Genomic DNA, 213400 nt, shown 5'->3' with positions numbered 1-213400 from the left:
CTGTGCCAAACTACCCATTTTCTCAGTAAATCAGAGCGAATAAGGAAAAGGGGAAAGGCAAATGACCATCATTCCAGGGACCAGGGCGTTTAGTTCCCCTTCAAGTCTCACCATGGAATTCTCTCCTGAGCAGCACTGTAGGTTTACTGGCACCCAAGAAGGTGGTTCACCCATCACTACCTACTCAAGGGCAAGTAGGGATAGGGAATGTGTGCTGGCTTGCCACATCCCAAGAACAAATAAAACAAAATCCAGTGGCTAAATCATCATGTCACAATGCATATCTCTACACATCAAAATGAGTCACTAACTTTTTGTAGATAACTGATGCCAGATTTGGATTACAGTTTTAGGCTTCCTACTATTAAAAAAAGACTGATGAATCAGGCAAGGTTCAGTAAAGTGACAATAATTAATCTGGGATATTAGGATTTTAAATTAAGAAAAGTTCACAAAATTTGACATGCTTCCCTTGAAGAGAAAGCAGTCATGGTCCAAGTGTTTGAAATGCTGAGAAGGATAAAAATGTAAGCAGAATATTTAACTTAGAGCAGGAGCAACAAGCCAAAATTCGAGTATAAAATACTCGACCAAAACTTGACCTTATTTTTGTTGCCACAGGCTGTCTGTCCTGGGCCCAACCAACGTCAACTGCTTCATCAATGACCTACCTTTCATCATGAGGTCAAAAGTGGGGATGTTCGCTGATGATTGCACAATATTCAGCACCATACGTGATTCATGCTGAAGCAGTCCATGTTCAAAATCAGCAAAACCTGGACAATATCCAGGCTTGGGCTGACAAGTGGCAAGTAACATTCACATCCACAAGTGCCAGGCAATGACCATCTCCAACGAGAGGGAATCTAACCAACGCCCCTTGAAATTCAATGGCATTACCATTGCTGAATCCCCCACGATCAACATCGAGGGTTGCCATTGACCAGAAACTGAACTGGACTAGCCATTTAAACACCGGCTACAAGAGCAGGTCAGGGGTTGGAATCCTGCGATAAGTAACTCATCTCCTGACTCCCCAATACCTGTTCACCATCTACAAGGCATAAGTCAGGAGTGTGATGAAATACTCTCCACTTGCCAGGATGAGTGCAGTTCCAACAACACACAAGAACTTGATGCCATTCAGGACAATGAAGCCTGCTTGATTGGCATTCCATGCACAAACGTTCACTCCCTCCACTACCGACGAACAGTGGCAGCAGTCTGCACCATGTACAAAGCTCCTTGGGTCACACCTTCCAAATCCACCAAAGCTACCATCTAGAAGGACAAGGGTAGCAGAGATATGGGACCACCACCACCTGGAAGTTCCCCCTTCAAGCTACTCACCGTCCTGACTCGGAAAAATGTTGCTGTTCTTTCACTGTTGCTGGGTCAAAGTCCTGGAACTCTGTCCCTAACAGCACTATGGGTGTACCTACACCATAGGGACTGCAGCGGTTCAAGAAGGCAGCTGAGCACCACATTCTCAAGGGCAATTAGGGATGGGCAATAAATGCTGGCTTAGCCAGCAACATCCACATCTCGAAAATGAATTAGAAAAGACTAGAGAAATATCCAGTTAGGAATCCATGTCAACTAATTTCTTTTCCTCAAGCAAAACCAAAAATGCTAGAAATTTCCAGCAAAAGCCTGATGGGAAGAAAGAGTTATTCTTGGATTGATTAGTCTTGTTTTTGAGCTATCTGGGAATTTCTAAAATATAATCAGGATGCAAAAATCTTTTTAAATAAAGACATGTCTCTTCTGCAGGGGCATTGATTATTACTGTTTTCAATAAACTTGCATTGGTAACAACAGAAGCTATGATCTGGGAACAGGTAGCTTACCTGTTTCATGTTATTTCTCTTCTGGGAAGCATCCTGGAATGCTTTCAATTTTAAAAAGACAGTGAGAAATAAACAACAAACTCCTTGATACACAGCAGATGTCCAGCATTTACAATTTTACCATGTGTTGCTATATAAAAGTGCATTTGTTGTTACACCAAAACTATTTGAATAAAGGGATTAAACTAGAGTTTTAAACATATGGGAATCGGGCACATTCGATAAAAGCAACAATAGGAATGATTCACAGCGTTCATTTATATCTTAAAATTGCAAGCTGTCAGGAAGATATAATAATTTTCATAATATTATTGGAATTTACTGTAGAGTAATAGTGCAGTCTGTGTATGTGAACTGAAGGTCTGAAAGCTTTGGTATATCAGAAGGTAAGATAAGTTTGAAATGTTAAATAGGTAAACATGAATGAAGTTTTAGAATGTGAGGTGTAAAGGGAATATTTGCATTTTTAAATAAACCAGACTAGCTTGAATTCAAAAGAGGGGGTGAAATATTTCACTTAGCCAGGAGAGGTTAAGAAGTGGTATGTTTATTTTTTCCCAAGATCACTGGTAAAATTGGTACTATGGTAGCTTTTTATTATTAGAGAGGTAGTGTCCAAAGATATAGTGAAACAATGGGAATTCTCAGTCAAAAAAGGAAATATGTATAAGGGAGAGAAAGCTGTGTGCAAGGGAAGGAATTCTAAGATCTAACAAGTGTGAAAAACCTCCAGCCTCTGTGCCCAAACCGCTGCCTGCAAGAACTGAAGTTAAGAAAACTCACTTTGAATTCAACTGTTCAGGGTATCGTGTTACTTTGCCTGGGTCTTTTAAAATCTGTGTTTTTACCAATGCCTTAATGGACATGTAACTGGGAGTTAGATTAGCAGAGCTACAAGTTATTATAGTAGTAATTTGTAAATCTGTGTATGTGCTTAAAATTTTCTTTATTATTAAAAGCTTAATTTAGTTTTGTAAGAAACCTATAAGACTCAATGGTATTATTACTACTGAATTCAAGGCACGCATCTCGTAATATATACAAATTGCAAAACAGTTGTGGAAGTTGTTTCAAGTTTCCCTTTGGGATTTGAGCAGCTCAGCATTTACCATCAGCTGTGACATAACAAAGCACAGAAACAGCCCATTCAGCTGAACTGATCTATTCTGGTGTTTTTACCCCAAAAAGATCATCTCCCACCCTTCCCCCATTGCTCCACTATTCTTTTCCCACTCATATGCATCAAGCCTCCCATAAAATGTGCCCAACTCCTCCCCTGCCTCAGCTCACCGACTACTGAAACCGGTACCCATGCGCTTCTTTTCTCTAGACTTGACTCTTCCAGCGTACTCCTGGCCACCCTTGCACATTCTACCCTCTATAAACTTAAACTCATTTAAAATCTATGTCCATGTCCTAACTTGTGCCAAAGCCTGTTCATCCATTACTGTGGTGTTCACTTACCTACAGTGGCTTCTGGTAAAGCAATGCCCTAATTTTAAAGCTCTCATCTTTTCAAATCTCGCCATGGCCTTGCCTCTCCATATCTCTAATCTCCTTCTGACCTTAGAGTAGCCAAACATCCAGTTTTGTACCGGATGGTCTGGTTTATAGCTGGTTTGGCCATTGTCCGGTACCAGGTAACTTCACATCCGATATTTTGACCCCTTAGTCCACTTAGTAAAGCACCAGCAGGGGTCTGTGCTTATTCCTTTCCCCATGTGCAGGGGCCACAATACGATGGGGATGCAAAAGTCAGGTTTGCTTTGATGTTTTTTCTGAACCACTCCTGCCTTTGTCGTCATGTCTCCAATGGCGCATATCCCCTTGTGTGGTGAGGCCACCCGATGCACATCGTGAAGGTGTTCGGCTTTGCAGGCCATCCTACCTGCCCTAGAGCGCTCCGAAATATCTGCGCTCCCTTAATTCTGTCATTCCCGATTTTAATTGCCCCAGCATTGACAGCGTTGTCTTCAGCTGCCATAGCCCTAACTTCTGGAATTCACTATCTAAACCGTTCTGCCTCTCTTCCCATCTTTAAGACGTTCCTTAAAACCTAAGGCTTTGACCATGCTTTTGGCCATGCCCTTTTTCCTTCTTTCACTTGGCTTTATGTAACATGGGATTCAAGGGCTGCATGAAGGTTAGAAACAGAAGGTTCCTTTATTTTACCGGGCGCCAAACAATAAACTCTCAAAGGAAAATTTAACTTCAAGAAACAAACTATTTACAGGGAGTATTCACGGCCGATGCTTCAGATCCCCACCTTCTTCGTACCCTCAGTTCCTCAACACAGTGGCTCACCAGGCTTGAATTGCTGCTCCAGCCTTTCCTCCTCTAGCGCTCCCCCACCCCAGCTCAGGTCCCGACTCCAGCTCTCAGCCCATTATCTGGCTTAGCTCTGACTCAGTTTGCCGGGGACTTCAGCTCCTGTTCCGAGGGGAGACCCAGGGCTGACTGAATCCCCTGCCCGGCGTCCTCACAGGGCGACGACCTCTGCTGACAGGGATCCAGTCCCCCGTGGGGGAATGTCCTGCAGTTGGCCGGGCCCAGCTTCTGTCCCTGTTCTGGTCAGATGCTGGAAGTCGGGAAGCCAAAGGCCCACTCTGCACACTTCCCTGCTTGAGAGTCGCCCTGGCAACAACGCACATCACATGGTGACTGTTTGCTAAGCAATCATGTGATCAGCAGGTTCGATTGATCTATGATAGCTAGCACATTCAGATCCACATTGGTAGCAGTATTTTTTGTGTGCTGCAACACTAATTGTGGAAAATGCTAAGGGTTGGAATGATATCTAGCATTCAGTCAAGATGGACCTTCTCAGCCCTTCATCCGTATTGGCCCTTTCAATGGGATCCAGGTCTTGTTACAGATCAGCCACGTAGGGTTCCAGATCGGTCTTGTCTGCTGCGATTGCACTTGTTGCTTCAGCCTCACTGCAGGTCATTTCTGTGTCCTCTTCCAGTACTGGAATACCAACTACCCTCCCTAGATTCACAACACACAGGTAACTCCAGGATTCCTCATCACTATCCGAGTCCCCTTTGCTCAAGCTGCTGCCGACCAACATTTCAGGTTCAGCGATGCTATTGAGTGAGCTCCTTGCTCCCATTTCACCCGCCAGACTTCTGGCCTCGAGCAACTCCCCCCTGTGAACCATTTTCTGAGGCTACCCTCCGGCTACAGGTTCAACAACATAGGTGTGGCCACCAGTGTCAAGCCGCTTATGGTGACTTTGTGGAGTTCAGGACCCCAGACATCTTATACCTTAATATTCCTGTTATGATATTCCTGTTCTGGAGGAATACTTTTGCGTTGATCGGCAGTCCACTTGGTGAAGACATCCGTGATTATGAGAACACGCTCGGTCCCATTACTACAGGGATTGAGGATTGTAAAATCCATTGCGAGGACTTCCAGGGTCCTAGGGACAATCAGGGATCCCATGCTGGAGTGAAGCCACTTCCCTGCTTTGGCCAAAGTACAACTCCCAGTTCCGATAGTAGTCATCAATAGCAGCAGTCCTATTGGGCCAGTAACAATGCTCCTTGGTCAGTGCAGTTATCTTTTCCAATGCCTGGTGCCCAACCTGATCATGAACCGCTGTCAGCATTTGATGCTTGAGACTGCTGGGAAGGATGAGTTGCTTCATCCCTCTCTCCCATTCTCATGAACCAACCGATTGAGAACTCCATCTTCCTTCCTGATCCTCTTCCAGTACCTCATCAGTTTCCATGCTGTTTGGCCTCCCTCACCATATGGTGCCAGGTTGGTGGATATTAGGCTTTCCAGGAGTGGTGAAATCTCCCAATGTCTGCATCAACCAGCTAAAGCTGCCTGAGCTCCTCTTTTGAGATGGATGGCAAAGGTGAATCCGCATGCGGGTCCACCTCTTGTAGGCCTGGTTTGGATCTCACTCATATGTGCATCAGTGACATTCTGCTGAACCCTAGCCTGGATGTCATGAGGAATTGGGGTTTGAATGCTGCCTTTGGCCTGAGGCACGGGCAAAACAACAGCCATAGCCCCCTCCAACTGGGGAGGGGGTCACTCCCATCGTCAGTTTTCTGACTAAGAGCATCAACATTCACATAATTTTTTGACTGACCTGCACCTGTTCTGGAATCACAACTGAACGAGTTCTGTGGCCCATCAGGTTTTTGACACTCCAAGCTTGGCGGATATTTGAAAGTAACTCTGCGACTTGTTGGCTGTAAACACTTCAAACTCTGCACTGATCAGAGTGTCTCTGAACTTCTGGGAAATAGTCCGCCTCAAAGCTAGCAAATTGAGCTTCATACTGGAATAATTAGAGCTTCATACTGGGATAATTCTGCATTTTCCTCTTGTTAGCTTGAGGCTCCAACTGGCATAAACAATAGCCATAAATATATAAAAACAAAAAAACTGTGGATGCTGGAAATCCAAAACAAAAACAGAATTACCTGGAAAAACTCAGCAGGTCTGGCAGCATCGGCGGAGAAAAGAGTTGACGTTTCGAGTCCTCATGACCCTTTGACCTTTCCAGGTAAACAATAGCCACTCTTTTCTGCCCTTTAACCTGCTGCTAAGCCAAGGAAACTTGTCTCCAGTATGAAAGGGAGATGGAAATCCGGGTAGCCAAGGACAGGTGATTAAATGAGCTTAGGCCTGGGAGTACAAGAGGAGTCTTCACATGCTGAGGTCTAGCTCCCTATGATGGTTCGTGAAGTGTCATGCCTCATGCCATCCACCCACCCCCCACCACTCCCTTGTCATTCCCTAGTTTCTTCAGCAAGTCATGCAGTGGGGTGACTAACTGTGCATAGTCTTGCACAAACTCCTATAGTAGCCATTCAGACCAAGAAACCCATGCAATTCCCTCTCCATCTTAGGCCAAGGCTACTCCTGTACTGCTTGGATTTTCTCATCATCAAGAGTAATGCCTTCCCTGGTGACAAAGTGCCCAAGGTACCATACTTTTGTCTGGAAAAGTTGACACTTCCCTGCTTTGACTTTCAAGTTAAACTTCGACAAGTGGGCTAAGATGGTGTCTAGTCTTTTAATGGTCTCTTCGAGCATCGAGCCAAAGATGAGGATATCATCCAGATACACAAAGAGGGACTGGAAATTAAGGTTGCCAAAAGCAAGGGGGTGTTAGGTTATCGGCGGTAGGTGGGATGCAGATTTCAGGTTACTATCAGATCAGCCATGATCTTATTAATTGGCGGAGCAGGCTCGAGGGACTGAATGGCCTACTCCTACTCCTTGTTCGTATGTTCATATCATGCGCCTGAAGGTGGCCAGGGCATTACAAAGCCTGACTGGCATTTTTGTGTATTTATAAAGTCCTCTGGTGCCTGTTCGGAATGCCGTCTTTTCAATATCTTCCTCAGTGATGGGAAGCTAGTTATAACCACAGGCCAAATTGAGACTTCAGAGGTACTTTGCACCTTTGAGGACTTGCAATGCTTCCTCAATCCTAGGTAGAGGGTAAATATCCTTATGAGTATTCACGTTGAGTACCTAGTAATCGACACAGATCCTCAGTTTTCCATCTTTCTTCCCCAAAAGGGCAATGAGGGAAGGGGAGGCCATTGCACTGGATGTGGTCTCCATGCCTGACATCCGTGATGGCTGCGGTTGTTGAGCGCAGTATTGTTTGAAGTGTCCAGACCCATTACAATTCCAGCATCTCTTTGGAGTATCCCTTGGGCGGGATTGGCCACAAGGCTTGCTGTGGACATAGGACAGCAAGGACTGGATCTGCACTTCTTGTGCAGCAATCTGTTCTGTTTGCCTCCTCAGCCTAAGGTCTACAACCCCGTTCACACCAACAGTCACCTCACTGATGGTGACTTCTTTCCTGGTCTTATGAGTCCCATCTTTCCCTATGATCTGGATGATGTGATCCCATGTGTCAAAAGAGGACAATTGGGGTCGTCACTATTAAGTCTCCTCAGCTCCACCTGGACGGTTCCATCTCTCACTGCTTCAGCTAGGCGGTCCTTCAGCTGTGTATCCCTGGTCAATTTGAAGGATGGATCCAGGAGGACGATGTGGTCAAGCGACTTCACCAGCTCTAGGGATATGGAGACCAGCTTTGCTCATCCCTTGGCTTGCTTGTACTCATAAAACTTCCTCAGTACTGCTGTCCCCAAAAAACTGTGCCAGGACCTCAAAGATGTGCTGTGGCCTTCTTTGAACATATGTATCCCTTCCCAGTATTTCCCGTCGGGCTTTCTCGCACAGGCGTTCTGTTATGAACGCCACCTGCTCACTCTCATCAAGGCGTCTGGATGCCATGACCAACTGCGTATTCTCGATCCAGTCTTCAGCTGCTTGCTTGTTGGGTGTCTCTGGTCTTCTCCTGAATCTGTCCAGCTTCCTGTTCAATGGCAGGTAGAATGTGTTCTTCCTTTACAGAATCAAGGGAATGCACCTCGGGAGCTTTTGCCTGGTTTTGGTCTGAATGTTCAGTTTCCTCAGCTGACGCCTGAGCCCCAACAATACTGGAGCAGCTTTGGCCTCCCTCGTGGACATCATTTGTTTCAACTCTTCCATCAGCTGTTCCATCTCGGCCAGGCAACTTTCCATCTCGTCTGCCATGACTGGATGCCTGTGCTATGGAGTCCCACCTCTGACACCAAATGTAACATGGGATTCAAGCACACGGACTGCTGAAAGGTAAACAAAACAAAGTTCCTTTATTTCACTGGCATCAATTTTAAATGGAAAGCTTAACTTCAAAAAACAAGCCATCTACAAAGAGTATTCATGGCCGAAGCTCCAGAGATCTGCCCTATTTGTGACCTCAGCTCCTCAATGCAATGACTCAACAGGTGTGAAATGCTGCCTCAGATTCTGACTTCAGTCCTGTTCTCTTCTCTCTCCACAATGATTCTGGTACCTACTTCAGCCTACACTCTGGGCTTAGGCTCCTGCTCTCTTCAGGCCTTAGGCTCCTGATCTGAGGGGAGCCCCCAGGGCTGACCAACTCCCCTATCAGCCATCCTCTCAGGCCGACGACTGCTGCTGGCGGGGACATAGTGCCCTGCAGTGGGCGAGGACCTTGTGCCCTGAAGGGGGTGGGGAACCTAGTGCCCTGCAGTGGGTGGAGAACCTAGTGCCCTGAAGTGGGTGAGGACCTAGTGCCCTGCAATGAGTGGGGACCTAGTGCCCTGCAGTGGGTGGAGAACCTAGTGCCCTGCAGTGGGTGGAGAACCTAGTGTCCTGAAGGTGAGGAACGTAGTGCCCTGCAGTAGGTGGGGAACCCAGTGCCCTGCAGTGAGTGGGGACCTGGTGCCCTGCAGTGGGTGGGGACATTGTGCCCTGCAGTGAGTGGGGACCTAGTGCCCTGCAGTGGGTGGGGACCTGGTGCCCTGCAGTGGGTGGGGACATTGTGCCCTGCAGTGAGTGGGGACCTAGTGCCCTGCAGTGAGTGGGGACCTAGTGCCCTGCAGTGGGTGGGGATGTTGTGCCCTGCAGCGGATGGGGAACTTAGTGCCCTGCAGTGAGTGGAGAACCTAGTGCCCTGCAGTAGGTGGAGAACCTAGTGCCCTGCAGTGGGTGGGGGACCCAGTGTCCTGCAGCGGGTGGGGGACCCAGTGTCCTGCAGCAGGTGGGGGACCCAGTGTCCTGCAGCAGGTGGGGGACCCAGTATCCTGGTGGATGGGGGACCCAGTGTCCTGCGGTGGGTGGGGGACCCAGTGCCCTGCGGTGGGGGGTGGGGGGGACCCAGTGTCCTGCGGTGAGAGGGGACCCAGTGCCCTGCGGTGGGGGTGGGGGGACCCAGTGCCCTTCGGTGGGGGTGGGGGGGACCCAGTGCCCTGCGGTGGGGGTGGGGGGACCTAGTGCCCTGCGGAGGGGGTGGGGGGACCCAGTGCCCTGCAGTGGGGGTGGGGGGGACCCATTGCCCTGTGGTGGGGGTGGGGGGGACCCAGTGTCCTGCAGTGGGGGTGGGGGGGACCCAGTGCCCTGCGATGGGGGTGGGGGGACCCAGTGCCCTGCGGTGGGGGTGGGGGGGACCCAGTGCCCTGCGGTGGGGGTGGGGGGGACCCAGTGCCCTGCGATGGGGGTGGGGGGACCCAGTGCCCTGCGGTGGGGGTGGGGGGGACCCAGTGCCCTGCGGTGGGGGTGGGGGGGACCCAGTGCCCTGCGGTGGGGGTGGAGGGACCCAGTGTCCCGCGGTGAGAGGGGACCCAGTGCCCTGCGGTGGGGGGACCTAGTGCCCTGCGGAGGGGGTGGGGGGACCCAGTGCCCTGTGGTGGGGGTGGGGGGACCCAGTGTCCTGTGGTGAGAGGGGACCCAGTGCCCTGCGATGGGGGTGGGGGGGACCCAGTGCCCTGTGGTGGGGGTGGGGGGGACCCAGTGCCCTGCGGTGGGGGTGGGGGGGGACCCAGTGCCCTGCGGTGGGGGTGGGGGGGGACCCAGTGCCCTGCGGTGGGGGTGGGGGGGGACCCATTGCCCTGTGGTGGGGGTGGGGGGACCCAGTGCCCTGCGGTGGGGGGACCCAGTGCCCTGCGGTGGGGGTGGGGGGGGACCCAGTGCCCTGCGGTGGGGGTGGGGGGGGACCCATTGCCCTGTGGTGGGGGTGGGGGGGGACCCATTGCCCTGCGGTGGGCGGGGCCTGGTCTCCTGGCCCACTCTGGAGTCGGGGCGCTGAGGGCCCGCTCGCCTCCCCCCATCCCCCATCCCCCATCCCCCCATCCCCCATCCCCCATCCCCCGGGCATGAGGGGATGTGAAGCTGTCACCCGCCGTCCCGAACATCTCCTGGTGCGGCCGAGGGTCCGATTCTGCTTCTGAAACGCTGCGGCGAGAGGATTCTCCCTGTTAGAGGCGCTTTATAAATTCAGGTTGTTGTCCGGGGGGGGGGGGGGGGGGGGGGGGGGGGGGTGCCGAGCGCTCAATCCCATTCACCGTCAGGCGCTTCGTGGAAGCCACTTGATAGAGGATAAAAAAAAAAATAACCCCTCCCCCTCCCCCTTCAGCCGCCATCCCATCCAAACCCCGTCTCCAGGGCAACAACAATGGCAGGCCTGACGAGCCGATCCGGCCGCATCGATCGGCGATGTGATCGGGCGGGTGACCTCCCGGCGCTCAATTGGTCGCGTCTCGGAGTCCGGAGCCGGCGGCGGAAGACAACATGGCGGCTCGGGAGTGAGGGGCCGAGCGGCGGCGGCGGCGGCGGCGGCTCCGGGAACAGGGCCATGCCGGCTCGGCGGGATTGAGGGGAGGGGATCCGGGGAAAGAGAGAGAGAGAGAGAGAGAGACACACACGGAGAGACAATATCCGTTGGCGGTTTTTTTTTTTGGGGGGGGTCTGTGTGTGGCGGCGAGCCGGGATGTGCGACAGTTACGGGCGGGCCTTGCTGCGGGTGGCGGTGGCGCAGATCTGCCAGGCTTTGGGCTGGGACTCGGTGCAGGTCACGGCCTGCGACATCCTCACCGATGTGCTCAACAGGTACATCGAGCAGCTGACCCGGGGCTGCCATCGCTACAGCGAGCTGTGTGAGTACCCGAGCCCTATTTGTACAGACACACATACAAACACAACACACACACACACACACAGACAGCAATATACACACACACACTTAAACAGAATTACACATACACTTAAACAGAATTACACACACACTTAGACGGAATTACACACACACACAGACAGCAATATACACACATACACTTAAACAGAATTACACACACACACTTAGACAGCAATATACACACACACACTTAAACAGAATTACACACACACTTAGACAGAATTACACACACAAGCACACTAAGACAGCAATATACACACACACACTTAGACAGCAATACACACACACACTTAGACAGAATTACACACACACACTTAGACAGCAATATACACACACACACTTAGACAGAATTACACACACAAGCACACTTAGACAGCAATATACACACACACACTTAGACAGCAATATACACACACACACTTAGACAGCACTATACACACATACACTAAGACAGCAATATACACACACACACTTAGACAGAATTACACACACAAGCACACTTAGACAGCAATATACACACACACACAGACAGCAATATACACACATACACATAAACAGAATTACACACACACACTAAGACAGCAATATACACACACACACTTAGACAGAATTACACACACAAGCACACTTAGACAGCAATATACACACACACACAGACAGCAATATACACACATACACATAAACAGAATTACACACACACACTTAGACAGCAATATACACACAAGCACACTTAGACAGCAATTACACACACAGCACACTTAGACAGCAATATACACACACACACTTAGACAGCAATATACACACACACACACTTAGACAGCAATATACACACATACACTTAGACAGCAATATACACACACACACTTAGACAGCAATACACACACACACACAGACAGCAATATACACACATACACTTAAACAGAATTACACACACACACTTAGACAGCAATATACACACACACACACAGACAGCAATATACACACATACACTTAAACAGAATTACACACACACACTTAGACAGCAATATACACACACACACTTAGACAGAATTACACACACAAGCACACTTAGACAGCAATATATACACACACACACAGACAGCAATATACACACATACACATAAACAGAATTACACACACACACTTAGACAGCAATATACACACACACACACAGACAGCAATATACACACATACACTTAAACAGAATTACACACACATACTTAGACAGCAATATACACACACACACACAGACAGCAATATACACACATACACTTAAACAGAATTACACACACACACTTAGACAGCAATATACACACACACACACTTAGACAGCAATATACACACACACACTTAGACAGAATTAGACACACAAGTACACTTAGACAGCAATATACACACACACACAGACAGCAATATACACACATACACATAAACAGAATTACACACACACACTTAGACAGCAATATACACACACATACTTAGACAGAATTACACACACAAGCACACTTAGACAGCAATATATACACACACACTTAGACAGCAATATACACACACACACACTTAGACAGCAATATACACACATACACTTAAACAGAATTACACACACACACTTAGACAGCAATATACACACACACACTTAGACAGAATTACACACACAAGCACACTTAGACAGCAATATACACACACACACTTAGACAGCAATATACACACACACACACTTAGACAGCAATATACACACATACACTTAAACAGAATTACACACACACACTTAGACAGCAATATACACACACACACTTAGACAGAATTACACACACACTTAGACAGCAATATACACACACACTTAGACAGAATTACACACACACTTAGACAGCAATATACACACACACTTAGACAGAATTACACACACACTTAGACAGAATTACACACACACACACTTAGACAGCAATATACACACACACACTTAGACAGCAACATACACACACACACTTAGACAGCAATATACACACACACACTTAGACAGCAATATACACACACACACTTAGACAGCAATATACACACACACACTTAGACAGCACTATACACACACACACTTAGACAGAATTACACACACACTTAGACAGAATTACACACACACACACTTAGACAGCAATATACACACACACACTTAGACAGCAATATACACACACACACTTAGACAGCAATATACACACACACACTTAGACAGAATTACACACACAAGCACACTTAGACAGCAATATACACACACACACTTAGAATTACACACACACACTTAGACAGCAATATACACACACACACTTAGACAGAATTACACACACACACACATAGACAGAATTACACACACACACACACACACAGAATTACACACACACACACTTAGACAGAATTACACACACACACACAGTTAGACAGAATTACACACACACACAGTTAGACAGCAATATACACATACACACATAGACAGCATTATACACACACACACTTAGACAGAATTACACACACACACACTTAGACAGCAATATACACACACACTTAGACAGAATTACACACACATACACTTAGACAGCAATATACACACACACACTGAGACAGAATTACACACACACACACTTAGACAGCAGTATACACACACACTTAGACAGAATTACACACACACACTTAGACAGCAATATACACACACACTTAGACAGAATTACACACACACACACTTAGACAGCAATATACACACACACACACATAGACAGCAATATACACACACACACTTAGACAGCAATATACACACATACACTTAGAATTACATACACACACTTAGACAGCAATATACACACACACACTTAGACAGCAATATACACACACACTTAGACAGAATTACACACACACACTTAGACAGCAATATACACACACACACTTAGACAGCAATATACACACACACTTAGACAGCAATATACACACACACACTTAGACAGCAATATACACACATACACTTAGACAGAATTATACACACACACACTTAGCCAGCAATATATACACATTGACACACAGACAGAATTACACATACACATACACTTAGACAGCAATATACACACACACATAGACAGCAATATACACACACACTTAGACAGCGATATACACACACATAGACAGCAATATATACACACATAGACAGCGATACACACGCACACTTAGACAGCGATTCACACGCACACTCAGACAGCGATACACACGCACACTCAGACAGCGATACACACGCACACTCAGACAGCGATACACACGCACACTCAGACAGCGATACACACGCACACTCAGACAGCGATACACACGCACACTCAGACAGCGATACACACGCACACTCAGACAGCGATACACACGCACACTCAGACAGCGATACACACGCACACTCAGACAGCGATACACACGCACACTCAGACAGCGATCCACACGCACACTCCGACAGCGATCCACACGCACACTCCGACAGCGATCCACACGCACACTCCGACAGCGATCCACACGCACACTCCGACAGCGATCCACACGCACACTCCGACAGCGATCCACACGCACACTCCGACAGCGATCCACACGCACACTCCGACAGCGATCCACACGCACACTCCGACAGCGATCCACACGCACACTCCGACAGCGATCCACACGCACACTCCGACAGCGATCCACACGCACACTCCGACAGCGATCCACACGCACACTCCGACAGCGATCCACACGCACACTCCGACAGCGATACACACGCACACTCCGACAGCGATACACACGCACACTCCGACAGCGATACACACGCACACTCCGACAGCGATACACACGCACACTCCGACAGCGATACACACGCACACTCCGACAGCGATACACACGCACACTCCGACAGCGATACACACGCACACTCCGACAGCGATACACACGCACACTCCGACAGCGATACACACGCACACTCCGACAGCGATACACACGCACACTCCGACAGCGATACACACGCACACTCCGACAGCGATACACACGCACACTCCGACAGCGATACACACGCACACTCCGACAGCGATACACACGCACACTCCGACAGCGATACACACGCACACTCCGACAGCGATACACACGCACACTCCGACAGCGATACACACGCACACTCCGACAGCGATACACACGCACACTCCGACAGCGATACACACGCACACTCCGACAGCGATACACACGCACACTCCGACAGCGATACACACGCACACTCCGACAGCGATACACACGCACACTCCGACAGCGATACACACGCACACTCCGACAGCGATACACACGCACACTCCGACAGCGATACACACGCACACTCCGACAGCGATACACACGCACACTCCGACAGCGATACACACGCACACTCCGACAGCGATACACACGCACACTCCGACAGCGATACACACGCACACTCCGACAGCGATACACACGCACACTCCGACAGCGATACACACGCACACTCCGACAGCGATACACACGCACACTCCGACAGCGATACACACGCACACTCCGACAGCGATACACACGCACACTCCGACAGCGATACACACGCACACTCCGACAGCGATACACACGCACACTCCGACAGCGATACACACGCACACTCCGACAGCGATACACACGCACACTCCGACAGCGATACACACGCACACTCCGACAGCGATACACACGCACACTCCGACAGCGATACACACGCACACTCCGACAGCGATACACACGCACACTCCGACAGCGACACACACGCACACTCAGACAGCAACACGCACACTTAGACAGCAACACACACACTTAGACAGCAACACACACACACACACTTAGACAGCAACACATACACATAGACAGCAATACACACATACACATAGACAGCAATACACACATACACAGACACACTTAGAAAGCAATACACACATACACAGTGAACACACATACACAGTTAGACACATACATACACAGGCAGGCACACACACACTTAGACAGCAATACACACGTACACAGACACACAAATACACACACATCCTTAGACAGCCGCACACGCACGCACGCACGCACACCCCCACACACACACACACACACACACACACACACACACACAGCAAGAACTTCACTCACTCCAGGTTTTCCTCCCTCCCCGTATAAACACTTCACCAAACAGCCTCTGAGCAACAAACCTGCCTGACAGCCTGCATTTTATATTGTTGGCCTGTTTCCTCGGAGTTTAGAAGAATGAGAGGTAATCTAATTGAAACGTAGCAAATTCTTAATGGACTTGACAGGTTGTATGATGTTCCTCCTGCTCAGGGAATCTGGAACACGGAGCCTCAGTCTCAGAATGAGGGATCAGCCATTTAGGATTGACATGAGGAGAAATTTCTTCACTCAAAGGGTTTTGAATGTTTAGAATTCTCTAACCCAGGGTGCTCAGTCATTAAGTATGTTCAAGACTGAGGTTGATGGACTTTTGGGTATTAAGGGATATGGGGATAGTGCAGGAAGATGTAGCCGAGGAAGATCAACTGTGATCCTATTGAATGGTGGAGCAGGCTCAAAGGACTAAAAGGCCTATACCAGCTCCAATTTCTAATGATCTCATAAGCCTACTGGAGGTTTAGAATATGGACTGAGGATGAATACCAAAAAGACAAAAACAATGGTAGTTAGAAGTAATACATTAGAAGAAACTAGAATGGAGATTGAAGTGGATGGTGGAACAAGTAATTAACTTTGTCTATTTAGGACAAATGATAACAGAAGATGATAGATATGAGGCTGAAATTAGAAGAAAGATAGAGATAGCCAAAAGTAATTTTATGAAGATGAAGGATGTATTAACAACAAGAAAAAAACTCATAAGATGCTACATTCTATACACTTTGCTGTGTGCCTCAGAAAGCTGGACAATAAAGGTCTGCGGAAAAGATCGAGGCCTTTGAAATGTGAATGCTAAGATGTATGCTAAAATTTCCATTTACAAACAATAAGACTAATGACGAAGTGCTGGAAATTACAAGAACAAAAATAACTCTTCACAAGTGACATCCAGAAAAGAAAATGTCAGTATTTTGGCCATTTGACCAGAGCTGAGAAGCTACAGATATCTCTTCTACAGGAAGGCGGGTCGAGCTAGGTGTAGTTGGATGGCAGACCTCACAGAATGGTTGCAGACAACCTACAGTGGATGTGTGAGGATGGTAAAACAGATGAGTTTGAGATACCATGACTCCAGATCTCCTGGTAGGAGTAGCTACAAGCAGCTGCAGCAGGCATCACTGTAATTAATACTAACTTAACTTCCCTCTCTTCCCCATTATCATTTGAATCAGTTAAGCGGAATTGTTATGGGGAAAGAAATGAGAAATGACACAACCACGTCACCTCTGTACACAATTCCGTTCTCATCGTATTTGGTTTAAAAGTTCTGGAACTAACTACATTGACATCTCAGTGATATTTTGTCAGTGACATCAGCTTTAGAAAGGCTGCAAATGTCATGCCTCCATTAGTAAATTTTAAGCAGGTTATATTATATAACATTTATCTGGATAACAATATTTCATAACTACATGTTTAGTAGCCATGTAATTTTGAAAAGCATCTTGGTATTTTGAGCAAAGCATCTTGGGCTCATCAACTGTGATGTTTGGAATATCATGCTAGTTTAAAAACTCCCCAATTAAATAATTTTCCACTAAATTAATTGCATTTCAAAACACCACACAATATTGCAATGTTGCCTTTGGAAAGCTATAAAAGAACCTGTTCAAGAGGGATGTTTTATGTGTTTTCTTGATGACATGATCATAAATGTGTGATATCTGAGATGTTATAAGAGAGTGGGTGTCCTGTCTAAACACTTTCTGGTACAACATTCATGTACAAAACACTACATTGTAAATGCGCATAATTTTGTTGATGAATTTTGTAATTGTACATAAATTACTTAAGTATACATAAGTCTTGTATTTTACAGATGTTTTTTGAAATTTGTAATTGAGGTTTTGAGGACATTGGGTGGAGATGTTTTCAGCATTCAAAATGTCATAGGACTGTATCAGTATGTGGTAACCCTTGTAACCTCACTTCTAAGAACACGTTGCAATTTTGTTGCATTACGCAATAGTATTGAAAATCTGCGTCCAAATGTACAGATTTTGTGACTTTTATTTGCATTTTGTGTTTGCTGTAGACATGTTTCATTTTATACTAGGATTTGCTCATTAATATAATAGTGACCATGGTATAGATCTGAACAGCGGGGAGGCGATGGCATAGTGGTATTGTCGCTGACCTGTAATCCAGGGTAACGCGGGTGGAATTTGAATTCAATAAAAATCTGGAATTAAAAATTGCAATAATGACCATGAAACCATTGTCGACTAATGCCCCTTAGGAAAGTAAATCTATCATCCTTACCTGGCCTAAATGTGACTCCAGGCCTACTGCAGTGCCATCTGAACAAGGGCAGTTAGGGATGGGCAATAGATGCTGGCCTAGCCACTAATGTCCACATCCCATGAATGAATAAAAAAAAAACGTAGTCTTACTGATGTTCTGCTCAAGAAAGTTACCAACAACTATTGATTTTTAAACGCTCAGTACAGTGAATGATTTCAGCCTTTACATTTGCTTTACAAATTAATTTTAATAATTCTGCTAAAATCAGATTTAATTAATTAAAGCTTCCTTCAGCTTGCATTAACATGTGACACTCAGAAGTAACTTTTCCCACTCACCGAATTGAGGATTTTCTGCAATTTTCTCCCAGTTAATCAGTCCCATTCAAAAAAAATGTAAAAGGTTACAACAATGATTAATACTTTTTTTATGCCACCAATCAACTTAGTGTATTGTGGCTCAACAATTCCGAGGTTTTTGGCACAGCCACTGGAGGGTGCAAAATAGTGGCTTAGGGATGATTCTGGCTCCAAGTGTGTAAGTACTTGGCCTCAGCCTGGCATTTTTCTACAGTAGCAGAAGTGAGACTTGAAACTCAGGATAGGGTATCTCCATTGCAGTGATGTTGTTTATTTCAGGTCCTGTATGCTACAGCATTGTGCCATTAAAACGGTTAACCTATTTTGAAATATTTTTGTTGGATATTTTGAAGTGCTGATGACTTTGCTAGGAAATTAGCTGGGAGGCATTTCTGAAACTGATTGTAAACAGGGGTATTAGCTTCAGTAAATACAGCTACTAACCCAGCATACTTTTGCCATTTAATTTAAATAAACTATTTAAGTTCTCTGTGCTTTTCATTGCAAGACTCCCTGATCACATCATGAAAAGTCACTGGTTAAAACGCAATGAAAAAACAGAATGCGAAACCGTACAGTTTTTTTTAAGTCTGTATGTAGAAGCAGAACATCAGTAAGACTACATTTTATCCAGGAACTTTACCAATCGTATCAATCAAGAAAGTTCAAGATTCAATTTACAGTTCATGTGGGCCTCACCAAACCCAGCTTGCGATTTGGTCTAAGTGTCCCTGTATTGGGAAAATGAAAATCAGTCAAAGTTCATTCTCTTGATTTTTACCCAGTGACCTTTGGTAAAAGTGCACCCATGTGGACAGGATTGTGCTCTGCCATGATGTCCCTGTAATTAAAAGCACATCAGCATTCATTTTCTATACACAGTACGGATTAAGCATGATCTAATTAAATGGTGTACAGGCCCAAGAGTTTGAATGGCCACTCCTATTCCTGTGTTCTTATAACAAACGACCAAAGGACATTCATTGTCCATGAAATTGCATTTCAACAAAAGTCAGTACTTTCAAGAGAAAAGGGGAGGAAGTTGATGAGAGGAACAGCTAAGTTTTATGATTTATAAAAGAAATATGGATTGTGAGTATACCTGAAAGGGTATGGACAGAGCATTGATATAGATGTTGACAAGTGCATAGTAGTTCAGAAGATTGATTTTGCCATTTAAATAGCTGTGTAACCACTGATCATCAATCACTTCCACAAGCACTATAAATGCCTCTACTGTTTAAGTAATGTGCATGTTGAGAAAGTTTATTTAAAACGATACTTCATTCATCTTTTAAGTACCAAGTCTGTAGGAAAATGACTGGCAGCTTGTGAGGTTGGTGTGTTGGCCTGATTGAAAAAGGTTAATGGAGCTTTACCAGAATTTCATTGAGTTAACCTTTCTCTGGATTATTGTTTTGGTCCATTGCATGGCACAATTAGCTAAATTAGATTTGGTGTTAAATGCATGGGTATTATTTTACTTGTAAGAAAATCTGCAATTCTTTATAGTACTGCAGGAAGCATTTTCTCCACAGTAGGTTTCCTGTGTCAACAGTCTCTATTAAAATGTGTCAGAAGGTTTATAATTATTTGGCCATTATATTTAACAAATGTTCTCAGTATTTCATGGCACTTGTTCTGAAGACCTCATACGTATTTTTCTGTTATTTGTACAGATTGGATTTAAATATGTTTTTTACTAGTATGTCATAGTCTTTGAACTTTAGTGCTAATAGATGTGACTGCAATTCAAGATCAATTTTTTTTAATATTGCTATGATGAGTCATCTTGAAATTAATATTAAGGAATTTCCCTTAATGCCTTGTGATGAACCTTCCCATCTTAATTCCCAAGTAAAATGAATGCTGAATTTATATTTGCTATCTATATTTTAGGTTGCTGAAGCCCCATTCAGTATGGATGGGAACACTGTGAAAGTAGGAATCGCTGCTCTGTAATAGCATTATTAACTGTAATTAAATCTGCATGGTGTGTAAGGTGGCTGTTACAGTGATTTTTTTCCAAGCTCAAGTCCAGGTTTATATTTATTAGAGGACACAACAATAGTGGGGCTTCAAGCTCAACTTTCCAATAGCCTGGAGAGTTTTAGTGATTTGGATATATCAGACTGAGGAATTTCCAAATGCTATTTAAGTGGTTCTTGCCTAATATTGTTCCTGTTAATGCATTAATAATTAATAGTGGGTTGAAAAGATGTCTACCGCAGGTAGATTAGAATCAAAAATTGTCAGGTGAAACAGTGGATGAGGGTTAAGAACATAAGAAATAGGAGCAGGAATAGGCTAGGATTTTGACCCAGTGATAGTGAAGGAACAGCAATATTTTTCCAAATAAGGACAATGGGACTTGAAGAGGAATTTTCCAGAGGTGATGTTCTCATGCGGCTGCTGCCCTTGACCATCTAGGCAGTGGAGGTTGCGAGTTTGGAAGGTGCTGTCAAAGCAGCCTTAGTGAGCACTGCAATCTTGTATATGATATACACTGCTGCCACTGTGCATTGGTTGTGGAGGGTTGAATGCCCTGCATAACCCATATTCGCTTGTAGATCAATAATGTGTCTTAACTCAACCTTGAATATATCCAGTGACCCACTGCTCTCTGAGGTAGAGAATTCCAAAAATTAACAACCCTCTAAGAGAAGAAATTCCTCCTCATTTCCATTTTTAAAATGGGAGATACCTTATTCTGAAACTGTGCCCCCAGTTCTAAATTCTCCCACGAGAGAGAACATCTTCTTAGCATCTATCCTGTCAGGCCTTCTCAGGTTCTTCTATGTTTTAATAAGATCACCTCTCTTCTGAATTCCAAGGAGTATAAAAGCAAAAAAACTGTGGATGCTGGAAATCCAAAACAAAAACAAAAATACCTGGAAAAACTCAGCAGGTCAGGCAGCATCTGCAGAGAGGAACACAGTTAACTTTTCGAGTCCAAATGACTCTTCAACAGATCTGAGTAAAAATAGAAGAGAGTTGAAATATAAGCTGGTTTAAGGGGTGGTGGAACAAGTAGAGTTGGATAGAGGGCCAGTGATAGGTGGAGATAACCAAAAGATATCACAGACAAAAAGACAAAGAGGTGTTGAAGGTAGTGACATTATCTAAGGAATGTGCTAATTAAGGGTAGAAAGCAGGACGAGCAAGGTTCAGGTAGTCCTGGTGGGGTGGGGTGAAGGAATCGAAAAAGGCTAAAAGGTAGAGATAAAACAATGGTTGGAAATACATTTAAAAATAGTGGAAATAGGTGGGAAAAGAAAAATCCATATAAATTATTGGGGGGAAAATGGGGGATCGGAAAGGGGGTGGGGATGGAGGAGAGAGTTCATGATCTAAAATTGTTGAACTCAGTATTCAGTCCGGAAGGCTGTAAAGTGCCTAGTCGGAAGATGAGGTGCTGTTCCTCCAGTTTGCATTGAGCTTCACTGGAACAATGCAGCAGGCCAAGGACGGACATGTGGGCAGGAGAGCAGGACGGAGTGTTGAAATGGCAAGCGCCAGGGAGGTCTGGGTAATGCTTGCGGACAGACCGAAGGTGTTCTTCAAAGCGGTCACCCAGTCTGCGTTTGGTCTCTCCAATGTAGAGGAAACTGCATCGGGAGCAACGAATGCAGTAGACTAAATTGAGGGAAGTGCAAGTGAAATGCTGCTTCACTTGAAAGGAGTGTTTGGGCCCTTGAACGGTAAGGAGAGGGGAAATAAAGGGGCAGGTGTTGCACCTTCTGTGGTTGCATGGGAAGGTGCCATGGGAGGGGTTTGAGGTGTAGGGGGTGATGGAGGAGTGGACCAGGGTGTCTCGGAGGGAACGATCCCTGTGGAATGCCGCCGGGGTGGGGGGGGGCGGTGGTGGAGGATGAAATGAAGGGAAGATGTGTTTGGTAGTGGCATCATGCTGGAGTTGGCGGAAATGGCGGAGGATGATCCTTTGAATGTGGAGGCTGGCGGGGTGATAAGTGAGGACAATGGGGACCCTATCATGCTTCTGGGAGGGAGAGGAAGATGGGCCGGACATGCCCTTAACCGAGGTTTTCCACCTACGGTGGTTGACAGGGCCCTCAACCGTTTCCGGCCCATCTCCCGCGCATCTGCCCTCACACCTTCCTCTCCCTCCCAGAAACATGATAGGGTCCCCCTTGTCCTCACTTATCACGCCGCCAGCCTCCGCATTCAAAGGATCATCCTCTGCCATTTCCGCGAACTCCAGCATGATGCCACCACCAAATACATCTTCCCTTCATCCCCCTGCAGCATTCCGCAGGGATCGTTCCCTCCGAGACACCCTGGTCCACTCCTCCATCACCCCCTACACCTCAACCCCCTCCCATGGCACCTTCCCATGCCACCGCAGAAGGTGCAACACCTGCCCCTTTACTTCCCCTCTCCTCACCGTCCAAGGGCCTAAACACTCCTTTCAAGTGAAGCAGCATTTCACTTGCACTTCCCTCAATTTAGTCTACTGCATTCGTTGCTCCCAATGCGGTTTCCTCTACATTGGAGAGACCAAACGTAGACTGGGTGACCACTTTGCAGAACACCTTCGGTCTGTCCACAAGCATTACCCAGACCTCCCTGTTGATTGCCATTTCAACACTCCACCCTGCTCTCCTGCCCGTATGTCCGTCCTTGGCCTGCTGCATTGTTCCAGTGAAGCTCAATGCAAACTGGAGGAACAGCATCTCATCTTCCGACTAGGCACTTTACAGCCTTCCGGACTGAATATTGAGTTCAACAATTTTAGATCATGAACTCTTTCCTCCATCCCCACCCCCTTTCCGATCCCCCTTTTTTCCAATAATTTATATAAATTTTTCTTTTCCCACCTATTTCCATTATTTTAAATGTATTTCCATCCATTATTTTATCTCTACCTTTTAGCCTTTTTCGATTCCTTCACCCCACCCCACCCCCACCAGGACTATCTGTATAGTGCTTGTCTTGCTTTCTACCCTTAATTAGCACATTCCTTAGATAATATCACCACCTTCAACACCTCATTGTCCTTTTGTCTGTGATATCTTCTGGTTATCTCCACCTATCACTGGCCCCCTATCCAGCTCTATTTGACCCACCCCCCCCTTAAACCAGCTTATATTACACCTCTCTTCTATTTTTACTTAGTTCTGTTGAAGGGTCATTCAGACTCGAAATGTTAACTGTGTTCCTCTCCGCAGATGGTGCCAGACCTGCTGAGTCTTTCCAGGTATTTTTGTTTTTGTCCAAGGAGTATAAGCCTGATTTGTTCCTCGTAAGACAACACCTTCATCCCAGAAATGGGAGACCTTTAAAGAGGAGACAGTTCGGCTACAGCTTAGACACATTACCAAGAGGGAGAAAGGAAGAGTATTCAAAGCTAGAATTCCCTGGATGATGAAAGATATAGAGATTAAAGTGAAGCAGTAAAAAGAGGGTTATGATAAATGGCAGTTTTGCAATGTAGTCGAGTATCAAACATAAAATGTACAGAGGCAAGCTGAAGAAGGAAATAAGGACAAAGTGTGTGTGAGAATAGAAAGAGTTAACATAAAAGGTAACAAGTCTTTTATAGTATAAATATAGTAAATGGTAGTTAAAGGAAGAGTTGGACTGACAAGGGACCAAAAAGAAAATAATTTTGTAGAGGTTGGGTGGCATAGTTCTAAGTGAGTACAATGCATACATCTTCACTGAAGAAGACAGTGTTGCCAATATCATAGTAAAGGAGGTGGTAGTAGAGAAATTTAATGGGAAAATAGTAGGAGTAAGTGTTTAAAAGTATGAGTTAATAAATAAAAGCCAGCACTCTATCAAAACCCTTTATAATATCAGAAGTTTGAAATAATGAAGCTTAAAATTCCAAACTTTCAAAGAAGCTATTTTGAGTGCTTGTGTTATTGTAAGGCTGCATATGTTCAGGGTCACTGGCTATTTATTACTTTAAAAGGAATTTGTTTCAGTCAAATAATGTTTTTTGTTTGAATCAAAAATTAGAAAATTTTATAGCACAGCTAGCCATGGTAAGATCACCCTTCACAGAATGTATATGAACATATGAAAAATGCTGTACAGGAAAAGACCTACTGGTCCATACAGACTATCCCATATGGTTGTGACACCTAGTGGATCACAAAATATACATTTGCCATCCTACCCAGAGCCATGTGATCGCCAGGGAGAGGTGAAAAACCAGCTAGAAATCTAGACCAACTGAGGGGAGTGGGGGGAATCTGGAAAATTCCTCTCCAACCTCATTAGACGATCAAAGTTAGTCTAGGACATCACCCTGACCTGAATATTACAAGGGGCCTGCCTCTTGCCTGAAAAACAGAACCAGCCCTCGCTTGAAGAAATTAAATGAATTTAGCATTCACCAAATGAGATTGCAAGCTGTTCCACAGGTCCACTATTCTCTGCAAAATGTTCCTCCTCAAGTTATTCAGTTGGAACAATTGATCCACCCAAACAAACTATTTATCTTAAAAACCCTGATCAAATCACCTCTAAGCCTGTAGTTCTATAATTGTAGAGACACGGCGCTTTGAGCCTGCCAGGGTAATTAAGATGTTTTAAACTGACACTTAATTGACTAGCCCTCCTTTGCATCCTTTCCAAAGCCTCAATATCACCCACCACGTGAGGAGGCAAAAACTAAACACTGTATTCTAGCTGAGACCTAACCAAGGCCTTTTACAAGGACAAAATGGTGTGTTTTTTTAATATAGTGAATTGTCCTGTAGGCACATGATATTCACCTTAGTTATAGCTTCGCAGCATTAATCATAAACCTTTAGAGGATAATGCATAGACCTCAGAAGTCCAGATCCCTTTCTTTCACTATTGGCTTTAATTCTTTTTCCAGGTATGTTCAGCACTTGCTCTGCCCACAACCCTTTTCTAATTTAAACATCATTTGCCAGTCACGGGACCAAAGAGCCAGTTCGTGTATATCTGCTTGCAGTGATCGCATGTTTTCCATGGTAGCTTGGCAAGTTTAGTCAGTAAACTTGCATTTCATTCCTCAACGCCTACAGTTAGATCATTAAAGAAAATAGTTTAAAAAAATAGGTAATAACACTGATCCCTTGGGGTCTCCACTGGTGACTGGTCTCCAAGTAGATCCAAATCCATTGATGACTGTTTTTGGTCTCTGAGCTATCAATCAATTCTCCAACCAGCACAGTAGATTACCACTAGTTCCAGAATATTTTATTGTGTAGGAAAAAATACATCCATGTTGCTCAGAAGCAACCTTTTTCGGAAGCTGTGTAATATGGCCATCTATGTCTGAGTAATTACATAACTCATCCCTAAAAGTTCCCTCAAACATCTTGCCTACTACTAATATCCAGCTAATAAACGTATTGTTAACCAGTTCTGCTTTATCTCCCTTTTTAAAGATTGGGATTATGTTGGCTTCTTTCCAGTCTAAAGGAACAATTCTAGATTCCTGCGAGCCATTAAAGATAATTTTTTTCTTCATTCATAGGATGTGGGCATCGCTGGCTTGGCCAGCATTTATTGTCCATCTCTAGTTGCCCTTGAGACTATGATGGGGAGCAGCCTTCTTGAACTGCTGCTGTCCAAGTGGTGTAGGTACACCCACAGTGCCGCTAGGGAGGGAGTTCCAGGATTTTGACCCAGCGACAGTGAAGGAACGGCAAAGTATTTCCAAATCAGGATGGTATGTGGCTTGGAGGGGAACTTGCAGGTGGTGGTGTTCCCATGCATCTTCTGCACTTGTCCTTCTAGATGGTATTGGTTGTGGGTTTAGAAGGTGCTGCCTAAGGAGGCTTGACGGGTTTCCGCAGTGCATCTTGTAGATGGTACTCACTGCAGTCACTTTACGTCGGTGGTGGAGGGCGTGAATGTTTGTGGATGGGGTGCCAATCAAGTGAGCTGGTTTATCCTGGATGGTGTCAAACTTGTTGAGTGTTGTTGGAGCTGTACTCATCCAGTCAAGTGGAGAGCATTCTACCACACTCCTGACTTGTGCCTTGTAGATGGTGGACAGGATTTGGGGAGTCAGAAGTTGAGTTTCTTACTGCAGGATTCCTAGCCTCTGACCTGCTCTTGTAGCCACAGTATTTATATGGCTAGTCCAGTTTAGTTTCTGGTCGATGGTAACTCCTAGGATGTTGATAGTGGGGGATTCAGTGATGGTAATGCCATTGAACGTCAAGGGGCAATGGTTAGATTATCTCTTGTTAGAGGTGTTCGTTGCCTGGCACTTGTGTGGCATGAATGTTACTTACCACTTGTCAGCCCAAGCCTGGATATTGTCCAAGTCTTGCTGCATTTGGACATGGGCTGCTTCAGGGCAAAGATTTATCCCATCTACTTGAGGCCTTAGGGTGGTACTACCTGGGTTCATAACTCTATCTTTGTAAGGGACCTTATTCTTTCCGGAACAGTCTATTTCATCTACATGAATATTAAACAATTTTGTTGCTAAATGCACCTTTTAATTCGACCATTAAATATCATCTTTAATCAAAGAGCGAAGACTGATGCAAAGTACTTATTTAGTGTACCCATCATACCATGACAGTCTTTTATAACCTTTCCTTGAGCATCTTTCAATAGCCAACACTGTGTTTGATGGTCCTCTGATTCTTCACATTGCTATCACAGTCGTCCATGATCCTCTTTTCCATTGTCCTTTTCATTGATTCAGTAGCAGCTGTCATTGTTTACAACTGTGTTCTCAGGACAGGTCAAATGAAATTTTATTTCGTAAATACATTTTTGTTTCCATCTTACAAGTGTTTGTACATAACTATGGCATCTTCTTTCACGTTCTTCTTTTGAATTTGGACACGTACTTAGCTGCTATACATTGTTACGATCCCACCTGATGTTACTACTGGACAAGTCAGATCCCAGAGTGAAGCCTGGCTTGATAGATCCTAACTTTTATTATTTTTTTAGAAACTGTGGAGTTAAGTTACTGAACAAATTCACTCAAGTCTGCTGGTGAACTTTTAACAGAAAGACTAAAATGTTTATTAGAACAAGAAAAATAGACTATTTTACACCAGACAAAAAAGATTGGAAAGATCACAATACCAACTCAAGAATATGATTCAAATATTCACTACTCTTTCACCCCAGCTATATCTTTACAGACACATACGAATTTGGAGAAATAAAACAATTTACCATATCTATCTTAAACTCCAATATTCAGGGTACGTATGCAGTAGATGTGAATTAACAGGCAAACTGTGGTCAGACACACCACATTCCAAAGTAAGTGACAGGTGCGACCCAAGCAGATTCTGTGGATTTCTCAACAACTCACCCAGATGCTTGTCACACAGTGAGCCAACCGTTCTCACTGAAACCCTGTCTTTCCCACGAGGGTTTCCAATTTCCACATTTCAAGAGCATGCCTTGGAATTCTCTCCAAATTTCGCTCCCACTTGGATGACTTCAACAAGGATCCATCTCCAGGATTTCAATCTCGCATTCTGAGATTTATTTCTTCTGGATCTCCGAGTACGCTCACGTTTCACCTTCCAAGCACACTTTCAGATCTTCGGCTGTGCCAAGCAGAACACGACTGCTCCAAAGGAGTACCCTTTCCCTTATGGCCCGCAGCATGGAGGCACCAACCTTTGGATGTCTTCTCGGATCTTCTGGGCTTCTCTCGAGCCCCTTTGCTTCAAGTCTGCTCCCTGCAGCTCTTTCTTTAACTTGGAGCCTTTTTCTCTGCTCCTGCCATTTATCTTGACTCAGTGGGATCTATCTCTGATCCCTGTCTTTGTCTCTGCCCGTTTTTGCATTTTGTTCTTGGTTTGGGACCTTCTCCCTGTCCCCCTCCTTGTGTCCTGTGCCATGGGACACCTCTCAAATAGTGCTTCTGTTCCATTCACCTGGCCTCCAGTTTCATGCTGTTTCACTTCCTCACCTCCTTTTCTTATGCACAGGTGTGTAGGGTACGATTCCTGGCCTGAAGGCAATTAAATCAACGAACTACATGTGTGCGGCCGTTCTTCAGCGCACGTGCCGAAGTCCACAGGCCCGACGGGAATTGTAGTTTCCGAACTGCAACTTCGATTTAAACTCAAGTTAAGTGTTGGAGTTCGTTACAGCATTGTACTTTGCTCTAAAGACACTTGTTTTTATTCTGGTTCAGTTTTGTCCCTACTTAGTAGGGTTGACCAAACTGATCTGTTCCAAACTCATGACATTTTAGTAAAGTGAATCCTTCATTGCATTGCATAAAATCAAGCAGCAATTTCTTTCAATTGTGTAACAAAATCACCAGCAGAATTGTTCTTAATGTATTAGCAGCTGGTTTAGAAATCATGGTGGGGAAGGTTTCTTAGATTAATCTGTCACCTCAACTGGTTGAGGTAAGAAGTGATTAAGACACATAGCGCAGATATGTCCCAGATTCGATGCCTAGCCCATGCTGAGTTAGCTGATTTTAAACCAGATGGATGCTGCAGTTTACCTCTGCATCTATAAAGCACGGAGGGGTAAAACCAGCTGGGCTTTTGCTTATGATCATTATGTAGCAAGTAAGGAGCATGTTGTTTATGGATACCTTGTATGAATGTGATCAGATTTGGCTGTGATTGCTGCCTTTTCACCTGTCACCATGGTTGACCAGCCTGCCAGTATTCTCAATCAAAGCTCATATATAAAGAATATTGTCTAGGTAACCAGATTTCAGTGGGTTGGGGAAAGGGGACTAGAACATAAAAAATTGGCAAGCAAGAGGCACGGAAGCTTTGTGCAACAGTCTTAAGTGCAAAAGTGAATATTAAAAAGCCAATACCAAAAGCCCACCCATGTTCATTGGATGAATGATAGCCATATACTCAAAGATATTCTGTATGGTGAACTGGCCACTGAGCCTCGACCTCATGAGCGTCCATTCCTGTGCTGCAAGGACATCTGCGAGCGAGATATGGAGATGGCAGACGTTGACACAACTGGGAGACAGTTGCTTATGGCCACGACCTCCGGAAGTTGACTGTTTGGAAGGACGTTGGACAGCATGAGACTTGGCTCAGCTGGCCAAGGAGAGGGCCCAGAGACAACAGAGGTCTGTGAATCATGCACCTTCTCAGCCCACTGTCATCCTTTGCAAGAAATATGACAGAGACTGCCATGCCAGAGTGAGGTTCCTGAGCCATACCAGGCGATGCTTAACACAGAGTCACCCACCATGGTACAAACCATCAACTGAGACGGAAGGCTGCCATTTTGAAAGTAATTTAAACAGTACATAATGCAAAAATACTTATGTTTCCATTTTGTAATTAGTTATAGTTGATGTTCTATGGTATCTTTAAGATGAATTCACCCAAAATTATTCTAATTATTAATTTAACTTACATTTTCAATTAAAAAAAATAATAAATTGTGTTTTTTTTATTTTGACAATCCGTTGCTGTAAAGTTCAAAAAATGATTTTCGTTTAATAATTAAAAGGCACCTGAATGCATTTGCATTTAATTAGCATCTTTGTTACTAATTAAAATTTTGGATTTATTAATACACCACAGTTCAGGTGCTGTTGACTGCATTGTGACTATAACAATGTGTACTCTAATGCACTGGGTTTCTAGCTGACACTGAATTAGTGGCCTTTTGCATGATAAGACTTGAGAGTTCCTTCATTAAGACAATATTGAAAACCCTGTATTTTGGCAGTGGCTTAGGCAGAATAAATCATTGCGCTGAACTGCTAAATTACATCAAAGTATGGTATGAGACAATTTGGTATTATTAATTGTTGAGAAGCATTATCATGAATAAAGAGCTAATCATCAATTAAGATTCACTTAAGTTCACTTCATTGAGCACTTGAGTGAGACTGGGTTGCAGGAATAGGCTGTCATAGAAAGAATGGGATAGATATTGGATTAGAGTTTAGAAAGTTAAAAAGTATGGGAGAAATCAAATAGTCAAATCTGATTATTTTGACATTTACAATCATCAATATATTCACCTACAATTTATATAAAGCCAAATTTATATAGATACAGGTCTTTTTTCTGCAATTTAATGTAATATTTTGTCAGTGAAATATAGCATTTCAAATACTTTTTCATTATGCTGCCACATTAAATCCTGCTGCTGATTAGTTCATTCAACTTATGTTCTAATCAAAATACTACAAGCTATAAGGTTTAAACCTAAATAATGACTGAACGATCATTAGTCGAGACAGACTGGAATGTTGCTTTGGAAAAATGGCAAAACTGGACACATGAGTAGCACAGCTTGTTGGTGTAACACTTTTTCTGCCACTGTGACAAAGGATGCCACATTTTCCGACAAAACAACAAAGAAGTCCCAAGCAGAAGTTAGGTTCTTTCCTGCAAGGGGGAAGGGGAAATTAGGGGCTGGGTTGCCTTAGGTTGCACTCACCCACAGCAAAAACAAACTAGCATGTAGGCTGAATGAAACTGTAGTAATAGTATTAATATTGTACTTGGAAACTGCTAATTTCTTTTTGCTCTATGAGAATATTTTACAGTGCCACTAAACTTTCCTTTTCTTATGCTTTGCCAGATGGCCGCACAGATCCTGTTTTGGATGATTTAGGCCAGGCCTTTAAATTGATGGGAATCAGCCTTTCAGAACTTGAAGACTATATTCACAACCTCGAGCCCATTGGATTTGCACACCAAATCCCAGCATTTCCTGTCAGCAAAAATAATGTACTTCAATTCCCACAGCCTGGAACCAAGAGTCTCGGTGAGGAGAAGGAGTATATTCCAGAATACATGCCTCCACTCATCTCATCGCAAGAAGGTGAGGTCTTTAAATATCAAATTTCACTGGTTGGCAAGGTTATTTGAACATCTCATCGAAGGCACGTGGAACAGCACATTTGTAAGGCATCGAATTAAGGGGCCTTTATTTTATAGCCAACGTGACAACTTTTGGCAACTGAATATCATGAGTGTAATGAAAGAGGAGTGTGTAAGAAGTAGGAGCAAGAGTAGGCCATTTGACTCCTTGAGCCTGCTCCGTCATTCAATTAAATCATGGCTGATCTCGTCTCACTTTAATTCTGCTTAAAACTGCATCCCTCTTGCAGACTCTTAAATTTTAAACCAGATTAAAAATCTTACTGATACATATAAGATCCTGAGGGGATTTGATAGAGTAGATACCAGGAGGGTGTTTCCACTTGTTGGAAGGACTTGAACCAGGGGACACAGTTTACGAATAAGAGGTCTACTGTTTAAGACGGAGATGAGGAGAAATGTTTTCTCAAAGGGTCGTTAGTTTGTGGAATTCTCTTCCCCAGAAAACAGTGGAGGCTGGGTCATTGAATTTATTCAAGGCAGAGTTAAATAAATTTTTGATAGATAAGGGAGTCCAGGGTTATGGGGGTAGACGGCAAAGTGGAGTTGAGACCACAGCCATATCGGCCATGATCTGATTGAATGCCGGAGCAGGTTCGAAGGGCTGAATGGCCTAGTCCTGCTCCTAAGCCCTATGTCCTCCTAGTAAGAATAAAAGAACTTGGATTTATATAGTTCTTTATCATGTTTTAAGATGCCCAAACTGCTTCACTATGAATGAATTACTTTTGAAGTGCATCACTGTTGCTTTTTAGGCAGCCATGGGAACTAATTTGTGCATAACAAACAACTCAAACAGCAAGTGAACAAAATGACCAAATCATTTGTTTTTTGGTAGCATTTTAGGGAAAAATATTAACTGTTCACCTTTCTGTTCTATTATGTCTACCTGAACTGTTGGAATCGGCAAATGGGGCATCAGTTTAATCAGGAATATGCCGCCTCCAACAATGCTGCATTCCTTCAGTACTGCACTAAAGTGTCAGTCTAGGCTATGCACTCAAGATTCTCTGAAAAGCATTACTGTAAATCAAGTAAACACTTCAGTAAAGTGCAGGGTAGTATTTGAGGAATTAAAAGTTGCTCATGGAATCCATCATGATTGAATGCGTTCCCAATTTGTATCTGCAACCTTCTTAATGATCTTTTGTCTTACGCAGTCCATTGTTGTGCTGCATAACTGGGCGGAAGCCTTTTTCCCTGGTGGAAAAGATCCAGTTCATAACAAATGTGTGATTCCAGTTGGAAAGACATTTGCTGTTAAAATTTGAAAAAGAAATAAAAACTAATTAGATACTTTTAACTTCAAACATCTTACTAAATATTACCAGTATTTGTAACTGTTGGGAGCATAACAATCCAAATTCTCAAAAGGTTTACCTAGATAAGACTGCTTTTTCTTGTTAAATACTTCCTATTATGTGCAAATATGTAGTATGCTTATGTTTTAAGGATTCCTGCTATTCGCTATATAATCTGCTATTGTTTTATATAAACCCAGAGTTTTATTTATACATTTTTAATAGGAAAGTATGCCTTTAAGCTTATAAATTATCCAAATTTATAACCATTTTCTATGCAATTTGACATAATCTCCACAGGTGTTTTTGTGTCAGTTTACCTCAGTTGGCAGTAATCCTACCACTAAATCATGCGATTGGGTTTAGACACACTTAATCTTTGAGCGCCTAATCTGGATTGGCTACCTAGCACAGTATTGAGGGAGTTCTGCATTGTCAGAGGTGCCATCCTTCAGATGAGACTTTAAACAGAGGACCAGTCTTCCTAGGTGAATGTTAGAGATCCCATAAATCTTGCTGTGTGCAAAATTGACTGATCTGTTGACCATAACAACAGTCATGAACTTCAAAGTAATTCATTATATATTTGATTTTATTTATTCTTGGAATGTGGCGACACTGGCAAGGCATGATTTATTGTGAATCCCTGAGGCATTAAGAGTCAAACATGTGGTGTGGGACTAGATTCACAGTTGGGTAAGAGTGAGTGGCAGTTTCCCCTCCCTGAAGGAATTAGTGAACCAGCTGTGTTTTTACAACACTCTGGCGGCTTTCATTGTCATTTTTCTTTCTGGTGTCAGTGTACAAATTACTAGATTTATTGCATTCACTGCCACAATTTGTCAAAATGGGAATTGAACTCATGACCTTAGATTATTTGTCAGTATAACCAATAAACTACTGTACCACTATGTGAATTGATTAAGATTTTCTGCTAAACGTAAGGACATGCTATAAAAGTACAAGTCTTGGAGAAACTATCTGTAAACTATTCTTATGTTTGGAAGTGATCAGATAATTTACAATTTGTGTTAAAATGTATCTTTTATTGGCATTCAGCCAAATGTTTCAGTTGACTACTTTGACCTACTAGGAATTCCTTGTTTAATTTATAAACCTTACGTTGCTGTGGTACTTGATCAAATAACCAAAGGTCTTATTATGTGGAGCTGTGCAGGCCTTGTGTCTATCGCAGCAACTCTGCACAATATTACTCGGAGAGCAGTTTTAGTGATTTGAACTTGTCCAGTGAACCTTAATCCTGCACGTGCACAGAGCTATCCTGCATATTGCAAGGTTCAAGCTATGGTACAAGGAGCATTTTTACAGTTTTGGGTTCAATAACTTTAGTTTAATAAGGTTGATATCTGATTATTCAACATTTTTCTTAGTTTGTAACACAATGAAATGAGTGCAGCGCGCATATGTAAAGGCGAATAAAATAAGCAACTTTAAAATTCATAAATGATAAGTTATTCCATGTAATTTGCATCAACAAATGTTTTTTAGAATAATCTTACTTGCACTGAAAGCTTGATGTAAAATCACCATATTAGTCATTTCATTGCAATTTTATTGAAATTTTCTCTTCCTGTGTGTTATTCATTTTCCTGCTAAGAAACCCAACAGTGTCTTTTTTCTGTTTGTGCAAAATTCACTCCTTCAGTTGGGAGTTTCTGAGAGAAGTCTGAGGTAAGTCTTTAATTCCTCTCATTGCTCAGTGCCTCCCCACAACAGGATAGTTAAGAGTAGCCATTCAGCATTTTTATTGAATTCTGCCAACTCTTTTTCAGTACAACCTTAAGGCTGTTAAAAAGATTGATACTCTATTACACATTATATGAACTAGGAGGTCCAAGCTTTCTGTCTTTGTGGGTCACTTAAATGTGTACCTGGAGCCTCTGGGGCCAAATAGAAAGTTTAAATCAACATTTCCATTAACTTGCAAGAAAGTCAAGCTATAGATTCTAACTAATCTTGGTGTACTGATTTAGGATTCATTCACAAATGAAAAAAGACTTGCATTTGTGTTGGACCTTTCATGACTTCAGGATGCCCCACAGCACCTTACAGCCACTGAGGTGCTTCTGAAGTGTAGCCACTGTTGTAATGTAGGAAATATGGCAGCCAGTTTGCACACAGCGTAATTGCTCTGCGCCAAGTAGTGCTAGGGGATATTTTGTCTACCTGAGAGGGCAGTCATTTTAGCAACACATGCAGAAGGTGGCTCCTTCAACAGTGCAGCATTCCCTCAATAGTACACTGCAGTGTTATTCTAGATTTTGTAGGCTCAGTTCCCTGGAAAGGGACTAGAACTTCTGGCTCAGTGGTGAGTGCTAAAAACGAACCATGGCTGACACTGTTAATGAGACAGTACTGCTAAGAACTGCCCTTCATAAACCTTTAGGCCCATGAATTAGATCAGAACAAACTAGAGAGTATGAAATATAAGCACAAATGGAACTGAATTGCTTGAGCTTTGTAAGCCAGATTGCAAGATGACATTGCCGGTCTTTGAACAGTAGTTTGGGCGTCCCTGATTTGAGAGACTGTATAACAAATATGTTCACTACTAACAATTTTGTGTCTTTCTTCTTGTATTCATTTTTGAATCCAGTAACATTATTTCTCTTCCACAGTTATTTTATGTCTGCTCTAAAAGTAGTTGTGGTTTTTTGCATTGACATGATTAAAACCAGAGGAAATATTAAAATCTGAAATTAAGTAATGATTTTGCATTTGGCTGCAGAACAATAGGAGTTAATTGTGAATTTTGCATTCTTACCAGCACCTCCGGGGAAACAAATGCCTCAGAACCTGCACCTGCAGGCTTTGTTGAATGTTGTTAAGTTGAACTGGTTTGGTGTTTTGATATGATCTAATCATCTTTCAGTAATCAACTAATCTCTTTCGATAAAAGACTGCTGAACCTTTATTACATTTATATGAGGTCTGATTTAGAGTAAAAGTCCTGTGTTTTTCTTTCTAAAATATGATGAGCAGATTGATTCTCCTGACATTCAGGTTAATTGTTATACTTACCTCCTACAAAAAAGGTTTGGATTTCTTTTCAGTTTGTCTCTTCCATTGGTCATTGTTCTCCTTTGTGGCACCTAATAAATCGAAAACACTGGTGGTATTCCGTCTTGCTGCTGGGTTAGAAACTGAAAACAAATGATATGAAAACAGCATAAACAGCTTTCCAAGTAATCAACTGCTGGTTTTAAAAAATAATTCTGCTATAGTAAAATTTTAATTGTATTGCATGATGTTATTTTGTGACACAAGCGTGGAGACCACTAATGATATCTACTGTCCCAAAACAGTAAATTAACCTTTAAATGGTAAGAGTGATGGTGTGTTGCAGTTCACTCAAGGAGTCCAAGTTACTGTGACAGCATGCACTTTTTACATTCTCTCCATCACATGGCTGACCAGAAATCTCTCCCGCTCTTACCACCTTGGTGTGTATTGGGAGGATTTGCAGTTTGACCACATTATGAATGCAACTTCCTTTGCAATCAAGTCCTGAAGTGGGACTCGCACCCAGAGCTTCTGGCTCAGAGGCAAGGATGCTACCCACTGTGCCACTAGACCTCCCTCTTTGGATGGTACCAGGAAAAAGATCTAAGGCTGTATTAGCAATCTTGGACCATTGAAAACTCTCAAGTTTTACTTGTAGTTTACATCATCTGAAACCTTCAGTTAGACTACTACCTTAAAATCACTGCCAAGTATCCATCATTCTTTACTAGGGTGCTGTCTATATGGTCTGTTGTTTCTCTGTGTAAGGCATTGCAAGCAAATATTCATATTGTGGTAATTAGAATTGTATAGAATGCCACTAACAAGGGTGTCAGGGAAAGTGATTTGTATTTTTGTTGGTAAATATCAGTGAATAGACTACACGATCTGTTTAAGAAAACTTTGTAACCATTTTGCTTTTAATCTGTTCACTGCAATATTTACCATAAATTGCCTCCTGCTTGGGTTTAAACAAAGTTGAGCTGTGTTGCTGCTGTGATGTGCAGCGCCCCCTAGCAGAGATTATCAACAAGTTTATTTACAAACTATTTGAAGATGCATAGTCAAGCAGTTTTAATTAAAAACAAAAACAAAAATACCTGGAAAAACCCAGCAGGTCTGGCAGTATCTGCGGAGGGGAACACAGTCAACGCTTCGAGTCCATATGACTCTTCAACAGAAGCCTGACTAGGATTTCAGGCTTAATATGCTCTGCAAACTTTTCAAGAGCCCTTCAACAGTTAAGTTTTTTTTTTGGAAAAGATTGACTCTTTGGAAGATTGAACAGGAGTCTAGATTTCAATCTGACAGAAGGTTGGGAAGGAGTAAAATATTTGTACTTGAAAATTCTTAATTTATCAGAAAGAACCTAAAGAACCTCGTATGCATGGAAGATGTGTCTTGAATGGAATGGGCTATTCTAACTTAAATTATTGCAGAAGACACAAGGATTTACTTAATTGGATTTCTTCACGACCTCCGTTATGAGAAATAACCAATGGCCCTACACAGGTAGTAAACCTCTTGGAAAAATGCTTTAATGATTTTAAATGGATGCCAGATTGAAAGCATTTTATCACCTGAAGTGAATAAACACTTTGGATTACTTGTTGAGCTGGCAACTAAGTATTGGGTTTGCTTGTGATCAAATAGTATGTATAATCTTTAAGAAAATAGGAATAATTCCTTCCATCAAACCTGTTTTGACATTTTTACTAGCTTTGGTAGTGCTGATCTTTTTTTAAACTCCCAATTCCCTGCCTTTTCTGCATTTACATTTATAGCTTTGCCTCTTAAGTAAAAATTTTCCATATGTTTAGCTGTGAGTTTAAAATGTCCTTTCCCAATTTATTCTAAGGCACTGACTATTTTTGGGATAGGTGTGTTCAAGGTCATTAGTCCCCCAGGACCCAGCTCAAGTGCTATTCTTAAAATATAGTTCTGGGTAATGAGTAATGAAAGCTACTAGATCTTTCCAAGGCACCAAAACCATGACCAATTACATCAGTTTTAGTTAAGACTCAGATAAGCTGCAATATCTATATAGTTGGACTGATTTAGAAATGTCACAGATTATTCACAGAAATTACAACAGACATGGAGGAGAGTGCTGAAATGTTATCAATTTTATTAATCTCTGGGAGTGAAGATGGAAACAATTGCTCATACACTGCAGGTTATGGCACATTGATCTACTGACTACAATATAGCTTTGAAGTAATAGTAAAAATTCAGAGCCTAAGGTTCTTAGCATACATGCTCCAGATTGTTGCACATATCTTAAAAATTTTATATCCAATCCAACCTTGGGAATAAATGAAGAATTTGATGTAGAATAAAATTGTAGAATATATTCTTTAATTGAACGAAGATGATATATAGAGTCATTTTATTGAATTGCAGAATCTGACTATTCCCAGATTGCTAAATTAGTTCACAATTGTGCATTTGATAGTGACACTCTGGAGACCATTTAAATGGATGTGAGATGGTAAAGGTGAAAAAAGGCCAGAAATATTATCATCACTGCTGCAATTAAACTCAACAGATGGTACTGTGGGAGTTAATAGTATTTGACATAGGATAGAGTTGTCTTAAGTTCCAATATCATTATCATTCTTCACTTAAACTAAAATTTAATCTTTCATATGAGCGTTGTGCATATATCCAACAGAGTACAGTACGTTTTCACTTCATTGGCCATTTTAATTAAAAACTGTCTTAAACACTGGAAACATTGAGGGGATGGTGTTTTTACTTCATTTTTTAAAAAAATAATGTTTTATGCAACTACATATTGACTGTCCCTTTTTGTGCGGGTTGTTTTAGAAATTATGTCAAATGTTAACGTACAGGTTAGTGAATGGCTCTCAGTGAGTTGATGACTGATCCTTTAGTTATTCTGATAGAAGCCACAGGTGTGAAGTTTAAATTCACTGTCAGTTATGTTTTCTAACCTCTAATTATTTTAAAAGTGGCCCTCGCTTGGCAGAAAAAGGTGGCGTAAGCGAAAGGATAATAATAGTGGTATATTGTAATACACAACAAATTTGTGCTCGTAATGATGTCAAATTTGTCAGCGCTCGCTGTCATTACTGTGTAAAACTGACAGCAAATTCTGGCATCCACATATGTTCAGGTAAGCACGGAAATGCAGAAATTGCTGTCAGCAATACCCTACTGCTCCACAAGATGTGCTCTGACAGTCTTCACCAAAGCAGTCAACACAGAATACATGATTTGACATGAACCTAAACCTTCTATGTACTATTCTTGGTTGAAATTCACCATAATGGCCTGCTTCTGTGCGGCATAGCCTATATAACTCTATGTAAATGGTTAAACGTGGTTAAATAAAATGCAACTCAGTTTTTACCGGCACACTTAATCATGAGTCCCCCTGAACAACTGCCCTGAAAAACTAATTTTAGATATGGGGAGTGAAAAACGTTTAAAAATTGCATGACTTTAAAATTTTTTTTTGTTTGTTTATGATATTTCAACATCTATCTTAATCTCATGTGTATGTCCCAATCTTTAGTTGCTTTCTATACAATGAGATGTGAATTATAATCCATGCTTTTTACTTTCTGCTCCTCTGTCTGTAAGAGTTCTTTTGATTGGCTTCAAACTGCTTGATGACTTCATTGATAGTGAATGCTACATATGCCCTATTTTCAAAATCAATGTCAGAATAGAGGACATCAAAGCTCAAATCCTGGTAAATCTTAGTGGGCAGCTTTCTTTGTGATCAGCGATAAGCACTGTCTCTCGCCACTGATTGTAAAATCCAGGCCAATGCTTTTTTTGAGGAATCAAGCCAAGGTCCATATGCTGATGTTGCTATGCTTTGAAAGCGAAGAGTTAAATCAGGAAATGGTAATTATGAGACACTAAACTTCTGTTTGAAAGGCCAAAGGAAAGGAAGCCAGTGAGATAAAGAATCCAACAGTTTTGATGTCTTAAAAAGAAAGAGTTAGTAGGAGACTATGCATTTCAGTACAGTGAGATGTAGGGAGTAAGAGTGACATGCAGTCCAACATATTTAGAACTTAGCAGGAACAAGAGGAAAGTGCAGAGAGGCACTGATATCACTTGTAGTTTAAATAATTTTTAGTAATCCCGATTAGGGTAAATGTTTTAAAACTTTGGTTTCAGGACACTTGCTCTTGCCAGTCTTTCCTGGTAATCGGCTGATAATTTATCTATATGGTGCAGAAATAGTGCAAGATGAAAGGCCCCACACACCCCAAAATCTTCACAAGATATCTTAGTGTGAAAGAAAAAGACAAGTGATTGTCAAGCCTGTAAAAACAAAATGGAAAGTGGTTACATGTCGAGTTCTTGGTAAATATTGTTTTTTTAAAACAAACAAGTGCACTGTACAAGTTGCTTAACATTCAGCCATATTAGGATATGTTTGCTAACACAGACCTAGATGTTCAAATAAATGTTATTATTCAGTTACATACACAACATTCCATTTTAGTGTTTTCAATTGTTTCAATTATGCAGTATTGTAGATTGTTTCGACACCTGCAGGTGGCAGTCTTAGCTCAGATTTGGTCACACTTGTGAACTAATATTCATTGTTATTGAAGCAAAAAGTGGCCCAGTTGAGATTCTGAGTCAACAGACCCAATAAAGTACAAGTGAAATGTAGATGAGCCTGGAACAGGTGATGTGTGAACAAATTCTGTGAAAAATTAATTTAAAAGTTCAGACATATTATTCTACAAAAGATAATCATTAAGGTGTCCAAATACGGAATTACCAGAATGTTTAATTCAGTATATTAAGAATACAGAACTCTTTCACTCCTTTCCCTATTATCACTATCATCATTTTAAGATTTATTTTAAAAAAACCTCTTTTTTGTTCCCATCATCTGAAGGCTGGGGCCTGTGGGAGTGAGATCTCTGCAAATGCTACTGTCTACCTGGTAGAAGACGCTGCTTTCCATTTACTTCTCCTTCAGTGGAAAGAAATGACTCATCTTTGCTTAGTTCCTCCCCAGAGCAATTCCCATTGGGGAATTGGCAATGAAGCCCTCATTGTCATATTCTCTTGTTTCTATAGGTAATACATTTCAAATAAAAACACAAAAGCTGGAAGTACAGACAGGGTCAGTAGGTATCTGTTGAGAGATGAAAAAATTAGTTATGACATTTTGGATATATATCCTTCATCAGAGCTGAAAAGTCATAAATGCCTTTTTTCACATGCTGACTGACCAGCTGTACAGCTCCATCATTTTCTGTTTTTATTTTATATTCCCAGCATTTGCAGTTTTTCCGTGATATTTAAATTCAATTTGTGAAAGTTTACCAACTTACTTTTAAACTGGTTATAAATCACCATTTGAGTTTTAGAAGATTATTTTTAATATGGTTATAAATGAATCTTCAAACTTTCTCTAGCCTTGAGTTTAGTGATGAATCCTTTTGGAAGTATAACTCTTTGTACTGCCACTGTAATTGCCATACTAAATTAACCGATGTCTGAATCTACATTGGAATACGTGGTAGATGTCTAAACTAATTGTAATCCATGGACTATCTTAAACTGAGTCTGCTAGCTATGAAATTGATCACTGCACCAAGACACCATTAGTTCTCTAAACTCTTGGTAAATTCAGAAGTGTGGCATTATCAGGTTTTTATGGCAGACATTGCTTCTAGAAAGGGGGTTATTGAAAGATGGGCTATCGTAGTGCTTGGAAGCAGAATTTTCATCTTGCTGGAGAACTTTAATAAATGAACTGGGAAATGTTGAGACCTTGTTATGCAAATTCTCAAGTTTGACACTTGCCAAAGAAAATATGACCTGCTCTTACTGAATATTAAATTAGGTGATAAAGCCACCATAAAATTATATAATAGTGTTATATAGTAGGTTATCAGCTTGTATATCATAGTACCCATTCCTAATACTTCAAGAAGGCTAAATTTCATCGGGCATCCAGCCCTAATAGTGACCTCACTGTAATAATGCTACCAAGAGAATGCCAAAAATATTAAACAGTATGCCGGGCTGATGTATTTAGCTACATTTAATTACTATTAACCACAATAACTTAATCCATTTTTAAAGCTGAAAAATGTGTTTTGTTTACATGGGAGATCTTGAATTTAAAAGGGAAACTCATCATGGCACATTTACATTTAAGTTGGTGGTGGTGGGGGGGCGGTGGGGGGAGCAGCGCTGAAACTGAGACCTGTGACTTCTGAGTACTGCTGTCTCCTATTTACCTTTCTTGCTGCCACTACTCCAAATCAAGATTCATTAAAGGCTGGAGACCTGCTATTGGTGCTGCGAGTCTATGGAATCTGCCTCTGCATGTTTACAGATAATAGGAGACCTGACATTAGTTTGCGGGACCCACAACAATATGGGTCTCCATATGCTCCAATGCTGGGACTATGCAAGTACCATACTTTATATTAGAATGTCATCAATGGTAGAATATGGACTGCCTGCCATTGAAACCATTGCTTCAAAATAAAAGTGTCTATGCTTAATCATTGAGGATCATAGGCACAGACCTTTTTTTGAGTCAGTTAAGAATTCTACAGGTCTCTCTCCATTCTTTTTGTACAACACTAATTATCCCTGTCACACGCTATTAAGAAAGAGTTGACAGGAAATAATAGTTCACGACCAACCGGCAATTGAGCGAGACATGCAGGAACCTCTAGTGCCACATGAGCTCAGGAAGGATCGCTTTTCATTTCCTCCTGACTCCAGTGTATTTAAGGAGAAGAATGCCTGGCTTGAATTTAAAAGAACAGGATAAGGTTCTTTCGGCTTTCTCTGCCCTGCGACAGAGCAGTAAATAGTGTTGGTTTCCTGATAGGTGGCTCATCTCAGCTGGACTCTTTCAGTTCAAAATGAACTTCTTCTGGCCACCAGAAAGGGCTTACCATTGGCTCGAAACCCTTGCAGCATTTTAGGAGAATCTGTTCTGGTGCCAGCTTCCTTTGCTTCTTTTACTAAGTTATTAGGTGTCACTTACACACAGTATATACCATTTAAGAAAATACATTATTCTCTTTGAGATGACCCCCTCCCTGCCTTGCTGTTGATATATGGTGAACTATAATCTAGTTAGAATTTTGACAAGAAAGCATCGAGAGAACTTGCTTCAGAAAAATATTGACAACAACTTGAATTTTTGTATGGCAGCTGGTGAAAAATGTATATAACTTCTCATATTCACTCTCTAGTATGCTGCAGCCTCTAGGACATGTTAAACATCCTGCTTGTAACAATATTCTTGTTTCATATAGCAGTTATATTATTCTTCAAAGAAGTTTTTTTTTAAATAGCTCTTGCATGCAGGAAAATTATTTTCACTCAGCTAATTGTATCATTTAATAGAATAGGCATATTCTTATTATTCCAGGTTAAGCAAATTTTTGGCAAATAAATGAAAATGTCCCCTACATGATATTGCATCCATATTTTCTTGATATCCTGGAAAAAATTTGCAGTGTTTCATGTTAAGAAGAAAAGTTCTACCAAAGAATGAAAAGTATGCAGAAAACTGAGAGACTGAAGTCCATTCATCCCAAGGTGTTAGGACTAATATATAAAAATGAAGACTGTCGTGTAAAAGATAAAGCGCTTTCATTTGCCTGATATAGGGAACTATTGTTGTGCAAAGAGACGCACTTTATAATAATACCTAAATTTTGCTGCAAAAAAAAGGTTAGTTTATCTCTTGGATTGTAAATCATGTTTTGCAATCAGACTTCTTTACCCAGTAACCATGTGGAGGGCTATCCTCTAGTATTCAGTATGTAATGGTAGGGTTTTTGTAGTACTATTGCTGATTGCATATCCATTTTATTGATCTTGACTTGGAAACATGAGCTTATAAATATTGCAAAAAAGTGTAGGGCTTGAATTTAGATGCTAACCTTTTTGGCAATAATATTGTTCATGTGTTACCTCAAGATGATCATTTGTTTTCAGTATATCATTTATTCACTTGTATTCAAGCCACACATAGAAGTTTGGAAAAGGACCATTTGACCCACAGCCCAAAAGACCCAAGCTCTTTTCACATGCCTTCCCCAGTCACAACTCTCTTCTAACCTCAGCTCCCACTGCTGCATGATCCCTACAAAAGATCTCTTCTTTTTTACTCCTAACTCTCAAGTGAGTCGGATTTATTAATATATCAGGTAACTCTGAATTTGTTTTAATGTAGATAACATTGGTAGAATGACCCTGTGAAACACCATATGTTTTAAGTGGTACATCAAGGGACACAAAAGCTTTCACAGAAGTTAATATAAAATGTTCCATAGTACCACATAGTAAGCAAAAAAAGATTTTTAGATTTAATTTTGCGTCCTTGAATGAAACCCACAAATGAAATTGAACTAACGATGAGCAAACAGTGAAAGCTGTTGTTCTCCAGCTGTGCATAAAGTCTTTTTTTGATGCTTAATAAAACAAATTTGCAGAAAATCGGGAGTAAGTATGCAAGCCAACTGCTCTTAGCTCTCTCTGTAACTGACCTCTGAAGTGTATGAGAGCAGCCCAGACAGATTGCTCTGCCAGTTTTCTTTCCCTGCCCTCGAATCAGCACATCCCACACTAATGAGCTAGAAGTTTTTTGCAGTTTTTCTTCAGGTTTGATAGATTGTAGTACTTTGGCACGCTTCTATTAAAGTTTTCGTGTCACCTAGACCTAGGCCTTCCTTTCTTGGTCACTAAAGGCATATGTACAACGCTGCCAGTAACAGTTAATGAGAAAGGGCTGAACAAAATACACTCTATGGATAGATGTCGGGGACTGATGACAATTTTTCCTCTGCAAGAATATTATCCATACTTCCAAAAAGTAAAGGTGACTGATCTAGATTTTTATGAGAGTACTTAGAACATTAACCCTTTCTTCTATCTTCCGTGTGAATGCACATTTAAAGTCAAAATAATAACTTGATTCAACTCTCTGGGAATCATTTTGTATCTGAAATGTTTCATGTCATCTGCAGTGTTGTACTTCATTATCTTTACATTAGGTGGTGCTGTTAAACCAGCATTCTCATGGTCAATTGTTTGGTCACTTAGATAAAATCTAAAGCAGATGTCTTTATTCTTCAGGACCTTTTGTATGAGTGCAGATAGGAATAATGTATAGAATCAACGCTATATTAAACCTGTTTCTTATTATAGATATGGAGGCAGGCCTAGCTTGGGCAATAACTTAAAAGAATTGTGAGTAGAGGCATGACATTCTTGTACATGAATTATGGTCAACCTAGTCTCCAAGCCCATTAAATATATTTAGTATAGGCATTTTTGAGGAAATATTTCTACAAGAAACAATTATATTCAGGTTAAATATAGAGATGGTTTGTGACATTTAATTATCAAGATCATTAATTTAGTTAAATGGAATTTTACAAATATGGCTAGATGCTTTTTGCTTTCAACATGACAGTTTACAATGCCACATGTATTTTTAAACAATTTTTTTTTCTATTCAGGCATTAGATTCTACCTTTTGTGTTAATTCTATTTTATATCAAGTCTGCATTCGGGTCAAATCATGAGACTTGCAGGAACTAACTCTGGTGACAAACACCCATGTAAGTCTTTAGAAAATGCCCTCTGAAGTTTCCTGAGAATATTGCTTGTGGTACTTCAGATTTCTGAGTAGCAATGCATGCATTGACATTGGTGAACTACTGTTTTCTAAAGACAGTGGTAGTTGCAAATGACAAGTGACCATTTTCTCACCAATGGGAAGGATAGAACACTAGTTTTGTTGATGTGGTGTGGGTGATGTCCATGTGTCTAAAACCTTATTGCCTCATTTTGTCCATCTACAGCCACTTTTTAAAGACCAGACAGACTGTGAAGTAAAGTTACTCCATATCTGGGTTTATCTTAGATTAATCACAGTAAATGGATAAATGGACATTAATTTGAGGTGGTATTCTATTTCCTTTCCAAATATATGGAATCTAGAGGAATAATGAGGCTCCTAATGACAGTAATATTTTGCCATTAGACTAACCCTTTTATGCTGGAGGTGCACGGCTCTCTTCAAAGACAGACAGTGACGCCCCATTTCTATTTTGACCTTCATTTTAGTGGGAATTGTACTGACTAGATTTAATTTGGAGTTTATAAACTGTAAATGTTACAAGTTTACAATAGCCCACCAATACTGAGTATGTTATGTGCTTTCTTTAAACTGTATAGTAACTTAGTTTTAAAGATGGATAAATATATGCAGATAACTAAAAAAAAACTGCGGGATAATACTTAAAAGGATGTGTGACTTTGTTGTATAAATAGACAACAAAGTGTGATTTTAACTTGTTCTCTAAATCTTGACTATGTTGAATTTTTGATTAGTTCTTGATGATGCTGTTTGGCTAATTAAAATTCCTATAATAAATTTAATGGGAAAGAAAAAGAAATTTAGTATTGTAATTAATAATGAGAAACCTCATTGTTTTAATGCAGGACTTCTAAGTGAATGCCTGGACACTGCTCTGAACCAATTTCATTTTTTTTTACTACAGCATTGCTGTTGAGAGGCATATTCACAATGGCAGCTATCATCCTATATGTTTGCTTTAGTGTACTTGATATAAACTTTGTCATTCCTTTAATAAGAATTTCCATACAATGCAAATCTTTTTTTTAATTCAATGATATTTTGATCCAAGATTAAATTTCTTTTCTGTTCCCTGGTCACCCAAACAATTGAATAACACCGCATTTGTGCGTGTTAGTAACTTGCAGATAAGAATGAGTTGCAACATTGTGGATCTGCAAACGGCCTGACAATCTTAATTTTACATGATCCCCTGAAAAGAAGATCATCCACAAGTAAAGACTAACACTGTAAATCATGTTAATGGTTGTTGGCCTTCTCTGCTGGTACTTCGCTGTAGGGGTAATTTAGGGAATAGAATGGGTTAAAAATTAAGCACAGGAAAGTGCCAGAAAAAGAACTTTGCCTAGCAGTAGTTCAATAAAAATGAGCCGACTAAAAGCTCTACCCAGAGATTGAAATCGGAATCTAGTATACCAACAAAAATGTATCGGGCCAGATCCATCCGGTCCAGCACTATTTGATTTAGGATTGCAACATCAAAGAATGTAAATCAAGGTTCTTCTCGTAGAGGTCAACTTCAGTGGAATGCTATCATTTCAGTTACATTTGAGGTAGGTAGAATGAGGGGGTGGACTGGGACCAAGCAGTTGTTTCAGCACTTCTAAGATATATGATTTTCCTTCATCATTCTGTCTCCACCCCTGGCACCATCGGGTTAGCCAGATTTATACGGTTTTTTTAAAGCAATCTTTTGAAGAAATGGAGCTGTCTGTATTTTACTAAAAATGAAAAGGATATAGTCCTATTGAATCTTCTGAGAACACTAGTGAATTATATTCAGATTTCAGGAGACTAATATGCAGAGTCTTCTTATTCTTGTCCCTGCAATTGTTTTTCAAAAAGAGCTAGATCAATTTCAAAATAGTTTTCCATTTACCAACTGATATTGCTGTTGATATACCCTTCCAATATTATCTCTACAGCTCTTATCTCTCTACATTTCACTCACTGGAGGCTATCAGTTTTTGTAGTCTTCAATATTTCTTCAGTGCAAATTCCACATAATTTAAAGAGACCATTTCATTTACAAAGATAAGAGCTTTGGGATCAATGCGGTCTGAATTTATTTGCTTTGTATCAAGTTCATTCCCTGAATTTGGAAAGGATTAGTACTTAGATTTTAATACACGTCCTGACTTATGTTTGGCATAAGAAGTCTGAATTTCTTTTAAAAATACATACTTTTTATAATAACCATACATAGAATGTTCTTTCTTTCTTTTATCTTGGATCTGGCAGATATTTGAAGAAATATTAAAATAAATTTTACATGTATATTAATGAGAATGTACTAGTCACAGCATATACTCTGATCGCATTGTTTGATCAATAGCAGTTGTTAGTGGCGAAAAGGGTGTCATATACAGCATGGATGCTATGGATTGCAGGACAGTTACACCCACACAATGGTACTAAATATGTTTGACAATGAAGTTCATTTGTTTAGTGCTACTAGTTGCTTTGTACTCCATTTCATTTTACTGAGTAAATGTTGCAATTATTAATCTTTGGGTTAAAAATGATAAATCTAATTCTCAAACAGTTTGCTTATAATTGGGGTGAGAGTGGACATTGTTAGATACCAAACAGAGATCATTAATTTGCTCATATATAGGCAGGAAAACTTGGGAACTAAGCCTTCAAGGGTTATTTGAGCTTCTCTTAGTTCTTTTTTTCTATTATTCGTTCATGGCATGTAGACATCACTGGTGAGGCCAGTATTTCATGTTGATCTCTAACTGCCCTCCTTTGAGAAGGTGGTAGTGAGCTACATTCTTGAACTGTTGCAATCCATGTGGTGTAGGTACATCCACCGTGCTGTTAGAGAAGGAGTTCCAGGATTTTGACCCAGTGACGATGAAGGGATGACATTATATATTTCCAAGTGAGAATGGGTTATGACTTGGAAGAGAACCTGAGGGTGGTGGTGATTCCATGTGCCTGTTGCCGTTGTTCCTTAAGATAGTAGTGGTCACAGGTTTGGAAGATTCTGTTGAAGAAGCAAGTTTCTGCTGCATCTTGTAGATGGTACACACTGCCGCCATGGTATGTCAGGGAGGGAGTGAATGTTTAAGGTAGAAGATTGGGTTCCAATCAAGCAGGCTGCTTTGTCCTGGATTGTCCTGAATATGAGAATTTAAGTTTCAATTTATTCAACCATCATTGTGCATTTTAGGAATAGCAGAAGTTTTTCAACTTTTAACATGACTTACATTTATGCCATAAAAAATCCATTCAAAGAATTATAAAATACAGTGCAGCACCCATTGAGGGTAATTTTTCACTTTAAAAAAATGTTCAAGAATTGTAGTAACACATAAAAATAAAAAAAAATTACAAAAGCAAAATGCTGCAGATGCTGGAAATCCGAAATAAAGTGAATTCTTGAAATACTCAGCAGCTCAGGCAGCATTTGTGGAGAGAGAAACAGCTTCTTGAGTGCTGCTGGAGCTGCAGTCATGGCAAGTGAAATTCCATGATGCTCCTGACGTGCCTTATAGTTGGTTTTGGGGTTTGGGTAGTTAAGAGATGAGTCACTCACCACCGAATACCCAGCCTCTGACCCTCTGACCTGCCCTTGTAGAGACAGTATTTATGTGGCTGGCTGGTTTTCAAGTATATTTGAGCCATTTGACCATGGGCTATTAAAAGTTAAGCGGAACTTTTTCCATAACCATATCCACGTGCACACTCAGCAGTGGCTGGTGGAGTGGGAAGGTGAGCACGGGATGACCTGCCCCTCTGTAACTGAGAATATACCAGGGTTACATCTGCAGCTTTCTTCGTGTGGTTCAATGTCACATCATGCAATATATCAACCCAGCAAACCATTGAGACATGTAAGAATTGATTTCTTTACAAGACAGTATAGAATTATACCTCCATTATCAGTATTCCTGTTATTCCCCATTATAACTATCTGCCAAAATTTTTACAGGATAAAATGCAAGATCTCACCTGAGCGCACTGTTTATTCTGTAATTTATACTTCATCTCCTTTTCTTGCTAAATAAAGTTACCTGATGTTTCTTTTATGATCTATATTTTTCTTGCCTTTGCCTGCGTGCTTTAACATTCATGCAAGGCTAAATTTTGAAGATTTGCATTATCCATTAATTTCAATTATCCATCTGAGGATGTGGAGAGGAGCTGACATATTGCATATTAACACCCATAATATTTTCCCTGCTTCCAGGTTACAGAGCCTTATATGTGAGTTTCCAGCAATTACATTTGATCAGAGGCTCTCTTTAAAATATAATCTGGTGGAAATACTCAACATTAACCTGATATGTTAACTTTGTTTCTCTCTCCACAACTGCTGCCTGAACTGCTGAGTATTTCCAGAATTCACTTTATTTCCAGCATCTGCAGCATTTTGCTTTTGTAATTTTTTTTTCGTGTGTAACTACAATTCTTGAACATTTTTTTTTTAAGTAAAAAATTACCCTCAATGGGTGCTGCACTGTATTTTATAATTCTTTGAATGGATTTTTTATGGCATAAATGTAAGTCATGTTAAAAGTTGAAAAACTTCTACTACTCCTAAAATGCACAATGATGGTTGAATAAATTGAAGCTTGAGTTTTCATATTCAGGAAGGAATATATGTTGCTAGTTTGTTGCTTTCCTTGGGCTTTGATTGTTTACGCTAATTTATACCAATTTTACGTTTGGAATACTTTGAAGTGATTTGCACGAAATGTGAGCCTAACTTGACATTGGTGGAATGGGCACATTTTCAGGTTAAACTTCCTGGTTGTATTCAAGTAGGAAATTCCAAGTCTCAAGAAAATTGCCTTCTTGGGATCCCAGGCAAATAGAGGTTTGCACATATATCTCTCTGATGAAGAATAATGACAGCCATACTTTGAACTCTATTATTTCTGTTGAAAGAATAAATTGTTTTAACTCTTTTCTCACCAGATTTATCTTCTGGTGGATAGTTCTTTATAGGTATAATCTGTAAAAAAAAATTGTCTATAAGATTACAGTAGGTAGAAGTTCAACACTCCACCAACGCTTTACATTTATATAAAATTATATATATTGAATTATTCCCCTGTTTAACTATTGTACTGTTCAGACTTTGTACATTTTAAGCCACTTATAGAAAATTAATGTAGGCCCTATTGAAAGCAAATATATACAGTCTACAATCAACCTCTTCTCAGTTACTTTTAAAAGTTTTAGTTATTAGTAACAAGTTAACTTATGTGATTTGGGAATATCAAAATGCAAGGCTTGCCATTTAAAATCCTCTTGTTTTCTTCATTTTTGGGATGGGAATGGAGAAACTGTATTAATTTGGTTAAATATTAATCCTGTCTTGAATCAACTTTCTCCCTTCCGCACCCCTTCTTAGACAATATTTTATGTTCTAAGATTTGATCTTCAATTATTGACACAATACTTGTCATGCCTCCACAAGAGCAGTGATAGAGAGGACCATAGGTCTTCTCAAGATGCGCTTCCGATGCCTGGACCATTCCGGGGTTGCACTACAATACCTCCGAGAGCAGGTGTCACTGATGGTGGTTGCATGCTGCGTTCTCCACAGTCTGGCAATGGCAAGAGGGGACCCACTGGAGGAAGAGGATCTTGACACAGTTGCACAGGCCACAGATGATGAGTCCAGTAGTGAGTCAGAAGAGGAGCATGGTGAGGAGAACGCTGAGGGCATGGAGGCAGACCTCAGTAACCTCCAGGGAGGCAGGGACGCCTTAATCTAACACTTCTTCAGCTAGGCTACCAAAGATCAGCTTCAACCTCACGCCAGGGCTGCTGTCTCCATCCCGGATGATTGAAATTACCTTTTCATTTGCACCCAAAATCCAATCAATGCCTGTTCAGTAAAGTACCCAGCTACTTCCGTCCAGCATTACATACTGGCGTACCCTGCACCAGAGAGAAAAAAATTGAAGCATACTCAGGCCATCAGAACCAAAACAAATTTAATGTTATCGTCACATTGAAATCAATATGACATCACAATTACTGGTGTTGATGTCCACACCAGCAGACATATCAGCCAAACATAAATGAACAGAAAATCACCCGTGAACTGTCCCGCCTGTGCTCATGGTGCCTTAAACTTACGTTTGTAAAAGCTACGTCTTGCTGCCGCTAGCATTGGAGGCAGCCTGCTGACTTTGGTGTCTTGGTGGACTTGATAACCTTGGTGGTTGTCCTCTAGCAAGTGGAGCCTGTGCTGGCCCCAACTGGGAGGGAGCGGCCAGTGGCACAACTGGCATCTCCCCAGTCACTGCAGCCTCATCAGATGCGACGGTCACTGACAGAGGGGCAGAGGAGCTGCTGCCATCATCCAGAGTGCCTGGAGAGGAGCCCCCAGAGGCAACAAGTAGCTCGTGTGCTAACATAAGGTTGTTCTGGATCTCCCTGCTCACCATTGATGGGTGGGCACCTAGCTGGGATACTGGGTGCCTCATCCATCTCCCACACATAGACACTGACCGCCTAAGGTGGTTGCCTGTGTGAGGACTTGCAGGTCCAAGCGCAACCCCAGGAACCTCTGATTCTGTTCCAGGAGCTGCCTCTCCATGTGAGTCACCACTCTCTCAGCCATGAGGGTCAATGCAGTGTCCACGCTCCGCATAGACTCCTCCACAAGAGACCGTGGCAAGCAGACCCTCGTGGATCTCCGCCAGATCCTCTTACACATCCTGCTGGACATCCAGCATCTGCTGCCTAATGGACAACTCCAGAGGCTCATCATCTGCCCTCGACTGAGCATCGTCCTGGTCCCCAGCAGTCCTTCGACTGCCGGCGCCCTGGGCACACTCTGTCTTCTCCTGCACCTCAAGCAAGTGTGAAGTGCCCTTGCCAATGTGCACCGACATTCTAGCTGCCTATCTAATGCCCACCAAGGTTCTGGTATTTGCACTGGTGCCTGCTTCAAAAAGCGGGTGTGAAGCAGGTGTGAGTGAAGCCAGTGGTCCTCCGGCGATAGGGATGGCCCTTCAGGGTCCAGAGAGCAAGTCCGTGCTGGCGAACCTAAAAGGAAGAACAAGGACGTGTCATTAGTTAAAGCCACCACACTATCACTGTGCATGCCAGGTACCCTGGTGAGACAATGGAGATCTGCATCATGGTGCCATCGTCTTTCAATGATCAATGGGGACTGCAGGTTCGAGGCTCCCATCAATGAAGAGACTACACTAGAATGGTTGCAAAATCCAGAACTCTCACCTCTATGCACTACGCTCTTACCTTCATCTGGAACCCCTGCCTCTCCACGCCTGCTTGCACAGGGAACGTGCAGGCTCTCCAGCTCTAGGGTATCCTGCTTGAACCTGCTGAGCAGCAGGAGGTAGGGCTGCCCTCTGCCTGTACGTGCCTTCTCTGCTTGGTTATTTCTCATCTTCTGAAAGGACAGAGGAGCATGGATTAGTCCACTGTCTACCTGCAGCACCATTGCAGCCTGGCCAACCCAGCTGAGGAACACCTGGCAGGGCAGGTCTGAATTGTGGCTTTCGAGCTGCAAGGCACTCAGTTCAAGCAGCCAGGCCTCACCCCCTTGGCCAGCTCCGGTGTCATTGACATTGGCACTCAGACTCTAGCACCCCTGTGGTCCATGGTGGGGGGGGGTGAGGGAACGACCACACCTTAACACTTCTGCACACTGACCCATGCCAACATGGTACTCACCCTTCCTGAGCGCAGCAGATCATTGAACCTCTTCCGGCGCTGCACCCATGTGTGCCGCACAACATCATGGCTGCTGACCAGCACTGCCCCCTCCTCCCATGCCGTCTTTGTGAGGTGCAGTGGCCTCCTCCTCCCATCTCTGGAGACAAGGGTGTTGCCCCTGGCAGCTATGTCCTCCAGCAGGACCACGAGGAACTCATCCGAAAAGCAGAGGGCCGAGTTCCCACCTGACCTGCCCTCCCGCCTGGCTCTCCAGCCGCACTCGACTCCATCAAGGCATTGCAGAACAAATGTCCTTCCTTGGCAGCCTTCCTGGGACTGCCTGGGCTGTTTTAAAGTGGCTGCCGGGTTGCTGTTGGACCCAGTGGCCGACAGGCCTCCACCCTCTCTCGGCCCTTCCTGACCAGTGAAGAGCTGCGTTTCACGCTGGGCAGGCCTTAATTGGCCCGCTAACATGAAATCGCGGTCAGGGGCCGATCGTGGGCCATTTCCTGGCTGCTCCCGGTCCTGTCACCCGTGCCTGTCCACCGACCTCAAAATTCTGCCATTGGATTTCTTGATTTAGATTATCAGTACGTGGAGCATTAGTGAAATTCAGTAGGTGCCAAAGTCTCTGTAACCAAGTGTGGTATGTGTTGGAGTGATTGTTTGTTTACAGGGAGCATTTGCTCAGCAGCCACTTCATTCCCTATAGCTTCTAGTGTTTGCTTATTAGAACAGATTGGATAAAGCAGGTATTTGCTCATTATAAGTGTGCCATTAAGAGTCTACTACAGTATTTTGCCATTCTGACCTTCTGCCTGAATCTATTGAAATTGCTTTAGAAATTCATCATGTCGTGAACATCCCCACACAATGAACTTTTTCTAGATAAAAACTCCGTGAGCTTAACGTGATTTGAACACGCAGTCTTCTGATCTGGAGTCAGATGCCATTGTGCCACAAGCTAGCTGAACCTGTTCACCCAGCAGTAATTTTATTGATGTTTTTGGGTAATATTCTGGCTTACCCCTGATTTTGGTACATTTCTAAAAGCAAGTTTATTGAGGCATTTTTACCTGGTTAAGTTCATTGGAGTGTGAATGGATTTTTAAAAATTTGAAAGGTTTTGGCAATGGAAAAGAATATTTGTACTTGTCAAAATGAAAATTAGCTGAGACTTGCTTTCCAATGAAAAAATTCTCATCTTTTTCTTACCCTGTCCCAAAATACATTCATTCTAGTATCTGCAAAGTCCAAACACAGCATTTCGAACAAGCGATGTGGATCTTTAGAATGGCATACTGTGGCAATATGTATATCTGGCAAATGCCTTTATACTGCCTCAACACTTATAATACTTGCCCTTACTACAGAACAAGAGGCTGTCTGTACGCAGTAACTGTTAACAAAAGAGGCAGCTTTATCAGTACTGCAGTAGCAACTTGCATTTATACAGTGCTAAGATGCTTCACAGTAGCATGAGGAAAACTGATGTCTAGTCAAGCAAAGCAAGATTAGGAGCAGTGACAACTGATAACTATTTAGTGTAAAGCAAATGCTGGAGACTGTGCAGAATCAGTTACAAAAAAAACTGAGGCAAAATATTCACTGTTTATAGGATATGGATTCCTCTTGCAGCACAGTGGTTAGAAAGATCAGAAAGAAAATATTTTGTGCACTATTTTAATGCTGTCCAATGAATGGATTAAGGAATGTTACATGAGCACACAAATCAAATTCACGTGAATGCATTAACCAATTCCTGATCAGAGGGAACTCATTTTTTATTACTAAATTGTGACTTTTATTTGAACATCTGACTAAAATATGAACATTTTGAAAACACAGGAATGAAGATTGAATTAGAACTATTGGAAAATACTATTCTGATAAAGGTGTTAGGGTGATTTCACATGTCATTCTACAAGTTTGTTGCCCTCTACTTGTATTGTGTTGCATTCTTCCTCAGTATTAACTAACCCCCCCACCCGCCTCCCCACAGTGTGCCCTGACCGGTTGACTGTAACCGAGAAAGAGCATAATATTGCTGTTTTCTTAGAAATCTTTATATTTTGTCTTATAGAGTCTTAAAAAACTCAACAGCTTATAGAACAAAGTTACGACAAATCAATTGCAAGCATCAAATGCTCACAGACATGCTGTTAACCTTTTTGTTGATTTGTGCATGCAAACAGCCAAATGAATAATGACTTTGCCAAGTAATTTTATTCACTAACCTGTTCATTGGTTTTACTTGTTCTAATTGTTGTGTCAAGTTTGGATTGAAGCTAATAGTGAAATGCAAACTGGATTGCAGTTACAGGTAAAAATTGCCACAGTTTAGAAAACTGAAAGCACGTTTATGTAATTTACTTAATTACAATATACACATGACAATGTAGCGCTACAAATCTTTCTAAAAAAGGACAGAGCTTGTGTCAGCTTGTCGCCAAAGGGTTAGTGTGCCACTAAAACATGGGTAGGTTTTTAAGCCTCACAAAGCTTGAACATTAGTACCCAATGAGATGTTTTTTGCACCTAAAGAAAAGCACTCATCACAATAATTATCAAACATGCCTGAGCCGTAGCATCTGTTGAGGTACAGAAAAGACTCTTAAACATCACTGAATTGGTTAGCAGAAGATTTTCCCGCCTAGACAAAACACCTATATAAAGAACTCATCAGAATGATTGGCAAAAGGGCTTGGTGCATCAACTCTAGTGAGGCAGACCAACACTAAAATGAATAATCCAAACTTTTGCAATTAAGTTAACAGCAACACCTATCATTGGAAAGGTAGAAAAAGGACTTGTGCATGGAGAACTTAAAAGTTTTATTATTTCATCAGTTTTTCATTTAAATGAACTTGACTGTAACAGATTTTCTCATTTGCAGCAGTCCATTTGCCAGTAAACATCCTGAGGGTTTGGTTCTGTAAAATAATATTAGACAAGCTTTGAAATAATTTGAGAAATGGAAGCAAACAGTATCTAAAACTAATGTGGAAAAATTTCCTGGGTCCTACAACCCTAATAACAAGCAGGAGTTTATTTTGAAAATACTCTTTGTGTTTTAATAGTCGAGTTCCAGAGTAAGAAAACCGGAAGCATTGAACATGGGACACATTACTCTTTGTCTTGTGCTACCTGGATCCCAAATTTAAAAAAAAACTATTATGCATACAGCTGCTTGACCAATAATGTGAGCAGAGAATAGAAAGTTGCTTCCAGCTGCTAAGCAATAGTTCGTCATTGTCAAATTACAAATCTTCATTGGGGTCATAGCTTATCTCATTGAAATGTAAATGATTTTGTCAAGTGAGAAAGTTTAGATCTACTTTTAAGTGTGCAGTTGGTTTTCTCTGGCAGCCTTTTGTTTGTTTCCAGTTGTTTAGTTAAGACAGTTACCTTGGTTACTGGGAATGGTGCTGGCTTTTATAACCTACTGTAAACATTATCCACACTGGCCTTGATTAAGGTTCATCTTGTATCTTGTAGGGCACATTTGGCCTATGATTTCAAAGCCTGTGCTGCATGTCCAATGTGTACAAAGATTTTGTTTCAGTTTATATAACACAATGATGTTTTTTGAATATTATGTTGGGCTATATAATGCATTTATTTTTATTGACAGTTACAATTCAAATTCACTAGTAAAAGAGTATACTGCTACTGTTGACCGAGTGACCTTTAATTAAAATATTTATCTTAATACTCTAAATTCTTTTCATGAAAGCTGACAAGGATTGTTTTAAGGCCTCCCAGTCAATTTCATGCTCAATTGTATTAGCCTTGTAATTGGATGATCTCGATCACAACCAGATCACACAAATTGTGCAGCAGATGCTTGTGAAGTGCGCATGTGTAGTACATTTCTTGTGAATGTTTGAATACACATGAAATAAAACTTCAGTGTATGAATGCACCGTGGTATCCCATGGGGTGAAACTAGGTTTCTTCACAATACTGCGGTGACTTTGATTTGATCATGTTTGTTCTGTTTTGGTAGTCCTATCTTTCATAAGCATCTATTAAAATCCAGAGTATGATATAAAAAAAAAACCCTGCTGCTTTAGGGTTGTAAAGCAGCTGGGTCTTGTCCCCATTAGTTTTGCTGTGGCTTCTTTACTCATTCTGGTTTCCATTTGCCAGTACTTCAGCAATTTTAAGATATCAGTTGCTTGTGTCATATAGAAGCCATACCTGACACCACTGCTTTTTTGAAATCTTTATATAGGACCCTGTGATTTGGTATTTTATTGGATCCTTTTGTATCCAACATAGATGCAGAATTGTCTGATTTTGAGCATATTAAATGAACTTCTCTTTGGAAATATCTTTGCCCCTTTCATTAATAACTGCAATGTTAATTTGGGAATTAAGCCCATTTGTCTTCAATGGGTTGAACCGCCTTTATTCAGTTGTGTTGCTGGAGGATTGCCACTTGACACTAGAAAGGCAGTTGGTGAAGGTTAGTACTGGAGCCAATCTTTACTTAGTCTTGCATTTATTTACAGAGTGAAACATTACAGCAGAGGCAGTGATGTAGTGGTGTTGTCAGTGGGCTAGCAATCCATAGACCCAGGGTAAAACTCTGGGGCAGATGGTGGAATTTGAATTCAATAAAAATTTGGAATTAAAAGTCTAATAATGACCATGAAACCATTGTCGATTGTCTGATTCAATAATGCCCTTTAGGAAAGGAAATCTGCCATCCATACCTGGTCTGGTCTACATGTGACTCCAGATCCACAGCAATATGGCTGACTCTTAAATGCCCTCTGAAATGGTCTCAGTTGTATCAAACTACTAAAAAGTCAACCAGACACACCGCCCAATATCGACTTAGGCACCAGAAATGACAACGGCAAACCCAGCCTTGTTGACCCTGCAAAGTCCCCCTTACTAATATCTGGGAGCTTGTGTCAAAATCGGGAGAGTTGTCTCACAGACTAGTCAAGCAACAGCCTGGCATCGTCATCCTCACTGAATCATACCTTACAAATAATGCCCCAGACCATCACCATTTCTGGGTATGTCCTGACCCACAGGCAGGACAGACCCAGCCGAAGTAGAGGCATAGTGGTAAACAGTCGGGAGGGAGTTACCCCGGGCGTCCTCAACATCGACTTCAGACTACATGAAGGTCAAACATTGGCAAGGAACCATGTTGATTACCATGTAGTGCCCACCACCACCACCGCCCCCCCCCACCTCACCCCTCAGCTGATGAATCAGTGCTCCTCCAAGTTGAACACCATTTGGAGGAAGCACTGAGGGTGGTAAGGGCGCGGAATGTATTCTGGGTGGGGGAATCCAATGTCCATCACCAAGAGTGGTTCGGTAGCTCTCCTGATCTAGCTGGTCGAGTCCTAAAGGACATAACTGCTGGACTGGGTCTGCGGCAGGTGATGAGGGAACCAAAAAGAGGGAAAAACATACTTGACCTCATCCTCACCAATCTGCCTGCCACAGATCCATCTGTCCATGACGTGGCATGACCACCACACAGTCCTTTATAGAAACAAAGTCCCGTCTTCACATTGAGGCTACTCTTCATTGCGTTGTATGGCACTACCACCGTGTTAAATGGGATAGATTTTAAACAAATCTCGCAACACAAGATTAGGCAACAATGAGACACTGTGGGCCATCAACAGCAGTAGACTTGTCCTCAACCACAATCTGTAACCTCATGGCCCAGCATATCCCCCATTCTAACATTATCAATGAAGAGTGCAGGAGAGCATGCCAGGAGCAGCACCGGGCATACTTAAAAATGAGGTGTCAACCTGGTGAAGCGACAGTGCAGGATTACTTGTGTGCCAAACAGTATAAGCAGGAAGCGATACAGAGCTAAGTGATTCCACAACCAGTGGGTCAGATCTAAGCTCTGCAGTCCTGCCACATCCAGTCGTAAATGGTGGTGGACAATTAAAAAAAACTACTGGAGGAAGAGGTTCCACAAATATCCCCATCCTCAATGATGGGGGAGCCCAGCACATCAGTGTAAAAGATAAGGCTGAAGCATTTGCAACAATCTTCAGCCAGAAATGCCGAGTGGATGATCCATCTTGGTCTCAATCCGAGGTCCCCAGTATCACTGATGCCAGTCTTCAGCCAATTCAATTTACTCCACGTGATATCAAGAAACAGCTGAAGGCAATGGATACTGCGAAGGTTTTGGGTCTGACAATATTCCAGCTCCAAAACTTGCCACACCCCTAGCCAAGCTGTTGCAGTACAGCTACAACACTGCATCTGGCCAACAATGTGGGAAATTGCTCAGGGACGTTCTGTACACAAAAAGCAGGACAAATCCAACTTGGACAATTACTGCCCCATCAGTCTACCCTCAATCATCAGTAAAGTGTTGGAAGGGGCCATCACCAGTGCGATCAGATGGCACTTGCTTAGCAATAATCTGTTCACTGACACTCAGTTTGGGTTCCGCCAGGGTCACTCAGCTCCTGACCTCAGTAAAGCCTTGGTTCAAACATGGACAAAAGAGCTGAACTGCAGAGATGAGATGAGAGTGACTGTGACCGTGTGTGGCATCAAGGAGCCCTAGTAAAGCTGGAGTCAATGGAAATCAAGGCGGGGGGGGGGGGGGAAACTGTCCGCTGATTGGAATCATATCTAGCACAAAGAAAGATGGTTGTGGTTATTGGGGGTCAATCATCTCAGTTTCAGGGCATCACTGCAGGAGTTCCTCAGGGTCTTGTCCGAGGAACAACTATCTTCAGCTGCTTCATCTATGACCTTCCTACCATCATAAGGTCCGAAGTGGGGATGTCTGTTGATGATTGCACAATGTTCAGCACCATTCATGACTCAGATACTGAGGCAGTCCATATCCAGGCTTGGGCTGACAAGTGGCAAATGACATTCGTGCCACACAAATGCCAGGCAATGACCATCTCCAACAAAAGAGAATCTAACCGTCACTCCTTGACATTCAATGGCATTACCATCACTGAATCCCCCACTGTCAATATCCTGGGGCTTACCATTGACCAGGAACTGAACTGGGCTAGCCATATAAATGCTGTGGCTACAACAGCAAGTCAGAGGCAAGGAATCCTGCAACTCCTGACTCCTCAAAGCCTGTCCAACATCTCCAAGGCATGAGTCAGGAGTGTGATGGACTACCATCCACTTGCCTGGATGAGTGCAGATCCAACAACACTCAACAATCTTGACACCATCCAGGACAAAACTGCTCATTTGATTGACACCCTATGCACAAACATTCACCCCCTCCACCACTGACGCACTGTGGCAGCAATGTGTACCATCTGCAAGATGCACTGCAAGAACTCACCAAGACATCTTGGACAGGACCTCCTAAACTCATGACCTCTACTATCTAGAAGGACAAGAGCAGCAGACACATGGGAACACCACCACCTGGAATCTCCCTTGCAAGCCACGCACAGTCCTGACTTGGAAATATATTGGCATTCCTTCACTGTTGCTGGGTCAAAATCCTGGAACTTCCTCCCTAACCTACACCACTTGGTTGAAGTAGGCAGCTCACCCCACCACCTTCTCAAAGGCACTTAGAAATGGGCAATAAATGCTGGCCTGGCCAACAACATTGACATCCCATGATTGGATAAAAAGAATTACAAGCATGTACCTATTAACTCAACCACACCACAGTTTAAATTAGTGTCTTTTTGTATATGCTCAAGTGAAACCCAAATCAGTTCCCTCCACCTGAATATAGTTAAACACAATTGATATAGCGTTTACGCCGCCTTACAGTTGTCCAGGGCCACTATTATGCCCTCATTAAACCTGCCTGCATAATACACTATTAGTTTTCTCCACATTGTTCTGTTTGAGTTTATTATTCATCCTTTCCTATTTTTTAAACACTATTAACTCTGAAATGGACAAAAAAAAATAGTTCACTTAAGGAGCAAATGACAAGTGTAGCACAGCAGAACCTCCATTCTTTACTCTGCTGTTACCCACATGTTTGATTATCCCCTGAAAATCTTTTCAGAGACTAAGAGTCTCCACTGATAGTCCATTGACATCAGTCTCCTCCTGTCTGACTTAAATCAATGCCACAAATTCAGTAAGGTATTTATATTGTCCTTTTCTTGATATCAATCTCACCCCCTCCTCTATACTTAGGGTGTATGTGTAGCCTCAAAACTCAGGGGCTGATGATCACCTGATAATTTTATCATTTACTGATAGGTCTTCAATTATGGCATATATAGGAGGTTTTCATGTAAGGTTTGAGTTCATAAAGCCCTTATGAGTTCTGGCTATTATATTTAGCAAGTGTGTTTAAAATATTAAACTAGTGGAGAAATATTGCTAGAAAGAGGTCAGGACCACTAGTAAACACATAGTTACATTTGCCAAATGGTTAAGTAATGACTTCAGCTTCAACTACATTAAAAAAAAATTAGTGTTTGCTCTCTGTATTCTCTAACTGAGGCACACAAATGGGAAGTTGCTGCCTCTGTGAAACACATTACTACAATGGAAAATGCTGTCAGTAGACTCGAGTCAAGGTTTTCTTTCTTGCTGAGTATTGAGGTTTGGGTTTGTGGGTAACTTTCAGTCTTAATGGTAAAATTTCCACAAACTCCAAACACTGGTTTGGATTATAACCGATCTGCTCAGCATCAATATCTGTATTTCTGCTGAGGAAGAGTTGTAACTTCTAATTGGTACCAGTGATTGTTAATATTACAAACCCAGTCATCATGTAGTAGAGATAATGCTTTTGGATTTGTGCTTGTAAAAAACCAAAAGGAAATTAAATGTGTCCAACTTTGTACAGAAGTAGTGAACACCAAGTTTGTAATACTCATCAAAAAGGATTAGGAGCTGAAGAATAAAATTTGTTACTTGATCAGTTTCTTTGCCTGATAAATCCGGGAAAGTTTCACTTGACATGCATCAAGTATTTGTGACCTGATTATTTTGATAAGAAAGAAAGATGAAGCTTGGGTGGCATCACTGGTGTATGTATGTCCAAATTAATTTACCTCTGCATTCTTTCCTATTAATTTCCTATGAATATTTTTTGGCTGTTTTCTTTGCTGATAGATAATGGAAGTTCTTCTTTCATTGAAATCAAGTGAAAGGCCCAATAGCTATATCATTTTTGAAAGAAATGAGAACATATGTGGAATTTTTTTTCTGGGAAGGGTGCATGAGAAATAATGGGGGAATATTATTTTAAATGGTCAGACTTGATAATTCATAAGGAATTGTCTTGATTAAATTTGACGTAATTCCCCATTTGTGAAATCATTCCTTGTCTTAGTTATATTTTAGGTTTTCCACATCTATTAAGTAGTCAGGAAATTCATTAATTCTAGAAGGTTGTGCTGATAGGGTTAGATGAAGAAGGTGGAAATATGCTCATGTGGAGCATAACACTGACATCGACTAGCTAGCCTTGTTTCTGTTTTATACTTGCATGTAGTAATGTCCTAATGAATTGTGCATCTGACATCACAACTTGAAAATATTCTCACTGTTACAGAATTCTTGTATTGGTGTTTGTGACTATTTATGTGGAAGTAATATGGAAAATGGTCTTGAGTTTACCACATTATTGAGACATATTGTTACTAAGTAGTACACCTGGGATCTTCTTAAGGTACCCAATTTCTCGTGTTCCATTTTTGTTTTCTTTCTATCTCTGACTGACCTTGGTTTCTGTGGAAAAAAATTAACACCAATTTTGCCCTCGGAAAAATGTGCTTCAGCGTGCTTAACTTAAATTTAAGTATTGCTGAAAAAAGAGACATGTCATTGCACTCATCAGGACACACAAGAATATCAATATAAGGGGGAAAACAGTTTATACTGTGTGTGAAGAGAGTGCTGATTGGTCGGCAAATTGTGTTGCATTGGAGAATGCTCCCCTGATGGTGACAGACAGTTAACTGCCAAGCAGTGTTTGAAATTTAAACTAGGTGGCTTGACTCAGATTGGTCAAGGCATTGTCCTGAGGAATGAATCAGCGAATGGCTATCACTTACATTGTTCTTTCTGTCTGCGAAGAACAGGGCCCTGTGTATTAATACATATAGCTTCCAGTACACACAAACGTGCCGTATTGTGAGCCTGACTGACAATCTTAAATTGGTTGTCAGCGTAATTAGCACATTGAGGATTAATTAGCAAATGTTGTCCAATCATAGAATCACATCTAATGTTGGATATTATTTTGAGTTTTACAAGCACGGGCTGGTTGGGTTCGGTCTGTACCTTGCCCATTGCGAACAGTGGCTGGGACATGCTGTTTGATACGATCCATCAGTCTTTGGGATGTACGAGCTACATACCTAGCATCACACTGGTAATATCCATGCACTTGTTTTGAGCTGACGGTAGCATTCCAATCGGTAATATGTCTATGTGCGTGTTGTTTCCAGTTCTTTCATTTGCCAGAATTATATCACCAACACAAGACATATTATTTCACAGCAATTAGTTATGCAATATTGTGAAATAAAAGAAGAAATGCCCTGTTTCAAACTATTTGTTTTGCATGAATGCTCAATTAGATCGCCACAGCATTATCTGTAAAGATTTTTCAGATGTAATATCAAAATGAAATTGGAGTTGGAATACTGCTTCCAGTGATTATAAATCTCCACCTTAAGTAGTTTTATTAGCACTGAAACAACTACCTGTCAATTTGAGAGTTTGGAGGCAAATCCCTTTAGCTGCTGCAACTAATAAAGGGTTCAAAATGTACATACGCATGAATGGTTCATGTTGATTAATCTTTGTGCTTTCAAGTTTTTCTCCGCACAGGTACTCAGTGCATGTCATTGTTCAACTGAACAACTTTAATGGTCAACAGCTCAAATGAGAAATTTACAACCCTCTCAATGCAAGTTAATTTTCGAGATGGTAGGCTTTTGAAGATAATGGTCAGTGCAACTTTATGTTGTTTATTTTTTCCATGTGAGCCAGGCTTTGACAATATGTTTGGCAAAATCTGCTTTATGTCCAAGACTTCTTTTATGCTATAGAATTACATAGAATTTTAAGCAAAGGAACAGAGTATTCAGTGCAATTGATCCCTTACACAGTTAGGGTACCACAGTGACTCATGTGCAATCTCCTCTTTCCTGGATGCCATGCCATGACATGCAGTAAAGCTTCTCAGATCTCTTACCATCTCCATCCAACTTGTCAGCTGCCTTCTGGTGAACTATGAAAGCTCACAGAAAGGATCCCATGAGCAGCATGGGGTATCGATTGTTTCATTGCCTTTCATTTCCCAAATGTGAAGCAACTAGTTACCAGTGGTGACTTTTAGTTTGGGCAGGTTAGTGGTATCTTCTAAGAGGAAGGGAAGTTGTTTACTTTGGCATGGCGCTCAATTGGCCTATACAAATTAGAACTCTTTCTAAAGTCTTTCCTAGCAGGAAGAAATGAAGAGAAACTGATGCTGCTTGATTTGTACTTATGAAGGAGAGAGAATAACAGCAGAGCAAGTAACTTTTCTTATCCCACCAAATACACTCAGGGGTAAGAAAGACAAGGAAAAGAGAAATGACTTATTTGTTTTGGAGTGAACAGTCAGTGCTCTACCTAAGGTGGTATTTCCTTGCTTTTACATTCTGCACTTTTTATTTTGCATCCTGTTAGCCATTTGATCATATTTTGCACCAGCCCAAATAATCTGAAACTAGAATTTATCTTCAATTATTTTGGTCAGTAATGTTTAATAGTTCATCAATAGTTGGCTGGCATTGTCTGCATTTATGTGATCGTGATTTTTGGGTTGGCTACATGTAAGGATCAAATATTTTAGATCACCATGTGTAAGTTGACCTTTGAAGCTTATAAAAATCCTTCCAAAAATGCTGGTTGACTTATATGCCGCATATAAAATGTGAACAGCCCGTGTTGATGTAGGTGGTTGACATTTTGAAATGTGAAAAAAAAATTGGTAATTCAAATTTAAACATTGTGTCATGTTTTATTTAATGAAATAATTCTACAAAGATAGTATGAACTACAATCATAATGTTTAAAAACCATCAAATTCATTTTTCTGGATCTTGCGAGCAGCAGCAATGATCATTGGATTGCTGCTGCGATCAAAAATTCTCCTGACTCAATGCTGCTGTACGTTTCTACTGGCACCTCCCAAGCCCAACTTCCGCAGAAATGCAGCATCCCATGGTGAACTCCATCGAAGCAGAGTAGAGTCGGGGGAAGACAGAACATGCACCCTTTTTACGTCACTAGCTGCCATATGGTAAGGTTAAAGGTCCAGTTTGAATGCTGGTGAATGAATATTAGTGGATGGGTGAATAAGTAAATGGATAGGTGGGTAAGGTGTTTTCTTTTATTGTTTCACGGGATGTGGGTGTTTCTGCGTAGGCCAGCATTTCTATTGCCCATCTCTAATAGCCCTCGAGAGCTGGGGTGGTAGGTGGATGGTCAGGTCAGGGGGTGGGGGACGTCAGTGGTTGTGGGGGGGCGTAGTTGGGTTGGGTTGGGAGAGTAGTCAGGGGTAGTCAGGTAGGTTTGTGGGAGTAGTCGGGCCGGGGTGATCGAGTGGTCGGGTGGGTAGTCGAATTGAGTCTGGGGGTGTTCAGGGGGATAGTCAGGTCAGTTCAGGGGGTAGTCAGGCAGTCTGGGGGGTGATTAGGGGGGTTCAGTTGTGGAGCTGCACAGATATTAGACTAGGTTTTAAGCTGTGTAACATTTCCTGGGTGACTGCCCAGGTAAGTACCACAGCACTGTCTGATGTCTCTGACTAACTCAGAGCCAGAGACATTCGCGGAGAATCCTGGGGAGCAGAGAAATTGTCCATCGGAAGTTGAAACTTCCCGGGTAATTCCCACGTAGGTCCACGCATCTGGAATTCCAAAGCGTCCTGACGATCCAGAGACTGGAAGATTTGGTCTTTGGCATCTGATGCAAAGAGTTCATCAAATTCTTCCTGAGCCATTTTGGCTATGGCATCAGCGTAAGGATTCCTCTCTGGATCAGATGTCTTTTGGTTTCATCCAATGAATTGGATATTTTGCATTTTTTGAATGATTGGATGACAAAATTTGTGCATTATTAGCATTCCATGAGCACAGCCTATGGTCCTCTGGGACTAAAGCGACTTTCATTTTCATTCATTGTTTGATGACAAAACTACACAAAACATCAAGCATATTTCCACTCCTTGTGAAGGTTTTTTCTCCGTCAACCACCCGCCTATTCCATTCGGTGCGAACATGATCCTTGAATGGCTTATTGAGATACACGTCCAAAGGTTGAACTACAGATTTTAGACCCCTTGGTATAACTGCAATTTGGGTGGTGTTATTTTTTTCACAGGTGCCTCTTGATCTCATCGGTTGTATGGGATCTGAACATGTCTCACAATAATAAGCCACATTCACATACGGTTTAACACTTGAAATTACCAGTTGCTTTAATTTCATTCCGTCGGCCATGCAGGCTAGTACCACCGTGAATCTTGAATTCTCGTGCCTTGAGGTTTTCGCTAGAACTGTTTTCGAACCTTTCCATTCCACAGTTCGATTCCTAGGCGTATTGAAATTCATGGATATTTCATCCCTGTTGCCGATGTGACATAATGGACACTCATGTTTTTGCCTTTGTCTAATAATGAATTGCTGGAAACTTGTAATTTTGGCATTGAGATATTTTGGTAGTCTCTGAGCGATCTTGGTCTTCTGCCGCAAGACTAGACATTTTCATTCCATAAAGTTGCTGTACCAACTAACTATTGCTCTAAAATCTTTTCTGGACTTGGGGTTTGATTTGACACACTTAAGTGTGTATATGTGCATTGTATTTCTGGTGATAATGTGGCATTCTGACAATTTTCACGGACCCATTTTGATACATGCTTCTCAAGGCCAGGCCAGGCCAGCGCTGGTCCCTGATCTCATAGCGCATTTGGTCCTGGGCATGTTCTCCAGGGTGGACTCCTCCTCCTTTCATTCTTACACCTGTTTTTCATTAACACCAAATCCCCTCGCTGCATCGCAGTTATTTGATGAGTTAGCAAATGTTACAACTTTTAGCTTGAAACCAGCTTCATACATCAACCATTTTGCTGGAGGACCCATTTCTGTTCATTGTTAGCCATATGCAGTCTGTTCTATGTCAGTATGTCTTAAACCTACGCATCATCTTGGTAACATGGTCCCTAGCAGCTGCTTGATCCCATCCGCCAACTCATAAAGTGAGTATAACCCTGAACGTGTATTTCGGCACTGAAAAATGGAGGCCAATTCCTAATGTGAGTATAATGCTAATCATGCATTTGTTAGCTAAAATATGGGGGGTTGGCTTATATGCCAAGTACAGGCCTAAACATGCATTTTGATGGTGAAAAAATGGGGTTGTCTTATACACCAGGTTGACTTAGATGCCATCATCTACCGTACATTTCTCAAAATTAAATGACATTAAACTATTATGTAATGATTTTAAAAATATCTTCCAACTCGTTTTTTTATATTAGATAAAATTATCACTGCCTTTATGCATCTGGGAAACAAGCCTATTCCGCCATTCAATTAGTTCATGGATGAAGTGTGTAAATTAGGCAATTTAGTTTTAACATAAAACGCTTAGTTTTTCAATCAAATATTATCAAAGAATAAAAAGCTAAATTCAAACTAAGGAATAAGATGGTACTTCAGTGTAAAATTACACAGATTTATTAAACAACCAATTTGTCAGGGAACATTTTTAAACTTTGTAGTCACCTGGCTACTTAAAGGATTATTATGGAATTTGTTGGCAAATTGGTTTCCAAAATGTGACATGCATTAAAATAATTTCCACTTAACTTATTGAATGAAACCAAAGATGAATAAGTGAGTGCTGTAACTGCTTTAGGCTCAGTAAACTTTGCAGCTGGCAGTCTGTTGCTTGGCAGCTTGCCAGTGGTGTCATGTACAGTCATTGATTTGGCTAAGGGCCAAAGGCTTTGGTCTGAGGTTGTTTCCACTACCAGGGTTGGATTTAAGTTTGGAAATAATATAACACAGTATATTATTTTGTGGTGGTGCTAAGATTCAGAGTTTAGTCTAATAATCATCAGGGCTAATATTGAACAATGCCAAAAGTTAGAAATGTTGCTTAGTTTTCGTCTGCTTACCAAACTCATGAGTACAGTACAGGGCTTCTTTTAAACACAGAATTGGATGAAGAATGTAATTGTGGTAGTGTGATGAGCAATTTTTTGACTTGATATTGAAAGAGAATGATTTTATTGTCTGGAAACCCAGCTAAATATTCAGTACGGGCTGTATGCAACTAGTCACAAAAGAATTCGGGAAGTGGTAAACAAAATTTTGTTGGAGAAAATAAACTATCAAAGCCAACACAGACAATCCTATGATAGGTTTCATCAATCTTGATTCCATAGGAATTGAAAGCTAATACCAAATAAAGTTATCAACCATTTTGGAAGGAGCACCAATGCCTTCAACAATAACATCCTACATTAAGATATGGAGAAATGATGGGAAATTCTTAAAGGGGGGAAGTTATGAAAGATGTCTAGGCAGAAGTTCAGATTGTACTGCATCAGAACCTGGGTTAGGATTGTGAAGACCATCTTTAGATAGATATCAGGAAGTATTTCACACAAGAGGACGATCAGCAATTGGAATCATTTGCTAGCAAGGATTTTTGAGGCTAAAACATTTGACTTATTGAAGGGGCAGCTAGATGCTTTAATGAGAAGTATTAGGATCAGTATTTTGGAAGGTTTAGAAAAAGCATGCTGAAGAGTCCCTTTGTCTGAACCAATAATATCAATTTGAACACAGTTGCCCAAATTCCTGAATGCACAAATTCCTGAGATTCATGTTCAAAGGAGGAAGAAATGACGAATACTCAGGACTTTTCAGGGAACTTCCCAGTGTGAGACTGCCTCTGGGTCAAGGCTAACGCCTGATCAGCAACTAGACAAATAGGTTTCTGAAATTTAAAAAAGGCAGGTTGAATGCAGCTTGCAGACAGAGGACAGGGCAATCATGTCAGAAAGGTTAGAGGAGTTCAGTGTGAAGGAAGCCTCAATGGACTGAGTCCTTGACAAATCTTCCAGTTTTGTAATTGGAGTATAGATTCCATGGAAAACTTTTTGAATGGTGAACGAAAGAAGTACATTTGAGAAGGCTCCATATCTTATTAATAACTGTGGAATGCAGCGATGAAATATAGGTGTGATGTTGTGTTGGGTAAGTAATTGGATTCAATAAAGGAGTCACAATCAATGCTTTTCAGGATGAAAAATTACCAACGACGCTCCACAAAGGGTTCGTCTTGGGGTTTTTGCTATTTTTAATATGTTATTATATCTTTATTGACGTCTTAGTATGCCATGGGCACAGTGTTCTGCCTGTGTTTTACAACCCAACTACTATGGATGCTTTATAGCAGTAGAATTTATTGATGATCAGGGATGGAGAAGTTGACTGCATTTGTCATTTTTTAGAGACAAACTACCCATTGCATACTGTTGTCTTCTGAACAGCAGTTCAGTGGGCTGTTTACTGGAAATACAAGACTTGATTTTTTTGAAGTTAGTGAACATCTTTTGGAAGGCAAGAACAGTATGGAAAGCAACAGGATCCAAATTATAGGACCTTAAAACTATCTTGTTGACTGGTTGACTTGGTGGGGAGAGTGGGGGAGAGCTGTAAACAATCTTCTCATTTAATTTAAAAGCAAAATACTGTGGATGCTGGAAATCTGAAACAAAAACAAAAATAGCTGGAAAAACTCAGCAGGTCTGACAGCATCTGCGGGGAGGAACACAGTTAACATTTCGAGTCCATATGACTCTTCATCAGAACTAAGGAACACTACAAGTTCCAGCTTATATTTCACCTCATTTCTATATTTCCTTAGTTCTGGTGACGAGTCATACGGACTCAAAACGTTAACTGTATTCCTCGACGCAGATGCTTTCAGACCTGCTGAGTTTTTCCAGCTATTTTTGTTTTTGTTTCTCATTTAATTTAATCCCTTGGAAAATCAAATCATCGCGATCATCTTGATAAAATGTGACCGATCCAATCTTAGTTCTTAGACTTATCCCCCATCAGAGATTCGACTCTTGAAGCAATTCCGTTCTGTTGAGTTTTTTAAGTCACTTTTCATCTCATGTAGCTCTTATAATTTCCACTAAGTCTAGTATCAGAGCAATGTGATTTTCACTTTATACCATTGTAAATGTGGAGTCAAGGCACAAGCTGACTCCCAAGCAAAGGCAGTAATTTTGCATATTTCGGTTTGACACTGCACAGAGCATCAATCCATTGCAATGTCAAATCAAGGTAATCCAGAGCTCAATGGACCTCACTGACATTTGTTATACCTCTCTGAATTTAAAAGATTTAGAGAGCAGGATTTCTCTGTTCTGCATTTTCTAAATCTTTATATTTTCAACTGTATGAAGCAAACATTACTCGTGTATATTGGCATATGCAGTGCACTTTTCTGTGCAAGAGTTGCAACCAGTGGGAGCCAAGAATTATAAACACAGTTCTGCATGACTGGAAGCTGAGCTCCAGCTACTAGTCTCAGAATGGAACAAAAACTCCTAAATGATCCAATGTGATTATCTAGTGGCTCTCCCTCGCATCTTTGAATTTGCAAACAATTTATCTAACATTTCATAGACGCCAGACAGGTGAATAGATTTCTTGAAATTTCAACAAAAAAACTACTGCATTAATGTACTGGGAAGTAGATTTTGGAACACTACAAGATCCAGCCGCAGCTAGCCTGCTTATCAATTGCGAAATGCTTTGGCCTGAAAGGACCAACATGTATGGAAAAGATTGGCACAATCTGAAAAAAGTTTGTTTTTGGATCTTTGGGCCATTAGGAGCCTCTTCATAACGTGTGATTATCTCCATTATATTTTCAAATTTAAGAGCTAGTACCCTCAATCATATGAAGTCCAGGGTGATTCTGTCCATTTTATCATTGATTAAATATAGTACGTCTAGAGAATGATTAGTGGTGTATTAGCAGGTCTCCAGCTGAACCTGATAAACCTCCCCCCCCACACTTCAAATGAATGATAAAGATGAAAGCAACAGTGATGACGACTGGTAGATTAAATTTGAAACTGGAACACCTTTGAATTGCCCGTTGTGCAAGCACTGACATGGACCACACCATTTTGGAATGCTTGACCATCTAAATTGAATGCCTCAAGATTCAAATGCTACCAGCATAGAAAGTTGCATGAGTAACTTATAGGATGCATATACTGCAGCAGTTTTCTTTAATACAGAAGGTTATCAGAACAGTGACATTCATGTCATCAATTACTTTGCATTGTTTTTTGAATTTGGTCAGATATGTTCAAATGTAAAATGTTAAGCTTATAACTTCTTTGTATTCCACCTACGTGAGAAGTTGTTCACAAAATACAACTGCTTGGGAGCTGAGTTCAGTCTTGTGTGTCAACCTTTTCTGAATCCATTCATCCTGGAATTGAAAACTTGCTTAGAAGATCTTTTTAGTCTGAAAAGGATCTATTAAATAATCATTTACTGCTCCAATTAGATCAACTGTAGAATCAGAGCAGAATGTTACTTCTATCACATTATTTTCTATTATTTCACGTAAATCTGAGCAGAAACACTGTGGTCCTTTGTTTCTGCGCAGGCTGAATGAAGGCTCAGAAAATCCATTCTGTTGTGGCTTTTGAGGTACTAAAGAAATGAGCAAATTGATCACAAATCCAAAATTGAAAAGGGAGGAAGTCATTAAGGAAAATTATGGCCATTCAAGAGCTTTAGTTCCATTATAGAATCATGGGATTGGTGTTTCGAAGAGGATTCAGAAAAGGGTGATTCTGGGAATAAGGCTAATTTGTTCCATACTGAATCCAATGATTTGTGCTGCCCAGAACGGCTTTCAGCAATATTTTCCCAGATTTCCTTTGGCAATTCATTAGCCTTAGTTGCAAGGAGAGATGTGGAGAATTAAATCATTTTTCACTAAGAAAATGTGATTCCAGTCACTTGCTCCTGCTGGAGGCGTCTAGAATGTGTAGATATGCAAATTATTTATTTTGGACGTGGCCATAGACCTGGAGCACCTGAGTACAGAGTTAAAGCACAAATAAAATTAGATAGGAAAGATTCTCCTCCCTTCAACAGTATACAAGTGGACCAGCTTCCCAGCAAAAACGCAACACAATTTTATTTCATACTTTTTAAAAAATGAGCTGAACAACTGAACTAAGCAGTATTTAAGGGTATTAAGAATAAACACACTCACAGGAAAATGGTGATTTCTGAGCTGCAGGGAGCACCAAAGTGTTATAGCAAGAAAAATAACTGGTTAAGAAAGAAAGGATGTTCTGCTTGTTTTAGCTGTGAAGAATCTCACTATATGAAAGAAACAGACTTACGTCTGCACTGCTTTGAAATTGTACTTATATCGTACTGTGATAATTCTTCATCTCAGAATGTTCCTATCACTCACCAATAACAGATCTCTAATCATCAGTATTCCATCAGTGTTGAACAGCACAAAGAATTTTTTAAAAATTATTGTATGGGATATGAATGTCACTGGCAAGGCCAGTATTTGTTGCCAATCCCTAATTGCTCTTGAAAAAGTGGTGGTGAACCGCCTTGAACCACGCAGTCCATGAAGGGAGTTCCAGGTTTCTGACTCAGAGACCACGAGGGAACAGTGATATTGTTCCAAGTCAAGATTGTGTGTGGCTTGGGGGGATAACTTGCATGGTGATGTTCCCAAGCGTTCTGCTGCTCTTGTCCTTCTAGTTGTTAGAGGTTACTGGTTTGGTAGGAGCTGTTGGAGGATGCTTGGCAAGCTGCTGCAGTTCACCTTGTAGATTGTTCGCAATGCTGTCACTGTGCGCCTGTGATGGAGGGAGTGAATGTTAAGGTGGTGGATGGGATACCGACTAAGCGGGCTGCTTTGCTGTGAATGGTGTCAAGCTTCTTGACTCTTGTTGGGACTGCACTCACCCAGGTAAATGGAGAGTATTCAATCACATTCCCAACTCATGCCTTGCAGATGGTGGTCAGGCTTTGAGGAGTCAGGAGTTGAGCTACTTGCTATGGAGTTCCCAGCCTCGCACCTACTCTTGTAACTACAGTATTTATATGGCTGGCCCAGTTAGGTTTCTGTCAATGTAACCCCCAATATGTTGAAACTGGGGAATTCAGCACTGAATATCAAGGAGCGATGTTTAGAGTCTCCCTTTTTGGAGATGATCATTGCCTGGCACTTGTGTGACAAGAATGTTACTTGCCACTTATCAGCCCGAGCCTGAACGTTGTCCAGGTCTTGTTATATGCGACCACAGTCTGCTTCAGTATCTGAGGAATCGCGAGTGGTGTTGAACATTGTTAAATCATCAGCAAACTTCCCCATTCCTGACCTTATGACGGAGGGAAGATCATTGATGAAACAACTGAAGATGGTTGGGTGTTGGACGCTACCCTGAGAACTCCTATAGTCATGTCCTGGGGCTGAGATGATTGGCTTCCAATGACCACAACCTTCAGATATGATCCAGGTTTGATTTAAATAGAATCTACAATAGTTCTGCTGGCTGATTTTCATACTTTCAGTGAACACTGCATGAAAACTTCACATGCGCAACATTTACTTTAAAATGTACTGAAATCCCACTGAAATATTCTAGTTCCAAAGATACGCTTTAGATTGTGAGGAGGGAAAGTTATGTGATAGATAAACATGATATTTTTTGAAATGGACTATTACACATAGGTATATAAGAATGCCATCTGAAGGTTGGGAATACATTCATGGATTACAAAAGCTAAATATGTCTGTAAAATCATTGAGGCAGGAACCCCACCCATTTCCTCTCAACAACCAGGTTAATAAAAATGTAAATGGTGGTGCCAGAACCACTTGCTCCAAGTGAACATAGGTTAATTCAATAAAGATTGGGGATCTAATTCATTGTCTACCACACATTAATCAGAAGAGTGGGAATAATGTCCTGCAGTCAGTATCACGGTGAAGCAGTCTGGGAAGAGTGTCCTGCAGTCAGCACCGCAGTGAAGCAGTCTGGGAAGAGTGTCCTGCAGTCAGCAGCGCGGTGAAGCAGTCTGGGAAGAGTGTCCTGCAGTCAGCATCGTGGTGAAGCAATCTAGGAAGAGTGTTCTACAGTCAGCATCGCGGTGAAGCAGTCTGGGTGTCCTGCAGTCAGTCCTTGTTGAAAATAACAAGAATGACATCACAAAACAGCGTGAGAGAGTGGCGGAGAGATCAGAAACAGTGTGAGTGCAGGGAAGCTTCAAAAAGTGACATCAGCAGAAAGGTGAGAGCAGATTGGTGAGTAGTGGGTAATTTCTTTCTCCAGTTTTCCTCCAGTTTAAAATAGATTAAGCTAAGGAAAGGTAAGAGTTCTAGTTTTTATTTAAAGTACATGAATAGTTTAATTATTTTTTACTGTATTTAACTGAAAGTAAGGGTTTTTTTTTCAACTAGAGGCACGTCAGGGCAGCTCAGTCCCGTGTTATGTATCGCCTGCAACATGTGGGAAGTCCTAGACACTCCTTGCGCTCTGACCGACCACATGCGCAGGAAGTGCCACCAGCTGCAGCTACTTGAGCTCTGAGTTTCGGAGTTTGAGTGGCAGCTGGAGGCACTGGGGTGCATCTGCGAGGCTGAGAGTTTCATGGATAGCACGTTTTTAGACATGGTCACCCCACAGCTTACGGAACTGCAGACAGAGAGGGAATGGGTGACCATCAGTCAGAAGAAAAGTGTCAGGCAGGTAGTCAGGAAATCCCTAGAGTGCATCTCGCTTGAGAACTGTTTTTCTGTGTTGGAAAACGGTGAGAGTGACCGTTCCTCTGGGGAGTGCAGCCATGCTCATGGCACTATGAGTGTCTCAGCTGAACAAGGGGGGAGGAAAAAGAGGGGAAGAGCAAAAGTGGTAGGAGACTTGATAGTAAGGAGAACAGACTGGTGTTTCTGCGGTCGTAGACGTGACTCCAGGATGGTGTGTTGCCTCCCTGGTGCCAGGATCAAGGATGTCACTGAACGGCTGCAGGGCATTCTAAAGTGGGAGGGCAAACAGACAGAGATCGTAGTACGTATTGGTACCAGTGACAGAGGTAGAAAGAGGGATGAGGTCCTGCAAGCAGAATTTAGGGAGCTAGGAAGCAGGTTAAAAAACAGGACCTCAAAAGGTAGTAATCTCTGGATTACTTCTGGTGCCACACGCCAGTGAGTATAGAAATAAGAGGTTAGTCCAGATGAATGCATGGCTGGAGAGATGGTGGAGGAGGGAGGGCTTTAGATTTCTGGGACATTGGGACCGTTTCTGAGGGCAGTGGGACCTGTACAGGGCGGACGGGTTGCACCTGAACCGGAATGGGACCAACATTCTTGCGGGAAGGTTTGCTAATACTGTTGGGGAGGGTTTAAACTAATTTAGCAGGGGGATGGGGTCCAGAGAGGAGGTTCAGCAGGGGGAGATGCACAGCCAAAATTAGAAGTGAGAGCAAGTGAGCCTGGAAGGCATAGAAATTATAGGCCAATTAAGGCACAAGGGAGTTTGGCAAGGTTGAATGGTATTTATTTTAATCAAAGAATCTGACGAATAAGGCAGATGAGCTGAGGGCACAAATTAACACATGCAAGTATGATGTCATTGCTGCTACAGAGATGTGGTTGAGAGAGGGGCAGGATTGGCAGCTCAATATTCCAGGACATAGGGTCTTCAGGCGAGACAGGAAGGAGATAAAAGAGGAGGGGGTATTGCAATATTGATCAAGGAATCAATTACAGCAGTAAGGAGGGATGACATCTTAGAAGGCTCTTCAAATGAAGCCATATGGGTAGAACCTAAAAACAAAAAGGGAGCAATCACATTGCTGGGAGCGTACTGTAGGCCCCCAAACAGTCAGAGAGAAATAGAAGAGCAGATATGTAGGCAACTTTCAGAGAAGTGTAAAAATAATAGGATAGTAATAGTGGAGGATTTCAACTTCCCCTAACATTAACTGGGTTAGTCATAGTGTGATAGGTTTAGAGGGAGCAGAATTCTTAAATGCATCTAGGAGAGCTTTTTAAGCCAGCCCGTAGAAGGTCCTACAAGAGAGGGGCGGTCCTGGACTTAATTTTAGGGAATGAAGCCAGGCAAGTGGTAGAGGTATCAGTGGGGGTACATTTTGCAGATAGTGATCATAACTCCGTTAGATTCAAGGTTGTTATGGAAAAGGACAAGGATGGGCCAGAAATCAGAGTTCTAAATTGGTGGAAGACCGATTTTAATAAGATCAGATATGATTTGGCCAGAGTGGACTGGGAACAGCTACTTTTAGGTAAATCTGCGTCAGAGCACTGGGACTTATTCAAGAAGGAAACGGAGAGTACAGGGCCAACATATTCCAGTAAAGATAAAGGGTGAGACCAACAAATCCAGGGAAACCTGGATGTCGAGGGATATACAGGATTGGATAAAGAGAAAAGAGGAGGCTTATGGCAGATCCAAAGGCTCAAAACTGCGGAAGCCCTAGAGGAGTATAGAATGTGTAAGGGGGAATTTAAAAAGGAAATCAGGAGAGCAAAAAGGGGGCATGAAAAAACATTGGCAGGTAAAGTAAAGGAAAATCCAAAGTTATTTTACAAGTACATTAAGAGTAAGAGGATAACTAGTGAAAGTGCAGGGCCCATTAAGGACCATAGTGGTAATTTGGATATGGAGCTGGAAGATGTAGGTAGGGTTCTAAATGAATACTTTGTCTCAGTGTTCACAAGTGAAAGGGACGACGTGGGTATGGAAATCAGGCAGAAGGACTGTGATATAATTAAAGAAATTAGCATAGAAAGGTCTGGCAAGTTTAAAAGTAGATAAAGCTCCAGGCCCAGGTGAAATGTATCCCAGGTTGTTGAGTGAGGCAAGGGAGGAGATAGCACTGGCGTTGGCAATAATTTTCTCTCCTGGAGAGGTGCCAGAGGACAGGAGGATAGCCGGTGTGGAACCGTTATTCAAGAAGGGAGGAAGGGATAAACCAAGGAACTACAGGCCAGTCAGTCTAACCTCAGTGGTGGGGAAACTATTGGAAGCAATTCTGAGGGACAGAATTAATCTATACTTGGAGAGGCAGGAATTAATCAAGGACAGTCAACATGGTTTCGTTAACGGGAGGTCATGTCTGCCCAATTTGATTGAGGTTTTCGAAGAAGTGACCAGATGTATAGATGAGGGCAATGCATTTGACGTAGTCTACTTGGACTTCAGCAAGGCTTATGATAAGGTCCCTCATGGGAGACTGATAACGAAGGTAAGAGCCCATGGGATCCAAGGCAATTTGGCAAATTGGATCCAGAATTAGCTGAGTGGCAGGAAGCAGAGGATGATGGTCGAGGGGTGTTTTTGTGACTGGATGCCTGTGTCCAGTGGGGTTCCACAGGGATCAGTGTTGGGTCCCCTGCTGTTTATGGTATATATAAACGATTTAGACTTGAATGTAGGAGGGTTGATCAGTAAGTTCACGGACGACACGAAAATTAGCGTGGTAGTAAATAGTGAAGAGGATAGCCTTAGATTACAGGAGGATATTGACAGGCTGGTCAGATGGGCTGATCAGTGGCAAATGGAATTTAATCTGGATAAGTGTGAGGTGATGCACTTGGGCAGGACAAACAAGGCACGGGAATACACGATGAATGGTAGGACCCTGGAAGTACTGAGGATCAGAGGGACCTTGATGTGTGTGTCCACCAGTCCCTTAAGGTAGTGGGACAGGTAGATAAGGTGGTTAAGGCGACATATGGGATACTTGCCTTTATTAGCCGAGGCATAGAATATAAGAACAGGTTAAGAATATAAGCAGAGGTTATGCTGGAACTGTATAAAACACTCGTTAGGCCACAGCTAGAGTATTGCATGCAGTTCTGAAATTCGCATTACAGGAAGGAAGTGATTGCACTAGAGAGAGTGCAGAGGACATTTACCAGGATGATGCCTGGGCTGGAGCGTTTTAGTTATGAGGAGAGATTGGATAGACTGGGGTTATTTTCCCTGGAGCAGAGGAGATTGAGGGGGGACATGATTGATGTGTATAAAATGATGAGGGGCATAGATAGGGTAGACAGGAAGGAACTTTTCCCCTTAGTGGAGGGATCAATAACCAGGGGGCATAATTTTAAGGTACGGGACAGGAGGTTTAGAGGGGATGTGAGGAAGAATTTTTTCACCCAGAGGGTGGTGGGAATCTGGAACTCACTGCCTGAAAAGGGTGGTAAAGGCAGAAACCCTCATAACATTTAAGAAGTATTTGGATGTGCACTTGTGATGCCATGGCATACAGGGCTATGGGCCTAGTGCTGGAAAATGGGATTAGAATAATTGTGTATTTGACCGGCGCAGACTCAATGGGCCAAAGAGCCTTTTTCTGTGCTGTAGGCCTCTATGACTGTCAGAGATGAGTGCAGGCTATGATGAAGCCCACACCAAATGTTGGCATCCTTAAATGGAAATGTAACTGGGGCTTTGGAAGGATATGGAAATAAGCAACTGGACATATGCCTAGCCTTGACAAAACTCAGAAGGTTATGGCTTCCTTAAGGACCCTAGCCACCAACTGGAGAGTTTTTCAAAAATAAAATATGAACATTTATGGGAAACAAAAGGAGAACAAAATTCCCCTCACAGAAGTTTCTAGAAGTAGAGTGCACAGTTTCAAAATATGGGATCTCCCGTTTATGGTGGAGATGAGGAAGAATTTATTCTCTGAGGGTCATTAACCTTTGAACTTCTCTATCCCAAAGAGCAGTGGAAGCTGGGTCATTGAATATATTAAAGGCTGAGTTAGATTTTTGATCTACAAAGGAGTCAAGGATTATGGGTGGCAGGCAGGAAAGTGGAGTTAAGACCACAATCAGGGCAACCATGATCTTACTGAATGGTAGAGCAGGATTGAGGGCCTGCACCTACTCATCCTATTCCTTATGGGGTATGTTCTACAGGCAAATATTACAGAGTAAGGCTTTATCCTTGTACATTTATTTATAATTGCTTCTGACTGGTCACATAATTGTCATTTATTTTTGATTGAGGGATACTTGTAGCAAATTGTCATCCATTGGACATCAGTGTGTGAGGTGTTGCCAGGATCAGAGAGAGCAGTGTTGACAGTCTGAATGCCACCATTGTAGCAATCCTGCAATTATGTAACAGATTCCATGTAAGAAAATCTCAGAGCAGCTACTGGCATTGTATGCACTATTTTGTAGTATTGACTCTCACCCTCTGAGCTGCCTCAAGTATCAGTGAAGCACACAAATATGATTTTATTTTATCTCTCCCTCTTTTCCTCTGAGATATAATTATAATTGTTACAATTGAATTTATGACAGTATAGTAAGTTGCAGCAGAAGACAGCCTATTTCTCATCCTTTGCAGACTACTGTACTTTTGCTTGTTCATTACTGATGATGTGAGAATCAGCTTGCTGTTGAAGTCAGCTTTTGATTATCTACTTCAGCAATGCTAGCACTGCGGAAAATTATGCCGAGAATATGCTGTAGCTTGAATGATTCCCTCCTGGTTTTTAAACAGACATGGATTTTCTTTTGAAAAGATCTTTTGTACTTTCTTTAGCTCTTCAAACTGGAAACAAAAGCAAGTGTAGGCATCTTTCCTGACGATGTGCAGGTTGCAGCTGAGCTCAGAATTAAGACTGCTGGATCAGTGGTCAAAGTAGACTGGTGGAAGTAACTGACTCACTTGATAAGAATTCACTGATCCTATATAATGGAAACCGTATTCTATCCAGTATGCACATTTGTTTATTGAAGATGAATTATAAAATAAATCCCATTTAAGTTTTCTTCTCTTTGTATAACTATTATGAGTATTCATATAATACACTTTTAAAACAAGGAAGCTCCTGAGATCACAAGAGCACAAGAATTAGGAACAGTAGTAGACCATATGGCCCTTTGAACCTATTCCGCCATTCAATACGATCATGGCTGATTTTGGGCTTCAACTTCAACTCCACCTCCACCTCCTTGCCTGTTCCCCATATCCCTTGATTCCCTGAGACACCAAAAATCTGTCTATCCCAGCCTTAAATTTACTCAATGGTGGAGCTTACAAAATCCTCTGGGGCAGAGAATTCCAAAGATTCACAATCCTTTAAACTAATTTTTCCTCATCTCAGGCCAACATGATCAGCCCCTTTTCCTGAAACTTTGCTCCTGTGTTTTAGATTCCCCGACCAACAGAAACAATCTACCCTATCAAGCCCTTCAAAACTTGTATGTTTCAATGAGATCGCCTCTCACTCTTATAAACTCTGGAGAAAATAGACCCAATTTGCTTAACCTCTCATCATAGGGCAACACCCTCATCCCAGGAATCAATTTACTGAACCTTCACTGTACCACCTCTAATGCAAGTATATATTTTCTTAAATGGAGACTAAAACTGCACTCCAGATGGTCTCACTAAAACCCAGTACAACTCTAGCAAGGATTAGTATAAGAACATTATTCTGTAAAATTGTACCACATTTTGCAATGTGGTCCTTAAATGTTTTAAATCCTAATTGTTCTGTGAGGGACTGGGTGACAATGATAAACTCACTGATCTTTTTATTCCAAGATCTGCTCAATTCCATGGAATAAAAAGGTGAAATTAGTTTGGGGCTTCACAACCTGATTGTAGGTTCATAGCGCAAAACTCCCCATTACATGGCATTAATCAGAGAGATCACACATTTGGCTGGTGGAAAAAAAATCATGCTTCTCCAAAAAGAGGAAGCAACCGATACCAAATCTGACCTTCATTACGTTATTTAAAACCATTTGGCTTACTGAACAAACTAATTGGTTGCCTCTCAACAATTTGTTTGCGATTGTTGATGAATTAGTTGTTAACTGTGTGTTCTTAGCTTTTTTTTTTGAGTTTTCACATTTTATTTTGCAACTACTGTACATGAAGGCACAGTACCACAACAGACCAAGGTACAAGATCTTCTCATGGCCGCATCTGAAGTGCCTCTAAATTATTGGTCTTAGATAAAGATGTATAAACAGAAGCATCAGAGTCTATTTGCCATGTAAGATTCAACAAAGCCTGATCAATACTACATCTTCAGCAGTTGTTCACCTGGACCTCTGTCTCATCTTTTGTCTTTTACGCTTCAGCCTGTGCATATGCTTCTTCCGCCACTTATCTCTCATGTCAACAAAGATCTCAAAACCCCAGAACCAAAAGATAACGCTTGTTCCCAGTTTCGAGCTGGGGATCTTTCATGTTTTAGATGAACATGATAACCACTGGGCTATAGAAGCAATGTCCTACTATAGAAGCAGTGTCCTCCTACTGCAACTGGTATCCAAGTGCTAACCAGCCTTGTCTGCTTAGCTTCTGAGATCAGACGTCTTTTTTTCAGACTAGTATGTCCGTAGGCTTTTAAGCGTACTGTACCTGGAGTTCCCAGGCAGTCTCCCATCCAAGTACTAACCAGGCCTGAGTCTGCTTAGCTTCCTAGGTCAGATGTTTTCAGACTAGTATGGCTGTAGTCTAAGACACACCTCTGACAGTGCAGTTCTTCCTCAGTACTACACTGGAGTGTCAGGCTTGGTTTTTGTGCTCAAGACCTGGAGTGGGACTCAAACCTGGAACCTTGTGAATTGGAGACAAGTGTGCTACCAACTAAGCCACCGCTTTTATTGCAAGAAGAACATCTTGTAACCATTCACAAATAGTTCCCTAACCTGTGTAATTTCTTAGGTTTCTCATTGCTAACTCACCTTATTTGGAGTATCATGTTGTTCAAAATGCAATTCTCTCGAACCTATGATTTCACTTCTAGCCAGTTGGCTGACGTTTAAGCCATCCTTAATGAATGGTGCACCACTTTGTTTTCTCTTCAAAACTGCCACATTGATAGCTTTAAGGCAATTTGATTTAATTTCATTATCTACACTTAGCCTAATGTGGTTAATAGCTTTGGTGTTCTTATAACTCAACCCTGAACAGACAGACAAGGTTCCATACTCTTCTATCTCATACCACCATTTCCATTTCCATTGCCAGTTTCAGGAATCAAATTGTGATCCACCTGGATTTAAAAATAAGTTTGTTACCATAATTTTTGAATCATTAAATAAAAATGCTTCAATTGATATCTTAATTACAACTATGCATTTCATTTGATAATGGCAAATAGTTCCATAATTCCAGATATAGTTGTACATTATTAAATATTATATCATAACTTTAGTATACTTGATGCACCTATGCAAAGACAAAATGTCTTGTACTAATTTGCTGTACTTGGTATCTTCATTATTGCAGTTATCAGGGATCGGATCATTGAAGTGGCGTTTACAGCTCAGACAATGGTGACACTGGTGTCTGGATCTTTCCTTCCTTATACCCTCCCAATCCCTGAGGGAAGCCCATTAAATTGGATTCAATCTATTACTACCACTACTATTCTTCCTTCCTCCGAAATGAAAAATTTTCAGTCTTCTTCTGCCATCTTCCATTCATTTCGTCTGAGATGATTTATGTACCCGGTGCTCCTCAAGTACTTTAATACTTCACCATTGTTAACTTGTCTTCATAAACTTTTTTGCCATGCTTCAACTCTCCCCACCTTCAAACCTAACCTTTATGGCCTCTCCTTCAGTAACCTCCATTAACTCTCCTCCCAGTGACTATAGTACATGGTACACAATTACTTTTTTTCACTCTTTCATAAGAAGTGCCTTAGGGTGTTTCGCTACATTAATGCCATTATGTGGATGCAAATTCTTGTTTTCTATAAACAAGGATTATAATATTGCTTGTAGTATAGCAGTGCAAATTATTTTTGCCTTTGTTAGATGTCATACAACTGGGTGAAATTATGTAGTACAATAACAGCAATCCGCTCATTTCAAATTACAGAATCTAACTCATTTTTGCAATGCACTAACTACCTTAAGTCTTTATGAAAGTTAATAATGAGCTCTAGTTAGCACCAGCTCCTCAGGGCCATTTCTGCCAACTTTACACATGGAGCAATAATCATAGGGGCTGGACTCAGCTATACACTAACAAGGAATCAGGATGGATCACTGGTTGTGCTCAGTTGGCTGATCCTAGCCATGTCTGTGCTGAATCCCTACAGTTGGCCACACCATCCTTGAGCAAATGAGGAGAAAAGTCAGCTTTGGTTCCTGCTCCTGAATATTATCCAGGAACAGCTGCTGGAAAATGTGTGTTTTGAATCTCTGGGTGAAAATGATTGAGTTGATGTCTGATATTAATCCCACCCCCCACCCCCAATTTTGTTTTCTGTTGTGGGGGATTGGTTATAGTTCAGTAGGTTTAATTAAGTCTTTGTACTCTGAAGTAGGTTAACTTTAAGTCTTAATTGGCTCTTAGAACTATTTACAAATATACAGTAAAGGCTACATGCGAGGAGCTGTCTCCATGCTTGGGTCTGCACGTGGCTCTGTCCAACACTACACTGACTCTGGGTGTGGGTCATGTGCTCTCTTACATCACTGTGTGGGCGGTACTGTACTCAGTACATTAACCCTATATGTGCCAGACCCTTGTACTACACCTCCCCCAAGTCATTATCCAGTGTATTTTAAGTGATTCTCGTTTACCTTATGTCTTACATTGTTGTCACCATCATACATTTACATTGTTAAAACTACATTATCATTACCCCACCTCCCCACTTCAAGTCCTTGAATTCAAAGGTTCAGGCAGCCTGGAGCCTGAGAACCCTTCCATATCCTGTTCACAGTACTGTTGGAGGACTGTTAGGCTCTGTTGTTGCTGGTTCGTTCTGTTGGCTTTGAGGTCGTTCTGGCATCTGGGTATGTTTTCATCCTTTTCTTCCATTCTTTCGTGTTGAACTGCACTTGGTCAGTTCAGCTGTTGTGCTGGTCGGGGTCAGTGGTTGCTACTCTAACTTCTTTCTTGCAGGGTGAATGAACATTGTGCTCATCTCCTTGTCATTTCTTTCTCTTCCATCACTGAGTGGGTCGTTGTGATGTCTTCTGTAGCGGAGAATAAGCAGTTCTGTGACTAGAATGAGATTTAGTGGTACCTCACCTCAGTGTTTTGCTGTCGTCAATGGATGGCTGCTACCAGGTTCCAGCATCTTTTGTGGCTTTGGCATGCTGTCCGGGAGTTGCAGCGTATGAATGCGGTATTGACCTGTTGTACTGTTGCTGGAGTTTGAGGCTCATAGGACTGCTGGTCACTCTCTTTTACATCCTCCACTGCACTGCAATTACCTCCTGAGTGATTGGTTGGTCTGACCATTGTAGGTTTTCTGGCACTTGCAAGAGAATGGACAAACCTGCTCTGGAAAGAGCTGAAGTCCCAGTCAGTACACGCTTTTTTTGTTTCAGTACTCGGGAACTTGCAGTTCGGTATGATTAATGACAGTGGTTGTCTTGACATCTTCTGCCGTTTTGAGGAGGTCCAGGGCTACAAAGGCATCTCTGTTCATCAGCTCGAAGATTTGTTTGCCACCATACCTTGGTGGTTTGAAAATCGTGCATATTATTGGAAGTTGGATTCCTCCAGGCCCATAGAGTGCTGTGCCCATTGTTCAAAGCCAGAGGCCTTTTAGCCATGTTCTTTGTCTGACAGGACTGTTAACACTGGCTCCTGTGTCTAACTTAAAATTTGTTAAATGGCCATTGACTGAAATGTCTCCATTCCAAAATGAAAAATCAAGATCTTTGACCTCATCCAGAAACATGGCTGTCTCTCTTCTGGGCTTGTAGTCTTGACCTTGTGGATAATCTTTGGGCCCTCTGTACATTTCAGAGTTTTTGCCCTGCACAGTTTCCCCTGCACAATTTACTGTAGTGTCCAATCCTGTTGCACTGAAAGCATTGGGCTGAAATTGCAGGACATTGATCTCACCTGTAAACGTTCTTTGCTCCACACCGTCAGCTTGGTTGCTATGCTGGCCTTTTTGGGTACAGTAATGTGTCACCTTTCATGACTTAGTTGTTCGTGTTTTCGCTTACCCACGCTTTGTATTTTGTACATACCATCGCGTGAGCAATGTGCATTTGCATTTCCTTCTCCCTGCAATGCTTGCATTCCAATACCGAGATCATGTGAAATGGACAGATGTTCACGTGACTTTCTTTTACAAATTACTTTTGGCAGGTGCTGACAGATAGTGTACTGATCCTGGCGGAAGAAGCTTCCGGACACGGAGGCAACACAGCTGCTTGTCTTCTCGCCTAAGCTCTTTTTTTAAAGAAAGTGGCAATCGAGGCTGTCCTCGCATGGCTGGAACCATGTTCACTGTTCGAAATTTTGCCGTTTGCAAGGTTTCATGAGAACGTAACCCCTGCGGATAGCAAGACTTGACTGTATTGCCTTCCCTGACTTAGAGTGTCTCTTTGTCTGTGTGGCTTAACTAGCTGGACTGAGGGTTGGCTTCCACACCATGTTTTATTTTCGCCCCTTAAAATAGTCTTGTGCTGCTCACTGAGTTCAGACTGTGTAACTATCTGGATTACCTTTTCCAGGGTTAAATTTTCCTTTGTTTGCAGGAGGTTAGATAGTGCATTGTCTGCTACTCCTATCACTATTCTGTCTTTTAGTTCAGATTTTAAATGTCTGTGTTCACAACCTTTGGCCATCCTGTGCAATGCTGAATGAATCGATTGGTCCCCCTGGCTTTTGGATTCTCTTATTGAATTTAGTTTTTTGGAGTATTTTATTGCATCTTAAATTAAAATAAGTGTTGAATGATTTGAGTATCTCTTTGAATTTTGTGGATGATTCATCATATTCCCTGCCATACAATAATGTTGTCCACAATCAGGCCTACCAAGTAAAGCAGCATGTTCACCTGCTGTTCTTCTGACTTTTTGTTTAAACCTGAAGCGATGCTGTATCTTAAGAATTGTTTCCTCCAAAGACCTCAATTTTGAGATTGATCTGGGCCTTGGTTTAGTCTGAATTGACTTGAAAGTTTGGAATTTTGATCCATGTTCAAAATTTTAAGTGTAGGTTCTGCTTTAAGAGCTGTCTGAATTTCAGGATAGCATCACTGTTCACTTGGGGACAAAGGGATTTCCCGCACTTCCTGGTTTTGGTGCGCTCCACTACAATGGTGATTGTGCTTGAAAAAAAAATTCAACTATGGCTGCCTGGAACAGCTGCCTGCAGAGCTCTCCTGCTCAGCCTTTTACTTTGAAGTCACGAATTTGTCGAATCCTGCCTTTAAAAGTCGCATTTCTCCAGGAGTATTCAATTAATTATTTGTAATTTTTTGGGGAACAAGTTCGGACACCATGTGTTAAGGTGCCAGTTTTTTTCAAACTGCACTTCTGGCTCTGAATTATTTAAAGATTTCTCAGGACTTGCTGTATCCTGGAGTTTTGAAAGTTTTAGCTCACCCTTGTTGGGTTGTTGACTCTGCTGTCTGAGATCTGAAGCTAGACTTCCAAGAAATTAGAAGAGTAAGAGATGATTACTTGAAGCCTTTATGTTCCTGAGGGGTCTTGACAGGGTGAATGTGGAAAGGATGTTTCCTCTTGTGGGAGAATCAAGAACTAGGGGCCATTGTTTAAAAATAAGAGGTTGCCCATTTAAGACCGAGATGAGGAGAAATTTTTCTCTCAAAGAGTAGTGAATCTTTGGAACTCTTTTCTTCAAAAGACAGTGGAAGCATAGTCTTTGAATATTTTTTAAGGCAGAGGTAGATAGATTCTTGATAAATAGGGGGGTGAACAATTATCAAAGGTAGGCGGGAGGTTACAATCAGATCAGACATGATCTTATTGAATGGCCGAGCAGGCTCGAAGGGTCAAACAACCTACTTCTGCTCCTAATTTGTATGTTCATACACATGTTCCTTTGGAGCCTTCTGCTGCAGTGAAGAATTTTAATACCTCTGCCTTACAGCTTCTAAGCCTTTCTTTGGAGCTATGTCCTGGTGATTTTTCCTCTGCACCTTTGCTTCTGGAGCTTCTTTTCAGATCAGAATGCTTTGTTAGATTTTTTTCTCGGTCCTCCAGTATTTTGGTTTGTCTCTGCATTTTAGTGAGGTTTTTGGTTTTTTCCACGAGCCGCCGCCATGAAGTGGGGTGTTGGTTACATCTCGGTAAGTTTTGATGAAGTAGGTTAACTGTAAGTCTTTATTGACTCTTAGAACTATTCACAAATATACAGTGGAGGGTACAAGCTAGGAGCTGTCTCCGTCCTTGGGTTCTGCACACGGCTCTGTCCAACACCACACTGACCCTGGGTGCGGGTCATGGGCTCTCTTACATCACTGTGTGGCAGTACTGTACTCATATTAACTCTGTATATGCCAGACCCTTATACTACGTATTCTACTGGTAAAGCTGTGCACAGTCACTCGGCAATGTTCCTAAAGGGCTATCAGTGCCTGTTGACTGTACAGGACTGTGAGTCAGGAACTCTAACAAAAAATTGTGGTCATCTCTATGATTTTGTATACAATGTTGAAAAGACTGATGGCGTTGCATATTGGATGAACACACATAAAAGATAAAAACAGAATTCCCTAGAAAAACTCAGCAGGTCTGGCAGCATCGGCGGAGGAGAAAAGAGTTGACGTTTCGAGTCCTCATGACCCTTCAACAGAACTGAGTGAATATTAGGAGAGGGGTGAAATATAAGCTGGTTTAAGGTTGGTGGTGGGGGGGGGGTGGTGTGGTTGTAGGGAACAAGGCAAAAGAGAGATACGGAAATCTTGTTGGAGAGAGGAGCAGTACTTCTTCAAGGTAGGCATTTCTTGAAGGCAAAAGCCTATCTCTGTGTTTAACTGACTGCCACTCCTCTTCAAGAAATGCCTACCTTGAAGAAGTACTGCTCCTCTCTCCGACAAGATTTCTGTATCTCTCTTTTGCCTAGTTCCCTACAACCACACCACCCCCCCCAACCAACCTTAAACCAGCTTATATTTCACCCCTGTCCTAATATTCACTCAGTTCAGTTGAAGGGTCATGAGGACTCGAAACGTCAACTCTTCTCCGCCGATGCTGCCAGACCTGTTGAGTTTTTCCAGGTAATTCTGTTTTTGTTTTGGATTTCCAGCATCCGCAGTTTTTTGTTTTTAACGCATACAAGATGCTGTTGATGACACATGTGAAATCACAGGCATCATATTATATACAGGGTAACATTGTCAAAGGATTTAGAAAAGTTCAAAAGAAAATTCAGAATGATTGGCATTTAATTCTTGTTCAGTTATTTTTTTAATCATATATTCACTGAGTAACTAAATCATTGTTTATAATTGAGGTGATTTTTTAAAATTTTTGGTACAGCAATGTAACTGTTTAGCCATTGCTGATCAACCTGACTGAATGTGAAATTGCAATTGAATTGGCTCCCATGAGAACATTTGAGTTAGGAGGGTCAAACAAATCAGTTTAGCTGTTCTCCCATAGGAAAAGTGATAATAGAATCTCTCCAAATAGTTTACATGCCTTTGCAAAATAACTGCTGTGACTAAGCTATGCATCGTTAGTACTGTAAACCCTTCAGCCTTTTCTTATTGCAGCCAAAAATGTTACATATTTTCAATAACTATGCACAGTTGTTCACTGCTTTGTCATTGCATCCTGCCCCATTTTTATTCTCCCAACAGCGTTTATCACCTCCAGTGAAACAGATTATAGAACCTGGTACTTAGACTGTAACCATGTCAATGGTGCTAGGACTAACTCAACAGTGTATCTGTTTCTAGAATCTCAAACCACAGCCTTTTGGACTTTTTACACTCCATGCTGCCAAGGGAAGTGTGTCACTAGGGCAGAAGCATTTGGGTAGTGCTGGAACCTAAGTCACCATTTTATCCTTAGGTGGGCATGATGAACTCTCAGTCCACGCATAATCCACCAAAGTGAGATTCAGATGGCTGACCTGTCTGGACCCTCAAAGATTAGGGGAGTCCCGCAGTCTGAAATGCAAATTTATGAATGACTTTTATACAGTTGCATTTATATGGCTGCATGTGCCCAGTCATTCCAGTGCTGTTGTCAGAGCTTTGAATCTTCCTTGCAGTGCCAAAAGGGTGAATTTGAAATACCAGCAGCTCGATTGTATTGCAAAAAATGTATCTTTGGGAAGTAGTTTAATAGCAGAAATGGAGTATTAGCAGTGACTTCAAGTAGTATCTTCAAATGTCGATACAGTATGCACACACAGTTAGCAACGCTGCCAGTCACTATTACCAGTGTGGTAATATTTTTGTATAAATGTGTTTAAGTAAATACTTACAATTTCTTCAGCACAAAAAAGTATTTTGGGAAAAAATGGAAGTATCTCAGAAAACAAGTAAGTGGGTTCTTTAGGGCAATACACAATGTACGGATAACTTATTTAGAGCATTTCTTTGGGGAGTGAAAGGATAAAAGTGCTCTTAGTCCTGTGATTCTTTTATACTTGCAAATTGCATTTTTTTCCCCTTAAAGCAGGGGTGGGGAACCTGCTAGCACCTTGCTCAATTTAATCCAGCCCCCAGCAAGATTTATAAAAATATATACCTATGACAGTAGCACCTTCAAAATAGCATTTATCATCATTGTTGCAAATTTGGTTTGGATAAAAGCGCAGCTAAATCACTATAACAACATTTAACAAAATAATATTCAAATTCAGCCGTCGCATTAAAACAGCGAGTGAGTTGAACGTTTGTGTTCCCTCTCAGAAAAAATAAATTAAGTTGATTTTTATGTGCGTGACCTGTGACCAATTGTGTCTATGTGTAAATGGCCCATGATAAGAAAAAGGTTCTCCACCCCTGCCTGAAAGGAAGTGTAAGGGAAAGTACAGTGGTTAAAATACTATCTCCCCCTTCTAGTTTGCAAAAATGGATAGGAAGAATCTTGTTACTACCTCCTACCTTGCAGGATTCCAGCCATTTCAGTTCAAAGCTGCTCAACTCTTGTCAGCTTTGTCAGTCTTCATGGAGTTCAGCACTAATCAATATCCTGTTTAGTACTGGATGCTGATCTGGAGGCAATAAAGGCTGGAAAATTGGGTGCTAATTATGTTCTTCTGTTTACTCAGCCATTCTCTGATGCCTTCTGATGGTAAGAATCACTGAAAAAAATGTCAATCACTGATCTAACTAGGGGGGAGTTCCTAAGGGTCACTAAGTAGTGCTCCAATAAGTTTGAGACCTGAAATGGTAGGTCCTTGAAGAAGGCTGTAATTAATAGTTTTAAAAAATTCTTTCTGGATATTAGATCCTAATTAAAGAGGACAGATACATCTGTTTTTTAATAGTTAATGTTGAAAAATATTTTTGATCTGTATCAAGTCGGTAAATTTTCTTAGTGAAGTTCAATCATCACATGAAAAGAGGGTAATATCTGACATATGGAGGAAAGTCAAGTTGTAAGAAGTCCATGTTGGGTAACTCTCCCATGTAACCTTGCTGTGGGTATATTGTAATTGAGGAAGACAGAAAAATGACATCCAGCATTTTTCAGTTGTACAAAACTAGCTCCGTTTTTATGTCCTTACATTCTGTCAGTATCAAATCAGGCTAAAAAAAAATGCATGGACTGACAATGGGCTTTATACGTAGAAGAATTACTAAACATTGCAGAGTACTAACTTTGCTGTACTGAGATATTAATTTGCTTGGGGAATTTTGAACCACTGTCTGCATTCTGGGAAGTATCCTTTTTCCAGCTCAAGTTTCAGAAAAGATGTGATAAACATCTGGTAGCTTAGAATTAAAACCAGGGGTACCAGTCAAAGCCCACAGCCTCAGATATCAGACAAATAGATAGACTCTGGAACTACAATGGTGATGATAATGTACAAGTTGCAAATGTCACCAACCTTTGACAATATCAAACATCTCCTTGGTGAGAGTAATAGTGGCTCCTATCATAAGCTCTGTGGTAGATATTCCTAGATTTGAAGGAAACCAATTGAGACAGTATAAATAAGATTGCAGGTGGGTATCAATGTTAATTGACATCTGGTCAATAATTAAAATCAATTCAGAGTCTTTACTTGCAGAGTAATAATCCTGCTGCAGCATTGAGAATCCAGATACTTTGCTATTTTTATCTTAAATGATGAGTCAGTGAAGCCTCATAACCATTGTTTATGGTGATGAACAGGGAAAATTAAATTACATTTGATTTTTTAAAATTAGTTCATGGGATGTGGGCATCACTGGCTGGGCTAGAATTTATTGCCCATTCCTAGTTGCCCTTGAGAAGGTGGTGGCGAGCTGTTTTCTAGAACTGCTGTAGTCCATGTGGTGTAGGTGAACCCATAGTACTGTTAGAGGGGGAGTTCCAGGGTTTTGACTGCGTGACAGTGAAGGAACGGCGATATATTTCCAAGTCAGGATGGTGTGTGGCTTGGAGGGGAACTTGCAGCTGGTGGTGTTCCCATGCATCTGCTGCCCTTGCCCTCCTAGGCAGTAGAGGTCATGGGTTTGGAAAGTGCTGTCGAAGGAGGCTTGGTGAGTTGTTGCAGTGCAGCTGTATATGGTATATGCTGTTGACGCAGTGTGTCGGTGGTGGAGGGAGTGAATGTTTAAGGTGGTGGATGGGGTGCCAATCAAGCAGCTGCTTTGTCCTGAATGATTATAGTAACCATGGGGCTCCAAAGTGGGCCAATAATAAACAAGTTACCCAGAATACTTTCCAGATGTAGTTCTTTGGAATGCATTAGAATGACCAGAGTTTTGAAGACCGGAGCTTCGTTCTGTTCCTTCTGTATGAATGAAATATTGAAGCCTTCTGCAGTTTTTAAAAAAAATTAATTGTGGATATTTTGACCATGCGTTGAATTTAGGCGATCGCATGCAAGAATTCCAGAGGCAACGTGGTTTTATCGGAAGCTTGGTTATCACAGGACAAATGACCACTTTTGAAGTGGTATAATACTCCTGCCCTGAAAAAAAACACCTTTTCAGCAACTTAGTCCATGTCGTACTGTGCTTAGGAAGGGCATGTATATTACCAAAATTGAAGAAGTTATGTCAGGAGTGTGATTCCTTCACTGTCACACAGTCAAAATCCAAAATCCTGGAACTCCCTTCCTAATAGCACTGTGGGTTTACCTACACCACATGGAATGCTCTCTACTTGCCTGGATGAGTGCAGCTCCAACAATACTCAAGAAGCTTAACACCATTCAGAACAGAATAGCCTACTTGATCAGCAGCCCATCTGCTACCTTAACCATTCAGTCCCTCTGCCACCAGTGCACAGTGGCAGTAGTGTGTGCCATCTGCAAGATGGATTGTAATAATTCACCAAGGCTCTTTCAAGAGCACCTTCTAAACCTGCACCTTCTACCACATTGAAGGGCGAGGGCAGCAGATGCACGCGAGTACTACCATCTACGAGCCCCCTTCCAAATCATACATCATCCTGACTTTGAACTATGGGTGGAATTTTCTCAGCCCACTGATGGTGGGCATGATAGGTGGCATGCACGGAAAATATGGGACCCACTTCACGACGGTGTGAAGGCAGGTCGCGATCTCCCACTCAGCCATTTTTCCCGTCATCAATCGGCAGAGAGCTAATTGTAATACATCAACATATAATTAAAAGACCATCCCCGCAGGCTCTTGGAACCCAGCCGTATCATCCATCCACTTCGGCAGGAAAGCACGCCGACGTGTTTCACAACACACAGGTGACGTGAACTTGGCGGCCTTCACTTTGGGTGAATTGAAGTGAGTGAGCAGCAACATCCTCCACAGCTTGCTCATTGTTTACAGGCCTCAGGGGCACCGGGGGTCAGGGGCAAGTGATGCCTGGCCCCGGAGGCGACTACTGAGGAGGTGGGGGGATGGTGTCCGGGCGGCAGTCTTTTTGCCTTTGCTGACCATGTCTCCCGGACAGCTGTGGTGAGCAGGTAGCGATGAGCGCTTTGCTGCTGGCTGCCTTTTAAAGATGGTAGCCGGCGTGATGCTACAACGGGGTGATGTCGAGCGGGGTGAATGAGGCCCCGCCCGCCATGGAAACGGCATGTTTCCCAAGACTGCATAAATAACGAGGTGGGCTCAAGAAGATACAGCGTGAAAACCCGGCATTTTCATCGGCGGGTAGGAATTCATTTTAACCACCCACTGCCGCGCTTAGTGCAATTCTGGGAAAATTCCACCCTATATCACTGCTACGTCACTGCCACTTGGTTAAAACCCTGAAGCTCCCTTCCTAACAGCACTGTGGGTGTACCTACACCACATGGCCTGCATTGATCCAAGAAGGCAGGTCACCATCTTCTCTAAGGGAATTAGGGGTGGACAATAAATGCCAGCCTTGCATGCTATGCTCGCATCCCAAGCATGAATTAAAAACAACACTATAGTATATATCATTGCAGTTTTGCTTGGAACATTTAGAGTTACAGGATGTTCTACATGTAAATTTTAAGGAGTTTTCAAAGTATTCCTGATAATGGTGTCTGAATTAAAATAGAATGATCAAGCTCAGTTCTACTGAAATACATCTTATTTTTTGTGTGTGGCTCCAACATTTAGGTTTCAGTCAGTCTGGACCTACCAACAGCAATTATGTGGCAAATGGCCCAGTTCTTTGCCTTTTTTTAAAAAGAGCATATTTATTGCACAAATAAACTTGGATGCTGTGAAGTTAGATGTCCAGGCAAAGTGTCAGCTGAAACTCTCGGGTGTTCTTAATGTGAAAACGAACTACTGCATTCTCTAATGCATCAGACCGATGTCATTCCTAAATCATAAATGAAAAGAAAAATAGGTTTTGTATTTTAAAGAAAAGGGTAAGTAATTAATCTATTTTATGTCTTGTCTTTTGTACTTAACCTGTGTGTGTACAGTGCTTTTGGGATGCAAACTTTGAAGTAGGATGAAACTAGACTCAGTTTTGTTCCATACTCTGGATTATTATGACTGATTTAGCACATGCTGATTGAAACACTGTTTGCCAAATTCTGTTTTTGATGCTAATGCTGTAAAATTGTAAATAACATTCCTTGAGGATGAGCAACATTTCTAATATTTGTTTACTAAAGCATACTCATTTGTTGATGAGTTAATTGTTAATGATAAGCAGTCTGAGGTTTCATTTTGTTTCCGTTTTTGGTTTGAACACTGCAGGTCAAAATCACAAGACTTAAACAGTATGAAATAATGTCATTGCAACAGTCTTTTGCTATTTGTTTATCTGAAACAAGTCTCACTCTATCAGGAATACAAAAATAATAAAGAATTATATTTGCGTGACAAGGATCCTGAAAGTGATTTGTTGAGGTGTTCGGGTGGTGTAAAATGTAAAAGCAAATGTTGAGTGGTATAGATACATCACAACCTTGAAAATGAGGTTTGAAACAACTCACTGGTATCGGTTGTTATTTCAATTCTAATTTTTTTTATGTAGGTATTTTAACGTGTTTTTAGTCAATTTGACTCCAGGGAGAGGATGCTGATTTGTACTTTATATCCGTGATATGTGATAATGTTCACACAAGAGGTTTAATCAGCAATCTGCGATTGATCATTGAGAAATTCAATTTCCACAATATAGAGTATTATATCTATAACTAGGCTATATCATGATGGACCACCTGTCTCTCTGACTGTGTCATCAGTATTGTCGATTGAGCAGCTAGGACATGTAGTTAATAATGTAGCTAAAGATGTAGTTTTTAAACCTTACCTTAGTGTCCAAAGACCATGCAAGTATAATAATGTTCAATGATGTTTGCCACTACACTGCTGTAATAAATAAATATGTTGGAGACTAGAATTGCTATACTAATGAAAAGGTACAGTGCAGCTTTTCGTCTATCACCAGAGGGGCTAGAAGATAGGATTTAATCGCAGCATAAAATGTGGGTGGAAGATTACATTGCAGTGCAGCCAGGAGTTCATTTAGTAACATATAAAAGTAACAGTAATAGCACTGAATGCAAAGGCTAGTCTGCTGAATACAAACAAAGTATTGAGAGTGCTGTTATGCCTCATAGAGCTGGCGCTGGTAGTAATGCACTGATAAATGTGCTGATAAACCAACGAGAAAGAAATGCTACCACAAAGCCTGTCACGGACTAAGGAAGTGTCCAGTTAGAGTAAATTTCATTGCGTGGTCAAATACAATGAAATTAAGCATAATTTGCTGAAGTGAAATGGCAGTGAGAAGACTTGAAAATGCTCCTGGGAGCAGCAAGCGATCAATTTGCAGTGCATTCACTGGAGGAACTGAAGTAAGCACAGTCAATAGATGTAGGCATGTCTGCTTCAGGAACCTTGCATTTCAACAGACTGGTGTTATAGCACCAGTAATGGTAGATCAAGAATTATGTTGTGCTTTACAGTATAAAAGAGACAACCGGTTTCCATTTGCAGGGGTTGTGTAACAAAGCCAAGGGAAGCTACCCTGATTGTGTATATACTTTGAAAAAACTACTTGATCTAAGTGTGTGTTTGTTTTTAACGGTGTTCAGTTTGAAAAAACAAACATCACACGGGTAGCAAGATTATTCATACATACCTCTCCTATGATTTAAACTAAGTTAAATATTTTGCACATTATTGCTCCAATATTTATCATAGAGTGAACATCCAGCTAACAGCTTATATTGGTCTCTGAATATTATGCATATTAACAGTTTATTTTACGACTGTGTGTTGCAGGAAAAAATAGTTTCTGATATTACAATACATTACTTTATTTCTCAAAAGCTTACCACCATATTAAGTTACTCACAAGATCCATTATACCATTATGTTGTATACCATAAAACTGTTAATGCCCCCTTTCAATCATAAGGTAGTCTTTTCAGATTCAAATGACTTTGGGAGAAGCTTCAAGTCAAATGAACCACAACGCAGTAAAAAATAAAAAATTATAAAAATGAAATGCCTATATCTTTAGCGGTTTGATATTACCTGAATAACTCAGTGGGGTTACTGGCTTGTAATCTGCTATCCATTATCCTTCACTTAAGAACAAAATGCAGCTGATATACTATAAAAATGTAATGATAAATCGAGAATAGATAATTCTGGAATTCTGAAGTAAAAGCAAAAATACTGGAAATGAAGAGTGAGTTGATCAGCATCTGAAAGAACAGTCAGTTGTGACCCTTCAAAACTAAGGAGGTGTCACACCCGGAATGTTAACCCTCCCTTTCTTTTTCAGATGCTAATCAACCTGTTAAGCATTTAATGTTTTCAAGTACTTATTGTGCTTTTTCCTTTTTGTATTGAAACTACTGTATTTTTCATTACAAATATAAAGACATAAAAGTTTAGTTCCATATTAAACTTTATCTAAGTCTTAAATTCCCATTATGCTTATCTTAGATATGTACATGACAGCTCTCTTTGCATTTGTGCTGAGATCAAACTCAATTTTAGGAAAATGCAGTGCTTCTTTTCCTCAGCATTCTGCTCTGGTGCAACATAATAGATCAACCGTTGAAGTGTGAGCAATGCGCGTACTTCTGGAGCTCTGTGATTAATATCTGCAACCGATTATGAATTCATATCATTTAGCTAAGGATTGAAGGATCACCCATGATCTTGGTTACAGATTGAAGAAAGATATAAGTAAAGAGCTGATACTAAGAAGGCTATATGTGATGAGAGACTGGTAACTGGATGAGGACTTCAAGGAGGATTACTGCCACATCGTAATTAGTTTGATATACTGTAGATGTTGATATGTAAGTTAACGTTTGAAACCTCAAACAACCCCTTCAAAAATAGGCGTTGACTTATACACCCTGTATAAAAGTGTACCACTAGTGTGGGTGGGCGCCATTTTGAAATGTCATCAGCATCTGACACAAAAAGTGGGCATGTCTTAAACTCTGTGCATCCTGGATCATCTGCTTGATCCCTTGCAACCAGTTATAAGGCACCAGTAAGTAAAATATGCATTTGTGGGGTGAAAATTTGAGACCAACTATTAATGCAAGTATACCATGTCGTGACTGAAAAGAAGGGTCAACTTATAGCTGAGTGTATGCAAAAACATTAATGGGCCAGAACTTCCATGGAGTGGCAAGCACTGTCAGACTGCCACTCCGCTCCTTTTTACTTATCCGGGTTGGGAGCTGCACATTTTTTTGCCCTATCTTCAGTCCTGGGCCTGGTGAGAGATGTGCAGCGCAGCAGCTTCGGACTCCTTCCTAGATTCGGCCACACATTTTTTATAGCACCAGCTGCTGTAAAGCAAATACGTTTAAAGGTCTCAGCCACTTTGAGAAGCCAGGGAGAAGTTAAGTGTGTAAGGTATGTGAGTGAGGGGTTAGGATGTTCAGTAGGGGGGGGGACAGGGCGGGGTGGGGTGTTGGGGGGGTTGATGATCGGGGGCTTAGGTGTATGGTTGGGAGGGTGGGGTTGATGGAGTGGTCGGGCTTGGGGGGGGGTGGCCGGGTCAGGAGGGTGGCCGGGTCAGGAGGGTGGCCGGGTCAGGAGGGTGGCTGGGGGTTTTAGTGGGCTATCGGGGTGGTGGGGGGGGTGGTGTCACTAGTATAGTTACCCAGGAGTTAGAAGTGGTTTTAATCCTTCTAACCTTTCCTTGGTAACTAATCCTTCTAACCTTTCCTTGGTAACTATTCTGCTAAGAGAATCGGACCATCTAAAATCTCTGATTTAAGTCAGAGTATTGGATGATGGTTCCTAGTGCAGCATAATTACCCATCGGAAATTTAAACTTCCCGCTCAATTCCCTTGCAGTCTTTTTTGGAAAGAAGGCTAAGGCAATGCAACTTAGTTGAATTATCTACCTGTATCTTGGCTTACACATTTTGATAAGATACTGGAGAGTACCCAGCTCCAATCAAACCATTTTCTAGCATGGTATGAATAATTTTAGGAACATGGAGAGGAAATTACTAAAATAATTTTTTAAGGCTCAAGTGTAAGTTTCTAACAAGCTCCAGTTCTAATCCTCAACCATAATTCTACAGTAAATTAATTAAAAGAAATAATATCTTCTAGTACATTCCCATCCTAAACTAGGACATAAAATTTATCCATAGCTAAATGCTTTATTAAGTAAAGTTTCCTCTTCCATTTGACTGCCGCACACGATCTGTTTTGGTAAAAGAACCAAAGGAGAAAGTGCTTCATCTTTCTTCCTCATAATGATAATTTATCAAAGCACAAGATTTTCAGGTTACTGAGTTGTAAATCTGTTTCTCTGTGCTGCAAAAAAGGGCCAATACTAAAAACTTCAAACAAAATACTTGGCCGTAACATTCATGCAACAAGTTACTTTTAAATTTTCTGGTTGCTCAGGAATGCAATGTTTAACTGAGAGTTTATACAGTACATGAAAGCCCTTTCTTTCAAGGAACCAGAATTATTACTCAATTTTTTTATGTTTAGTTCAAGTGAACTCAGTTAGCATTTTTGCAGGCACAGCAATTCTTATTCAATCTCAATATATATATATATATATATATATGATAACTGATTTTATTAAGAGTAGCCTGGGTGTGCACAATCCCATTACTCTTTTCTCAGGGCATATAGGGATGGACAATAAATGCGCAATTACCAGCATTGCCTACTTCCCAAGAATAAATGCCTGCTTTTTCTTTATACTTTCTTGAGAAAGCCATCATAAATTGGTAAGCATCATTACTTTAGTAATCATTTATTATTTTAAGGAATGTACAAGGATTTGGCAGAAAGAATCCTTACTCCCTCCCCAAATTCAAAAGAAGGGATTTATGGAGTTTTCAAAGAAGTATACAGCCATTAATACTTTCTATTTTGTGTTTCACTGTCAAATGGAGGTCACTTTTTCCATACGTTTACCCATTTGCTTTATAATCCATTTTGCAGTGTGCTGGGTGTAACTGATCTTATCTTTTAGATTCAAAGGCAGCATTTCATTTGCAATTCTAAACAGGAGTTGCCATTTTACATTGCAGGTCACTGAAGGTGATAGTTATTTCTGTTTTTTTCTGAAGGGTTGTACTAGTTCTTTAGTGGTTGTGGTTCACTTCATTGCCTGCGGTATTCAATAAAGGAAGGATTTTTCATTCAGCAGGGTGGTCAGCACAGTAGTAGCTCACAGCCAAACGTTAATCACTAAAGAATTGTCTATTGCTTGCTCAAAAACTGCTGAGTTTCACCTGTGTATTTTGTGTGTGATTAGACTTCACTGCGATCAGGATAATGCATGCTGAGATGTGGCATTTCAGCTGTGTATTCCAGTCAAAATAGGTTGAGTCAGGCAACATCTTAAACAATTGTTTTCTGAGACCAATTTTAAGTATATTGAGCAAGGTTGAACTATGTATATTAAATGTTTTACCTTGGCATTGCTTGTGTTGACATGCAGTAAAGCACTGAAACAATTGGGTAATAAAACCCTTCATACACACATGCAATTGAAGTTCATAATTGCTGGTAGATCCTGTGTGTTTTTTTTACTTTCTAAATCAAAATTAATGTTGGGCTCATGGATGTCACTGTCCAAGCTAACAGTGATAGTCGTATCTGCAGCAGAAAGAACATTTAAGCAGAGGCACCTGAAGGACATAATGAAAATTGGCAAACAAGTAATCTGAGTGAGTATACAAAGGTTTTACAATCACGGCATTATTGTTTCAACTGTAAGTGAACATATCAATGTGTACTAGTTTGTTTTCTGCTGCTCTTGTAAGCACTATTATTTCTTTAACCATTTAGAAGTGTGGGCACTTCATAACGTTCCTGGATTAGCTGATGTTGATGAATGACTTCACACTTTGTTTTCTTTCATACTATGCAGTGAGGAAGGTATAAGATTATGATTATGATTTAAATTTTTAAAAAGCTGGCCCTGTGGTTAGACTTTCATAACCTGTCCCGATCTGGATACACTAATTTGGGACTTAGTATGCAAGTATTAGCTTCTACCTGTGTTGCATACTTAAATACCTTGTTGTTACCATATACTTTAAGATATGAAAGCATTAAAGGAAAATACTTCACTAAGCTATGGTGGCTTACCATCAGGTGTATAACCTGTGAAGCTGAAATGATTTGCAGGCCTGACTCTTGGCTTCATAAAGTTGATTCCCATTATGTATCGTGCTTATGCCACATCTTCAGTGATTTTCACAATTCTTTTCAAAACTGAGGCAATATGAAAGCTGTGGAACTACTATTGCTGATATTAACAAACATTTGTTCACGTTACATTCTACTGTTACTGTTATAATTCCACTAGGTTAACACCTCAGCAAAAATAGTGGATAACAGAATGCCATACAAACACATTAAACTCATGGGCCAGAATTTTGACATTGACGTGCAGGGGTGGGCCCGACACACTGACGTGTAAAATGACGCATGGTGACATTGCGCGTGCGTCCTGATGTCATCACACTTCATTTAGATATTACATTCGGCCTATGAAGGCCATTAAAAAGCCAATGAAAGTAGTTATCAACGCTGCCCATCCGACCTTAAGGTTGGCGGGCAGGTGAAAAGCCCAAGCGGCCTTTGCGTTTTTCAGGAAACCCCATGTACGGGCAATGACTGGCTCCGTGCCCACTCCCGACCAGCCTGCCCTACACGCAGAAAATTCTCCCCATGGATCAATAATGATTTCTAGGGTAATCTATTTTCTGGGTACTTTGCATAATAGCAAGCTACTGCATGTTCATGATGCAGGGCTCCAGCACAGATGGCATCACATGACATTTCATGAGTTCAGCATTGAAACAACCTGTCTGGTTTACAATGCACATTGGCAGCGAATGGTTAAAATGTTCCCTTTTTTCTTATCGGTTATATTCAGGAACAGATTAAATAATTATCTCTGGTGTAAATTGTTGGTGTGAGAAAAGATAGTTTAAAGCTGCTGTCAATTTTTACGTACAAGTTTTCACAATATGGTGCATTGAGCAATTTTGGGAGTCAAAAATGTGAACATTTTATCGAAGACAGATTGTAGAAAGCAACCCACTCCAATTCACTCTGCCATTGAACTGCAGTGGGTATTGTTTTAAATATACAGTATAAAAGTCATAACACATTGTGTTGTGGAATTTCACAAGCTGATGCAGTTGATTCCTTCTTGTCCCCTAGGAAATGTTTGAAAAAGTTATTTTAGTTCTCCTGATGGCCCAGTTAGTGCATTGCAGAGAGGCACTAGATAATTTGAAAAAAATAATTTATTACTGTAATAGCAATCTTTAGGAAATAGATTAACTGTGGCTGGTGTAAAATAGAGCTCATAGTTTAATAGACCATTGTTACTAAGTGTGCATGTGATAAATGATCTAAGTTTTTTATTGGTCAATCACTTAACAATGATGCAAATAGAAAATGATTTAAATTTTTCATTATTTTCTTATGTGTTCATTTAAGTGGAATTGAATGTAGATACAGTGGCTCAGCAAAGTAATTGTTTGTCTTCGCTTTCATTTTTTTCTTTAATCACGTCAGTCTGTATGTTTTACTTGTTTGGCAATCTCTCCATCCTATTTCTTTCAGTATTCTCCCTTCTTTTCATGCTTGCATCCCCTAACCTTTCTTTTCTCTTCCCATGTTCTATTCCTTATATTGTTTACAATGAGATCTAGAGTAACTTGATAGGTTTACAACTGCAATGTGAAGTTCACATCATTTACAGTGCTAGATCTCAAACCTTCTTAAAATTTGTGAGATCGCTGCATTATGCTTATTGCTGGAAGACTGAATTTACATACTGGGTTTCACGTTTTTATTAAACCTTTTGATTTTTTCAATAGGAAAAAGCCTTTCCAGGCCAATATTTCAACCCAAATTTTGAGTTGTGTCCCACTGTTTGTTCTATCATGCTCCACAGTTGTATTGCGCTGAATGTGATTGAAGTTCCACTGTGTGTCATATCATGAAATATTTCTACATTGTATTTTATTCGCATAGAATTGTATACAGTTCTGTGCACTCAAGGCTAATATGGAGCCCCTAAAGGATTTTCTTTTGACTTGATGTGTAGCAATATTCAGTTACCATTTGGAATTAATTATTAGTTTAAGACGGCCCACCTGTTTATGTCACTGCCTGTGGACAGAAGTCCAGAAGGTCGTGATTGTTTGGTCAAATAAATCAAGCTTGTTAAATGATAATGTATCCCTGACACTGCAGGAAGAATCTTAACTTAGCATCAGTGATTGCTGTAGTCACAGGTAGTAGGTAGTTAGGCAAGACAGAATTTCCAGAGGTTTTGCTTCAGGTCTGACTTGCTATTGTTCCACACAGCAATGGTGCTGCTATCCACAGTCCTGTCCAGTTAAGTGACAGGAATAGCGGCTATAATTACCTGTATGTTTTTAAAGAGGTTTTTAAAGAGCCTTTGCTATTTTTGTTAATCACCTAGTTGTGGATATTGGTGGCGGGGTTAGGGGATGATCCGTAAGTTTGCATATGATACCAAGCTTTTTTCAAGTGTTAAAACTGTGGATGATGCTGAACTACTGTGAGCAGATTTCAGTGTGTTGGAGAAACGGGCTTATATTTGGCAAATTTTGTTTAACTTGGCTTTAGTGCTATGCGAGTGGGTATGTCACATCATGGAACTGAGTTAAAGGTAGTGGTGAAAGAGAGGGATCTGGGTATTATAATGCATCTCTCCCTAAAGATTCATGACCAATGCTGTGAAGCTATAGTTCAAGCAAGCTAGATTGTGTTAATGAGACAATTGACCATAAAATAAAGCATACCACAGTTCTGATGAAATATCACAAACCTGAAACGTTAACTCTGTTTCACTCTCAACAGGTGCTTCCTGACCTCCTGGGTATTTGTAGTATTTTCTATTTCCATTTTAGATTTCCAGCATCCAGAGTATTTTGCTTTTGCATACCATTTTGTCTCAGTTCATGACCTTAGTTGTGCTTCATTCCCAATGCTTTGTTGTAGTTTTGGTCTCTTCATGTAGTGAGGGATGTTGAGGCATTTCTAGGGTGAAGTGGAGGGCCACAAGATTTATTTTCAGTTTAAAACACCTTAGTTACCCAGATATACCCAAAAGAACTAGGTCTGTATGTTCTAGAAAAGTGTAAACTGCGTGCCAATTTCTGATAAAAATAATGAAGGCACTCAAATGTGTTTATGTGGACCAATTATTTTAACTGGAGACCAGGCATCAAGTTTAAAAATAACGTAATGACAGAGCTGGTATGGATGTTAAGCAGTTCTGCTTTTGCCAGAAAATAATCGACCTATGAAAACAAGTTACTGGCTCATACTGTGAACATTGCTTTGCTATATTCCTTCAGGAGAGAACTGAGCATATTTTTGGCTGGGGTGAAGATCACCTTTACTCTGTAACCAGCCAAGTGGCTAGTTTTTATGTTGTAAATTCTTTGTGACCTGATTTCCTGAACCAGTTTTGATTACTTAAAGGGGCTGAGAGAATTTTCATGTTTCCCTCTATCTTTCTTCTCCATTGACCTGAGTCTCCCAGGAAATTATCAAGCCCTGTGTGGGTACTGAGCATTTGTTTTGTGATGCATAAGGCATTATGACAATATGGAAAAGACCAGTGGGTCTTTTTTTCTATGTATTTTTTGTATGTTTGTATTTCAAAGCAAATTAAGGCTTTATAGATTTATTCGGGTAGCAGCTCTATTTAAGTTCGACTTGACTTAGTTCAGTCTTATTGATATGTCACAAGCATGAGTCAAATATCCATGGATCAATGGGTTGCACATACAAAAAATATTATCGGAAGCTATCAGTTTGGACATTGTGGAAAAAAGAATTCTAAAAGCCAGAAAATATGTTGTTACTTTTTTGTTAGAAAACAAAGGGTATGATAATACAAAGTTATTTTCCTGTTTTTGCTGTTTTCTGATAAATGCAATTTGAAGTTTTAGCTTCAACTATGTGGTCTGACAGCATATTGTTTATTCACCTATCAAAGATAAGAAACTTTTTCAACTTTGTGAAATAGACTTGCCTTTATTTGTGACAATGCATATTTCTATTTCTTTTTTGAGGAAATAGTAAAGGGTGACATGGTACTAGAGGTAATAATTATACAGTTTTTTTTACTTAGCTACATATTGCCATGGGAAAGTGCTTAAGCAGTTATCAAGCATTGCTCACAAGGAGGGCGGAAGGAAGTAAAATTACCAATAGTCAAACACTTGTGCACCTCTGTAAGACGATAAGACCATAAAACCATTCGGCCCTTCAAGTCTGTTCTGCCATTCAATGAGATCATGGCTGATCTGAAAATCCTCAACTCCACTTTCCTACATTTTCCCCGTAACCGTTGATTCCCTTACTGATGAAAAATCTGTCTATCTTAACCTTGAATATACTTAACAACGCAGCCTCTACAGCCCTCTGCGGTAAAGAATTCCACAGATTGACTGTGGAGTAGAAATTGCTCCTCATCTCTGCCTTAAATGGGCAACCCCTTACTCTGAGATTATGCCCTCTGGTCCTAGACTCTCCCACAAGGGGAAACAACCTCTCAGCATCTACCCTGTCAAGCCCTCTAAGAATCTTATATGTTTCAGTAAGGTCAACTGTCAAATGAGTACAGGTCCAACTTACTCAATCTCTCATAAGAAAATCCCTCCATACCCGGTATCAACCTAGTGAACCTTTTCTGGGCTGCCTCCAATTCCAGTATATCTTTCCATAGATGAGGGGACCAAAACTATTCACAGCATTCTAGGTGTGGTCTAACTAGTGCCTTGTGTAGTTTCAGCAAGACTTCCCTATTTTTATACTCCATTCCCTTTGAAATAAAGGCCAACATTCCATTTGCCTTCCCTATTACCTTCTGAACTTGTATGCTAGCTTTTTGTGATTCATGCACAATGACCCCCAAATCCCTCTGTGCTGCAACTTTCTCCAGTCTTTCTCTATTTAAATAACATTCAACTCCTCTATTCTTCCTGCCAAAGTGCATAACCTCACATTTTCCCACATTATATTCCACTTGCCAAATTTTTGCCCACTTGCTTAACCTGTCTGAATCCCTCTGTAGACGCTTTGTGTCACCTTCACCACTTGCCTTCCCACCTATTTTTGTGTCATTCACAAACTCATTTCCCTCATCCAAGACAATATATATTGTAAATAATTGTGGCCCTAGCACTGATCCCTGTGGCACTCCACTAGTTACAGGTTGCTATCCTGAAAATGCCCCCCTTATCCCAACACTGTCTTCAATTAGTTGGCCAACCTCTATCCATGCTAACATACTACCCCCAACACCATGGGCTCTTATCTTAATAAGTAGTCATATGTCATATGTGTGGTACCTTATCGAACGCCTTTTGGAAATCCAAATATATTACATCTACTGGTTCCCCTTTATCTAACTTGCTTGTTACCGCCTCAAAGAATTCTAATAAATTTGTCAGGTATGATTTCCCCTACATGAAGCCATGCTGACTCTGCTTGATTATATTATGCATTTCTAAATGCTCTGCTATTACCAACTGTTACATTGGCAGAAATTTGACAGTAGGTTTTCCTTTTTTTTTGGTCAGAAAAATGCAGGGTCTGTTGAGATGAAGTTTTAAAGGCATCCTTGCAAAAAGGGCAGAAAGTTCATCCCTACTGTTGAAATCATCATGATCTACAGTACTAGTTAGCTTTTAATGGTTCTCAGGATGTAAAGATACCTTCACTCCCCATTGGGCTCCGTGTTAATAGGAGACTGATGATGTGCAATAGCATTGACTGTGATTTGGGGTTAAAAGTTGAGCCTGCAAGGGTAAGACGCAAGAAATGGGAATTGACATCTGATTGCTAATTGCTCATTCAGAGTAGCTGATGATTTTTGCTGTCTGTAAATCCTAAAATTGGCTTATGATCAATTTTGCTTAATAATTGTATGGAGCTTTCTCATTTTAATCCTATAAACTCTGACCTTTCTTGGCGATAGTCTGAAGATGCTAATTTTGGTTTCTTTTCATTCCTTAAATAGTCAGTACTGCAAAAGCATTACCAAGTGTTGATTAGTATAAAAGATTGCTATAACTTGAGAGATTCTTTGATAGACTACTTTCACTTTTTTATGTTTTAATGGGATTATACAAAAAGGGCTCGTTGCACTCCTCTGTAATATTTTATAATATTTGCCTCTGGCATTTGTAACATGTAGACATGCAGTTAAAAAATTTATATTTTTGTTTCAATGTATATTCAGTTAATGCCTCTAATGCCTTTTCTTCAATGTAAACTTTTATACTAATGACCTCTGTTCCCTGTTGTAAAGTAAAATATTTGTGCTCAGCTGTTCTTGTGTAAATACTGGGAGAATTGTTTTACTGAGTGAATTTGTTCACAGTGAAAATCTGGATTTTAACCCCTTCAGTACTCTGTTACATTTGGTCTGTATTTCAAAAGTGAGTATAATTATCAGCATCACTTTTTGATTAAAAAAAGTTACAATTATCTCATGATTTTTCTGATAGTTGGTATACACGGTAAATGTTGATGATCTAATCTGGAAAATGGACTTGGCAGAATTACTGAGCTTGACAGCATGAGGGGACTGAATTAACATTGCTCGATACCTTGTGTTTCAGTGATCTTGTCATTTCAGCAGCATATGTTAATTTAGTTCCCTTACAGTCCTGGACAAAGCCCTTAAAAGCAGCTCCTTCTGCATCAACAGTCACTGACATGCCGATGCAGAAACTTGTTCAGCAAGAATAAATTTCCTGAGTTTTCATTTCTAGATGATGGATATAGAATAAAAACAGAAATAGCTGTAAGAGTTCACTGGTAGCAGGAGAAGGGGATCCCATGCGTTCCTCTGACAACTTCCCTTTCCTGTTTTTTTCCACTAAAATCACTGCCACAATTATGTTGTACAATTACAAAAATCTTAGCTGCTATCATGCATGATGGAGCCAAATAGTTTACTTTTCAGTAATTCAAGTTATTTTCTGTACCACAATAATGCTTACATGAGAAAATATTAGTGAATTAAAGGTCAGAGTATTTATTTTGACGGCAATCTCTTTCCCCATTTCTTCCTTCCTTCTGTCTCTGCCAGTCTTTCCTGGAGATCATTGTCATGTCATTTTGTGCATTACTCTTCATCACTGTCTTCTCCTCTTCCATTGTTCTCACTTTCACTTTGATAAAAGTTGAATCTCTGTAGCTACACATTGGTCAATGCTTTAAAATAACTGCATCCCAAATCACCTTGGATATCTTAATGTTCACCCACTCCATTTCTATAATATGCTGACTTTAATGAATAAAAACTAAACCATGTTAGTTTTTATAGCAGTTATGATGTTTAAAGGTTTGATAAAGCAAATAAAATGTTTAAACGAGAACCATAAAAGTATATTTAAGACTTGTACCGTTTATTTGCAATTTATTTCACTGCCATCAATGAATTGGCCAAGGCCCTTGCTGCAGGAAAGCACCAGAAACGAAAAGAGTGAATAAGGCAATAAGATAAATCCGATGAGTGATTAGGTGACACCAAGATTGAATTTAATATCCTGAAAATTGTCGGAATACTGAATTAACAGCTAGCATGAGCTGATGGTAATGGCCCAATTCTTCAAAATGGGCTTTCTGTATGCTTAATAAATGTTTCAGTTAATAGGTATTTTTCAGGAAATTAACACTGAAATGTCAATCTGTTGATTTAATGGTTACAACTTTGCATGTAAATAAAATACATTCCAGTGGGTACTGTCTGTTGAATGCTGAATGTATTCAATGAGAAGAATGTCAGGCAAAACAATTTGATTTACAGTCTGTGTTGTGCTGACAGATTCAAGAAGGGCACAGAAATATTTACTCTGTTTGTTATTTACAAGTTCAGACCCAGCCATGGATAACATAGATTCTTCCAGTCCATTCTGTGGTTGATTGTGACATCTGTCGAAACTCTGAAATCAGCATGTGGTATAAAAAGGAGGCTGAATGAACTTTATGCTAATATATATATTTTACAAAAAAACACAAAACATTGTGATTCTTCTGCAATACTGTAATCTGTCTTTGTGCACAGTTGTTATTGAATGCCAATATATGTGAAAAAGTTAAAGATGCTTGTTTTCTTGCAGGTAGACTGCAAGGTTTACTGGCAGCCAAAGGTAGTCACAGCTCCACTGCAGCTGTTGTCCAGTCAGAAAAGCATAGGATCTAATTAGATATCTTTTAGCATTTGCATAATTTTTAAAAAAAATCTCTTTTCATTTCTCTCTAAGATGTTTTCTAGAAAAACAGAATGATGTAAAAGCATTATTAGAAACATATCAATTTTATGCCAAATATTCAGCTGTTTTAATTTGAAATTTGTAGTACCAATATGGGAAGAAGCATCCAGCTCAGCAGTGAAAGTCAGGAATGTAGTAAATAAACTCTATTTCCCAAGTAAATAAACTCTCTTTCTAACAGCTTCATATGCTTTACCTGAATGCCAACTCGGTTCCCACCATTTTGAAGGTAAGGATTGCCTGATCCGTTGATCACTGTTACTGCACCTGTTTTCAGAATAGTAAGTTAGAAGTAGGTAACAATTACATCAGATTACCTACAGTACATGTAATCCACACATTCCAGAAACAAACTATTACGATTTGCGTAGATGTCAAGTGGAAAATAATATTGCGAGCAGAGGTAAGAGATCATCCATAAATTAAGTAATAAAACCTGCCTACACTGGAAAGACAGGTCCTAAAATGTTCAGATGGGAAGGTTTGCTCTTTGTTATAAAAACAGAAAATGCTGGAAAAACTCAGCAGGTCTGACAGCATGTGTGGAGAAAGAAACAGAGTTAGCTTTTCGAGTCTGTATGACTCTTCTTCAACATTTTCTGTTTTTATTTGAGATTTCCAGCATCTGCAGTATTTCCCTTTTATTTTGCTGTTTGTTATTTTGGTTCTGATGCAATGGCTTGGATCAGTTGGCAGTGCTCTTGCCTCTACTTTGGAAGGTTGAGCGTGAGTCCCAACCCTTGACTGGAGCACATATTCTGGACTTGCATTTAATGCTGCTTTGACAAAAGCGACACTATTTAAGGAAGAGCTAACATGTCCTGGCCAACATTCCTTCCTCAAACAACACTCCTTCCTCAAACATCACCACCCAAAAATGTCAATCTTCTGTTTGTGGAATGTTGCTACCATACTTGCCTACATTATTGCAATTTAACTGAAATGTCATGTCTTTTTAGTTTTACTTAAAGAAAGAGTTTGGATTTGAAGTTAAAATTTTGAATACTTGACTTGAAATTATTTCAAATTCAGTTTTAATATTTGTTTAATCAGTGGGAATGAAGACATCATTATCTTGGGCAGGTTTTTCTGGTCGGCGAGTGGGTGCAGGGCCCGTTTCCCAACGCATCAAATGATGCAGGGATACATCGGACATGCGTCCTGACATCACCCCGCATCGTTTAAACTTTCAGTTCGGCGGGCACCCGCCGGAGTGTCAACGGCCTATTAAGGCCATTAAAAAATTAATTAACTGGATTGATGGACCTGCCCATCCAGCCTTAGGGTTGGCGGGCAGGCCGGGACCCCAGGCGGGCCTCGGATAAAGCAAGAAACCTCATCCACAGGCGGGATGAGGTTTCATGAGGGCTTTTAAATGTTTATCAAATGTTTAAATAAAAGCAAAGGACGTGTCCCAACTCATGTGACAGTGTCACATGAGGGGACATGTCAGGGAATGTTTTTATTACCTTTCTGTCAACATTTGAATGGGAGCCGATCTCCCTGAAGCAGCACTTTGCCTCAGGGAGATCTGTGCGCTCTTCCACGCATGTACGAAAGAGCGCACTCCCGACTGAGGGAAATTTCACCCCCAGCCCACAAAGGTAGCGCATAGCGCTTCCTGGCGGACGTCACGTTAGGCCTGCCCACATAAAATGGCGGCGCCCAACGGCAGGGAAAATGTCCCCCCCTTGAGTTGTAATGATTGTAACTAACCCTGTTCCCTCAAATCGTCAGACTCAGTAACTCCTGTAAAGCAGTTATTCCTTGCTGTCATCAGCATTTGCTTAAACAAGGAGGCCCATTTTTTTTTTCAAAAAAAAGAGAAAGATGACAGAAATAAAGGAAGTTGAGGATAATTCCTTGTCAAAGTTTGTATTTTAAATTGACTTTAATGGGATTGTGATTGTGACATTCTAAAGAAACAGATTTTTTTTTCTGCCAGCTCTATGCCAAGTGTCACAGTAAAGATCGTGAAATGAGTCCTTTTGAAATATAATGTAGGGTGTTGTGTCCATTTATTAAGTTTTATTTGTAGAGCTGTTATGACGTTGAAACGGTGGCGATAACGGTTTCAACCGAACTTCCTGTATTCTCTGTGAAGTGACCTTCGTCAATTCTTTGGCAATTACTCAGAATACATTTTAGCAAATCTTCAGATAATGTGTAATTAGATTCCAGAACTGTACTGTATGTGATTTTGAATTGTAATGCGGTGTCTGATTCATCTGTTGCAGGCAATTAAGAAATGCAAGGTAATTTTATGGCATCATTTTTGAGGCTACAGTTTATTTTCTTCACACCTATTATGTTATCATCTTTCATATTTTTCAACCATTTCTTTCAAAGTGTTTTCACTGTTTAAATATTTCTTAAATGTGACTCTTTGTTCTCATCAGCTGATTGGAAAAGTGGAGTAATTTCATTTTAACACAATTTCTAACTTCCCATTGCAAGAAGGAAATGCTAGGAAACAATGTAATTATGTTGTTTATTTAATAATAATTCCTTTCGGTTACCTAAATTTGTACTTAAGATAATAATCTTCAATGTCTTAGTTGCACTTTTGAATACATATTTGGCAGGATAGATTCATTTAGATATAACTTTGCTTCCCTTTTTTCTATTATTGAAAATAACATTTATATTTGAATTTTATTTAAAAAGCTTGAACCAACAAATAAAGCTAGCAGCTACCTGAGTGACACAGTTAAAATCTTTATGTACGTTTTTAAAAATCTATTCTACATTAAAAATGAGAAGGAAGGTTTATGCGTATTGTAGTAGGGCAGCAAAAAAAAAACTGTCTGGTTATTCTGCCATCTACGCAAACCTTTAACAGTGTGAAATCGAGCCTGGCAATGGGACTAGTTTGCACAAAATTAGAATACAAGAATTGGCCTTAATATACAGGATACTGTATTTGGGCTCAGCTCTGAAAAAATACACCGTAACTATGACATTTTGTTTTTGTTTATGGCCCTGATCTTGGCAAAAACTGCATTTAATTAGAATGCGATTTTTTTTTAGGTTTTAAGTCGCAAAAAGTGTTTTGGCTTTGAACTTTTTCAGCAGTTGCATACTCTGTTACAGAACTCCTTGAAACTTGAATAAGGACAGCCTCTAATCATTTAGTATCAAGTCTTTGTGACAGACTTCTGAAAATTTCTGTTGGAAAAAACACCTCAAGATATTTTAATAATTTAATACCCTAATTCATCAGTGTCCGCACAATTATCTTTTTGTCCATAAGAATGTAACAGTATAGGTACTCAGTTTGCAAAGTACGCTGTTTTTTCTCACAAATATAAAAATTTCCCATTTTACCCTCTGTTCATTCCCACAGCTTGGCAACGTGCTCCTCCCAAAAGAAACTTGGTACAAATGTTATATTTTAATTAATTTAAATATTTCTAAGCATAATTTACCGAAAAAGTACAGTGTAATTCTTCTGCTGAGTTATTCATTTTCCCTCCTGCTGTTCACTTTTTTTTTAGAAAATCTTCAAATTGAGAAGTTGAAGCCCTGTTTTTATTTCAGAAAAAGCATTTTAAGAATAACTTTCCTTGCTGGTAAATATGTCACTGAAAGTTCCATAGGAATATGTTTTATTACAAGATAATTAGTGCATTGGAGTGTTGATGTGCAGCGTGAGAGCAATGGGAGTTATGTAGCAATCCAAAGCAGAACTGGGAAAATAAGAGGGAGAGTTTCACCTAGGCTGCAGTAAGTTGCCACCTTAACAGCTGGTTCATAGTACCATTTTGGGTAAAATTTGTTGGAAGACCATGATGTTGAGGAACAAGTAGAGGTATCCCATACACTCACAGTAAGTATAAACAAAAACTAATTACTTGCAGTGAGCATATCACCAAAAAGTCGTTGGGTGGAATTTTACGCCAGCGGGATTTTACAATCCCGCCGTAGTCAATGGATTTTTGAATGGCTTGCCACATTTTACCGCCGCGGCCCCACCGTGGCAGGACTGTAAAATTCTGCCCATTGATTCAGAAATTGGCAACGAAATAAACAATTCAAGAAATAAAAGCTTCTTATCAATTTGAAAATGTAGGTTATGTACACAAATATAAAATATTCCTATTTAACATGTATACACATAATTTTAGTTTTGGTTAAGTATGTAAGTTTTGAAGAAGTTAAAATGATTTGATATTTTGGGGTTTAAAAACAAGCTAAGTCTAATGGGAATAGTTTGGTTAGAACACTGAAGTGTTGAAGTCTTTTATATTCAAATTAAGTATTTCATTCATTGTAATGCATTGGATTCATATCAAAACAGACAAGTTTTAAAACCAAATTTCTCTTTAATAGTAATTGGCAGTGTCAAAGTTGATGCCCAAGGTTTATGATGATGGGTATTTGAGCAGATTTATGGTTGAATTCACTCCTCAACTAATAAACAGCATTATACTTTTCTTCCTCTCTCACGCAAAAATAAGGAAGGGGAGTATTTCATAAACTAAGTGATATGAATGTAACTATTTATTACAGTGGCCCTGATAAGTTCATATTTCTACTTATTTTTCTCATGTTAAGACTCTTGTACAAATTCTGTTTCATTCACTGGAGACGTGTATGAACTGTTTCAAACTGTTTTTCTTAAATGTTTTTAGTTAAACTTGGAACAAGGGGAGGGTTTATTGTTTTGAGATCTGCTGAGGGACTAGAAGTACTTCAGGCATGGAGACTAAAGGAGCTGATTTGGGGAGGGGAAATAGCTTTATTTTTCTTTTTTTCAAAATAGTTCTGAAATTTTAATTGTTTAAAAATTGCAGTTGTAATTACAGCAGCTTGCAGTAGACTTTAGCTAGGTGGTGTCTGGGGCAGAACAGTGTCTGTACAGTTTCACATGCCAATACATGCTGCTGCATGCAGTATGACTAGATGACATCCATTGTCATTCAGCCGTTTCTTTCTCATGGAGATGCCAGACGCCAGGCGCCAGTCTGTTTGGTCTTTTCACCATGATTACTGCAAGAATGCCAGCCCACTACATGGATGGCACGTAACCAGCAGATAAGTGGAATCATGTAATACAAATTAGGAACATAGTCACATCTTTAAAAAATGCTACCTTGGTATGTGTTTGCTACATGGGAGTCTAACAGAATTTTTAAAGAAGTTTTTACACAGCTCATTTAAAGAGTGGCTTAAAAGTTTCTAGTTTATAATAGAGCTTTTTCAACTTTAATTTCCTATTGTTTTTTGATACGTGGGATTCTATGAACAACCACTTTTAAAATGAAAGCAAATACATTAATAGAAAAAGCTATCTTTTTAATCTCCTACTGAAAACTTGCCTTTGTTTTTCAGGTGGATTCTATTTCATTATTTGTATAGACAATTGTTCTCTTTATTGTTCTATGCTGAGTACCTTGAATATATTCAGGATATTCATTTGTCCATAAAAAATCCTAACGCAACTCATTTTTTTCCTTGAGCTTTGGCAGGGTTTTACAATATTTTCATCTCAATATGTGATTCTAAGAATGATGCAGTTCTTATTCTCAGTATTGTTATCCATTTAGAAATTCTGTCCAACATTTACATGCCTGAGTGCATATTTGTAAGAATTATCTAGTCTGGAGCTCATATATTTTGCCCATTTGCTACATTTCATGGTTAAAAATTTAATTAAATTTACAAAATATCCTTGCCTTGTCAGCGCAGGTTATTCCAAAATTTTGAACATAAAACTTCAAAAAAAATGTTTGGTCTCCTCAGTGAGTTTTACTGCTTAAAGAAATGAATTGCAATTTCAAACTTTGTGCTTTTTAATATCATTTTGGTTATTTTTTCAATTTTACAACCACTGATTGATGTGCTAACTTTTTTTTGCTGTAATGGGTGAAATTGTCATCACATTAGGATATTTAGTCAAGAAAATTGTAAGCAGGTCACTGGTTTCTTTCAAGCTTTATTTGGAAACCTCACAAGATGCATTGTTTGCATCAGTACATTTAAGACAGTTAACATTAGAAATACTGTCAATGGTATTTTGCTTGTACTGTTACACAATGGAAGGACCAGTAGTGTAAAAAGGTTCTATGGAACTATGATCCCGATGGGTTCTATTATTTTAGTAAAATATTGAGTGCGGAGGTGTGGAGGAGTGAATCTAACAGGAAAGCATTGCAATTTCTCCAAAAGTGGTGACAAAATCTCATTAAGTGATCAAGCTGTCCATTCAAAAGCTGAATTTGTTTGAATCATATCTTATTTGGGATAAGCCCCCTCAGTTCTGTGTTACGCCTTTGGCTTTTTTATGCCTTGTTTACTTCTGTTTTGTAAATGTATTTTGGATTAGTAGCCAAATGTCTGTTAGATGAAATCACAAATAATTACACTAGATAGTCCCCATTATTTTCATCAAGGTTTTAAATGCATTGTAAGCACGTAAGCATGCTTTTTTCTTCAAACTGTACAAGCCTTTGAAGTGCAGATGAAACATGGTTCTTTTGCCACAGTGATGGTGATTTTATAAAATTACAAGCTGGTAGCAATTGAAAAGCTGTGGAAATAATTTTTCCATTGATCTTAGCAAGTAAATGATTTTTAATTTTTTTTCCTCCTCCGTTTTTGAGGCAGAAGTTTTAGTACTATTGTCGTTGGATCTTAAGACTCCTAAATTTCTTTGACCTTTCAGATGAACCCATCCTGAACGTAAACATTTTCTTGACACAGTTAGAAAAGGGGCCAGCAGATCTGGAGAGTATTAGTGGCGCTATATTTTGAGGGAAGTGAGGTCCCCAGGTAATTCTTCAGAGTTCCTTTCCAAGCCACAGTAAGTTTAGGCTACATTTTTTTTTAAAGTAGCATATAGGGTTCACTGCCAATGCCTGTACAGCTTTTTGAACTGTGATTAGTAGAAAACTTAATTAGCCTTTGCCTCTGCCATGAACCTGGGCCTATACAGTATAACTTCAATTCAGTCTTTGTATATTTGATTCCTACTTTTAAAAAAACTTGGCTGCTAATTTCTTACCGTCTAAATGATGCCAAAATGTAAATTGAAAACAATCCAGTGCAAAAAGTCTATATTGCCCTTTAGAAATTGAGTATGTTTTTGCAATTTACTGCAAAATGTAGAAAATAAATCTGCTTTTCAGTTCAGATATAGTACCTTCTATCTAATTTCATAATGTCTGGAACAGTGGTAATTACCTAATTAAGCATTATGAGATTAAACAACTTTGTTGAATAGTATTCATTTCCCAGATTCACTTTCCTGCCTCAGATTAATGCAGTTTATGAATCTGAAAAGAAATGTAGAACAATTTCATTACGTAACTGAAGACTTGACCCCATTTTAAATTACAGTTGCTCACTTCCATTTTTTCTCCCCTCCTGAAGTCTTTGCACAATAATATGTTGGCTTAATTCACTGTACAATATTGGGAAAATAGAGCAAAGACATTGAACATCTTTTGATCTGAAGACAAAAAGGTGATAAAATGTGCAAAAAACTCATTGGAAATTCATTCTGGGGGTAAAATCTCCAGTAAAAATTGGGCATTTGTATATAACTATATTCAATTAATTGGGTTAAGGTTACATAAACAATGGGAAACAACTGGAACTTTACATGCATTTTTAAATGGGATAGCTAGTACTATTCACTGTTGAAATAATCAATATTCTCAATATGTATATCAGAGGATCATGACATTAATCATTGAAAATACTAATAGCAATTATTTAAAATCTGTCCATTTTAACTGCTAATGATGCCAGTTGTACCATATAGCATACTTTGCCTTATCTGAATCAATCTGGATATTTTGAGGACAGTTCATTGTTTATGGTTTGATTATTCACTTTTTGTCATTTTAAAGACATCTTAATTTGCACAGCAAATAACTTTTTTACATAACTTTGCAATGCAGTGTGAAAGGATTCTTATTTTAAATAGAGCTGAAGAATAGTTTGTTGATAATCCAGCCAATGTGGTAACCCTACATGGGCTGACAGCTTGATCAGTGAGCCAGAGAAGGACTTGAAAGGAAAAAATTGTTTTTATTTTTTTTTAAATTGGTTATGAAACATATGAAAGAAAAACTGAATAAACAAGTAAAATGAAAGAACTATTGAGATCTGAAAGCAGAAGTTTTTAGGTTTGAATAATATGCTATTAGTTTTGCTGGAACTTTGATTTTTTTTTTACAGCTAATCAACTCTGGCTTACCATTAATTTATAAGTTCAAAAGAAGTATTGGCTGGTGCCAAAGAAAAGTAAAGTAGCAAAAGTCCAACAAAGTTTAATTTCTGCAGCATTTTTTAAATTCGTGATTTAATAGATAGTTCTTTATATAATTCCAGGTTTGTAATGATTTAATAGCAGAGCGGCAACACTATTGTTAACCAGCTATGAGTTGTATCCTGAATTGTGGATGTTGATCAGCATTAATGTTTGTGTGACTTACTTATTTTTAACTCAACACATTGCTTTTTTTGAATAATGCAAGAGTATTCAATCAGCCCACACTTTTATATAATGGTGTACTATCCCTGATTTTGACAGTGTTGTACTTTGCCTTTTTACTTCAAAAGAGCTACATCTAAATATTGTATCTCCAAGAATATTGTACCAAATTTCAGAGTTGCACATAGCATTCAACATTTTATATTCTGGCCTGTTCTAGGCCAACGTGCTCCAGATCTGCATTCTGCCTCTCCACATCCCTTTGTGTTGTTTATTTCAGCTTTTGAAGCAATGCATGATTGACCTACCCAGTTGGGAAGATCTGAACTTTGGAAAGGACTCTAGTCACAGTCTGTAGACAAAGATTGAATCTATTATGCTGCCACATATAAAGAACCAGATTGATCTGACTTCCACAAAAGCACCAAATATTCACATCATGGAATCCCTGGTGGAGCAGGGAGCGGGAGTTTTTAAGAAAAGAGACGATTTTGACATAGTAGCACCGGAGAATCGTATGAGATATTAGCTCAAATTTTACAAGAGTCATACTAGATCTGAATGTTGCCTCTTTAGAAGTTCCCAGAATGACTAGAATTTGTTGCAGCTCAGGTGATCGCTATAAAATTTCTTTTAAGTTCAGCAGAAAGGACCATTTCCACAGCCAAGTCTATATTTCCTGTAATCTAAACACTATATTATGCAGACATTAATCTGGATGAACTATACACCTATTGCTGATAACTTTCCGGAATGTATTATAAACTGATAGCTGAACATATAATGTTCTTCACATCCAAATCGGTTTTTTTAAGAAATAGAAAAGTAGTAGAATCAATAGTAAACTAACAGCCTAATGGGAAATCATGGTGGTTTAATTGATTTACAAAAATCAGTTTCAAAATATCCCATCTTAAAACTACCACAATTTCTCATAATTTGGACCACACATCTCTGAGAAAATAACCCATTAACTTGTTTATTCATCAAGTCCTATGATCTGCTGCCCAGGCCAGATGAGAACTGACATGAACTAAAAATAAAAAGAGAAAAATAACTGGAATTTATACAACACTTTTCACGAGTTCAGGACATCACAAAGCGCTTTACAGCCAAATAATAATTTTGAAATGTAAGTACTATTCTAATGTAGGAAAATGTGGCAGCTAATTTGTGCACAGCAAGGTCCCACAAACAGTAATGAGATAAACAGCCAAATAATCACCCTCACTTCTCTTTGAAAAGTGCCTTGGGCTCTTTCACATGAACCTGAGAGGGCAGATAGGATTTCAATTTAACATTTCATTAAAATGACAGCACCTACAACAGTGCATCACTCCCTCAGTACTGCTGTGAAATGTCAGCCTGGGTATGTACTTGACTATCTGGAGTGGGGCTTGAGCCCATAACTTTCTGTCTCAGAGACAGAGTGCTACAACTGAGCCAAGACTGACACTTGGGTAAAATTTATACCCAAAATATCTTTATACCCAAGAGTTGTCTGTTGAAACAGACTCAAAGATATCAATACCTTCCATATCACAAATCTGTCTCAGGCTGTTCATTGATTTCCAGGACAAAGCAGGGTTGTGTATTCGATGAAGCGAGTTCCCTGTTAAGATGTAAATCGCATCTGGGGCCCTCTAAGCACAAATAGGTCTTCAACATTTTTCCCAACCATCTAAAATTAATGCAATGCTTGACATTCATAGAATCATATGGCACAGAAAGAGGCTAGTTGGCCCATCATGCTTGTGCTAGCTCTTTGATAGAGCTATCTATTTAATCCCACTCCACTGTTCTTTGCCAATAGCCCTGCTATTTTCTTTTTCCTTTAAGTATTTATCCAATTTTGTTAAGAACGTTACTATTGAATTCACTTCCACCACCTTTTCAGACGGCGTATTCCAGACAAAAAAAATTTCTCACGTTGCTTCTGGTTCTTTTGCCAATCACTTTAATTTGTGTACTCTGGTTACCAGTCTTTCTGGCTTGGAAACAGTTTTTACTTATTTACCTTATTAAAATCATTCATGATTTTGAACACCTCTATCAAATCTCCTCTTAACCTTCTCCACTCAAAGGAGAACAAGCCCAGCTTCTCCAGTTCCTCCTCATAACTCAGCTCTCTCATCCCTGATGCTGGCTCGATAGTCTTTGGAATTCTGCTCCACAGAGAGGTCATTTAATATATTCAAGGCTGAGTTAGACCGATTTTTGATTGGCAAGGGAGTCAAGGGTTATGGAGACAGACAAGAAAGGGCTGTTAATGCCACAATCTGATCAACTATGATCTTATTGAATGTGGTGCAGGCTCAATGGGTCAAACAGCCTACTCCTACTGTATTTCTTGTGACCTTATAAATCTCTTCTGCACCCTTTCCAACACCTTCCTGAAGTGTCTTTTCCAGAATTGAACACAATAGTGCAGCTGAGGCCTAACCAGTGTTTTCTAAAGGTTTAGCATTAATTTCATTGCTTTTGAACTTTATGCCTCTATTAATAAAGCCAAGGAATCCCATATGCTTTTTTAACAACCCTCTCCATGTCTCCTGCCACCTTTATACAAAGACCCCCAGGTCTCCCTGTTTCTGCGCAACAATTAAAATTGTACTCTTGATTTCATATTGCCTCTCCTCACTCTTCTTATCAAATTGTATCATTTCACATTTGAATGTTGAATTTTGTCTGCTGTGTATCTGCCCATTTCACTTATCTATGTGCTACTGACATCTGTTACTGTCCCCATTATTTACTGCATTTCTAAATTTCATATCATTTGTGAACTTGGAAATTATGTCCTCAACATACCCAAATCCAGGTCATCAATATATACCTAAAAGAACAATGGCCCTAATAATGACCCAGAGGTTGATAACCTCTGATCTGACCAATGCTCCAGTTTAATTTAATTTAACTTTTATTCATTCTAACAAATTAGCTCCTGTGGGGTGCATGGACTGAGGGCAGAACTGCACTTTCAAAATTGCTATGATGGGCCAGCTGCACCAGATCTGCACTCACACAGTAGTGGTAAACTTACATCTGTGACATTGAATCAGGTACATTTCTCAACTTTCGCTGAGTAAATCAAATTCTTGTTTTTATTACGTGGGATTTTGTTCTACAATTCTGTCCATTTTTCTTAATTATTCTGTCACAGAAATGATATTAAACCTTTTTCATTACTTGCAGAGAATTTATGTAAAGGTGTACCGTTAATGACTAGTTGTAGAACTTATATTTCCCTATTGAAAATTGGAAAACCAAAAGGTTAAAAAGAAGTCCCAGCTTCTAATTATTAATGGGAAAATGTAGCATACATTAACCGTTTCACCTGAGTGCAAGTCAAATTCCTTGCTGCAAAAAAGGATCGTGTACTGTACTATGTCATCACTTGTTCAACTATAAAAGCAATTTGTCATTCCTAACCCTATGTTTATTGTTTACTGTTCTCAGCTTGGCGCCGAGCATTGCAAAAACGAGAAGTTAAAAACATTTTGTTTTGGGGACGAGCACAGCCTGTGGTTTTGCCGTCGCTCCGATCAAAAGGAATCTTTTGTATAAACAATGTGTAGTAGGTTGTGCTTCCTTGCTGAGGCATATGCATTACAAGCCAACCACAGCAAGATGTGGGTTTGGATGTCCCTTTTTGGTTTCGGTCTGTTGCAGCTTTTTTTTTGCTATACATACCATAGTCGTACATTGGTGCCAGTGTGACCTGGGGTAAGTATGCATGTGGTTCCCTAATCATTCGCAGCGGTCCAAATCATTTAGCCTTCTCTCCTGTGATGTCATGCCGATCAAATGATTTAGCTGTACATTTTAAGTGCTGCTACTGAGCAAACCTTCAAAGAGCCACCTTAATGACTGTGTTTTGTAGTATTGAAAAATATTAACCCTTTCAGGACGACTGGAGCACTTTTGAGCAATATACAGAGTAATTTGAGGACCATCTAATAACATTAATATCAACTTTCAAGTGACATGACTTTTTTTTGTACTAATTTTGAAATGATTACACCAATACATTAATCTCACTTTCTACCATCAAAATCTTGCTTCCTTCAAAGCCAGGTGTCATCGGGTAAAATCCAAAGTGGCTGCCAACAGCTTTTTGAGACTCACTCCATTAACAGTACTTTATAGCAGGACACAACGCAATAACATATAAGATCCCATTTCAGTGGTTACTTCTCTTTTATTCCTGGCACTTTAGTTATCTTCCATTCACAATTTTGAAATCATTGTTATTCATATTTGACATGCAATCAAAATCTCTACCGCTTTTTTTGCTTGCATAGTAAGGCAAAGGGAATAGTAGATACTGTTTTTTTCACCTTTTCATTATTAATGTAATTGAGTTCTGGCTTTGCAAAAATTGGGAATAGTTGTCAGAACTATGCTAATTAAATCTGTACAAACATAAAACATTTTTTTATAGAGAAGGTATTTGTTCTAAAAGAACAAATTCTCTGACTTAATTTGAGTATACAAATTACACTGAATGGTGTGATGGGAAACAAATCATTATTTTGAAGTTAATATATAGAAAGTATTAAACACTTTTGCAGGATTATAATAGCACAGAAGATTGAGCAGTTGCTGATAAAACCCACATCATGTGTAGTAACAAGAACCCCACTAAAAATTTGCATTTCACTTTCAATTAAATGCATTTCGAAATTAATGAACATCCTGCTACTGAGAACATTTAGTAAGGCATAGATGTATTCCACAGTATCTTAACAGAAAAAAATTGTTGTCTTATAGGGACTGGTTTTACAGACACACATTAAACAGCATTGATAGCGATCCACAATTTGCTTGATAAATTTAACTACTTCGATGACATCTTTCAGGAAAAGTGGCAGTTGTTCCATTACAATCTACTGTGTTTCAATCAAATTATCATCTAGAACCTTATCTATAAGAGGATGCACCCATTACCAACTTCTTCAAACTTTGAAGGAAAAAATGAGTTAAATTTTCTATAATCTTTATGATTGTACTGCAGAGACACATGTTTATCGATCTAGTAAAACATTGCTACATATTACAGAGGTGGATTAATTGTTTTTATTCTCGGGCAGTTCCAGAGCACTTGATTGTTTTACTTACTACTGAGGAAGCAAGAGTTTAACTTTTAAACACGGGTTCTCTAATTCATAAAGGCACATCCTGGGTGGTGTAGCCCAGGATTAATAATCGTACTGTTTTGCATCAACACTACAATTTAAGTAGAATATCCAGTATGATCTTGTTTATTCAGAAGAGATGATATCAATCAATAACTGGACTTTTATTTGATAGAATCACTGCCATTTTCAAAGGGAATATATAGAAGCAAAGCTGCAAGGTATGATACATCGTAAGGCAATGTTTTTAAATAGGTACATCATCCTGTCCATTAGAACTAATTCTTCATTTAATCATTTTTTAAAATGCTGTCAGTTGAAACAAAACAACAGCCAGTATTCCCTAAAGGTATCAAAAGAAGATCTTATAGCCCAGAATCCCTCTATATAAAGTGTATATTGCTTTGAAGGTGTCTCTCCAGGGAATAGCAGCAGTCCACGTATTACAATAACATTTGAACTTGGGTCATTTCATTTTGCAAAAGTCATATGTCTGTACTTCAGTTAATTTACAGCCATTAAAGTACACTTTCACACTAACAATGGCAAAAAAAAAAGCTAGACGACATTGCTGATTAGATATACCCAGCACTGTCTGTAAAGATAGTCATACACTCTGCAAAAGCCTGATCAAAATATAATATGACTTTTGAGAGAAATGCCTGATTTGTCAATTGAAAAACCCTTTTCATAATTAACGCTTTGACTGAAGCAGTTGTGTCATGCAGGCCAAGCCACTACCTTCTTATACAGAAACTACTTGAAACCAACATAACTGTTTCAGTTGAACACATCTTAACCGTTAAGAATATATACACCAGCCCAAAAGGAATATTTGGCTATTAGGGAAATAGCTGGTTTTGCCACATTGTATGCAATTTGTTACTATATATTAACTTTTTGAGGTCTGCTCTTGCAGTTAGGAAAAATCAAAAATCATATTAAAAATGTTAAATATTTTTATTGCAGTGTAGGTACTTTTTGTAAATCAAATGATAGACATTAAGTTGACCATGCGCAAGTGAGAATCCGTGCATATTCATTGTTTAATTGAAAGCATGTGGAGTTTGCAAAGTGATTCCTCTCTGGAGAATTCAACAGCTTAGTCTCTAATTGAAAGCCACAAAGTTTTCAGGTGAATATTCCTCTCAGTGGAGTTCAACAGTTCACTTAAATTATCCGCATCTTCCTCAGCCTAGAGGTTTTCAATCTAACCTAGTTGAGAACTTGAAAGAATTTATTTTAAGAAGTAAAATAATTTTTGTATGAGTTCAATTTTACTGTAAGCAGTGTATATCGTATATGGTTACAATAAATGGTAGGCATTTGTTCCTGAATATCGTTGAATAATCTTTTTCAGTGAATTTGATCTGTATGTTTTTCAGTATTGGGTACGACCACCCCAAAATACTGTAGTTTTGTGTGTGTTCAGGTGAGTGTTATACCCCACAAGTTATCAAGGCCATGACATTATTACATTATAAACAATTTAAAAGAGACAAGAGCCATTCTGAATATTTGGCTCAATCTGTGATTATCAAATACAGTGTTGACATTTGGTTAATATGAAAATGTAAAAACTATCCTGCCATATTCGTGCCACTGAGGAACAATAAGTCTTTCATGATTACAGTCAAATAACGTACCATGACTTCCTTGTTTCTGTCTTTTTGTTAGCATTTTCATTTGTTAAAAGTTTGTATTTTAAAATAAATGTCATGATCATGCATACCACCACTGCTTAATGATAATCTAAAATGTATTTTATACAACATATGTAGACAGTGTAACTAAATACTTGAGTAAGCAAGTTTATTCATTTTAACCTTGTTGAAGCATTTCAAAGATTCTTACAAAATTAAATTTTTAGCTTGTTTCCTGTACTCTGATCTGTTCAGATAATTTTCCTAACTGATTTGCCACTTCCACTAATGTTTGCCATTTTTCCTCACAAGGTTTTATAGACAGGCCTTAAACAATGATGATTAAGCTACTAGATTTTAAAGTTATTTTCTAAACGTCTCACGGAAAGCTGTCATGAGAAGCAAATTACTGCCACAAATTACTTACGGGCATATTGAACTTTTTAAGGAAGACTTGTGTTTTTAAAGAAACACAAGCAAAGACACTGAGTAAAAGATGGCTGATAATGTAAAGTGACCACTTTTTGGAAAGTTCCTATGTTATACATATTATATTGACAGACCTGTCCTGGGAGATCATGGTATGTCGCACCTGAAAAGGTGTCATGACCTTCTTCAAGCAGAGACACTAAAAAGGAAAATAGGAAAGATGCAAAATACTGAATTTTAATCTTCTATAGTTGCAAAGACAAAAGACTGATTACCACATTTCAGCAGTCATCTAAAATCCATCACCTATTGATTTATATCTCAAAATGTGTAAAATGGTTGGAGATCAAAGAAAACAGACCCTGGGCACAAGACATGTTTTTTTTCCCTTACACGAATACACAGGGAGAAATGTGTTTTAAAAAACTAGCTGCGGAGCAGTGCAGTGTGTATTACTGTGCTATGTGTGTGACAGCAAGAAGAAGACCAACTAGTCACCCCTGTAATTGCAGGCAAAGTCTCTCTCTCTCTCTCTGTCTTGCTGGGGGCAATGCTCAGCAGAGGTCACAATCAGAAAGGAAATAGGACAGCTTCTTCAGCTATCCTGCAGAACCAAGGCCGGGATTTTCTGGCCCCATCTTGGTGGGACCCGCTGGCGGAGATTTGATGGCCCAGCCAAAAGTCCATTGACTTTCAACAGGGCTGGACAATCCCAGCGGGCGGGGCCAGAAAATCTCACCCCAAGTGTCTCCAAACCAACTGCGTAACTGCCAAATTCAGTTCTACCAGAATCGTCCAACTTAATGGCCACAATGTATCACCTTTTTTATTCATTTAAAGGATGTGGGCTTCATTGGTTAGGCCAGCATTTATTGCCCATCCCTAACTGTCCTTGGGAAGTTGGCAGGGACTCACCTTCTTGAACTGCAGTCCCTGTGGTATAGGTACTCCAACAATGCTGTTAGGAAGGGAGTTCCAGGATTTTGACCCAGCGACAGTGAAAGAATGGTGATATATTTCCAAATCAGGATGGTGAGTGGCTTGGAGGGGAACTTCCAGATGGTGGTGTTTCCATGTACCTGCTACCCTTGGCCTTCTAGATGGTAGTGATCATGGGTTTGGAAGTTGTTGCCTAAGGAGCCTTGGTGAGTTTCTGCAGTGCATCTTGTAAATGATACACACTGCTGCCACTGTTCGCTGGTGATGGAGGGAGTGAATGTTTCTGGATGGGGTGCGAATCAAGCAGGCTGCTTAATCCTGGATGGTGTCAAGTTCCTTGAGTGTTGTTGGAGCTGCACTCGTCCAGGCAAATGGAGAGTATCCCATCACACCCCTGACTTGTGCCTTGTAGATGATGGACAGGCTTTGGGGGGTCGGGAGGTGAGTTACGCACCACAGAATTCCTAGCCCCTGACCTGCTCTTCTACCCGTGGTATTTATATGGTTGGTCCAGTTCAGTTTCTGGACAATGGTAACCCCCCAGAATGTTGTTGCTGGGGGATTCAGCAATGGTAATGCCATTGAATGTCATGGGATAATGGTTAGATTCTCTCTTGTTGGAGCTGGTCATTGCTTGGCATTTGTGTGGTGAGAATATTATTTGCCATTTGTTAGCCCAAGCCTGAATATTGTCCAAATCTTGCTGCATTTGGACATGGACTGCTTCAGTATCTGAGGAGTCACAAATGGTGCTGAATTTTGTGCAATCATCAGCAAGCATCCCCACTTCTGACCTTATGATGGAAGAAAGGTCGTTGATTAAGCAGCTGAAGATGGTTGGGCCTAGGACACAACCCTGTGGAGCTCCTGCAGTGATATTCTGAAACTGAGATGATTGACCTCAAACAAGCACCTTCCTTTGTGCTATGTGTGACTCTAACCATCAGAAAGTTTTCCCTCTGGTTCCCATTGACACCAATTTTGTTAGGGCTTCTTGAAGCTGCAGTCGGTCAAACTCTGTCTTGATGTCAAAGGCAGTCACTCCCATCTCACCTCTTGAGTTCAGCTCTTTTGTCCATGTTTGAACAAAGGCTGAAATGAGGTCAGGACCTGAGTGGCCCTGGCAGAACCCAAACCAAGCGTTAGTGAGCAGGTTATTGCTAAGCAAGTGTCGTTTGATAGCACTGTTGATGACCCCTTCCATTAATTTACTGATGATCAAGAGTAGACTGGTAGGGCAGTAATTGGTCAGGTTGGATTTGTCTTGCATTTTGTGTACAGGACATACGTGGGCAATTTTCCGCATAGCCGGTAGATGCTGGTGTTGTAGCTGTACTGCAACGACTTGGCTATATTGGCGCAGCAAGATCTGGAGCACAAGTCTTCAGTACTATTGCTAGAATATTGTCAGGCCCATAGCCTTTGCAGTATCCAGTGCCTTCAGCCACTTCTTGATATCACATGGAGTGAATCGAATTGGCTGAAGACTGGCATCTGTGATACTGGGGTTTCCGGAGGAGGCCGAGATGGATCATCTTCTGGCTAAAGATTGTTGCGAATGCTTCAGCCTTATCTTTTGCACTGATGTGCTGGGCTCCCCTATCATTGAGGATGGGGATGTTTGTGGAGCTTCCTCCTCCAGTGAGTTGTTTAATTGTCCACCACCATTTATGATTGGATGTGGCAGGACTGCAGAGCTTAGATCTGATCCATTAGCTGTGGACACACTTAGCTCTGTCTATCACTTGCTGCCTATGCTGTTTGGCACACAAGTAGTCTTGTGTTAATGCTCCACCAGGTTGACACCTCATCACCTCATTCTTAGGCATGCCTGGTGTTGCTCCTGGCATGCCCTCCTACACTCTTCGTTGAACCAGGGTTGATGGTAATGGTAGAGTGGGGGATATGCCAAGCCATGAGGTTACAGATTGTGGTTGAGTACAATTCTGCTGCTGCTGATGGTCCTCAGTGCATGATGGATGCCCAGTCTTCAGTTGTTAGATCTGTTCAAAATCTATCCCATTTAGCACATAGGTAGTGCCAAACAACATGATAGAGGGTATCCTCAATGTAAAGATGCAGAGAGAAGCCAAAGACTGATCTGTATATTTTTTTAAAGTTTTATTTGGACTTTTAATTTCTCATTTTTGATCTGTGTGTATGTGTGTTGTGTTTTTATTATTTTTCTTGGATTTTAGTAACTAATAGACTTACTCTTTCTTTGACTCAAGGAAGCCTGGTTAAATTGGCTCCTTCTAAAAAATAAATACTTTTGGACTGGGAAAGGTATCCATGGGGGAAGGGATCCCTTTTAAATTAACCTTGTTGTGGCCAACCAAAGGGGTTGAATAAAGGACGGGAGCTGGCTCATTCCTCCTCACCCGGAAGCGTAACAAAATTGAGGTCCTGTTTGGGAAGTTAACAAACTGGGGGACCTCACCTGGAGACCGGTCATAACAAGGTATAAACTAACTTTGAGGACGATTCAGTGGATTGCCCTTTGAGAAATGGCTTAGCAGCATATTGCTGTCAGTTTGAAACCAAGGCAATGCTGGTATCCAATACACCAACAGATGGAGGTTGGACTCCAACCAGGTTGAACTCTGATTACGTTACTGGTCTTATGCCTTGCTAGAACTTCAGTTGGCCTGTTCAAATGCATAGAGAAATCTAAATACTTAGAGAGCAGGGAGTGGAGAGCTCCTGATCTTTACATTTAAACTGAGATAAAGTAGGTTTAAAAAATGCCAGCAAGGTAAAATAAATCATCCATTCTACCCAGCTGCCCTCACCCATACCCAGAGAGCTCTGAAAACCAGGTTTGGCATTGCACTGGATTTACAGCATTAAAACCAGAGCTGTGGACGATTACTACCGAGTTTAGTGTAGATACATAGTGAAAATCACTGCTGCTAAACTTGCAATATAAGTGAACCTTTGGGCTACCTGCTCAAGATGATATACTAATATGAATCCTAAACTGGTGTAGATTTGACTGTGGAAACATAGTGTGTAAGTTCAAGTTGTTGTATCGTGCAGTAACAAGATGCTGAAGCTACTTCGTAATAACAGATAATGTGCAGCCTAATTGTCTAATGAAATTCAGGTTTGTTTGTTTTTTGATTAAAATTTAACTTCTGTGGATCCTTTTTTTTAACAGCAAAGCAGGGAATACATCTTTTCAAATAAGCTACATGTGTGCAGAATTCCAGGATCTTCTGTTGACAAGTTTTATGCTAAATCAGATGGATGAAATTATCGCATTGGAGCTTATAATTATCACAATAAGCATTCTTAGTTATCAGTATGGTTGTCCTGCACAATTTGAAATTTCAGTAATCTTGATTGCCGTGATAACCTCTTCTTCCTCCAAATAAAAGGTGTGGCTATGGGTACCCGCATGGGCCCCAGCTATGCCTGTCTCTTAGTTCCTCTCCTTGATTGCCGTGATAACCTTTACTGACTATTACCATTGATTTTAAGGCATGAATGTTTTGCTACACCGCCATCTGTGAATATGTTGCATTGTTGCCACCCCTGATTCAAATTCCTGTAATTTGCAATATATTTATGTAAACTGATTGGGAGGTCTCATAGTTGGAGAGCAGGGTCAATAGAAGAACCATGCATCTTTAACCTACACTTATCATATAGAAGGTCATCTAATCATTCTTTTTACAGCTCAGTTTATAACAGTAAATAACATCCTGTGTCAGTAATCTGTAAACTGAATCGTTTCACCTTTCCTCTGAACTTGTCATAGAGCCTGCAATTACCTTGTCTACATTAGCAATAAGAGGGTTACATTTACAATAATTCTAACCAGAGGGCTTTCAAATCTGGTAGGACATTTGTGTGTGGACCTGATGTGGATAGCAGGCCACAGCTCAGAGCAATGGCTCCTCACTAATCCTTAGCCCACAAGATAGATTGGCAGAGATATTGTATACATCTGGTGAAATGGGAGAGTGAATCAGAAGTGGGTATTACACCATTCTAAACATATATATGTGGGAGCAAAGCCACCTTTGGCTCTTGAGCTTTTGTATGCAAATAGTTGGAATACTAGGATTGCGCAGCCTCCTGATAATGTTAAGCTGTTTTTAGCACTAAAATCATTTGAATGATCCATTTTAAATTGAGCAACAGAAGTTCACAAGTCCCTCCATGATTTTCAATCTTTAACCTTCCAACCATGTTTCCCAGTTTGCACATTGTAATGTTGCCATTCCAACCTCCTGTACCTTCACTCTATATCAAAACTTTCAGCCATTTAGGACCTACCCTATAGAAGTCACTCAATAGACGTATCTCATTGCTTTCTTCTCCATGTTTAAAGGGAGAAACCTGACCTATCCACCATGCATTCAGCCAACTCTCCTAATTCACCTTCTACCATTCAGTATGCTTTTCTCCTATGTAAAACATCTTCGGATCATTTATTACATTTAAGCATTACACTTTATTGTAAGCTGGGGGAGATGGTGGAGTAGTGGTACTGTCACTGGACTAGTAATCCAGAGGCCCCAACTAATGCTCTGGTGGCATAGGTTCAAATCCCACTACAGCAGATGGTGGAATTTAAATTCAATTAATAAAATCTGGAATTGAAAGCAAGTCTCAGTAATGGTGGCCATGAAGCTACTATCTGGTTCACTAATGTTGTTTAGAGAAGGAAATCTGCTGTCCTTACCTGGTCTGGCCCACATGTGATTCCAGACCTACATGACTGTTAACTGTCCTCTAAAAATGACTGAACAAGCAACACAATTCAAGGACTATAAGGCATGGGCAACAAATGCTGGCCTTGCCAGTGACACCCACATCCCATGAAAGAATAAATTTTAAAAAGTTGTATCACTTGTAACATAGTCAAATGTTTTATGCAAAAGAACAATTTGACACAAATGTGTTGTTGTTATCACATTTGCCCCCTTTTGGTGGATTTGAGGCTTTTGGCCATTCTTACAATTCACTTATTTGTAGTAGTCTACAATTATGTGCTTGTGGTATCTTGTTGAAAGGAAGATCTTCCATACTTGTCACTGGCGAACAGTGGCAGCAGTGTGCATCATGTACAAGATGCACTGCAAGTTGCCAAGGCTCCTTCGACAGCAACTTCGAAGGAGCCTTTATACCTAGAAGGACAAGGGCAGCAGACACCTGGAGCAGTGCCACTTACAACTTCCCCTCTCAAGTCACACACCATCCTGGCTTGAAGCTATATCTTCGCTGCTTCACTTGTTGGAGCAAAATCCTGGCACTCTGTTCCTAACAGACTGTGGGTGTACCTACACCACATGGACTGCAACGGTTCAAGGAGGCGGCTCACTACTGCCTTCTCAAGGAAAGCTTACTACCGTTTTCTCAAGGGCAATTAGGGATGGACAATAAATGCTGGTCTTGATGGCGGTGCTAACATCCCATTAAAAAAATTTTTAAATGGGATGTGGAACGAAAAGCCATTATACATGTTCTTGCTGTGCTAGGACAAGTAGGAGTAGAACAGTGATAGGGTGCTGCCTCAGATAAATCTCAGAGGAGAGACGATAAGGAATGAAATGGTCAACTGTGTCACACATTGCTAAGAGATTAAGGAGGATGGGTAGGGTAAGTGCAATGTGGTACCAGTCATAAAGAATATTGCTGGTACATTTAAGAAGGGAAGCCTTGGCGCAATGGAAATCTTATATGCCCTTCTTCCTCCCAACACCTGCACTGTACTGAATCGGGACTTATGGCACATCATCTGCTTTTAACTAGGATCTCAAACTGTGGACTCATTCATCTCTCAGTCTTCTCTTCCCACAATCTTCAAACATTTAAAACTCATGCTTCACATCATTACTAATTACTACATATTATTTACTGATTTACGTCAACTTCTCTTTAGTTGTTTTCAATCTTGGTATTCTGCACCATGGGTCTTGGCCTTCAGTATACAAAGAGAAATGCTTTTGTTTGCAGTTGCCGTCAGTTTTCAATTTCCATTTGCAATATATACATGATCTTCTAACAGGTTACTTACTGTATTTTATCATACAGCAACAAACCCTACACCCTTTAGACTTCAGGGATGTTGCACTAACTGTAAGGAGGCTTGTTATTCAGCAGAAATTAAAAAAGGTTTAAAAGAACAATCTAAAAATGAAAATGAAGAAAATAAGCAAAACAATTCTTAGAGGCAAAGGCAGAGTGAAAGACAAAGAGGAGCAATAGGAGAGGAAGTAAAAAAGCAACAAAGCAAGTTAAGAGAGTTAAAATGAAGGAACCTACCATATAGTAACAAATAATGAAAAATTAAACATTGTGGATAAAGTCTCTGTTTTCTTGGTTTATCAGAACATAATATTGTCAGTTTATAATTTGAATTCTGCTTTGGTATTTGCACTGAATTAAAACAGTCCAGACAGCATTTTTCATAGATGCGCTAGTTGTACACATCACCACTTCATAACAGGTTGAAAACAATGGCTTTGCATTTGTGGATTATGTATCCTACTTATAATTACAAGAATTAAGTCAAAATTTAAGGAAATGTTTCCATCATATTATAGTTGATCTCATATTCTTTAATATGAAAAATGCATTCTTTCTCAAATTGTATGCTGGTAGGTTCTGTATATAGTTAAAAAGAGAATCACAGACAGTGGAAAAGACTACCTTGTGGTCCGTGAAAATATTGCTAATCACTCAATGACCCTTTAGCATGTAGCTAAATAATTACCTGTTATTAGTGTTAATGGCATTGGAAGAGTTAATCCTTTTTTGTCATTGTCTGCTGATAATCCTCCTGTAATGCATTTTTGCCCTCCCTGGCATCTGTGAGTTTTCCTTCTCTGCACATCCCTCTATGCTTGCAAACTAGGGGAAAAAGGAGTGATTGTGGGAAGTAATGGAACCACTGGAGGCCAGTGAGGAAAGTAGGCCTTATCTCAAGCAATTAATCAAGAAACTCATATTGTATGACAATTATTCAAAGCCAGTTCAAAAATAGCTCAGAGCTGGAGGTCCAGAGATTATTTTTCCAGAATTTTGTCAAGGTCATTATAAGCATTGAGCAAGCCTATAGCAGTGTAGAAAATACATGGTTGGCAGGAGGTGAGGGGGCATGTTGAAGAATGCCTTATGAGGTTTACAGTAATGGGACAAACTGCATCTTAGCCAAATTGGCATGGTAGTTAATTTGCAAATTAATACCATTTAAACCCTAAAGAAACAATCCTGGAGTGTATCCATGAAAAAGAAATAGATATTTGTTACAAGTGTAGAAGTCTTTTCCTAAGCAGAAATCCCATATAATGTATTTGGGCCCAAACACACATTCTCGAGGGCAGCATGGGTGTCTACGTGCTTTGAAAACCTAACAGATAATCGCCCAAATCTTTAGATTGAGTGTCGATGTAACCATTATATTTTTCCCAACAAATACTTCCATTGATTCTCCAAAAACATCTCATTTTGGAGTGTCTGGTGTTTTTTCTGCCTGTTTACATCTCTTCCTCTTCACCCCTCTCCCATAATAAATAGCATCTCCTGCATCAAATGGAAACAGATTATTTGGTCCAGAAAAAGCAGTTTTCCACCATATTTTTGCCTGTGAGGAGGTGATGGTATAGTGGTATTTTCACTGAACTAGTATTCCAGAGACCTAGGGTAATGCTCAGGGGACCCCAAGGCAGATGGTGAAATTTCAATTCAATAAAAAATCTGGAATTAAAAGTCTGCTGGTGACCATGAAACCATTGCCAATTGTCGTAAAAACCTAGAGATAAAAACAAAAAAACTGCGGATGCTGGAAATCCAAAACAAAAACAGAATTACCTGGAAAAACTCAGCAGGTCTGGCAGCATCGGCGGAGAAGAAAAGAGTTGACGTTTCGAGTTGTTTGTGACATCTTTTGATGATCTGCTTCTATCACTGCTTTTGCCTACAACCACACCAACCCCCTCCACTTTCTCTCTCTCTCTCTCTCTCTCTTCCCACCCCCCCCCCCCCCCCACCCCCCCCACCCCCCCCACCCCACCCCACACCTTAAACCAGCTTATATTTCAACTCTTTCTTGGACTTGAACTCAAGTTCTGTCGAAGGGTCATGAGGACTCGAAACGTCAACTTTTTTCTTCTCCGCCGATGCTGCCAGACCTGCTGAGTTTTTCCAGGTAATTCTGTTTTTGTTTTGTCGTAAAAACCTATCTGGTTCACTAATGTCCCTTAGGGAAGGAAATCTGCTGTCCTTACCTGGTCTGGCCTACATGTGACTCCAGACCCACAGCCCTGAACAAGGGCAATTAGGGATGGGCAATAAATGTTTGCCTAGCCAGTGACACCCACATTCCTTGAATGAATAAAAAAAAATAATTTATCCAGAGCTTCTAGGTGAACAGATAGGGCAAGTACTTTATAGAGTGTCCTCTGCATGCAGCACAGGTAATCTAGTTAAATCGTAAACGGAATTATGAAATTCAGTTAAAGAATAAGCCAAGTAAAAATAGCAATTTAAATATTAGTATTAGAAAAAACCTTGCAAGTTAAATGGTCCTTCATGATCAAAAGCCACAAGTTACAGTTTCATTTGCAGAGTTTATCTGTACTTCTACACATCAGGGTTAAATATAAAGCATGGAATTTTTAAGTCTCCCAGGAGATTTCATGACTACAAGTTGAAGGGTATAATGGGACGGATGATGCTTAGTTGCATCATGACGGCTTTAGACAGGCTTGAGGAGCCATCTGGTCTTTCCCTGTCTGTCTTTCTCTGTGCACAGGCAGCTTCTGGCTACAGAACTGACAATCGAAACCAGAACAAAGATGCAATGGAAGCGTTCCAGGTTGATGAAACACAAAGTGCCTGAGATTGTCAGGAAATGTTGGTTTCGATACAATGTGTGTCTACCTATACAAATATGGTATCTCTTTATCTGATTATTTACTGGATCAAAAAATTTGATCTGCTCTCTTTCAAATAGAAAATCGTGGCACTTTGCTTGAAACATTCCACTCATCAAAATTAAGTTTTTCTAGATTTACTATTGGCAGGCCTACTGTAACATTACTCTTTATGTGCCATCTTATTGTGGAAGAAGTGAAATATTACTAAGAAAAGTGAAGAAGGCACTCAGTAGAGCTCATTGCTCCGCCACAGTTTGTTAACTCAACATTATTACAATTATGTAGCTCTTCCTTGAGGCTTTTCCCTGCCTGTTTGATGCTCTGTAAGTACAAAACTGAAAAAAAGATTTTTCTTATTTATTAAGAGCTTCCATCTCAATGAGGAGGCTTCAGGCCAATCTACATCCTACAACCTGCTCTGAAAACTGCTCATTTTGACAGCTCACCACAATATTAGAAAACAATCAATAACATTCTAAATGAAACAACTCACAACATTCTTTAAAAAAAAGTCAATATGTCCTGTATCCCAATGTTAACGGATCCTTTGAAAACTTTCCAAGATCCAGATTCGCGTTTGTAGCCAAATCTAATCAGTTCTTCCTTGCGTTATACCCTACCTGTGTACTAAATTTCGCTGAAATTCGTCCAATAGTTTGAGATATATTGTTCACAAACAGATTAAAAAATGGATGCCCACCTTCAATGGCGGAGGTAATAATTTACATTGAAGGAACACTTATACTGTGACAGGTGTACTTAATCTATGCTAGTTACCAGTACATGATCATCAGTCTCAATTGTGGTGCAGAAATTTGCTGCATGAAACCTGTGGAAATTGTCAGTTTGCAAAAGCTTCCAATTGTAAATTGCAGTTTGAATATATGAGATGTATTGAAAGAGCTGTACAACGGTCTGAGAGTTTGGCATGGACAAGCAATAAATTTGGACCAGTAACACCAAGGACCATGTAGTCTTGGACCATCTGGACCATGGTGTTGTTGGGGACTATTTCTTTGTCAAATTCTACCCAAATGTCACCTTCTCCTGAATCGGTTTCCAGGCCCTTCAGGTCTGTACATAGGATTAAGCCTAGATCCCACCCGGTGCTTTTTGGGACAACCCTGCAGTGCCAAACAAGACAACAAACCTTCCACATACAGTAGAATATCCATTTGCCACCCATCAAGCAAGGATCACACAGTAAAGAGGGGATAGAGGAAAAGGATGTTTACAGTGCAAAGACTGCAGAAGAACTGAAAATTGGTTCACGTGAGTTCCAGAGTCAGAGTCCAATGAGGAATCCTTTCAGGTAGGTGTTTCAGGTTCAGCAGGCTGGAGCCCGGCATTGTAGGATAGGTTTCTCAAGTGGTGTTGATGTCGCAAGATGAAGGAGGCATGCAGAGATTGAGTTGGTTCCGTAAGTGGTGGTACGAAATCTTCCAGCAGAGTCAGGTTAGATGAGCAGTTGCCCTGTCTGGACAGAGCCAGCTTCTTTGTGGCTTTCCAGTTGGATGGCAAAACAGCAAATTGCTGTGTGCAGCCCAGAAATGTAATATTAAATTGTTCCAAGGGCCGGAGCCTTGGGTCATGTGACCGTTGTCCTCCACAATGACCTCAAAAGGGATGTTTTTCCAACGTCTAGAATTGTTGTTTTCAGGACTGATAATGTCTCGGCCATTGTGGGTTGAAAGGGGTGCTACATAAGTTGAGTGTCTGGCGGTTGGGAAGCCATTGTCTCAGTAGACCCACTGACTCCACGAGCAAGATTGGCTTACCAAATTCAAATGGCCTTCCTGTAGCTCCCTTTGAAATTGATCTGACCAGTCCCAGGTTGTCTGTTAGTAGCTCCTTAGGCATAAAGAGGTATGACATTCCCGAAACTGAGAGGACAATCTTTTTGTCCTGGAAACTGCTGGGGATAACTCCCAGACAGAGAGTCAAAGTGGTGTAGTGGTACCGTCACTGGATGAGTAATCCAGGTACCCAGGGTAATTCTCTGGGGACCCGGGTTCAAATCCCACCACAGCAGATGGTGAAATTTTAATTCAGTAAAAAAAAAACCTAGAATTAAAAGTTTACTGATGACCATGAAACCATTGTTGACAATTGTTGATCGTCATAAAAACCCATCTGGTTCACAAATGTCCTTTAGGAAAGGAAATCTGCCATCCTTACATGGTCTGGTCGTAATGTCTAGTCCACAGCAATGGCTTGAAATGGCCTAGCCAGAAATGCCCTATGAACAAATAAGAACAAATTTTTTAGATATATACAGGGCAGGATTTCCCCCCCTCCACTGTTGGGGGCGAAGTTGAAGTGCCATTTTATGTGGGCTGGCCGTCCGCACAGAAGCGCTGAGCGCACCCTGTGTGGGCAGGGGAGAATCCCTAAACCTGAGAGAGGCTAAGTGCTGCCTCAGGGAGATCGGCTCTACTGTTAAAAGTATTAAAAATAGAAAAAAAAATTCCCTGACATGTCCACTGTCACATGAGTTGGGACATGTCCCTAATTTTTAAAAAAAACTTTAACTACATTTTTTAAAACCCGCATGAAACCTCATCCCATCTGCTTTTTCTAATGCCCACCAGGGTTCCTGGCCTGCCCGCCAACCTTAAAGTTGGACGGGCAGGTCCATTAATTAGTTTAATTACTCTATCAATGGCCTCAATTGGCCATTGACAGGTTGGTGGGCGCACAGCTGATTTTGCTGCACCCCCGCCTACCTGAAAGTTAAAATAGAGCGCGGTGACATCGGGAATTCCGCCTGACGTCACTGCATGTCATTTTACACATCAGCGAGTGGGCCCCGTTCCCTGCTCGCCGACGGGAAAATCCTGCCCACAGTGTTAGGTTTGTTTTTGGAGGAACCCAACACTAGGAAAACATTCAACAATTCTGCCTTCTCATTTTACTGTCCATGCCATCTCTATATGAATACTTTAGTGCAGTACTGAGGGAGTGCTGCACTTCCAGAGTGTTATCTTTTCCTTGTGACATTAAACAGTCTGCCTATTCACGAGAATGTTAACAATTCCATGGCACTGTTTAAAAACAAGAGCAAGGAGTTCTCAGCGTTCTGAAGAATGGTTTTCTTTAGCCAACGCCATCAAAAATAAACTAATTGTTCGTTCATCCCGTTGCTGTTTGGATTTTTACTGCATGCAGGATGGCTGAAGCATTTGCTTATTTAGCAACACTGATTACTTTTCACAGTATTTCATGATGCATTTTGGAACATCCTAAGAGACATGACAAGAGGCGATATAAATGTAATATCTTCCTTCTTTTCATCCATTGTTTCCTGTGGATAATTGAAAGTGAGTCTCCTGTCCACCCAAACGACAGATCATGTAAGAATTGCAACAAATCTCTGTTGAAATCCACTTAATTTCCTTGAAGTTGAAATTCCACACAAATCTAATGGCCTGGATTTTGCAGTCAGTGGCATAGCAAGGACCCACGCCGCTGACTTCGAAGAAAGCTGCACTGAGATATAGCAGTCTCTGTGGCGGGCACTTTACCTTTCAATGTGCATTTGATTGTAGCAAGGTTTAATGGGAATTCCCAGCGTTGAACTGCAGTGATGTTATCAAGCTATCCAAGCAGCCAATAGCATTAAGGTCCTCTCACAAACAGTGAATGAGGAAATGAAAAACACTTAAAATGGCTTCTTAAGATTTTACAGAGAGGAAAATAAAGATTGGGGCATACGCATAAGGTTAAGGCAGAGGCTGAAATGTCATGAAAAAAAATTATTTCAAAATCTAGTTTTAAAAATATAGTCATTAATCATTATTGGAGACATTTAACAACATTCCACAAATATCCCAGAAGGAAAAAACAGTTCGGACCGGTACTCTTATTTCCCAATTTTTACTGGTGTTCCATTTTAAGGTATACAAGACCAATTCGGACCAGTGTTCTTATTTCCCAGTTTTTACTATTTTTTCCTCCTTGGATAACATTTTTTTCGGGGTCAGACTCAGTGTTCAACAGTAGTTATTACTCAGATTGCCTTTAAAAACCCACTCGTTGAACAAGGCTTTACTTTTATGTGGGGTTTCTAACAGCAACACAAAAAATGGGGAAGTTCTCACCAGATCAATTGATTCCTCTGATTATCAGTCCAGGGAGTCCACGCAATGCAGGCTGCTACAGAGCAATGAATGACTGACTGCAACTTCAGAATTTGCACATTAATCTGCACTTGTGCTAAACCCTGAAGTTGCAGTCAAGAGTCTGGCAGCGAATGCTGGCAGTTCGCTGTCAACAAGGCTGCAAATTTTGAGCCAATATCTTTTACACTTATATAGAATAAACAAAGGAGGATTAATTGATTACTTTATCCCAGTATATAAATTTTATGTTTACAAGTTTGACACTTAAATTATTTCTAAGCTTACAACCCTGCTGTTTAAATACACTGAGTCTATAAAGCTATTTGGTCCTTCAATCAAAAGGCACAGCCTAGACTTCCAGTAAAAAGAAACCAGAAATTCAAATTTAATCACACCCAGGATTGGTTATGAAAATTGTTTTTAAAAAATGAACATGCAGTTTCAAAACAAATTTAACTTTTATACTAATTGTAAAACAAGATGCTTTCCTCTTGTGTTTTCTCATGGAGATTTACAGATGGCATTGATCTCTCTTCTTCTTGAGTTTCTGCTAATCGGAAAAGTAGGAGAGTGGAGAACCCAATCTTTTGGTACCTAAAAATATTGGCAATTAAAATTTGCTTCTTTAATTTATAAAAAACATCTACTATCAAGGTTTAAAATTTGTGCAGTCATTTAGATAAAACTAACTGTGTTATTCAACATTTTCATTTCCATTTTGTACAAGGGATGTTAATAATGCAATGATACTCAAAGCCAAACCTAACTGTCCTTGCAGCTATTGCTGAACAAGTCCTTAGCTGCATAGCATGTATATTTGAAATTTGTAAATGATCTGTGAAATAATAATTCTAAAGATACAGGTTTCATATGTTGACAGAATATTATTGCTTTTTAGTTTATAGAAACACCTGAAAGCGTTGCATGTTAAAAAGCTACATCTTTTGTAAAAGTGTAATGTACAGTAATACAGATGTGTAAAGCTGCCATAATCCTTTATATTGTCCCAATCTGATTAAAGCCCAAAAAATGAGAAATGATCAATCCATTATTTCCATACTTATGTTTATTTTAATTAAATTTCTTGCATTTTTAAAAAAACACTTTTTCCACTAGATATTGTGCAATGCCATTAGGGATTGCAGTTATTAAAAAGTAACTACTGTCATGTAGTTACCCAGCTGTTGTAACAGATGGGCAACTTACTCCTTGACCTTGTCTTTTTGATAAAGTCCTCCTCATTTCTGTGTTAGCACAGATTTTGAAATGCTATGGCCATTTTTAAGTAACTGGTGTCTTGTGATAAAGACATGCAACTGGCTTGATCAAGCACTTGTAACTTTTGTTTAACTCCTCCTTTGTGGTCTTCTTACACCAGCTTATGACATAAGAAAAAGAACAGGTTATCTAGGTAATATCTCACACAAGTGATACCGAGGAGGTTTGCAAGATGGCATCAGCTGATGTGCTAAAGGATTTTTTTGTTTGAAAAAAAATTATTTTGTCACTCTTTTTCTTCGGAGAGACCACGTGCCTCCACTGTGCTTAATAGTTCTTAGAACTGATGTAGGCCAGTCAAGTTTTAAGCTTATATTATCTGGTGACTGAATAATAGCCTATGACGAACAGAGGTGATTTAAAGTATCTGAGGGGGCAGGGGAAAGATGTAAGAGAAACTGCTGTTATCATAGCTTCATATCATAAGCAACTGCTGGGTACCAATTGAACAACGTGTGCTATGTCACTCAAGCAACCTTTCAGAACAGTTACCATTGGTGGTAACTATAGAAACCCTCCAACTATGCCCCTATCTTATTCAAGCAGGAGTTATATGATCCACTAGTATTAACATATAGATTAGGCCATTCATAATACTGTAAATTGTTTTACCTTACTGTGCTTACACAGTCCAGTAGTTGCTTTACCCTGCAGTACAAAATTGTGCATTCAGATGTCACAAAGTGATTTTTTTTTTACTTTTTAAAAAATGAAGTAACTGTTCAATCAAGTACCGCAGGATGCTATTTGTGCATTTTGTTCCTTCTGCAAATATTACTTGACTCCTTTTGTGATCTAGCACAATCATGATAATCATGCTTGCAGTTATAATACTGGCAGGAGGAGAAAGCAGCAGTCTGAATTATATGGGTTTTATGTATTCCTATACGGTATAGCATTATTACTGTTTATTGTTGCACTCATTGTAACTGTGCTTCACAGTTTTTCATCTTGCTATTTACAAAGAATTGTGAATTTGAACAGCTTTTCTTTAGGAAAATGTGCCTTAAGGGCTCTGTTAGCCCTGAATAATTATTTACTGATATTGTTTGAACTTGGCAAATTAAGTGTTCAAAAGTTATTTTGCTCTGATACATACCAGCTACATATATAGTCACTTTGTAAATCACTTTTACTTGAGAACAGAGTCAGGTCCCTTCAGGACAAGTGAGCACGCCATAAAGCCAGCGCTTTCATCCACCCCTCTAACAGTGATTTCATATGTGACATTTGCAATCAGATCTGCAAATCAAGATTTGGTTTAACATTGCATATGAAGCGACATCGCCTTGACAGTGAACAATTGGTCTCCTTGCTGAACACATCCATCGAAGTGATGAGAGGATCCATCCATCCATCCAAACCACCTTTAATACCTTCAGTTCCATAGATCACGTAATGTTCTGCTTCACGATTGTTGCATCCTGCTAACATTCGTCTCTACCAAACAGCATTTTGGCAAAGTTTCAGCCGTCAGCACCATTCCTCGCACAACAGTTCTCAATTGTTGGAAAATTTCAATTACCAAATTGAGTGCTGGAATATTTTGCAGCTTTGGCAACCTGATGGACAAAGCATGTTTGATTGTGAAATGCTGTTGATTCATTTATCCTTCCAGATCTAATCCTTTCATTGTTTTTTTACATGCTGCATTTGATCATTCATGGCTTGTCCCAGCAGTTCAATTATATTTCAAGTTATTTTTCAAATAATGAATTGATGAAACATTAATTTCATTGAATTCCCAAAAAAGCCCAAATGCTAATAGTGCTTAGCTTTGTTAACCTTTTTGGCTATGGCTGTATACCTAACAGATGCTATGGTGACAATTGAGGGCTGTAATTCCATCTCTGGGTTGTGCTGACATTTGTAGACCACTTGTGTTCAGCTGCAATCTGTCTTCATCAGCAGCCTTCTAAATCTCTGGAAATTGTAATACCAGTAGTATCTTAACAAGAAGCTTGTTTCAGTAAAAACTGACTGATATATGTTGGAGCCATATTGTTTAGACAAAATAAATCAAATAATGACAGTCACATAATTCATGAGCATCACCACCAAAACCACAATGACTTGCATTTATCTAGTGCCTTTATCATAGGAAAATGTCCCAAGTTGCTTGACGGGCATAATCGAAAGATGCATTGGGAAGACAAAGAAGGAGATATTAGGAGAGGTGAACACATACTTAGTCATTACAGTGGGTTTTATGAAGGGCTGTAAAGTAGGAGGAGGAGATGGAAGGGTTTAGGAATCTAACTCAAAAGCTTGAAGCCTGCTGGCTGAATGCACAGCCACCAGTGATGAGGCGAAGTATTGGTGTATGTTGCACAAGAAGCTAGCTTCGGATTCAAACGGGCACTTAGGTTGAGAGAAGTTTGATTTAGCCTGAGACTATGGCCAGGTACAGGAAAGCAATTGGTGGGAAAAGTCTGAAGTTTGTAATAGGAAAAGACAATGGTTTTGGTCTTCCCAATGTGTAACAGGGAAGAATAGAAGCTCGTCCAAGACTGGATGTCAGACGAGTAGTCAGACAACATAGGCAGGAGAGGGATCGAGAGAAGTGGAGGAGTGCTAGAATGGAGTGTTGTCAGCATACATGTGGAAGCTGACCTCACGTCTTCAGATGATGGAACCAAGGAGCAGCAGATGAGAACAGGAGGAAGCCAAGCTTAAACCCTTGGAGGATTATAAAGGTAATGGTACATGAGTCAGGAGAGAAGCCATTGCTGGGGATGTTATGATTGGATCAGTTAGAATAGAACTAAGCGAGGAACTAGTTTACAATTTCATGTGAACCAACAGTTCATGAAATGTGCCAAAATTAGAAAAAATACTCAGCAACTCAGGCAGCACCTGTGGAGAGAGGACAATACAGTTAATGTTTCAACTTGCTGACCTGTAGTCAGAACGAAAGATGTTACAGATGAACGATTTCTCTTTCTAACGAAACGTCATGACATTGAAATGTTAACTGGACCTTCCTTTCTCTACAGATGCTGCCTGACCGATTGAGTGTTTCTAGCAGCTTATTTTTTTTTTTCAGATTTCCAGCAGCTGCAATATTTTGTTTTGTTTTATAATCATTGTAAATTTTATCAATGCATCACTGCAGTTCATTTCTAATTAATTGGAGTATCTCTAGTGCTGCTCACTGTCTGTTAGAGAATAGCCATTTTGCATCGTAGGCCGTTAGTAAGGCAATGGACATGCGTTTTCCTCAGATGTTAGGAAATAGAGATAGTTATATGTGCATTTGGGCGTGTTAAGAATAGGGTATATCTTTAAGTTTAATTCATATTTATTTTCTATTTGTGGGTTAAAAGGTGAAACCTGGGATCTAGTTTCATTTTTGAGTGGAGACGGCAGGTCTAAAGCTCTGTTTGTATACCTGTATATCTAATGAGATTTTCACAACTCTTGAAGGAGAGTTCAAGCAATCATGTATGGGAAAAAACTGTGCTGTTGCCTAGTAACAGGGGTCCACCCCCCCCCCCCCCCCCCCCCCCCCCCCCCTCCCCCCCCCCCCCCAATATACCCATACACATACACACAGAGGCCAGAATCTTCCGTTCGGCGTGCGGAGGTGGGCCCCGCATGCCGACACGTAAAATGACATGCGATGACATTAGGCGTGCGTCTCAACGTCACTGCGCATCATTCCAGTTTCAGTTCAGCGGGCGCACGCCAAAGTCGGCTGAGTGCCCGCCAAACTGTCAAAGGCCTGTTAAGGCCATTAATTAGCTGATTAAACTGATTTTCTGGGCTGCCCATCCAACCTTAAGGTTGGCGGGCAGGCAAAGAGCCCAGGTGGCCTTCGCATTTTTCATGAAACCTCATCTACAGGCGGATGAGGTTTCATGAAGGGTTTATAATTTTATTAAAAATTTTTATTAAAGTTCATAGACATGTCCCAGCTCATGTGACACTGTCTCCACAGAAAATTCTCCCCACAGAAAAGATTAAAACTGAAAGGAGTTTGAGTTCAGTTGGAAGCAGTTGCCAGAGAGACTGGACAGCAGAGGGACAGATAGCAGGTCCCAGGATTCCAGAGAGACTAGATACTGGGAGAGGGAACTGTAGAGAGAGCAAATTTCCAGAAAGGTCCCAAGTCCAAGGAGTGAGCCAGAAAGGAGGAGTCCCAAGAAGATCTTCTAGTCACAGGAAGAACAGGATTCCAGAAAAGGCCTTGTTCTGTGAAAGTGACAGTAAGGAGCAAAGAGGAAAGCTCCAAGCTTCAAGCTTAAAGAGAAGAAAGCTGCAGATTTAAAGCAAAAAGCCACAAGGTCCAAAGAGACAGGTGTAGGTCTGTAACTCTTCACTATGTGCCTGTGAAGCAGTGGCATTCTGTTGTTGGCTGTGTCAGTGAGAGATATGTGGAAGAAAGCTTGAATGCAAGTGATATTCCAGTGAGAGTAACATTGGAAGGAGAGTTCAAAACTCTGGAGGTGGACCCTTGCAGAAGGCGTCTGAGAGAAAGTATCGGTTTGGGAGAAGACTCCAATGCGAATTCTTGGAGAGTGGAGATTGGAAACCCTCGTGTGACAGGTGGAGTTCAGTGAGACTGGTCGACTCTTGGTATGACAGGCGTCTAGGGGAGTTGATGAGAGATCTGTAGTACCTGTTTGGGGTGCCATCTGTCACTTGGTTTCAGAGTGTGGTGTGTCTGACCACAGGTCACCTATTTGTTTAGATGAACTGTATACTTACTGTTAACATTGGAGTATAAGATAGCTTTTGTAACTTGTGTCATCCTTACAAATCTGCATATGTCTGTAAAGGTATGGCTGTGGGTGAAGGAGAATTGTAATATAATTCATCTTTTCTGGTTTAATAAATGTTTTGTTCTTTAGCTAAAAGTTTTATCAGCTGACTCCTGTGACTCTGTTCAGTAGCTACTCTCCACGTATCTAAAAAAAAATAAAGGTTAGGATCTACCAAGCTGGGTTCCTCCTTGGGATTTGGCTTATCCAGTAGTAACATCAGCTGGGGCCATAACACAGAGCAGCATTCTCTCCTACCTATGATGGTGTAGCTGCCTTCTTTTATTTTCACCCTCCTCCCCACCTCTCTTCCCCGTTTTTCTCTGCCTCTTCCTGGTGTCTCAACAGAATATTCTGCTGCAATCTCCCTGTGTGTGTGTATGTATGTGTGTATATATATATATATATATATATATATATATACACATATATATATAAATAAATAAAAGTATTTTGTGCATGAATTTCTTCTAGCATAACTTAAGCAATGTTCCTTTTTGTAATACAGGTTGGTCACTGCCTTTAAATCAATAGAAAGCTTGTCCTTTTGCTATTCCTGTCAAATTATATAAAACAGTCAGAAAGTAGAAATGAGGTCCCCACTAAGATTTCAGCACTGCAGAACTTCATTTCCTGTGGCCAGTGTAAACGATTTCCCTGTGGCTTTTTCAATAAATGCAGTATTGTTGTAATTAAAGTCTCAAAGCAGAAGGAAATAAAATAATTAGGTAGACCTGAGAATAAAAATGCATGAAGAAGCTTCATTTTTCTTTTCATTTAAAAAAAAATACTTTGATCCATAGGTATGCATTATTTGCTAACATAACCTCTAACTAATGAGATCACTTTTTTTTAGTTTCCTGACTTTCATTTACTCACTGTTTAAGCTGCCTTTATATCAGTTTTAGGCCTCTGTGCTTCGGCTTAAAATACAACTCCAAAGTGAACTTAGTAGTTTTACTAAAGCTCGCTACTGGGGACACTCAAGGTTGATGTTGGATGTGCAATCCCCCAGATGTCAAAGTCCAAAAGCACTAACATCATACTAAACCTAATATGGAAGCAGCTTTAGGAAGAAAATGCTAATTTGCAGCAAAGTTCATTAATGGATGTTAAAAGGTTAATATGTCAGGATCCCTGTGGATACCTTCACTCATACCATTGACCAAGCAGGGGGCAACCTCTTCCTTCCCAAGGTGACTGGGCCGAGACAATACACAGAGATTAGAGAACTTTCAGTATAACACACAAAATCTGATAAAGTTACCCAGTAGTTGTGAGGATATTCAGTGAGATAACTAGGGAAAACTGGAGCACATATATTTACCAAAAGATGATGGGAGAGGTCAGAAGAATTTGTTTTTTGCAGCTGCTTGTTAGGACACAGAATGTGTTATCAGAAGCAAGGTGGAAGCAGAATCCATAATAGCTTTTAAAAGGGACATGGATAAATATTTGAAAAAGAAAAGCATAAGGGTATGGGAAAGGGCAGGGAAAAGGGGCTAAGTGGAAAGCTCTGAGAGCTGGCCCAGGCATGATGAGTTGAATGATTATATGATTAACATAAAACATACTGCCATATAAAGTTCTCTTATAGCACTTGTCGGGGAACAGGCTGTTCTGTGTTTCACAAGAAATAACAAAATATATGCAACTTAGGTCAGTGTCAGTAATTGTTTAACAGTTCCACTTTTTTCTGAACTTTGTGAATATTGCAAGATACAAGTTGCTAAATTGAATCCAGGTTTCATAGAAATCTCCAAACAAGGAGGTACTATTACTGAGCGTATAATTTATTGAGTGTGGTTGATTTTTGTTCACCTTGCCTTTAATCTATTTGCCACTTAAACACCAAGTGTGAACACACTTAGTTAATGAACGGTTTGAGTTTTACGCTAACACAACGAGGTGGGCCTTGCATTGCTTGCTGATTAGTAGTTGTAGGATATTGATGATCCTACGTTCAAACCAATGCTGTAAAACATGAACATAAAACTTACCTTATCCCTGTTTCGGAAGTGTTGTCTACCTGTTGATGATCATATCACGAGTTATTCTATACTCATTCGTCTTAACATACATATTTAACCTGAGCTAAGGCTCATTTACCCATCACCCCTGTGCTTGCTGACTTGCGTTGGTCCCCGGTCTGGCAACATTTCAATTTTAAAATTCTCATCCCCATTTTCAAATCCATCCATGACCTTGCTCCTCCAAATCTCTGACACCTGTCTAACCCTACAAATCTCAGATCACAATACTTCTCCAGTTCTGGCTTCTTTTGTACCCCCGATTCACACCACTCCACCAGTGACAGGCTTGCCTTCAGTTGCCTGGCCCTGTGCTCTGGAATTATATCCCTAAGCCTCTTCCCTCTACCTTTCTCCTCTCCTTGATGATGCTATGTAGAATCTACCTCTTTGGTCACCTGTCCTAATATCTCCTTATGTGGCTCAGGGTCAAATTTTATTAACTCCTGTAAAAAAAAAAGTGCCTTAGGATATTTTACTTGTAAAGATATCTAAATACACGTTGTTAGACTGGGGTCTTTTTTACAGTGCTCTTCACTTTGGTCTGACATCACATCTGAAGGGTGCAGTTGTGGGACGAAAGAGCAACATTAATTATAATGGTTAGAAACCAGTCCTCTGGCAGGAAGAACTTATTATGTTTGAATGCTAAATCTTCAGGAAGAATAGAGGTATTGTGAATATGCCCCAAATGTACTCATCATCCACACTATCACATGACTAGATATTGGGTGGTAAAGGTAAACTCCTGGTTGAAAGGAACACAGGGTCCACTTACAAGATTATCTGGTGGCGCTGAACCCAAGAAATTATTTAATGCAGATCTGAAATTTGTAGCAGGGACCAAAATTGTAACTCATAACCTTATTTGATGATTCGGTGCGATGTGCCATTTACTCTTTCTATGTCAATTCCAGCATATATAACACTTCAATAGTTTTGAGCCGCAGACATCCACACTGACCCGTCAGCTGTGATGTCAGAACAAAGTGAAGAGCACTGTAAATAGGATCCCAGACTAATGACAACTTGCATTTAGTTAAGATCCAGTATTCTCTTAGCTACCAGCCTTAATAAAATCTTGCAGTTTTAGCTCCAGCTGACCACCAAAAATGAACAATCCAAGTTAGAGAAGCCAGTGGCCAAACACAAATATAAATATGGGAAGAAGATTTTTGTTTAAGCCCATTGAGGAATTAAGCTCATAAACTAGGCTAACACTTTGTGCACTACTGAAGAAATTATAATATTGTTGGGGTTGTTGCCTTTAAGATGAGACATTAAACTTTTACTTGTTTACCTGTCATGGCAATACAGGCGGACATAAAATATACCATGATGCCATTCAAGCAAGACATGCTAGTATTCCCAATGTCCTGTCCAACATTTCTCCAACACCAGCAAAAGTGGATTAATTTGTCATTAATCTAATTTGTTATTTGTGAATCCTTTTATGAAAATTTGCTTTTGTATATGCCTCTGTAAGAAGTGACTGCCCTTCAAATGTAAGCTATTGGTTGTGAAACTCATTGAAAATGACAGGCTGTTACATAGATGCAAGTTCTATCTTTTCTAATATTGTATTTTCTTTGACAGAGGAAGAGGAGGAGCAGGTCCCCACTGATGGAGGTACATCAGCAGAAGCTATGCAGGTTCCCCTTGAAGAGGAAGAGGAGGATATGGAAGAAGAAGAGGCTGTTAATGATGAAAACCTTTTGGGCAAGAGACCACTCGAAAGCCCTGACTCTGTTGACTTACCTGTTGCAAAGCGAGCTAGAACAGCTGGCTGTAAAATGGAGAGCCCTGATGGTGTCATAGAACCAAGGGAACCCTTGAGTATGATCAATTCTCAAAGAGTGCCTCCTGTTTTATCTCCAGTTGCACCACCAGATCATTCTGGCTCATTGCCCCTCTCACCTGAACCTCCGATGCTTGCACCCATACCAAAACCATCACAACTTTCAACCCCCAAATCTTCAGATTCAAAAGTGCTCATGTCTAAAGTTAAATCTAAAGTTTCCTCTTCACCAATACAAAAAAACAAATCCCCTAAAGGGTCTCAGTTGGCACTTTCAGGAAGTCCCATTCGCTCTCCAAAAGCTTCAATGAAATCAGACAAAAAATCACCTATGCGTACAAAAAGCCCTAAAAGTCCTAAAAGTCCAAAAGTACCAGCAAATGTTTCTCATTCCACTGCCAAGAATGAAACTCCAAACCGAACACCTTTGTCTGTCTGTAATTCAGGGTCTGAAAAACTTGGTAAAGAAAATATTCACACAAAACAGCCACATACAACAACTGAATTGGAGAAACCAAATGTTTTGGATATGTCGCCAAAAAAATTGCCAGTGCCTGATAAGAGTATTGATGACTCTATTGATGCTGTTATAGCTCGTGCTTGTGCTGAGCGTGAGCCAGACCCCTTTGAGTTTTCTTCTGGGTCCGAATCAGAAAGCGAAATCTTCACTAGTCCCAGAAGACTCACTATTTCAGAATCATCAACACCACGGATGCTTTCCCTATCTAGCAGCTTTAGCAGGGGTAGTGCAACCCCAGTGTCGTCTTCTGGGCCAACAACTAGCACAAATGTGTCATGGACTTTGGATGATTCCATTAATGAGGTTGTCAGGAAGGCAAGCTTAGGTACACCTCCATCTGTGCCTGCATCCATGCCTGACCTGTCCTCCCCTTCTGCTTCCCCACCAACTCCAGAACCTCTTCTTAAGCTCTATGAAGAACGTACAAAGCACGCATCTTCATCTGATGTGAAGAAAAAGCTAAAGAAAGAAATTAAGATGAAAATCAAGAAAAAGGAAAAAGAAAAGCTAAAAGATAAGGACAAAGAAAAAAAGGAAAAGGGCAAAGACAAAGAGAAAAACAAGGATAAAGAAAAGGAAGCCAACAAAGAGTCCAAGATTTTTTTTAGGGAATTTGGTAAAGAACACGAGAAAGATCCATTTAAATTTAGAATTAAAGACTTTGATGAGAGTGATGTAAAGTTAAAACATAAAGACGGGAGTTTTAAAAAGGACAAAGAAAAACACAAAGAAAAGAAGAAAGATAAAGAAAAGGGGAAAAAGGATAAAGAAAAGAATAAAGACAAGGATAAACATAAAGCCAAGGCCCCTTCAACAGGGCTTGGGTTTATTCCAAAAGAGGTCCCGTTGCCCTTGTTCAGCACCCCAAGCAGTGTCAAGACTCAGTGTGTTTTGCCAGCAGTGTCTCCTATGGTTCCAGAAAGGCTATTTGAGGAAAAGTCTAAAGAGAAGGACAAGAAAAAAGACAAAAAGGAGAAAAAGAAAAAAAAAGACAAGGACAAGGAAAGGATGAAGGAGAAGGAGAAAAAGGAGAAGGAAAAGAAGGAAAAGGAGAAAGAAAAAGATAAGCATAAAAATGAAAAAGTAAGCTGTACTATGAAGTGTGTATTGCTTTAACAGTGTTCTGTCAATAGTTGAGTGTGACTATAGCTAAGCTAAATTGAACTACCAGAAGTATCAGTATTAGGTATTTTTAACAAGCCATTGCTGTGAGAATGTTGACTTTTGTTTTAATTAATCTTTTTTTAAAGACCTATTTTGGAAAACTGGTCTTCATGCAGGTACAAAACTCTGAATTTCTAAATTCCAGCTGCAGTGAATGGCTTCAGAACCAGACCACAATTTATGTTTTAGAAAATCCCTTAAATTAGCTATTTACTTGGTTTGAATCTATTTGCTTTCATCAAGGAAATAGTTCCAGGTGTTTATGTATTTTAAAGCTGGGTGTTAGAGTAGGTTTACAGCATAGAAATTTTATAAAGGGTTACTGCAGAGAGGTGATTAAAATATGTTTAAAATTTCATGAATGACCAAACTGTTTCGTGTGCTACTCTTAAGTTTGTATTGTGAATTATGCCTTTGCTGAACTTCATACAAAAGCTCAGAGGTTTTTCTTCCTAGTACATATATGTAGTAAAGAAAATCATGAAGCCAGAAGACATCAGATGTTCCTAGATACTATTGTAATTTAGATTAATCTGCTTAGATAAGCTTCGAAGTTGTTTTTTTGCTGCAAGACAGGATTTGAAAAATGAATTTTTCAGAGAACCACTCTAACGCTTTCACTTTGTGATGGCGCTTCACGGGTGTCCTGGAAGAAATGTGGAGAAACAGAGCATTATCAGTTTGTGCCTTGAGGTATGTAGTAAAAAGAATCTAAATCCCAGAAGATTAACAGAAAAATGCAACACACTCCAAAAGGGGGCTTATGTGACTGGTATTATTTATCCAGGTGAAAAGAATGGTGCTTATATATAAGACTGTGAACAAATCCACTGGCAATGTATTTCTAGTACTCCACAAAGGAGTCTTATATTAATGGCCCCTCACTATCTTGCTTTAAACCCTGTCACCAGCCCAACTTTGTATGCTAGTCCACTTATTAAATTTGACTTCTTGTGAAGTTGTCTTTTTTTTTTCAAATGTACAAACTTGTTTCTATTCACAGGCATTTCAAATCCATAGTGCCCTGCAGTATGTGTGCACATATATTTCTATCACTGAGAACTAAATGTCTTAATTAAACCATCTAGTGTATGACTAATTGATCAATCTGTGATCTACCATGTTGTCCTTCACTTTTTTTTATTCATTCACGGGATGTGGGCTTTGCTGGCTAGGCCAGCATTTATTGCCTATACCTAATTGCCCTTGAGAAGGTGGTGGTGAGCTGCCTTCTTGAATCGCTGCAGTCCATGTGGTGTAGGTACACCCTCTGTGTTGTTAGGGGGCTAGTTTCAGGATTTTGACCCAGTGACAGTGAAGGAACAGCAATATATGTCCAAGTCAGGAGGTGAGTGGCTTGGAGGGAAACTTCCAGATGGTGGTGTTCCCATGAATACAACTTCAATGTAAAGAACATATTTAAAAAGTATACCAATGTAGATATAATGCTAGTATTTGAAGAGCAGAGGCGTATCTAAAAATCATAGCTTTACATCAGTGGGAGGCAAAATCTTTTAAATGAATTTCAAAAGAATCTAGTGTGAAGAAAATTTTAGAAGTTTAAGAAATAGGAGCTGGAGTTGACCATTCAGCCTCCTCAAGCCTACTCCGCCATTCAGTAAGATCATGGCTGATCTAACTGTGGCCATGACTCTACTTTCCTGCCTACCCACCCACCCCCCATCCCCATCCCCATAAGTCTTGTCAGTCAAAAATCTGCCTAACTCAGCCTTGAATATATTCAAAATCCAGCTTCCATTGCTTGCTCAGGAAGAGAATTCCAAACACTAACGACCCTCTGAGAGAAGAAATTCCTCCTCATCTGTCTTAAATGGGAGACCCCTTATCTTGAAACTGTACCCCCTAGTTCTAGATACCCCCATGAAGGGAAGCATCCTCTGAGCATAACTTGATAAAGAATGAATTCCTGCATTATTGACTTAAGTTCTTCAAAAATTCACATTGGCGGACAAGGGAAATGCATTGGATACTCTTAACACTGGAATCTTTTGAAAGAAGCATAGACAAAGTTCCTCAGCTTATAATCTCGGAGAGAAGGAGTCATTGAACAAATGACATCATAGAATACATAGTTGACTCAGGAATAAGAAAGGGCAGTCAAAAAGTAAACGTTTCCCGCTAAAATGTGGTTGTTATTAGAACCCTCTAGGAGGCAATCTTTGGACTTGTCCTTGGACCAGTGAGTTGGAACAGAATGTTAAGAACAGGTTTCCAGGTGATACTGAGAAACAGTGCGACCATCTGAACGGATTTAGATCTGTGACATGCTGGGACAGTTGATCGTAAAACTCCTGTAGACAAATATTAAATAATTAATTTGCACTATAAAAATTAGGAACATATTTTGAATTAAATAGTTATTGTTTGGCATTTTTACATAATTATAAATAGTTATTAGCATTTTGAAATTTTACGATCACTGTGTCCAAATGCATGGCTACAAGGAAGCAGCTGTATCAGCAGAGCAGTAGAATACAAGTCAAAAGTGTTGGATCCAATGTGAAATGCCAGTTGTAATAATTATCCATCTTGCCATAGGAAAAATATTGTTTACCATGGGCCAGGGAGAAAGATAAAATTATTTGTGTTTCAGGGATCTGAATTTTGAGAAAAGTTTGAGAAATTTGTCTGTATTTGAAAAGGGGAGCCCTATAAAAAGTTTTCAGAATTATGTTTAGTGTTAATGAAGCTGATTCAGATAAATTGCCAGTGCTCAAATGATTCCAAAACTGAAAGTAAGTTGACAAGGGAGTAAGTACAGAAAAGAGAGTTGGAATAAGTAACAATTGAAATAAGTAATTTCGGAAACAACTAAATGTGTTTCTGGAGGAAAGGGGTGGTGAGAGATATGTTTCTGTGCTAGGGTTAAGATCAAACAAAGGGGACAAATTAGGATTTCTGATTCTTAAAATGTTCTAAATCCCTAGGGTCATTACACCATCTATTTTAAGTAAGAGAATCAAAAAGAGTAGACTCATAATCCAGCTTGGCAACAGATGGAGTGGCAATAAGATAAAAGCAAAAAACTGCAGATGCTGGAAATCTGAAACAAAAACAAAAGTAGCTGGAAAAACTCAGCAGGTCTGACAGCATGTGTGGAGAGGAAGACAGAGTTAACGTTTCGAGTCCGTATGACTCTTCATCAGAACTAAAGAGAAATAGAAATGAGGTGAAATATAAGCTGTTTAAGGAGGGTGGAACAGGTGGAGCTGGATAGAGGGCCAGTGATAGGTGGAGGCTAGGGAGAGATTGCCAAAGATGTCATAGACAAAAGGACAAAGTGGTGTTGACAGTGGTGATATTAGCTAAAGGATGTGCTAATGGTGACATTAAGGGTAGAAAGCATGATGAGCAAGCGACAGATGACCCTAGTTGGGGTGGGGTGGGGGGAAGGGATCGAAATAGGCTAAAAGGTGGAGATAAAACAATGGATGGAAATAAATTTAAAAATAATAATAGAAATAGGTGGGAAAAGAAAAATATATTTTAAAAAAATTAGTGGAGTTGCAATCCTTTTTTTTCTTCCCAGATACAGTAAGCAGGGTTTCTGCAGTGCTCGTCAACAGTGTGATGCATCGTGATTTCAATGATTTCAGGCCAGCACTCAATTATCTCACCATTTATGATGAGGGTAGGGGTGATGGTGGGTGGTATCAATTATGACAATTCCCCACAGTGACACAGGTGTGAGATTTAGAAGTGGGTAAAAAGCAGACCACACTTAAGGATGCTGCCAGCTGTGCTTTCTGAATGAAATTGTGGTGTAATTAAAATATTGCATAATCATTTTTCTACAGTCCTAACAGACATAATGGTTGTAAAAGCTGAAGAATGGGATTGTAATTTTTTTTTTCTGAAGAATTTTAATGTTGATTTTCTCTTCCTCTCTTTCCCTCCCCTGCTCCCCTCCCCTTATAAAATAGCTGACCTTTAGGTAGAACAAAAAGTAATTGTATAGTATTTCCTGTAGCTATGAGAGAAGATAGTTGCATTCCAGAATGTCAGAAGTATTGCAAATCCTTTATTATCCGATTCAACAAATCAGTTTCTATTGTAATGTTTGTTGCCTAGCCCTTGATCCATGACACACACTAATGAGACAGTAATTCAGGTATTACTTTCTTGATGCTTTGGAATGTTACCAGTTCACCTTTAAATTCTGTTGAGAGCACCTAATAACATGAATGGATCCAGTACAAGAAACATTTTGTCATTGCATTACATTTTATATGCTATTGACAAATACATATTCCTACCTTTTGTGAGCAATTTGCCAGGCTTTGGACCAGATGTATTGAAAACTATTTTCTATTCTACTTTGGCAGACGTTAGCTAACCGTATTTCATAAAGGTAGTAAATTCTATTTTTCCCCATCTTTAAACAAAAAGAGTATTCTATCAGATAATATTTTATGTCCAAAACAAATCCCTTGTGAAATTCTGAATATACAAATACTTGGCATCAAAAGAAATGCCATGAACTTTTCTTGCAGCCCAGCAATCTTACCTTTAGAATAAGAAAACTCAGTGTGGTAAATTGTGAGAGCAGCCTCTTCCTTCTCTCACTAAATTGTTTTCAGATTGCTAACCTCATCATCTTTGCAAGATATAAAAAAGGACCTCTTTAATCATGCAGTCTTCCTGATGGAATAAGTGTCCCTGTTCTCTACCAGTGAGGAACAGGTGGACTTTCTCCCCTCTGTGCACACATGCACATACTTATTTATCCAGGGTCATCTTTCACAGACTTTCATAACAAACACGAGAGCATTTCATAAGTTGACACCTCCCAACTCTAAGCAATAGCCTAAATTCGTTTAATCAAGTTCCAGTTTTCATGTTTAGACAAGAATATGTACATACAAACATGCGAATTAGGAGGAGTAGGCTGTTTGGCCCCTCGAGCATGACCGCTATTTGATATGATCGTGGATATATCAATCCAGAACATAAAACCTGGGTTACTCGCTGATTATTAAGTTTCATGGGTCTATAGGTAGCTGTTCAAAAATCACTGCTTATTACCAAGTACCTCTTTGGCACAATGCACATCAATTTCCCTTAACTTCAGCACCTCCCGTAAAAGATTGCTGAATGTCATCTGTAATGGAATATATTAACTTAGGTTCATCAGGTCATCGTTTTTTTTTTGTAACAACTCCGCAAACAAGACATCCCTTCGATGCTGATTGGTTCTGTGAATATTTCATTAGTAGATGCAGCTCTATCCACGAAGCAATATCTTGAGAAGAGATCCAATTTCTCTCCTTCAGTATAGATAACGGTATGCTGAATCGTTGGCCAGACTTAGCATCAGTAATGAGTCCCTGAGACTAGCAAGCAAGCCTAATCTTACTTGTCCGCTAAAAGATATATTTATTTACACTTTTCTAAACAGAAGACAAGTGTACTGTAACAATCCTTAATTCCTTCTCAGTAATGTCACTCCTTCACAAAGGCTGGCCTTTTTCTGAAGAACTACTGTCTTATTCCACATTAATTGGAATCCAAACATATTCGGCTTTGGCCTCCATGGCAACATCATTACAGGGTGCCCAACGTTTTCTTTTCCTCATCAATTTTCCCTGAAAATAGTGACTTGTTGTGAGAATGAATTCACAGCTAATGGCAACCCCCTGGTGTCTTGCACAAGTCATTAGTTATGTGTTAGCCAAGGCTAGCAGGTTGTTTGACTATGCACGGAAGAGAGGGGGTTGATACAGCTGATCCTGTTCTCATTTCAGTTTTCTCACATGCTAATTCTCCAACATGGGCCACCAAATAGATATCAGAACCAGCTGGTTTCTTCCTCCCTGTCCTGAGGACAGTGCAGCCAAATTCTGCACAAACCAGAATTGAAAATTTCTGTCCGTACCCTAACTTTGTGCCAAATGAGGCACAGCTGATTGATCAAAATCTGCTGTTTATAACTCTTTGGAGGCTGAAACAACTAAAAGTGTTAGGAAGTCCATTTAAAAGTTTTGCCAAATTTGGCCTTCCAGATGATAAAGAAAGGTTAGGGATTAGGGGAGATGCCCACATCTTCGCAATGCCCCCCAAAAGTATGATTTTCTGAAGTACCTGATAGCAAGTCTCTTTATCCATATCCGATTCTCTCTTAAGTTTCACTTTATCCCAAAATGGATCTGATGTTCTCCATTTTGGATAAGTGCTAATAAACACTTCAGAAAGAATACAGTTAAAAGCAGCACCTGCTTTTGTGAACAAATTCTGGCTGTATGGCTCAGTTAGAAAACATAGCATTGTGAAACTACTAATAGCTGAGGTGAGCTTGATTTCCTAATGATTAAGGATCTCCTGACAGGTTGTCACTGTTCATAAAAGCAGGTGCTGCTGTTAATTGTATTCTTTCTGAAGTGTTTATTAGCACTGATCCAAAATGGAGAACATCAGATCCATTTTGGGATAAAGTGAATTCTGTTTTCTTCTGAACTTTCTCTCTAGTTCCTCCCAAATAGAAAAAAAAACCCTATAAGCTTTTCCTCTTCCCTACATCCATTCCATTCCGAAATCAAGACTCGTCATAGAATCCCCTATTCTCCAAATAACTTCCAAATTCAAAGCTTCTAACTGCTGTTTATTTATCTTTCTTCCTATAACTTTCAGGTTTTTAAAACTCAAGCTTAGATTTACCACTGTCTGATATACATAATCTCTTTTATTGTTTTCATCCTTTGTAACATCCAGCACCATGGGACTTGGTCCTTTGTTTTTTTTTCAATTTAAAGAATGCCTAGGATTATATTCAAATTCTTCATCAAGCTAGTTTCAGAATGTTATCATTCTCAAGAAATTTATATTCTTTGATTGCACCCCTTCCCAATGCTTGGCTTCCACTACCCCACAATGTTGATGCCTTAACTCTCTATGGAGAGGGCCTAACTTCTTTATATAATAGGGCAACAGTTTTGTTCAGACTTCAGGAACCATTAACTCTAATCCGGCTTGCCAAAATGCCAACTGGCTTTTTAAAAATTGTATCTATTTGGCTTGAAAGAAACAGTCAACAGTAGATAAGCATCCTTGAAATCATATTTAACTACACCTAAAGCAAACCTTAAACAGGTCACTTTGGACCACCTATAAATCTACCACATATCCTAATAGGGGGATCACAGTAAGCAATGTCAATGTCTTTAAAACTTCTTAAACCAACCTCACATTTGTAGTTCTCCACATTATTTGTTGGCCTTGCTCTCCATTGAGGCATTAGGATAACCCTGCAACTCGTTTAACTTTACAAATCATACAGACAGGTGTGTTAGAAAATTGTAGATTTTCTCATCTGAACTCATCAAATATAACCAATTAAGAAGACAATATAACCTGCCATACATACTAAATGTGAATTCTTACTGAGTAAATTTCCAGTATATTACATTCATTCATCCTGTGCGGTTGGCGTCGCACATCAAAGCAATTCCATGGCTGCTTAGATTTTCCGCCCATTAACTGTGAATGGGAGGAAAATCTAGTTTAGAGTGAATTGGCCATAATTGACTTGCATAGCACCTGTCAGTAGCAGAAAGACTGGATATGTTATAAAATAACCCTCACAACCTTCACTCTAGTCCAGGATTCAAATGGCAGTTCTAAATTGCTCATCTTCACTCTCCTGGTTTCCCTCATCATTTAAACCCTTCGATGAGATTATTACTTAGGAATAGTCCCTACTCAATTTCAATTATTCCCATTTTTACTTGGGCAATCCACTTATAGGAAAATTAATCAAGAACTGCAGTGCTCGAAAGGAGAAGGCCTCCCAACACTTTCTTGGGGCAGCTTAGGATGGGCAACAGCTATGCCTTGTCAGCATTGCCCATATCTTAAAAAATATATATGTAAATTTAAAAAATAAGATGCTTTGAAGGCATCCCAATAATCCATATTTTGTAATATTACTGTGCTACACCACGTCGTGATGAAGTAACGATTTGCATCAGTACCCAGATAATGAATTTTCAGTCTCAACCCGGCCATCAGGGAAAGAAACTAAAGATGAATGATGACTCTTCCTCAGAGCAAAGAAACAAATTTCCTGCTTTAAGATTTTTGACAGTGATGGGGACCGAATAGATGGAAGAATATAACTTCAAAATGATTTGCCTAAACTTAAATTATTGGCCCAGATTTATTATGCTTTGCCTAGTTCAAATGCCCACTTCTACTTCAAAGCCTCAGAATCCATTTAAAGGTTGCAGATGACATCAATGAACTCTTTTGTCAATGCTCAAAACAACCATAGTTCTAGAATAGGAACCTACGTATAACTGCATTTGATGCAAAACTGGAGTCACAATGCATCTACGGAACTGTAACTATTTTATGTAAATACATTTTACCTGGTATTTTTTCGACATCAAATTATTTGAATATTTTATTGCTAAAATGACTTCTACGTTGGCTTTATCAAAGTGCATATATTTGAATTACAACATATTAATTAGCAATACTATGCTTATCACTGTATTTCTGTCCCAGGCAAAAACTGAAGCCATTATACCAGCTCCTTCCCCTGTTATTCCAAGGCTTACACTGAGAGTTGGTGCTGGCCAAGACAAGATGTGAGTACTGTATTTTTTTTAATCATTTAGAATGGGAATGTTGTCTACATTAAGATAAAGAACTGTGCCATTTCAAGTAAAAATTGGTATTTATTTTCTGTAGTTAAGTTTGCTGGGCTTAGTCCTTCAAGGGAACGTGAAGGACTGAATGAATAAATTATAAATTAGCTAGAAACCCACCATAGCAAGGATTGTATGTGTTCTCTTAATAGTTGAAATTTCCAATTCACTTCTGTAGGTCTGTTGTGCATGTGCAGTGTACTTTCATTACTTGTTTTCTCAATTTTTTTTTAGCCACACCAAATATAACATCTTAAGTGGTAGAGTGGTGGGTGAACTTGAAAGGGAGACTATTGTGTGGATGTGCAAAACCAGTTGAGGGAACAGCCATTTTCACCACCTGTCTGCCAGTTTCATGATATGATCTTAATATTAAATTGGCAGCATATGGACTTGATGGGAATATGAGCTTTGGAATCATATCTAATAATTTGTGATACCTGTTTACCAGTTTTTAGTCATTTCAATGTTTTAATTATTTATAAGTGCTGTGCAAGGGAACCTGGAACTGCCTCTTCTTTAGAAGATAGGCTTCAGTGACTTCATAAAGTGCTATTTTAGTGTCTCCATGAATGAAGATAGAGTGGTATAGAAATATTAATTAATCATCTCATGGTACAGGAAGGCTATCTCTAATCTGCAGTTTGAAGGCATAAGCTATTGGAACAAGGGAGGACTCAGAAATGCAAGTTAAGCATTCAAGATTATATAGTAATTCTGTTAAATATTTATCCTCTTCATATATTATTGTAATATATTTCTGGACCACAGCAATAACTCTAATTTTATCCTCTGAAACATACAGTCAAGAGAGGCCCTAAGTTGACCACAGGTACACACTGAGTTAGCCAATCCCAGCTGGGAGGAGAATAAGAATGCTACAGTTACCCTCAGCACAACTGGGTTAGGCACTGTTAAAAATCAAGTAAGGTACCTACTTCTGATCACTTGCTGCAAGTATGGAATTTGGGTAAGGACTGGATCAAGCTCTGTTGTGATTTCTTTGCCATTTGACTAATCACCTCCTTCTTCTTCTTCTTCTTCTTCTTCAATTCTCTGCCTGAAGGCAGATCCTTGCCAATTATTTACCAAACCACAGCCAAGTGCAGTGATTTTTTTCACTGTGGGTAGGGCAAGGAGGCAGGCCCCGAGTCTACCTCAGCTGGTACATGAAATGAACCCTGTGCTTTTTGGAGTTAATCTGATCTACACGCTAGCCATCTAACCAGCTGAACTAACTGACCGCCTCCTTGAATAACTTAACAATGGTCAAAGCTCAATTGCATTTTAGCAGCTTTCTGCAAAAATAAGCCTTAACAGCCATAACAATTGTTACAGATAATTGATACCTTGAATAATGGAGGTGCTGAGAAGCAAGGTCCTAAACTAGTATTCATGGTCAAAAATAACTCTGGTGCTAGAAGATCTGTACTATGACACATGATACTTCGTGCAATTCTACAACAGGTTCATCAAAGGTTTTATAAGCACTGAGGATACAGTTGACTCTCATAGTACATTCTTTCGGTTAGCAAAGAGGGAAAAAAGACACATGCCAACATTAAGAACATGCCTACAGTTCTCTTAGGTTCATGGTCATTCCCATGTTTTGTGGAAATAGAAATGCTTTCCCATAATTGTGGGCATCTGCAATTTTAAAAACTATCAAAACAACTGTAGAAGCTGTGTGAGAACATGCAAGAACAGTAGTCATGAATCGCAGCTATATAAATTCATAAATTTTTAAAATAATTGTAATTTAAAAATGACATAAATTGGAGGGAATTCCAAATGACTAACGATACAGCTTTCACATTAGAAACATGGTGGAATCTGATTATCACAATCTACTTGAATAGTTCCCCAAAAGATTTCTGTAGCAAGATTTTCTAAACCTGAGTTTGCATCCAAACAGCGCTCAATTGTATTCCTGTTTAAATTTAACTTTGAGGTATTCTTTCCCCATTATCTTCTTAAAATTTTATTTTGCAGGCTTCATTTAAATACAGCAGTTCTCTGTAGTAGAAAAGTGTTTTTGGTGTATGCATCAGCTCTGTACTGATCAAATGCTTAAATTTCCAATGCTACTGAAACTGTTACTACTACCTTCCCAATACAAACTGATCAGTACAACCAAACATGTTTAATCTAAATGGGCTGTCGAAAACAGCATTTGTCCATATAAACTCACAATCACTAGAAGCTAATCCACTATATAAATCAAATGTGTGTGATTTCAAAGTGAAGAAATTGGCATTATAAAACAAAGAGCACAATAAAAGAACAATTGAAAAAGCACAAATGTAGTACCAGTGCCTATTGTACATAGTCACTAAAAGAATGAGTGTACTGACCTTGAGAATCCCCAGAGAAATAAATTATATTTATTGTCTATTAGTTTTAATACAGTCACTTAGCACTGCTGGTGTATTCTGATACTGCCCAAATCTGTAAATTGCACTGTAAAACTTACAATTTTGTTATTTGCTATATAAGAGACAGGAAATCCATCTGAAGTAATATTAGGTTAGCAAGTTCAGGTTGTGTCATTGAGGAAAGAAATCAGTATCTGTTCCCTACAAAAAGTTTGAGTAACAAGTTCAGCTAAGTTCCCATCAATGATTAACATGACCATGGACCTAGCATAACAGGACAAAGGGAGCAGGGGCTAGTGAGAGCAAATGAAAGCAAGGAGCACAAGAAACAGGCTGGGAATGTCAGTACGTCATTCATGCAAAAAGTAAAAAAGTGCAAATGTTGGAAACCGGAAATTGAAAATGAAATGTGCAGCATGTCCGTCACATCGAAGAGGAGAAAAGACAGGAAACAAAAATCACCATATTATAATGATTAATGTGCTGCTTTCTCAATTCCAACACAATGACCCAGCTTTGAGGTTCAGATGACAAATCTAGATCGCTCATGCTTTGCTTTTATGAATTAATGTCATCTGAACCCCAAAGATTATGTTGCTAACATGATTATATTTCACTGACAAGTATGCAGTGTTCCTATTGTACATTGCCAGAATGTTTGTCATCATGAAGTAGTAGAAGTTGACTGTATTTGTGGGTAAAAATGGGGAAAAAAATTGCATGTGGCTCCTGTCTCAGAAGTGAAGGTGGTGACCTGAGACAGTTTGGTTGACTTTACAAGGACACTAATGATGTGTGAGAATGAAACACAGTGATCAGTTGTATATTGTAGTACTTAAGTGATTGACCTCAAGGCCAGGAGATGATGGGTTTCATTCCAAGGTAGCCTGTCCCCTGTGTAATTACTCTAGGAATGTAGCATGACTACACACACAAGAGCACAAGATGAGCACAAATTGTCCATTTCAGTCTGTGTAAAATCTTCTATCAATCACACAGTCAAGATAGTTTGATAGTTATTGCAAACTCTCTTCTTCGGGAGTAAGGCTCCCTCACCTCCACAGAGGTGCTAAGAGAATAAAAAAGCATCATGCCTCACAACTACTTAGGAGTTTAACATAGGCCTTACCAGTTCTTTGGGAAGGAGATGGGAAATCACTTGTGCTTAACTTTTAATAATGCCAACCTGCTTATTTTATAATCTTGGATGCACTTGCTTTTATGTACTATTTTTAAGATAGAAAAGCATCCCAAGGCACTTCGCAGAAGTTTAATCAGACAAAAATCACCACCAAACCAAGGAAAGACTATAATCTTGCCAAAAAAATAATTTAAGGAGGGATTTAAATGAAGATAAAGAAACAGAGGTGTTCAGAAAAAGAATCCCAGAGTGAAGAGCCCAGAAAGCAGAGGACATCCCTGCCAGGGGCGGATGGAAGTATGTGAGGGTGCATAGTTTGAATTTAGAGAAACCAGGATCCAAAATAGGTCATTGAGCACAGGGATAATTGGTAAGTAGGCCTGTGGGATAGGAGACAAGCAGCAGAGTTTTGCATGAGTTAATGTTGAGGTGATGCCAGCCAAGAGAACATTGGATACTCAATTCTGGAGGGAACAAAAGTACAGATGAAGGCACCAATGGCCAATGGGCTAAGGCAGGGGCAGAAGTGGGCATTGTTACAGAAGTAGAAGTGGCTCGTCTTTGTGATGGAGTGGCTATGGGATCAGAATCTCAGCCTTGGGCCAGGTAGGATGCTGAGGTTGCAAACAGTCTGGTTAAACCTAACACCATTTCCAGAGGAAAACAGAATCATTATCCAGGCTGACACTTCACTACAGTACAGAGTGCTGCATTGTCAGATGTGCCATTTATTGGATGAAATATTAAACTGAGGCCGCACCTACCGTCCCTGGGGCAGGTGGGACCTAGGCAAGAAGGATGGGTTACACCTCAACAGGACTGGGACTCATGTCCTCGATGGAGGTTTGCTATTGTTGTTGGGCAGGGTTTAAACTAGACTGGCAGAGGGATGGGAACCTGAGGGGAAATTCAGAGTGGAGAGGAGAAAAACTGGCATTGGGAAGTAGAGAAGTATTAACTGATAAAGGGGATATATCAGAGAGTAATATCAAGGTAAATAGAATACTTGGAGAGTTTGAAAGAATTAGGGTTGGCAATAGTAAGTCATTAGATGGGGCCAAGTAAGGGAGAAAGTAAAAAAGCCTAAATCAGGGTTAATGTGCATGTATGTGAATGCGTGGAGTGTGGTTTAATAAGATTATTGAACTACAGGCACAGGTCGACATATGGAACTAAGATATTATTGCTGTAACAGAGACCTGGCTCAAAGAAGGGCAGGACTGGGCATTAAATGTTCCTGGGTACAAGGTGCTTAGGAGAGACAGGAAAGTAAGAAAAAAAGGGGATAGTGGCAGTATTTATTAAAGATGGCATTACAGGAGAGAATGTTCCAGAAGGGTCAAGGACAAAATCTCTCTGGCTAGAGGTAAGGAATGAAAAAGGTGCAAAAACTTTGATTGGTATAGTATATAGACCAGCAAATAGTGGAAGGGATGTAGAGAAACAAATTTGCAAAAAAGTTATAGAGAGGTTCAAGAATTATAGAGTAATTACAATGGGGGACCTCAATTATCCAAATATAGGCTGGGATAGGAATAGTGCAAAGGGGCAGGGCAGGGTGGGGGGGGTGCGGTGAGAGCTCCTGGAATGTGTTCAAGGTAATTTTCTGCAGCAGCATGTTTCCGGTCTGACAAGAGGTTAGGCAGTGTTAGTCCTGACTCTGGGGAATGAGTTGGCCCAAGTGGACCAAATATCAGTGGGAAAGCATTTAGTGGACATCATAAGGTTGTATCATAAGGTTTAAGTTGGCCACAGAAAAGGACAAGGAACAATCCAGAGCAGGGAAAATTAATTGGGGGAAAACCAACTTTGATCAGATGAGAAAGCATCACAGTCCAGTGAGTTGGAGTCAAATGTTGGCAGAAAAGACCGGGCCACCTTTAAAAACAAACTATTGCAGGCAATGTCAAGGTATATTCCCTTGAAGGGGAAAGGTAGGACAAATAAATCCTGAGCGCTCTGGATAGCAAGAGAGATAGAGATGAAGATGAAAAGGAGGAAGTGGAAGTACGACAGATGTCAGGTAGAAAATACAATGGAGAATCAGGCTGAATATAGAAGGTCCAGAAGAGAAGTGAAAAAACTAAAAATAAAAGCAAGGAGAGAGCATGAAAAGAGACTGGCAGCGAACATAAAATGGAATCCCAAGGTGTTCTATAAGCATGTAAATAATAAAAGGGTGGTAAAAGCAAGAGTGAGGCTGATTATAGATAAAATAGAGGACTTGCACATGGAGGCAGGAGAAATATCAGGGGTATTAAACAAGTGTTTTGCATCTGTTTTAAGAAAGGAAGAAGATGCTACCCAGGCCGAGGTGAGAGAGGAGGTAACTGGTACAGTATAAGAATTTACAATTAAGGAGGAGATGATAAAAAGGTGATCTTTACTTAAAATGATAAGGTACCAGGACCAGATGAGATGCATCCAAGGGTACTGAGGGAAGTTAGAGTGGAAATTGTAGAGGCACCAGTGATAATCTTCCAGTCTTCCTTAGGCACAGGGATGGTGCCAGAGGACTGGAGAATTGCGAATATTACACCCTTGTTCAAAAAGGAGTGCAAAGATAAAGCTGGCAACTACAGACCTGTCAGACTGACTTCAGTGGCAGGGAAACTTCTGGAAACTATAGTTTGGGACAAAATCAGTAGTTACTTAGACCAGTGCAGGATAATTAAGCAAAGGCAGCATGGATTCATTAAGGGAAAATCATGTTTACCTAACTTGCTGGAGTTTTTGGAGGAGGTAACAGAGACAGTTGCTAAAGGAAACATTGTTGATGCATGTATGGATTTTCAAAAGGCATTTGATAGAGTGCCACACAACACACGTGAGCAAAATTCTAGCTCATGGAATAAAAGGGAATGTAGGCACTTGGGTAAGAATTTGGCTGAGTGACAGGAAACAGAGTAGTGATAAATGGTTGTTTTTCAGATTGGATGGCCTAGACTGTAGTGTTCAGGGTATGATTTCAAAAGTTGCAGATGATACAAAGATGGGAAACATTGTCAACTCTGATGGGAATAGTCTTGAACATCAAAAGGACATAGACATGTTGGTGGATTGGGCAGACAAATGGCAGATGAAGTTCAATGTAGAGAAGTGTGAAGTGATTCATTTTGGCAGGACAAATATGGAGAGACAGTATAAAATAAAGGGAGAAACTCTAAAGGTGGTGCAAGAACAGAGGGACCTCGATGTATATACATTGAAGATGGCAGGGCATGTTGCGAATTAATAAAGAATATAGTACCTTAGGCTTTATTAATAGGGATATTGAGTACAAGAGTAAGGAGGTCATGTTGAACTTGTATAAGACACTGGTTAAGCCTCATCTATACTGCGTCCAGTTCTGAACACCATATTTGAGGAAGGATGTGAAGGCATTGGAGAGAGTACAGAGAAGAATCATAAGAATGATTAAGAACTGTAGCTTTGAGGATAGATTAGAGAGGTTGGGACTGTTTTTCTTGGAGAAAAGAAGGCTAAGAGGAGACTCAATAGAGGGATTCGGGATCCTGAGGGGTATGGACAGGGTAAATAGTGAGAAACTGTTCCCACTCAAGAGAGCATCAAGAACTAGAGGGCACAGATTCAAAATAATTGGCAAAAGGAGTAAGAGTAATGTGGGGGAAATAAATTTTCACCTGGGGTTAGTTGGAGTCTGGAATGAACTTCTTGAGAGAGTGATGGAGGCAGGTTCGATCGAGGTATTCAAAAGGGAATTGGATTGCTGTCTAAAAAAAATGAATGTGCAAGGTTATGGGGATAAGGCAGAAAAGTAGAACTAGGTAGAATGCTCTTTCAGAGAGTCAGTGCAAACTCAGTGGCTGAATGGCCTCCTGCACTGAAAAAGTTCTGTGATTCAGTCTCAAGTTGATGTACAAGGTCCCATGGAACTTTCCAAAGAAGAGCAAGGGCATTCTCCCTATGTCCTGGCAAATATTTATACCACAATCAGAACTTTGCTGTTCGCAAATTGGCTACTGCATTCCCTTTCATTACAGCAGTGATTGCAGTTCAAAAAGCATTTCAGTAGCAGTGAATTGCTTTGGGACATACTGAGGTCAGAAAAGGTGCTATATGATTGCAGGCTCTTCCTTTCATTCTTAATGCAGTCAACTGCTGAGGGTGGTAGCACAAGCTGCATCAGCTACAGTTGATGTAACGAGTGGTGTGCCACAGGGATCAATGCTGAGGCCTCAACCTTTTACAATTTCTATAAATGACTTGTATGAAGGGAAAGAGGTATGATTGCTAAATTTACTGATGACACAAAGATAGGTAGGAAAGTAAGTTGTGAAGTGGACTTAAGAAGGCATAGATAGGTTAAGCAAGTGGGCAAAGATCTGATAAATGGAGTATAATGTGAGAAAATGTAAAATTATCCATTTAGACAGGAAGAATAAAAAAGAATATTATGTAAATGGTGAGAGATTGCAGAGCTCTGAGATTCAGAGGGATCTGGGTGTCCTAGTGCATGAATCACAAAAAGCTAGAATGCAGGTATAGCAGACAATTAGGAAAGCTAATAGAATGTTATCGTTGAGGGGAATTGAATATAAAAGTAGAGAGGTTGTACTTGGTGTGCACAGGACATTGGTGAGACCACGTCTGGAGTACTCTGTACAGTATCGGTTTCCTTATTTAAGGAAGGATGTAAATGAGTTAAAAGCAGTTCAGAGAAGGTTTACTAAACTAATACCAGAAATGGGTGGGTTATCTTATGAGGAAAGGTTGGACAGGCTACGCTTGTATCCGCTGGAGTTTAGAAGAGTAAGAGGTGACTTGATGGAAATATTTAAGGTCCTGAAGGGTCTTGACAGGTGGATGAGGAGAGGATGTTTCCCCTTGTGGGAGAATCATTGTTTAAAAATAAGGGATCGCCCATTTAAGAGAAACCAGAAGAATTTTTTTCTTAGAAGGTAGTGAGTCTTTGGAATTCCCTTCCTCAAAAGGCAATGGAAGCAGAGTCTTTGAATGTTTTCAAGGCAGAGGTAGATAGATTCTTGTTAAATAAGGGGGTGAAAGATTATTGGGGATAGGTGGGAGGTTACAGTCAAACCGGCCAACATCTCATTGAAGCAGACGTGAAGGGCCAAATGGCCTACTCCTGCTCCTAACACACATGTTCGTATTATTCTATTGGCATGTGACCCATAAGGCACTTTCCCTACACTGCCATACTGGCAAACCTGTTTTAACTTCCCCAAATCTCATGGCATCAGGTCAGATATGGGCAAGGAAACCTCCTGGTGATTACCACCTACCACACATCCCTCAGCTGATGAATCAGCACTCCTCCATATTGAACAGTACTTGGAGGAAGCACTAAGGATGGCAAGAGCACAGAATGTATTCTGGGTGGGGAATTCAGTGTCCAACACCAAGAGTGGCTCGGTAGCACCACTACTGACAGAGCAGGCTGAGTCCTAAAGGACATAGCTGTTAGACTAGGTCTGTGGAAAGTAGTGAGGGAACCAACAACAGGAAAAAACCTACCTGACCTTGTTCTCACCAATCTACCTGTCACAGATACATCCATCCATGACAGTATTGGTAAGAGTAATTGCCACACGGCCCTTTTGGAGACGAAGTCCTGCCTTCACATTGAGGATACCCTCCATTGTGTTATGTGGCACTACCACCATGTTAAATAGCACAGATTTCGAACAGATCTAGCAACTCAACTGGGCATCCATGAGGCTCTGTGGGCCTTCAGTAGCATCACAATTGTGTACAATCACAATCTATAACCTCACGGCCCGACATATCCCCCACTCTACCAATACCATCAACTGGGGGGTCAGCCCTTGTTCAATGATGAGTGCAGGAGAAAATGCCAGGAGGAGCATCAGGCATACCTAAAAATGAGGTGTCAACAGGTGAAGCTACCAAACAGGATTACTTGCCAAACAGCGAAAGTAGCATGCAATGGACAAGAGTTAAGCGATCCCACAACCAACTGATCAAATCTAAGGTCTGCAGTCCTGCCACATGGTGATGGGCAATTAAACAACTAACAGGTGAGAAAGAGGCTTCATAAATATCCCATCCTCAATGATGGTAGAGCCCAGCACATCAGTGCAAAAGACAAGGCTGAAGCATATGCAACAATCTTCAGCCAGAAGTGGCTGATCCATCGCAGTTTCCTCTGGAGGTCCCCAGCATCACTGATGCCAGTCTTCAGCCAATTCAATTCACTCCATGTGAAATGGCTGAAGGCACTGGATACTGCAAAGGCTACGGGCCTTGACAATATTCCGGCAATAGTACTGAAAACTTGTGCTCCAAAACCTGTTGCAACCCGAGCAAAGCTGTCCCAGTACTGGCATCTACCCGGCTATGTGGAAAATTGCCCAGGTATGTCCTAGACCATAAGACCATAAGACATAGGAGCAGAAGTTAGGAGTCTGCTCCACCATTCAATCATGGCTGATAAGTTTCTCAACCCCATTCTCCCACCTTCTCCTCGTAACCTTTGATCCCCTTACCAATCAAGAACCTATCTATCTCGGTTCTGTACATAAAAAGGAAGACAAATTCAACCCGACCAATTGATGCCCTATCAGTCTATACTCGATCGTCAGTAAAGTGATGGAAATTGTCGTCAATAGGGTGATCAAGCGGCACTTGCTCAGCAATAACCTGCTCATTGACGCTCAGTTTGGGTTCTGCCAGGGCCACTCAGCTCCTTGCCTCAATACAGCCTTGGATAAGCATGGACAAACATGGACTAAAGAAATGAGCTCAAGATGAGGTGAGAGTGACTGCCTTTGACATCAAGGCAGCATTTGACCAAGTACGCCTTCAAGGAGCCCTAGCAAAACTAGAGTCAATGGGAATCAGGGGGAAGACTCCCTACTGATTGGAGTCATACCTAGCACAAAGGAAGATGGTTGTTGGAGGTCAATCATCTCAGTCCCGGGACATCACTGCAGGAGTTCCTCACGGTAGTGTCCTCAACCCAAACATCTTCAGCTACTTCATCAATGACCTTCCCTCCGTCATAAGTTCAGAAGTGGGGATGTTTACTCTGTTCACTGATGAATGCAGGATGTTAAGTACCATTCATGACTCATCATATACTGAAGCAGTCCATGTCCAAATGCAGCAAGACCTGGAAAATATCCAGGCTTGGACTGACAAGTAGCAAATAACATTCACACCACACAAGTGCCATGCAATGACCACCTCCAACAAGAGAGAATCTAACCATCTGCCCTTGCCATTCATTGGCATTACCATTGCTGAATCACTCACTATCAACATCCTGGGGGTTACCATTGACTAGAAACTGAACTGGACCAGCCATATAAATACTGTGGCTACAAGAGCAGGTCAGAGGCTCCTTCACCTGCACCTTCCAAAACCATGACCTCTACCACCTAGATGGAAAAGGGCAGCAGGTGCATGGGAATGTCACCACCTGGAAGTTCTGCTCCCAGCCACACATGATCCTGACTTGGAACTATATCATTGTTCCTTCACTTTCGCTGGATCAAAAACCTGGAACTCCCTCCCTAACAACATTGTGGGTATACCTACACTACATGGACTGCAGTGGTCCAAGAAGGCAGCTCAGCACCACCTTCTCAGGGACAATTAGAAATGGGCAATAAACTGCTGGCCTAGCCAGCAACGCACACATCCTGTGAAAGAATAAAAAAAAATCCAATTTTCCCAAGATAACAGATCCAGCAATTACTTGCATATACCATGAAAAGAAACTTCAATATTTATTTGACAGATTTACCAACCTTTTGTTATGTTGTGCAGAACACTGTAGTGGCATGTGTTAATTTTTATTTCATTGGGCCCTTTCCCAAGGTGAAGTGGAACTTGCCCTGCCTTTCTTTGTATCGCAAAAAGTTTTCTGTTTTTGTTGAATACTGCACATTGAATTATAAGACTTTATACAAAGCAACTCTGCCAAGTATGTTCTGCAAAACAGAATGAGGTCAGAGTTTGAAGCATTCCAGAATCAAATGGAGTGTGGAATCTGTGCTGTACAGATTAAGAGCTATGTTTACATGATGCAAAAATAATTTTGCAGTTTTTTGACAATGGAAATACATTAATTTTGTAAATTCCTCACTTGTATAATATCCACAATTCTGTAGAGAACCCTTCATAATGCTTGCCCGTGGCATCATAAGAAATCACCATATTAGTGGGATACCACCTCTTGCAGATTATTTTTCCGTAACTCTCACTAATGATGGTGACTTATTGGGAAGAAGTGGCTTTTATGTGCTGTATTACTTCTGCAAATCCAAGTATGATCTTCTGTTTCTATGGATGTTGATTTGTATTTGGTAACATAGCATGCACAATTCTAGTGCTAAGTACAAGTTGAGTTCTTTGAGAAGCAACGTAATTTTTTTGCTGCAAGCCTTCTCTGAGCCAGAATGATTACTCATAAATTTTGCTGCTTTTATTCTAGCATTTAGAATTTTCTCCAGCCCCACTTGCCATTTTCATAATTTTACTTAGTCCTTGATAGTACAGAATTTGAATATTGCTGAAAGGAGAGACATGTTGCCAAAACTTTTTGTCTTGCCCTCATCAGGACAAATGCAAGAATGCCAAATTTCAAACAGTCACAACAATTTATACTGCAGGAGAAAAGGGTGCTGATTGGTTGGCAACTCGACTCTGATTGGACCAAAGGTTACCACTTTTGGACCTAAAAATTGCCCAGTGTACCTCAAATTACCGTGGAAAGATAAAGCATCTCAAAAATTTGAACAGCAGGTTAAGGAGGCTGTTTCACACTGCCAAATGCAGTGGTATTTTCACTAACAGGATGTCAGTCCAAAACAACATTTTGCCTACCACACAATTGAGCAATGTTGTGTATGAATTTCAGTGCTGGTGCGATTCCAGATACATAGACCGTACTTCCCAGCAATTGGCTGAGCAAATCGAACAGTATGTTCCTCCAGTTGTCCGTAATAAGCAGAGTACAGACTGTATTCACCCAGCCCATGCTTGCAAAACCCAAAACAAAACGTCTATTGTTAGATGTGATTCCTTCATTGGGAAGCACTTGCTAAGTAATCCTGAGTGTGCTAATACTTATACTAACAACCATTTAAGATAATTAGTCGAACTCTTAACGTGGCTGATTTACATTTGCTAGGAGCGACTTACAATCATACAAAGAATCGGTTCTCTGAAAACAAAAGGAATGTGTTCAAGCCTTGCATCTTTTTTGAATTACCTGGAAACTTGGGAAGCCTATAGTTCCCCAGTGTTACCTCCATGGAAACGTCTCAGCAAATCAGAGTCAACTTGCCAACCAATCAGCACCTTTTCTCCTGTAGCATAAATTGTAGTAATTGTTTGAAATTTATCATTTGTGCGTCTCTCTGATGAATGCAAGATGAAAAGCTTCATCAACTTCTCTCTTTTCAGCAAAATTCAGCAATATTTTAGCATGAGACATTAATAGTTCTTCCTTATTTTATCTAAACTTGAGAGAGAGATGTGGAAATTAGTTATTAACAGTTCTGCAAAAACAGAATCCTTTTTAACCTATTTCAACACTGTTGTCTTCACATGTAAAATGGGAGACGGTGGCATAGTGGTAATGTCGCTGGACTAGGAACTCAAAGACCCAGGCTAATGCTCTGGGGACATGGGTTCAATCTCACCACGGCAGCTAGTGGAATTTGAATTCGGCTAATAAATGTGGAATATAAAGCTAGGAATATTTTCAGTAATAGTGACCAAGAAGGTATCATCAATTGTTGTAAAAAAAAAACCCATCTGGTTCACTACTGCCCTTTACCTGGTCTGGCCTACATGTGACCCACATGTGGTTGACTCTTAACTCCCCCTGAAATAGTCTAACAAGGTCAGTTCAAGGGCAATTAGGGATGGGTGACAAATGCTGGCCTTGCCAGTGATGCCCATGTCCCATGAAAGAATAAAGAGAAAAAAAATCATAGTGTAAGTAAAAACTTTTGCCAAATTTTTAAAGCACTTTGAGAAAGAGGCTGATGCATTTAACATCTTTATTTAAATTTGTGATAATATAGTTAGCATAACCACATGGGTTAATTTTAGTATTAAGGTGATAGTGGTCCCGAGGCCGTGCTTGCATAATTACTGCTAACCGCTTTACGAAAAAGATTGTGAAACCACCCCCCTGACGTTACATGTGAAGCAGCATTCAGAATATATGACAGTCTGGAGCGAAAATAACTTTTGACCTCGTAAAAGGCAGGACAGTATGTCATAATACTACTGACTCACGGTTAGCTTTTTATAAACCTTCATCAACTTACATTTATGCAACGTCTTTAATGTAGGAAAAGGAGCATAATCTTGAATTTGTCACCGAGCCACATAAAATATTAGGACAGGTGCCCAAAACCTTGGTCAAGGTTTTTTTAAAGAGGACCTTAAAGGAGAGTGAGAGAGAGAGAGGGGTGGAGACTTTTTGGGAGAAAACTCCAGAGTTTACAGGCCAGGCAGCTGAAAGCACAGCCATCTAAAGGTTAGCCACGAAAATTGGGAACGTGTAAGAGGCCAGAATTGGAAGAGTGCAGAGATCTTGAAAGGTTGTAGGACTGGAGCCTCTACAGAGTTAGGGAGGGGCAAGGAGGGGATCTGAAAACAAAGATGAGCATTTTAAGATGGGCATTACCAGACTGTGAAACAAATGGGACATAATTATCTTAATGATTATGTATAAAATTGAGAGAAAGATGTGGAAATTAGTTGGTAGCATATAGCAGCAGAGGTGAAGGGTGAACGGTGCTTGATTGCGAGTTAGGATACAGGCAGCATAATGTTTCATAATGGGTAGGCTGATACATGTTATTTTTACTAACCTTTGGACACTTTTTCTAACAAAAATTTCAAATCCTCTTATTTCTTCTACATTTAGCTTAATTATGCCACTATTCCATTTTCTACAGTTTCTCTCTGAAAATAATTTTTGAATTCATGGGGAGAATTTTCTCCTCGTCGGTCAAGCAATTCGGGACTGGGCGTGGGTGGGCACGTGGCCAAATGCTGCCCGCAATTGGCTGCGTGCTGCCATTTTGCATGGGCGGGCCAATTAAGACCGCCCAGCGTGACGGGCACCCGGAAGCGCTTAGCACTACCTGTGTGGGTGGGGGGAGGAGGGAGAGTCAGAGCCTGGGCTCTTTCGCACATGCATGAGAAAGAGCGCAGAGATCTCCCTGAGGCACAGAGCTGCCGCGGAGATTAGTTTAATAATAAAACATCGCAAAAATCAAAGATAAAATTACTCAGATATGTCCCCTCAAAAGACGTGAGCTGGGACATGTTTGTGAATTTTCAGAACACATTTTATTTACTTAATAAAAACCTCATCCCGGCCATTGATGAGGCTTCATGAAAAATGCGAAGGCTGCCAGGGGCTCTTCGCCTGCCCGCCAACCTTAAGGTTGGATGGGCAGCCCCGAGAATCAGTTTAATTAGTTAATTAATGGCCTTAACAGGCCTTTGACAGTTCGGCGGGTGCGCAACAGACCCTGGTGCACGCCCACCGAACTGAAGATCGGAATGACGCGCGGTGATGTCAGGATGCACACCCGATGTTACCGCGCATCATTTTACACGTCAATGAGTGGGGCCTGACCCTGCACACCGACCAGAAGATTCAGGCCCATGTAGAACATCTATTAAAATACTCTTTATGATAGGGAAAGCTAACAAAAGGTTTCCAATGAAGAATGCAAGTTTATCTTCCAGGAATGCTTCTGGTGATGTCACTACAAAAGTAAAATTATGTTTTTAAATGGTTAAGTTCCATGTCAGATTAAAGCGACCAAATGAATGATGCTTTGTCCTAGAAGCAATAACATACTGGAAGGCAAAAAAAAACAATGGAGGAAGCAATTAGAGTGATGTGGATTGAAGCCAAAATGAGTGTTTCTGTAGGTTAGATAGTCAAACCCAAATGAGACTTAATTCACTGTCACTGTGAATTCAGAGTTTCTCTGTAAAGAGTTTATCTATAGATGTGATCAACACAAAAATTTAATTGCTTTGCTTTATTTAATCACTTTAAGAGATTTTATCCTCAATGGATCTGAAATTTAATTGGCTTGTGTAGATTTTAAACATTTATGTGCTCTGTCCAGGTGCCCCTTAAAAAATGAGTTTCAGCTAATGATTTTTCTTTAATCATCCTCTGTTCAATAACAACTGGTGGTAGTAATCACCAACTGTGCTAATTTAAATGATTGCTTAAGATTTATTAGTCTATAGGAAAAATAGTAGTAGCAAATTACTTTAGCGGCATTGATGCCATTGTACAAGCTGCATTTCACTTCTTTTATACCACTGTGACATATCACTTGGTTATGGGTTGCATCTTTAATTTGAACTCACTTAACCCTTTGAACTCACTTAACCCTTTGAACTCCACAGGCTAATTTTATTTATTTCATCTGAATTTTATTAATTTATTAACAAACCAGTACTGCGATTAAGTTTTAATTGCTGCTGTTTTATAGTGGATGTTTGAATTACATCTTATAAATGTTATAAAAGGATTCACAATCTGAGATCAAGTGACCTGGATTCAACAACTGGAAAAGGTGACTGCCTTTTCTCATCCCATCATTCTCCCGTTCTTACAAATACAGCCATACATTCATTTTCTTTTTTACCTCGCATCAAGTCTGCCTGTGAACCAGACAGTATCTGTCTGACACATGACTTGGTTAAGATTTTCTGAAGGTCTTGAGGGTGACTTTGCTGCTGATTTTAACTGCCCCAGGTAATGTAGTAATAAGCATTTCTGACCTGTGTCCACTTATAATTTTGCTACCTGTTGGCTTTAACGTAGCCACAATTGTTACTTTAGAAGAGAAAATAGATCTACAAATTTCTGTGCTGTGTTCTGCAGACTCCAATGTTACAGAATACTGACTGAGCAGCTCTGTTTTGTGCAAGGAAGGAAAATACACCATTTGAGGATAGCACAGTACCTCTAACTTATTGTTTTATGATATTAAGCAAGGAGGGTAATTTGTGAAGAGCGAGTAGGTTCAACCTTTGTAAGAGATATCCTATTTGCATTTGTATTATCAAGTTAATTGAAGAATTCCCACTTCTCAAATGAATCATTGCATTTGACAATTATCAATAGGAATGCTTCAACACAAAAGGTATTGTAACAATCCAGAAGTTTTTGGCCATCTTTTGCATTAAATATCGTCTCTGGTTGGGTCAGATGTGATTTATTGATTGAAATTATAGATTTATAATACAAATTTATAATAAGTGGGCATTTATTGGTGTTAAGTGAACCGGGGACCTATAATTTCTTGAGGAAGTATTATATTTGCCAGAACATTAGTATTACCCATTTTCTGTGCAATTACTGCTTCAAGATCTTTATCAACCTTGCAAAAGCAGCTTCCATTTTAATTCCGCATCTCCACCAGAAAATCACACCCCTTCCACAGCACATTTATTTAATGCTACACTATAGCAATAGTATTAGACATAGGTACTGTTTCCTATACAGAACTTTAATCCACACCATCTGTTGACGAACCAAGAATTGGCCATTACTGGGCCAAAATCACATAAGTGACATGACTGTAAGCCAAGTTGTACGGATATAGTGCCAGGACTGTACATCAGCAGCTTGTGTTTAAAAAAACATACACTTCTGAAATGTTGTTGACAATCATAGAGAAACTTTGCAGAGCTTTCCTTTAAAATATTAAATAAGTTGGATAGAATCTGTGTTAGATTGTCGGTAGAAGGAGCAAACATGCTGATCTTTGTAAATATAATTCATTAAAAAGGTAGAAGATACAAAACAGATACAAATAATGTTTTTTCATGAAAATTTTCTCTCTTTCCGCCCTTCCTGAAGATTCCTCAGTGAGCCATTATTCCACAGGTTAGGTCGCATCAAACCCCTCACCAGTATGGCTTTAATGCATGTATTAACCTTAACAGTACGAATGCAAGTCATGCCACTGTGGGAGAACCAGAGCCAAGTCCAGTTGTGCTGTCACCTGTGTCAAGAAATTCGTGTTGCCAGCTAATTTTTTTCCCTTAACTTGGGAACTGAGGCGAACTCATTCTGTGTATGGCCTGGCCACATGTTTACACTGTCCTTAAATCCAGTGTAAATTCTACACCTAACCCATCATTTCAGGATTGTTCCTTATCCAGTTAATTACTCTTTAAAAAATGGAACATGCTTCAATGTGGGTTTGACATCAATAATGATCTCACTCTTGTAATTTTCCTAATGTTGAGAACGCTGCTGTGTATCTATTTTAACTTAAGGCATAAACATATTGGAGGGTTTAGATTAGAGACATGTGCATTTATGCCGGGCTTGGTCTCCAGGATGACGACTTCACTATAAATGAGATTGCTGTTAATTAAATGAAATTAATATCTTCCTCTTCATTCGTTCCTCTTCTTCATACAATAGGAAAATCTGTGTTCTAACCCAGATTTTTTGTTTTGAGGTGATTAACTGTCTTATGGGTCTAAAGAAACCTGGTTAATGAACAGTTGTCTAAAACCTATTGAGTTAATTGTGTGGCCTTAAGTGGGCAAAGCACTTATCAGCATTAGGTAATTTATATGGCAGGCCATATAATGTTTGTACACAATAGCTAAATAAAAGGGTTATTAAACTACTGGTATTGCTTTATCCACACGATGAATACGGATAACCTTCCATCAATATGTGTGGTCAGGGGTGGAAAAGATTGACTCATTGGTAACTTGTCAAGCAGCAGGCTTGCATTTCAGCCTGTGCAGCTTGTGACCCAATCCATATACTTGTCTTTTTGTGGTGGGGAATTAGGTAAAGAGACACTGATGAAAGCCCCTCCTGCAGCACGTTTTCATGAATGCAACCAGTGTTTTTAGCAGTTAGCCCACCGTGACCAGCAGCGCAAATGGTGAAACGTAAGCAGCATGGGGCCATTATTAAGCACAGCTGTGGGCGGTGTTTGTTTCCTCATTGAAGACTATCTATTCAATTGGCCTGCTGTAGGAACTGTTATTCATGAACTAAATGCAAGCAAAGGTGATACTTTAGAAAGAAAATGTGAGAGGATAATTGTACTGTGCAGAACAAACTCTTTTCAGAAAATAGAAATTCTAGTATAACAGGTAGCTGGCAACTCTTTGGCTAAGTTTTCATCATTGAACAGAGTGAAGTTAACCATGGAAATCAAAGTTTAAGCTGGGAAGAAAAGAAGCTTAGTTAAAAAAACATTGAATAGAATTATTCAACTCTAATTTTATATCAGGCGAAACACTGTCAATCCTGACAACTGAAATGGCTCCTAGACCAATCAGATTAGCAGATTGGTTAATGCAAATGGAAGCATTTTTTTCGGAGCAAAATGCAGTACTGTGTAATAATCTGATATCTGCTTACACATTGGAAGTTTGGGACAGGATGATAGGCAGTTTGTAAAGATGATACTCAGTAATCATTGTCACCATATGCGTTTCATTTGAACAATAGGAAAGATTCCACATAGGATGAGTGGTTTATTTATAGCATGTCATCTTGAGCAGAATCAGAACTAACAATACGTTTAGTTGCTTCTTATTTAAAAACTCATTCATATACCACATGAACAAAAAGAATGTTGTCACCAGAGATATTTGTAAATCATAAGGACTTATAATATCAGAGTAATGACTGATTTTCATAGAGTCTATTTGGCATGCCCAGGTGAAGTAAGTTTCAGGGAGCTGGAATATCATCAACCAGGCTATACATTTTTCCTGACCTTAATTACTTACCTAATAGAGCTCTGGAAAGCTTGTGACTGAACAATGAAATATCTCGAAATTAGGACTCCAACCAGTCATCTGATAATTTTCTAAACGAATGGTATCTTGTACTGTTCAAGGCAGCAGGCAGGCTCCTGATGCTGCAGGTCCAATTAGGACTGGCAACTCTGGAGCCTTGGCAGCACTACCAGGAAAGATGGGCATAGCTGAGGCAGGTTGGGGACTGCAAGGGCACCTCAATATGGAGATGGGAATCAAGGCTTATGGGGGAAAAGGCAGAAAAGTGGAGTTGAGGATTATCAGATCAGCCATGATCTCATTGAATGGTGGAGCAGACTCGATGGGCTGCTCCTATGTCTTATGCCCTTGGAGGCATGAATCAAAATTAAAAATTATGAAGGTCGAAGACAATAAGCCCCTTGGACTGAAGAGGAAACCTCTCTGGAGGAGGCCTTTGGGCCACGAGTGTGACCTTTCCTACCCGTAGCCCGATCAGTAGGGCACAAAGCCTCCGACTCCGATGGCCATTGAACTGGTGGCCTCCATGTGGTGGAGGGCCATGGAGTGGGCAGCTCATTCTGTTCCCACCCCACCCAGGGAAAGTTCCCCCCTATTTTCCAGGTACACCCTTTTCCAAATCCACCATTGAGGCCAGGAAAATTCCACCCCAAATATTAGACAGGATACATGTGGCAGTTTTGGGCAAGTTGTTTCTGGAGAGGCCGGCAAGAGAAGCATTATAATAGTTGAATCTGGGAGCAACAAATGTATGTGCAAGGATTTCCATGGTACCAGGGTTAAAGTAGGTAAGGTCATGCAATTTATAAGTTGGGCAGGATTTTCCGCCCCCCACCCACTGCTGGGATCGTCCGGTCCTGCCGAAAGTCAATGGACTTGTGGCTGGGCCGCCAGATCTCCTGCAGGGGGCCCCGCCATGACAGTGCCGAAAAATCACAGCGTTATTTTCTTCCTACTCACCCACCCACTATACAACATCACATAACCAAGGCTACAGTTGGTATTTTAGCCCTCTGTTAAACCAACCCTGAGCTGGACTTTATAAGATGTATTAGAGCAAGTTGGGTGGAATCTGATTTATTGTTTTCTCATTCCTAACCTGTTTTAAATCAGAACCAAACTTATTGGGTCAGGGAGGGAAAAGGAACTTGCCTCCTAACTATTCTGTACTCCAGCTGCTTATTAACTGCTATGTTGCATGATCTTTTGAATTTAATTTCGTTCACAGTAAATCTGAAATATCAAGAAATTAATTAGATATGGGTGAAGTCCATGGTATAGTGGGCTGCACATAGTATGAGGAAGTAGATTTGATGATCTAAGTGACCTTTTCGCATTCTCTGCTTTCTCTTTTCTGCATTAACTATACTACCCAGTGTGAATAAGTTGTGTTTTATTCTCTCGAAAATGGAGGCAACCTGCAAGACTGCAGTTGATTTCTCTGTTGTTACTATCACACCCCACAACATTCATCAGTCTCTCTCCTTTAAACTTTATGCTCCATATGATTACCATTCCACTGCTCATTGACATCAGGAACCTCCCCCTTTCTGTGGCTACAATTATCTGCCCCTTCGAATACAGCTGCACTGGACATATTCTTAAAAAGCCTGGCCTCAATAACTCTCTAGTATCCAACTACTAATCCATCTCTAACCTCCTCCTCTTCTCTAACCTCCTATTCCTCATTAAGATGGCAGTGTCATCAGCACCCAACTCTGAGTCTACCTGTTCTGTCATGCCCAGTCAAAGCATATCATATTCTAACTTTTAGGATACAAACTTTACTCAATATGGATTCTTTGAAATAAACCTGTCCATTTTAAAAAGAAAATGTGCTTCTGCAAAGATGGCCACCAAAGGTCAGCTGACCTGGCTTGGGTATTCAAAAATTGACTCACTAACAGACAGCAGGGTACATCATAGATAAAAAGATGTCAACTGCACATATCCTGAGGCCATCAGAAGACGTTCCTGAAGTGAATGGGTCTTCTTTGAAACAAAGACTATTATCTTAACCCCCTCAGGATGAATGTCTTAAAATAATAAACCAGAATGTCACTCATTAATCTAAGGCCACCATCATATTTGGTAAAGGTTGGTGTAAGGAGTCACATGGTGATACATCCTTGTTTGTTCATTTTAATCCTTAAATGCTGCCTGTAGAAAGGAGGGTCTTAAAGGACAATAACCTCCATGCCTTAAGAACCAGAGACTGGAACATCGCAAGGTCTCCAAGCCTGTTCCTTTTCAGGTCTAGCAAACTGACTCCAGGTACTGAAACTACAAGAAACTAGCTCCATGGCCTGCAGAAAGTCCATCGCTTTGAGAGAATCCTAAAAACGACTATGACGTAGAAGTTTGGCTGTTGAATTCACCCAAACTACATTTCAGGAGTGAAGATGTCCTCTCAACAGGCCCGCAACACATGTTTTCCAGAACAAGACAATCACCTGAATTATGAACTGTTCCTTTTGTTTATAACTTGTAAAAGAGCACTATCCTCTTCAACTGTACTTTCCTAGAATGTGTTTGTGTGTGTGTGCTTGTGTGAGTGGATGCCAGTTAGACTTCAGGGTGAGTGCTTGAATAATCAATCATCTTTATTTAATCCCACAAAAAGCTTGCTGCTAGTTATTCAAATTGTCCACACACTTGGGGCTGAAAAAATACACACGCACCTCTCTCTCAGAAATTTGCTGAAGATAAGCATCAGGGAAAGGGAACGAGGATTTCAGCAGTTCCCTCTCACCCTGTCCATGTCATATCCTTCTTGTCCAATTTTCTATCCAGCCTGTAACAGCAAAACAGCCCTGTTCAAAGTTATCAATGATATTCTATGCAACTGCAACTATGCATGCTGCTCTTCCTTGACCCCTCAATAGTATTCAATATGACTGACCTTTTGGGCCTCCCTTGTAGCCCACCTGCGTTAGAGTCTAAAGTCAGGTTTTTACTTTTAACCTACAGGCAGGATTAATAATACCGCAGTTGTTGATTTTCCATTGAAACCTCAAATTTACACCCTGTCTTCCAGAAATGCTTGTTTTGTCCTTTCAACGAATATATTTAATAAAACCGTAAGTATGCCGTACAATGCCATAACAAGGGTAATCACAAATTATGCTTTATTATCTTTATTACTGCTTAAAGTAAATACCCAATCTAAATGAATCACAGCAACTTTTTGAAATTCTGACCAGTCGTGGATTTCTTTCTGTTTTTAGCAATCTCCATCCGACTCCAATTTTTCCCACTTCTCTCCCAACTCTACTGACTTGGACAGCAGTTTCGCAGCCACTGGCTGCCCTTTGGTATCTTTCCCAAATGCCAAGTTTCATGTGCGAACTCAGATAGTTGGTGAATATCAACAGGCCATTCAGTCATGGAGAGTATCACAGCCAAGCCAATTCCATTCTCTCCTGGCATCAACAAATGTGCTGTTCCTAGAAGTGGTCAGAGGATAATAATCCAGAGTGGGAACTGTAGGTGTATCTTCCCTCTTCTTGGATGAGGGGCACTGAGATCTCTTGTAATCCCCAAATGGATCCTTTTTGCAAGATGCTGTGGAAAGGGCAGAAATCCATCATGCAGTCTTATCAATTTAATTGTCAAATTCATGTTGCTTCTCCTGCTATGTAATTGATAAACTGATGTGGATCTCAGTTGGGTTCTACTGTTATCTTTTAAATCCATGATATTCTATTGAATAGTTCAAACATAAACACAATTTTAATTGGATTTCGTATGGTGCATTTTAAAGTGCTGGATTTTAATGAGAGGCCCTCATCAGGATCCATAGCTTAGTACTGGAATTCAGTTGTTCTAATTTTGTGTTTTGAACTTCCTTATCGCATAAACTGCCATGTCATGTTGCAAGTGTTTTGTGCAACGTTTGTGTGATAACATGTAATCACATTAGAATGTGGATATTGGCATCAATCATGTGTGATAAAAAGATATGGTTGCACTGGAGTCGATGAACCCTTATGGTTTCAGCCAGCAGACGCTGTATTTAATAGTTGTTTGTCTTGGATACAGCAATCCTGTTGATAATGCATCATTTTTTGGAGGAAATTTTCAAATGCAAATGCAGAATTAAGTTTGGATGTTTAAATTTAATTGATTGTAGCACTAATTTGGATAGAAGCTGAGCGACAATTCCCAGACTGCAGCTTTGAGCTCACTAGACATCTGTGACTATCCTGTATGCCTTTTTCCAGCTATTACTTTAGGAAGGAAGTACAGCATTAGATAATGTTTTTAAAATCCCTTTTAAGTGCAAGCCTAATAACCTCCTGTCTTTGTGCATGTCCCGTTTCTCACTGATTAAACTGTTCAGCAGCTATTTGAAGTCATTTTATAAACTTTACTTTCCCACATACAAGTGAGACTAAAAATACTCCATTTCTGTCTGGCAAATGTTTGGGAAGGATATTATCCCCTCTCTTCCCCCCACGGTGTTTTGAGTTCATTAGTTCAAGTTAATGGTTATTAATTGGTAGACAGTACAAGAATCATTTATGTTTCCTTGGCAAATAGAATTTTGCAGCCAAAAATTGTGTTTGATTTATTTTATTCTTTTGTCCAGTTAATCAGCTTCATAATTTTTTGTGAATTTTGTTTTCATCAAGATGTGTGAATGTAGTAGAATAGCACATTCTCAAGCACCCAGTGTCTGTATCAATGCAGAACAGCTAGGCGCATATTATGCCTCCCTCTACATTGCCCTACAATATGTCTCAGCACAACTTCCAGATTTTCTCCTACTGTACCAATCTAACAATTTGTCATTTCCTCCTACTAACAAGTCTAATATTCCATTTCCCACAGCAGCCAACCTGTGACCCTATTGAGTGAAATGCCAGGTTCATGCTGAACTAAGAGTAGCTTTGAAATGAGTTGGGACAATTAGAACTCATGTTACATAGATTCCTGATGCCCCACAAACAAAAGACTCTTATTCTGCCAGTCTGAGCTGAACTTCAGAAATTATTATTCAGTGAAGGAAGAGTGAATGAGTTATGTTGGTTACATCATGTATAATTTACTGTCTGCTGTCCATCACTAGTTTTAGTTCTAATACACATCCTCATTTATTTATATTTCAGAAATGTGCTATTTAAGAACTTTTGTGGCATTCCACTCTGTAAGATGATTATTGAGTCAGTGTTAATAACACTGTAGGCCCATAACCTCCAACTAGCGTTGGAAAGTGCTGGCCCTCAGAAATTAGAAGAAATAAATACCTACTTACCTGGTCTTGAAATTAAGTTGCCACTTCCGTTCACTGGAGCTGCTTGAGGTCTTCATCGAAATGTAGCTCCAGCATGTTCCAGGAGGCCACTCCCCCTTGTTTACGGCACGCTGCCATCAAGCGGATAAGTTTAAAGGGCCAGGGAAATTGACGGGCCAGCAAGAAGGTAAGTGTGATGTAAGTGCATAGGATTTGTGGGGTAGGGATGGTTCAGGATGGCAGTGGGGCAGGTTGGTCAGAGGTCCAGGGAATGGTGTTGGGGGGCAGGTGGGAGGTCGTTCTGAGTTCTGGGGGGGTGGTCGGAGGTCAGGAGGGGTGGTCTGGCATGTGGGGGAGTCCTGTGGGGTCGGTCTGGGTCTTTACAATAGTCATTCGGAAGTTAGAAGAGGTTTTAATTCTTCTAACTTTTTCTGAGTAACTATTGGTATAACCCTGACGGAACCATCTGAAGTTTGCGAGTTAAACCGCATTTTCAGTTGGTTCACAGGAGCAGTGCAGTTGTCCAGAGGAAGTGTGCACTCCTGGGCATTTGCCATGTAAACCCTTAGCTGGGAACTTCCCAGAGGGTACCCCAAATCCGACGCTGGGGAGCTGAGAAGTTACAGGCCTGTAAGTTCATCACTCAGCATTAATGATAGACCATTGTGCAAAAATAAATTCCATTGTTAGTATTTGTGAGCTCCATAAAATAGAGCAAGAGAGGCCAGACTTGGAAGATTAAAAATTAAAGAGGATGAAAATAAGAATTTTCAGATGAAAGAGAAAGGTGGATTTGTACTGGAAAGGAGCAAAGCAAGCACAGAAAGCATGACTAAGAATCAAATCATATAGAATCATAGAATGGTTACAGTACCATTCAGAAGGAGGCCATTCAGCCCACTGTGCCCGTGCCAGCTCTCTGCAAGAGCAATTCGGCTAGTTCCTTTCCCGCCTTTATCCCATAGTCCTGCAAAATTTTTTCTTCAGATAATTATCCAATACGTCTTTGAAAGCCACGATTGAATCTACCTGCACCACTGTCCCAGGCAGTGCATTCCAAATTCTAACTTCTCGCTGCATAAAAAAGATCTTCCTCACAACACCTTTGGTTCTTTTGTCATTATCATAAATCTGTTCTCGACTCTTCCATTAGTGGGAACAGTTTCTCTCCACCTATTCTGTCTAGACCTCTCATGATTTTGAACACCTCTATCAAGTGTTCTCTCAACCTTCTCTTCACCAAGGAGAGCAGTTCCAGTTTTTCTGATCTATCCTCGTAAATGAAGTCCCTCTTCCCTGGGAAAAAGAAGAAGAAAGCAATTAATGATAGCAGTTAAACGTGTGCTAGAGCTACAAATTGGGGTGTAGACATTTATCAATCAATAAATACAACGCAATGCGTTATAGTCCCCTTATATTAATTGTATCTAAAATGCTCTAACCATTGCTTTCCTGTTGTTTTTTTTTCTCCTCCGATCTTCAGTTAATCTTTCCTTTCTGCATTTACCAAGCGTTGTACTGTTTCCCAGTCCAAGAGGGCATTGGTTAACTTGCTGGTTGTACACTTCAAGATTCATGGGCATGGTCTGGGATGATTCAGAAACTGATTCTCCCTACTGTATCTCTGGGGAAATATCTGACACATGCCTAGTCTCTGCGTTGTGCATTCTTGATGTTTTGGCTAACTGTAACAACAAGGAATTAGAGGCTGCAGATTCTTAACCACCAATCTTTTTTCAGTCGTTCTCCTTATGCTGAAGTGCTGCAATTGTTCCAGGTAACCCAACTAAAACCAACAGTTCTTATGTGTAAAAAGCCACAAACCCCAGTGATCTTTGTGAATTTTATTTTAGTACACTTTTTACATCTAATACTGCCTTGGAGATCTCATCTTAAATTTGGTATGTATCTAGAATATTAATAAATCTAAAAACAAAATTATTTTCAGTTTTTTTTAAACCAAAACAATGGTGGATTTTACATTGTAAGGTTGTGAAACGTAACCTCAAGCACTCTTTCTAATAGCTCTGAAAGTCTGACTGTTGCCATCCAATTCCACCCACATCAACTTTGTTTTTCTCTTTAGTTTCCTGTGTGCCCTTTTCCAAAGTCAGAACATCATGTTACGGAAATGTCACGTTGTTTGTTCCCTTCTTTAATAATTGCTATGTTTAGGTGTAATTTATCCTTCAAGGTTGGTCAGACATGGGTCATTATGTCGTTTCAGATACACTGTAAATTGCTGGTCACATTTCAGTTGTCAAAATGGCAATGATGTAGCAACAACTTGCATTTATACAGCACCTTTAATGGAGTAAAACATCCAGAGGCACGTCACACAAGTTGCATAATGAGCATATAGTGACAATCATTTTGCTCAACTGCAGCACATTACAATATGACCTAGGAGCACTGAAATATATGCCAAATATAGGAGAACTGAAGCTGGACCAACAGATGTTTTGTTATTTTTTTTATCTCAAAGCCATATTTTAGCAGCATATAGCTAATGCATATAGCTATCAGCATCTAGCACTAGAAGAATTCTGTTAACATTTCAACTTGTACAATCTATATTTAGTATGTTGATTGGAAACTGAATCAAGATGTGCAAAACAAATGTAGTTTCTTGTAATCCTTCGATTAATTACTTCAAATAGTTTTTGATTATACTTAAGTGGTGGTTGACATGACCTTTCATACAAAAATTTCCCTGTAGACATTCTTATGTGTGGTATAGAGTTTGCTGATGTGTGGCACAGAGAAATACAATTTAACGGTTTTTGTGAAAGCAAAATACATGAATGGCTCACCACAGAATTTCATACAAAAATATTGCATTGAGAAGGAATTTTACAAACTTGCAATTGGCTTATCCTTAACTTTTCTACGGTTCTGTCTGGTTATGGTGCAGAAAGAGGCTGTTCAGCCCATCGTGTCTGCACCAGCTAAAAAGAGAAAAAAGAAACTAGCTGCTCATTTTAATCCCACTTTCCAGCACCTGATCCTTAGCCTTGCAGGTTACAGCACTTTGGGTGCAGACCCAGGTACTTTTTAAATGAGTTGAGTGTTTCAGCCTCAACCACCAATTTAGACAATGAATTCCAGGTGCCACCACCCTCTGGGTGAAAAAGCTTTTCCTCATGTCCCCTCTAATCCTTCTACCAATCACCTTAAATCTATGACCCCTGGCAATTGGCTCCTCAGCTAGGGGAAACAAGTCTTTCCTCTCTACCCTATCTAAGCCCCTCATAATTTTGGACACCTCAATTAGGTCACCCCTCAGCCTCCTCTGTTCCAAGGAAAACAACCCTAGCCTATCCAATCTCGCCTCATAGCTATAATTCTCAAACTCTGGCAACATTCTTGTAAACCTCCTTTGCAATCTTTCCAGAGCAATTATGTCCTTCCTATACACACAATTCCAGCTGTGGCCTAACCAGCATTTTATACAGTTTCATCATTACACCCCTGCTTTTTTTATCCAAACCTCGCCCAGTAAAGGAAAGCATTCCATAAGTTTTCTTGAGCACCTTGTCCATCTGTCTTGCCACCTTCAAGGACCTGTGGACATGAACTCCAAGGTCTCCGACTTCCTCAACCCCTCTCAGTAACTTACCGTTTATTGAGTATTCCCTTGCTTTGTTTGCCCTCCCCAAGTGCATTACCTCACACTTTTCCAGATTGAATTCCATTTGTCACTTCTCCACCCACGCAACCAAACCATTGATGTAATTCTGGAGTCGGCAGCTATCCTCTTCAATATCAACTACACCGCCAATTTTTGTGTGATCTGCGCATTTCCCGATCATGCCTTCCACATTTACATCTAAATCATTAATATATACAACAAACAGCTAGGGCCCCAACACTGAGTCCTGTGGAACACCACTGGAAACGGTTTTCCATTTGCAAAAACACCCATCAACCATTACCCTTTGTTTCCTGTCACTGAGCCAATTTTGGATTCAACCTGCCACCTACCCCTGTTTCCCATGGGCTGAATTTTCCCCCCATTGGGGGGATTGTGAGGGGGCGGGCGGGAGCGAGCGCAAGCCCGATCGGTACCCCTGATCGGGTCTGCGCCGTCATTTTACATGGGCTGGCCAATTAAGGCCCACCTCTGTGCCTCAGGGAGATCAGTTTAAGGTTTTAAAATTTAAATAAAGGGGGAAAAAAGCTTTTAAAACATGTTCTCTCATGTGACAGTGTCACATGAGCTGGGACATGTCAATGAATTTTCAAAATAATTTCTATTGAATTTTAAAAGTTCATGAAACCTCATCCCGCCCATGATGAGGTTTCATGAAAAATGCGAAGGCCGCCGGGGCTCTTCGCCTGCCCGCCAACCTTAAGGTTGGACAGGCAGCTCCTTTAACTGTTTTAATTATTTTTTAATAGGCCTTTGACATTCCGGACTGTGCGCAACCAACTCGGCTGCGCGCCCAACGAACTAAAAATCTAAATGACACGCGGTGACGTTGGGACACCCGCCCGACATCACCACGGGTCATTTTACACCTTGGAAAATTCTTCCCCATGAGATCTCACTTTCCTGACCAGTCTGCCATGTGGGACCACTGTACCACCCTCATCATAAGAACTGTCCAGTATTTAACCCTGATTGCAACCTTAAATATTCCATCCATAAACAATATACCCACATAGTCACTTAATTAGTCTCCTGGAATTATACGATTTCAATTGAAACCAAGTATAGTATGCTGGGACTGAAATAACTTTAGCCAACTTTTATTGCAATTAATGTATAGATCAGCTGTAATCTGATTAATGACAAACAGGCTCAAGAGGCTGAAAGGCCTTTCCTATGTTCCTATCTGATATCCTGTTTCCTTGCTTTCTCTCTTTTCTTTTGTTAGTTTTAACTTTTCTGTTTCTTGATTTTCTTCTACATTTAAAGCTTTCAAGTTTTCATTTCTTTCTTTTGGCTGTGTAGCAATAGTCACTGCACTTTAAGGTATGTGAAATGTTTTGTGGCATTTCTCAAACATTTGGAACAATATTTTCTATCACTCTCCTTATTCTGACCATCCTTTCAATATGAGAGCGGCTTTCTTTTAAAAAGTCTATCATTGGATGAAAATAAGATCTAAACAAATAGTGAAAATATTTGATTTGGACAATGGTGCCCAATTAACTTTTGAGTCAAAAATCATGTCCAAACATAGACATACCCACAGGCTTGTGGCATCCAGGGCAGTAAATACGCCCATGTCACTAGAGGGTTAAAGGCTAAAGTGTATTATATTTGCATAGAAAATAGTGGAGATTTATAACTGCCCTGTATTAATGAATCTAACCCTCATACAATTCAAGACAGTTGATTTTTAAATCACTTGAGTACTTTATGCAGTTAATTCTTTGAAAAATTAGTGTTGCTGAGGTGTAAAATCTCAATCCTATGCTATTTCTGGAATTAATGTGCAGATTTGACTGGTTACATTTGTTTGTGGCTTTAAACACATCTTTTAATACGAACTACAAAAACAAATTTTAAAATATGTTCCTGATTCAGAGAACCATAAATGTCTGCATAACTAATATTTTGGTAGATTAAATAGAAATTCAGTTTTCATAGGCTAGCCTATTTAAAGTTTGGCCTTTTCATCATTTTTATTTGCATCTGTAAGTAAGTATGCATTTCTCTTAAATTGATCTTGTTCCTGGTTGCTAACTTGTAAGTAACTCAAAGAAGTTACCTGTAGTGAATATGAGTAATTGAGCATTATTATTCACAAAAAATATTAACGTTCGATTGAAAAGTCTTTTGCTGTCTCCTCTATTCTTCCTCTTGTCCTAAAGACTCATGTTTGAATGCAGTGTGGACATTCCTCCCAATATCTCCCCTGTTTGGATATTAATGACTAAGCACCTCCTTTTCCAGAAAACCACGAGGACGGCAGGGCATTGGTAGAAAGAGGAACATCTTGCCTGATAGCAATCTTGTGCAGACACCAACAATTTCAATTAACAGTCATGGAATGGCAATTAGCAATGAGAAACCTGACTATTTTTCCTACCATTCCCTGGCTAAAATAACGATTGTGTCCAATTTTGCCTCCGCTACTGCCCCGATTACAGTAGCTAGTTCAGCACAGCCCAGTTATTGAACTCAGAGCTTACCTGGTTTGTTTGCTTCATTGCCACATCATGCAATGCAGTTACTCACTACCCCCAGGGAAAGTGACTGCAAGATTTTTTGAATGCCGGTTCAACAATTCAGAACTGGTCCAAATTAAATAACTTTATGTACGTAGTTTGCAGTAGTGACATCAAAATGAATAATGGCAAGATAATTGAATGTTTATTTTAAGCAGGAGGTTGAATTGGAAATGTGGCCAACTATCTCCTGATGACTAATTCATCTTGGTGAATAAGCATTTAATCGTTAGAATGCATTAACTCATATTTTCTGTTTGTCCTTTCAGAGTCATCAGTAAGGTGGTCCCAGTCACAGAGGCAAAACCATCACCTCCTGCAGGTCACCCAAAGACTCCACCACCACCATCTCCAGCACCACCCCCAATTCATATTGCCCCACCCCTTACACCAGCTCCTCTTCCTCTACCCACAGCAGCTCCATCTCCAGCTCCTACTCTTCCTGCTGTATCTCCTGCAGCTTCTGGCTCAGGAGCAGGAGCCTCTAAGACACCAGTCAGAAGTGTAGTTACAGAGACTGTCAGTACTTATGTGGTGAGTAACACTTCGGAGCTTAAATTCATATTTTATAAACTTTCTCATTTCTATAAATGTTCTGACAATGAAAGAAATATCATTGTCAAAAAAAGGAATTACAAACAAAAGCAACTTAATGCATTGAAACAACATTTTATACATAGCATTGTATATAGATTAATCATGTCTTTGTTGTGAATGGTTACGTTAACTTCAGAACTCCTTGAAGAAAAACAAAAATTGCATTAAAGGGCTTATTTCTACCTCCCATCTTCTCCCATCCTGTGCGGTGGTAAAGTTCCATGGGACCACTAGTACCTTGTCATGTCTCATGTGTGAGTGAGGCAGAGTATTTACTGCAGCAAGTACTGCAACCAAGCTCTATCCTCTGCTCACTTAATGCACGCAACATTTCTTCCTGAACACTCAATAACAATCAGGAGCAGAAATCCTGGAACATTTTTCCCTGCACTAGTCTGGAGTCTTGAAACCAGTTCCAGTACCTGTATCTTTGTCCTTGCTGAAATCAACAGACTTTTCACAGGCTAGGCATCAAACTAGCCTGTATGGCTTAATTTCACATTGGCCAATGAATTTATCAATTAAACCTTCAGAGGAGTTTTGTAGGCCATCCTATTTATTTTAAATAAGTGTCCTGTGGCTTTACTGTGGAAAATCTGGAAGAATCCAGAAGGTTCTCTTGCCCTGTCCTCTAGTCAAACTATATTGAACATTATGTGATCTTATTATAAGAACTGTCCAGTCTTTAGTCCTGATTGTAACCTTACATATTCCATCCATAAACAATATACCTACATAGTCACTTAGTCTCCTGGAATAATATGATTTCAGTTGAAACTAAGTATAATGTGCTGGGACTGAAATAATTTTGACCAACTTTTATCGCAACTACCAACAATATTTCCCACAACCAAAAGAACAACTATAGTTTACATAGAGCCTTTCATGTAAAAATGTCCTTCACAGATTTTGTTTAAAAGCCAGACTGCAAGAAACGAAGGAAGAAGATTTGAATAGCCTTTTGAAGGAAGGGAAAGTAGTAATAAAGCAGATGTCTTAGGTTGAATGTTATAGGAACTCAAAAAAAGGGGTATGATAGAAGGTGAGAATCAGAAGAGAGAAGGACAGATACACGAACATATGGCTAAATGAGATTGCTGAGGTAGAGAAAAGCGAGGGCATGGATTATTTCAAAGATGAAGACTTTTGAAACTGATATGTAGGGAAAACGGAGCCATTGAAGGTTGGCAAGTGCAGGTATAATAAGGAATGAGAGTTCGTGTAGGAGGGAATGGAGACTGTGGCCATTTTGACAAGTTGTAATTTGTATAAGGCTGAATTTAGGAGATCCAGGAAGGAGAGCTTTGGAATAATTGAGTCAAGGTGACAAACTCACAGATAAATGAATGAAGTGGGGTAAAAGTCAGGTGATTTTGTGGAGGTCGAAATAGGTAGGCTTGGCAAAGGCAAGGCTGTGGGGTTTGAAGTTTCTGCATAGAGCCAAACAGGACACTGACATTGCACACCCTCTGGCTTGTGCTGTGGGAACTGTCAGAGTTAGAGATGAAGTTGATTGCTGAGGTTGGGAGTTTTCGGCAGGAGCAAAACACAATAGCTTCCCTCCCTTTGCTGATGCTGAGTTGAAGGAACTTCTTGCTCATCCAGGACTTGAAGATCAGATCAACAGTACAATAATGGAGGAGGAGTCAAGAATGATATCATTAGCATAAGTGAAAAGTGACATCATACATATGATTTCAGGGCAGCATAAAAGTAAAGAAAGGAAGGAAGGAAACAAAGGCCAGAGCCTTGACAATATAGGGTCAGGGGAAAAAAGCCATTGCAGGTGATGTACTGGCTGAATTGTGACAGATAGATATGGAGTCATTTAAGGAATGCTATATAGGTACGCAATTTTAGGGAAGGAAATCTGCTAACCTTACCTAGTCCGGCCTACATGTGACCACAGCAATGTGGTTGACTCTTAACTGCCCTCTGAAATAGCCTAGCAAGCCACTCGTTCCCAGGACGATTAGGAATGGGAACAAATGCTGACCTCATCTGTAACGCTGACATCCCATGAAAGAATTAAAGAAAAACTATGAGAGAAAACTATAGAATGGTTAACTGTGTCAAACACAGCAGAGCAGTTGAAGAATGGTGAAAGGATAGTACCTATCAATCACAGAAACAAAGGATGTTATTGGTGACTTTGACAAGGGCAGTTTCGGTGCTGCAGGCAAGTATTACTGGATTCAAAAAGGGAATGACGAGGGGTGAGGTGATGCAGGGTTGGTACAGGGGTAAGTGGTAATACATGGCCAAACAGTTTAGAGAGAAAAGAAAAGGTGGGGTAGTTAGGGAGAGCACAGTAATTAATTGAGAGCTTTTTAAGGAAAGAAGTCTTTTTTCTTCCTCATACCTTAGAGCTCCCATATCTGGTAACTCTCAGATCTCACGTAACCCAATCCCTTGTTGAGTTTGCATTCTGGAACATCTTTCCCTGCCCTAGTTTGGAGTCCTAAAGCCAGTTGAAGCAGCTGTACCTTTGCCCTCACTGAAATGTGATGGAAGGGGTCTATCAAAAGTTATATCAAGCAGCACTCGATTAGCAATAACCTGCTCACCGACACTCAGTTTAGGTTCTACCAGAGCCACTCAGTTCCTGACCTCATCACAGCCTCAGTTCAAACATGGACAAAAGAGCTGAACTCCAGAGGTGAGGTGAGAGTGACTGCCCTTGACATCAAGGCAGCATTTGACAGAGTGTGGCATCAAGGAGCCCTAGCAAAACTGGAGCCAATGGGAACCAGAGGGAAAACTCTCCACTGGCTGGAGCTATACTTAGCGCAAAGGGAGATGATTGTGGTCGTTGGAGGTTAATCATCTCACCTCCAGGATATTGCTGCAGGATTTCCTCAGGGTAGTGTCCAAGGCCCAACCATCTTCAGCAACTTCATCAATGACCTTCCTTCCATCATAAGGTCAGAAGTGAGGATGTTCGTTGATGATTGCACAATGTTCAGCAGCATTTCCAACTCCTCAGATATTGAAGCAGTCCATGTCCATATGCAGCAAGGCCTGGACAATGTTTAGGCTTGGGCTGACAAGTGGCAAGTAACATTCGTGCCAGACAAGTGTCAGACAATGACCATCTCCAACAAGAGAGAATCTCACCATCACTCCTTGACGTTCAATAACATTACCATCATTTGAATCCCCCACTACCAACATCCTTGGGGTTACCATTAACCAGAAACTGAACTGGACTAGTCATATAAATACTGTGGCTACAAGAACAGGTCAGAGGCTAGGAATCCTGTGGTGAGTGACTCACCTCCTAACTCCCCAAAGCCTGTCCACCATCACAAAGCACAAGTCAAGAGTGTGATGGAATACTCTCCACATGCCTGGATGAGTGCAGCTCCAATAATACTCAAGAAGCTGACACCATCCAGGACAAAGCAGTCCCCTTGATTGGCACCCCATCCACAAACATTCACTCCCTCCTGTGGCAGCAGTGTGTATCATCTACAAGATGCACTGCAGGAACTCACCAAGCCTCCTTAGACAGCACTTTCCAAACCCACAACTGCTACCATCTGGAAGGACAAAGGCAGCAGACACATGGGAACACCACCAGCTGGAGATTCCCCTTCAAATCATTTACCACCCTGTCTTGGAAATATATTGCCGTTCCTTCACTGTCGTTGGGTCAAACTCCTGGAACTCCCTCTCTAACAGCACTGAGGGTGTACCTACACTACATAAACTGCAGTGGTTCAAAAAGGCAGCTCATCACCACCTTCTCAAAGGCAATTGGGGATGCGCAATAAATGCTGGCCTAGCCAGTGAAGCCCACATCTTACGCATGAATAGAAAATTATCCAACAGACTTATCACTTGGCTACCCAGCGAACTAGCCTGTATGATTTAGTTTCAGAGTGGGCAATGAATTTATCAACTTAGCCTTTGGAGGAGTTTTGCTGGGTTTCCTATTTAATTAAAATGTATTTCAGCAGTTCCCCAGTGACTTCTTTCTGCCCACCTCTGGTATCCACTTCCAGTCCAGTAGATGTTGACCATCATCTTTCTGCAAGATCTGGACTTTTTTCCCCCAATAAAAAAATTTGATACAAATTGAGTAAATCAGTGAGTTCAGCCCTCTGTAACCCCATACTTCATTCTACATTGTTGGATACCTCAACTGATTGTGTAGAGAATTAAAATGTTAGCAAGCAAGTTTGGGGTTCATTTCAAGATTTGTATTGTCTTTTCTAGTAATTTTGTTGTCTTGCGCCAAGGAAATTATCATTGTGAATGTAGAGCTAGTGAAGGAAATGGTTACACCCTCCCACACTGTTCACTCACTTTGCACATTAAATTTGCCAAGTAAGCTTGTTTTGTGCCTTGATTCTGCAATGCTGGAACCACAAATAACTGCACTTCTCAGCAAAGCATAAACAGTGCCTGTGCCTTTGTACTGTATCTTTTATCTGCGCTTCCTGCTTCAACATATTATGTTGGTGGTGGGTGTAATATATAAGACAAAGTGGCAGGCATCGTGATCTACAGTACTTATGGAATAGCTAACTCAACAGACCAATTTCAGGAACTCTGTCCACCCAAGCATGATTTTATTGCTTGAAGCATTGATTACGTTGTAAGATTTGTTCAGAAGTTATTCTGGTAGGCATTTCACTCTGATGTGACATGCATAGTGTAACCTTCGCGTGTGTTGGCCCTTAAAAGTACTTCCCTAACCATCTTTAGCAGCCATGAGGCCTCTGAGAGCAGTGTAAATAGAGACCTGCGAGGATGCAAGTTTGCCTCCATGTAGCAAAGAAGACACCACTATAAAAGACTGTAATGTAAATGCCATTGGTCTCTGATCTTATCTCAGTATTCCCAGAACTGAGCCATGCTGGGATCACTTGTTGATCTGGTGCAGGCAAGCTCCCCAACTCTTCCCCATAGTATATAAAATCATTTTGGAATTTTACTTTATGACAGTATAGAAACATCAAATACATTAAACACAAAAACACATACAGAAAATTCTTTAACTTGGCCAGTTCATAAGAAATTGGTCCATTTCTGCAAGATGGGTATAAAGCCTTCAGACAAAGAACATAGCTCCTCACATTTTTTAAAAATTCACTCAAATGTTTTGTGCACTGGAAGCCTTCCATTTATGTTCAAGCAACCTGAGTTTCATTCTGCCTGTTTTGAAAGTTAAAGTGAGTTTAGTTAATTTGAGCAATCAGTAAGGAACTTTGTACAACTTAAATGCCTTTGGGTTCCACGCACAATTTTTAAAAATATCTGCTTGAAGAGATGGAGACTGGGTCCTGTCAGGTAACATACCCTCATTAGCAATAAGAGGTTGAGGGTTAAAATCTGCACTGGAACCTCTTAACTTGGATCAGTGTCTTTGAGAGAGGATGGAGAAAATTACAAGGTGGGGTGAATCTGAAATTACTATGCACATTTTATGAGCCCATTTTATTTGCCAGATTATTTCTTCAGGATCTGGTGCAGTGGGATAAATTATCTGGTTTTCAAATAGATGGTATGTGCTGGTTGTTTCTTTTCTTGGTAAATTGGTTCTAGTCATAGTTAGAAAAGCAGACAGTGCAGCAGTAATAAAAAGTTATGAAAGCAACATAATGATGGCACTTGAGAAAATGCATTAATGTCACTCAAGCAATTCATCCTCTTCATTTCAGATAGAACACAGAGATATCAGAAGAATCCATGTCTTCAAGAAGCTAGTACACAACCTAACTGTGAAATTATAGCATTTAGGAAGAATTATGGCAGTTATGTAAGCCAATGTGCAGGTGTCATACTTGTATCTGCACAGGAGATTCCATATCTTTGTTCCATGAGCTCCAGATAATAAATTAGTCTCCACTATTTCCATGGGCAGATTTCATCTATAAGGGAGCCTGCATTGCTTGAGTAGATGGAAGAACACTGGACTGCTTCAGTCGTCAGCTCATTTAATAGCCTAACAGTAGTTCATTCAACTCACATTTAGATTTTAAGATACATTGTGAACTACATGAATCCCTTTGCTTAACTATTCCCACCCCAAGTGTTTTGACCTGCAGTTAATGATGCTGAATTGTTTTTGGGCATACTCCATTCATATTGGCCACTCTCTGGTACTTTCCTCATATGGGCTACTCTGTTCAGTTCATACCAGGTGTACATCATGTGTACTTTAGTGAACACAGACAGGAACCCTGATAGATTTTCTTGGCCCCCTCATTCCAGGTTGTTGAGGTCAGGGGCTAGATTTGCACAGAGTCAGAGAGACCCCCCGGAGGGGTGAAAATGGCAGCTGGGACCCGATTCCAGGATTCCCAACCCCATTTTCACCAAGACTGTTCAAGGGCGCAGGCTAGTTCAGGCAGCAAGTCCGCACATTTCCCTCCCGACCTGACTGGCTCCATTGATAGGATGGGCATGCCCTCACCCTCTGCAATTTTCAAGGAGTCAGGCCAGATTTTCAAAGAGTCATGGCTCACAGCACCTCAGGGGTGTCGTGAACCATAATCTGCATGAGGGAATTTTTTGAGAGGCAAGTTTAAAAATTTCCACACACCAAGTCATGACACTTCCATGCCCATTGACTCAATATACACTACAGAACCAATTAACCTCATAGTGACAATAGAATGTGTAAAAAAAAAACTTTTAAAAAAAGACAGTCATTCATTGATAACTTTCCATTTAAAAAAACTGCTTTTTACGACAGGGCAATAAAAGTGTCAATCATCCAGACCCTTTAAAGTATCAATAGCAGAAACTGGAAGTGCCATTGCTTGGCATGAGAGGCCATGTGGAGGTTGGGTGGGGAGTTGGGGGGGGGGGGGGGGGGGGGCATGAGGTGGCATAGATGGGGTTTGGAGTGTGTACATGGAGTGAGGGCAAGAGGGCCTTTTTTCATTACAAGTAGGATGAAGTCCCACAGCACTGAGGCAGGCCTTTTAAACAGCCCACCTTGGGACGCTGTGGCTGCCTCCGAACCTTTTTTCCCTGGTCGGCTGGCCCGACTCTAGCCCACACCCACTCCCCCACCCTCACCCTGGGAATAAAACACCCCATCCTTCCTGGCACTTTCTCTTGAGGCAGTTGGGCAGAGCCAGGAATTTTCCCAACTCCCAGCCACCCACCATGAGGATGAAAACCCCAGCCCCAGCCCCATAACATTGCACAACATCGCACCAGATAAGAGAATTTACTGAGAAGGTCGTTGGGTGATTCATGAGACGCTGAGAACTGTTTTTATTCCATTATTCAACAGACCTAATATTTTGGGTCTGCCATCAGATTCCCTTATGGAATATCAGCCATTCTCAACACCTACCACTTCCTATTTATACAATATTTTTATTGTTAATCTGTGAAACTGGGAGCAAAGGGTGATACACTTTTTCTGTGAGTGGCAAATTTGACACCAAACACAATTTTGTACGCCAAACTCTCAACATAATTGTTCTACAATTAAATTAGAAACAATTTTGTTTCTCCTGTCCCCTCAGATACGCGATGAATGGGGAAATCAAATCTGGATCTGTCCTGGCTGCAACAAGCCAGATGATGGCAGCCCAATGATTGGCTGTGATGACTGTGATGATTGGTATCATTGGTAAGAAATCTGTTTCCTTGAATCTTTTGCTTATCTGTAAAACTGTTGGAATGATGAACGTTGATCTTAAACCCTCTGTGTCCCCATTGAAGAGAAGCACAAGCAGAATCTGACAGCATGTAATTATATTGAATAATTACAGTAACTTTTACTACAATCTAAGGATGAAACATGCCAAAATGGAAGCAACAGTCCTCCTTATATTTGTTTCCAGAGCATTTTTAAGATGTAGCAATAGTTGAGCAGGTACATTGGAGCACTAATGTACAATGCGCTATGTTGTTGGACACCAATTTGTTTTTAAGATCTGCATACTGCTGTAAAGAGGGCAGGTGTCTCTCCATCTGGGAAAAGAAGAGGTGTGGAGACATAAAATAACCTGAAACCAAGCTGGCACATGAACTCTGTTGTTGTGAAACGTCTTGTGACCAGTTCAAGGGGAGCCCTACCCTGTTCCTAAGGAAGGTTACCTGCTCTCTTCACCATTGTGGACTTGGAGGAAGCAAGACCAGAATGAAAAGGGGAGAAGAATTAAGGACTTCTCCTCTCTTCCACCCCCCCCCACCCCCACAAAAAAATGATCCATTATATCAAGCTTCAAAATGCTCAGAAAACATTACAATGATTATAACTTGTATTAATGACCTTTTGATGTTCCTCAATTATCATATGTTCCATAACAAATCTGCCTTTGAGAAAGTAAGTTGTTCTGACAGCCTTTTTTTAAATCTCTAAAACATGGCTTCACTTTTTTATCTCTCTGCATTATTTTTATCATTATTTATAAATGGACTTTTTGACTGTCTCAAGTGATGGGGCGATTTTTCTTGTAGCGCCTCCTAAAATATATCAATATATGACATTGGAAGGAATCTACTAAAGCCCAATTTCAGGAAGGTACATATCATGTGATTGAGTTTGACTTCAAACAGGATCATAATCCAACACTTGCTGCTAGAGCCACCAATGGCGTGACCCATCTCCAGGGGCTGACCTGGCATCACTTGCTTGCGTAATGCCTCAGGTGCTATCGTATAAATGCAGCACATTTTGAAGACGTATTTTAATAGAGCTGGGAACATCATACATTTACTTTCATTTCGTTGAATTATAATTTTCTATTAAAATAATGGTAAGGCCAATGACACTATAATTTATAGGTAAATGGTACAGCAACTTCAGGCAAGGAGCGGATGTGTGGTTAAATGGGAATCTCCCAAAGTTGCTGCCAGAGTTGCATTGCTTCACAGTTAGTTTCACGAAAATAACATCTCGCCCTTAATCTCCCTTTTTTTTTGAAGAACTTGTTGTATTTGCTCATGTACGCCCAATAAACCCAACACAGGAAGTTAAATCTTATCATTTCAAGAGTAAATATCCTTTTAACAATTGATAAGTGGTAATGACTTCCAATTAACCTTCCAATTTTCAAGTTTTAATTTTCTCCTTCTTTCCTGTCCCTCTCTTTCTCTCAAAATCTAATATTACTGTCTTTATTTCTCTTTCTGTACCAGATTTCAGATTGAATTTCACCCCCTTTAATTCTTCTCCTTCTCAGTCCTTCCACTGTTTATTTCCCAATCCTTCAATCTGATTGGTTAAGATGATGTTCCGTTGGCTGCCCTATTCACTTGGGTCCCAGATGCTTCCCTCGCTGTGCCATTATTAGCTCTTACTTTTAAGCAACTTTGTGGGAAAATGTTTTAAGCTGAAGGGCGCAGGGGCGAGTCTTACTAATGGCAGTTTTAGATGCCCTGCAACAGCAAACTCTGGCCCATAATTTTCTAAATGCCATAGGAGCATTACAAAGACTGACTGGGAAGCTGTTTTCTGCTGTGATCTTATATTTGTTGACTAGTTAGTGCTGTGTAAAGACTTCAAGTGCGTAGGTTGTTTAATTCTGTTGAAATACCCTTGAAATGTTCAGTATCTCACCTCTGATATTCATTTTATCAGGCCTTGTGTTGGGATTTCTGCAGCGCCACCAGATGAAGTCCAATGGTTTTGCCCGAAGTGCATCAATAAGAAGAAGGAGAAGAAACATAAGAGAAAGAAATCGCGAGCACATTGAGAGGGTTTTCAAACTACATCCCTCCTTTTTTTTTGACAGATTGCTCCTTTTTTGTTCCAGTTTTTTGAAAGGGCAGCGGTGATGATGAACTGTGTAAACAATGAGATCCAGTGCAACGTGAGGCCTGATTAAATGTCTTTGTACAGTGCAGAAAATGTAAAATTGTTCAGAGATTCCACCCAATTCCAGGAAAAGGCTGGAGAACGAAACCCATTGTTAGCCTTTTTGTGTAATTAATTGTATACTTTTAAAATGAAAGTTTGTATTATATATCACAATCATTTTTTGCATTCTATATGGACTTGTCATCCTTATAGTTAAGCTTGTAATATATTTTATCTTCTCTGCTCAGAGCTCTCATTGCTTTAACCAACAGTGGCATGGTGATTGTAACCAAAATAATGGATTGCTAAGGTTTATTAAGAGAATAAATTACATTTTTTTAAAAAAAAAGATACTGCAGTGGACAGTAATGTATTTGTACTGCTATTTTTGGAGAATGGAATCATTTGTAACATGTCTTCAGAATATCAATTGTAGTTTGAAATATTGCTATAGAAGCTGCTGAAGAACTTCATTTGAAGGACACCAGGATTTTATAAGGAAAAAATTTCCAATGAGTAATTTCAAAATAAAATTAAATACATTGTTCAGAAGTATGGACTGCAGTGTCCATCTTGTCAGACTTCAGCCATTTCCTAGTTTGAAGGCATCTTAATGTATTGCTGAAAAAAAGAGATTTTTTTGTCAAAGCTTTTCGTTCTGGACTCATCAGAACAATTTGCAAGAATACTAAATGTAAAGGGAACAACAATTTATACTGTATGAGTAGAGAGTAGTTGGCAAGTGGACTCTGAATTTCAGTGCCAGTGTGATACTAATATTATGATATCTCAAATAGTAATTGCCAGGCTGACTAAATCCCAAAGGGCAACTTGGTCAAGCCATCACAATGATTTTGCAATTTGTATTTTTTAAGGGATGTTCACTGAATTCAGAAGTAAAGAGCCCACTACCACCTACATACGAATATACAAATTAGGAGCTGGAATAGTTTACTTGGCCCCTCGAGCCTGCTCCACCATTCAATAAGATCATGGCTGATCTGAATGTAACCTCAACCCCTCGTTCCCGCCTACCCCCGATAATTTTTCACCTGTGGAGATTTTAAAGATTAAATTTAAATATTTATTAACAAAAGAAAAAGTTAAACACAAAATTACAGTTATACAGTTAGACTTAGTCTTACAACAGTTCTCAGAAGATTTCTACTTAACTAGACCACAACTATACACCCCTTTCAGGCAACAGTCAGAATAGAACCTTAATCTATAAACTCAATCAGCAATATTACCACAAGCATCCACTGTTGCTATATGGGAGGTATTTCACAGCTTCTCTCTCCCTCTCACTCGACAATGGAACTCCAAGGCATTTAACAAAACCTTGCACTCTGGACCAAACCAATACTTCTCTGGGTGACTAAAGGCTGCTTTTTCACAGGTCTATTTCACACAGTCCACCTCTCAAGATCATATATGGCCACTCCCCATACAGCTTTCCATCTTTCCTTAAATATATTTTCTCCCTTTGACCTGTAAATCCCATTGTTTCACCCTACTTTGCCCAGAATATAAAGATCTTTCATGTTGTCCTTATGGCCAGCACTTTCAGGAAAAATAAACTTAATAACTTTGCCTTATTTAGCTTGCCAGCTATAAGTACAGCAATTAGGAAGGCATATGGTGTGTTGGCTTTTGTTACAAGAGGATTTGAGTACAGGAGTAAAGATGTTTTACTGCAATTATGTAGAGCCCTGGTGAGACTGCACCTGGAGTATTGTGTACAGTTTTGATGATCTTACCATGGAGGGAATGCAATGAAGGTTCACCAAAATAATTCCTGGAATGGAGGGATAGTCCTATGAGGAAAGATTAAATAGACTGGGCCTCTATTCTCTGGAGTTTAGAAGAATGAGATTTGATTTCATTCAAACATATAAAAACCGGATGGACCAGCCGGCATTGGAAACAACAATGACAATCCCAGCCCTGTCGACCCTGTAAAGTCCTCCTTACTAACATCCGGGGGCTTGTGCCAACATTAGAAGAGCTGTCCCACAGACTGGTCAAACAACAGCCTGACATAGTCGCACTAATAGAATCATGCCTTACAGATAATGTCCCAGGCACCACCATCATCATCCCTGGATATGTCCTGTTCCACTGACAGACCCACCAGATTTGGCGGTACAGTGGTATACAGTCAAGAGCGAGTTGCCCTGGGAGTCCTTAACATCGACTCCAGACCCCATGTAGTCTCATGACAGCAAGTCAAACATGAGCAAGGAAATCTGGTTACCAGCTACTGTTCCCCACAGCACCCCCCCCCCCCCACCCCAGCTAATGAATCCACAATCCTCTTTGTTGAACATTTGGAGGAAGCACTGAGGGTGGCAAGGGCGCAGATGGTACTCTGGGTGTGGGACTTCAATCCATCACCTAGAGTTGTTCAGTAGCACCACTACTGACCGAGTTGGCCGAGTTGTAAAGGATATAGCTGCTAGACTGGGTCTATGGCACGTTGCAAGAGAATCAAAAAGAGGGAAAAACTTGACCTTGTCATCATTTGACCTGTCGCAGATGCATCTGTCCATGACAATATTGATAGGAGTGACTACTGCACAGTCCTTATGGAGACGAAGTCCATTCTTCGTATTGAGGATACTCTATGATGTTGTTTGGCACAACCACCATGCTAAATGAGATAGATTTCAAACAGATACAGCAACTCAAAACTGGGCATCCATGAGGTGCTGTGGGCCATCAGATGCAGCAGAATTGTACTCAATCTCAATCTGTAACTTCATGGCCTGGCATATCCCCCACTCTACCACTACCACCAAACTGGGGGATCATCCCTTGTTCAATGAAGGCATGCCAGGAGCAGCACCAGGCATACCTAAAAATGAGGTGTTAGTCTGGTGAAGCTACAACACGGGACTACTTGCATGTCAAACGACAGACAGAGCTGAGCGATCCCACAATGAATGGATCAGATCTAAGCATTGCTGTCCTGCCACATCCAGTGGTGAATGGAGCCGGACTATTAATTAACAGGAAGAGGAGGCTCCACAAATAACCCCACCCTCAATGATGGAGGAGCCTAATACATCAGTGCAAAAGACAAGGCAGAAGCAGTTTCAGCATTAAAATGCCTTCACCAGGCTAGTTAGGGGATGACAGGACTGTCTAATGAAGCAAGGTTGGGGAAACCGGGCTTGTATTCTTTAGAGTTTCGAAGGATGAAGTGATTTTGAAACTTACAAACTACTTAAAGGGACAGACAGGGTAGCTGCAAGTAAGGTGTTTCTGGTTGGGAGTCTAGAACCAGGGGACACAATTTCAAAATAAGCGGGAAGCCACTTAAGTCCGATTTGAGGAGAATTTATTTTACTCAGAGGATTCTCTATCCCAGAGGGCTGTGGAAGCACAGTCATTGAATATGTTTAAAGTGGAGATTGACAGATGTCTAAACACCAATGACAGAGAGGGATGTGGGGATAGTGTGAAAAATGCATTGAAGTAGATTATCAGCCATGATCGTATTAAATGGCTTACTTGTGCTCCTATGTTCCTATCTTCAGCCAGAAGTACTGAGTGGATGATCCATCTTGGCCTCCTCCTGAGGTCCCCAGCATCACAGATGCTAGTCTTCAGCCAATTCGATTCACTCCACATGACAGTGGCTGAAGACACTGGATCCTGCAAAGGCTTTGGGCCCTGACAACATTCTGCCATTTCAACACACCACCCTGCTCTCCTGCCCACATGTCCGTCCTTGGCCTGCTACAATGTTCCAGTGAAGCCCAAAGCAAACTGGAGGAACAGCATCTCTGCTTCCAATTAGGCACCTTATAGCCTTCTGGACTTAACATTGAGTTCAACAACTTCAGACCATGAACTCTCTCCTCCATCCTCACCCCCTTTTTTATCCCCTTTCTTCTCCATTCATTTTTATTTTTTATCCACTTATTTTTATTTTTATTCATTTATCCATAGTTTTATCCCCTTTTTTAATCCCATTTTCTATCCTGCTCCCTTTGCCTGCTCCCCTCACCTCATCCCCTCCAGGGCCATCTGTCACTTGTTCCATGTTGTCCTTTTACACAATGCTACCCTTTTTCTGCTATAATCACATTCTGCTTTCTTACATTTATGCCGCTATCAGCACCTTTTTTAGCACTAACCACTACCATTAACAATCCCTTTGTCCTTTAGTTCACGACATCTTTGTCAATCCCTCCTTTGTCCCCACCTGTCGATGGCCTTCTATCCAGCTCCACCTCCCCTCTAACAGTATAAATTTAATCACATTTCCACTTCTCTTCAGCTCTGAAGAAGGGTCACACGGACTCAAAATGTTAACTTTGTTTTTCTCTCTCCACAGATGCTGCCAGACCTGCTGAGTTTTTCCAGCATTTTCTGTTTTCGTTTCAGATTTCCAGCATCTGCGGAATTTTGCTTTTAAACCTGTCAGTGCCTTGTTCTACTCAGTCACATATTGCAATTACCAACTGGGGCATTCAGAACCATCAGAGAGATGAACAAAAGCTTCTAAATTAACATAGGAGCCTTAAAGCCAGTAGGCTTGACACTCATTCCATATGCAACCAAGTTGCAGAGGTGATCGGACAGAGTTCTAAACCAGAGCTTACTCAGCATATCTTCAATGCACAAGATTGAAAATTATTTTGACGCTTTTATTTGATTTTTAAAGTGTTGTATTGTTGCAGCAACATAACATTTAGTGATTTGCTGCATTTTCTGTACTTGTAATACAGAAGTTCACTTCAATGGTAATTTATTTTTGTAAATGTGCACCTTAATATATATTAGATAGTAAAAAGTCTGTTTTTAAAATGAAAAGATTCAATATTATAGAATACAGATCCTATCCGCTATTCTTCCATATCCTGGATTCCCACTTTTAACACTGGTACCTGCTATTATCCTATTTCCAATAACATTAGAAAATCTTTCCATCAAAAACTGGTGGAATTACAATTGGGGAGCACAAAGTATTTGAAGAATGGCATCTGGATCCATGCTCACTATTTCAAGTCTGGTAATTCCATGATCACAGTGTCGCCATTGTGCAGACAGAGAAATTAAAAATTCACATTTATATGGCTCTGTATGCCTCAAAGCAGTGAAGTGTTTTTCAGTGCAATTACTGTCATGTATGCAAATGTGACAACCATGTTTGTGCCAATAAACCATCACTAAACAGCAATAAAAAGTATAATTAGTTAATTTGTCTTTACAGTGGTGGTTGACAGGGAAGCACTGAGAAGACTACAAGGAGAATGCCCTGTTCTTCAGATAATGCCACAGAATTTTTAATATCCCTTGGAACCACCAGAAAGTGAAGACTTGACCATTATTTAATGCATTGTCCAAAGGTCAAGACTACGTTTTCTATGACTTACATTGAAACATCAGACCCCATGAGGCAAACATCAACTGCAGCTGGAGGATCATCAACTTGGTGAAAGATCCTCTTTGGTCTGCCCAAAACTTGTTGGTCTTCCAGCGCAAAGAGTTGTCCCCGACCGAGTGCTGCAGACTGGCACATTCCAAAGTCCAGGACTACGTGCTGAGGGACGCACTGAAGCTTGAGGCAGCTGCAGCAAAGGCACAATGGGGAAAGGTCGCTGTCCAAGACCTTTCTGCCATTGTGCACCGAGGGGCCAGGAACTGTTGAGAGCCCCTTGGGCTGTACAGCTCACAATGAATGTCTGCATTGAATACTAATTGTATTATAATTGTATTGAAGCACCTCAGACTGCAACATGATGCATGTTGATAACTCTAATACCATATCTAATATCAGTTCTGTTGAAGGATCATGAGGACTCGAAACGTCAACTCTTTTCTTCTCCGCCGATGCTGCCAGACCTGCTGAGTTTTTCCAGGTAATTCTGTTTTTGTTTTGGATTTCCAGCATCCGCAGTTTTTTGTTTTTAACTCTAATACCATTGTCTGATTGTCTATAATGACCATATTGAAGTGATTGTAATATTCATTGACTGTATTGATGCACCTCTGTACTTGCAATACAGAAGTTCACTTCAATGGTAATTTATTTTTGTAAATGTGCACCTTAATATATATTAGATAGTAAAAAGTCTGTTTTTAAAATGAAAAGATTCAATATTGTAGAATACAGATCCTATCCGCTATTCTTCCATATCCTGGATCGTGATCCCATGTGTAAAAGTTGAATCTGATTGTACTTTTTGTGATGGTGATTTTGAAATGGTTTGTAATGTTCTTCCAGATATTTTATGAATAAAGTATATTTTTAAAATACAAAAAAAAATCAGTCCCCACGAGAGGCTTAAAGCCTGGGCCTGAATTTTACCCTTGGTGGGCGCGCTCGATCAGCGGGCCCGTGACCTGTCGGGAAACGGGCTGCCGCCTACGATGGGCCCCTGACCGCAATTCCATGCTGGCTGGCCAATTAAGGCCCTCCCAGCGTGAAACACGTCGACAGGGGCCTGTCAGCCGCCGGGTCCAAGGGCAACCTGGCAGCTGGTTGCTACTTGGAGGCTGCCAGAAAAGAACATATTTGCAGCATCCTGAACCCCGAAGCCAAGGCCTCAAGTGCAGCTGGAGACACCAGGTGGGAGGGCAGGTCAGGTGGGCACTTGCACCCCCCCCCCCCCACCCCGCCACAACCACCGCAGTTTTCAGACCAGTGTCTCGTGGTCTTCCTGGAGGAGGTGGCTGCCAGGAGGGACACCCTTGTTCCCGGACACGGAAGGAGGAGGCCACTGCACCTAACAAAAAAGAGCTTGGGAGGAGGTGGTAGTGCAGGTCAGCAGCCACGACGTTGTGCGGCACACATGAGTGCCGTGCCACAGAAGGTTTAACGACCTGCCGCGCTCAGGAAGGGTGAGTACCGTGTTGGCTTAAATCATTATGTTGAAGTGTGGAACTCAGGGGTGTTAGAGTCTGTGTGCCAAATGTCAACGACGCTGGACCTGGTCAAGATGCTGAGCCCTGGCTGCTTGGACTGAGTGCCTTGAGGCTCAAGGGCCACGACTCGGATGTGTCCAGCAAGGTGTTCCTCAGGTGGGGTTGGCCAGGCTGCAATGGCGCTGCAGGTAGAGAGTGAAATAATCCATGCTCCTTTCAGGAGAAGATGACCCATAACAACATTGAAAGGTCACGGACAGGCGGAAGCCCCCAAACCCCCTAATCCTAACCAGATTCGAGCAGGGTGTCTCGGAGCTGGAGAGGCACCACACACCTCGGTCAACCAGCTGCGGAGAGGCTGGGGTGTCAGAAGAAGCTAAGAGCACAGTGCACAGAGGTGAGAGTTTCAGATGGTGCAAACGTTCTAGTGCAGTCTCATCATTGATGGGAGCCTCAAAACTGGTGTCCCCATTGGTCATTGAAAGACGATGGCACCATGATGCAGATCTCCATGGTCTCACCAGGGTGCCTGGCATGCGCAGTGACAGTATAGTGACTTTAACTAATGACATGTCATTGTTCTCCCTTAGATTCACCAGCACGCACTCAATCACAAGACCCCGAGAAGCCACCCCTGACGCCAGAGGACAACCAGGCTTCACATGCACCTGTGTCACACCCGCTCTCTGAACCAGACACCAGCACAGATACTAGAACCTCGGTGGGCATTCGATCTTCGGCTAGGAGGTCGGAGCAGAGCAGTGAGGGCACTTCACACTCACTTGAGTAGGCAGAGGCAGAGAGTGCCCAGGGCACCGGCAGTTGGCAGACAGTTGGAGACCAGAATGATGCTGACTTGAAGGCAAATGATGAGCCTCTGGAGTCGTCCATTAGGCGGCAGATGCTGGATGTCACAGAATCACAGAATCACAGTACAGAAGAGGCCCTTCAGCCCATCGAGTCTGCACCGATACGTGAGAAACACCTGACCTACCTACCTAATCCCATTTACCAGCACTAGGCCCCATAGCCTTGAATGTTATGTCATGCCAAGTGCTCATCCAAGTACTTTTTAAAGGATGTGAGGCAACCCGCCTCCACCACCCTCCCAGGCAGCACATTCCAGACCGTCACCACCCTCTGGGTAAAAAGGTTTTTCCTCACATCCCCCCTAAACCTCCCGCCCCTCACCTTGAACTTATGTCCCCTTGTGACTGACTGTTCAACTAAGGGGAACAGCTGCTCCCTATCCACCCTGTCCATGCCCCTCATAATCTTGTACACCTCGATCAGGTTGCCCCTCAGTCTTCTCTGCTCCAACGAAAACAACCCAACTTCTCTTTATAACTTAAATGTTTCATCCCAGGGAACATCCTGGTGAATCTCCTCTGCACCCCCTCCAGTGCAATCACATCCTTCCTATAATGTGGCAACCGGAACTGCACACAGTACTCCAGCTGTGGCCTCAACAAGGTTCTATGCAACTTCAACATGACCTCCCTACTTCTGTTATCTATGCCTCAATTGATAAAGGCCCATATGCCTTTTTCACCACCCCACTAACATGCCCTCCGCCTTCAGAGATCTATGGACACACCCGCCAAGGTCCCTTTGTCCCTCAGAACTTCTGAGTGTCATGCCATTCATTGAATACTTCCTTGTCAAATTACTCCTTCCAGCATGTATCACCTCACACTTTTCAAGGTTAGATTCCATCTGCCCATTTGACCATCCTGTCTATATCTTCCTGTAGCCCAAGACACTTAACCTCACTGTTAACCTCCCGGCCAATCTTTGAGTTATCCGCAAACTTACTAATCCTACCCTCCACATAGTCATCTATGTCGTTTATATAAATGACAAATAATAGGGGACCCAGCACTGGCTTCCAGTCACTAAAGCATCCTTCTGTCATCACCCTCTGCCTCCTACAACTAAGCCAATTTTGAAACCACCTTATCAAATTACCCTGTATCCCATGTGCATTTGCCTTCGTTATAAGTCTCCCATGTGGGACCTTGTTCAAAGGCTTTGCTGAAATCCATATAAACTACATCAACCACACTACCCTCATCTACACACCTGCTCACCTCCTCAAAAAATTCAATCAAATTTGTTAGGCATGACCTCCCTCTGACAAAGCCATGCTGATTATCCCTGATCAAACCTTGTCTCTCCAAGTGGAGATAGATTCTCTCCTCCAGAATTTTCTCCAATAGTTTCCCTATCACTGACATAAGATTCACTGACCTGTAGTTCCCTTGCTTATCTTTACAATCGTTCTTAAATAGAGGAACCACATTAGCTGTCCAGCAGGATGTGTGAGAGGATCTGACGGATATCCATGAGGGTATGTGTATGTTGTGGAGGAGTCCATGCAGAGCATGAGAACTGTATTGACCCTCATGACCGAGCACACTGCCTCCTCCATTGAGAGGGTGGCGACTCTCATGGAGAGGCAGCTACAGGGACAGAATCAGGGTTCCTGGGTTGCGCTCGGACCTGCAGCCCTCACACAGGCAATGACCTCAGATGGTCAGTGCCAGTGTGGGAGATGGATGAGGCACCCAGTATCCCAGCTAGGTGCCCGTCCATCAATGGTGAGCAGGGAAGTCCAGAGCGACATCACGATGGTGCACGAGTTGCTTGTCATCTCTACAGGCTCCTCCCAGGGTGCTCTGGATGACAGCAGCAGCTCCTCTGCCTCTCTGCCAGTAACTGTGGCATCTGATGAGGCTGCAGTGACTGGGGAGATGCCAGTCGTGGCACTGGCCGCTCCCTCCCAGGTGGGGCCAGCACAGTCTCCACTGGCCAGAGGCCGACCGCCAAGTTCATCAAGGCCAACAAGACACCAGAGTCAGCAGAGTCAGCAGGCTGCCTCCAATGCTGCTGTCAATGAAGGGGAGGGACACCAAGACGCAGCACTCGCAAACATAAGTTTAAGGCACCATGAGCACAAGAGGGACTGTTCACGGGTGATCTCCTGTTGTGTAATGTTTTGTTTATGTTTTCTGGTCTGGGAATGAAGACCAGAGAAGGTGATGTTAATTTGTTTGGATGTCACCATGAGATAAACTTTGATTTTGTTGTAATGACCTTCTTTGTATATTTTTTGGTGCAGGGTACACCAGTCTGTAATGCTGGACGTGAGTGGCTCTAAACTTTATTGCACAGGCACTGAGTGGACTTTGGCTTCAAATGAAAGGGTCATTTCAGACACCCGGGATGGAGGCAGCAGCCCTGGCATGAGGGGGAAGCAGATGTTTGGCAGCCCAGCTGAAGGAGCATTGGATCCCTGGCGTCCCTGCCTCCCTGGAGGATACAGAGGTCGGCCTCCATGCCCTCAGCATTCTCCTCACCCTGCTCCTCTTCTGACTCACTACTGGATTCACCCTCTGTGGCCTGTGGAACTGCCTCAAGATCCTCTTCCTCCAGTGGGTCCCCACTTGCCAGTGTCAGATTGTGGAGAGCGCAGCATGCAACCACTATCAGTGACACCCGCTCTGGGGAGTATTGTAATACTCCCCCTGAACAGTGCAGGCACCAGAAGCACATCTTCAAAAGACCCATGGTCCTCTCCATCATCATCCTTGTGGAGGCATGGCTCCTGTTGTACCACTGCTCTGCCTCTGTTCTTGGGTGACGGAGAGGCATCTTAAACCATCTTTTCAATTGATAGCCCTCGTCACCCAGCAGCCATTCATCCAGTTGGGTTGGAGCACTGAAGAGCCTCGGCCCCTGGGAGTGTCTCAGAATGTAAGTGTCACGAGAGCTGCCAGGGTACCATGCAGACTTGCAGAATCTGCATCCTGTGGTCACACACTATTTGGGTGTTCATGGAGTGGAAGCCCTTCCTGTTGACGAAGGAACCTGGCTCACCCACTGGCGCCTTGATGGCCACATGTGTGCAGTCGATGGCACCCTGGACGCGGGGGATCCCAACAATCGCTGCGAAGCCTCTGGCTCGGTCAGCCTGGCTGGCCTTGTCCGTAATGAATAAATATCATTACCCTCCTGAACAGAGCTTCTATCAGCAACTTGACGTAACTGTGGGCAGCTGATTGGGACACTCCACACAGATCCCCCACTGAGCCCAGAGGCATAGAAGTTGAGGCACACTGTGACCTGCAGAGCCACTGGCCTGGGGTTTCCACCCACAAAGCTGGAGGTGATCTTAGGCCCAATCATCTGACAGATGGAGGTCACGCTCTCCCTGGGGAGGCAGAGCCTCCTTCAGCATTGCACCTCAAACATATTGAGGGAGTTGCATCGCCGCCTGTCAACCCTGGCAGCAGGATCGTGGTTTGTTCTGCGGCCCCTTCCGCCTTGGACTACCTGCTGACCCTGAGCCCCTTGTGCCTGCACCTCTCCTCCCACAGGTCCCTCCCATGGAAGCTGCATGGGGACATGTGGCCTCCTCTCCCTTCTACTCCTCTCTTCCTCCTCAGAGGAGGTGCCACCAGTGTAGACCACAATCTCCATTACCAGGGTAAAGGAAGGCTGTCTGATACCTGGAATGGTCCACAAGGTCAAAATCCTCCAGGGGCCTTGGAGACACCAATGAGTCCTGGAAATGCTAAGACTGGAGCTCAGAACAGAGATGAAGCTGTCACGTTCAAATAAGCAACCCAGCAGCAAACTATCTACTAAACTCCTCACTACTCACACTGGCAATGCTGCTGACCCTTTTTTATCCCGCACTTGGATGAGGTTTTGCAAAATATGGGCTGTCCGCCTGCCCGTTTTGCCCCAAGCGATGAGCGCGAAATCACATGGGCAACGCAAAATCAAGTTCAGTTGGGTTTTTAATGACCTTCAGTGGCCTCTTAATTAATGGGGGGGGGGGGGGTGGCTCCGCGGCTCCGACTCCCGCGTGCGTCCGCCGACCTGAAGGTTGCGCGTGTGCGGGATTGGGTCGGGACGCTCGCCCAATGCCTTCTTGCACTATTTTACACCCGATCGGGTCGGGCACGCGCCCCAGCCCACGAGGTGTAAAATTCTGGCCCTGGACAAGGGGCTTCCGTCTACAACCTGCTGCTGCCAAATTGAGATTGACTTAGGCATTCCTTACAAGTTGAGACTATCAAAGGAAGAAATACCGAGGTGGGTCTTTTGCCTCTCATTCACAGTTGTTGTCATTCTACAGCATTGGCCCAAGGCCTGAAAGCAGCTTGGTTCACTCCCCAACCAACTATGGTTTAGGGACTGATCCAATCTGGAGAGAGAAGATGACTATAAACTCATAAAGGCTTTACGTAACTAGCTGATCTCCCGTGGCATTGTTCATAGGTAGTATGGGTTCAGAAGCACCGCTCTGAGGTTTAGCTCCCAAAACGGAACTTCATTTAACCGGAATCTACTGTGAACGGCTGCTTGAGGAACTCATCTATACAGGCTCAGTCCAATTCGAGACAAATTGCTGGGGGGGCGGGGGGGCAGCTTTTGTGGGTTGGCAACTGCTTATAAATCCCTAGCTCTTACCCGAAGGACAAGGCCACGTCATCAAGATCAGAATGGGCAGAAAATGGCAAGCATTCTTTCTATCTTTAATACCTTGAAGCATGATGTGTGCTAGGTGTGAGTCTTGTTGCAAAGTCATGCTCTATATAAGTGATTTTACGTATTTGCAGGCTGAAAATCACCAAGTTTTAAAAGGGCAAAGATAGTAAGCTGTTAAGGCGACTGCCAAGAGTCAGGTGACTTTGTAATTTCTGCACAGATTCAGAATTACCTCAAGTGTACAGAAAGCCCTTACAGGGGTATGCTTATGGGTATGGGTTTTTGACAGGAGTCAACCCAAAACTTTTAAAAGCACTCCCAAAAGTCAGACAGCCTAAGGATGGAGTTGGGAATCCAGAAATTGGGATGTGCCCACCACTTTTACATGGTTCCTGAGTCATCCTGACTCGGTAAAAGTTCAGCCCCATGTCACCGAATGACACAAAACAGGGACAGCTGCAGAGGAACTAGTTCAACATTAGTGGGTGTGAACAGCCACCATGGATCCCCGATTGTGTAGCAATGGCTATTAATTTTGAATCAGTTATGTGGACATTGGAAGTATTGATCATATGGCCAAAGCTGACTTTAGATAACAAATCTTATTTACTCCAAGACCAGGGAGAAACAAGCAGCCCAGAAATGAACGAAACAGAAGACACCAACCTGGGTCTTCCTCTCTCTTTCCACCTATTTTACAGCTCAAGCCCTGACTGCAGTTTGACCATCGACAAACTGCAGGCAGGACATTTTTAAAGAACTCAACTCAGCAGCTGTTGTCTCCAGAAGAACAGAAAAATTGCCAGTCTTTAAAACATCTTTAAAGCGTCTCAATGCCAAAACCAAAAGGACCACCAAACTCAGTCTGGATTCACCCAGGTCAGTTATTTTTTTATTATTTATTCACGGGATGTGGGCTTTGCTGGCTGGGCCATCATTTATTGCCCATCCCTAGTTGCCCTTGAGAAGTTGGTGGTGAACTGCCTTCATGAACCTTTGCAGTCCATGTGGTGTAGGCACACCCACAGTGCTGTTAGGGAGGGAGCTCCAGGGTTTTGACCCAATGACAGTGAAGGAACGGCAATATATTTCCAAGTCAGGGTGGTGAGTGACTTAGAGGGGAACTTCCAGGTGGTGGTGTTCCCATCCATCTGCTGCTCTTGTCCTTCTAGATGACAGTGCTCATGGGTTTGGAAGGTGTTGTCTAAGGAACCTTGGTGAATTCCTGCAGTGCATCATGTAGATGGTACGCACTGATGCTATTGTGCATCGGTGGTGGAGGGAATGAACATTTGTGGAT

General features: G+C 40.7%; 1 protein-coding gene across 3 annotated transcripts; it reads left to right on the top strand.

The window, feature by feature from the left end:
- Positions 1–10572: 10572 nt before the first annotated feature.
- On the top strand, positions 10573–200118 carry taf3 (TAF3 RNA polymerase II, TATA box binding protein (TBP)-associated facto). 3 transcript variants are annotated; one of them, XM_041203605.1, is made up of 7 exons: positions 10573–10689; positions 31695–31937; positions 148075–149879; positions 158484–158566; positions 189620–189884; positions 197441–197547; positions 199504–200117. In XM_041203605.1, the coding sequence occupies exons 2-7, from the start codon at positions 31745–31747 to the stop codon at positions 199616–199618; spliced, it is 2568 nt and encodes an 855-aa protein (XP_041059539.1). In that variant the 5' UTR covers positions 10573–10689; positions 31695–31744; the 3' UTR covers positions 199619–200117. The 3 variants fall into 3 exon arrangements, with proteins under 3 accessions (XP_041059539.1, XP_041059538.1, XP_041059540.1); XM_041203604.1 differs by lacking the exon at positions 10573–10689 and adding an exon at positions 10973–11344 and having other exon boundaries at positions 199504–200118; XM_041203606.1 differs by lacking the exons at positions 10573–10689; positions 31695–31937 and adding an exon at positions 11242–11344.
- Positions 200119–213400: the final 13282 nt, after the last annotated feature.

This window comes from Carcharodon carcharias, chromosome 13, assembly GCF_017639515.1.
Source record: "Carcharodon carcharias isolate sCarCar2 chromosome 13, sCarCar2.pri, whole genome shotgun sequence".
NCBI lineage: Eukaryota > Metazoa > Chordata > Chondrichthyes > Lamniformes > Lamnidae > Carcharodon > Carcharodon carcharias.
The sequence above is the reverse complement of the archived record's forward strand: the minus strand, read 5'-3'. Positions and strand labels throughout refer to the sequence as shown.

Coding starts and splice junctions, on each gene's coding strand:
- taf3 (XM_041203604.1), top strand. CDS start 11,179: ATGTGCGACAGTTACGGGCGGGCCTTGCTGCGGGTGGCGGTGGCGCAG. Junction 31,938..148,074: donor ACTCATCTCATCGCAAGAAG/GTGAGGTCTTTA, acceptor TTTCTTTGACAG/AGGAAGAGGAGGAGCAGGTC. Junction 158,567..189,619: donor GGTGCTGGCCAAGACAAGAT/GTGAGTACTGTA, acceptor TTGTCCTTTCAG/AGTCATCAGTAAGGTGGTCC.